Raw genomic sequence first — 237550 nt, forward strand, 5'->3', positions numbered from 1 at the left:
TTTTAGTGTTCTCTGAAAGTTTTATACAAGAAAAGGATAAAGTTTTATGCACACACAGAAAGGTTGTTATCCATTTAAGTGGTATATATTATATTGGGATTAGATAGTACCTAAATCATATGGTCATCTTTCAGTTGTCTATCATACTGGGAAGCCAGTGTGGTAGAAGTAATGAAAAATAATGATGGGAGGAGAGTTTAAAATAGGATTGCTAAAAGAAGATAGAAGAAAAGAGGGTCATTGAATCATTTTCTCTAAATTCACAAAAGAAAACAAGGATAGATTAGCAGATTGAAAAGTGATGCTGAATTTATTACATACTTAAAAGGAAACGCAAACTATGTACAAAACAATGTACAATATACATTCTGCTTTGTATATTGAAATGCTCGTTTTATTTGATATTATGGTCAAAAATAAAAAAAAAATGAAACAGCCAGCAAATTTTTATTTAGCTTGAGGGTAGGGTTTTTTTTTTTCCCTTTGCAGTATGCTCTTTCCCCTTCTTCATCTCCTATCATTCATGGGCTTCTGCCACAATCTCTTCCTTTCCCTCACATGATGACTTGACTCTTTCCCAAGACTAACCTTATTTCTGCACAAACAATCCCATTCCATCCTGTCTCCTCTAACAAAGTCACATGTGAATATTTTCACCATTGAATATTTTAATACCTTCTTCAAGGATGCTCTTAAGTGATGTATAGATAATATTTATAAAAATTTTAGGTATATGGGAGAATAAACATAAAGGGTAATGGTTGATATTTTCTAAGTCACCTTTTCTTTTTTTGGGGGGGGATCAATAAAGCCTGAGATTTTTTCCTACACTTCTGGCATCTTTTACTCATAAATTGATTCCTCTCTTCCTTCATGGTTATATGGACTAACTGTAGCATGAATCTGCTCTACAATAACATTTATATAATGCTTATTGATTTCACAGTTCTGGGAGCTAGTTATCCTCATTTTACATATAAGGACACCAAAGCAAACAGGTTAAATGACAACCCAGGGTCACTAGTAAGCATCAATGACTGGATTTGTATTCAAGTCTTCCTGACTCCAGCCATCTAACTGCACCCATAATTACTTCATCTGAACTGTCTGCTTTTCCCATGTTTATATACCTTAGAATCTTTCTCTGTATATGTACACCTCAGGATCTGTGATGTTAGGGTCTGAGTGTTGTGGCTTCACTCTCCTTGATGGACAAAACAATTTATTATAATCCATTTTTGTTCTGTTTGTAGTTGTCTTTCTATTTTAATCCCTAAATGGCCTTAGTGGAATGTCTCCGTTTAGATGCATCCCTTGCCAAACTTTTATTAAACTAGTTTTAGCCTCCCACTTTTCTTTATGAGTTAGTACTGCTCATAATCGTCTATCATTCTTTATAGGATTATATGAAGAACTCATTTTAATGAAGTGAGTTTATATTCTAACCCAGTGTTGCCTTTGGCAGATGTCTCTATCTGTTTGGCAAATAAATCAAAAGTTTGCTGACTAAGGTGTTTTCTGCACGATTTGGTATCTATAACAATTTACGTTGGTTTCACTTCAAAGTCTCATCATATCAAAACTCACTATAATGAAAATATTTCCAAAGGCCAGCAGATGGCCTATTACAGCAATATTTAAAAGACCTCAAAATGAACTGGACATCTTGAAATAAATTCACTACATGATTTAACTTGAAATTTACTTACATTGAATTTCTGCCAACTAGCTTTGAGGGTTCGTACTGAAGTTAGAGAAATGTAAAGGTTTTGGACTTGTTTATGCAGGCTTTATTTTAATCATATTAAGTAGAGTAGTGTTTTGATCTCAGTTACTAATGACAATAGGGTGAAATTTTGAATAGTAATAAATAAATGCTGGTTTAAATGTAGACAAACCAGCCATGTCTTTAGCACCATCTTTTCTCAGAATTCAATACTGCATTTTCTGACAGCATCTGCTCAATAACAATCAAAATTACATCTGAGTTCAAGACTCAGGAAATCTGATCTTGATGGTGCATCCCATTTTCCAAACCTTGGCCACCACAAAAAAGCTGCTGTAAATATTTTTTGTACAAATAGATTTTTTGCTTTTTTTTTTAATCTTTGGGATATAGATCTATAAGTAATATAGCTGGGTCAAATGGTATGTAGTTTTATTGCTCTTTGAGCTTAGTTCCAAATTATTCTCCAGAATGGTTGGGCCAATTCACAACTCTACTTAGTGTCCCACTAGTGTCCCAATTTTTCCACAATTCCTCTAGCATGTCATTTTCCTTTTCTGTAATGTTAGCCAGTTTGATAGGTGTGAGGGAGCTTTTAAAGTTCTCTAATAAGTAGTAATTTCAAGCAGTTTTTCATGATTTCTTCTGCATATATATATATATATATATATATATATATATATATATATTAGCTTTTGCAAGGCAAATGGGGTTAAGTGGCTTGCCCAAGTCCACACAGCTAGGTAATTATTGTCTGAGGCTGGATTTGAACTCAGGTACTCCTGACTCCAGGGCCTGTGTTCTATCCACTGTGCCACCTAGCCACCCCTGAACCTCTATTTTTTTTTGAAAACTCTGACCATTTATCCAGGAATATCAAAGAGACATGTAAATAACTAGATATGCACATACACATGTATGTATGTGGGTATATTTACATAGAGATACATGTATTTATACTGTTTACATAGATGATGATGATGGTGGAAGGTAATCTGAAAGGTGAAAACAAAACAAGGAAGGTAGCTCAGGAAAATTATTACAGAAGGTGGACTTAAGCTAAGTTTTCAAGGAAACAAGGAAAACTAAGAAGTAAAGTGAGAGGTCAGAGCATTTAATTAAGGTTTACTATCTCCAAAGCACGTGCTAAATTTTGGGAATACAAATAGAAAAGTAATAAGATAGTCCTTGCTCTCAAGGAGCTCTTATTCTTGTGGGGATAGCACTCTGAGTAGTTTCCAAAAGCAGATAATAATAATAGCTAATGTTTCTGCACTGCCTATGATGTTGCAGACATTGTGCTAAGCACTTTACAAATATTACTTTATGTGATCCTCACAACAACCCTTAGAAGTAAGCACTAGTATTCTTATTTTATAGATGAGGAAACTGAGCAGATAGAGGTTAAGTAAGTATCAGAGACCAGATCTGAAGACCTACTGTCTCCGGGCCCTTCATTTTATCTAGAGCACTACCTAAGCTACCTCTTAATGGATAACATTATCATCCCTCTTTAATAAAGCACTAATAAAATCCTTTCAGTTTCTGATGTAGAATTTGATAGTGTCCAGGACTTTGGTAACAACCACATTCTTTGCTAGGACCACAATAGCTGTGGATGTGGCTCATGTGGGAGCCACACTGCATCTCCACAGGGTGGATCTTCTCAAGATGATGGTTGCAGATACTGGGGTGAAAGTGATGCTATTTCTTTTGTTTTTGCAAAGCAATGGGTTAAGTGACTTGCCAAGGGTCACACAGATAGTTAATTATTAAATGTCAGGCTGGATTTGAACCCTAGAGCCTTTGAAATAACATCATTTGGGGGCACCCACCTAGCCTCCCCCAAGACAAAACCTTGGGGTATAGCCGTGATTAGAGGGCATGGCATAGATGAGAGACCAGTAAAGGAGCAGTTAGACAGGATGGAAGAGAACCAAGAGAGTAGTGTCATGAAAACCTAGAGAGAAGCAAAAGGTAATTGTGTCATGCTACAGAGGTCAAAGAAGATCATGATTTAGAAAAGACCATTAGATTTGGCATAATGAACTGAGGTTCATTATGATCTTTAGAAAGAGAAGTTTCATTTGTATGATGGGATCAGAAATCAAATTGAAGGTTTAGAAGCAAGTGGTAGAAGGGAAAAGAAATGGAGGCACCAATAGTAGTAGATGGCTTTCTCAATGAGTTTATGAAATGATGAGAGATAGGATGATAGCTAATGGATTGAATGGTTGGACATTGAGGGTTTTTAAGGATGGAATATACATGGACATGTTTGTAGGCAGGAAAGAAGAAGCCAGCAGACTAGGAAAGATTAATTACAGGAGAGAAAACAGGAATGATAATGAAAATATGCTGAAGATGGGAAGGGATGGGCTCAAGAAGGATGGATACCTCTTGCAGAGGAAGCACACAGCAGAGATTTGCCTTGGCAAGGAGAATTACCTCTTCATTTGGGCATGGGGTGAAATAAAAGAAACTGAGAGAAGCCCAACTGAATGTGACCTAGTTAAGGATGGAGAAGAAAAGAGGGAGCTCTCAATGAGTGGCCCCAAATTTTTTCAGTGAATTAAGAGACTAACCCTAACCCCACTTTACCCATCCTTGACTTGAGTCTTTCTCAGTTCCATTCATCTTTATCCTACCCTACCCCCCCCCCAGGGGTTGCTCTAGATTTTCCCATCCCTTATGGAAGGGACCCTCTGGATTAACTGCTCTCTGGAATACCTGTTCCATGATTTTTTAATTTTCCGTGCAGCTTAAATCTTTCTCAATCCTTCCATCTTCTAGGCTACACTGAGGGGCCATGGCTCCCTCCTAATATCACTTTTCATTCCCATTTTTGTACTGGTTCATTGGACATGGTGGGGAAATTGAAGTACTCCTTGATTGCCATTGCCATTTCTAGACCCTTCCTTAACAACTTTTCTAAGCAACTTCTCCTTTGAGGTTCCTGCTAACCAACTTTATGACTGAAACCAAAACCCAGTGGTTTTATTTCTAGATCCTCCAGACAGTCTATGTCCTTCCTCAGTAAGTTCAATGCCTAACCCATAATCTTTCTCTCTTCCTCATAATAGGAGCTTCAGTGTAAAAATAGATCCTTAAATACTCCTATTGATCTATTCAATTTCCATGACCTGCTCTACTCCACCTCAGCTACATATAGGTTATGACCAACCTTGACTTTCCCTCACCCATGTGTTCTACCTTCTATGTTCAAGAATTCTGAAATTCCTTTATCCATCTTCTATCATTCCATCTTTCTTCTGAATTATATATCCCCCAACCCAGTTCATCATCTTCATCAATTCCATTCTCCATTTCTTGGTTCTTTCCTAGGCCATCATCCCTTCAATGACTTTCTCCTCCTCCTCCTCCTCTCCCAACATCATCCCCTTGATGAATGGAGATTACACCACCATGCTCATTGGGTCTACTACAAATTTATGTCATCTAAGCTCAATTGAACAAACATTCTATTCTTACTCATTGGTTTTCTCTATCTCACTCAGCACAGCAATTCCCTCCGATATTTCCTCAAGCCTATCACTGCACTCCTTTCACCTTTGCTGCTGGAAGTATATTTTTCCTAAACAAACAGATTAATTTTCAATAATGGCTGCTAAAAAAGTACTTCCCAAAGCAGGATCCACAAGACCCTAAGGTTCAAGATAAAGTGAATATGAGTTCCATGAGAAAATGTTAATGCTAGGATATCTTTCCTCTAAAATATAAATATGAAATGATACATAGAATGCCTTTTAACATGTGGTCAACTTTCAGTGTAAAAATAGATTTAATTTCTTGCCTTATTTTGCTTTGAGTAATCTCAGAGTTACTCCAAGTATTTACTACCTTCCATTTCTGCAACCAGTATTTCTTCTTTTTACCAATTATCCATTCCATTTGTCAAATCCTGAGATGAATTAATGCTTCATATTCAAAGATATTTTGGAGTGGGCTCCCAAGATGAATGGATTTTCATTAACTCTGGAGAATTCAGTACAATCAAAAGATTGTACAAAAGTAGATTATTTTATTAATGGTGAAGAGAGAAACAACAGTGGAAATACGGGCACATTTTACATATATACATTTATTTTTATTACCAATCCATAAATGTGATTGTATATATTGCTGTGGCTCCATAAAATTGCAAAGGGCTATTTATATATCAAAAAAAAAAGACCTAAACTGCATTTTAAGTATCCTGCTGCTAGGAGGCAATGGGGTATCTTGGTCAGTTTTACCTTGATGTAAATTATAAATTGTCTGTGCTGACTCCTATTCAGGTGATAGCTTGCTTGTGCATATACCATTGGATTTTTAATTATATATTTTGTGCTTTCTTTTCAAGAATATAAAGCTTATTCATTGACCAACTATTTATTATAAAGATTACATTTTGGAACAACCTTAAAAATTAAGTGCCTAAGGTATAACTGGTTGCCTTTTTTCTTCCTCCGATGTTTAATTTTTTCCCTTTATCAACTCACTTAGAATTCTGGCTTGAAATCAGACAAACACCCTGGTAGCCTCAACCTTTGGGTTGGCATGACATCAGAGTATTCAAGGCTATTTTTACTTAGTGGCAGATTATTTTCTCTCTCTTCAGCCACAGGTGAATATATTGGTTTAAAATATTTGAATAGAATTACAAGCTACTCTAGGAAGTTGACCCCTTTAGCAATGCCTTTGACGTGATTTGAGAGATAGCATTATTTCAAACCAAGAACACTTTATCCTTTCCTTACATAGAATAAATCTTTCTAGTGATAAAATTTTGAAATAAGGTATTTGAACCTTAAAGATCTTGTTTCATGACAGTGATTTGACATGAAGCATAAATGTATTGGGTGGCATGGTGGGTAGAGTACTAGCCCTCAAGTCAGGAGGACCTGAGTTCAAATCTAGCCTCAGAACCCTGATTGACTTACATTGAGGGCCATCTCCAGCCATCCTGATTCATAACTGGCCTCTGGATCCAGATGACTCTGGAGAAGAAAGTGAGGCATCCCCTCACTCAAATTCAATTCCTATGCTTGTCTTGGCATCACCTTCTTAATAAGATTGTCTTCAAGAAGTAGGGACAAAATTATCAAATGTATGTCAACAGTCTAAGCTGGCCATGTTGCCTCTAAAAGTTAAGCTTAAAAATAGAATTCTGATCTATTTTTTAACTATTCTGAACTATTTCTTTTTTAAAAGATATCTAATGAACTGCAAAACTATTCTAAAAACAATTTAGATAAAATCATATTTATAGACTTGTTCTGTTAAATCACTCTCAAATAATTATAAATTTGTTACAGCATCCTTTAAAGAGTTTCATAACAGTATACTTTATGCCAATTTTGAGTTGTTTTCAGCCATCAATAAACCAATCAAATGGAAACTTAAAAAAAGGTAGCTAATGATAAGTATTATTATGAGACAAATAGGTGGTCCAGGGACCCCCAGGAGAGGATGGGTCTGAAGACAAGACCACCCAAGTTCAAATTTAGCCTTAGATACTTACAAGCTGTGTGACTCTGGGAAGTCACTTAACCTCTGCGCAAGTCACTTAACCTCTGCCTTGTTTTCTTTACCTGTAAAATGGGAATAATAATAGAAGCTACCTCCCAGGATTAAATGAGGATGTGAGGATCAAATGATTTCATATTTATAAAGTACTTTGAAACTTTAAAAATACTACATAAATATAGCTGTTATTATTTTAGGATAAAATTCTGAACATTATGCCCATTTTTACATTCCTGGGAACCAGTGTTAGACACCTTGCTAATACTTAAGTTTTCAGTATAGTAAGAAGCAAAATTGATCATTTCAACTCTTATTCAGATATCTGTATAGCACTGTTTTCCCCTTTAAAGAGCTAAATTTCAGAGTAGAAAACATAAATCTTCAAGCAATTGTTGTCATATCACTGAATGTTTTGTGATTCCTAAATGTCAGAGTGTTAAAGCTTTTACAGTTTTTTACATTTGTGAAAAGTGATGATAGATAAAAACTGAGATATGGTGGGGTAGATCCTGCTGCAGATTTTTGCTGCATGGCTTTGATAACATTTTGAATCTATATTGACAAAATAAATATACATTTTAGAACACTATTGTTATAGTTAAATGGTTGAGAGCCCATGTACATATCAATGCAGGACTCAAAAGACAGCAGAACCTTACTCAGGGTTTGTTGTTCAGTCTTCGAAGTCCCAAGAACTAGATTTTATCAGTTGAGTCTAGGGAATAAGAAAAATGACCCAAGGGACAATTTCAGCCCAATGTCTGTTTTGTATGGCCTACATGTTAGGAATAGTTTTATACATTTTTAAATAGAGTAAAATATGAAAAAGTGCAGGCTATACAAAAACAAGTTTAGAATGATTTACTGTTAACCAAAGTCAAAAGAAAAACAGGTCAACTTTTAAATTTGTAATAGAGGCTTTCTCCCACTAACATTCTATTCTGAAGCTTGTTTGGTCCATCGTTCTTGAAGGGAACCAATGATATCATGAGAGTGTTTCATCTTAGTATGGAGGTGGTCCTCAAAGGCTATGTCAGGGACATGCAAGGTTAGTTTAAAGTCAGTATAAAATGACTTTGAATATACTCCTGGCTCTCACACACAACCTAGCCTAAGGGAGAATGATCATTTTTTTTTTCACCAAAGAAATTCCTAAAGTCTACTAAGGAAAACATAAAGCTGAAAAGTTATAGGGTCTATCAATGGAATCATTAAAGAGATGTAGGTGAAAACTTTAAGGTTAAGCAGACCCTTCCTTCAGGGGTCAGGAGGGAAAGTCATGAAGATAGAAAGGAAACAGTGAAGAGAAGAGTAGATTGAGAAATTTGAGAAGGCAAGGGAAGAGTCAGTGTCGAGTAATTCTTTTTGAACAATTGAATTTAGCAAAAAAACTTAATAGGAAGAAATCTGTTTACCTGGGAAAGTCAATAAACAATAGCTACACACTTTAATTTCAGCACTGTGGTTGAATGCTGGGGGTGGGGGGACAATTTGAAAACCATTTCTCTGCCATCAGTTTACAATCCAATGTGGAGTTGGTAAGGTACATAAACAGGGAGGAATGAGACATTTATAAAGGGCTCAATAATGATCTGTTTTGCTCTTCAAAATAATCCTCGGGGTAGATATCCCATTTTACAGTAAACACAACTGTGGCTCAGTGATTACATGACTTGGTTGGGTCACTTAACATAGCTATCAGATTGTACAGAATTTGAATTCAGGTCTTCCTGACTTCAAGTCTAGTATTTTATTCATTGCACTATATGATGATGCCTATCCTTCATTCTTGAAGAAGACCATATCCGGGAGGTGATGTCATGACAAGCACATGAATTTGATCTGAGTTAGGGGGTTGTGAGCTAAGTCATCAGCTTCACTTTCACCTCCAGAATCATCTGGGTCCAGTGGCCATATATGGAGCAGGACAAATGAAGATGTTCTGTATGTGAGGCAATCAGAGTTACATAACTTGCCTGAGGTCAGACAACTACTGTCAGAGGCTGGATTCAAACTCTCATCTTCCTGATTCCAAGGCAAGTACTCTATCCACTGCACCACATAGCTGATAAATGCTTTGAAATGATTAAAGTATTAGGATGTAGAGAATTTTTAATATTTTGTCTTGTTTTTGTATATATTTTAAGTGTCCCTTTTATAATTTGTGATTCAGTAAAATATAAGCCTGGACTAAAGGGGTTAATCATATCTAATATTACTGATTTTGAAGGATAGCCTCATTCAGTCAATAAATAATTAAGCTTCTACTGTGTGCCAGTACCTTTCACAGTTACCCTATAAGACAAGTAGGGCAATGTTCCTACTTTAATGTTTTTTAGAGGTTTAATGAATTCTTTGTTCTGTAATGATTAAAAACACTGTGTTGTTCAAAATGCACAAGCTACTGATCCTATGTATCACAAAAATCCCACAACAACCCTGGGAGGCAAATGCTATTTATTATCACCTTCTTACAGCTGAGGAAACTGAGGCAGAGGCTAAGGGACTTGCCAGAGTTCATGAATGAGGTCAGACTTGAACCGAGGTCATTCTGCCTTCAGGCCCAGCTCTCTGTATCTGCTGTACCACACTTCCTTCAATCTGAGTCAGCAAGAGCTTTTACTTGCTGATTCATTACTCCAAAGACTTAGCACTAGGTCATACAAGTGCTTCAGCAGATTGAGTTCACATATACCTAACCTACCCTGATGAAGTCACAGATCCTTTACAAACAGAAGTTAATTTAAAACTTTCAAAGTTTTATGTAATAAGTTTTTTTCATAATTTTTTAGGTTTTTTTTTTCAAGGCAATGGGGTTAAGTGGCTTGCCCAAGGCCACATAGCTAGGTAATAAGTGTCTGAGGCTGGATTTGAACTCAAGTACTACTGACTCCAGGGTCAGTGCTCTGTCCACTGCACCACCTAGCCGCCCCTATAATTAAAGTTTTAAAAAGCATCATGTCCTCCAAAAAGCATTTTAATTTAAAATCTATTTAAGCATTGTACATTATCAGATGATCAGATAATACCTATTTGTTATTAGAATTTTACAGTCAATTTTCAATTATCTGTGCCAACAGAAGGGAATGGCATAGGTAACAAAAATATAATGGAAAGACCAAAATTTCTTTTATTTAGCTGTTGTGGAATGGTTTGATTTCCCCCAACCCCCATCCCCCAGCATTCTGGCATTCCAATCTTATTTTATTGAGATGAATGGTGTTGAGCACACATTGAAAAAGTGACTAAGAAACGTATTAGGTTCCATAAGGAAGTCACTTTGGGATTACAAATTTGCCAGAGATTTCCATGGGTGGATGACTGCCTGAGAGAGAAAATTAATTCTGGTGGTTTTCACATCTCTAATATTCTAATATGACCTAGAAGTAATAAACTTTGTATAAATTAATAATGGCAGTCATGCCAATATTTTTTAAATTTTGGCTTATTATTACAATAATTTTGTTAAAATAATAAACATAAACCCCCATCCCTCACAAGATGAGAAACTTCAAGAATAGTGAGAAAAAAAATGTACTTCAGTCTGTGTTCAGATTCCAATTGCTGTCTCTGAGATGTTACCTTCTTTATCATAAGTCCACCAGAGAAGTTGCTTCAATATTTTTCCTACAGTTGCTATTACTAGCTGTATTTCCCTCCACTCTATTCCTCCCCACTCATTCTATTCTTTTCATCCTAGCCCTAAGTGTGTTGTATCTGAGTAACCTCTCCCACAATCTTCCCTCTCTTCTATCACCTATTCCCCCCTTCCTCCCTGCATTCCCCCCATCCCATCCCTTTCTTCTCATTTTTCTCTAAGATAGATTTCTATACCCTATTGTGTGTGTTATTTCTTCTCTGAGCCATTTCTGATGAAAATGAAGGCTCACTCATCCCCCCTTGCCTTCCTCCTTTCCACTCCATTGAAAAAGCTTTTTCTTGACTCTTATGTGAAATTCCTTAGCTCCTTTTTCCTCTTCTTTCCCTTCCTTCCAGTACTTTCCTTTACTACCCATTGACTCCATTTTTTTACTATACCATTACATTCCACTCCTGTGTCCTGTCTATATATGCTCCTTCTAACAACTCTTATGAGAAAGTTCATATGAGTTATCAATACCTTCTTCCCATGCTGGAATACAAACAGTTCAATATCAAGTTCCTCAGTTAGTCCTTTTTTTTTTTGCAAGGCAAATGGGGTTAAGTGGCTTGCCCAAGGCCACACAACTAGGTAATTATTAAGTGTCTGAGATCAGATTTGAACCCAGATACTCCTGACTCCAAGGCCAGTGCTGTATCCACTGTGCCACCTAGCCGCCCCACAGTTAGTCCTTCTTGTCCACCCCCTCTATGGTTCACCAGAGTCCTGTACTTAGAGATCAAACTTTCTGTTCAGCTCTGGTTTTTCAATAGGAAAGTTTGAAAGTCTCATTTCATTGAAAGTTCATCTTTTCCCCTGAAAGAGGATGTTCAGTTTTGCTGGGTAGTTGATTTGTCGGCTGTAGACCGAGATCTTTTGCCTTCTGGAATATCATTTTCCAATTCCCTACGAACCCTTAATGTAGATGCTGCCAGATCCCATGTAATCCTGACTATGGGGCCTCAGTAGTTGAATTGTTTGTTTCTGGCAGCTTTTAGAATTTTCTCTTTGACTTAGGAGTTTTGGAATTTGGCTATAATACTCCTAGTTTTTCTTTCGGGATTTTTCAAGAGGGGATTGGTGAATTGCCTTAATTTCTATTTTACCCTCTGCTTCTAGGATCTCAGGGCAATTTTGCTGTATTATTTCTTGGAAAAATGAAGTCTAGGCTCTTTTCCTGGTCATGACTTTCAGGTAGCCCAATAATTTTTAAATTATTTCTTCTGGATCTGTTTTTGAGGTCAGTTGTTTTTCCAATGAGATAGTTCACATTTTCTTCTAATTTTTGACTTTTGTTTTTTGAAGTTTTATTTCTTCCTGATTTCTTACAAAGTCATCACCTTCCTTTAGTTCCATTCTGCATTTGAAGGAGTTATTTTCTTCAGAGAGCTTTTTGATCTTTTTTTCCAGCTGGTCATTTCTGCTTTTTAAGGCATTCTTTTTCCTCATTTGCCTTCTGGGTTGCTTTTTCTAATTGGCCTAAACTGGTTTTTAACATATTTTCTTCAGTATTTTTTTTTCCTTTCTTTCACCAAGCTGCTGACTTGGTTTTCATGATTTCTACATTGCTCTCATTTCTCCTCCCAATTTTTCCTCCATCTCCCTTGATTGCTTTTCAAAGTCTTTTCTGAGCTCATCCATAGTCTGAACCCATTTTCTATTTCTTTTGGAGGTTTTGGATATGGAAGCTTCGATTTTGTCATCATCTGAGTATGTGTTTTGATCTTCCATGGGAAAAAGTAATTTTCTATGGTCAGATTCTTCTTTTTCCTGTTGTTTATTCATTTCCTCAGCCCAAGACTAATTTACAACACTTCCAAGGCTTTAGGGGTTTGTTTTTTTGCGGGGGGACACCCCACTGGGACCTTTAGTCCCTCAAGGTCTTATGCTCTCTTGCCTGTGCTTTGATATGTAGCTGCCCTGGAGCTGTGAGGAAGAGCCCTGCTATCTTAGTATGGAAGATCAAACTGCAACCTGGATCTGAGTGTGTGTAAACAGCAGAGTCCTGCCCCAGGGAGAGCAGAGAGATTTTCTGCAATCTCCCCTGACCTCCTTATTATCTGTGAGCTGTGCTCTGGAGGTGCAGGCTGGTTTCTCCCAATTCTTGCTGCAGGTTCTATGACTGGTGCTCCTCACTACACACTCATTCTGGTGCAGCCCCTTCAAGCTTTTCCCTGTGATCCCTGGGCTGGACTGGGCTGCACTGAGGTGGGGGCTTTTTTCCAACTCCTGGTCCTGGTGAAACATACCTTTCCTGTGGAGATTCTGGGAAAATGTATCATTCAGTCTTTTTGTGGGTTCTGCCCCTCTAAATTTTGGCTAGTCATAATTTGATGGCTTTTGGAGTTTTTTGGGGAAGGGGTTCCCAGGAAAAGCTGCCTTCAATGCTGCCATCTTGGCTCCACCTAATCTGTTCCACAATTTTTTCTTTTAAAAAGCTATCTAAAGAATTCTTTGGACTACATACAGCTCACCCATAGCATTAAAGGATTTATGGTTTGCATTTTGTTAAATCATTGTTATTTATGATTTTTTTAACAAAGGAAATGAGTTTCATTCAAATTACAATTACTGCTCAATGCTTATAGAAACTTTAAGAACATTGTTTATACACACACACACACACACACACACACACACACAAATACAAATTTCCTGTAGGAATTGAGGATTTTATAATATACCACATGAAAAAAAATTCAGTCTTTATAACCTCTAAACTGAGAATTGTCTAGTTGCTCCATATATACAACCTTTGCAACTTACTAACATTTAATATAACTAGATTTCTTTTATTATTCCTACCAGTCAAGTGTTTCTACAGAATATTAACCCCTACTTAATGAGGGAAAAGGTTTTGGAGAAAGTTGAACATTTGCTACTTTGCCCAGAAAGGTAAACAGGGATACTTGAAAACCCTTGAAAGTGCCATTTTTCTGGTGATTACACCAAAGGATTTCATCAAATTAAAAAAAAACACACTGAAGAAATAGTTTATGGCTAGATTAAAGCAAGAGAAAGAAGGGGGGGGGTTAAGACCCCAAATATTTGGGCTGTTTCTGCTCTAAGTATTTGAAAAATGAAAATGACAAATACTCTTTAAAAAAATATGAATGTCAATCTACTCTCATATTATAGTACAATAAAAATCTCACCAAGATGAAAAAATGTCCAAGACCCAGTAGATGGTGCAGTTTAGCAATATTCAAAATGATCTGGGTACCTCCTTGAAATCTTCTCCATGATTTGACTTATGGAGAACTGGTTACACTGAATTTCCACCAGTTAACCAGCTTTGAGGGATAGATAGCAAAGCATTTTGACTTCCTGATATAGGTTTCATTTTTTAATCACATTAGGTAGAGTAATGCTGAATCTCAGTTACTAAGGACATGATAGGGTAAGATTTTGAATGGTAAACAGTTCATACAAACAAGTCCATCATTTCCACCATATAGTCTTTTTACAAAGTTCATTACTGCATTTTCTGATAGCATCTGCTCTATCAATATTCAAGCTCAATATGTAGGAAATCTGATCCTGATGATATATTTCACCCCACCAAAAAGTATCAAAAATAAAATTCATATAGACATTTTACAGTGGAGTTATCCTAAGTTCCTGGGTGTATACTCTCAAATTATTTTTAGCATTGTTCAAAGGGAATTTTAATTAAAATGAATGAAAGAAGATTGATATTTGCTCATATACAAAATAAACTCCCTGAGCCTATTTCTTTTTGTCTGTCCTATGTAGAAACAACTGCAATCCAAATTCAAGATCATTAGTTTTTTAAATTTTTCTTATTTTAACTTTGGCTCATTTATTATGGATAATAGTTAAAGTACTACAATTGGATCCTGATTAGTCTGAATAATGAATCCCCTAACATGGTCACATGTATTTGAATTCATACTCTTCAAAGTTAGAATTCTAAAAAATATGGTCATCAGTTCTAGCCCAATGCAAAGAGAATTCAAAGAAACTGATGACTTCAGGAGTTTCATTATTCATACTTGTCAATGTAATAGTTGAATTGTTTAAAACTACTGTATAATCTAAATGGATAGTATGACAAAGGAATTAGTTACAAGTCATGCTTTTTTCTTTTTTTTGGAGGGTTCAGTTAGTTGTTAAGTGTATTCTACATGCATTATGGAAAGACAAAACTAGAGCATCAGATTATTAGCGATTTATAAGTCAGATCCTATACATTTAGTTCAGCTTAACTACATTTTAGATTCTTTCAGGATAGAATTCAGCAATCCTTTTTAACCCTGATTGCTCCAGTACAGTTAAACAATGCTCATGGTAAAGAGATAAAAGTGGGGAGGAGGTGGGCAACTGGGAAAAAAGAAAGAGGGAAAAGAGGAACCTGTGGTAGGGAGTGAGTCAGAATCACATTAAAACTGACTATAATGTCCCCTGTGCCACAGATTTCTTCTCTCTGTTCTGTCTAAGCTGTGTTTGAATAATAACTTTTGAAAATTCCCTTTTCAGTTTTTATATTATGAAAGGTAACTTGACAAAATAAGGAAAATGGACAACAGAAGAATTCTACATTGACAATGTTAAAAGGCCCCTACTACATAAATCATATTGTGATCATGTTCTTGTGGATCCAACTACCAGCTCCTTATATCTAATAAATCAATATCTCCATTGATCTTCAGTGTGTCGATTTTGCCAAGCTCCTTGAACCTATGTTTGTATTCCAAGACGTGGACTCCATTTATGGCAACTTTGTATTCATTAGAAGCACAGTAAATGATCATCTGAAACACATGTAAAACAAAAAGAGGAAATGTAAGTGTTTTTCTTTAAATAGAATAACAATAATTGTTTGAAGCAGAGTCAAGAACAGCAGCATTCTGATTCAATTGGATGGGTTCCTGCCAAGATTGTTGGTTTAACTCCAAGGCAATAGAATTAAGTGACTTGCCCAAGGTCACACAGCTGGGTAGTTAATTATTAAGTGTCTGAGCTCGAATTTGAAATCAGGTCCTCTTGTCTCCAGGGCTGGTGCTCTATCCACTGCATCACCTAGCTGCCCCCCAATTTATTTTTGATGGAGTGTAAGCATCTCTAGGGAAGGGGCTACTAATTAAAACTATGCAAATCATTTAGCATAATCTTATATGTTGGCTCATAACAACTTTTGTTATCTTTCTGTTTGTAAATTCACTATTATGGTAGCTTTTCTGATTCATGACATCACTTAGCATGACATCACTTAGGCATTTAAAATCACTATTTACTTGTAAAGTATTACCTAGGTAATTTGTGACAACTGCTTTCTTTTTTTAAAAAATCTTAATAGTACTTTTTCTCCCCAATTATATGTAGAGATAGTTTTCAACATTCATTTTTGTAGAAGTTTTTCTTTCCTTCTCTACCCTCCCCACTCTCTAAAATAGCAAGCAATCTGATATAGATTACAGATGACAACTACTTCCAAGGACATGAATTTTGATATACTTGAATGAATTCTAACAGTCAGCCAAATAGCTATCTTTGTATATTAAGGACACTGAAAGCAATCCCCCACCTTAGCCTATTTAACTGAACCCCCAAAGCATCAATTTAAATGAAAGTACCTTTATACCCCATTCCATTCACATGACTGTCTTACCTCAAAATACATCCCTGGGCTGAATGGAAAGTGTGCAATATTTCTTTCTTCTTCTCCCCAGCTCTCACAGAGAAAAGAATTTCTTACAAATGCTTTAGCATTAAGTCGGGGGTTCAAATGTAGTGCTATATCTTCTGTACTGGCTGCTATTAGGTCAATACTAAAGCTTCTAAAAGCACACAAAGAAAGCCCAAGTCAACAAATAGTAGAAGGTAGCAGTGTGTGTGTGTGTGTGTGTGTGTGTGTGTGTGTGTGTGTGTGTGTATGTATTTACAAAATTTTTTAAACATGTTTATTTTTAGTTCTCTCTCCCATCTCCTCCAATACACACTGAGAAGGTAAGAAGTACAGTGGCCCACTCAACATACGAAACACAGAAAACAGTTCTACATTATATGTCAGATGTTTTAACAAGGCAGGGCTAATGCAAGATGCTTTGGTATAGGAACTAGATGTTCTGAGAACATTGTGTCCTATAGAAGCTTCTAATTGAATTCTAAATCAAACTTCTTTCTAAAACCTCTTCTCTTCCTAACTGCTCAATTTCTGTCGATGACACTAGTATCCTCCCAGTTTCCTGGGCTCATGACTTAGAGTCATCTTCACTCTCCTGCATCTCTCTTATAACCCACTAGTTGCTAAATCCTATAGATTCTACTGTGGCAATTTCTCTTACATTCTCTTCATTCCCGCCTCTGTCTCTTTACAAACTACTATAATGACCTCCTACATTTTCTCTTTTTTTGGAGGCAATCTGGGTTATGTGATTTGCCAAGGGTCACACAATGGGGTTTAATGACTTGCCCTAGATCACACAGCTGGGCAATTATTAAGTGTCTGAGGCAGTATTTGAACTCAGGTCCTTCTGACTACAGGGCCAGTGCTCTATCCACTGTGCCATCTACCTGTTCCTTCCCCTACTTGTTCTTGAAAAGTGACTTTTCCAAAGTCACAAAGCCTAGTCAGTAGTTGAGTCAGATTAGAACCTAAATCTCCAATTCCTTGTCCAGTATTCATTTCATTATCCCTAGATTAGGATTCAAGTTCTTCCTTTGCCATTGATCAGCTGCATGATCTTAGGTAAATTAATTTCTTTGTGCTTCATTCTCTTCATGTAAAAATGAAAGATATCTACCCTTGCTAAGTACAGTCCCCCTGCTGTGGGTGTTTCAATAAATTCTGTCCTTGGTCCTCTTCCCTATATAATTTCCATTCACCCCTACATCTTCCATGAAGATGCTTCCCAAATCTCTTTCTCTAACCATGACATCTCTTCTGAGTTCTAGACCCAAATAAGATTTAATAAACATTAATAAACACAATATCGGGAAAATATGACCATACAGTATGAACTGGCACAGATGGGTAGTGATTGTTCCCCTCTCAAGGTTTGTTTGTTGGGAACATACATACTGATGAGATCACAAATCCAATGCACTACTACTGTGCTTTAAACTGATATCTGAGCTAAAAAAAAAAAAAAAAGGCAAAATATTCACATATTTTAAGAGTGACAGTTTAGTGTTACCCACCCTTTTGGATTTTTCTTTATTTCTCCTTTGATGACAATGGTTCGTCCAGGGCTGAGTACAGAGTTCAATCTTGCAACATAAGGAAGTGTCTAAAGCAAAAAAAAAAGAACCATCATCAGATTTGCATGGTCTAGGGAAGATGGATTACTTGGGCAAAAGGACACCGTGACATGAAGCTGACACAAATGGAACTGCTTATACTGGGTGTCTTCATTCAGTAATCTGATCCTAGACAAGCCACAGAACCCTAATTGTCTCAGTTACTCCTCTATAAAAAAATAAACCGGAAAAGGAAATGACAAACCTTTCCAGTAACTATGCTAAAATAATCCCAAACAAGGTCATGAACAGTCAGACATGACTGAAACAACTGAACAGTATCATTCTGTGTAACACTGCAGACTTCTCAATAGGGACATGGCACTAGGAACTGTACATGATTTCTTTCAGTGCTAATTACTCCTCTGTATATATTTTTAAAAGTTGATGTAATGATAGCATTGAAACTTATATGCTGCAGATGAATGGAAAATGGAAGCATTCAGCTTCTGCTATAGTAAAAAATTTGTATGATTTTATAAAGAATATAAAATTCTTTTGGCCTTTAATCCCACTGAATCAAGATTGGTAAACAGCATTTCAGTGGCAGGGACATAAACAAATATATGAAAGAAAAGCAAGTATTATAAATTGACATTCAACCTAGGAACATTTATAGTGAATATGGGCTCTTTGCGTGCTGTTATTATCCATTATCTCTTTAGACTTCATGGAGAAGGTTCTGGAGTAAAATAAGGTTAAATGAACTTGCTTATTATTGCATTACTGATTTCCAGTCAACTGTAAATGATTTTGGCTTTCATCTGTAAGTAAAAAATACTTACAAATTGTGACACCATAGATGTTTCCATCTGCTAGAAGAAAAAGAAATAATGTGAATTATAGTTCATAACTATAGTTCATAATCTGGGTAAAGTCTGAGTCTATAATTGTTTCTTCTAACATGTGATTGGAGAAGGCTGAGATCTTTGTAACATGTTTTGTGACATTATATATAATTTTAATATAAATTTAAGATTCATCCATAATATATAAGACTAGTCATTTAAAATGATAATTCAGTATGTCAAAGGATGCTTTTCTTGGTCTTTTATATGTCATCATAATATAATATTTTCTCAAAGAAATTATATTTGAACAAATACACATTTCTGTCCTTGGCACTTACTATTTTTTTGGTTCCTATTTCTACCTACTTAAAGAGTGCTGTGAATCAAACCTATATTCATGAGGTATAAATGTACTGAAGTCAGCAAGACCCTCATGTTACACATATAAACAACACCAAGATATTTGTACTCAAACTGTCTCCAGCTGTTTAGGTTTATTAAATCTCTTCTGGGATGTTACAAATTGTAAATAAGATAATATCTGTAGAAGTGCTAATCTTAATCCCACTTGAAAGAGCCAGATAAATGTCATCTATTATTATCACTATTATTATTGTTGTTGTTGTAGCTGTTAATCTAGTTAATCTAATTCATCTGGCCACTGTTCTTAATTTAAGTAGCTGATGTAATATGTTTCTTAACAGTTGTGAAAGAGTTGTTTTCATTATTAGTCTAAGCTTCTGCCTGAATTTGGAACTCTGGGACTACAAAGTGTTTCTCTTCATTTTCCTGTATTTGCCTCTAGTGGTCTGAGATACAATAACATCTGAGATACAATTATAAAAATAAATACCCTATGTTTTATTTATAAAGTGACCCAAAGAACCTTGACTATCATGGTGATTGTTTCCTACTTACATTTCCTGAATTCATCTTCAATGTTCCCAGAGAAGTTTCTTGAGTTCCTTGTAAAGACTGAAGAAGAGATTAAGAATTAAATTTTCTGACACTGTAAAACATTTTTAAATTGGTCTGTTTAAGGAATTACACTCTTCAAGTATAAATGGAGTTTATTAGTTGATGGAAAACAATGATTTTTTCCCTTCCAGAACAATAAAAAAGGACAAGAGATATAATAAATCATTTTAAAATATTTTATGTTCCTCCAACTATGAAACTAAAAGGGAAAAAAAGGACTTGAGTTTAGTCTTACTAATGACATTCTCTTTGGAATCCATTTCTCATCCTTGGAATAAAGTACTTTTTCCAAAAATGATTCATTTCTCTGACAATAAGTACCACAGTGATGAAGATAAAAACAGAAGATCAAATACATATGGCCTCAAGGTGATCAATTAAATTCAACATTTATTAACTCCTGTTGTATGCAAGATACTAAGGAAGGACAAATCATTTAGCTAGTGGGATCAGGGAATGGTTAAATATGAATTCCTGAGCACACCTCAAAACAAATATTAAGATCTGAGAGTACACTTTATAAAGGCCCAAATAAAACCAAGTTGATTAAATGGTACTCATCTAGTCAATGTTCTAAATTTAAGAAGCTGATGTAATATGTTTCTTAATTATATCTGAAATACAATTATAAAAATAAATACCCTACATCTTATTTACAAAGTGTCCCAAAGAACCTTGACTATCATGGTGATTGTTTCCTACTTACATTTCCTGAATTCATCTTCAGTGTTCCCAAAGAAGTTTCTTGGGTTCCTTGTAAAGACTGAAAAAGAGATTAAGAATTAAATCTTCTGACACTTTAAAACATTCTTTTTTAATTTGGACTGCTTAAGGAATTACATTCTTCTTATTAGCTAATGGCAAACTGATTTTTTCCCTCTCAGAACCATAAAGAGGACAAAAGATATACATTTATCTGTATTTTAATGTAATTTCAAGTAAATCATTTTAAAATATTTTATGCTGCCTCCAATATGAAACTGAAAGGGAGTACAAAAAAAGGACTTGAGTTTGGTCTTATTGAGGACATTCTCTTTGGAATCTATTTCTTACCCTTAGAATAAAGTACTTTTCCCAAAAATGATTCATTTCTTTGACAAGAAGACCAAATACATATGGCCCCAAGATGGTCAACTGAATTCGATATTTATTAACTGACTGCTGTAGGTGAGCCACTGAGGAAGGACATTTAGCTAGTGGGATCAGGGATGGCTAAGTATGAATTCCTGAGCTCACCTCAAAAATAAACAAAAAAATCCAAATCTGGACCCATTACAAGGGTCCAAATAAAACCAAGTTTATTAAATGGTCCTCTGGGAATCTGAAAGAGTTAATTTATTCCCCAGGTGGTGAGCAATATACTCAAGGAAATATTTCCTAATGGAAGGGTTCTTAACCTTTTTCTGTCATGAACTTTTTTGACAGTCTGGGAAAGACTATGTATGGACCCTTCTCAGAATAATCGTTTTAAATACATGAAATAAAATATAATTACCAAAGAAATTAATTATGTATACTTAAATGTAGTTATCTACCTACCTTTAACCCCCCCCCCCAAAAAAAAAACCTAGATTCATAGACTTTTGGTTAAGGACTCCTACTTTATAAGATTCTGGTTTCTAAAAGTGAACCATTAGAAGAGCAATTCTAAAAGAATATGAAGCTGCCAGGGGGTACTTACCAAGTTACTGCGAAACCCAAGGGACACAATCTGTACTTTGCCATAAATTCCTAGGGTGTCTATTTTCTCTGGCTCAATTCTATGTTTGTAGAGTAATAGATGCTTTCCATTTACAGCCACCTAGGAAGATAGCAGAAAGTGAGAAATATGGTACAATCTAAAGGCTTTAAAATTTAATTTAAAAGTTCTAGATAACAGTTTTCTAGTTTTAATCTCTCTAATCTTGGAATTAATTTCACTGTGACAATATATCCAGAGCTGGAAGGGAATTTTTTGGGTTATGTAGTTAAGTTTTTATGGGTCATGTAGTTCGATCCCATCATTTTACTGATGAGGCCCTGAGATGTTAGGTAACATGCCCAAGAATCAGGTGACACCAAGTTCCACTGCACCATATTGTCTCTCAGTTCTTTCTTCTTTGATCTCACAATATGCTAAACCATAGTATAGCTGAAATCCATAGTTCCTCTAAACTTTGCCTATACTATTGGTCAATTAGTTCATATTTAATAAGCTTTTATTATGTGGTGGGCACTATGACAGATATTCACTTTAATGCTGTACCATGTTAGGCAGATATTCTCTTACTGCATGAGACAAGTAATGTTATTACTATGTACAAATGGCAACTCATCCTGTGTAATTCGTATTTATGTCCTCCTGTAAGAGGTCTTACAGAGAAGGCCTATCCAATATGTGATTGGACTCCCTCTACTTCTCCTGAATTTAAATTAGAACCAATGCAGCACATAAGACTGGATATTCATTATTTCTCACCCTCACTTCATGATTAGCAAACTTCCTTTTTTAATTATATATATTTTTGATGATAGATTTTATGCTACTTTTTGTATACATCCTCCATTGGTAATGGAGTCTACTTGTATAATTCTCCATTTTCCGTTGGGTGGTCTGCCACTTCTATTTTTCAAAGTCTATGGTATCCTATGATTTGCAGCTATATATAGCTTCACTAGAATAATTTTGTGTTAAAAAGCTGCTTTTTGGTTTCAGAGAGAAATGATTTCCTATAATGTCCCATGATCTCACTCAATTTTGGGACCATTTAGCTCATTTATTTATCAATTATGCTGAAATATGTCTATGTGAAATGTATTCAAGTGCAAGTTGGAGGAATATATACATATACATACATATATATATAATATATATATATATATACATATATAATATATATATATATGAAATAAGCATTCATTCACTTAGTTTTTATCTCTTTGGATATTGATTCTGCATTCTTCTGAGTGATTATGAAGCTCATTTAGAATTGTTACTCGACATTTCAATCTTTTGAATTCAAAACAGTGTTATCTGAAAACAGAAACATCTGGAAAACTTTTCTACAGAGGAAATTCCTTTCTAACTTGACCTTTACTCTGAATCTCCTCCATAACAGTGATGAACATCTTTGGAGAGCATATTTCCTCCTGTTTTATGCCTTACTTGATGATAATAATCAGATCATTGAACAAAGTTATTTTCATTGTTGTGCTTTTCAAAGAATCCTGTATGATACTAACATAATGCTTTTAGGTGTCATTGTACTTTAACAAATTATTTTTTAAATGTCAACACACAATAAGAACATTTCTTTGAACTACATGATTAAAGATGTGATCTGGTAGAGAATACAATCTGCAAGTCTCCCTATTTTCTTTGTGAATTATTTTCACAGTTCCCATAAAATGCTATTTCTTGTTCCTTTGGAAAAATAGGAAAAACAATTCTCCTAATCCCTTCATTTGTCTCTAAGGAAACCTGTGGGCCCTTCTTCCATTTAGCTGTGTATCTTTTGTTTTTATTTATAATAAAAATATTAATATTGACATGGTCCAGCTCTTCACCCAGCACATCAACTTAACTATCATTAGGCATAGGTCTCATACTTAAGAGTGCTCCTAGTGTGGCTGGATGGATTAAAAGCTTTGTGAATCTCAGATCCTCTATCCTCTTCCCACCCTTTTGTTGCCATCCCTTCCAGAAACAAAAAAAAAAAAGGCATAAAGAACTGAGGGCCATTTTGCATGTCCCTAGAGCCCTATTGGTATGAACAAACCTGTGTACCATATAAAGTACAGCTCAGGGTCATTTCCATGTCATGATAAGACATGAGGATAGGATTACAATCAAATGAGATAATATATGTACAGAACTTCACAAACCTTCTTATACTATTTAAATTCTCCTTTTTCACATCTAAAAAGTATTAGTATGATTTTGAGCTATTAAAACTTAGAACTATACTATGATTTTGGGGACATATTGTATTATACATGTGATCATTTTGTTATCTCAATAACTCAATAGTTATTGTACTTCCCCTTGCACAGAATCAGAGAAATATAAAATAAATGAAGTTGTAATAGAATGCTACAGCAGATTCTTTCAAAGTGTGTCCAGTGTAATAATATTCTTTATAAGACATAAGGATACATCTTATAAAGGATAAGGATAAATTTAGTTGCTGACAACAGAATACCATTTGGAAGAGTTAAGTGCAATCAATGACTCTTCAAATATTTTGCCCTTCATGTACAAAGGATAATGGATCTCAGGTTTATTGTGAGTCCACAGTGAAATATGCAAGTTAAAGAAAAAAAAAACTAATGCAGAGACATAATGTCTTTCTTAGACCACAAATTGTATATTCAGCCTTAGGCATCACATTTGAGTAGAACATTGATAAACTGTAATGGTCCAAAGGAAGGAGACCAAAATAGTGAGGGAACTTTACTCATATGGGTCACTTGAAGTAGAAATGTTTTAGCTTGGAGGACTAAACAGAAGAGATGGCAGCTATATCTTCAAAGGGGATCGTTCTACTTGAAGGGCATTTGTGTAAAGCCAAGATCCAATTGATCTGTTTGGCCCTAGGGGGCAGAGCTAGAAGTAAAGGGTAGAACTTGAAAAGAAAGATTCAGATTCAATGAAAGGAAAAATTGAACCTAAAACTAGTAATGGAATGTTACATAGTAGCTCTCTAGATTAATAAAAATATAGTTAATCTCTGACTGACTAGGATTAAGATTTCCAACTCTGGCTGAGTAATAGGAAGTTAAATTCACATTTGTGGGGATGATGTCTATCAACCTTACTAACACAATATTCTCTGACATAAAGCTAAACTGTTGGTTATATCTGCACGGCCTATTGCAGCCAAACCTTAGCAGTAGAAAGATTAGGTTCACTTTGGGTAACATACACCAAAGCCAGCTTAGAGCAGCAAATTCATTTAAAGATTGAACCTCCTGAAAAATCTTCCCTATGAATTCAGATACAAAAGTACTAGACTGGGTGTTAAAAAATAACATTACCGGTACCATTGGGGCAAGTCAGTGTACCTCTAATGGTCTCCTTTTCCTTTTCTGGAGAATGAGGACATTGGACTAGATCACCTCTCTAAGGCTACTTCCAATTCTAAATTCAAGATGCCAAGAAGATCTTCTTATGAAGGAGTAAGTAAATAATTTCTCCCCCCCCCAAACTGACCTGGAACTTGTCCTTCAGTACCATAATTATGATCTCAAAAGGTTTTCCTTTTTCAAAAGGCATCTCATAAGTGATCTCTTCCCATCCCCATTTCTCCTTTGTCAGTGTGTTGCAAACGATGTGACCTGATCTTTTGAACCTTGGGTTAAAGTGGAAGGCCACATCAGCTCGGGGCTTTGTGCTGCTGCCACATTGGAAATCCACCTGGAACCTATTTGGAGAAGAGCATGTGAGACAAGCCTTTGGGAAGAAAGGAAGATAATTCCAAACCTAGTACTTTGTTTCCTTAAGCCTTTCACTCCCCATTTCCTCTCCAAACCAAAAAGCCAGTGCTGCCCTAGAAACTCGTCTGCAGACTAAACTCATGCCCTAGTTCTCTTACAGTAAGATGCACTAAGATGCTCATAAATAGTATAAATTCCCAGCACAAATCTGTGAGTCTTCCCTGGCTGCCCCCCATGTCTGAAATACTTTGCCTTCTTGTCTCAGCCTCTTGGCTTCATTCAGCTTTCTGTTAACATTCAATCTTCTGTAAGAAGTCTTTCCAGATGCTCTTTAGGCTAGCACTTTCCTTCTGAGATTACCTCTGGTTGATCCTGTTTAAATTTTATTTCCACATAGTTTTTAGTAGGTTTTCTCCTCCATTAGACTGTGAGCTCCTTGAGGGCAGGACTGTTGCTGTTTTCTTTTGTATCTCAAGCAGTTAACAGAGGATCTTATAAATTATTATTGAGCCAACTTGACACTTATAATCTCTTTATTATTTGCTGCAATATTTAATATATCTTCAAGTGACATTCCATGTGAGAGATCAAGAGAATTATTTGGACCCCAATCTGAATTGCCTTAAATTATTCTGTATTTCTAATCATATATCACTTGGAATATTCCAGCAGAGTGGAGCCAAGATGGTACAGACAAGTTAGGAAGTTCCCTAGGCTTTTCCTAGTTTTCCTAATGAAGTCTCTAAATCAGGGGTGGGAAACAAACCTTTTTTCTGCTAAGGACCATTCAGATATTTATTTTATTTTATTTTTAGGTTTTTGCAAGGCAATAGGGTGAAGTGGCTTGCCCAAGACCACACAGCTAGGTAATTATTAAGTGTCCGGATTTGAACTCGGATACTCCTGACTCCAGGGCCGGTGCTCTATCCACTGCACCACCTAGTCACCCCCACCATTTAAATATTTATAGCATCATCTGATGGCTATATTCGGTCAAACATTTAATTAATTCATCCCTAAAAAGCTGCTAGATTTATTGAATTTTGAGCCCCACCTGTAATTGCGTTGGCAACGCCACACCAACAGCCAGTGGAGCAGAGGCCCACCAACCCTGAAACAGCTGTTCAGCTCAAGTATCTAGGAGGGACTTCAGGAAAGGTCTGTCCCACTCTGGTAAAAAGGGAACATGGCTCAGCATAGATGGGAGAGGGGAAGCCGGCAGGAGGTGCAAAACCACAGTGCAGATCCCAGCTCAGAGAGCTGGTGGCACAGTAGGGCAGCAGTGGGGCCCAGCCCTACTACAGAAAGTATGCGGGGGCTGGGTTGGACTACCCTAAGTGCAGGGAGCAGGCCACTAGCACTGAAGACCCCTGTGAGGAAAGCCAGTGACCAGTCCCCTGTGGCCCAGGAGCAGAGCTCAACTTTTTTTTTTTAAGTTTTTTTCAAGGCAAATGGGGTTAAGTGGCTTGCCCAAGGCCACACAGCTAGGTAATTATTAAGTGTCTGAGGCCAGATTTGAACTCAGGTACTCGGATTTGAACTCAAGCACTCCTGACTCTAAGGCCAGTGTTCTATCCACTGTGCCACCTAGCTACCCCAGAGCTCAACTTTCAAAATAGGCAAAAAACCTGAAAGGAGCCCTATCCATAGAAAGTTACCATGGTGAAAGGGAAGATCAAAATACCATCTCAGAAGAGGAAAGCTGTGACAAAATGCCAATGTGAAAAACTTCAAAGGGGATTATGAATTGATCTCAAATTCAAAAAGTCCTCTTGGAAGAGCTCAAAAAGGATAAGAGGAGGAGGAAAATTGGGGAAAGAAATGAGGGTCACGCAGGAGAATTACAAAAAAATGAAAAAGGATAACAATATTTTAAAAATAGAATTGGCCAAATGTAAAAGGAGATAGAAAAAACTGAAGAAAATAAATCTTTAAAAATTAGAATTGGGCAAGTAGAAGGAAACTAATGACTCTATAATGCATTAAGAATCCATTAAAAAAAATCAAAAGACTGAAAAAATTTGAGGAAAATGTAAAGTACCTCATAGGAAAAATGATCAACCTAGGGGAGACAATTTAATACAGAAAGGGGAACTGTGAAGTTTAAATGCAGATCAAAACTTAGTATCTTCAGTTTGTAATAGTTAGGTTCAAAAGAGAGTAACATATTCCCAATTGGGTTTAGAAATTTAATCTTACACTATGGGTAAATAGGAGATGAAAGAGAAAAGAAAGGGGAAGGAGGGGCTGATAGAAGGGAGGACAGATTGAGGGAGGTAGTAGTCAAAAATCAAAATACAAGTGAGGAGGCATAGGGTGAAAGGAGATAAAAAAGCAAAAATGGAGAAAAATAGAATAGAGGGAAATAGAGAGTTATGTATTATGTCAATTCTTCTTTCACACCAAAATTAATATGAATCTTTATTTAGTACAATTATACATGTAGAGCCTATATTAGATTACTTTCTATCATGGGAAGGGAAAGGGAAAGGAAGGAGAGAGAAAAATGTAAAACTCAAAACCCTGCAAAAAAAATTGGTGAAAATTATTGATGCATGTTGTTGAAAAATAAATAATATTTTTTTAAAAAAAGAATAACTGGATTATCTGAAGGCCATGATCAAAAAAAGAGCCTGGACAATATCTTTCAGGAAATTATCAAGAAAAACTGTCCTAATATCCTAGAATAAAAGGATAAAATAGTCCTTGAAAGAATCTACCAATTACCTCCTGAAAGAGATCCCAAAATAAAAACTCAAAGGAATATTGTAGCCATGTTTCAGAATCATCAGCTAAAGGAGAAAATATAGCAAGGAGCCAAAAAGAAACAATTCAAATACCAAGGAGCCACTGCCAGGATTATGCAGGATTTAGCAGTTTCCACATTAAAAGATTGAAATGCCTGGAATATGATATTCCAGAGGGCAAAAAAAGCTTGGATTATAATCACGGGGAAAAGATGAACATTCAATGAAATAAGGGGATCAAACAGAAGACTGAAGAGATGCATAAGGAGATAAACAGAAAGAAAAAAATGTCAATAAGACTAAATTGTTTAATCCCTACATGAGAACATAATACTTGGACCTTTTAGAGAAGAGGGAAAGATGGGAAGGTGTAAGCATTGATTGAATCTTATTCTCAACAGATAGGGCTCAAAGACAGAATAACATAGACATCCAATTGAGTTTAGAAATTTAATCTTATCCTTCAGATAAATAGGAGAGGAAAGGGAAAAGAAAGGTGAAGGAGGGGCTGATAGAAGGGAGGACAGATTGAGGGAGTAGGTAGTCAAAATCAAAATACTAATGAGCAGCCATAGGGTGAAAGGGGAGGAAAAGTAAAAATGGAGGGAAATAGAATAGAGGGAGATAGAGCTAGTAATCATAACCATGAATGTGAATGGGATGAACTCTCTCATAAAATGGAAACAAATAGCAAAGTGGATTAAAAACCAGAATCATTCAATATGTTCTTTATAAGAAACACATTTGAAGCAGATATATGTATATATATATATATATATATATATATATATATATATATACACAGAGTAAAGAGCAGATTATATTTTGCTTCAGTTGAAATAAAAAAAGTAGGATCTCAAACAAAGCAAAAGCAAAATGAACCTAATTAAGAGATTAAGGAAGATATTTCAACAGAAAGCAATTGTGATAGAAATAGATTTATAATTTTGAATCTTCTTCTTTTTATCTTTCCCACTCTGGCTGAATTAGACTACCATCATAATTTCCCAAGCTAGTACTACCATCTTTTCCCTTCATGCATTTATATAGGCTTTTAGAGCTATTTATGAAAAATGTACAGAAGAACATGTTGAAACCAAGGAATATCTTAAGGAATTGAGAGGGGAGGGGAAGGTGTCTCTTTGGCCAGTCAATATAATCAAGAGTTGATATAGGATGGAATGCCTCAGACATTGAAACTCTTATTAGGCAAATACTAAATTTGCAATGGCCTGGAGCTTCCTGGTCTTTGGAAGACACATAATACTCAGATGACTGACACCAGGCACCATAGGAAAGGATCAGAAATGCTTCTTGTGTTGTGTCTAAGTAACTGAGACTTTCATCCCTGGAATTGATTTCTAGCTCATTTCCTCTGAGTGAAGACATTCAAGGTCCAGATCAGATGCTCCCTGTAATATATGTTAGTTTGACAGATGGACCCCTTCCATCATACCTTCCCTGATATCCCAGGGGAAGGTGATTCCTTCCTTCTGGAAATCTCTCTGTTCATTCTGTTTGACATTTTCTTTGTACCAATTATTGTTGCAGTTTATTGAGTTTTATCTGTGAATCTTAAGCATATATTAAGAAAAGAGGTAGGTTTTTTCCAATATGTAATTCCACTTTATCTATTGTCCTCTAACTGCAACTATTAATATTTGTTTTTCCTTTTAGAGGATATTCTGACTCTTGATGTTAAGACAAATCAAATCAAAGAAAGTTAACAAACATTTATTAAGTGTCTTCTGTATACTAGGCAAGAGTTTTGAATATAGATAAAACAGAAAAATAATCCAAAAAATATCATTTTAACTATTGCTTTCGACTTCCACAAATCTTTTGTTTGAGCTTCAAAAGTGAAAGTGAAATTGTGAGAAAGAGAAAAGGCAGAAAATCATCTGCAAAAACAGCATAATCATTCTAACAACAAAAATCAGTGAACAGAAAAATGAAAACATCTTAAATAAATGTCACATATTAAATATTCAATCTCCAAACTACTTAGAATAAAAAGCTTCAAAATATAGAAGGGCCTGGAAGAAGAGATCAAAGATACAAAGAACCAGATAAACTAGGCACATTATCATTTCTTCTGTCTTTCCTGCTACTTGACTCGTAAAAGAATTAGTATGTCAGTTCAACTTTAAAGTAACTCCAAAAAAAATACTTATTTTATACAACCATGCATTAAATCTGGGCAGGTAGGTGGTGTAATAAAGAGTGCTGAGCCTAGAATCAAGATGATGAATCTTACTGAGTTCAAATTTGGCCTGAGGCCAAATTTGGACAAGTCACTTCACCCTGTTTGCCTCAGTTTCCTCTTTTGAAAAATGAGCTGGAAAGGGAAATGGTAAACCATTTCAGTATCTTTGCCAAGAAAATTCCATTTAAGGTAAAGAATAAAATTGATAAACTGTCAAAGGATATGAATAAGCAGTTTTCAGATGAAGAAATTAAAGATATATATATATAATATCTGCATATTATATATATAGTTATATAAAAATGCTCCAAATCATTATTTCATTATTAATTAGAGAATGCAAATTTAAAGAACTATGAGGTACCACCTCACACCCATCAGAATGGATAAGATGACAAAAAAGGAAAAGGATCAATGTTGGGAAAACTGGGATATTAATGCACTGTTGGTGGAGTTGTGAATTGATCCAGATATTTTGCCCAAAGAGCAATAAAACTGATCATACCATTTGACCCAGCAATACCATAACTAGGTCTATAACCCAAAGAAATAATTAAAAACTGGGAAAAGTCTCACATGCTCAAAAATATTTACAGCAGTTTTTTTTATAGTGACAAAGATTTGGAAATTGGAAGGCAAGCCCATCAATTGGGAAATGGCTGAAAAAGTTATGGTAATATGAATGTTATGGAGTACAACTGTTCTATAAGCAACCATGAGTGGTCAGACCTTAAGAGAAGCTAGAAAGAATTTTGTGAATTGATGCTGAGCAAAGGCAGCAGAACTAAGAGAACACTATACACATAACAACATTATGAGATGATCAACTATGACAGATGCAGTTCCTTTCAGAAGTTCAAAGATCAAGGACAATCCTGAGAGACTTGTCATGGACAATGTCATCCACAGGGAAAAAACCCACCAAGTCTGAATGCATACTATCTTCACTTTTTAAAACTTTTTATGTTTTTCCTTCCTTTCTCATGATTTATTTTCTTCCCCTTTAGTTCTAAGTCCTCTTTTACAACATGACTAATAAGGAAATATGTTGAATAGTATTGTACATATATAACTTTTACCAGACTGCTCATCACCATTGGGGGGGGGGGGGAAGAAAGAGAAAGAGAGGGTGGTAGAAAAATGTGGAATACATAAATTTGCAAATGGATGAATGTTGAAAAACTACCAATGCATGTAATTGGAAAAGCAAAATAGATTTCAATTAAAAAAAAAGATAAAAGTTGAGATGATGATAATAGCCATAATAACGACATAAAATACTTATCATGATAGCTATTTTCAATAGCAAGTTGTTATTTTTTCATTAATTGACAAAAGAAAAATTCCCATACTACAAATAGAACTCAAAATCTCTTTGAAAGCAAATGCTTAATATCTACCTAGAATAATCATGGGAATATAACAGTGACCCATGAAATTTTCTGATAAACTGGCCAGCATTTAAGCAAATGTTGATTTGCAAGGTTTTTGGGAGAGTGTGAGGTATGGTATTTTTTTTTTTAATTATCTAAAAGAAATTGAATGAAAATTGCTCTGCTAACTCATAAGAACATGCTAAAATTGCATGCAAAAAATTGTTCCTGAAGATGTCTGTCTGCTCTTTAGTAATAATATTTACTTTCAAAATTCTTTTTTCTTAGATGAAGACCCAGATTCAAGTCCCAACTCCTTAGTCTGTTTGTGTAAACAACCTTGGAAAAGTTGATTTCTCTGAGCTTCAGTTTCCTTATCTATGAAATTGGGATAATGAATAATAATTGCATCAGTGACCTAAATGGGCTTGTGTGATGAACAAATGGAGTAATAAATTGCCATGAACTTAAAAGCTCAGCCAGCATCATAATACTTTTCTTCAACTCCAAAAAAACAACAAATTAATAATGTAAAACACTTGAGACACTCCTGAAAAAAATCCACACAAATTCAGTTCATAGTCCTTTTTATCTGACTCATAATTCTGTACATCTCAGTTTCTATTCTATCTAATAACAGAGAATGGGGGGGGGGAAATCCAATAATTTCTCTGCTACTTAGATCAGGCAAAGTTCTGCCTATCTTCCTATCTTTCCTCTCAAATTGTATCCCTATGCATATCATTTGATCCAGCAAAACCACTAAATCTTTAACCTAAAGAGATCACCAAAAAAGGGGAAAAGACATACATGCATAAGGATATTGATAATAGTTCTTTTTGTGGTGGCAAAAAATTGATAACTGAGGGAATGCTGATCAATTAGGGAATGGCTGAAAAAAACTGTGGTATATTAATTTAATGGAATATTATTGTTCTGTAAAAAAATGATGAACAGGCAGATTTCAGAAAATCTAGAAAGACTTTACAAAAACACTGAAGTGAGAACCAATATTGTACACTTCAGTAGTAACGTTGTACAATGATCAACTATGACAGACTTAGTTCTTCTAAGCAATACAAAGATCAAAGACTATTCTAAAAGACCTGCCATGGAAAATGCCATTCATATCCAGAGAAAGAACTATGGTCAAAGAACTAGGTCAAAGCATGCTATTTTCACTGTTTTAAATTTTTTTTTTGCTTTTTCCTCCTCATGGTTCCCCCCTTTTGTTCTGATTCTTCTTTCAGAGTGATTAATATAGAAATATTATAAGATAATTGTACAGGTATAAACTATATCAGATTCCTTGCTATCCTAAGGTGGGAGGGAGAAAACTTTTTTTTTGTTAGGTTTTTGCAAGGCAATGGGGTTAAGTGGCTTGCCCAAGGCCACACAGCTAGGTAATTATTAAGTGTCTGAGGCTGCATTTGAACTCAGGTACTCCTGACTCCAGGGCCAGTGCTCTATCCACTGCACCACCTAGCTGCCCAAAAACTTTCTTAAAATGAATGTTGGGGGCAGCAGTGGCTAGAACACCAGCCATAGTCAGGAAGACCTGAGTTCAAATTCAGATGCAGACAGTGAATACTAGCTGTATGACCTTGGGAAAGTCCCTTGACCCCATTGCCTCAACCCCCCAAAAAATATGAATGCTGAAAATTATCTTTACATATAATTGGAAAAATAAATTATTTTACTAATAAAGTTGTATCTCTGGTGATCTTATGTACTCCTACTATAAAAACATCCTAATGATCTATCTGTCTCTGGTCTCTCCTTTTTCAATCCACCTTTTTACCAAGTGTTTTTAAATATAAACTGTTATATAAATGTAAGTTGTAGATTAATTTCATGAAAAGGAGAAAAAGCAAGAAATATCAAAAAGGTTTTCCTATGTTTCTTTTCCTTTTGCTTCTAGCCACAAAAATTTAACATCTTCCTTATCTTTTCCCACCTAACATAATCAAGGCATGGGACCCTAATGAAATATACATCAGGAAAGGGGATTACCTGTCTGCATCATTTGGCACATGACCATGGATGACAATCAATTTTCCAGGCCCCAGCTCCTCAGGAAGAGTACCAACATAAGGAATCACCTAAGAAAGAAGGAAACGGTTTTCTCTCAATGCACTTATGATAATATAAAAAGAAAACATTTTATTAAACAGTGTCAACCAAAAATCTGTGTGCTAAGTAGGAAACAAAAGACTAAACTAAGATTATAGGTGGTATTTAAGGTCTATTTAAGTGCTAAAAACTATGCTTCTACTGGTAGTCAAATTTTTCTAAATTGCCTTGATCTCTGCAAGGATTATACTTAGCCAACTAGCTGCCTCCCCATCTTTATCTTTCAGAATCCTCTCTTCTTTCAAGACTGATTCGGGTGTGTAATCTGCCTCTGCCACACCCACAGAAACAGAGAAATTTGAAGGATGGGCTTGAACCAAGATTCTCTGCTGCCCAGAATCATGGCCAAAGACTGGTTATAGGGACCACTTCCTCCCCATAGACATTTCTGACTCTTCACCTAAAAGTGTTCTCCTATATCATTCCTTATTATTATATTTTTGTAATATATTTGTCTTGTGTGTATCTCCCACCTAAGTTAAGGATTCTTAAGGGGAATGCCATTTTTTTTTAATCTTTGTATTCTCAAAATCCTAGAAACTAGGAGTTTAATAAATGGCTTAAAAGAAATGCTCAGTGGCTGAAAGGAGATTTTTTTTTCTTAAGATAGAGGAGACCTGGACTTCCAGCCAAGATGGCAGAGAGAAGACAGGCACAGTTCTAAAGTTTCCTGATCTTTCCTCATCTATCATATGAAACAAACCTCTTAAAAGAAATACGACCCACAAAACCCAGAAAGAAAAGCCAGGAGAAAGAACATCTACCTCAGGATTTGTCTCACTCAGCAGCACTGGATGAGTCTGGGCCCAGAGGGCAGATCAGCACCAATCAGCCAGATTAGCAGCTGAATTGAAGCCCAGGACTCTAAGGGCTGGAGAGTCGGACCTGGTGGATCAGCAGTGGGGCTAGATGGTGGGGGCTTGAGTCAACTAGGGAGCAGGGGCGCGCTGACCCTCTGGAGCTTGCCAACAGGGCTCCTCTGGTCCAAGGAACTCTGAGTCTACCCTCCTCTTCCCAGAACAAACAAATGCAGACTACTTCTGCCTCAGGCACAGGTGTGTGAGCAGAACCAGCCCAGCTAACAACAGAGAGAGGGATGACCTCAGGCCAGGGCAAAGCCCACCACTGACTGAAGGCAAAAGAATTCATTAGCTCCAACTCCTCCCTTCAAGCTAAGGGAGAAGGCCTCAGTCAAAGTCACAGACACTCCAGAGAAAGCAACCAGCACCTCCTACTGGCCAGCCAGAGAAACTGCACTCAGTGAATAAAGCCTCTATTGATCCCAAGTCCCTGTGAACCAGCCCCCCCAACTCAAGGTCTTAGCAAAATGAGGGTCAGCGGAAAGGTGGCTCCATAGAAAAATTCTTGGAATGGAAAGACCCTAACTCATAGAGACCTAGAACCTCTGAGGAGAATACGACCCGGTCTTCAACATAGAAAGACTTCCTTGAAGAGATAAGGAAGGAGTTTAAAAATCAACCGGAAAATTTGGGAGAGACAATAACTTGCAACATGAAAACAAATTCTTAAAAAATACAATTGGACAAATATATTATATTTTTTTTTTAGGTTTTTGCAAGGCAAATGGGGTTAAGCGGCTTGCCCAAGACCACACAGCTAGGTAATTAAGTGTCTGAGACCGGATTTGAACCCAGGTACTCCTGACTCCAAGGCCAGTGCTTTATCCACTGCACCACCTAGCCGCCCCAAATTGGACAAATATAAAATGAGAATAATTCTCTCACATCCTCAATTGGGGAAATGCAAAAAGAAAATAATTCTCTCAAAACCTTAATTGGTCAAATGGAAAGCTCTTTCAAAAGTAGAATGGACCAAGTGGAAAAGGAGTTGCAAAAGGTTAATGAAGAAAACTCCTCTCTAAAAAAAATAATGGAGTCTTCAGAAACTAATGACTCCATGAGACAGCAAGAGCCAGTTAAACAAAACCAAAAAATAGAAAAAATAGAAAATGTAAAATACCTCAACAGCAAAACCACTGAGCTTGAAAATAGGCCGAGGAGGGTCAACCTGAAATTTATTGGACTTCCTGAAAACATTCAAGAGAAAAAAAAAGCCTGGACTTAATATTAGAGGACCTAGTGATGGAAAACTGCCCTGATATCATGGAACCAGAGGGCAAAGTAGTTACTGAAAGAATACATCAATCCCCTCCAGAAAAAGATCCTAAAATGAAAACACCAAGGAATGTTGTGGCCAAATTCCAGAACTATCAGATAAAAGAGAAAATCCTGCAAGCAGCCAGAAAGAAACAATTTAAATATCAAGGAGTTACAGTAAGGCTTATGCAGGATCTGGCTGAATCAACATTAAGGGATTGAAAGGCCTGGAAGGAGATATTTCAAAGAGCAAGGGAGCTTGGAATGCAGCCAAGAATCCACTATCCTGCAAAGCTGAGCCTTCTCTTCCAGGGAAAAAGATGGGCATTTAACGAAATGGAAGAATTCCAAAAATTCTGATGAAAAGACCAGAGCTAAATAGAAAATTTGGACATCAAACAGGAGGTTCAAGAGACACGTGAAAAGGTAAAAAAAAAGGGGGGGAAGGCGGTAAAAAAAAATTGCTATCCAGTAAGTTGAAACTGGCTATATTTCAGCATGGGGAAAAGATTCTCATAAATCTTGAGAATTGTAACTCTAACAGAGAGAATATACCTAGCCAGAAGTAATGGACATTCATGACCTATCCATGAGACTGCTATCCAAAGGGATGTAACTGGCTTTAACCCCACTTGGGAGAAAGACTCTAATAACTCTCAAGAATTATAACTCTATTAGATAGAATGTACTTAGCTAGAAGTGACAGATACTCAGAAATTTCTATGACTCAGAATGATCTAAAAAACACTACATCCTTAAAAAGGGGGTCAGGAAGGACATGGGAGGAGGGAGGGGATTGAATGGGGTAAATTTCATTACACTAAGAGGTACAAAAAACCTATGGTAATAGAGGGGAAGAAGGGAGGAGATGAGAAACATCTGAATCTTCTTCTCATCAGACTTGGCTTAAAGTCAATTTACACATCCTTAGTTAACTTAAAAAACATCTAACCAACCTTTCAAGGATTAAAAGGGGAAAAGGGGAGGGGGGGACGGAGAAAGGGAGGGGAGTGGGGGAAAAGGGGAACTAACAAAAGGAAGGGAAGGAAAAAGAGAAAGGGGAAAGAAAGGGGAGGGGTGATAGAGGAGGGCAAACACAATGGTGGTATTCAGAAACAAAATACTGGGGAATACTGATAAGGGGGGGAGGGAGAAAAATGCAAACAGAGGGAAGAAAGCATGGAAGGCAATAAAGAATTAGTAATCATAACTCTGAATGTGAATGGGATGAACTCTCCTTTAAAATGTAAGTGAATAGCAGAGTGGATTAAAAACCAGAATTTGACAATATGCTGCTTACAAGAAACTCATTTGAAGCAGAAAGATACATATAGAGTAAAGCTAAAAGGTTGGAGCAAAATATATTTTGCTTCAGCTGAAGTAAAAAAAGCAGGAGTAGAAATCCTTATCTCAGACAAAGCAGCAGCAAAAATAGATAGCATTAAAAGAGATAAGGAAGGAAACTTTATCCTCCTACAAGGTAGTATAGACAATAAAGCTATTTCAATACTGAATATATATGCACCCAGTGGGACAGCATCCAAATTCTTAGAGAAGCTGAAAGAACTACAGGAAGACAGAGACAGCAAAACTCTACTAGTGGGAGACCTCAACCTCCCAATCTCAGATCTAGATAAATGGAATCATAAAATAAACAAGAAAGAAATTAAGGAGGTAAATAAATTGTTAGAAAAACTAGATATGGTAGACTTATGGAGGAAACTGAATGGGGGATAGAAAGGAATATACCTTTTTCTCTGCAGTACATGGAACTTATACAAAAATTGACCATGTACTATGACATAAAAACCTAATGATCAACTGCAGAAAGGCAGAAATAGTGAATACATCTTTCTCAGATCACAATGCAATAAAAGTCATATGCAATATTGGGCCAGCCAAGGAGATAAAGACGTAGAACCAATTGGAAACCGAATAACCTCATTTTAAAGAATGAGTGGACCAAAAAACAAATTATAGAAAGAATTAACCATTTTATCCTAGATAATGATAATAATGAAACAACATACCAAAACCTATGGAATTCACTCAAAGCGGCTCTCAGGGGATATATTATAGCTTTAAATGCTCACATGAATAAATTGGAGAAAAAGGAAATCAATGAACTAAGCATGCAACTAAAAAAATTAGAAAGAACAAATTAAAAATCCCCAATACCAAATTATAAATTCTAAAAATTAAAGTAGAAATTAATAAAATCAAAAGCAAAAAAAAATATTAAATTAATAAATAAAACCAAAAGTTGGTATTATGAAAAAAAACCCCAATAAAATTGATAAACCTCTGGTCAATTTGATTAAAAAAAGAAGAAAATCAAATTGCTAGTATCATAAATGAAAAAGGTGAACTCACCACCAATGAGAAGGAAATTAAAGTAATAATTCAAAATTATTTTGCCCAACTCTATTCCAATAAATTTGATAATCTAAGTGAAATGGATAAATATTTACAAAAATATAAATTGCCCAGGTTAAATGAAGAGGAGATTAATTACCTAAACAACCCTATCTCAGAAAAAGAAATTCAACAAGCCATCATTGAACTTCCTAAGAAAAAAATCTCCAGGGCCTGATGGATTCATAAGTGAATTCTACCAAATATTTAAGGAACAACTGGTTCCAATTCTATATAAACTCTCTGGAAAAATAGGGAAAGATGGAACTCTGCCTAACTCTTTCTCTATGAAACCAATATGGTGCTGTTACCTAAACCAGGAAGAGTTAAAACAGAGAAAGAAAATTATAGACCTATCTCCCTGATGAATATAGATGCAAAAACCTTAAATAAAATCTTAGCAAAACAATTACAAGTTATCACTAGGATAATACATTATCCTCAAGTAGGTTTTATCCCAGGAGTGCAGGGTTGGTTCAATATTAGGAAAACTGTTAGTATACTCAATACCAACAACAAACCTATCAGAAATTATATGATCATATCAATAGATGCTGAAAAAGCTTTTCACAAAATACAGCATCCATTCCTACTAAAAACAGTAGAGAGTGTAGGAATAAATGGACTGTTCCTTAGAATAATTAGCAGTATCTATCTGAAACCATCAACAAGTATTATATTCAATGGGGAGAGGATAGAGGCATTCCCAGTAGGATCAGGGGTGAAACAAGGGTGCCCATTATCACCACTACTATTCAATATTGTATTAGAAATGTTAATTTCAGCAATTAGAGAAGAAAAAGAAATTGAAGGAATTAGAATTGGGAAGGAAGAGACAAAACTCTCTTTCTTTGCAGATGACATGATGGTCTACCTAGAGAATCCCAAGAAATCATCCAAAAAACTACTGGAAACAATTAGCAATTTTAGCAAAGTTGAAGGTTATAAAATAAACCCTCATAAATCCTCAACTTTTCTATATATGAGTAGCAAGATACAGCAGGAAGAGCTAGAAAGAGAAATCTCAAAGTAACCTCAGACAATATAAAATACCTGGGAATCTATTTGCCAAGACAGACTCAGAAACTTTTTGAAAACAATTATAAAACACTTCTCACACAAACTGAATCAGATTTAAATAACTGCGCAAATATCAACTGCTCATGGATAGGTAGAGCTAATATAATAAAAATGACAATTCTACCAAAACTAAACTACCTGTTTAGTGCCCTACCAATCAAAATTCCAAAAAAATTACTTTAATGAGTTAGAAAAAGTGGTAAGTAAATTCATATGGAGAAATAAAAAGTCAAGAATTTCCAGGAGCTTAATGAAAAAAAGTGCAAAAGAAGGGGGCTTAGCCCTACCTGATCTAAAATTATATTACAAAGCATCAGTCATCAAAACTGTTTGGTATTGGCTAAGAAATAGAGTGGTGGACCAGTGGAATAGACTAGGTACAATAGCAGGAAACGATTATAGTAATCTGCTGTTTGATAAACCCAAAGAGTCCAGCTTTTGGGATAAAAAACTCTCTCTTTGATAAAAACTGCTGCGAAAATTGGAAGTTAGTATGGAAGAAACTTAGATTAGACCAACACCTAACACCCTTTACCAAGATAAGATCCAAATGGTTACAGGATTTAGACATAAAAAACAATACTATAAGTAAATTAGAAGATCAAGGACTAGTTTACCTGTCAGATCTATGGAAAGGGGAGCAGTTTATGACTAAGGAAGAGATGGAGAACATCACCAAAAACCAACTAGATGATTTTGATTACATTAAATTAAAAAGCTTTTGCACAGATAAAACCACTGTAACAAAGATCAAAAGAAATGTTGTAAATTGGGAAACAATCTTTACAACTAATGATTCTGACAAAGGACTCATTTCTAAAATACACCAGAGAACTGAGTCATATTTTTAAAACAACAAGCCATTCCCCAATTGACAAATGGTCAAAGGATATGCAAAGGCAATTTACAGATGAGGAGATCAAAGCAATCCATAGCCATATGAAAAATTGCTCTAAATGATTAATTATTAGAGAAATGCAAATTAAAGCTTCTCTGAGGTACCACGTCATACCTCTCAGATTGGCCAATATGACCAGAAAGGATAATGATCATTGTTGGAAGGGTTGTGGGAAATTTGGGACACTATTACACTGTTGGTGGAGCTGTGAACTCATCCAACCTTTCTGGAGAGAAATTTGGAACTACACCCAAAGGGCAACAAAAATGAGCATACCCTTGGACCCAGCAATACCACTACTGGGTCTATACTCTGAAGAGATGATGAAAAAGGGTAAAAACATCACTTGTACAAAAATATTTATAGCAGCCCTGTTTGTGGCAGCAGAGAATTGGAAATCAAGTAAATGTCCTTCAATTGGGGAATGGCTTAGCAAACTGTGGTATGTGTATGTCATGGAACACTATTGTTCTATTAGAAACCAGGAGGGATGGGATTTCAGGGAAGCCTGGAGGGATTTGCATGAACTGATGCTGAGTGAGATGAGCAGAACCAGAAAACCACTGTACACCCTAACAGCAACATGGGGGTGATGTTCAACCTTGAAGGACTCGCTCATTCCATCAGTGCAACAATCGGGAACAATTTTGGGCTGTCTGCAAGGGAAGAGTGCCATCTGTATCCAGATAAAGAGCCAGGGAGTTTGAACACAGTTAAAGGACTATTCCCTTTAATTTAGGGGAAAAAAACCAGATATCTTATTGTCTAATCTTGTTACCTCTTAGACTTCTTGTCTCTTCCTTAAGGATATGATTTATCTCTCATCACACTCAATTTGGATCAATGTACAACATGGAAACAAAGTAAAGACTGACAGATTGCTTTCCGTGGGGGGGTGGGGTGGGGGGAGGGAAGTAAGATTGGGGGGAAAATTGTAAAACTCAAATAATATCTTTTTTTTTTTTAGGTTTTTTGTAAGGCAAATGGGGTTAAGTGGCTTGCCTAAGGCCACACAGCTAGGTAATTATTAAGTGTCTGAGACCAGATTTGAACCCAGGTACTCCTGACTCCAGGGCCAGTGCTTTATCCACTGCACCACCTAGCTGCCCCCTAAATAATATCTTTAATAAAAAAAATTTAAGAAAAAGAGGAGACCTGTGATTTTGAGGCAAAATTAAAACAGAATGAGAATCTTATTGTATATAGATAAGCCTGTAAACATAAATACCTCAGAAATAAAAATTCTTATTACAGCACAGATTGAGGAGTTAGCTTTAGAGAGTTCTTTGCTACTTTTCAGCATATGAACTCTCTGAAGTCAGTGATCATGTCACTTTCTCAAAGGCCCTATCCTTGTATAATATACATGGACATCTATAGCGATAAGGTATGTATGCTAAGACTGAGATATAAAGCAAAAAAATTTAGTGTTGCTTTCTCTACCTTTTTTCAATACATCTGAATGTAGAGGAAAAGGAGCTTAATTCATTCTTATCTTAGCTTTAAGAATTCCCTTAGGATGCTACCTTACAGGAAAAATGTATAATGAATAAGAGAGGGAGGGGAAACAATTTATCTTTTGTTTTCTAGGATTCTATGATGACTACAATTTTCCTTGTCTACAACAAAAAATACAAGAGTAAAACTTTGAAACTCAATATTAAAATGAAAAATGAAAAAATTATTTTATCAACTATAGCACCTAGCTAGGCACAGTATAAAATTCATTACTGTCTAATGAGAAAATAGTATGCATGTGAAACAATACATTTATGAGAACAGGAATCAAAACTTTTCCACATCTATATCATAAACACTAAAATGGATTATCTGACCTATTCATATGGCCCTGCTATGTTTTTTAGACTCTGGAAAGACAGTCAAGGGCAAACCAAAGTATTCAATCTTCTACAAATTTCATAATAAATCAGATTCAAGGAATTCATTTTAGCCACTCATCTCAAAATGCCCAGCTCTCTCATCATACTGTGCAACAGAGAAAGCTCTTAAAGATGAAAGAGTAAAGAAAGAAGCAAAAGTTCTGGGTAGAGTTTCCATTTAATCCATATACTGTCTAAAGAGACCCTGAAAAATAAAGTGTTAATTAAAAATTAGAGAGATTATCTTTGATGAAGAAAGGAGGTCTTTTTAACCTCTTTTCCCAATGACTTTTACACTAGGTTTTTCTTTCATTGCGCCAAGTTCTTATGTTACACAATGTAGGATACAACAGTCTTGAGCTAAGGTTACTGATTTATGCCACCTTTCTGAAAGCAGCTTAGCCTCTCCCATTACAAAAGTTTTATCTAATTTAATCCTCCTAGAGCTTTAAGGAATCTCTATGTAAGCAATCACAGTTTAGTGGCATTCTAGTGACTTATAGGGACCATTAATTTCTTCTTTAATGGGATCATTTTTTTTCTTTCTATATAAAGGAAATAAGACCACAGAATTTAAAGCTGAAAGAATGCAAGATATGGAGGCAAGGCAACATAATCTACAGGAAGCTTGAAGTCAAAAAGATCTAGGTCAGGTGTTCATAACTTGGGGTCCTTGCAGAAATTTCTTAATGTTAGAATCTATGAACTTGGATGGAGCAAAAATTATATATTCAATATAATTGGTTTCATTTATATTATTTTTATTCTTTTTGATTATTCTTTATATTATTGTTATAGTATACTATTCTTTATATAACTATGTTTTTATTTATATTCCTACGTATTTTATTTTATGCTTTTAAAATCATTATTCTCAGAAGGAAAAGGAGAGGAAAGAGAATAGGCATTTACATAGCCTGAGAACTGTGCTATGAGCTACACATATGATTTGATCCTTACAATAACCCTGGGAGGTAGGTGCTATAATTGCCTCAATTTTAAATTTGAGAAAACTGAGGCAATTAGGACTTTAAAACTTTGAGTCTATTTTCCTTGCTCTGCAAAGAGGAACTCAATCATTTAGGTCACAGGGCAGGAAGTAGGTAGGAAAAGTTGACTCTAAATCCTGACTCAGACACTTAATTAGCAATGTGAACTTGGGCAAGTCATTTAAGCCTCTAGCTGCCCTTAAGCAAGTCACTGAATTCTCTAAGGACATTCTCTACCACCTCACTGAAATCTCTCCAACCAAGAAAGTCTTGTCTGGATTTCTCATAGTAAAAGTACTTCTGACCCGGTGGCCTCTGATTAGCTGCTTCTTCTCAATCTCTATTTTTAAGGAGGATATCCAGGCCACTCATGTCTTTATTCCTCTCCAGACTGTACTCCTGGCTTCAGACTTTCTCTGTCATGCCCTTGTGTTAGACCTTCATCTACTCTTCCCACTTCCATCCCTTTTTAGCTTTCTTTTCTAGATCATCTTCACAATCTAGAGAACCGAGGCTGTCTTTCCACACGTTTATACTTCCTGCACTGACCATGGTGTCTGGCACATAGTGTTTGCTGACTTGCTGAATTAATTCTGCCTCAGTTTTCTCATCAGCAAAATGGGGATAAGAATAGTATCTATCTCCCAGAGTTGTTATAAGGATCAAATGACAATATCTGTAAAGTGCTTTGCAAGCCTTTAATGCTACTTATTATCATTATATGGTCCCTTTCTAGCTTTTTATGAATCACAAGATCTTTTGTGTAAGCATACATTCAAACTTTAGGACTAGTAATTCCAAAATGCATGAAATTCTTTCTGTTTTCTTGCTGATATTATAGTTATGAAGCTTCCCTCTTCTAATTTCCATGCTTATTATTAAAATTGAATTCCTTCTTATTTTACCTTCATTCAAAAATACAGATTACACTCTCATTTGTACAGCGCTTCTTCCCTGAGGAGAAAAACCTGGTACAAAAGCAGTACCTCTCATGCTCAACAACTAAAAAAGAAAAATCTAAGTTATGGCCTCATTTCTTTATGGCACAGACTTGTTTACAAATGAGGAAACTGAGGGGCACAATGACTTGGCCAAGGTCATACTTGAAGTAAAGGAGTAGAAATGGGACCTGAATTCATGCCCAGAGTTGACCCTCTTCCCCTTGGTCCAAGATTCCAGAGCAAAGACCCTGAGGAATATGACTCCTCTTAGGCCCACGAACACCTCTCAGTCTGAAAAACATGATGACCAGCTCATTTGTCAATGATCTCATCATTATATAAACTTAGAAACTTGGATATTTTATCTAACTATGCATATATGTATGTATGTATATATCTGTCTGTCTACCTACTCACTAATTACTTATCTAGCTACCTATATACTAAGATGCAGTCAATCCCCAATGATTTAGGGGATAATTAAACCTCCCCGGTTTGGAAATCTACTTGGCTTGACTTCTGTCCTCTCCTCCCAAAATCTTCCATTTCCTTGTGGTGCAATGATGAAAAGGTCCTGAATTCAAATTTTGACTCAGTCACTTAAATGTGAGACCTTGGGCAACTTAATTTCCAATGGACCTTAGTTCTCCCCTCTGTAAAATGAGATCAGACTAGATGATTTCTGATGCTCTAAAGCTATGATGCTATGATTCGATCCCTCCCAGCTAAGTGTATTATCCATATACTCTTCCACAAGTAGGCTAAAACAGTTGTTAATTTTGCTCTTTACTAAAGTCACATGAAAAACACGGGGCAAGAAGCTATATTTTTTGGATAAAGTGAGATTTGGGGCTTTAGATAATTTCTGATTTCGTTCACATACTCATAAATAAACTAAATATAGTCATATTAAGTAGAACTCTCTCCATAATAAAAAAGTAATTTCATGGAAGTTAGTTACCAGATTGTGGACAACATTTTGTAGATTATTTGAGAACATCGTGCTGTTTTTCCAACTGGTTGTTGATCTAGGTCTCTCTTCTTGTCACTGACCTACGGATTCAAATAAGTTTTATTTGAAACTACATCTGGTGAAAACTTGAGGAATCCCCCCCTTTATAAAATAAATATTTTAAAAACCCAAATGGAGAAGAAAACATTCAATCAAACAATCAATCAGCATTTATAAAGTGCTTCCTTATATGTCATATACTTATGTGCTAGGCACTGCAGATACAAACACAAAGAAAGAAAAAAATCCTTATTCTTATATTGCATAGATTCTAATGAATGTAATTCACCACTTTCCTCCACCTATAACTATTTTTTCATGCAAGATTTCTGCTATTAATCATTTAAAGGACAAAATGCACTAGGTTTCAAAACAATTAAAGATTATTTCAAACCCTTATCTGTTTTATTCACAATTGAAATTCCTCTAATTTAGGTGCTAGAAACCAGTACATCCATATACAACATGGGTTTAATCAACTTTTTTGTTTTTTTAGGTTTTTTGCAAGGCAAATGGGGTTAAGTGGCTTGCCCAAGGCCACACAGCTAGATAATTATTAAAGTGTCTGAGACCGGATTTGAACCCAGGAACTCCTGACTCTAGGCCCAGTGCTTTATCCACTGTGCCACCTAGCTGCCCAGTTTAATCAACTCTTGGGGGAAAAAAAAATGTAATATCAAACAGCACTTAAGCCACAGACCCTAATTACCTGGCCCAGAAGAAGTAATTGGAAAGGGGGGGGGAACCAATCAGGTGGGTTCTGGGTTGGTTTGCTTTTTCTAACTCTTTACCAATATAGACAGTTCTTTTGGCAAAAGAACTTCAAAGACCAGATAAGATGCATGAGACCCAGGCAGGGTTTAAAAAAAAAAACTTCCACTTGAACTGAATGCTGAAATCTTAATGACAGCCAGCAGAAGAGGAATTAAACTAAAGCTCCTTCCAGGCTGTTTTCAGAAATTCTTTTTTTCTGTATGTCTACACACACCAAGCAAAACTATTGTTTGGTCTCTCTCAGTTGAAAACTGTAAGTCTTCCTTTGCTCCACAGTTCAACTTGATGAGCAAAAAACAAAAATCCAAAACAATTTCTTCCTCCTTCCATCCCCCTTCCCCCCAGTTCTTTCAGGAAGAATGCTTTCTAAATCTTTCAGGAACAGAAAACACCTTATTCAGCAAAAGGTCAGTGAGCTGCAAGCTCACAATCATAATTAAAAGAAACAGTTAATGATGCAGGGCCCTACTTAAAGGCACATTCTATTTACTATTTCTTTTTTCCGGTGAAAAGCTTATTTTGCATTACTCCCACCACATTCTTTCAACAAAAAAGACAGCTATCACCAGAGTTTCCTCCAGAAAGGGAAGGCAAGAAAGGGAAACTCTGCTTCCCTGTGTATTGCTTTTCATCTTTTTTTTTTAAATTTTAACCACAAGCTGACTCATTCCTACAGAAGGGCGAATAGCAGGAGTGTGGGGAGCTGGAAAGGAAAGCAGCTAGAAGGAAGTCCTGTGGTCTCCCTGCGAAGGATGGAAGCAGTGGGGGGGCACTGGCACTACAGGTGGGCTGCTTCTGGGGGCATCTCTCGGGCAGGCCACTTCAGTTTCCGATCTGTGTAAAAGGGGGAGCCGGCCGACGTTGGGGGATCTGCGGGGACGTCTTCCCTCCTCATCTCACTTCGATGCAAACGGGGTTGGGGGCGGATCCTCGAAGGCCCCCCTCCGGCCCCAAGCTAGGGGCAGTTTTCCCGCCAAAGTTAAAGCAAAACAAACCCGCTTCCTCCACCTAGAGGGCGGCTGCGGAACTGCAGCTGCACCGCACTCTGCCGCCAGACCCGCCCAGGGGCAGACCAATCACGAGCGGCCGCGGCGACCCCCCCCCTTCCAGAGCCCGGGCCGGGTCAGAGGGCGCGACCTCCGGCAGGGTCACCGGGGCTGCACGAAGAGCGGCCTCTTTTCCCCCACTTACCTCGGGCACTCAGCCCTCCAGGAGGCCGCAGCCGAAGCCTGCGGGTCCGGCAAGCTCGTGGTCGTCCGTAGGCATAACTTAGCTGGGCAGAGCCGGCTTCCACTTCCTAGGTCACGCCCCCTCCGCAGTGACGTCACCATGCCGGAGCCGGAGCCGAGCCGAGCCGAGCCGAGCCGAGCCGAGCCGAGCCAAGCCGAGCCGAGCCGAGCCGAGCCGAGCCGAGCCGAGGCGGCGCGCGGGCCGGGTCCGCCGGCCAATGAGCGAGGAGAGTCGTCACCTAGCTATGTGTCCCGGAAGTCCGGCTGCTTGTAGCTCCAAGGGGAGCAAAGGCACCTCGAGGACGGGCGGAAACGGGGTACGAAAAAGATACACTTTATGTGCAAGGTCTGCCCGCCCCTCTCCCACCCCCAAGACTGTGTGACCCTGGCAGCACCAGCCGCCAGCCCCGATGGACTTCACTTCGCCTTGACCCTCACCCTGGTGGTGCCCTTGGTATGATGCCTTAGCAATGAACTATCAGCCTGTCTGTATTTATAGTTTGGTTTTGTTCACTTTTTATTGAAGTGACTCTTGTGATTTAGAGCAGAAGCAAGAAATCATCATTAAATATTTATTTTATTTAAATTGATTTTATTATTTTTTTTTACATGCAACGATAATATTCACCGATATTTTTTTTGCAAGGTTTTACACCCTTCCCTGGCCCCCTCCCCAACAGAAAGAAATCTAATATGGGCAGTTAATTAGTAAATTTTAAACTGAAATCCCCAGGTGATTTCTTATCATCAGGTGTAGAGGCTAATTATTTTGCTTATGGAGGATCTAGCCAGAGATAGTTGTTTACTAGAAAGACATGGGATTGGCCTTGCATTTCTCAATCCCTCATAATCTGGCTGCCCATCATTCTATAAATTTTTGAACTCAGGTCCTCCTGACTCCAGGGCTGGTGCTCTATCCACTACCTAGCTGCTCCACTATTTTTTTTTTTTTTGCAAGGCAATGGTGTCTAGGTAATTATTTAGTGTGTGAGGTTGCACTTGTGGTCCTCCTGCAATGAATTTTTTTTTTTAGGTTTTTGCAAGACAAACGGGGTTAAGTGGCTTGCCCAAGGCCCCATGGCTAGGTAATTATTAAGTGTCTGAGGTCGGATTTGAACCCAGGTACTCCTGACTCCAGGACCGGTGTTTTATCCACTACAACACCTAGCCACCCCTCTGCAGTGAACTTTTAATGGCTACATTTGAAAAAATGTCTTAATTGCTATAGGGTTGGTGTTTGTTTTGGGCCTTTCTTTGTATCCCCATTGCTGTGCACAGTGACTAACTCATAGTAGGAACTAAATAAATGTCGATGCTGCATCCAACAACAGTCACTGACTTCTGCTTATCTTCAACAACTCAGAACTGAATTGGAATCTTAACCTTCACTTCTGTTCTTTTTTGTTTTATTGTTTTTCACAAGGCAACTGTTAAATGACTTGCCCAAGATCACACAGCTAGGTAATTATTAAGCCTCTGAGGCTGAATTTGAACTCAGGTCCTACTGACTCCAGGGCTGGTGTTCCCTGAATTTGTTCTTTTGTCCTTCTTGAGAACAAGTACAACAAATCTCTCTCACTAGCTCATTTTCTTCCTCTTTTGCTTTACTCTCTCATTCCACCTCTCAAATTGCAGCTGTTTATTGATTACCTCATAAGTGATCAGTGCCCTGGGGCTCAAGAGACAGGAAAGGCCTAGGGGAACCTAGCCTTTAGATGGGGAAACAGGTCATCAACACATGACTAGTTAAAGAATGGTGAAAGATTTGAATGATTCAGATAAAAGAAATGTCACAAGGCTGTATGTGACTAATTGTCAAATTGAAATCAACTCAATCCAAAGGAAATAACATCTTGCAAGAACTGGGTAAATTCCCTGCCTTCAACTATGAGACAAGTCCCAATCAACAAAAACAATAAATCCCTGTTCCAGCCAGAAAGGATTAAGTCTTTGGCTACCCTCCCCCTCAATTTACCTCTCCCTAATTACTTCATCTCTATATAAAACATTATCTCTACATTTCCTTGATTGCCTTATCTCTACTCTTTAAAACCTCTCTCTCTCTCCTTAGTTGAGTTGCTATCTCCCCTTTGTGAGGCTAGCCAGCTCTTGGGGTTTATGATCCCCCAAATAAATCCCTTCACTGAACTTGAAGATAGTCTGAGTCTTTGAAGTTTTTCTGGATATCTTTTCAGGATACCAAACTGACATCACCACAGGCTAGAATAGCTTTGTTGCCTCTGTCGCTTCCCCCCCCCAATTCTCTTTCTCTTCCTCCTCCTCTCTGTCTCTTTTCCCCTTGTTCAAGTTTACTTGTTAACCACAACCCTTAACATTTCTTATCTCATTCCATTCCTGGGAATTTCATTGCTTTTACCTGCTTCTCTAGATTAATCCTCTCCAGTGTGGTCAGATTCAATCTTTTTCATTCCATCCACCTTTCCTAGGTCAGGTTCAATACACCCCATCTCCTCTGCAAGGAAGAATCCTCAAGAAGAGATCCTTCTCCAAACTTCTGTTGTTCTCACTCTGTCTCCCTTGAGCTTTAGAAAACACTACATATGTTCCCCTTGAGTACTATATAGTGGCATTCAAATCACTAGGTTCTAGAACCTTGGGCTGTATGTCATACAATCAGAGAATTTCAGAACTGGACAAGACCTCAGAGCTCCCTACATAAGATGTCAGAGAAAAAGGGATAATGTCCTGTTTGAGAGCATGATGCAATTAAAACCAAAATATTTGGTTTAGAGTTAGATTTTTGAATTTGGGCTGCTTCTGACCAGTTGTATATTCCTGGTAGTCACTGCATCTTTGTCTCAATTTCCATAGCTTTGAAATGGGAGAAATAATATTTCCCATCTCACTGGGTGAGAAAAACACTGTTTTGTTTATGTCAGAGTGTTAAATCATAGGAGCATATTATATAGATCTCAGAAGGACTTTCTAGATTGGCTTCAGGGTAAGTGTTATAAATGAATGAAAAGAAAAACCTGCTAGAGTGAGAGAAAACTGTATATTTTATTTACGAACCTTGCAAGATACATCTTACAAGATACCGGTACCTCACCTAGGGATGAAGCACGAATCATTCTTCAAAGTCAGGTAATTTATGGTCTTCAGAAACTCTTTCCCCTCCCTATTGGATGTTCATAGGCTCTCAATCTAAGAGGTCCACCCATTCCATGACAGGCCCCTAATTTGACCCCCCCCACATCATACTACACATGATATGCTAACGAATCCCCAACTGTCACGGGGGGGTGTAGGTTAATATTCAATTACTTAATTGTGCAAACTCAGTAGCATTAGGTCAAGATCTCTAGGTCACTCCTGACCAGTTGAGAACTGGTTTGGGGTTTGCTATCCCTGGAATGGGATTAGGAGAACTCTTCCAGCCTTGTGAGGGCTCCCCTCCACACCCTGTGAAGACCAACACTCTACATTCCTCACAACTCCCCCCCCTTTCTTTTTAATAACAACTTGGTCTTCACACTTAACCAGCAGTGTCTTCCTCAAATTAATTCACAACCCTCATCCTCAATAGGACTACTGACTTTCCTTATCAATATCTTTACCTCTTCCTTATCAGAGCCATACACAAGTCCTGATTTGCTGATAGAATCTTGTACTATTTGAGTCATTAACCAGATCATACATAGGATTCTCCCACTTAAGGCCAATAGTAAGATACCAAGTAACTGTTTCCACCATGAACCAATGAATGAAACCAATTGAATCAAATGAAACCAATTCATCAAGAGGTGCTAAATGGGCTTGTCCAGGTTTGGACTGGAACATGTGCCAACTTTCTAATGTCCCTGGTTATCTTCTTTATCACCTGCCCATTGGCATCTGTCTTTAGGCAGCAGCTTCACAAGTTCAGTTTACCATAGCCTTCTCCTTCCTCGGTCAACAGGTAGTCTAGTATCAATCTATGTTGAATGCTCACCTCTCTTGTTTGCATGGCTTGGGTAGCCAGCAAGTCTAAGACCCTAGCTGTTGGTAATTATTTCAACTATAGCTTGGAGTCTTATTAGCCTATTCAGGATATAAATTGGGGTTCCATAGCCCCAACTACCATCCTGTGCCCAGGTAGTAGGCCCTTAAGTCTAGATAACTCCCTGACCAACTCTTTAGACAACTGAGTCTAGGCAGTAATCCTACAAATTCAATAATGTCCCTCTAGTTGGTCTTACAGGAATAGTTTCCAATAAATGCATAATACTGTTCCTCTTTACTTCCAAGGGGCCCTCTTAAATAGGCCATATAATCATGATAATGGGTACATTTCCAAAGTTGCTGTACCTCCTCCCACTGCAAGTTTTTATACTAATGTCTTTAGAAAGGTCTTCCTGGCTCCAAAATCCAAACTAAATTCCTGATTTTGTGCCATTGGATATGCCTAGTGATGTTCCTTAAATTATCTTTCTTGCAAATGGCCATTTCAGCACTTTTCTTGCAAGTCCATACTAACTCATAATCAATTTCCCTTAACAAATGCCCCAGTTTGTGCATCTTTTACAAGGGATCCATCATTCATCTCACATGAGTCTAAGGCCACTTATCTCTTAAATTGTACAGTCCTGAATGTATGTACACAAGGGATCCAGGTACCATCATTCATCTCACATGAGTCTAAGGCCACTTATCTCTTAAATTGTACAGTCCTGAATGTATGTACACAAGGGATCCAGGTACCATCATTCATCTCACATGAGTCTAAGGCCACTTATCTCTTAAATTGTACAGTCCTGAATGTATGTATACTGCTTCTGGACATGTCCGGACATTTGCTACTCCCCAGGCAAATATCCTGGCCAGTCAGTTATAAACAAGAGTCACCCCAAAATGACTCAGTCACATGCTACTGGTGTCTCTCTCCTCTGGATCAGAATCCTGTGCCACAGTTCACCCCTGACCAAGGACTGAGAATCTAGGTCAGACCAAGGTGTACCCAAGGCCAATTCTCAAACTGCTGTGAACTATGGCAAGTCCAACAGCTGCACCAAAAGACTGGGCATTGACTTCTGCCAGCTAGACTCTCCTCCCACCTTTACTAACACCCTGTTGTCTAAACTCCCAGCCATCCCTCTTTCTCTATACAGACTCACATAGCTATAATAATGCCATCCAATAATCTCCCTCTTTCTCTCTCAATGGAGAACATTTTCATCCTGCCTCCCTTCCTCCTTTCCATAAGGAGGGCATAAGTAGGGGTGTCACACTTACAGAGTTAAGAGGAAGTTACAGATAAACAACATACACATAAGTGAGAAATGGTGGAGATAACTGGTCCAGTGTCTCGTCTCTCCTCTCTTCTCTTCTCCCTTGGAGGCATCCAATGTCCTTCAGCATCTTCTGAATCTGTTCCAAAAAATTCTTCTCCAGCTGTGGTGAATCCTTGAGATCTTGTCTTCTGGTAGAGAAACTGCTTAACATCTTATTCAGATCAAAACACATGCTTCCATCACTAAACAATGAGATTCTGGAGCTTATTACAATTTGCATTTTGCTTTATTGCCATATTGACACATATTTCACTTTTAATGCAAACTTCCATTAGTATTTTACTACATGAGCAAACTCACAAGCTTGAGTCAATGTGATCATTCTCTTTGGGAGTTTGCTGCATACACATACATTCAACAGTCATCTTTGTTCTAAAAGTACCCAGCATCTGACTTAGATAAAACAATTTTAACCTTTGCTCTCATTACAACAACTCAAACATCCTTAACCAAAATGAATATTTTTGTTTTCCAAATATTCCCATATTTTCCTTTTCCTGGTATACTTATCTAACTCACACTCCTTTCCTTAAAACTAGAACTTGAAACTGTAATTATCCTAAGAATTTCCCATTCTTCTTACCTAAATATCCCCTCTAATACAAAAACTAAGGAAACTTAATTCCTATCTTAGCATGTAGCTGATAGCAGGTGTCAGAGCCAAACACCTAACCCATCTCTGGCTATTAGATCTAATTTACCTAACACTTTACAGGACATTAAAGGAAATTTCCTTTATGAGTATTGAATGTCAGTGTCCAGGCAGGTCATGTGGGTAAGTCAAATGTCTTAGGCCAGATTTATTCTTCCAGGTGAGATATTATCCAAATGTCATTTTGGGGAAATCAAGTCAAAGGGGTCCAACCTCAGCCATACTGAGAAGTCGCTCTTTCGGCTGCCCATCCCTGTCACCTGACATCCTTGGCCCATTGGCTTCCTTGGCTCCAAGAACATGACATTTACCCAGTAGCATTTCCTTTTGTTGACCATCCTGGTATCTGACATAAGAGAAAATTAAAAGTCCTGTGATCCGAAATAGTAGTTTTACCTAATTAGAACTTCCAGGAGGAAGGAGGCAGCGGCGACGGTTGCTGCGGTGGAGCGGGGCCGGTAAGGATGTTGGTGTTAGTATTAGGAGATCTGCACATCCCCCACAGATGCAACAGTCTGCCAGCTAAATTCAAAAAACTGCTGGTGCCTGGAAAAATTCAGCACATTCTCTGCACTGGAAACCTTTGCACCAAAGAAAGTTATGACTATCTAAAGACTCTAGCTGGAGATGTTCACATTGTTAGAGGAGACTTTGATGAGAATCTGAATTATCCAGAACAAAAGGTGGTAACTGTTAGACAGTTTAAAATTGGTTTGATCCATGGGCATCAAGTAATTCCATGGGGCGATATGGCCAGTTTAGCATTACTTCAAAGGCAGTTTGATGTGGACATTCTTATTTCAGGACACACACATAAATTTGAGGCCTTTGGACATGAAAATAAATTCTACATTAATCCAGGATCTGCCACTGGAGCATATAATGCTCTGGAAACAAACATCATTCCTTCATTTGTATTGATGGATATCCAGGCTTCTACAGTTGTCACTTACGTATATCAGCTAATTGGAGATGATGTGAAAGTAGAATGAATTGAATACAAAAAATCCTAAAACAGGCCTCCTGGTGATCTTTTTTGTTCCATTCCCTTGTTTGAATCAAGTAATTAAGCATTCAGAAACCACAAAATTGTGACATTTTAAAAATATTATGCATTAAAAATTAACATCTTATTTGATGATACATAATTTGCTACAAGCTTATTGTAAACTATAAGAATGTATTTAGTTTCTAGGACATGATTTCTAAGGATAACTTGTACCACATGATAAATGGATGTATGTAAAAAAAAAGTTTACTTCTGTAAATATATTCAATGTTAACCTTCAAGCCTTTGTTCCCAACATTGTGCATGAATAGAAGAGTTCCAGATTGTCTCCTTGTATACACTGTTCTTCTCTTTATACTGTAATAAACACTTACCTTTCATTTAAAAAAAAAGAACTTCCAGTGAATGCAATTCACTAAATTCCAATTATAATCTTATAGAGTCCCAATTAATGAAACCCCTATGTAAAGCTTGACTTTCCTTCCTGGGTCTTTGCCTAAAACCTGGTATTCTAACTATGACTGGCCCTACAGGCCTGTCTCCTACCTCTTACTAGAGACATCCCTTTGTGTGAAGTTATATCTACTCCATCTCTATATAAGAATGACATATCAGATTCCCCTCCTTCTAGCCTGTTGTATCTTACAACAAGTCCAGGAGATTGCACAGAGAAATATCAAATTATCTTGTGTTTATCTTTCCTACAATTACATAGTGCTTTTACTTCAAAGCAAACAACCACTGCTTTGGAATATACATATATAAATCCAAAATATTCCTAATTCATATAAATAGCTAGAAACTTCTATACATAAACTTGTTTACCTACTAGCCATCCTCAACATACAAATGGTTATTTTTCCCAAGGTAATTGGGTTAAGTGACTTGTCCAAGGTCACATAGCTAAGCCTTCACTAAGTATCTGAGGCCTGACCTGAACCCAGGTCTCCTGACTCTGGGGCTGGTGCTCTCCCTAACATACAAATTACTTTTCAGAATTCTTTAAAACCATTAAAACATCTTAGGTAGCCTTAAATTTCCAACATGCGTTATTAATTTCATTATAACAGGACAGCAATAAGAGTAACAGAGTAACACACAAATTACTAGATTGTACAAAGCAATCCCTCCATTATTACATTATTCATGAACCCACAGATCTAGCCCAGAAAGGGTCATACTTTTTCATATTTACCTTATTGCCCTTCAAAGCAATCACACATTAATCCCAGGCTTTAACAATACAGTATTTAAATAACATATTCACAATAGATAACTAAATATTGCAAATATTATCTCTTTGCAATTACAAAAGAATATCACATAACTGATAAAAACATCTTATTCATCAATAAGTTACCTTACAATAGGGCCCACAATTGCAATTTGTTCAGAGCCCCCCATCAGCTGCCTGCAGTTACCAAGAGAGAAGTCCACATTCTTGACTTCTTTAAAATTAAACATGCATTGTTAAAATACATTAAACATTAAGATTCTTATTTAAACATCTCATTTCCCTTAGAACAAGAGCAAAATGAATATCCCATGATCTTAACACTTGTCTTTTTACCAAAATTCTCAGAATCCAATCCCATACATGTGACACATTTAAAACCTCAATATAATTACAACTCAACTAACTTCCCAACAGTTTAGTTTGATAAAAACTTTAGAGTACCTTATACAGAGAATCCAGCACTCACATTCCCAAAGCTCTATCCAAAATAAAAATACAATTGTTAGCATTAAACCCAACATTAAAAACAATTAAAAACAATTTTTCCCAAAAGACATCAGTAAACATCCCTGATAACCTAGGTATTTCTCTTCTTAGTAACACAATACCACTTTTCTTTAACCCAAAGGTGTTACAATAGTTTAAAATCCCAAACCACATAACTCCTTGCAAAGTTCAATAGCATTAAAATAGTTTAATCCCAAACAATCTAGGTTATTTAATTCCCCCCATTCTGTACAAAGTTTGTCAGAATGTTACAACACTAGCATCCCTCTTTTAAAACCCTCAGCACTTTCTAAAACTCTAAAAACTTTAAAAACAATGCAAGTCATCACAGTCATCACTTGGGCCACATGGCCAGCAGATATTCATTAACCATGATTTCCTTTCAGTAAAGGAGTCTTTTAACCCCTGGATTTTATACTTTTTTTTTCCAATCACATATCCTATCTGTGGAGGGTTTTCTTTCCCTTTAAGGCTTAAGCACTTGAGCTCTCATGTCTATCCCCCCCCCCTTGGGATAGGGGCTAGCACCAACTCCAAGCAGGTTCCTCTGCAAGACACATCAGACTCTTAGTAACTGCCTGATTCAACAAATATTTAAGTAACTATTAAGTACAAGACAGTGGATATAAAGAAAAATAAATAAACTTGTCTCTCAAAGAGCTTAAGTATTTGTCTTGGCAGAGAAATTTTGTCCTAAATAGGGAATAGAAGCTATAGTTGTGATTTCATGGAGAATTCCCTTTACCCATGCAAATAGATATCTTTTTTTTTTTACAGTAGTCTTAGAGCACTGTCTAAAGCACTTGGATATTAAAATGACTTCTTCTGTGTCACATAACTTTTATAGGGTTGGAACTGAACAATCTTTGTGGCTGCCTGGGCAGTCCTCTCTCCCCTGTTAAGGTCAATCAGCAAAGAAACAGATCATCTATGTATATATAAAATTAACATATTGTATTTTTGTTTATATATTGTCAAAGGTAAATGAGTTTTGAACTTGTAATTCTGTAACAAGTGACTGGAAATTCCCCATAAAGTCTCCTAATGATCAAATTAGGGAAACAGAGTAGTCAAGTTTTAGGATTTGAACTCAGGCCCTCCAGACTCCAGGGTCCATGGGCTATCCACAGCAGCACTTAGCTGGTCCCACTTCCTGCTTTAATACGAGAATTAAGATTAAAGGCAGCAATCTGAGAATTTGCAAAGTGTTCTCTACTGTTGTGAAAATCTGGAAACAATAGTTGAACCTATTGAATTAAAGTTGTTTTTTCCTTTCTCCAGAATTTTGAGTTAATACTCTCTTGTATCTATCTTCCTACTTGCCTGACTCCTCTTTTAAGCTGTTTCTTTATTATTTTTGTCCCTCCACTAACTGTGGATGTTCCATAGTGAAATGGTGGATAGCACAGTGAATAGAGGATGGGCCCTGGAGTCAGGAGGACCTGAGTTCAAATGCAGACTCAGTCACTTGATCCTGATTAGATGTGTGACCTTGGGCAAGTCACTTAATTTGCTACCTAACAAAAATTTAAAAATTAAGTCAGAAAGTAAGAGGGCAGGGAAGGGAAGATAGGAAAAAGGGATGATTCCATTGTCTTCTGTCACTGACTAGTTGTCAGCAAGTATCAGGCTAATCTATTAGCTATAACAACTACTTAAAATCATCTCAGGTTCATCCAATGTTAAATGTTAGTTTGTTGATCCAATGATATTAGTGACAACAAGGAAAAGAAGGGGTCTTTTCTTTGGAAAATTACATGTTTTGCTTTGGTTTTTATGCGCTTTGTAACTTCCTTTCTCCCTTCCTCCCTCCCTCCAGCTGTTTTACAGTGGATGTTAGTCAATACAGGGTATTCCCAAAGTCTTAGTGTAATTTTAAGACTAAATAGTTTAAAACTCTCCCTAGACTTATGGGACATCCATATAAATTTGTGCTAATAAAAGGAAACTTTTACAAGTTTTTATAAATGAGCTATGAATTGTGAACAGAAAAATAGTGTTGTCATATTATAAAAAAGTATTTTAAAAAAATCTCTTAATGAGCATAATGTTTGTAGCAATCCCTACAATTCCCAAATTCAATGTGGATATTTGGGGTAAACAGTCTAATGAAGATATGTCAAGCCCCCATATAATGCAAAGTTTCTCTCCCTTGCAATATCATAAGGCAATTATTTACATCCACTAGATAAAGGATGAGTCCAGAAATATATATTAAGCATTTTCTTGTTGTTGTTGAGTTATTTTTCAGTCCTGTTCAACTCTTTATGACCTCATTTGGGGTTTTTCTTGGCAAAGATAGGTGGTTTGCCATTTCCTTTTCCAACTCATTTTGCAGATGAGGAACTAAGACAAATAGGGTTTTATTAGGTCCTTAATTAAAACATAAAAAAAGGCAAGCAAGGAAGGGAATCATGCAATAAAAATTTTCTGCAATATCCTATGTGTCCAAGGGATTTTCAGTCTAATTTTTTAATTCCAGATTCCCTAGCATAAAGGGAGGACATCACTTCTTCATCATCATCACCATCATCATTATCATCATTATCACTAATATCTATGTGGCATTTTAAGGTTTACAAAGTACTTCATGTATATGATCTCATTTGATCTAACTTCAGTAGTAAATGTTATGAATACAATGTCTTCAGCCTGAGGCAGTGAAGTAAATAGGAGGGAAGGGTACCTGGAGTTAGGAAGACTTGAGTTCAAATCCAACCTCAGACAATTACTAATGGGGGGAAACTTAACCTGTTTGCCTCAGTTTCCTCAACTGTAAAATGGAGATTATAACAGCACCCACCTCCCAAGTTTGTTGTGAAGAGCAAATAAGATAAAAATTATAAATTGTTTAGCCCCATCCTCTCTTTTTTCAGCCATCTTTTGCAGCAGCCTCAGCTCAAGAACAAGTTTCCAGGGTCACAATGGTCATACTGCTTCACACAGTCTCTGCTGGCTTAGCTCTCCAGGTCTATTCTCTCCATTCCACAGACTCCTTTAAAACCTCTCATCTGGGAGCACATTTTCCCAGCTCTCTGCCTAGTGATGTCATCACACAGGTACACAAACAGCCTTCTGAACAATATGTTCCTGAGAAATCCAGCCAATAATTCATTAGCTGAAAGGATTGTGGGAAATGAAGTTTTATGGTGACATTCTGTTACATAGAACTATTTAACCCTATTGACTAGTGTCTCTGGGTTCCATTTAGTTTAATCTTTTTTTTATTCTAAGGTTTATTCATTGATTATGTCACATAAGGTGACAGGGATGATTGGCTTTTTCTAAACATTGGTAAGAAATAAAGAATGATGAATAACTTTCCACCCTTATTTGCAAAGGAAAATCTCTTGCTCTTTTTATGGAACAAATAGCTCTCCTGCCCATGCTCATAGGAATACCACTTCTAGCATTATTAGAAAAAGGTAGAAAAAGAATGCACTGGAGAAAAGGAGAGTGGAATGTAGAATAATCTCAGAACCGTAATCATTCACAAGTCTGGTCTGGTTTTACCCAGGTTTAGAGAGGTAGAGTTCTGGTTTATGACTACCCCAGCTGCCACTCCCACTGGCAGTCACTCAGAGATCTCGGGAAGAGGGGAACATCTGGCTGACTGGAGCAAAAGGTGTGAATAGCACCACTCTAGTGTTAAGTTCACAAGTTCAGTCTATTAGAGGATGTGGAGAAATATCTGAGTTTCTCTTTATAAAAAGGAGCATCAGAAGAGGTCGGGAATCAAGAAACCTAGGTTCTAAGTAAACTGTATCTTCTAGAGCCAAGAAATAATATACACATTGTATAGTGTTTATTGTTTACAACAATGTAAATGGAAAGAACAACAATATTTTAAAAAATCAAAAGTGAGTCTTGTGAGATTATCAAGAAACCTTGCTTTGTCTTAAAAGAAGGATATGAGAAGACATTCCTATCTTTTTAAGAACGTGTTATACATTGCATAGATTTTTCAAAATTTTTTTTTCAGTGCATTTATAAGTTATATTGATTTTTGTCCTTTCCCTTTTCTTTTTTCTGTCTTTAAAAATGACTAGGTGGCACAGTGTACAGAGCACTGGCCCTGGAGTCAGGAGTACCTGAGTTCAAATGCAGCCTCAGACACTTAATAATAATTACCTAGCTGTGCGGCCTTGGGCAAGCCACTTAACCCCATTGCCTTGAAAAAAAAAACTAACCCCCCCCCCTAAAAATATTATTTGTTCTATGGGAGAAAGAAGATATTGGGAGAAATTATGGTGATGTAAAAAAATCCTAAATATATCAATAAGAACTTTTTAAAAAAAAGATTCACATGCTAGTTTAATATGTAGACTTTAGGAGGTCTCATTTTTTCCATTATATAAAATTAATTGATTTGATTAGATGAGTTCTTAGATTCCATCCAGGCCTAAATCTCTGATCTGGAGATTTGATATAGAAAGAATAAAAATGTCACTGAATTATTTTTTTAAAAATAAGGCCTATCTGAAATAGTGAAATGATATAATGTTCTTAAAAGAAAGGTAGCCATTACTCTTCATTACATTTTTACTGATGAAATATAAAGAGACAGAGTTAAAAGAATTCAGATTTGTGTAATAGAGATTTGCAGAAATTCAGTTCAAATATCAGTTTTGCCCCTTACTATGTGACCTTCAGCAAATTACCTAACCTCTTTGGACCTCCAATTCTTCAGGAGTATAATGGGGGTGGGTTGGTTGGACTAGATGATCCAAAAGTATTTCTATGATTCTATTATTTATTAGCATAACACTAGCTTGGTCTTGCCCCCACCCCCAGTAATATTGATATGGAATTTTGAATTTGGATGGATTTCTTTTTTTAAAAAACATTTAAATTTAATATTTATTTGTTTGTTTATTTTACTGTTTTGGTTTCTTTCTTTTTTTTTTTTTTTTTTTAGATTTTCCAAGGCAATGGGGTTAAGTGGTTTGCCCAAGGCCACATGGCTAGGTAATTATTAAGTGTCTGAGGTCATATTTGAACCCAGGTACTCCTGACTCCAAGGCTGGTGCTCTATCTACTGCACCACCTAGCCACCCTTTTGATCGTTTATTTTAACATTCTTTTTAAGTTTTGAGTTCCAAATTCCCTCCTTCCTTCCCACCTCCTCCCTCAATTGCTGTCAGAACTGGTCTGGATGGCACTTTCTTCACTCACGAGCGCCTCCTTGTGCTTATATTGGTAAAAGTATCAATTTCAGGAAAACAGAATTTGTTTAAATGTAGAGAAAAGGAATTTTTTGAAAAAGTTAATTTTAACATTGTTTTATAAAATCTACAAGTTGGCTTTATTGGTTGTAATGTGGGTCATGATACTTTCCCTGGAGTTGAGAAAGGAAGGGGAATGAAATGATAGATGACATCAAGCAGAACTAAATTTGACTCTGCTATTTTTTATTGCTGTGATTCTGGACAAATCTCAACTGTTCAGAACTTCAACTTCTTCATCTGTAAAATGAGGATAATACTTTTACCTTTAGAATCTCCCTCAAGGCTGTTGGAGACTTAAAAAGCATAATGTATGCACAGTACTTCACACACTTTCAAGTGCCATATGAAATGTCAGCTGTTATACCATGCACCTTCAGATACTACAGCAAAGGCATAATTTCCTGGGGCAGAGCACATGGCAATGAATGGGACATAAGAAGAAATGGTGGAAAAATAACAGTACAACAACAACAACAACAACAGCAGCTTAGATACCCTCCTTCTCACTTCAGTTTATTTCCAGTGGAAAAGTTCTCAAAAGTTGAGGATGAGAACAGAAATAAAGGCTGTTTTAAGACAACTCATTCTCATGACCTCATCATCTCACTTGTGCTTGTGACTAAACTCAGACTCATCAATATTAAGGGTTAGGGTAAGTTTAAAGGGTTAATGACCAATTTTAACATAGTTTAGGAATGAAATTAACAATGGAGAGCTAATTATGAAACAGTTAATAATTCAGTTCTTTAGGTTAAAGATATATCCAAGATAGAATATCCACCCAGTAAAAGGCAACTGTAAAATTACAAATTTGTGCCTTAAAATGTTGATATCAGCATTTATATTGGTGAACAGATGTTACTTTCATGATAAGGAAAAAATCATATAAAGTACTCCAAGTTTCTCCTTGGGCTTGTCCTAGAGGCTTTCTTTGAACCTTCTGAGGTTGTAATGATAAATAAGTTTAATTGGATATTTTCTTTGGCTCAAGAGAGATGGTTCAATTGAGATTTACCAAAGATGAAACCTTGGCAGAGTTATAATAATCCTAATGCTCAGATCTCCTAGATTTATGATTTTAGCTGATGGATATTTAGAGAATATTATATTCAGAAAAGTCTTATATTACTCTTATCTACTTGAGGAGTTCAAATTAATTCAAATTATTGGATAGTGGATATATATACACAAGTTTGTAGTATATATATACATATATATATACATGAATGTACATATGTATGACTATAAAAATATATGTGTATGTTTGTATGTGTGCATATACATAATATGGGCAACTAGGCGATACAGTGGATAGAGTGCTGGGCCTGTAGTCAGGAAGATTCATCTTCTTGAGTTCATTTGGCCTCAGATATTTACTGACTATGTGATCCTGAGCAAGTCACTTGACCCTGTCTGCCTCATTTCCTCATCTGTGAAATGAGCTGGAGAAATAAATGACAAACTACTCCAGTATCTTTGCCAAGAAATCCCCAAATGGGTTCTCAAAGAGTTGGACGTGACTGAAAGATGACTGAACAACAGCATATATTTATACATATAAGTAAAATTTTAGAGAGCTAATAAAATATATGCATATGTAATATATATGCATAGGTCTATAAACACATGGATGTACTGAATACAAATATGAATATGCAAATACATAAAGCATATATGCATATACACAGACAAACACCCATAATTAGGTGGCTCAGTATTTAGATTGAATCAGGAAGACCTGAGTTCAACTCTAGCCACAGTTAATTACAGGACATAGCTTGTAGTATTAAGCAAATCATTTAATTCTTTAACAAATTTTCTTTGAAAAATGAGAATAGTAACACCTACCTAACAGGTGTGTTGTGTTAATCAGATGAGATAACACATAAAACACTTTGCAAACCTTAAATTGCTAGCATAAATACTATATTCATTTGCATAGAACTGAAATTTATGTGGTGCATTAAAGTTTGCAAAATGCTTGCCATACATTATCTCATTTGAACCTCCCAACTATCCCATTAGGTTGGTGCTAGAGGAGTTATGATCTCTATTTTATGGATTAGGAAGCAGGAGGAGAAAAATTAAATGATTTGCTCACAGTCTCATAGTTTGTTAGTATCTCCAGTCTTCCTGTCTCTAAGTTCAGCATTATCTGCCTGCCATCCTAAATGCATACACCCACACCCAGGTATGCATATTTATATATACAGATATATATATATATATATATATATATATATATATATATATATATATATATATATATATAATATCTAGGGGTAAGGCCTCTCAAATAGTTAACTCTGTTTGTCTGCATCCACCAAAAATTATAATTCACAAGCCCCAAATAATGTTTTTATTTAGTTTCTAGTTTTCCAGATCATAAAATTATTTCAAAACAGAGCCATTTAATGAAAGAGTGTAGTAAGAAAAATCCTAAAAGAACATTTCTCCTATAAACCTAGCATAAATACACATACCATCTGTGGGGAGAGTTGGTAGATCATGTTAAGGAGAATATACATAAGGAACAAGACATGTACATGGAGGAGCAGCTCTTGCTTCTGATGCTATAGGACCTCTGATGATAAAGAAGAGACCAGCAGCAGGATACTCTCCCTGGGCCTAACCCCAGGTTATTCCACTGGTCTCTGATGGGCTCATGGTAATTTCTAGGGATAGAGACTAAACTAAAAGATTTCTTCTAGTGGCTACTAAGTACAGTAGGCAACTCTGAGAATTGATCTACCAGTAGATCAATTTGGATGGGTGTTGCTCCCTGTTACAGCTTCTAGGCTTCTCTCTTTAGGACCACTAGCTGATCAATATAGTCAAAAACTTGCCAGCATTGCCGACACTCATAAGTACTGCCCAAACCATATTAAGATTAAATTGGAGAGGCATCTAGGTGACAGAGTGGATAGAGCACTGGCCCTGGAGTCAAGAGGACCAGAGTTCAAATATAGCCTCAGACACTTACTAATTATTCTAGTTGTGTGAACTTGGGCAAGTCACTTAATCCCATTGCCTTGCCAAAAAACAAAAACAAAAAGATATAACTGGAAAATGTTTTAAAAAATAAAGAAAAACATACTAGAACATAGATAATGTTAATATGTGGTTTTCTGAGTCTATATGCCACCATCAGGGATCTTTAGGTAATATTTGTTGATATTGTTTAATCATTTCCAGTTGTGTCTAACTCTTTGTGGACACAACCCCATTTGAGGTTTTCTTGATAAAGGTGCTGGAGTGGTTTGCCATTTCCTTCTTTAGCTCGTTTTATAGTTGAGGGAGCTGAGACAGAGTGAAGTGACTTACCTAGGGTCTTCCTGACTTTAAAGCTAACGCTTTATCCATTGCTCTACCTAGCTGTATCTTGAATACGATTTAATGACCCTTCTTTCTCTTTGAGTTTGAGACTATTGGGCTACAATATAGTGGCTAGAACCTCTTCTTGATGAGTGTAGGTTAATGGGTTGTTTTTGTCATGGTCAACATAGTTAACTGATGAAAGCTAGTCAGAGTAGTCACAAGCTAAGATGAAATCTTTTCTATCCCTGAGACTAGATGGAGAGAAAGTCTTTTGTTACAGATAATTCTCTAATTTAGGGTTATCTATTTCTGAAATTCTCTTTGGCTTATCATGGAAATGATTTTGATTTAGGACAAAAGGTAAACTAAGGAGGTAGGTCATACTCTTCTACTCTACAGGTTATATTCTTGACTTTATTATAAATCTTTTTCAATAGCAAAATCCTATTATAATGGAGCTAGATTTTGATGACTGAAAAAATCTTATTTCATACCAATATATACATACATGTAGATAGATATGTAAATTCGAATACATATGTGAGAAACTGATCTTGCCAAGGAAATAGGATCAGGATTAGGAAAAATATGTTCTTATACATACAAAGTAGCTTAGCGGATGACCTTTTGATATTAAGTAATAATAAATTCTTCTGTTTGCTTAAGCTTATAAAATATCTATATGATTTATATTATTTGATAGTAGACCCTTCTTGCTGTTTATGAAAGTTACTTTATTGGATGGCTAGATAAAAAGAGATGTTGAAAACTTATACATTGCTCTGTAGATTCCAATATTCCAACTGAACAGTGATTTGATCAATATAAGTAATGCAGATTAGCATTCCATTTGTAACTTCCTGATCTTGATGACTCTCATCTATGTCCTTCTATAGGTCTATCACAGGGGTTCCAAACAATATAGTCATGGGCCTTTCTAGCAATGGAGCATAAAAAGCTATCCATCAGTTATCCCTTACTATGGATAGAAAATGGTCAAGTCAGATAGGAAGATTAGAAGACCTGAATATTTTGTATTTGCTATTTGTATTTTGCTGAATTCTGGAAAGGAAATGTGATTGAGAACATTCTCATATTCAGAAAAAAATAGAGTTATCTAGGGTTTGAGATTAAGCATTCTACCTCCAATGGACCAGAGCCAAACAGGTGCTTGATAAATGTTTACTGTCTGACTACCTCATAAAATTGTTGTTCATAAAGTTTTAAGTACTCTATAAATGTGAATTATTATTTATTATTGACACTATGTTTGACCATATCTCACATTCACTCATTTCATCTATTAATTCAGTATTTACTTTACATCTCATATGAACTAAGATAAGCCATAGTGACCTAGTTCCTTTGGTTGGAATAGTTTATAGACTTTCTGAACTATTCTAATTGAGGAGCAAAGGATGGTTTAAGGGTTTAAATGGTTTAAAAGAGGCACAAATTGATTATGGTCTATTAGCTGATGAGAGCAATGATAGATGAGCAGTCATAGAAGAACAACCACTTAAGGAGTAGACCATTAACTGGAAAAAGTACAGGTGGATGCCATCATCTATCTTGGGCACTGAAAGGTGCAGGAATATTTCATTTATAAATGCCACTTATGACAAAGTGGCCTCCAGTCCCTTAAAATTGTAATTTTTTTCTCCTATGACTTATGGTATCTGTCATTGAACTATAAACAGAAAGCACCCAAGGAGACATATTCCCAAGCAGTCCATATCTGTCATTTCAGAAAAAGAGCTGGAGTTAAATGATCTATTTTTCTTGCTAGAAAGTCTGAATTTTTTCCCCAAGGGAGATTAACTCAGAGAAATAGAAAGTACTTGTCAGTTGTTCCTTGTAGTCACATGGAATCTTGCAAAGGAACCATGACCCTTGTAACTTCACAGTTCAAAGCTAGTACTTACTAAGGTCTAACGTCTCAGTTTTCCCTTGGGGCACAGAAAAGAAATATAACTATTTTCAAGTAAATGAGGAAAGAGAAGAGAAAGGGGAAAAATCTCCAACAACAAGGAATCAAAGCAATAATTCTCTCTGGACAATATTCCTAAGAGGCAAAAAGAAGATAATGGTGTGTCTTTGGTAAACATCTTAGTAGCTAATTACAGCTATTCTGAGCAGAGTTGTTAGGATGAAGGCATCTCATTTTCAATAGATTTCCTTATTTTTATTAGCCCATTTCAAAATGAACCATAGTTTTAGTAATAATATAAGAATAATATCATTACATTTTAATAGTTGATATAGTTGATACTTATGTAGTGTACTATATCTCATGAAGCTCTCTTACTTTATTACATCTGATTTCCACAATAAATATCAGGGAAAGAGGGTAGTTATTATTTCCCTTCTTTTATAGATGAGAAAACTGGGCTTAGGAGATGATGTAATTTGCCTCCAGGGAGTGAGTGATAGAGCAAACCTATGAGCTGAAGCCCTGAAAGAGCAGAATTGGAAAGTCATCTGCCAATCCTGGGTGAAGAGTCTCTGTTCTTTCTGAAAGAGCACAGAAGTATCCCAGAGAGAGTTGCAGCTGAACTTTGTCTCGTGGTAGGTAAGCCCAATAAGCCATCCATTCAACAGAGGCATCTGCCCTGTAAGGAGCTATATTATTGACCCATCTATCACAGATGTCAAGTTTGGACAATGAACACTAAGAAAACCACAGCTTCTCCTCCACAGCCAGCACTGCACCATCCATAATGTGGAACCACTGGTTACAGTAAATGGAGAAATTTTGGATACCGTGGATAAGTTCACTTACCTTGGCAGTGTACTTTCTAGGAATGTCTACATAGATGATGAGGTTAATACATGCATTACCAGAGCTAGCTCAGTGTTCCACAGCCTCTGAAGGAAAAAATGTATTAGAATGCCTACCAAAACAATGGTCTAAAGAACTATTGTGCTGATTTCATTGTATATCTGTGAAACCTGGACCATCTGCTACCCCATGCCAAGACACTGAATTGCTTCCATTTGAATTGTCTTAGGAAGACTCTGAAGACCATCTAATGAGATAAGGTATTGAGGTCCTTTCTCATCTTAAACTGCCCAGCACTCAAATTCTGCTGATGAGAACACAATTCTGATGGTCTGGTTGTGTTGTTCAAAAGCCAAATGCACGTTTGTCTAAAGGATTATCTTATGGAGAACTCACACAAGGCTAGTGTTCACACGGAGATCAGAAGTGATACAAGGACACTTTCAAGATTTCTCTGATGAACTTTTTTTATATTGATTATGAGACATGGAAGATGACAGCACAGTTCACCAAGCATGGCATGCCCACATCAAAGATAGCACTGTGCTCTATGAACAAAGTAGAATTATAATAGCTCAAAAGAAATGTGAGATGTACAAATTTAAAGGTATCACATCTCCATCCCAAATGTTCATATGGAATAATTGTGCCTGACCTGTGGTAGAGTCTTCTGAACCCAAATTAAAATGCTTAGCCAGACATACTATATACATTGATCCAGACATAGAGTCATTTTGGTCCTCTTCAAATATGAAGAACAACAACCACCAGCATCACTAACTACTGTAATACCTAGACAATGTGGCAAGCACAATTAAATTCTCAATATGTATATATAGTTACTGATTTATTTACTTAGTCTTACACTAGAGTGCTATGCAAATAAAAGTGAAACTGAAGGGAGGAACACAAATATTTCTCCATCCTGATGGGCCTATGCTCAATGTTTTGTGAGGAATGGATATGCCCTATAGCTTTATAGCTGAAAGAATCTTAGCAGTTACCTAGACCAAGTTAAAAGTAAGAAATTTTGGCAGGAAGAGATCATGTCCAAATATTTCAGATCTTTTGGTTCTTTAGTCCTTTATTTATTGGCATAGTTAACTGAGAATCTTGCCAAAGGTACATTGCAAACCCAGCAAAATGAATGGTTTCATTTCAGACATCAATAAAGATGTTTGGTTGGCATACCCCTCTATGTTTCCAAAGGAACCATATTTCCTTTCCTTTTTTCCAGCTCTTACTCCAGTGCCAATCATAAAATACTCTGGTTTCCCATCAAAAGAAAGTATATTACCTGCTGGGAGTACCTGAAGACTTTTAAATCTTATTTGTTGTCTGGATTTGGATCATGGACCCTCTTCCCCTTTGATTGGCATTATACCTTTGTTCTTCCTTGTCCCTTTCCTGGATTGTATTTATTTAACTGAGTTATTTGATAAAGTTTCATTGATATAGAGACTAGTATATTCTATTGCAATTGACCACATCATTGAATGCCCTGTTTATCATTTTGCCCATCTGAAATGAGCAGGCCTTCAGCAATTTCTCATTTTGGATTGTAGCTGGGACATTTCAAGAAATTAGTTTTGTATTCACACGGAAAATCCAGTGTCTGATGTAGGTAACCTGGTTTTATCAGATCACTGAGAGTTTTTATAAGATCACTGAGAGGTTTTTTTGATGGAGTTGGGAAATGGTTCACATCTTGGAAAACATTTTGGAATTATTTAGATAAAGTGACTAAAATGTCCCTAACTCTTGAACCAAAGACTTCATTAGTGGGCTTTTACCCAAGGAAACCATCAATAGGAAGCAAGTTCCCATAAACGACAAAATATTTATAGGAGTACTTTTTGTGATAGATAAAAATTGATAACAAAATAGATGTCTATTAATTGGGGAATAGTTAAACAAGTTGTGATACATGAGTGTAATGGAATATTATTATGCTGTAAGTATAAGTTGACTGCTGCTGAGGCAGAAAGTCAGAAGCACAATTGTAAATTCAGCTCCTTGAACCTCTTCACTCCTAATGGAACCTCCCCAAAGTCTTCTTTTGATAACTTATCATGGTGTAGAAATGGCTCTGAGTACTCAAGAACTATGCCAAGTAGCACAAACCTTGGCAGGTTCTACGATGTTGGAAAGACTTCAAATAGAGGCCTGCTTGTCAGCATCATGTCTGTCATTTGAGGACTGGTCTAAATTGAGATTTATTATCAAGTTGGCTGCAGGATAATGAATTTCTACATACCTCTATATAACGACTGTTCACTTAAATGTAGAGGAATTGCTGTCTGACCTCCTATGAAATCGCAGATCCTTGTCATATTGAAGTATTATAGTGGAAACAATCATTCCATCAATCAGTCAACAAGTATTTAATAAACATCTATTATTTGTCAGATACTGGGCCTGATTATAGAGATTTTAAAAACCCACCAAACTGAAGCAGTTCCTGTCCTCAATGGACTTATAGTCTGTCAGGGGGAGAGCGTATCCATGTATAGGTAAATAATAATGATAGCTAACATTTATATAAAATGCTTTAAGACTTAAAAAGCACTTATTGTATATTTGACCATATAAGATATTTTCTGTTTAGTAAATGTAGTGATTCTTAAATGTTGCTTCCCTCTGACTCTTGTCTGTCCACATATCTTTATAAAAATGTTTTTAAATGTTTCGTGAATGATGCAGGCTATAAAAGTTATCAAGAACTTCTTTTCACTGAGTTGTTATTCTTGAGTCATTTTAAGTTGTATCCAACTTTTGTCACCCCTTTGGGGGTTTTCTTGGCAAAGATACTGGAGTGGTTTGCCAGCTCTTTTTTTTTTGGATTTTTTTCAAGGCAATGGGGTCAAGTGGCTTGCCCAAGGCCACATGGCTAGGTAATTATTAAGTGTCTGAGGTCAGATTTGAACCCAGGTATTCCTGACTCCAAGGCCGGTGCTCTATTCACTGTGCCACTTAGCCATCCCTCATTGTGCCATCTAGCCTCCCCTTTCTTCAACTCTTTTGACAGATGAAGAAACTAAGGCAAACAGGGTAAGTCACTTGCTCAGGTCACAAAACTAATAAGTGTCTGAGGCCAAATTTGAACTTGAGAAGATGAGTCTTCCTGAATCAAGATACAGCATTCTATTCACTGTACCATCTAACCCTTTGTACTATGTTAAATTGGTTATAAGAGTCACTTTGTACATTAAAAAGAAAACAAACTATTGACATAGACCTCTACAACAGTTTTGGTGAGATTATTAGAAGTTTAACTTGTAACAAGGAGTGGAGGACATTGGAATTAGAAGAAGACCAGGTTTTGGGCTTGAATGATGCTAAAATAAATCATTTATCCTTTCTGAGCCTCAGTTTACTCTTTATACAAAATAAGGATGATGTTATTTTGTTATAAGTTAGGAGATCTGGACTCAAATCTTTATATTCTTACTAGTTATGTAACCATGGGAAAGCCATTTAATTTCTCAGAGACTCAGTTTCCTAATCTGTTAAAAGGGGATTAATAATGCTTGTACCACCCACTCCACAGGTCTATTATAAGGAAAGTACCCCATAAACCATAAAGCCATGGGTAGGAGAGGGGTGGGTTAGGAAGACAGGAATCAATTTATATCCCATTCACCCAGGCTAGCAGCAGCTTGTATAGCTTTCATAGAGGGAGTATGATGGTACTAGAAGACCAAACAAAGAGCTGCTGTGGATGATAAGTTGGCGGCTTATGATTGGGGGTAGCTGGTGAAAGAGAGGAATAAAGGAGTAGTTGGTAAGACTGATCTCCAAGCCCTTGGCAACTTCCCAGTGAAACCCAGTTTGGGGAAACAAATAGAAGTTCAAATGTTAGCTTAGAGTTAAACATAGCCCCTCTACTTGGTTACCAACTTGTCTAAAGCTTTCTTTATTTTTCCTGCCAACACCACTAAGCCACTGTCCATTATGTAGTTTTCTGTTGGATAGTGTGTAAAAGGATTTTTTGTTTCCATGAAAGGAAGTAAAAATAGATCCTTCAAAGATCTGAACAGATCCTTGCTTCTGGCCACAGGTGTTTTGTTTGACTTGGATGGAGTTTGGGAAATGCAGTTAGGTACCAGTGACAATTAAGGGCTACAATTTATGACTTGAATGAAAAAATGAAATGTGCTTCCAAGTCCCCCCCCCCAATTCTCCTTTAACTGGAGGTGTAAGTCTAAAATGGCAACCTATATTTAATCCAAGGAAGAAGTACCTTAAAACAGTAGCATCTATAATCATTACTGTTTTATATATACACATATGTATATATATAAAGATAAATTCTCTTTTTTATCATTTAAAACATACCCCTAAATTCTTTTTCCTCCTCTAAGAATCTTTCCCTGGGCATGGAGAGAAATAGCTATTATAGCTTGTATTAATAGAATGCTTAAAGTTTTGCTAAGGCTATCTTATTTGATCCTCACAACCCCAAATAAGGTTCCTTATGTTTTGAGAGGCAGTGTGGAATAATGGTTAGAGAATTGAACTTGAGTTTTTAGTCATCTATGTCATCTAAGGTGGGTCTTAACTGCTCTGAGTCTCAGTTTCTTATCTGTAAAATGGGGAAAGAAAGCATTGAGGATCAAGCATCTTGAAAACCTTAAAAAGATTCTTTAATAACTCTTTAGATGTGAACCTTTGTGGGGGGTGGCTAGGTGGCACAGTGAATACAGCACTGGCCTTGGAGTCAGGAGTACCTGGGTTCAAATCCGACTTCAGACACTTAATAATTACCTAGCCGTGTGGCCTTGGGCAAGCCACTTAACCCCATTGCCTTGTAAAAAAAAAATGTGAACCTTTGTTATTATTATCTAACAAACCAATCTACCATAAACATCATCACCCACCTACTTGTTAATGAGTCATACTGGTCAAGCACACGTGGAAAATATTTATAGGTGGCTTCCTTTTGCTACCTGTGATGGTACTGGATACTTTCTGCTTCCTCTCACTATCCAGATGGTGCAAACTCAAAAGATACAGGCCATTTCAATGTTAACCTCAGCCAGGCTTTTGTTGGAGCCAGTTTGTACCCACTGGAGAAAGTTGATTGTTAAATTCACATTTACATTACTTTACAGAGCATTTACACCTTGAAAATCTGCCAACTCTATAAGTCAAGGCTTGATTTATTACCTTGTTGATTGTTTAGATTTAATGAAAATGATGGAGATGATGTTAATGATGCAGATCAAACTTTATAAAGTGTCCTATATTATTTTCAGAAAGTCAGTTGTTAAAATTTTCTTAGCACATCTCTAGCCTCAGCACAATATAATTTGAGAACTAAATTTAAGCTTTATAGAGTTCCTCCAATGTATTCCTAAGCCAGTTCCTTTACATTTTGCACTAATGGACTTTCATTCATTTCGGGCATATCAGTTTTTTTCTCAGTATATTTTTTCATTAGTAAAATGAGATGATATCTGCTCTGCAAATCTCAGAGTTATTGTGCAGCTTAATGAGGTAATGCACATAAAACTATTTGCAAATGGCAAAGGGCCAGATGAATATGAGTTATTATTGTTATTTCCATCTCTTCTTGATCTTCTTGTTCTACTTATTTGGGAAAATTGGCTTTTATATCACATTACACTGTCAGTTTCCAATACTTTTTCTTTTTAAATTTCTTCCTCCTAAGGGGTATTATAGTCTGTCCAATTTCTTTTGGAGTCTTTATTAAAGACAATTTATCAGAAAAAAAGATGACATCATTGGAGAAGTACTCTCCAGTCTTATTATGTAATAATATTTTAAAAAATAGACAATATTATTTGTTTCTTTGGGCTAAGAGCATTTAAGAACAATGCAGTCTAGGTGAAGTGAATTACTTGATTATATCTTCTCCGATCTCAACTTTTTCCATGGAAAAACTCTTCATTTATTTGAACACAAGCTTATATTTTGCAATAATTTATAGTCTTTTCTTTTTTGGGGGAAGGGAGCATGGAATAAGATTTCCTAGGTCCTCCAGCATTTCCTGCAATTTACAATAGTCCACTTAGCACAACCAGTCTTCTTGTCTCTTTTCCCCTATCCCAATCCTAATTTCATTTCAGCTCCTTCTCCTTAGCTTCTATTCTTTTCCTTTCCTTTTCCTACAGGAAAGTGAATAGTTATGGACCCTGGGCAGACACAGAAGGCTAGAGTAGTCATTGCATGGAAATTATATACAAAAGATAGAAAATAGAACTGTTTAACTATGGAAAGTATTTTACCTGATGTCAATAGTGGTGAGGGAGAGTTGGGTCAAAGAAGGGTTCTATGATATTTAATATCTGAATTGCCCCTATAAAAATGAAAATGGAAATCAGACTGTATATTTGGGATAAGGTAGTGTCCAAATCTGTCCCAGGGAAACCCAATTCATTTCCTTTCTTTTCTGAAGGTGGACATCCTGTCCCAAGGTCTAATAGAGACCTTTGCACCTTCTACTGAATCTCTTGCTTTTTTGGTCTCTAATTTCTCTGGTTTTCTTTCCCAGGATAACTTTGAAGAAGTAAACAGTATTAGAAAAGGATGGATTTGGAATCTACTACTAACATAGTTCAGCCATGGTTCAACCCCTTATTCATTCTTATTAGAATTATTAAAATAGCTACCTGAAAGGAAGGGGTCCAAACCACATCACCTCCACTGTTGTCTTGTTATCTTAACTAGATAGGACAATTAGGTGGCATAGTGGATAGAACATGGATCCTGGAGTCAGGAGAATCTGAGTTCAAATTTGAACTTACTAGCTGTGTGAATTTGGGGAAGTCACTTAACCTTGATTGCCCCCATCCAGGAATATCTCTAGTAGCCCATACACATATCTGTCAGTAGACCCAAACAACTCTAATTCACTTGCTTGTTATGGCATTGCTTCTTAGATGTCATGATCTTCCTTGAGAATGAAGGACAAATATCAGTCTTAACAAGATAAGAACACATCTCAATCTAACATGCATGGGCTTTTAAGTGTTAAAAGACTGCACAAGAATCATGTTTGGATTGTTGTGGTGAGTCATTTTGCAGCCACATCTGACCCAATTGTGGTTTTCTTGATAAAGATACTAGGGTAGTTTTCCATTTCCTTTCTCCAGCTCATTTTATAGATGAGGAAAGTGGGGCAAATAGGGTTAAGTAGCTTGTCACTGGTCACACAGCTAGTATATAAGGTTAGATTTGAATTTACGAGAATAAGTCCTCCTGACTCCAGAAAAAATCCACTGTGCCATCTAGCTGCCCTAGTCTTTGGATAAGCTGAGGAAACTTGGTCATGCCCCAGATTATTTATAAATTATCAAACAAGTTGAGAAGTGATTAAATTCTAGAAAATAGAGTATACCTAGCATTCTTACTGAACCTCCTACCTACCTCCTGTCTGACTTAAGTTCCACTAAGGAACTTGGCTTCAATCTTGGCTAGATCTCCTTTTCTCTCTTTCCCTCTCCTTCCTCTCTGACCAGAGGAGATACTTGAAAACTCTTAGACTTTTCATCTTCCCATTGGTATCCTAGATGTTCCTGAATCAGCTGGTTGCTATATCAGGAGTTATTGACAAATTAGATACAGATTCACCCTGTTTAGGGGAAACTTCTTGAGTACCCCAGAAATGGGAGAAAAGAACCTCTAGCAAGTATGAAGGAGCTGTGAGTTTTCTCTATCATTTTTGTTTCCCATTGAGTTCTGTATATTTTTATGGGAGAATATTTCACATATTTTAGTGGAGATATTTTGTATCAACTATTTTTATTGTACCACCTTGGTAAATATATTTTTCTAAAAACTATTTTAAGATTGGCTAATGAAATGATCCTCAATTGACAATCTGGTGGGAGATCAAGATGATGGTATTAGAGAATCACCCTGACTTCTCAGGGGTACCCTCCAGTTAGTTGTGCTCTTGGATCTTGATGTCATTGGCAGCAGGAGTTGGAATAAGAGGTCTTAGAAGAGCTATACTTCTAATTGGTCTCCCAAAACCCACCTTTAACCTTCTATAGTTATCAAATTGACATACCTTAAGAGCAGGTTTGCCATGACATTCCTGTGCTCAGGAAGCTTCAGTTGTTTCCCATTGCCTTCAGCACAAAATACAAACTTCTCTATTTGGTGTTTATTGCCCTTCATAGAAGCCAGTCCATCTTTCCAGGCTGATTGCCCGCTGACTCCCTCCTTGTATAGACTCTACTTTCCAATAAATTTGGCCTAATTGTCCATGGAATTCCATTCCTTATCATTATGCTTTTAAATATTTAGGCTGACCCCAGTCTTTGAATACTTTTCCTCTTTGCCTCTGCCTCTTGAAACCCCTAACTCCTTGCAAGGTTCAGCTCATCTTTCACCTTCTTCAAGAGATCCCTGTTTGTCAGTCCTTCCCCCCCAATCAATTTGTATTTATTTTACAAATAAGACTATATTTTGCTCTGACTATGAAGTATACCCCCAGTAGAATGTAAGCTTGAGGGCAAGAACTCTCAGGTTTCATCCCCAGGACCTAGCACAATGGCTGACACAATATTAATTGATCGACTGATTCCTACCTGTGTGATTAATAAATATTAGTTAATTGCCTGCTACCTTTGTGACCTTGGGCTAGTCTCAATCCCCCTTTGCTTCAGCTTCTTTTTGTGTAAAATGAGGAGTGACTTGGATGATTCTCCAGATATAAATCCAACTTCTATAGAAGAAATACCTATTGGGTGGTGATGGTGGTTAACTTTTACTTAACCTATGAGAACATCTATCTCTATATAGACTGTTTTTTTTTTAAAAGTCTTTATTTGTAAGAAAAATACAAAATAACAAAGGAGATCCATGATGAAGCCTCACATATAATCAAAAAGTACAGTATCAAGACCCACAACAGGAGAATACCACAAAAAGTGTCCATGGCTTAGAAGTTGAAGTCTTCTTTATCCACTGGGGAAATATCCTCCATGGATTCTCAGAGGGTGCTTGTCAAGTTAAAAGGAATAAACTTTGGTTCATGGATTGTATTTTTTTCTTTTACAAGATAATAAAAGACAACCTGGCTTAGCTCAGGAATTTGTGAAACACAGTCCCCTTTCAAATCACTAAAATAGTTGATAAAAACTTTGGTCTTTGATTATAGGACATGCCTTTCCACAAAGATTCTGTTCTCTTGGATCCAACCATGGCCAATTGGGCAGAAATCATGAACAACAGTGAAAAGATCTATTAACTTCTGTCACATGCTCACAAGAAGGTAGAAAACAGGGACCTGGCCTGCTGGGGCTGATTTCATAACCAGAGCCATTCAGTTCCAGCCAGGAATACTCAAAGCAGCCTAAGGACATGTAACACAAAATCTGGTAACATTTCTCTAAACATAGAAATATGACAGGAATGATGAGATGCCACCAGTGGTATGTGGCTTAAAAGGCAGAATCACAGGCAGAATCTACCTTGAAGGGTGGTTTCTGGGATTTTGATGAGTGTGTGTGTGTGTGTGTGTGTGTGTGTGTGTGTGTGTGTGTAATGTTCTGATTACAAAAAGGGAAAAACAGTTGTGATGTTGTCAAGCCATATGTCCATTTATTAAAAATGACCCTTTGTTAAGTGAAAAGTAGTTCAACAAATCACATCTGCATTCATAAGCTGAGCAAACAGACAATAAAACATCACCAAGGAAGAAGACTGTGGTGCATATATAAAAAATATTGATGCTTGAAACCAGAGAAAATTTCAAGTACCAAGATCAGTAAGAAGAACTAAAGAATGGGAGAGTAGAGGAAGAAGAAGGTAATTAACAGAAGTGAAATATTCTTTTCAACAGAGGTGGTAGTTTTTAGTAAAAACAAGGAATGCCTTACTCATCTACAAAGAAAGGTGAGCAGAAGAATTGGCTAGGTGTAAGCTATTAATAGCATATATAAATGTTAAAAAAAAAATCACATTTCTATATTCCATCCTAAAGACAGGTCAGAGAGGTTAGTAGTATTCATCCATGCCTAGTACCTTTTGATATGAAAAGTTACTCTTGGTCTCTGCACCATTTAACTGTATGGATTGCATCAAAGTAAGTTTGATTTACCTGAAAGAAGAAATACTTCACAAGCCCAAGATCTACACTAGAGAAACTTAATGGAATAAGACCAGGATGAAGGTCCTATTATCAATGGCCATTGAGTGCTTTTGCTTCTAGTTAACTACTATAAGAGCAGATGAGCCACATGTTGATGCTAAGAAAAGTAGGGTGACTTAGTGTTAGCTACATACTACTCAGAGATTCTGGGGACCAAAAATTATCTGCTGACTCATTAAGAGATACTCAAAAATTTCCTTAGGCTCCCAGTTTCTCCATATGTAAAATGTGGACACTGGCCCTCTTTCTAATTTATTATAGAGGTATTTCAGGAGGTCATTGGGTGATTCTTGTAAGAATTATAGAAGGTGGTCAAGTACATAAATAAAAGATGATTGGTGGTGGTAGTCTCATGGGTAAATTATTGATCCTGTATGGGTAAAGTGACTTTTTCTGTTAAAAAAAGGGAATTGGGCCATGATCTCTAAGGCCCCTTCTGGCTCTAAATCAGCAGCATATCAGACGTAAAACTTCCAATTTCATAGCTTTTGAATTCCAGGAGAGGGCAGTATCACATCAAAATTCATTATTATCTTGCCATTTTTAAAACTCTTAATCATCAGCTGTAATTACTGCTACCCTTGACTCACCATTTCTATTCTCCAATGAGATATACCAGTTTGATGCCCTTTTGTAAAACAAGTGAGAGGGAGAATTTGTATAGCGTAAAATGTACTTTCTTAAAGTATACTTCACCATAATCTTCCTTAGTTTTAGGGAGAGAATGGGAACTGCAATCAGATATGTCTTCTCTTTTCTTTTTCTTAGGCATGGAATGAGTCTAAATGACAACTGACTTTTGAAATCCCTAAATTAACTAAGAAGCAATACATTCCAGTCAAACTGAAGGCATGCTGCTTACTTTTGTATTTACAAAATGTACCACATATTACTGACATCAGAATCTCATTATAGAAACCTGCAAATGAAAATTTGATATAAAGGCCTTATCCAAAGAGCTTAACTTATTAAAGAACCAATAAGACCTAATACTAGAATAATTTAACCTATAAAGTGGTTACCCTACATGGACCCTGAGGATAGTATTAGATTGAAGAATCTTTTGGGGCTTGTACTAGACTTTTAAAAAATGAGAAATAATTTGATTAATTTACTCTGTAGTTATTTCTTATCATCCCATCCTCTTCTTCACTGAACTTTCTCTTTGTCTGAGCTTCTCCTGGTCCATAGAACCCTCCCCAAACATATTTGTAATATTGTAGTGACTACCTGATATAAAGAATAATTATTAAGTAGTTTAGGATTAGCACACATATTTGATTTGCCTATATTTTCAGGCTCAAATTACTTTTTGAATTAATAGAGCTATGTATGCAAAACTCAACCTACATTTAATTGTCTTGTGGCAGTAAACTTTTGATAGGTTCATACATTTAATTTCTGTCTTTAGCTAATATAGTAAAACATTGCCTCAAAAGGATCAGAGTATACCAGATTTTAGAACAATTGGGCAGAGAAAAATTTATATAGTGGTAAAGAGATGTCAGCTTCTATGTTTGCTATGGGAAGGAAAAGAACAAGAACTTATACATTTCATTAAATTGCTAGTAAAATAAGCAAATGGAAGATGAATTAGAGGAAGTTGTTGGTAGCAAGAATCTACCTCCTTTGGAAAAAGTGGTGCAAATGAGTGGGTTGTGCATTGTGGTCCATATCTCATTTAGGTTTCTGTGGGATTCCCCCTAATTCCTAAATGAAAAGATAAGAATATGGGGTGGCTAGGTGGCGCAGTGGATAAAGCACCGGCCCTGGAGTCAGGAGTACCTGGGTTTAAATCCGGTCTCAGACACTTAATTACCTAGCTGTGTGGCCTTGGGCAAGCCACTTAACCCCATTTGCCTTGCAAAAACCTAAAAAAAAAAAGATAAGAACAACTTTTGGTTTGCAGCTTGTTTAACTCAATTAAGGTTTCTGGCCTAACTTTAGAAAGGAAAGATAATCTAGATAAATAAAAATTGGGTCATTTCATGTTAGGTCTGTAAAATGACTTAATACAGGCCTTATCCAACTCATAAAGAAGCTTTGTATGTTACAAAAGTTCATTAATAAGTGGATTGTTTGGGACAGGGAACACATTTTCCCAGGGAAATGATATCCCATATGATTAATTCCTTTGTTAGTTTACAATTACCTCTAATGTACCTAAAAATATTATACAAATAGTACTGTACTATCTGTGTCATAACTAACAATTTATTGGCAGTATTTCTATGGGAAAATATACCACAGAGACTCCCCTTATTCCCAGTTGAAGCCCTGACAAGACATAGCTGAGATTCAGCCTTTTGACACAACTGCTAGTATTAGAGCCTGGGGCTCCCACAGCTCCCAGTCTATGATGATGACTCCTTCAAATATGGGTTTGAGGATGTCAATGGCTGAGAACCCACAGTAGTGACCATGATGAGTATATTCATCTTTTGCAGATCTGGCCACTAGGCCAAAGTGAGAACCTGGGAATGGGATGGGCTAAATGGGGGTCTAATGGCAGTCTAAAGTAATGAGGAAACGGGAAGGAAATCTGGAATAGTGAAGAGGGAAGGAAAATGCAACAGGGATGGCCATGTTAAGCTAGGTGATACAGTGGATGGAGCATTAGTCATAGAGACAAAGGGGACAGAAGTATGTTGAAAACTCAATACCTTAAGAGGGCTAAAGGAATGTAAGAGGCAATAAGAATCTAGCTTATGAATATTGGTACCTTGATCTACAATACTCATTATGCACCACTACATAACCACTTCCTTTTTAGGTCTATAATGAATATCACTTACAATTACATTTTCCTGCAAAAAAAACATAGGTAGAAGTATGAGAAAGCCCTATTTGGGCTAAATAGGCAACCAGAAGGGGAATCTTCACTGACATGTTCAGTGGGTTGTATCTACTCCACTGTCAATATTCAATAAAAATTCAAGTTTGTCAGTTCTTTTTAACAACTTAGTAAGCATCAAGATTTTTAAAAATATATTCCATTGTAAATTGCTTCAATCACATCTTTTATATCTAACCAGGGAAGAAAGTGAGTTGGGAATAATTCAGAATGGATCAGAAATTTTAGTAAATATTTCTTGTCTTTTATTATAATTATTATAAGGCATTACTAAAAAGAGTGTTGGTGGTAAATAGCTTTATTCTGTCACCTCTAAACTTTACTGATTTTTTTTACAGTACTTTAGAAAAGGTACTGTACTTTAGAAAAAGAAAAGGAATAAGTGTCAGCCTCAAGGTTTTGGATCCCTAATTCTTACTCATGACATTTATTTTTTTACCTTTTATTAATTAGGGATTTAGACTTAAAACCAGATATCAGGTTGAACTGCCCTTCAAATGCATTAAACTAAGAATTAAATACAAATATTAGATTTTTTAAAAAATAAACTAATTCTTCTCCCCCCCCCAACACATTATTACTGCCTAATTAATTCTGATCAGAGGAGAATTTGATTTATTGAGAAAAACATTGGCCTGGGAATCAGAGTATTTGGGGGTCTAATTTCTGTTTCCAGCATTAATATATCAGTGATCCAGGACAAATGATCTAATCTTCTTGGGGCTCAGGTTCCTTTTTTGTAAAGTGAAGAGGCAGCATGGTACAATGGAAAGATCAAAGAAAATATGTTTGACTTCCTATTGGGCTTGTGTTCCCCAAGGGCAATATGGGCACTTCACCTGAAGTTCTTTGTCTAAAGGTTGGACTAGGCTACCTCTCAGGGTCTTCTAGCTCTAAGATTCCATGTCTAGGTGACATTCATTTCTTTCTTGTGCTAATGTTCAGTGATTTGGTGAGAGGTGATGTCATCTTTTCCCACTAAGGGATCAAGAATAGATGAAAGAGGGCAGCTAGGTGGCACAGTGGATAGAGTATCAGCCCTGGAGTCAGGAGGATCTGGGTTCAAATTCTGACTCAGACATTCAATAATTGCCTAGCTGTGTGACCTTGGGCACCCCATTGCCTTAAATAAATACAATTAAAAATTAAAAAAAGAATAGATGATAGTTTGGGTAACTGGGCAGTCTTAACATAGCATCCATATAGATCAAATGTAGCTTCTATTTTTTTTTCTAAACCATCAAGCCAGAACATTGAAAAAATCTCTAAACTAAGCTGATAATTCACTAGATTGAATTCTTGGGTTCTCATTCCCACTTGTGGAGGTTTTGTTTCTTAGCTAAGTGCTTTTGTAGTGTTGCTGGGGCTTGTCTTAGCTGTTTCAAATGATGCTATGTTTCCATGAGAGGTCAGTGGATTCATATTGAACTCTTAAAGGAACCTTAAAACCCTTCATGAGCAAAACTCTCAGTCTCAGTCTCATCTGGAAGATGCAAAACTGAGAGTCACATTAATTTAAAATCATTCATAGCTAATTGTTAAAGCATTTTGAAGGTTCTTTATGGAAAAATTCTACAACACAATTACCTAGAACTAGGTTCTTGCTCTAAGGTTTTTAACTCTAACCTTTTCAGTATTGTATTTTTAAAAAAATTTCTTTCTTTGAAAAGGTGAGCAAATAATATCTTTTGATTCCTGAAAGGACATAATGGTATTCAGTGGTTCCAGATGAGTATAGTAACTGAAGGCAACCTCAACATGATTGCAATATTCTAGTAACTGGGCCTTATAGTACCTTACAATGGAAAACAATAATGTATGATAAAACTGAACAATTGTTTAATGGTGTTTGGCCTCCAAGCAAATGGAAATCAAGGCTATTGATTAGACAGACATTATATATGATTCCTTTGGGGTCATAAACAGCTTTGGACCCTGGAAATTGTTCTTATAGTCTGTATCATTAAAGTCAATGGATAATCTGATTTTATGAAGGAACAAAAAGCATTCTGCTTATAGGGGTTGGCTACTAAATAAGTCTGCCTACAACTTTATTTTATCCTCCCAAAGTTCTGAATTCAAACATTAAATCAAACACACACATACACATTAATAACAACAAAAACCCAACAAAAAAACTTCTTGCAGAATCAAATGTCATCTTTTTTTTTTTGAGAGAGAGAGAAATCGATTCATGTCCTATTCTCTCCTCCATCCCAAGCTACAGTGGCTTTTAATGTCCAAAGAACCAATGGAATAAAGGAAGAAAACTTTTAAAAGTGACTGTGGTAGTCTCCATGGCCCCTCTTTGGCCATTCCTCTTCCACCCACCTCCGCAAGACTTTTTCCACATCAACTCTATGATAGAGCCTACAGAGCTCAATCAGCTGTTCCACAGTTTTGTGACTATTCCGGAGCAGGAATTCCAAGGTAGGACTCTGTTGTTTCTGTTCCAGAAAACACAATTCATCATAGTGCATTCCCCATTTGCTTGCAAAATTTCTCCAGTTTTTTACTGTTGGGTGACATGGATCCAGTTTTATTCTGATCACATCTAGCAAGTCCTCGTCATTGAGCATGTCACTGATGTTGGGGGCCTGGAGTGAGCATAAGGAACATGTGCAATTTTCTTGGCAAGAGTTGTTCTTTATTTCTGTAGGGGAGAAACATTATGTAACAGTAAGTCAACAAGAAAAACCACAAATAGGTCCCTTTTTTGAGACTGGTCTTCTCCATTTTGCTCAGGCTGGAATGGCAAAAAGGAGCTACTGATAGGCTGAGTCCATATGGTTCATCTAGAGAACTTTGATCTGCCCTATTTCTAACCTTATAATGGTTTATCCTTTATTAGACAGCCTGGTGTCCCCCTGCTCTCTGGAGCTCACCGCATTTGCGCTGGCCTCACCATATTTGCACTCTGCTCTCTACTCAACAAGAATCCCTAAGCTCAAGAGATTGATCAGCCTTAGTGTCTCTCTCTGTCTCTCTGTCTCTGTCTCTGTCTCTGTCTCTCTCTCTCTGATAGCAGGATTTAGGGGTTTGCCTCAACACACCTGTATGTCTCTTTTAGTTTTAATCCCATTATACTCTGAATTGTCAGCAGCTTTAGAATAAAAATGACATGGGATGGTCAAGGGAAGTGAATATTTCCAACTTTTTTTTAAACTAGATCAATGATTTCCTCAAAGTGAGGGAACTGCAGAGAGAAACTTCCTCTATCTAGAAGGGATTGTGTAGCTTCCTCATTTTATATAGAAGGAAATTGAGACCTGGAGAAATTAAAGGTCATACTGATAGCATGTATCAGAAGTGAAACTTGAACCCATTCCAAGACCAACTCTATTCATCATAGCATGCTGCCAGTAGAGAGCTATATATTATAGATAATGGATATTTAATAGAAATAGGTATATATACCACATTGGATATTATGACTACATATATATGCACATATATAATATGTATATGTATATGTGTCTCCTTTTACATAGGAATTTGCATTCCTCTACAATGAGGTTGCTAAATATACCCTCTGTTTTTGTACTGCTTGAGAGGTAAGAATGCTTTTTACTTTAAATATTATCATATTGAAAATTGGAAAATTATCATATCAAATTGAAAAAAGTATCATATTAAAAATATAAAAACTATTCTTAACTCTTAGGCAGTATAGAAAGGAGGCAAATGGCTCTAATCAGAGCTGACCCTTGTTCTACCTAAGGATCAATTGCTGTTCTAGTAATGAGAGTTTGCTAAAATAAACTAGCTACAATCCCCTTCCTTTTAAAGAACTTCAAAGAGCTTACTCCCTTCCTTGACAGAGAAGGCCAATCCTCTGTGACTCAAGAGATAGATACTCATTGGGAGTTGCTGTGACCAAACACCTTCTTCCCTTGGTGGCCACTCTGGCATTGAATTTCTTTGAACTTAGCTAGGCTGGTCCTCAGATGACAGAAGTATGATTGGTTTGCTGCTGAGTCTGTATGTAAAACCTTTTTAACTTGGTAGGACCTGCCTGTCAGATCTTGTACATTTACTGGCATAGCCTTCCAGGTTCAGTAGCAACTTCCATGGCACAATTAGGCATCAGAGGAGGACTCTGGCAGAAGAATCTCTTTCCTAGTCCTTTTATAACTTTTTCAGAATAACTAATAACATGCATTTGTGAGATAGTTGGATTGAGTTAGGAATTCCCAAAAGGGTTTTCTCTGAACAAAGATAAATTGCCCATCTGTGTATCAAAGTTACCCTCATTAGCACTATGCTCTACCCCATCTGAACTAACCAGCCCAGGCATGCACATAGCCCCACTCCTACCTACCCCATCCCCCTTCCAATTTTAAAGTCAAGCCTGACGGCTTTTAAATGCCAAACACAGTACTTTAGGGTGTAAATGATTGAAAAACCCTTAAACAGTTCTTTTAAAAACACACACACACATACAAACTTGAAAATCTACCCTGTACACATATTTGAAAATGAGTGATAATTGACAATGTCAGAATACTTATTTTTTTTTTAAATTATGGCCAACTTATCATGCTTCTGTGTTTTCTTCACCCATGGGGCTCTCTTTGAAGCTGAGCCAAAATCTTAGCTATGTACATGGGATGAGAATCAGGCTAAGAAAAAAAAAGAAGTCCAACAGCTGTAGATTCTTCTCCCAAGTTCTCATTAAATAAAAACAATTCTTCAGCTTGAGTTTTCTGAGCCAGTGTAGGATAGCATTCACATGTGAGAAGCTTTGTACATTTAAAGTGCATTTAAGTATCTTGCTGAGAGGAAAAAGGAAAATGAACTTGTTGGTAATAGTGGTTGGCTAACAACTAACTTTAGGTGTCTCCACATAACCATAGCAAAGAAGTTAATTCTGCCACAATGCTTCAAAATGTCTTCAAGACCCTACTTTGGTCAGGTTAGGATTGTGATCAACTCTAAAGGCATTAGCTTTGTCAATTTGAGTGGGGGCCACAAGGACCCTGGGTAGAATATCATATCTCATTCTGGCCTATCTAATTAAAAGAAATAGAAATTTCAAAGTGACATTATTTTATGATTCATCCCTGAAGCCTTGCTAGACCCCCTCTAAGACCCCTCCTTTCTATTCACAAAAGCATTTTGCCTTCTACTGCATTAGTGAACTTACATAGTGGCAAGAATGGGGCCTGGGCCTGTGATTCCATCAGAATAGGAAATTCCTGGAGTAGTTAGAACTGCTTCTAACAATGAAGGTCGGGCAGCTAAATGGTACAGTGGATAGAGCACCAGACCTGGAGTCAGGAGAACCCGAGTTCAAATATGAACTCAGACATTTAATAATGGTCTAGTTGTGTGATCTTGGGCAAGTCATTTAACCCTATTGCCTTAAATAAATAAAATTTAAAAAAAACAATGAAGGTCAGCACCCTCTTTGCTTGGTAGAAACTTAGAAGTTATGTGACTTGTCCAGATTCATAAACAGCATATGTTGATTTTCCTGGTTCTGAGGCCACTCTCCTTAACTCTATTCACGATGCCTCACCATCTCTCATATAATGTGTTACTTTACATTACTGTTATCTGATAATAAATACTATATATATAATATAAAATATTTCTCATGCCCTGATTAGACTGTAAATTCTCTGGGAATGGGAACCTGTTTAAAATTTGTACCTCTTGGGGCGGCTAGGTGATGCAGTGGATAGAGCACTAGCCCTGGAGCCAGGAGTACCTGAGTTCAAATGTGACCTCAGACACTTAATAATGACCTGTGTGGCCTTGGGCAAGCCACTTAACCCCACTGCCTTGCAAAAAAACCTAAGAAAAAATTTGTACCTCCTCCACTGCTTTGCAAGGATGGGTAACAGTCATAACAGTCATTTTCTGAGAAGGTTGGATATGTGTAAAAACACTTATTTGACTAGTTCTTGGATACCTAGGGAAGAGTTTGTTAAGAGAGAATTGGAAAATGGTGCTGTGGCACTTGATTCATATTAATTAGAATTGAAAAATAAAGATTGGAAAAAAAAGATGAGGAAAACCAATATCCAAAGATTAAGTAATTTAAGGAGAGAAGTCTTAGTAATGGTCTTCAAGGAAAATGGAATACATGGAAAATAACCTTTATCTTCCTGAAGGGCAGAGAGAGGAGACATATACTTCACCTATAATGTAAGAGACTAAAAATATGACAGAACTTACCAACAATGAGTTACTTAAGATCAAAATAAATTAGTAAGGGGCATTATCACATTTAATCTAGAATCCTTTAAAAGTAGCATTGATGTCCATCATTGCAAGATTATGTACAATGTTGTGTGAAAACTGGGGTAGGAGTTTTAAACAATCTCTCCTTGCTATATGCTTGTATGAGTCTATGCTACTTTGTTTTTATAGAAACAAAGAAAAGTCAAGGAAAAGAATAGTCATTTATTAAAGTGTCAGTAGAACTAATTTAAAACTTCAGTTTGTAAGATAATTTCATTTCTCTTAGTCACTGGTGAGAACATGCATTAATTTCAGTTTATAAGGGCCTGATGTGCCAAAAGTGATTGTGGGTTTTGTTTTGTTCTTTGTACTTCAATAACTAAATTGACAAACCAGTTAGTATATTGGAATTCACTTGAGTTGGCAACATTGGTGAATTTAAAACAGTTCGTGAGAGTCATAGACTATAATTAGCCCCTCTAAGGGGTGTGGGTGGTGGAACTTGTTTTATCTACCAAATACATTTTGTCCTGCCTTATTTTAAAAACCTATCATGTAAAGCTACACATGAAAGGATAGAAGGGGGAGGAGAGATCTGGAAATAAAATCCAAGTTAATCAACAGTTTTAATAAATGTTAATATTATTGGACAATTGTCTAAAGCCAGGTGAAATTTTATTAGCATGTTGAAAATGTACTTATTAATTATTTGTTGACTATGATTTCTACCTTTCTTAAGTGATAGGGTAGATTCATTATTATTGCTTAAAGAAATATTAGAACCTAAAGGAAAGATGATGATGAGAGTAAAGGTATTGAGCTTAATAATACATAATCAGAAATATTTTTGGAAAATAACAGAGAATTCTTTGAAGGGGTAAATTTAGATTGAAAGCTGTAGGTGCTCTTTGAATTTTTTTTAAGTTGGTGTTAAAGGAATGAGGCTACTAATGTTCAAAATGTCACCTGGATTCTATAATGACAACCATATAAATAGGGTGCCCTCCCTATTGTCTAGCTTTACTATTGCTTAGTGCTGCACTATTTTGAATTTTGAAGCTAAAAGCAAGAATGAGTCCTACCATTCATACATTTGGCAGGGAATTCATTAATTCAACCCTTATTAAGTACTTGAATTGAGGATCTTATTAAGTATTGAAGATAGGATAGACATTTCTCATAACAAATCAAAGCTCTGAGAAAATCCAGTATCTGTAAGTGACTCTAGTTTGAGGATATTTAGGAATATAAAGAACTATAAAGAGTAGAAAGAGAATATTGAGCATAGCATTGTAGGCAATCTGTGATACAGCAGCTAGATTGTACAGTGAATAAAGTTCTGAACCTGAAGCCTGGAAGATTCATCATCCTGAGTTCAAGTCTATTGTCAGATACTTACTAGCTGTGTGACCCAAGGCAAATCATAATTAACCTTGTTTGCTTCAGTTTCTACATCTATAAAATGAGCTGGAGAAGGAAATGGCACACCACTCCAGTATCTTTGCCAAGAAAACCCCAAATGGGCCACAAAGAGTTACAATAGTTACAACAAATCTATCATAAAAAGAGATTTTCAGAAAGTCTCTAAGCTAAGGTTGAATGGCTTGCTGAAGGACAGTTAAGTAGGTAAACCATGAAGGGCTATTATATGCCTGTTACTTAGTTGAGAGAAAGAAATGTCTTGAATTTTTTACATTTGGAAAGTCTGCCTGTGCCATCTGTCTATTTAAACCAAGTTCAAGAGGAGTCATTTGAATGTTGTAAGATTTTACATAAAGATCATATTGTCCCTTGAGGGGTATACACACCCAAGCATGGTAGAAATCTTCATAAAATTAAACACTGGAAACATCATGCATGTACCTTGAGGAGCAGGGTGGAGTAAGGTATTAAGTATTGGATTTGAGTTATTTGGATCTGATTTTGAATCCTGTCTTAGATATTTAACTAGCTTTATGGTCTTGGGAAAGTTATTTAACTTTTTTGGGTCTCATTTTCCTAATAGCTAAAATAAGGGGGGGTGGCTGGTCATGATAAACTCAAAGGACCCTGACAGCCAACTTTTGGTTTTTTTGGAAGCCAGATAAATTATAGGTTTTGACTAGTTAAGCTCACTTAAAATGGAACTGTGTTTTGTGACACTCTGTAGAAAGAGAAGACTGACAAATTTTAAATTTCATTGTAGTTGCCAGAGGAGGCAGACTTTGTTATAGCTTTCCTTCCCTCTCTATCCACTATACTGTAATCTGCTTTAGGTCAAGAAATATCTTGCTTGCTTTTATTTGCATCATTAATGCTTAGTACAGTGTCTGATACATAGTAAACACTTAAGAAGTTCTTTCATATCTCTCTCTCTCTCTCAACCTCTTCTTTTTTACTCTCATCCATTTTAGAAAATACCCAATGAGAATCAATTTTCATGGAGTTTTAAATGAAAGGAACAAGACCATATATAACATACACACACACACACACACACACACACACACACACACACACAAGGAGGGAACTCCCTTAAGAGAAAAATTTTCTCTATCAATGCAAATGGACCCCTTTGCTGCAGATGAAAGTCTTAATGAATGACCTCAAATATGGAGAGATTCAATAACTTGCCCAAGGTCACACAGCTCATATGTATTGGGGGGATCCTTTATACCAGACCATTCTGATGCTAAGGCCAGTTCTCTATGCCTGTGGTGTACCACACTTCCTGAATTGAAGCAACATAGAGTATACAGTTCATTTTTTTTTTTTTAAAGAGAGAGACAGGAGAAGGGAAAAAAAGGTGAAATAAGAAAGTTGCAGGTCTCTAGTCAATATCACAAAAAGTTCTCTCCAGCAAACTTTGATTAGAAACTCTTGAGCCTATTTACAGTGTTTCTGTCCTTGCTTAGTTCAATTGCTAATGAGAACTCTAAGGTAATAGTCATTTTCTTAGATAGCATGAGACTTGGAAGGCCTTCTAGAAAGCATGTATCTATCAAAATGGCATGGTTATTTGCTTTGAAAAGGATGTCATCTTTTATTATTTAGAATATTACTTTAAAATGGCATTTTGGAATTACAATGACTTGAGCTATCATACTTGTACTTTTCAAATAAAAAAAAATCTGAACAACTATATGAGCATGGAAGATATTTCCTAATGCTCACATAATTCAGAAAATTGCTGAATGTATTATTTTTTAGGTTCTGTTTTGGTGGAAATTTACAACGTTATGAGGGATTCAGGCTCCAAATATGCATGCAGTTAGAAGCAACTAGTAAGGTTTAAAACTAGGCTACATCTAGCTTTATTTTATTTTATTTTTTGGCTTGCAGACTCTAAAATACTGGTCAATTAACAGTTAATTGGGCATTTTAACAAGACTCAGAAATCACAAAGGTCATTATTAATTGTGTCTAGAAAATGGCTGCAATCAGGATGTTGGCAGTGGATCACAGATTAAGTTAATAGATCTACTTGCAGGTGAGATGCGCTTTTATCTTGCATGTCCTGGCTGCTAAAGAACTATTACCATGTGGGTGTTTCCCAGAATTTTATGGAGACATTGAAGCAAATTGTTAGATCTCAAATCACTACTAGTGATGTTCCCAGGTTAACTGAGGCTGGAGGTGAGATATCTGATAACTTTAAAAAAATGTAGTTAGCATTTAGTATTTTTATATTAAACAGTCAAAGTCTATGAGAAAAATGTTCCTTTAGCATATACTGAAAAAAAAAGATGTAGTTAGCATTTTTACATTGGGGACTTTGGAGACTGGTCAAAGCCTATGGATATGTATGACCTATATCGGATCGTTTGCTGTGTTGGAAAGGAAAGAAAGAAGGAAGGAGGGAGAAAAATTTGGAACTCAAAATCTTACAGAGGTGAATGTTGAAAGCTCTTTTTATATGTAATTAGAAAAAAAAAATACGATTATTTAAAAAATCAAAGCCTATGCATGAGAAAATATTTCTTTATCATATGTAAATGATTTTAAATTCTAAAGTATTTGTGAACTGTAATGTATCTGTGTGACAAAGCTGGGTTAACCATTTTTCCATTACGGATGTGCAAATGCACAGCTCTTTTCTGTGTGGTTTTTCAATGTGGTTGGTAGCAAAAGTATTTAAATACCACTTCAGGGTTTTGACAAATTAACTGTCCAGTCATGTGTGCACATACAACAGATATAATCACTACAGTGAGAGCTGGAAGGTGATAAAAAATTATTCTTACTTTAATCTCAAACTAGCAACAAGAGGCCAGTTTGGTATATTTATGAAAGGATATGGAGAAGAAAGACACAGAATGGGCTAGCATGGACAGACTACAGTCTGCATCATTGGAGAGAATACCCATATTGGTGAGATAAGAGAAGATTCATTTTTATCCAGAAGAAACTAGTTTAGAGTTTCTGGTAGGTTTTCTCCTTCCTGAAATATTCTTCCTAGATGACATCAATTTGGAGGCTGTGGTCCCTAATACTATAAACTACTGCTAATGAATTATCTCAGTTTTGATCAATTGAGTTGTTTTGTGTCTTGTTTTGCTTCTTGGTGAAGGGCTGTCTATTTTTATCCATCTCAGGAATGAGAAATGTTTGTAGAGAGATATGGAACAGTGTAATTCAAGTAGATTGTTCTCTACTGGAAGAAAGCTTAAATAAAAATATAAGGCATTATTAGCTTAATAATGTCCATGACTTCCATAATTGTGTTTAATAAATTTTTCTTGAATCGCATAATTTTTTTCTCACTATGGCAATATCTCACTTTTCTGTCAGGAAGGTTGTAAATATCACAATTAACTAAAATAACCAGATAATTGAATCTTATCCCTTTACATAAAAACATAAGAACAATTAATTATTTTCAATGGAAATGTTTTAAAGGTACATCATATCAATGATCAATCAGTGTTGGAAGGGATGTGGGAAATCTGAGTCACTAAAACACTGGGGTTTTTTTAAAGATTTTATTTACTTTGAGTTTTACAGTTTTCCTCCTAATCTTACTTCCCTCCTCTCACCACCCAAAGAAGGCAATTTGCCAGTCTTTACATTGTTTCCATAGTATACATTGATCCAAATTGAATGTGATTAGAGAGAAATCATATCCTTAAGGAAGAAACATAAAGTAAAAGAGACAGCAAGATCAGACAATAAGATATCATTTTTTTCTAAATTAAAGGTAATAGTCCTTGGTCTTTGTTCAAAGTCCACAATTCTTTTATTCTCCATCACAGATAGCCAAAAATTGTCCCTGGTTGTTACACTGGTGGAACAAACAAGTCCATCAAGGTTGATCATCTCCCCCATGTTACTGTTAGGATGTACAATGTTTTTCTGGTTCTGCTCATCTCGCTCAGCATCAGTTCATGCAAATCCTTCCAGGCTTCCCTGAATTCCCACCCTCCTGGTTTCTAATAGAATAATAGTGTTCCATGACATACATATACCACAGTTTGTTGAGTCATTTCCCAATTGAAGGACATTCCCTTAATTTCCAATTCTTTGCCATCACAAACAGGGCTGCTATGAATATTTTTGTGCAAGTGATGTTTTTACCCTTTTCCATAATCTTTTCAGGGTATAGGCCCAGTAGTGGTATTGCTGGATCAAAGGGTATACACATTTTTGTTGCCCTTTGGGCATAATTCCAAATTGCTCTCCAGAAAGGCTGGATGAGTTCACAGCTCCACCAACAATGTATTAGCAAAATGTGTTATATGTATGTCATGGAACACTATTATTCTATTAGAAACCAGGAGGGTGGGAATTCAGGGAAGCCTGGAAGGATTTGCATGAACTGATGCTGAGCGAGATGAGCAGAACCAGAAAAACATTGTACACCCTAACAGCAACATGGGGGTGATGATCAACCTTGATGGACTTGCTCATTCCACCAGTGCAACAACCAGGGAAAATTTTTGTCTATCTGCGATGGAGAATACCATCTGTATCCAGAGAAAGAACTGTGGACTTTTTCTTCCTTAAGGATATAATTTCTCTCTCATCACATTCAACTGAGATCAATGTATACCATGGAAACAATGTAAAGACTAACAGAATGCCTTCTGTGGGGGGTAGGGGGAGGGAAACAAGAATGGGGGGGGATTGTAAAACTCAAAATAAATAAAATCTTTCTAAAAAAGTGCATCATATGTTTTAATATCTTTTAAGACAGAATATACTATGTGTATGTAAGAACTTGGATCAATTATTTCTTTTACTAATCTCCAAAATGTTGGAGAGGGACTAGATGATTGCTAAGGTATAAAATCTAGGATGCTATGATAATTTGATCTCTTTTTTTAATATCTTAGAGTCAACAGTATGAATAACAGTTTTTGGTACTATCTGCCCTTACATCACCTAACCCCAAAAGTGACTGAATTTTCTAGCCATGTCAGTATTTTAATTTTCATCTTTCTCCCATTCATAGTCAATCATGTTTTCATTTCCAACTGTTATCATCACTATTGTCTGGAAATCTTTACCCTTCCCCACCTTTCAACTCCAATCTACCGCTTATAATTTGTTAAGGCTATGAAATATGACACAGTTCTGCTCATCAAAAAAAATACCACAAGGAAAATTCATAAGTTCTTTAAGTGGAAAGGACCTGAGGGACCACCCATTTTTGCAATTGAGGAAACTGAGGCTCAGAGAAGTTAAGTTTCTTACACTCTTTTCCTTCTCAAATTATCTTTTCTCATCTATGAAATGTACCACATGTCCCAAGAATATAAGATGCTTGAAGGCAGTGACCTGGAGTCAGAAAGATCTGAGTTTGAATCTTGCCTTAGATTCTTACTGTGAGACTCCAAGCAAGTTATTTAACATGTATTTGACTTAATTTCCTCATCTGTAAAAGAGGGATAATAAGAGTCCCTACTTCAGGGTTGTTTTAAAGAGGAAATGAAATAGCACAGGTAAAAGATTCATATTGTATGATTATTCCTAGCACTTTGAAGGTGCCTTGGTATTAAGTAGGTGCTTAATAAATGTTTGTTGAGTTAAACTGAATTACCCAAGTTCATACAGGGGTAGAGGTATAACCAGTATTTGAATACATATCTTCTGATTCCAAAATTTAATTCTCTTTCTACTACTATGAATATCACATTGCCTTTTAGAAATAAATTTAAGATTAAGATTGTCTCTTAAAATTTATATGATATATCCATTTCTTTTTTATTTTTTACTGTGATTTTTTTTTAGTAACTTTAAACTTAAAATAAAGTTTTAAAAAAAAGTTTGGACCTGTCTGTAAAAGAAAGAAAGAAAAAGAAGGAAGAAAAGAAGAAAGGAAGGAATAAAGAAGAAAAGAAGATAGAAAAAAGGAAGAAGAAACAAAAATGAAAAATAAAGAAGGAAGGAAAGGAAGGAAGGAAAGAAGAAAGGAAGGAAGGGAAAAAAAGCTTTGTGGATAAAGATTATGTATTTCTATATGTAGATAAATACCAACCAAGCTATTTCTGGGATTTAGTAGGTTACTCTTGTATTATAGAAAACCCAAAGGGAGTTAACTTAAATTAACACACACCTACACACAAGGAGTCAAACAGGGACTGCCAAATAATTTTAAGGTTGTTCAATTTAATAAGCTCCCAGTCTCCAAGGGTTTTCCTCTCTTAATGTAATTTAGCCACAGACACATGCTGCATCTCTAGGTGGTACAGTAGATATAGGGCTCAGTCTGGGGTCAGGAAGTATTATTTTCCTGCATTCAAATCTGTCCTCAGGCATTTACTAGGCTGAGTGACCCTGGGCAAGTCATGAAACCCTGTTTGCCTCAGTTTCCTCATCTGTAAAATGAGCTGAAGAAGGAAATGACAAATGACTGCAGTATCTTTGCCAAGGAGAGCCCAAAATGGGATCAAAAAAAGTTGGATATAATTAAAAAATGACCTAACAACCATCACAGGTGCTATATCTACACTCTGATCACAATAGCCAGGGGAGATAATTTTAATAATTTACCCAAAGTTCTTAATTTCATAAGCTTCTGAGCAAGAAGGGATTTCAGAGGTCATCTAGTCCAGTCCTTTAACTTTACCAAAGGAGAGGAGGTTAAATGACAAGTCACAAAAGATAGTAATGGCAGGGGTGGCTAGATGGCACAGTGGATAGAGCACCGGCCCTGGAGTCAGGAGTACCTGAGTTCAAATCCAGCCTCAGACACTTAATAATTACCTAGCTGTGTGGCCTTGGGCAAGTCACTTAACCCCATTGCCTTGCAAAAACTAAAAAAAAAAGATAGTAATGGCAGAGCTGGAAATTTAACTTATGTCCCTTTATCCCAGGTTGCCCTGTGGATAGAGCATTAAGTTTGGAAATAGGAAGATTCATTTTTATGAGTTCAAATCTAGCCTCAGACACTATCTTTGTGACCTTGGCAAGTCACTTAACCCTATTGCCTTAGTTTCCTTAGCTGTCATAAGACTAAAAGAAGGAAATGACAGATCATTCTAGTATCTTTGCCAGGATCACAAAGAGTCCAACGTGACTGAAATGACTGGACAATAACAGCCTCTGATCCTAGAACCAGAGCTCTTTTCTTACCCTGTGATGATACCTCCTTGAGGACAAGCCATTTGAAACTTCACAACAGTATAAACCAAAAATTAACAAATGGTAATTTGGCAATTTCTCAAAATATTTCTTTGTTTTACAGATATTTTCAGTTGGAAAATGTTATTTTATCAAATTCCCCCCCCCCCCCTTAAATCTGGAACTGGGCTGCCATTGTAGCTTAGACAGCATTTTAAGGCCATGAGGTTACCTGAAAGTGGATTCCCAGTGCTGTCTGGATAACCATTTTCTTCTTGCTACAAATAAAAAAGAGCAAAATTCATTAAACTTACATGTACTATTGAACAAAGCTAATGATAATTATCCAAGTTAATCAGCTAGAAGGCTATAAAAATGTAGAATTTTGTGATAGGTTAATATATGCCAAATAAGAGAGAAAATATAATTAATCTTCGGTGATGCAAAATATATTTTAAATTAAAGGATATATCTTTTTTGAAAATATTAAAGCCCAAGTGAATAGATATTTAATAACTGGCTCTCCAACAACAAAAAAAAAAACCCCAAGCCATTGGACACACTTTTTTTTAAAGATTTTTTTGCAAGGCTTGCCCAAGACCACATAGCTAATTATTAAGTGTCTGAGGCCGGACTACTCCGGTAGTCCTGACTCCTGGGCCAGTGTTCTATACACTACACCACCTAGCTGCCCCATGGACACACTTTTAAGTCCAATCTACTTTATTAATATTTTTCTTAAGTCTAGGTAATCATCCAAACAATCAATCATGCCCTAATTTGTAGAGTTTACTGATTTCCAAGGTGTAAATACACTGAAAATTTAACAATCAGCTAGCTAGTCATAGCTATCTCCAAAATAGATCACTCTGCTTAATTGATTAATGATATATGTTCTACCATTTTGCCTCTCTCCATAAAAACCAATACAAAGTTGATTTCTTTTTGTTCTGGGCTAGGATTTTATCAATCCTGAGAGAGAAAGTTCACTCTACCAATGTGGGTGGATAGCTCCTCTGCAATTTATAGATTTAGAGGATGGCCTAGAGGCGCTAAGATAATTTGTTCAGTTCATACAACTGGATGCAGGAATTGAATCTGTGATTTCTCAAATTACCACAATTTCAGTTTAATAAAATACTAGACAGAAAACAAATAAGTCATGAGAGTGATTGGCAAAGTCTTTGATTAGCGGTGATTAGTGGTGTTTTGATTAGTGGTGTTACTTCCACAAGAATGATGAAGAACCTAATAGTTGTTTGGAAAATGTGGTAGAGTAGAAAATGCACTGAAATTGGAGATAGAGAACCTAGCTTTGAATCCCTACCTGACTGACCTTGGGTAAATCACTTCAACTCCTTGAATCTTAGGTTCTCCATCTGTAAAATGGGGAGAGTAAATAATATTTGCACACCCACCACAAAGAGTTCAGCTAAAAATTTATGCAAAGTTTTCATATATATGTGCATATATAATAAATATATAAAACATAAAATATCGATGTATTAATATTTTAATATTATAAACATAACATATTTAAATCTATAAGATGTAAAAAATATTGTATATTAAATATATAATGCATTGTACCATATAATATATAATAAATATATTTAATATATTTAACTATATAAATACATAAATATATTAGAAATATATCTATGTATTATATATGCATGCATTTATGAGCTGTACATAACATTCATATATTTTTTACATATTTTTAGATTTAAATATATTTATATCATATGTATAAATGTATATTGTGCATGTATAGACATATTACATATCTGTAGATTTAAATATATTACATAGGTGTATATTATGTGTATGTATATGCATAACACATGTGTGCATATATGTGTGTATGTGTGTAAAATCTGGATCATATGGGTAATAATAATGTAGCTTATTTTTATTTTATACTATTAATTCTGGTTATTAATTAATGTTATTAATTCTGGTGTATCTCAGTCTCAGTTTTATTTAAAAACAACACATTTTTGTCAATTTGTTGCAGTACAATATGCCTCCATTTCTGTAGCACCTATTTTTTCCTTTCCTTGGGCTGAACATGAGGACCAAAATGAAAACAAAAGAAAAACAATCTAATTGTTAGACGTGAGAGAGTGCATTTGTCAAAGAATTTGGAGGAAGAGAATGGAACTAGTCTTGGAGACTGTCAGGGACAATAAAGATCATAGATTTAGATGGAGAATTGTTCTTTGAGGTGAAGTTCAATGTTTCCCCTTTGAAGAGGAAGAGAGTGAGGCCCAGGAAGGAGACAGTAACCTTAACCCAAGATCAGAAGGAAAAGGGACAGAACCAGACTGATGCCCAGCTCCTCTTCTGCTGCCAAATGACATCTTTCCATGACCTATTATGTGACAGTAGCTGTGCTTTACAATTATTATCTCATTTGATCCTTAAATTTGCAATTGCCTTTAAATTCATGTTTTAGTTACAGTATTAACATCAAGTGTCTAATTTTTATTACTTTCAATTAAAAGCATCATGGGAAAAACTGGGAAAGAGAGCTCAAGAAATTTTAAATCCAATGACTAGATTCTAGAAAAAGCTATATTGAAGACATTTCACAAAAGAGAGTTATTCAAGGAAAGAACCTTGCATTTGGCAGAAGAGAAGCTGGACTCCAAGTCTGATTCAGTCCCTTTTCCTTCTGATCTTGGGTAAAAGTCACTGTAATCTCCGTGGGCCTCATTTTCCTTTTTTTCTATAAAATGGAAAAGGTTGGATTTCACCTCTAAGATCCCTTCTAGCTCCAAATCTGTTTTTTTTCCTCCTTGACAGTCTTCAAAGAAGACTACTCCTCTTTTCTTCTTCTAAACTCTGATTTAATACATTCCTATACTCACAGTTGGAGAGGTATTGTGTGTGTGTGTGTGTGTGTGTGTGTGTGTGTGTGTGTGTGTGTGTGTGTTTTTAAATGACTCACTTGCTTCAACCAAATCTCCTCAGAATTGTCTTTATGGGACTAAAGAAAAACTATCCATTGTCATTCATACAATTGAAGATTGTAATTTCCTCTCAGCCCCTCCAACCTAGTAGTATTTTTTGTAATCAATACTGAGACAGCTGCTGAAGGAACAGAATAATACTTTTCCATCTGACCTTTTTTGCTCTACAAAGCTAAACACCGAAGTGCTAAAATTTTAAGAACTTCATTTGCCAGTTTTTGTAATCAATACTGAGACAGCTGCTGAAGGAACAGGATAATACTTTTCCATCTGACCTTTTTTGCTCTACAAAGCTAAACACCGAAGTGCTAAAATTTTAAGTTCATGCAGAGGCCTGTCTTTTCACATCATGCATAGATTCAGAAATAGAGATACATCGATTTTTTTTCCATTTTAGTTATAGTATCTGAAAGTGATTTTTTTTTAAGGTTTGCAAAGCCCTTTACAAATATTTTTTTTTTTAGGTTTTTGCAAGGCAAATGGGGTTAAGTGGCTTGCCCAAGGCCACACAGCTAGGTAATTATTAAGTATCTGAGACCGGATTTGAACCCAGGTACTCCTGACTCCAGGGCCAGTGCTTTATCCACTACGCCACCTAGCTGCCCCGCAAATATTTTTTTGATTCTCACAATAACCATAGCAGGTGAGTGCTATGATTACAATTTTTTTTAACAAATGAGGAAACTGAGGCAGATAGCAGTTAAGTAACTTACCCATGGTCATATTTTTGAATTCAGGCCTTCCTGATGCCACATTCAATGCTCTATCACCACTTAGCTACCTTCTGGTTAAGAAGTAGTTAAAAATATCACTTGAGTTACTAATAACTAATATCTTGGAACATTTAATTAGAGAATTGTAAAATGTTTTAGTAACTTCTACTGGAATTAAAACTGCTATACAATAAAAAACTCCTAACTTTGAAGGTTGTTTAATAACCATAGGAAGAGATACTGGTCTTTTGGATGGATAGTCCCTGGAGTAAACTTAGATTTGACCACCTCTATGGGAGGGTTAGAGAAGGATATAGACAAAAGAGGAACATGAGAAAGTGTATACGTGATTTGAGAGTTAAGCTGTCAGAGGGGATGCCCACTTTGATGAGCATTGATGAGATCACAATTCCACTGGATTATAACTAATCTAAAGTACTTTATTGAGCTGCATTTCTGGGTAATGTCACCCCCAATATACAGGTAGGGATTTTGACAAAAAGTATCATTAAGTAACAGGCTTAAAATTTCTAATTTTTTTTAACTGAATCTGAAATTTCATTAGTTTAGGGAACTCCCAGTGAGGTAACTCTTTTTCAATGAAGATCAGGAACTTCTCTAAAAATTATAGTTATTTAGAGAGTTGCCCAGAGAGAGATAGGGTTGTAAAACCAGTGTGTGTGTGTGTGTGTGTGTGTTTTGGAAGAGGCTCTTGAAGTCAGGGTTTTTTCCCTATGATACTGACTATTCACTACTACACATGACTTCTTGCTTAAGGTTGTTATGAAAGAATTTGTACTTGTACTCTCTGAACCCAGAAAAATTTGGATGGTTTTTTTATTTTATTTTTTTATTTAAAGCAGTTGGGTTAAATGACTTGCCTGAGGTCACACAACTAGGCCAAATTTAAACTCAGATCCTCCTGATTCCAGGGCCAGTGCTCTCTCCACTGAGCCACCTAGCTGCCCCTAATTTGGATGATTTTTTTTTTTATTTGCAAGGCAGTGGGGTTACGTGACTTGTCCAAAATCACACAGCTAGGTAATTATTAAGTGTTTGAGGCCAGATCTGAACTCAGGTCCTTCTGACTCCAGGGCTAGTATTCTATCCACTGCTCTACCTAACTGCCCCAATTTGGATAATTTTTTTAAAAAATGTTTCCTAAGAATATTACAATCGTGAAACTAGAATTCATTTTCTTTTTAAAAACCTCTCTAAGTTTTGTTTAAATGTCTTCTAAATGGTTTATTTTGCAAGATATCTTAGCTCTTAGATAATAGCTTTTGGTGTAAGCTTGGACCTCTCCCTAGAAAAGTAAAGAGTTGCTTTATTTTAAAAGTTCTCCTGAATTTAACAAATACTAAGATAACTCCACACACAAAATGGAACAAAGAAAGAGGATTATTGTGAGAGTGTGAATCTCTATTACAGATAGCTTGATTTAAAAAAAAAATCAGCTTTTCTTTCAAAGCCGTCCTTCTGAACTTTTCTTCTGTGTTTCCGTCTTAACTTCCTTTTGTTATCTTCTGTCCATTAAAAAAAATGACACATTTTTCTGGCAACACTATTGCTAGGTCTCCTTTTCCTCTACCAAAATCTTGTCCCTCTTCTCCCAAAAGAAACTTTAGAAAAATAGAGTCTTTTTTTTAAAATACAATCTTTATCAGCAAGTAGGCTGCTGTTATGAGAAAAAAACTGCTATTTGTTAAGAGAAAAAACAAATTAAATTTTCATTTATGGACAGGCAAATGAGAAGGGCGTGAGAGGGGGAATTTGAAGGAATTTCATAAAGCAGCTGAAGAGACTTTCTGTTTGCAAAAGAGGAATTAGAGGTATCTTTTTTCTCTCTGGCTTCTGCCCCATCAAGGTAGTAGGAGCCAAGAGATCATGTAATTGGTGATTGACAGGAACTCTTTCAGCAGATGGAACATAAGGAAAAGAAAACTAATGCTTTCCTATTATTAATTTACAAACTTGGAGTTGGAGCTTACTCATATTAGGGAAGTTAAGGCCATGGATCACAAAAAAAAAAAGAAATGGACCTTTGAACCTCGTGATTTGACACCTAATGAAGCTATTAGCTATGGACAGGCAGCCCAGCAAAAACTTTTGATGTTGAAATGAACATGTTGGGTGAGTTGAGGCTCAAGAGGTTTCAAGTATAAGCTGGTATAAAAATTTTTTTTAAATTATATGCTGAATTTATATTTCCTTAGAAAAATTTAAGGTTATTTTTCCTTCAGATAAATTGTGTTCAGAGAGAACCATGTTCATTTTATATATGTTTTTACCTTTCTCAAATTCATTTTCCATACCAGAACTTTACACATACATTCCAATTTAAGAAAGAGTATTTGGAAAAGTATGAGCTGAACATTAAATCCAACTTAAAAGTCAGATTCACATTCAGATAATCAGTTGGAATTCCTTTTAAAGTATATAAACCTTGTTAATTGTGACTCCACTAATTAGGAATCTGTGATCATTTAGACAGGACTGGGCTAAGCTGTTTGTTTAACAAACTTTTCATGGTGCAAATTACATGGATATAAGATTATAGGGGAATACTTAAAAAGCTAAGAGAACTGAATGTTTTCAAGAGTCCTTGAACATGCTGAAAGTTTTTCTATTTAAAAAAACTTAATAGTCACTTACACCCCCTTACACTATTAAATTCTTTATGTAAATGTTCCTCTTTAATAAGTCCCTACTATGTGCAAATCTAAGTGTAGGAGATACAGAGTTCAAATAAGACACAATCCCTTTCCTAATGAAACAGTTTAGTAGGGAGGACAATATATACATGCAGATAAATATAATATAAAATAGAAATTGAGAAAGGAGGTACTACCTAGATCAGATATATCTGAGTTCCCTTCAAGTCAGAAAGCATTCTGAGAGGCTGAGCTTCATGCTTGGGTGGATCCATTATGAACTTAACGATGTAGATGGTCCCTCCAATGACACAAATTGCAATACATCCATGCCTGTCCATCCTAGGTGACTTTAGACCATGGCCTTTTATAAATTTGCCACAGGGAGGCCAAGTAACATGATCCAGACAAATATTGAGAGAGAGAGAGAGAGAGAGAGTGTGTGTGTGTGTGTGTGTGTGTGTGTGTGTGTGTGTGTGTTGTGTACACACATAGAATAAGTGCTACAAATGTTTTGGGACTTGAATTTGGGAAATTGCACAATGACTGATACCAAATTACTTGTTGCCATGAAAATCTGTCTTTTTACCAGATGTAATCTCTCAGTGATACTACATGGCTATGGCTGTGAATCAGTGAATGCCATGATCTCAGGAGAGTCAAGGCAGCAGATAACTCAAAGGGCACTGGAAAGATCTAGCGAAGACAAAGGCATGCTGCAGCCTATTATCAGTGATGATCTGCATATAAAAGTTACCTTCAAAGACATGTATGACCAGAAATGAAAGAAAGGTCATGCAGTAAAAACAAGATTATAATGTACAGACAGCTCAAGTGCTATATTTATAACCGTACAATATTAAAGACTCAAGGAGAACTTCCAGCATATTGAGTAAATAACTCTATGCATAATTTATGTGAAGACAAAAAAAAATCACAAAGCCTTGAAAGGACAGTGGAGAGAATATCCACACCAAGATATATAGGGCATCAAAATAAATAATGGAGATATATATATATATATATATATATATATTCTATATACTATAGAATTTAATAAATTTTCTGGCATTATTTATTTGATAAATGTGGATATAGCTAGTCTAGGATCATAAAATCCTAGAACTGAAAGGGGTTTCAAATCATTTACTGTATTCCTCTATCAAGAGACAGCCCAAGAGGTCAATGATTTCCCCAAACAGATAGTAAGCGGTAGAGTCAACATCCAAACTCAAATAATCTAACTCCAGTGGTAGTGTTCAATCCACAGTCACTCAATCAGCAAGTATTTATGAATTGCCTACCATGTGCCAGACACTCTGCTTGGTACGAGGGTTACAAGTACAAAGGAGAAAATAATTCCTCCTTGCAAAGAGTTTACATTCTAATGAGGGAAATGTCTGTGTGTGTGTGTGTGTGTGTGTGTGTGTGTGTGTGTGTAGAGAGTGAATAAATACACATACAGAGTGTATAGAGGGCAGTTAGGGAAGACACTAGCAGTGGGTGAGGGTCAGGAAAGACTTCAGTAAAAGCAGGTATCTGAATTGCCCCTTAAAGGAAAAGGCAGGAGGGAGGGAACACATTCCAGGCCTGGGGAAGTGGAGAGCAAATACACAGAAGTAGGAAGAGTAATGCCAGTTAGTGACAAGGGAAATGCCAGTTTGACTGGATTGTTGAGTATGGGGAGGAGAAGAAGTGATATTCAGTAGAGGTCAGAAAAAATAGATTTGGGCCAGGTTGTAAAGGGCTCTAACAGTTAGACTGAGGAGCTTGTATTAATTTTTTCCCCTAGAGGCAGTAGGAAGCCACTAGACTTGGTCAAATAGGGGACCAATTTTGATATAGACCTGAAATAAATGGTTAGCTATATAAGTTGAGAGAAGGGGTCAGATGACAAAGATATTGTGAAGAGAGAATGGGCAATATTTGGTTACTGATTGAATAATGGAGGGTGAGGAAGAAAACTGAGTTGAGGATACGCTAAGATTACAAACCTCAAATATTAGAAAGATGGTGATGCCTTTAGCAGAAATAATGAAATTTAGGTGAAGAGAGGATTTAAGGTAGAAAGATAAGTTCAGTTTTATACATGTAGAATTTAAGATGACCCTGGATTACACAATTTGAGATGTCTAATAGGCAATTAGAGATAGAAGACTGAAGCTCAGGGGTAGACACGTACATCTGGGGGACACCTGTATAGAGAAATATTTAAGCTGATGTTACTGAGAATATAGAGGAAGCATAGAAGGGGCATAGAGGAAGAACAGGACATAACCTTGGGAAACACCCACAGTCGGGCCTATGATATAGATGATGAGAAATGAAAAGATCATGAGGAGTGATTAGACAGGCAGGAGGTGAACCAGGAGAAGTCATTCATGAAAACTCAGAAAGGAAGAGAGGTCAATGGTGTTAATGTAGGGAAAAAAACCCAGAGGTTTAGGAAAGATAAAAGACTATTAGATTTGTCAATTAAGAGATCCCTAATATCTTTGAAGGTTTATTCCAATTTCTCTTCTGTATAACTGAACATGAAGAAAATTTCCATAACCTGTCTTGAGAAGGTAGTTTGATTCTTCTTGTAGATAATGGGTGGGAAGCTGAGTTTAGATTTCTTTTTCCCAGAGTTCACAATGACAAATGACATTACCCAGAAAGAGGAGTCACAAGGATGAATTCACTATGTTCCACCCCCCCCCAAAATTAAGGAGTTTGGGAAAAATTGTCCTCTAAAATGATAAATGTGATAACTTTATCCTTAGGATCAGAACCTAGTAGAACCTATTCTATTAAGTAGATCTTGCTGAAGCTTGAAAAGATTTCAGTATATGAAAAAGAACAGGTCAGAACACGATATGTTGACTCACGTGAGGGGATCACCTGTAGCAAGTATCAGCTTTGTTGCATTCCCTGTTATTATAATTCTCTTTATTACTTCAGGTTTGTAGATAGTCTGGGCAAACCATTCTATTGCCAAGATCAAAACAATCAAGAGATTGTTTTGTGGGCAGTTTTCCTATTAAATCCTTCTATCATTTAAGAGATCATCTCTATTTATTGATGAACTCATGCCATACATAGTAGAACTCTGGGTTTGGAATCACAAACCTGGGTTAAGATCTTTCCTCAGATACTGTGTAAACTTGGGCAACCTCTTTGTGCCTCAGATCCTTCATCTGTAAAATGGTAATAGTAATAGAAGTAATAGTAACAATAACAACAACAATAGTAATAATTATGCTAATACCTATACTACCTCCCTTACAGGGTGGTTGTGAGGAAAGCACTTTGTAAACCTTCAAGTGAGGAGTTTGTATTCATTTTTTCCTCTAGAGGCAGTAGAAAACCACTAGACTTGGTTGAATAGAAAACCAATTTTGATGTAGGCCTGATCTAAGCTATATAAGCTGAGAGAAGAGGTTAGATGAAAAAGATATTGTGAAGATACAATGGGCAATATTTGATTACTGATTAGATAATGGAGGGTGAGGAAGAAAACTGTGTTGAGGATGATGTTGATTACATACCTTAAACATTAGAAAGATGTGATGTCTTTAGCTGAAATAATGAAATTTAGGTGAGGAGAGGATATAAAGTAGAAAGATAATAAGATGAGTTATTATCTATCACTACTGTTGTAATGTGTGTGTGTGTGTGTGTGTGTGTGTGTGTGTGTGTGTGTGTATTTTGAATGAGTAAATACCTGCCAGAACAAAGAAAAATCTATATTTGGAGAAAAATCTCATATATAAATTACCAGGTCTGGAAAGAAATTTCATCTAATCCAGAGATATCATACACTGCTCAAAGGCCAGCAGAACCAGACTATAATGTAACTGGGAAATGTAACGAGATAAATAAAAATACAATAGAATACAGATAATATTACATCATTAAGTCAGTATGTGACAAGTAAGGATTCCTAAGAATGCATTAATGCCCTGCCTCCTATCCTTTCTGTTTGAGTTTAACATCACTGATCTAGCCCAACCCATTCATTGTAAAGATGAGAAAACTGAGGGCCAAGGAAATGAAGTGAATCAAACTACCTTCTCAAGACAGATTATGGAAATTTTCTTCATGCTCAGTTATACAGAAGAGAAATTAGAGTAAACCTTCAAAGATATTAGGGATCTCTTAATTGGCAAATCTAGTAGGTAAGAGTCAGAACTTAGATTTTCTATCCTCATAGATGCTGTACCTCCCAAGAGCATTTTTCCTGAAGTAGAGATCTTTATTCTAACACCATTCCTACATCCAGCTAATTATTTGATTCAAGACAAATTGCTAGTTTCTCTGAAATCAACTTCTTTTATGAAGAATTTTGTAAGTTGGAAAGTGAATATGTATATGAATTACTATTTTCATTCCCTAATAATAAAGTTAATATTTGTACAGTATTTTTAGGTTTGCAAAGCACTTTACAAATAATAACTTACTTGTTCTTCACAACATCTCTAGGAGGAAGGTGTGGTTTAACATCCTCATTTTACAAAAGAAGAAACTGAGGCTGCAAACCGACAACTCAGTTAATGTCTGAGACTGGGTTTGAAAGTAGCTGACTTGGGGCGGCTAGGTGGAACAGTGGATAGAGCACTGGCCTTGGAGTCAGGAGTACCTGGGTTCAAATCCGGTCTCAGACACTTAATAATTACCTAGCTGTGTGGCCTTGGGCAAGCCACTTAACCCCATTGCCTTGCAAAATCTAAAAAAAAAAAATTACCTGACTCTAGGTAATATTTGCTTATCCAACTAGCTGCCTATGAGAACTACTAGATTAGTTAACTGGTTTCGGGCAAGTCACTTAACCTCCATTTCTTCATTTGCAAAGATGAAGAGTAAAGATGAGAATCAGATGAGATTATATTGTTTAAGTACTTTGCAAATTTTAAAGTGCTACAGAAATACTAATTATCATTATTATTAGTAGTAGTAGTAGCAGTGGTTGCTTCATAGTTGCCAAATACAGTGGCCTTCTTTAGTACTATTTTTCCTAGAGTTCTCTGTAGCACTGGATGTTCTTGACCATAAATGCTCTCCCCCTGGTATTTTTCCCTTCCTTTGATTTCTTTGGTTTTACTCTTAGCTTTTTATCTATTGAGTTTGAATGCATATTTTTTAAGGTCTAAATTGATCCTCTTCTCTTTTTTTTTCCTTCCCTTAGAAATTTCATTTACTTCAACTACTTGGATGTGTTTCCAAAGTTCCCAGATATAAGAACACAAGGTGGGTCTCAGGATATATCCCTTCTTGGCTCCTCATTGTGCTTTGTGATGGGGATATACCACCCCCCCACTTCCTCCATAAGGCTCCACTGGCAGGAGTCCCTAATACCTTAGGACCCTTATACTTGCCATGAGGAGGCCTCTAGAACTTATAACCTCTGGTTCTTGCCTGTTTGAAGGTAACTTCAGATGTAAGGACATCCTCCCTCCTTTCTGAATAGGCTCAGCCTGCCTGGTGCTCTCTGTTTGTCACTCCCCAGTTCCTGCCTTTATAATAGGGGACTTCAATATACATGTTGCTCTTCCCACAAATACCCCAATTTGGAAGTTTCTCAGTGTGCTGAACTCTCATGTCCTATTCTTCAATTTTATCACAGCTACATAAAGGATGATCTTATTTCTTTGAACCTCCTATCAACCACAACTACTCCATGTACAAGAACTACAGAATTCTTTTTCTGATCAACATCTTTTATTATTCCATCTTCCCTATGTCCCTGAAGGATTGGGGAATGGTTTTCTAATACTATATAGTTCATGTTGTGTTTTTCTGCTCTGATTATTAATGGAAAATCATTTAGTCAGTCAAATTAATGTGGTTTTTACTAAAGTGGCACAGTGAGAATAATTGGTATAAAAAACATTACCCTCTCCCCCAAAAGTCTGTACCATCCTTTCCCACGAGTATATACAGAATCCAGTGGAAAGTGGGCCCAAGCTTAGTGAGCACTTATGGCCAAGGGGTAAATCACTGGTTGCCTTTAAGTTTTGAGACAGCCAGGATTTCCTTTCTAGATTTTTCTGGGCTCTTTGTAAGACTTTGAATCTGAGTTCAATATGTACTTGATTCCTGATTCAGACATTGCTGTCATCCACCAATATCCCAAAGAATAAATGGGATACTGAATGGAAGATAAGGAGGTCAAGATACTCTAGACATTCAAGGCATAAAAGTCTTCTTGGGCCATAGGGATGGAGAAGAAATAAAGACTAAAATTAGTGTTCTCTCTTTCAAAGTTTCCCTTTCTCAGGGAATTTTCTCTTCCCTTCACTGGAATATTTTATTTTTATTTTTTATTTTATTTTTTGTTTTTGCAAGGCAGTGGGGTTAAGTGACTTGCCCAAGGCCACACAGCTAGGTAATTATTAAGTGTCTGAGGCTGGATTTGAACTCAGGTACTCCTGACTCCAGGGCCAGTGCTCTATCCACTGCGCCACCTAGCTGCCACCCTTCTGCAGGAGGCATTCTCAGTTTCTCTCCCCTTTTCCTACTCCTCCGCCCCCCCCATTCAGACCTCCTGTCAAATTTACCTTCTTTCTGTTCTCTATAGTATAGGTCTTAGATATTTACACCTTGCTTGTAAGGTGGACTTCTTCAACTACACCACATAGTTTCTGCAAGTACCCTAGGGCAGGAAGGAGGTGCAGAGGCAATTCTATCTACTTTCCTCTTTGACCCCCTCTCCTCAATTGTCTACATCATCAGGGTTACTGGTTCAGTAGGAAATAATGCATCAAATTGGATGCCAAGACAACAACAAACATTTATATAGTGCTCACTATGTATGAACTTCACTAAACACTTTACAAATATCTCATCTCATCTCATAAGTACCCTGGGATATAGGTGCTGTTATTATTTTCATTTTATAGATAAGGAAACTAAGGCAAAAAGAGGTTAAGTAATTTGCCCAGGATCACACAGTTTATGTCTGAATTCATATTTGAACTTAGGTCCATTACTTTGCCCATGTTTATTGGCTTCCAGGAAGCCATTTTCAATACAGAAGAAACCATCTATAAAATTCAAATAAGAAACCGAGCCTGGGCACTTAGCTGAATGACCCACTAACAGAGATGCCTCACCTAAAGGCAGGGGGGAGAAAGTACTTCTAGAACAGAAAGAGGTGTTGTAAGTTATCATTGCTACAGAAGCCCTTTATTAACACTGTTCTTTAAGTATGAGCTTACTTTCCCCAGGGATGTGAAAATGAAACCCAGATTTTTTGAGATAGGTTTTATTTCTGTTGCTCTTATTATATTATCTTAGTAAATGTCTTTGTTAAATTGTTTACAGGCATGGTTATTTATCGGAAGCACACCAATGGAAGCTTATGGGTTACAAGAGAAAGAACACTCACCTACAAAGTTACCTCAAGAACCCATGTTGCCCATAGGCATAACACATAAAATGCCCAACACATAAATGTAAATGTTGAATTGTAGTCTATTCCACAAAGCTTGTACCATGTTACATCCTCCCAGGAAAATGAAGCCCCTATGCTTAGTATTGCTTGGTATATACTTAATAAGTGCTTTGCTGATTGATTGATTGATTGATCTCATCCATATCATCCCAGATCAAAGACTATCTCTTCCTTGGAAAATTCCCAGCTCCCTCAGAAAGTGATTTCTCTCCCCTATGAGCTCCCATAATATTTTATTTCACTTTCCCTCTTAGATGCTTCATCATAATCAAGTATGTAATATATTTACTTATGTTCAGGTCTTCAAAGAAGCCTTATATTGTAGATTTAGAATTGAAAGAGGCTTTAGAGATCATTTAGTCCCACGCTCTTATTTTATTTTTTTACAAGGCAATAAGATTAAGTGATTGCCCAAGATCACATAGCTAGTAAGTAACAAGTATCTGAGGCCATATTTGAACCCAGGACCTCCTGACTCCAGGGCTGGTGGCTACCCCTCACACTGGAAGTCTAGAAAGATTAAGTTGTTTCCTTCTTTACATCATCTATTGATTGTTTCTCTTTTTCTACTCCCTTGAGACTGTCTCAAGTTCCCTCCCACTCCAATTCATTCTCCACATTGTGCCAAAATGATTTTTCTAAAGCACCAGGTGGGTTTTGCCCTCTGCTATGTTACTCTCTCCTATCTGCAAAGCATGTCCAAAATATTTGTACTTATGGATTCATTCCAAGCATTCCCCATCAAACTGCATTTCATAATCCTTTTTCATTTCTCCCAGTACAGATGAATAAGTCAATCTCTTTTGAATGACTAGATATTTCAGTGAAGAGGCCTTTTAGTGTTTCAGGGCTTGATATTGTCAGTACAATGTCATTCTCAAAGTGTAGTTCTTCAATTGTGTCCAAGTCTTAGAGATGCTGTGGGAGTTTGTTTTTGGCAAAGATACTGGAGTGTTTTGTCATTTCCTTCTCCAGCTCATTTTCAGATGAGGAAACTGAGACAAACAGGTTTAGTGACTTGTCCAGAGTCACACAGCTAGTAAATGTCCTTGGCTTGATTTGAACTCAGGAAGATATCTTTTTGAGTTCAGACCCAAAGCTCTATCCACACTGCACCACCCAGCAGCAGAAGTATGAAAAGAACCTTTCAATCAATATGTATTCCATCTTTATGTGAACTTTGGACTGATCATCTTCTATGAAACTGGCAAATATCTCTGAGTTTTCTGGTATATTCTTAACAAATGTTTTTGAATGAATAAGTAAATAAGTGCATGAATAAATGAATGAATGAGTGAAAACTCCTGGTCCTCCTTGCATACTAACATTCACTGCTCTATTTCTCAATTAGGCTACCGGGGAGAAAAATGTAGGCAGGGCATAATTCACAGCATGCATTCAAGATACAATCTTAAAGAGCATAACTTATAATAGACCTTTGTTCTTAAAATTTAAATTTGTTTGGTCATTGTTGACTGAAGATGGACAGATTATTGTGATAATAGTACAATGAAGCGAATACATTTCTGGAGTTTTTAGAAAGTAAAAATGTATTGATAAAATGTGAATTGATCTTTTTTTAATCACTGACATCTTTTATTAATTATTCACTAATGGACTTAATAAAATTGTAACTTACCTGAAAAAAATAGTGAATTGAGGGTCAACAATTATTCACAGCATAGGTCCAAGTTTAAAAGGAAAGTCTATCTCCCTGAAAACTCCTTAGTTTTTAAAGAACAGAACAAATTACAAAAGACTTAACAGAGCACATAGAATATGGGAGCAGATCAGATGGCTATTTTCTTTGCCAGGATCTGAGGGCTTTGAGACCCCTGTCCCCACCCTCATAGTGATCAGGATAAATAGAACCATCTTCTTGACAAGAGTGCTTTTTAGAGGCAGTTGGGTGGCACAGTGAATAGAGTGCAAGACCTGGAGTCAGGAAGAACCAAGTTTAAATCCAGTCTTAAATACTGTCTCACCCTGGGCAAATCACTTCACTTCTGTTTACCTCTGTTTCCTCAATATTAAAATGGGGATAAGAATAACATCTTATGTTGTTAGGATCAAATAAGATGATATTTGTCACAGTGACAAGCACTTGGTAAGCATTTATAAATGCTCCCCCCTTCCTTTCCTTCCTTCTTGATATATATATATATATATATATATATATATATATATATACATATATATATATATGTATATATATATATATATATATATAATTGCAAACTGTATAAACTTAGGGGAAAAAAACTTTTTTTACTACCATATAATTTCTCTACCTTTAAAATAAAGTGACAAACTTAATCGATTTCTAGGGTTCTTTCTAGCTCCAAAAGTCTATAGTGGAAAGTCTACAGTGGACTTGAAGTAATGAGGGCCTGAGTTCTTATTCCACTGCTGTCACTGATATGTAGTTAGAGAGTAAATTAGGTTTTGTTTTTTTGTTTTTTGGGGTTTTTTTTTTTGCAAGGCAATGGGGTTAAGTGGCTTGCCCAAAGCCACACAGGCCGGATTTGAACTCAGGTACTCCTGACTCTGGAACACTCCAGTGCTCTATCCACTGTGCCACCTAGCTGCCCCTATAGAGAGTAAATTAAATCATTTCTCTTGACCTCTGTTTTCTCATCTCTACAATGAGAACAAAAAAAGCTGTAAAAAGCCAGATGGAGGAAGAAAATAAGCATTTATATAGTATCAATTATGTGCCAGTGGCTTTACAAATATTATTTCATTTGATCCTCCTAACAATCCTAGAAGGTAACAGAAATTAAGTGAACTGCCCAGGGTCAATCTATCAACCAATAAACATTTACTACAAACTTACTATGGGCAGGTCATGTAAATTTGAACTAGGCTCTTACTGATTCAAAGTCCAGTTCTTCATCCACTGCACCACCTACCTGCTAGATGACCTCTAAAGTCCCTTTAAAATCTGTGATCCTAAGATATTCTTTGAATTGAATTATCCTAAAATACATGCACAGGATTGGTATAGAGAATGGAGAGCTATCCTTGGAGGCTGAAAAAGTCGGATTCAAATTCTGCCTCTGACACAGTAACCCTATGCAAAGCACTTATATTTCTGGTGTTTCAGGTCATTCTCTGAAATAACGTCAAAAGACTTAAAAATTCTTATCAGTTTAATGATCAACAATGATTCCAGAAGAATAGTGATAAAGTATAAGGGGGTGGCCTCAAGGAATGAGACATACATATTTTTGGAAATGGTGAATATGGGTATTTGTTTTGCTTTAAAAATATATGTTACAGGACTTTTCTTTTTTTTTACTGGGGGAGATATGGTGGGGAAAAATATTTTTTATTAACTGAAAAACCCTGTAAGTTATATATGAGTCACTGATCTTCATCAGTGGAAATTCCACCCAAGGTTTTATCACATATGTATGAAATCATAGGTCCAGACTGAAAAAACATCTTTAATACATAAGGAAAAAATATCTTAAGTACGTATCTAAGAATAATGTTGACCCAAAGTAATCAACAATAGCTCAAAATGAAAATCATATATTGTCATAAAAATCACAGAATCTTTAAACTGTCACACAGATGTCAACCTTAGTAACCCACCCCAACACTAATTTAGACATTGTATAAATTTTATATTTATTTATCAGACAATCAACAGGCATTTCTTAACTACCTACTGGATTTGAAGAACTGTGCTATATACTGGGTTTACAAAGACAAAAATGAAATACAGCTCCTGCCCTCAAGGAGTTCATATCCTTTGGAAAAAATTTTAGTACTATATTCTGTTTTATTAGTATTTAGGAAGTAGAGAAAAGGAAGAAGAACTCCAAGCATGGATTGACCAAGCCAATTAAAATGCCCAGAGTTAAGAAATGTTTAAGGAACAGCAAAGAACCAGGGTCCCTGGATCACAGGGTACATGGAAATGAGAATAAGTGTAAAAAGACTAGAAAGATGGAGGGATGGCAGAGAGCTACTGGAATTCAGTTAGGGCTGTGTGTGTGTGTGTGTCTGTGTGTCTGTGTATCTGTGTGTCTGTGTGTCTGTGTGTGACTTAGATCTGAGCTTTAGAAGATTACTCTGACAGCTAATGGAGAAGAAACTGGAGTAGGGAAAGACTGGAGAGACTGGAGGCAGAGATACCAACTAGCAGGCTACTGCAATAATCCAGGTGTAAGATAATAAGGTCCTGCACCAGAGTTGGTGCAGTTGGCAGTATTTGAGGAGAGAAGGTGTCATATGGGAGAGATATGAAGATAAAATCAACAGGGCTTGGAAATATGACTATAGGAGCTGAGAGATAGTGAGTTGAGTATGCCACTTATGTTGCAATTGTGGGTAACTGGGTGAATGCTGGATGCCCTCAACAGTAATAGGGAAGTTGGGAAGAGAGAAACATTTAGGGGGAAAGATAATAAGTTCAGTTTTGTAAATTTGTATATTGAATTTAGATGGCTAAAGGATGATCAGTGAGAGATGTAGTTGGAAAGGGAGGTCAGCAGAGAGGTTAGGGGTAGATAAGAAGATTAAAGAATCAATGATAATTGATCAATAATAGTAAGAGAGGATGATAATTGAGTCCATGGGAACTTATGAGATCATCAAGTAAAATATTATAAAGGGAGAAGACAAAAGAATCTGAGATAGATATGGCATGATGTAGATGAAGATCCAGCAAAGGAGACTGAGAAGGACTGTAGAACTATGAGGGGAAAGTTTCATTAAAATCTAGAGAAAAGAGAGTTATCAAGGAGAAGAGGATAATCAATGGTGTCACAGACTACAGAAATTTCAAGAAGATGGGGATAGACAAAAGACTATTAGATTAGGTAGTTAAGAGATTATTACTAATTTGGGGGGTGGAGGGCAGGTAGGTAGAAAGAGTACACTGCCTGGAGTCAGAAAGACTCATCTTCCTGAATTCAAATTCAACCTCAGGTACTAGCTATGTGACCCTGGGAAAATCACTTAGCTCCAATGTTTCTTGGTAAAATGGACTGGAGAAAGAAATGGCAAACCACCCCAATATCTTGGCCAAGAAAAGATCCCCCAAATGAAGTCATGAAAAGTCATAAAACTACTGAACAAGAAGTGTCACTTGGAGGAGCAAAGTTTTGGTTAAATGATGAGGTTTGAAGCTAGATTATAGAGTTAAGTAGACTGAAAAGAAATGAACTAAAAAAATTTATATACACATACATACATATAAACATATGTGTGTGTGCTTATTTTGAATATACTTTTGTAGAATATAAATTCTGTGAAGGCAAGAACTTTCTTTTTTAATTTTTGTATATCTAGCACATAGTACAATATCTAGTACAAAATAGGATGCTTAATAAGCTCTTGATTGATTTTTGTATGAAAGTGTTGAATTCTCATAATGAATAATTTTTGATGTAGGAGAAAAGCAATGAACTAAGTAAAAGAATTATTTTCTTTTGGTATCAATTTTTTTTGCCTATTCTAAATCACATTTACTAATTGTCTAGTCTATGCAGAATGGGATAAATTTAAGTACTGGAAATGGTATTTGAGTTGAATTTTTAAGGAAGAATGAGATTCTAGGAAGAAATTGAAAGTGCATTCTAAACAGATACAAAAAATGGACTGTCATGAAAGAAGATCAGTAAGAAGTCTAATTTGATTGGAACTTAAAGTTAAAAAAAAAGAAATTATGTATGAGACACCTGGCAAGATAGGAGACTCAAACCAAATTTTAAATGTCACACAAATGTCTCCTAAAGCAAAGGGAGCTACTGGAGATTTTTAAGAAGGGAGAGAAGGATGGAATTAACTATATGGGTATTCTTTTGACTAATTAAAATTGCAACCCATCTAAGATTTAGTAGTTGTTTTACAAAACTGTCTGTTGCTATTCATTTCCCATATTTACACAGTAAATGTCAGAGGAAGGATTTGTATCCAAGACTTCCTTACTGCAAAAAGTCAACATTATCTTCACCATTTCAAATTGCCTATATGGTATCAGTGGAAGAATGAGCAGTATGAGAACCTTTTGTAGAAATAAGAAACTTGAAAGTGTTACATAATTCTCCCAAAGCAATCTGGCTTGCAATCTGATTCAATTCTTAGTCTAGTCAGTGTCTGTGGTGTGTGTCCAACACACACACACACACACACACACCCTCTCAATGGACTGCTTGTCAAAATACATGGCTTAATCCTGGACAAAGAATTCATTACGTATGGCCAAAGTGGGGCTCAATTTCTTGTTCTTCTCTAGACTGGTCCTTTGATAGCTGGTTCCATCAATTGCTGAGATTCATGCTCAAAGTCTTTTCAGCCTAGAATAGTCTCCAAGAACCCAAAGGTTACCTCCAAATAATTATGAATCATTAGAAGAGGATTTTGTAAAGTCATCCTTCTCCCGTGTCATATTAAAAAAAAAACCCAGAAAACTAGAATCTTTTGATAAATCTGTGGACTCAGAAATAGAGAATTAATCTGTAAAAGGCTAATGTTATCTTGGATGGAAATAGTGTTGAGAATAAAGAAAGTGACAATTTTGAATTCTGACCTAATCAAAACATATCTATAAGGCATGAATGTGATAAGATTAAAAAAATCCAAAATTGGAGATTAGGATGGAGATAAAACATAAAATTTTGTCATATAAATATAGGTTAATGGAATTGGGGATATTTAGCCTTTAGAAGAGATACTTTCTTGGGGGTGGTTGGGGATATAATGACTAATTTCAAATAATTAAAGGCCTGTCATGTTAAAGATGGATTAAATTAATTTTTCTTGGTTCTGAGAGACAGAACTTTGAGAGACAGAGATATAGGAACTATGATTAAAGGGTCAAAGATATAGGTACACTGATTTTGTTTAAACCTAAGGAAAGATAGAACAATTCCTAACATAGAATATGTTGGGGTTTTTTTGGGGGGGATTTGGAGGAGGTGGACAGTATGTGATGAGTTCCTCCCTCATCATTGAATCTGTTCAAATGGACCCAATATGATCACTAGTCAATTACAGTGGGTCAAGACCACATTAGATGACCTCTGAGGTTCCTTCCAAATCTTGACATTCTATGTTAAGACCCTGGGGTTTTACCTTACATCCTGAAAATTGGTAAAGATGACAAATATGGGTGATAGTCAGTGTTGGAGGAGTTGTGAGATGACAGGCATATTAATAATTTGCTGATAGAAGTATGAAATGATACAGCCATTATGGAATGCAATTTGAAATTATTTTTAGTCTCTTTGAATCGGAAACTCCATTAATGGGCTGATATCCCCATGGATAAGAAATGTCTTCATATTTGTAAGATTAATAAAAATATTTATAATAGTTCTTTTGTGAGAGCAAAGGATAGGAAACAAAATAGGTACCTACTGATTGAGAAATTGCTATACAAATTGTAGTACATGAATATAATGGAAGAATATTGTATTGTATGAAATGATATTATATGACAAATACAAAAGATCCATATGAGTGAATGAAATAAAGTGGAGAAAAACAATAAAAATGACTACAATGTAAATAGAAGGAACACATTAAAAATATGAATGTAGCAAAATTACAAAGATCAAGCATAACCTTCCACTTTGTGACTGCAACCTCTGCTTGGTTTGAACTCCAAGGAATAAAATTTCCCACCCAGAATAAGTTGATCCCCTGAAATCTTATCATGTTTAAGTTAATCGTATCATATGTTTAAGTTAATGTTATTATGTAAAGTGTTATATTATGTTGATATGTAAATTAGTTTTATATACTTTAAACTTCTCTGAGTCCCCTTTGGGGGTGGGGGGAAGGATTCTAGGAGATTAGAAATCTTCTTCAAAATTTTCCTTTATTGAAGATTGAATCTGAATTCTCCAACTAACTCTTCTCTATTCACCTACAACTCTGCTTGATTTGAACTCTAAGGAATATGATGCTCCTCTGCGCCCCCCACCACCACAAGGTACTCCTTGGGATCTCCCCCTTAACCCATGCTTTACAGCTTCCTTTTTAGTATTATCTTTCACCTTTAGACTGTTAAAAACCTTGAGGGCAAGGACTATCTTTCTTTTTCTTAACTGTAACCAAGCAAAGTGCTGGGTACAGAGTAGTTGCTTAACTAATGAGTATTTAATTGAATTCTTAACCAAAATGAAGAGATTTGAGAGGGCAATCCCAGTCTTCTCTTTTAAAGTGATGATAGTTACACATTATACATATTTTTGGACTTTTTCAATGTATTAATTAGTTGTGTTGATTTTTTCCTTTTTCTTTGTCTTAAAAATACTATTAGTTATATGGGATAGCTCTCTGGGAGGGAGAGGAAAAGGAAGCTAAGGAAAACTATGATGATGTAAATAAAGGAAACCAACAATAAAACTTAATTCAAAATGAAAAATACTGTTAGATCTTTAGTACCACCTGACAATCCTTTTTAAAACTGATTCACAATCCCATTTCATATATGTATATATATACATATATACAGCAGCCATTCTTTTTAAAAAAATTTTGTTAACTTATTTTTGCAATTATATTTAAAGATGGTTTTCAACATTCATTTTTGAGGGGCAGCTGGGTGGTGCAATGGATAGAGCACCAGCCCTGGAATCAGGAGTAACTAAGTTCAAATCCGGCCTCAGATACTTAATAATTACTTAGCTGTGTGGGCAAGCCACTTAACCCCATTGCTTTGCAAAAACCTAAAAAAATCCAAAAAAAACCCATTCATTTTTATAAGTTTTCTCCATCCTACCATTCCCTTCTACCACCCCAGGATAGCAAGTAATTTGATATAGGTTATACATGTACAATCATGTTACACATATTTCCATATTAGTCATACTGTGAAAGGAGAATCAGAATAAAGAGGAAAAAATTTTAAGAAGGAAAAAGCAAAAAAAATTTCAAAAAGGTGAAAATAGTGTGCTATAGCACCCATTCTTAACTTTTATCACCCTAATTGCATTCTGAGCTCCATATATATGTATATATATGTGTGTATATATATATGTATATGTATGTATGTATGTGTATAGCTTCCTTTCTCATTCTCTTCTCTCATTTCCAGCTGAATTTCTATTTACTTAGGGCAAGAAGCTATTCTAATAAGTTTCTCTAACTTCTCTTTCTCCCTTAATTCATCTGATTTTTCACCCTAAAGTTTCTTTAAAAAAAAAAGAAAGGAATTTTATTTTCCTCCTCACCATCTTTGGTGAATGTATTATCTTTCAGGGCAGCCTTTTTCAATTTAATTCATTCAAAACTATGGAAAGCATGTGAGTAAAATGATGAATATTATGTAATCTAATCTTAAATTAATTACAGTGAGGTACAGGCCTAACCTTAAAGAGAGAAACATAATGTTGTGGGTGGTCCTATTTCTGACATACACTAGTGAAGCTCAGGAAGTCACTTAACCTCCCAGTGTCTCCAGGCAATTCTAATTGCTGGGAAGTGGGATTCTTTAGTTCCTCATCAGAAGCTGCCTACATCTATGAAATCATAGGTCCATTAAACACACACACACACACACCTTAAAGAACATTGGAAAATTGCTCAATCTAGGTAAACAAAAAATATAGCCCTTAATGTGGTTTGCTGCAGGAAATTAGAAGAATTTTTGTTAAAGAGACAAGTTATTTATATTCTAGGCTCAATATGCTATTTGAAACTCAGTCATATTAGTAGGTCAATCAGTAATATTATCATTAAGGGAATTAAAAAGTAGACATTGGGAGCTGTTATAAATGAAAGAAAGTAAAAGTTATATCTTCCTAGATTTTGCATGAGACTCTGTAACAGAATCTTTTTAAAAAGATGCTATTCTGGAAACATGTAGAACGAAACCTTTTGAATTGCCCATGGTAACAAATGTGAGGTGCAACAGTGTGTGTCTGAGTGTCTGTGTGTGTCTGTGTGTTTGTGTCTGTGCCTGTGTGTGTGTGTGTGTGTGTCTGTGTCTTTGTCTGTGACTGTGTGTCTGTTTTGGTGGGAGAGAAGTCTCTTAACCCAAGTACCAAGCCTGAGAAGAAAGGGTTTCCTGGGAATTGGAGGAGGAGGAGGTTATTCAGGGGATATTTTGGGAGATTGATGTTTGGGTCACCCTAAGGATAGGTAACATCTCTTTCAACAATGATTGCAGAACACTCTGTGATTTAGAGCAGTCTCACCAGGAATCTGACTCATGGACCATTTGGCAGCAGTTCTGGAAGTCTCCCCAGGATTTGGGTCCTTGTTGGGTGGAGTGTTTGGGGGTGAAGGGGCATTTCAAACTAAACTCCAAACCTCAAGCCTGTTGAACACACACAGTGTTCTGGAAGGGACACCAAATCATCCTTATTTTGTGGGACTATGATCACAAGTGTCTCAAAGCCATTCCCCATTTCTGTTCTCCAAATGTTTTGCCCTGGTCTCCAAATCCCCATCCCCAAAGATGGGTTATCCTCAGAGACAAGGTTGGGGGAGGCATTGATGAGGGAAACTGTATATCAGTCATTATGATGGTATGATGACTTTTCTTATTAGCAATAAATACTTTATGCCCTCCCCAAAGGGCTATTTCCCCTCCCCCTCCCAAATTGGTTTTTCCATATGATTTGACCCAGGCAAATGAAGTAGATAGGAACAGAAAGGACAGTTTGAAGGAATGGGATTTCCTTCATGTTCAAAATAATTCATTTCTATAAGTTAACTAAACCACTGTCAGAACATGACCATTTGCATCCATCAAACTTCTTCTCAACCCATCTCCTGTTTGATAAATCTCTATTCTTGCTATCCTACTCTTCTTGTCACATCTCATCCAAATCATAAATGACCAAAGATTCCCTCCATCTAACTCCTTTGCTAAAATAGGATCATAGATTTAGAGCAAAAAAAAAAAGGACCTTAGAGATTATTTTACAAAATCCTTATTTTACAAGTGATGATCATGAAGATCAGAGAAGCTTAATGAGTGGCCGAAGGTCACAAAGGTAATACATATATAGAGCCAAAACCTGAAACCAAGACTTAAGTCTACAATGTTTTCCATTATACCAGTGATTGAGGACACTATCCAAATGCCATTTGTCTGAGCGATCTGCAAAAACTGGAAGAAGACAGAAGAGTATCTGAGCAGGGAAGAATGAGAGGAGACCAGTTATCCCTATACTTGCTGGAGAAATGAGCCCAAAGAAGGGGATGTTAATAGAGAGCTGTGGTAATGACTTGTATTTTAGCATCTAATTACAACTACTGTATACACTAAAAATGGAGCTGCCATTTAGGAAGATTTTAGCTGTCTGAACAACTGAGATATTAAAAATCACTTCCTGGGGCAGCTAAGTGGTGTAGTCAATACAGCACTAGCCCTGGAGTCAGGAGGACCTGAGTTCAAATCCAGTCTCAGACACTTAATACATACTTAGCTGTGTGGTCTTGGGCAAGTCACTTAACCCCATTGCATTGCAAAAATCCAAAAAAAAAGTCACTTCACTATGGCATAACCCAATGAAATGTCTATCTTATAGTTGAATTAAAGATTCTGTATAATATTTAACATAATGACATTTGGTTTAAAGGGTTTAGGGCTAGAAGATACCTTTAGAGATCACTTTCCTTCATTTAACAGATGAAGAAACTGAGTCACCAAGAACGAAAGTCACATAGCCAATAAGTAGTAGTGAGGATTCAAATTCTGGTCTCCTGGTACCAATTGTAGTGCTTTTTCCATTGTAGTATCTGCTTCCAAGAAAGTTATCATTTATCTATCTATCTATCTATTTATTTATTTTAAAAATTAGATTCCAGAAAAGAGTAGTGGAGTAATTTGTAAATTAAGATATAAATGTGTATATCACAAAAGTCCTGCTTTGATGCCTCACTCTTATCTTCTTGAAAGGTAATATGGTGGAGTGAATAAAATGTTAAACTCAGAGTCAGGATGCTCCAGATTAAAATTCTGCCTCAGACATTGACACTTACTAGCTATCTGATAGAGTAGCAAGGTGATGCAGTCAAAAAACTGCTCAGCCTGGAGTCAGGAAGACTCATCTTCCTGAATCAAATCATTTCACTATGGCATAACACAATGAAATATCTATCTTATAGTTGAATCAGAGATTTTCTATAATATTCAACATAATGACATTTGGTTTATAGGATGCAGGGCTAGAAGGTACCTTAGAGATCAAATGACAAAATATGTAAAGCATTATATAATTTATCGTCATCATCATCATCATTGTCATTGAAAGCTATACCAGTGGAGTGCAAACTCATAAAGTCTATCAAGTAAAAAAAGCTTTCTATATGATCCTAGTGACAGGCTATCTACGATCCTAGGACCAGCCTGTAAAAAGGCAGAAAAGCTCATTACCAGTAGGCTAAATACTGAGATGTTAAATTATTTGGTTATGTCAATCCATGAAATAAAGGAAATCACAAAATATTCCTCAGTTCTGAGTGTTTCCCCTTCCATTTTCATCATCATAGTAACAGAGAAATGGGATAGAGAAAGCTAAACATTACAAAGTTTTAAGAACCTTTATAAATATTACTTAACTGTTAGTATTCTAAATGTGAAATATTTTTTCAAAGAACAATTGCAATAGGAAATGGATTATATAAATATTGAGATTTCTCACTGTAAATAAAACCAGAAATCATAAAAAGTAAGGGTATTCTATGATAAATTTGATAAGATAGTACTGCAGTAAGTAGAATGAACTATAAATTTGGAGTCAAGATCTGGGGTCCAATTCTACCTGTGCTAATTGCTAACTATTTGACTTTGAGTAGCCACCTAACTGTTCTCAAATTTGGAATTAATGGTTAGGTGACATGATCTTTAAGGGCCTTTGCTGCTTGAAATCCTATGAACCTAAGAATTCAAGCTAGGTTAATCTATACCTTGACACTAGAAAAGTTGAATATTGAAGAGGGCTTAATGAAGGAGAGGAAAAAAATGTTTAAAAACAGAGATCAGATTTGAGAAATTTAAGAGCTTGGGGAAAAAAAGACTCATTTACATATATTAATGCTTTTTTTTTCCCAAGAAAGTACTAAAAAAGGTTCTGGTCATAATAAACATGAATAGTATTTAAAGAAAGATATCTACTATATCTTAAAAAATAGGAAACTGGGGCAGAGCCAAAATGGGTGTGAAGGCATTTCCCAGGAACTCCGACCCCCAAACCCCCAAAAAACAAAGGATGGCTCTAGCCAAAATGTAGAGGAGCAGAATCCACAGAAAGACTGAGTGATGCATTTTCCCAGTCCAAGATAACTTAGAAGTTTGGCAGGAAAGGTGTGCTTCACCAGGATGGGGGTTGGGAAGGAAATGCAGCTCAGCCCAGCCCAGCCAACCCCAGCCCAGAGATCACCAGCAACAGCTTGAAGGGGCAGGGAAAGAACTCTGCTTCACCAGAATGAGTGTGGAGTGAGGGAGCACCAGCCACAGAATTTGCAGCAAGAATCTGGAAAAAGCAGCCTGTGCCCCCAGAGACAGTAAGGGAAGTCTGCAGAGATTTCTCTGCTCTCCCTGGGGTAGGACTCTGCTGTTTGTCTACACTCAAATATTGCAGTTTGGGCCTCCATACTAAATAACCAAGCTAGATCTCTCCTTATAGCCCCAGGGAAGAGGGGGTGCTGTGGTCATCTACATATCAAAGCACAGTCTAGAGAGCTTAAGATCTTGGAGGAATAAAGGTCCCAGTGGGGTGTCCCAAAAAAACACAACAACCCCAAAGCCTTGGAAGTGTTTAAATTAGTCTTGGGCTGAGAAAATGAATAAAACACAGAAAAATAAGAATCTGACCATAAAGAATTACTTTAGTCCCATGGAAGATCAAAACACATACTTAGATAATGACAAATTCGAAGCTTCTGCAACCAAAATCTCCAAGAGAAATAGAAAATGGGCTCAGACTATGGATGAGCTCAAAAAAGACTTCGAAAAGCAATTAAGGGAGGTGGAGGAAAAATTGGGAGGAGAAATGAGAGCGATGCAGAAAAATCATGAAAACCAAATAAAAAGCTTGGTGAAAGATATACAAAAAAATACTGAAGAAAATAATATGTTAAAAACCAGTTTAGATCTAATGGAAAAAGCAAAACAAAAGGCAAATGAGGAGAAGAATGCCTTAAAAAGTGGAATTGGCCAGCTGGAAAAAGGAGATAAAAAAGCTCCCTGAAGAAAATAACTCCTTCAAATGCAGAATGGAACTAAAAGAAGCTGATGACTTTGTGAGAAATCAGGAAGAAATAAAACTATGCCAACCCCCCCAAAAAAAAATTAGAAGAAGATGTGAAATGTCTTATTGGAAAAATAACTTGACCTTGAAAACAGATGCAGGAGAGATCATTTAAAATTATTGGGCTACCTAAAAGTCATGACCAGGAAAAGAGCCTAGACCTCATTTTTTCAAGAAATAATACAGCAAAATTTCCCTGAGATCCTAGAAGCAGAAGATAAAATAGAAATTGAGGGAATTCATCAATCACCTCCCGAAAGAGATCCCAAAAGAAAAACTTCCAGGAATATTACAGCCAAATTCCAAAACTCCCAAATCAAAGAGAAAATTCTAAAAGCTGCCAGAAACAAACAATTCAACTACTGAGACTTCATAGTCAGGATTACACAGGATCTGGCAGCATCTACGTAAAGGGCTCATAGGGATTGGAATATGATATTCCAGAAGGCAAAAGATCTTGGTTCACAACCAAGAATCAACTACCCAGCAAAACTGAACATCTTTCAGGGAAAAAGATGGACTTTCAATGAATGAGGGGACTTTCAAACTTTCCTATTGAGACAACCAGAGCTGAACAGAAAGTTTGATCTGCAAATATAGGACTCTGGTGAACCACTGAGGGAGTGGAAGAGAAGGACTAACTATGAGGAACTTGATGATGTTGAACTGTTTGTATTCCTGCATGGGAAGAAGATATTGATAACTCATATGAACTTTCTCATTTATAAGAGCTGTTAGATATATATAGACAAGACATAGGAAGGAGTGGAATATAATGGCATGATGTGGTAAAGGGATGGAGTCAATGGGTAATGGGGGAAAGTACTGGGAGGAAGGAAAAGGAGATGAAGAAGAAGATGGGGGGATTGTAGAATTCAGAGCCTTGCAAAAAAAATGATGGGTACATATTCCTATTGTATAGAATTGGAAAACAAATAAAATGTTAAAATGTTAAAAAAAAATAGTCATTAATGCTATGGAAGTAATTTTTGAATCAGAAATCTATGTAGTCATATTAATTTTTTTTAGGTTTTTATTTTGGAAGGCAAATGAAGTTAAATGGCTTGCCCAAGGCCACACAGCCAGGTAATTATTAAGCACCTGAGGCCAGATCTGAACCCAGGTACTCCTGACTCCAAGGCCAGTGCTCTATCCAGTGTACCACCTAAGCACCCCATCATATTAATTTCTTAAAAAAAATAAAAGGCAAAGATCAATCCTCAAGGTGCAGAAAGGGTAATATACTAGGTGAAGTTATAACAGTTTGAATATGACCGATTCAAACAAGCAATGACTCTGAAAAATGAGCAACATATAAAGATAAAGATATAGAACCTATCAAAATGTCATACAAAAGTTTTATCCACTGAAAACAAGTGCTGTGTCAGCATGCCAAAGGAACCCATAAACTTCCCTGGTCAGCAAATAGTCACTTTCTTTGACAGGTAGTAAGCAAACCATTTTAAAGTACAAACTTTTCTGCAAAACATTACCGGGGGGGTGGCTAGGTGCTGTAGTGGATAGAGCATCAGCCCTTGGAGTCAGGAGGACCTGAGTTCAATTCCAGTCTCAGACACTTAATAATCACCTAGCTGTGTGGCCTTGAGCAAGCCACTTAACCCCATTGCCTTGCAAAAACCTAAAACAAGAAATTATAGGAGAATATGCCTAAAGATTATTTATAAAATTATCTCAGAAAATAGCAAAAGCAGTGGACAGGAAAAAGGTATTTGCAGAAAGTTTAGAATGAGACTCAACTATCCAGATCACCTAAGACCATGGGAAGATGAAACTGAAAGAGCATAACAAACAGACAGATGGCAAATGGAACAGATTTGTCATCATGTTTCTGACAACTGATTTTCACCACTCATGACAATGTGTTATATGGGAAAGTGAATATGGCACCTTAACAAGGTGTAATTTATACCAGTGTCCCTAATAAAGATCTCATTTCCTTTTTTTTATTTGCAAAACATTGGGGTTAAGTGACTTATCCAGGGTTACACAGCTAGGTAATTATTAAGTGTCTGAGATCACATTTGAACTCAGGTCCTCCTGATTCCAAGGTCAGTGCTCTATCTACTGCACCACCTAGATGCCCCTAAAGACCTCATTTCTAAAATATATAGAGAACTGAGTCAAAATTATTAGAATATAAGTCATTCCCCAATTGAAAAATGGTCAAAGGGTATGAACAATTTTTTCCAATGAAAAAATTAAAACTATTTATAATCATATGAAATAATGCTCTAACTTACTATTGATTAGAGAAATGCAAATTAAAACAACTCTGTGGTATTACCTCACACCTATCAGATTGGACAACATGACAGAAAAGGGAAATGATAAAATGTTGGAGAAGATGTGGGAAAATTAAAATATTAATGTATTGTTGGTGAAGTTGTAATCTGATCCAACCATTCTGGAGAGCAATTTGTAATTATACTCAAAGAGTTATAAAACTGTGCATATCTTCTGATCCAGCAAAAACAATACTAAGTCTGTATCCAAAAGAGATCATAAAAAAGGGGGAAGGGATTCACATGTACAAAAATATTTATAATACCTCTTTTTGTTGGGGCAAAGAATTGGGAAATTGAGGGGTTGCACATCATTTAGGAAATGGCTGAACAAGTTGTGACATATGAATGTAAAGGAATACTACTGTGCTATAAGAAATGATGAGCAGATGAATTTCAGAGAAACCTGGATATATATATGAATTAATGCTGAGTAAAGTGAGTAGAACCAGGAGAACACTGTACACAGTAACAGAAACACTTAATAATAGCCTAAACCAGGAAGAGTTAAAACAGAGAAAGAAAATTATAAACCTATTTCCATGATGAGATGCAAAAATCTTAAATAAAATCTTAGCAAAATGATTACAAGTTATCAATAGGATAATACATTATCCTGAAGTAGGATTTATCCCAGGAATGCAGGGTTGGTTCAGTATTAGGAAAACAAAGTATACTCAATTATATCAACAACAAACCTATCAGAAATCATATGATCAGATCAATAGATGATGAAAAAGCTTTTGACAAAATACACCATCCATTCCTCTGAAAAACACCAGAGAGTGTAGGAATAAATGGATTGTTCCTTAAAATAATGAGCAATAATCTATCTTAAACCATCAATAAGCATTATATTCAAAGGGGAGAGGCTAGAGGCATTTGCAATAAGATCAGGAGTGAAACAAGGGTGCCCATTATCACTAATACTATTCACTATTGTATTAGAAAAGTTAGCATCAGCAATTAGAGAAGAAAAAGAAATTGAAGGAATTCGAATTGGGAAGGAAGAGACAAAACTCTCAATCTTTGCAGATGACATGATGGTCTACCTAGAGAATCCCAAGAAATCATCCAAAAAAATACTGGAAACAATTAGCAATTTTAGCAAAGTTGCAGGTTATAAAATAAACTCTCATAAATCCTCAACTTTTCTATATATATCTAGCAAGAAACATCAGGAAGAGCTAGAAAGAAAAATCCCATTCAAAGTAACCTCAGACAATATAAAATATTTGGGAGTCTATTTGCCAAGACAGATGCAGAATCTTTTTGTAAACAATTATAAAACACTTCTCACACAAATTAAATTAGATTTAAATAACTGGGCAAATATCAACTGCTCATGGATAGGTAGAACTAATATAATAAAAATGACAATTCTACCGAAACTGAACTATCTGTTTAGTGCCCTACCAATCAAAATTCAAAAAAATTACTTTAACGAGTTAGAAAAAATTGTAAGTAAATTCATATGGAGAAATAAAAAGTCAAGAATTGCCAGGAGTTTAATGAAAAAAAGTGCAAAAGAAGGTGGCTTAGCCCTACCCGATCTAAAATTATATTATAAAGCATCAGTCATCAAAACTGTTTGGTATTGGCTAAGAAATAGAGTGGTGGACCAGTGGAATAGACAAGGTGTAAAGGCAGGAGATGATTATAGTAATCTGCTGTTTGATAAACCCAAAGAGTCCGGCCATTGGGATAAAAACTCCCTCTTTGATAAAAATTTCTGGGATAATTGGAAGTTAGTATGGAAGAAACTTAGATTAGACCAACACCTCACACCCTTTACGAAGATAAGATCCAAATGGTTACAGGACATAGACATAAAAAACAATACTATAAGCAATTAGAAGATCAAGGACTAGTCTACCTGTCAGATCTATGGAAAGGGGAACAGTTTATGACTAAGGAAGAGTTGGAGAACATCACCAAAAACCAATTAGATGATTTTGATTACATTAAATTAAAAAGCTTTTGCACAGATAAAACCACTGTAACCAAGATCAAAAGAAATGTAATAAATTGGGAAACAATCTTTACAACTAATGATTCTGACAAAGGACTCATTTCTAAAATATGCAGAGAACTGAGTCATATTTTTAAAACAAAAAGTCATTCCCCAATTGACAAATGGTCAAAGGATATGCAAAGGCAATTTACAGATGAGATCAAAGTAATCCATAGCCATATGAAAAAATGCTCTAAATTATTAATTATTAGAGAAATGCAAATTAAAGCTTCTCTGAGGTACCACTTCACACCTCTCAGATTGGCCAGTATGACCAGGAAGGATAATGATCATTGTTGGAAGGGATGTGGGAAATCTGGGACACTATTACACTGTTGGTGGAGCTGTGAACTCACCCAACCCTTCTGGAGAGCTATTTGGAACTATGCCCAAAGGGCAACAAAAATGTGCATACCCTTTGACCCAGAAATACCACTACTGGGTCTGTACCCTGAAGAGATGAGGAAAAAGGGTAAAAACATTACTTGTACAAAAATATTTATAACAGTCCTGTTTGTAGTGACAAAGAATTGGAAATCCAGTTAATGTCCTTCAATTGGGGAATGGCTTAGCAAACTGTGGTATATGTATGTCTGATCTTGTTACCTCTTAGACTTCTTTTCTCTTTAAGGATATGATTTCTCTCTCATCACACCCAATTTGGATCAAGGTACAACATGGAAACAAAGTAAAGACTGACAGTGCTCTCTGTGGGGGCGGGGAAGCAAGATGGGGGAAAATTGTAAAACTCAAATAATATCTTTAATAAAAATAAATTTGGGACGGCTAGGTGGTGTAGTGGATAAAGCACCGGCCTTGGAGTCAGGAGTACCTGGGTCAAATCTGGTCTCAGACATTTAATAATTACCTAGCTGTGTGGCCTTGGGCAAGCCACTTAACCCCAATTTGCCTCACAAAAACCTAAAATAAATAAATAAATAAACAAACAAACAAACAAACAAATAAATAAATAAATAAGTGAATGAATGAATGAATAAATAAATGAATTTAAACTCAAAATAAATGTTGAAAACTATCTTTACATATAATTGGAAAAAATACTTAAGAGGGGGGAAAAGATGTAATTAAAAGGATAGATCAAACCAGAATAGATAGAAGAAATTCATTCTGGAAGCAAAACAATTTTAAGAGAAATGAGAAATCAGTTCTCAAGATCTCAAAAACAGAAAAGAACTTACATTATAAATGAATGGGGAAAAATCAGGAACAGTGTTATTTTTTAAAAATGTGACTAAGAGGACATCGACAACTAACAACCTCTATGTCCATTTTTTAAAACTTTACAATGCCTTTTAAATAAATGGGAAATTTGCATTTTAATGTCCATTGATTTTAGTACATTTCAAGGAAAAAGAAAACTGATAGTCATGAATATAAGGTTATAGATAGAGGATGTCTCAAAAGTCTGAGTGCAGTTTAATTAGATGTTAAAACTTTTAAACTTTAATAACTTAAAAATAGTCAGAGTTTTGGGATATCCTGCATTACACTTTGCCTTATTATATACATTTTGACTGATTATAAAAAGTACTTTGAAGATACATTGAATTCATCAAATAATTCACTATCACAGGAAAGAAGATATTTATTTAATTTTTTTAGTTCTCAAGTAAGTGTATTTGTTTAATTTTAAAATCTCAAACATTAAACCTTGATTGTTAAACTTCAAAAAGTTCAAAACTTAATTTAAAAACACTAAGTTAATTAAATAACTCTTGAAAAGTTTGAGCATAAATATAGAATATATAGAAATATAGAAAGTATTTCCCCTCTAAATTCAATCTTATATACATGGAAGAGAAGAGGGAAGAAGAAAGACAATTTTTTGAGCAATACATACCATTAAATTCATCTACTACTGTAAACTAGAAATGGCCATTAAAGACTCCATTAAAAAGAATCTGATGAATTTCAAAATAGTTATCCACACCATAAGAGATACAAATATTGAGTTACTATGAGTAAGATAGCTTTCATATACTTTAATTTTTTTCTTAACCCAAAACCCTAAGGATGTACCTCTTTTCAGTTTAAAAAATAAAAGCCTTTGTGACAACCTTCTTGTATGTCCCCTCAAAATCTTCGTCCTCAGTTGATTTCTCATTTCTTGAAACTCAAGGAAATAGTAATGAGAAACAAAGATTGATTAACTAAACCTCATGTTCTAATCAGACTTGTGTTGTTTAGTCATTGCAGTCATGTCTGACTCTTTGTGATCTCTTTTGAAGTTTGCCTTTGCAAAGATAATGGAGTGTTTGCCATTTCTTTTTAATTTCATTTTACAGATGAGGAACTAAGGCAAACAGGGTGACTTGTCCAGGGTCACACAGCTAGGAAAAAAGTCTCTGAGGTCAAATTTGAACTCAGGAAGATGAGTTTTCCACACTCTGGACCTGGCATTCTAGCCACTTCACCACCTAGCTGCCCATCTGTTATTAATATCTGTTCTTTAGAAACTTCAATTTTCCCTGGAATAAAATGATCCACATTAGACTGTACAAATGCATGAGATACTCCTTTCCTGAAATTATCATTATTAAGCTGTAACCAAATGTTATTGAACATTTCATTAAATTCTCTGAGTTGGGGCATAAATGATGAATTTTGTGGGCATGAGCAAAATCTGTCAATTTATCCTTCAGATCTTAACATCTTCCTTCTAGTGAGTTATGGCCGTAGGAGACACTTGACTTACCTTTTTTCTATATAAAATCCCAAGAATTTACATCTACCTTAAATGAATGTTAAAAGCATACTTTATAAACATATGAGAAATAAACAAGCAGGCTTAAGCAAATGATAGTGTGTAGCAGAACATATTTTCACAGTCACATACTGACTAAATAAGATAAAGGAATTTGATGAACCATATAGCATTTTTAATGATTTAAAGCTATTTTCTGAAAAAGATTCATCTCTTTAACACTAATATTTTCTTAGTAATGTTATATGCCTACAAATCATGGGACAACATAATCTCTAAAGAATGAAAATTGTGGGTGAGCCAAAGGACAGTGGAATGACAAATGGCAAGTAAGTAAGTTATATAGCACATTACCAATGATGACTTTGTATACAAGAAGTGATATATAAGATATATTCCAGGAAATGTATAATCAGAAAAAGAAGTAGACTTTGGCAGGACTCCGCAAACTAGAAGGAGCAATGAATGCTAAGTAAGGCTAAAAGAGTTGATAGGTATGAGAGATATATACATCAAAAGAAGTCAGAATGCTATTTAAGATGGATAGGACAAGGAGAAAAGTCAGTGGTGGGATTCAGCTGGTTCACACTAGTTCAGCACAACCAATACCTAATTTTATGTTGAGTGTGGTGAACCAGTTAAAATGGTTTCTCTCTAGGTGGGTACCTGGGCAGACACCCAATGGAGAAATAAAATGTTACATTCCTTACTCTTTTTTTTTAATGTTCAACTGTGCAACAATGTTTTCTAAGCACCTGTAGTAATGTTCATTCTGTCTATAGGTGAAAAAAAATTGATGAAACTATGCATGTAGTATTTATTCATTTTTTAAAAACTCAATATACCATTGATGAAATGCAACATTTTAATTCCCTCATTTTTGTTACAACAGTAAACAAACATATAAGGTAAAGAAAAAAAGTACCAAATACCAGTGGGTGACAAGTTGTCATTTGTTTCTGCTTTGTGTTACTCCCAAATTTCCCCCAAGTGAGTGCTCTGGTGTTCCCTGAATGGTGAAACTAATAGGAAACTGGGATACAATGAAGCAATAGAAAGGTGGATTTCAAGGATTATCATATCGCCCATTTTGGAAGTCATAGCAGTAGAAGAAAAAAAAGAGTGAGAATAGTAGAATGAATGACTTTTGTTTCTGCATATCTTTCAACATTGGCTGCTATGGTCATATGACTGATTTCGCTTTATAAGGATACATTTACTTATTGTGAGCAATATAATCTAGTTTTGTGTGGCTCTTTTATTGTTTTTTATTTGAATATTAAATGAATGAAATATTAAACTATCTTTTGGTAAATATTTTTATATACTTAAAATAGTCATTTGGGCAGAGAACTAGTTGTTAATTTGACTCCCACCATTCATTAAAATCAGAACAAATGATTTCCTGTTTACCTTGTTCTTTCTTTTAAATTAAAATAGCAATCTTCTGACTGAAAAGTTTAGAACATGAATACTTAATACTTAATAGTACTGAAACCTAAGATAAGTGAGGAGATTGTTATACAGCACCTAGTTACCATCAATGAGTTCAAGATATTAAGCCTGGATGAGTTACATCCAAAGACAATATGTGAACATTTTTTTTACAAATCTTAAAAAAAAATCATGTAAAATAACAGCTGACATTTACATAATGTTTTAAGGTTTGCAAAGTGTTTTACATATATTATTTCAATTGATTCTTCAAGGCATTGACAATTATTACCCCCATTTTATGGGGAAATTGAGCATCAGAGAGATGAATTCCTTTCTCAAGAAAGAAATTCAGTATCAATTTGATAGTTTATAAAAAAAAGAATGTTTAAAATTATCTTTACATGTAATTGGAAAAAATAAAATACTATTTAAAAGAAAAAAGTTCAATATCAGACTCAGAATCTTTCTGGCTATCCCAACTCCTCCTCTCATTTAAGGGAACTTGAGTAATTATGCCATTCTGCTTTAACCCTATCAAACCCTACCTGGGACCCTTAATCTTCACATACACCATTACCTACCCTAGCCTACCATCCCTTATCCAACTTTCTTTTCCTCCAATGTTAAAATTTTCCCTACAGTTCAACTGAGTCCTCTATTTTTGAATTCACTGTTACCCTCACCCCCCCAATCAATATTCAAACCTTGCCAAGCCCCAAACTGTGAACTATTACTGTTCTCCACCTCCTCCATTTCTGCTTACAAGCAGCTGAAAAAAGCTAGAGGAAATTATGAAGCCTTTGTATTAGATGACTCTCATGCCTCCTATGCCCTACCCCTTGACTACCACCTCCTCAGATCTCTTATTTTCATCAAACTGTACTCAAGAGATCATCTTAGATTAATAAATAGTTGTTTACTCAGTCAGGAAGATGGGTTAAAATCCCACTTCTGTCACATGTTTCTTATATGACCCAGACCTTTAACCTCTCAGTGCCTTAGGCAATTTTCTAAGGCCAGGTTATAGAACAGATGCAGATCTACAGAAATGAGAGAAACTGTCCCCTCACTCCCAAACTCCTCTGCTCAAGCACTACCTTCTTCATCTCCTATATTTCCTCTTCCTCCAAATTTGCCCTTAGTTTATTTTATATATACTTATTCATGTTCATGTTAGTTCCCCCACTTGGCGCAGCTAGATGGTATAATGGATAGAGAACCAACTCTGGACTTAGGAGGAGTTGAATTCAAATTTGGCCTCAGACATTTGCCTCTTGTTAGTTGTGTGACCCTGGACAAGTCACTTAACCTGGACTCCCTCACATCTGGGGTCATCTCTGGTAATCCTGATTGTATTTGGCCACCAGACCCAGACAGCTCCAGAGGATAAAGTGAGGCTAACTATTTAGCACAGCACTCCCTCATTAAAATCCAATTTACTTGCTTATTATGGCATCACTTCCCTAATTTCAAAATCATCTTCAAGAATGAAGGATAAGCATCATCAATATCATCATCATCATCATCATTTTCATAATCATCTTCTCCAGTGATTATAAGCTTCTTGAAAGTAGGACTGTTTCATTTTTGTCCTTGTATCCCTAGCACCTAGAACTTAGTAGACAATACAGGCTTGTTTATTGATTAGATGATTTGCCTAAAGTTACAAAGCAAATGACCCGTAACTTAACAGTATTAAAAGATTTACCTGGGAGAGTTAAGAAATAAGAGTCTTGACCATGGTCACACAGTTAATATAAATATATTTCTGAATAATACAGGTCTTTCTAATTTCAAGCATAGTCCAATATCCAAAAAGTCAAATAACCTCTGAATAATAATCATAGATGATACATTACTTCAATGGATCCCCATATCAAACTCTTGTGAGGTTGGTTATTCTAGTAAAGTTTTTCCCATTTTATAGATGAGGAAACTAAAACTCATACAGTTGGTCTGTCCATAGTCACATAGTTGGGAAGTAGTAGAGTTGGGAATGAACTCAATTTCCTTTAACTTGGAACAGAATTTCTCTTTGAAATTTCTCTTCAAAATAAATCTGAATAATTCTCATTAAGTAACAGCTTAATTCCATCACTGTTATGTAGCTAAATTCAAGCAAAACTTGATACCTAATTTTTTTTGGATGTTATCTAACATTTGGGAGGCAGTAAAGTTACCCAGTGTTTAGAGCGCTGATTCTAGAGTCAGAAAGACCTGAATTCAAATATGATGTCAGTCACTAGCTATAAGATCCTAGGCAAGTCACTTAGCCTCTGTTTGTCTTAATTGTTGTCCTTCGTAACAGAAAATGACCATGACATCATATGAATGATAGCATGACTTTCCATCAACATTATGTTGATTATAGAGAATAGAGTGTTGTGCAAAGACATCCTTCTCACTGCCTCTTCCAAAACCCCATGGTCTTTTTTTTTTTTTGCAAGGCAACGGAGTTAAGTGGCTTGCCCAAGGCCACATGGCTAGGTAATTATTAAGTGTCTGAGGCCAAATTTGAACTCAGGTATTCCTGACTCCAAGGCCGGTGCTTTATCCACTACGCCACCTAGCCACCCCTACCCCATGGCCTTCTAGTGAAGGTCTGGACACAGTGGGAGACCCTAGCTTTCTGGGGAGATCTTTTCCATGTTACTAAGACACCATGGTGTTACTTAATGCTGGGTAGAGCACTGGTGTAATAATTTTATAATGACAAACTTGGGACAAAATAGTAAAGTTAATCTGTCTCTTGATGGTCTAATTATCAGTATCTAATTATCAGGTGGTTTTTTTTTTTTTTGGTGTTAGTCTTTCAACTATCCTTAATACACTGGCGAAGGAAATGGCAAAACATTCCAGTTTCTTTGCCAAGAAAATCTCATGGACAGTGTGGTCTACAGTCACAAAGAGTCAGACATTACTGAACTCAACAACAAATCTAAAATTTAAAGTTTATCTATTGTCAAAACCACTCCTTGATTTCAGATCAAACTTCCTTAATAAGGTGAGCTTCTTTACTGGTCTACATTTTCAAAATAACATTAATTCACATTTTTATAGTGTGTTAAGGTTTACAAAACACTTTGCCAGTAGAATATTGACTTCTTAAGGACAGGAACAGCTTCATTTTTTTTTCTTTTGTTCCCAGAACCTATCACAATGCCTGGCATTGATTAAGAACTTGACTAAAATAAAAGGCAATAAATTTGAGACAAGGAATGGTTGAAGTTTTTAAAATGGTATTTATCATTTTAAATTGTTCTTTGTACACAGACAGAGAAAATTTAGAAAAAAGAGGAGAAAAGGCTACATAGATGGGGAGATGTGGTCTGAGAGAATCAACAGCATTAACTGCAGTAGAATACAATGGGATACAACATCCTATTCCACAACATTTTATTACCAAGGTGAATTTACCTGCCCAAGAATATTACAATTTAATAATAAAAGATTTATTGCAGGCTAATTTTTAAAAGCAAGACTAAACAAACATACAAATTTGTCTTGTTAAAAATTTACCTCATGTTTATGGAAGGTGCAGGACAGGACCAGCATACCTTGAGGCAAGACATGCTTCTAGAAATATTTAATACTCTAAATATAGTTTTAGCACATGCTAGTCATTGCACAATTTTGCTAATGAGTTCTAAGTTTCTGAAATGGACAACACTAAAAATGTGATGAGGTACTGAAAGACCAATGTTAACATCCCTAAACCAATTTCTTTCTCATAGATGAACCGTTTCTTTTCATAATCATCTCCTTCACCAAATTGAAATCCTAGAACTTTTTTAAGAACTGTTGAAAATAAAGTGTTTACTATACAATAGAGGGCAGTAAACCAGTAAAGAGGATAAAGTACTAGGCCTGAAGTCAGGAAGGCTCCTCTTGATTGACTTCAAATCTGACCTCAGATATTAGCTATGTGACCCTGGGCAAGTCCCTTAACCCTGTTGCCTCAATTTCCTCCTCTCTAAAATGAGCTAGAGAAGGAAATGGCAAACTACTCCAGTGAACTTTGCCAAGAAAACGCCAAACATGGTCATGAAGAACCAAATATGACTGAAAAATAGCTGAACAACAACAACAAAAAAGTATGACTTTTGGTCAAAAGTATCTAAGTTGAGTCATGTTAAATCAATGCAAAAAGAACCAAAACCAGAAACAAAAAACAAAACCTTACCCTGAGATTTTGCTTCCTTGTTTGCTAACAAATGCCATTTCTTTAAAAAGAAAACTATACTAAAAGACAAAATCTATACTTGAGATCTGATTCTGCATAGAATGATATAAAAATTGAAAAAAGAACTTTAAAATTTCACTTTCTGGTAAACAAACATCTGACTATCAGATTTTTTCCCCAAAATGTGCATTTTTTAAATGTCTACCCCAATGGTATTTTGATTTACAAAAGGAATGAATTTTTGCCATTAAATATATTTAACTTGAGTTTCCTTTAACTCTAAATGAATAACACATTTTTTTCTTCTCTGTATAGACCCAAGATTTCAACTGTTGTGACACCTGGTTAAGAATCTCTTCTACCATTCAGGCAGCATCAAGTTCTACATCTGGTCATCTCAGACAGATGATGGCAAACACAGAGAAATGAAATGACTTGTCCAGGGTCATGCAGTCAGTCTATGTCTGAGGTTAAAGTGGAACTCTAGTCTTCTTGATTCTGAGGCCAGCATTGCTATCTAGTATTCCAGGTAGCTTCACCAATTAAAAGAAAAACACCTTAAATTATTTTTAATTTTTTCTAATGCTGTCTTTGGCTTTTAATTCTTTGTGCAACATCTGGTTATTTTAATAATCATAGTGAAACTCTTGTTCTTAGAATACAGTACTGTAAACAAGCACAACAGTTTTTACTTCACCAAAAACAAAAACAAATACTATCACACTTTCCCTTTCATATCATACCAAGTGGAAAATGAATGAAAGCAACTATCATTTCTAATTTACAGAGATAAATCATTAACTTTCATCAGGAAGACAGAAATGCATTTCAAAGTCAGGATTATGAATTAAAAAAATACCACAATGATTATTTAAAATCTTACTCTTTAGTTAACAAATTTCTAAGTATCAGATTTTTTTCCCCAAAAAAACAATCATTTTGAAATTTGATATTTTTAAAAAGGCAAATTGTAGAGATGATTGGTTTTATTGGGATACAATACAATAATTCATTCCAAAATCACAATTCCAATAATTTTACATATTTGCACATATATAACATATATCAATTATTTGCTATTTTAGAGAGTAGGGAGAAAAGAAGAAATGAGAGGAGGGAGAAAATTTGGAACTCAGTTTTTTTAAAAAGAATGTTAAAAATTATCTTTACATGTAATTGGAAATTTTTTTAATTATTAAAATTATAATTCCACTGATTTTTATTTAAAAAATCTTTTAATAGCCTATTCATTGCTTCTGATGAAAATTATCATAAAATTATAGTAAGCTTAAATGTATCTTCTAACAAATTGAGTTTATTTTGCTGCAGGAATTTTTAACTCTATAATTTCTTTCTTGATTTTTCAAGAGTTCATTTCTATTTTCTCATATTTGAACTGATTTAGCATTTCTGTATTTAGCTCACAATTATTTTTTTCAGTTTTTTTTTTGCAAGGCAAATGGAGTTAAGTGGCTTGCCCAAGGCCACACAGCTAGGCAATTATTAAGTGTCTGAGACCGGATTTGAACTCAAGTACTCGTGACTCCAGGGCCAGTGCTCTATCCACTGTGCCACCTAGCTGCCCCAGCTCACAATTATTTTTAAAGAATGCCAAAGGGGAGGAAAAAAACTCAAAAGTCAAGATAAAAACTTGAAGCATCATAAGAGTAGACAAAGTTCCAAAAATTATAGTTTAAAGTATTTTCCTTACCTGATGTATTATGTCAGAACTTGGTGGAACTTTCAATGTAATTGAATTATATTCCCCAGCTAAGAAAGACAAGACACAAAACTTGATATAAAGGAATACCAACAAAATTGACATACATTCATCCCTCCTACAAAAAGGTACCTTAAGTGATCTTGGTCATTTGCTTGACAAGCATTCTGTTTGAAGAAGTGGTATTAGGTCATTACTTGGTATCCTACTATTCATGTTACACACTAGAAAGTATATTCAGACTTGGTTTCTTTAGAACTCAGTACTAAAGAATCAAAGCAATATAGTTTCTGTTTTCTTGTGGTTTCCTTCTGAACACTTAAAAGATAGAAAGGAATTGTGTGGGGGGGGCATGGGGGAGGGTCAATCTATAACACCTTCCAAAAATTGCTTCAAGTTGACATGTCTTCTGTCACTCATGGCTTCATGTCACAGTTTCCAACTGTGTTAAAAGTCCCACAGTGTATAAATTATACCATCAATTAAAAATGAGAATGAAGTTCAGCTAGATTTTTTAGCTTGAATCATATAACTTACAATCTTTTCCTTCTATATTATGCAATGGAGACTCAGGGTACATCTTCAAACTATTTTTACTTTTTAAAGAAGCTGGGAAATTCAAAGCAGATTTATACTAATTCTTTACATGTATGATTTTCTAAAAAAAATGAAGGCATTTTACAATTAGACCTTTCACATTTAAGGTTCGACCCTTATTAATTTAAAAAATTAGCTAGGGATAGGAATTGTAATTTTTGTAGTCTTTCCTCTATTCCTGTTGATATCAACCATGTCAATTGGATGGATACCTTCCTTCAAAAAGATCCTAGATATTGAGACTTAGGTCCTGATTCTCACAATAGTTGACATATAATTGCAAAACAAATTCATAGTATTTTCTGTTCATTTTCCTGAATTCCTAGGTCAATTTTTATAACTCAAGTTTGGCAGTTTTTATATAAATAAGGCATTTAAAGTACTTCACTGCTCTCTCTCTCTCTCTGCCTCCCTTCCCCTTCCACAAACCACTCCCCAAACTAAAAACAAACAGGGAGGTGTGGCTCAAAGGATATTCCTATGCAGTTGTTCTGCCTTTTGCTATTTTTTTCCTGATCAATCTGTCTTGACCTAAAATTGGCACTGTAGCTAAAGTGAGGAGGGTGTTTGGAAAAGAGTATGGGTTAGGGGTTCTCATTTTAAAATTGAATCAATAGTTATGAAGTTGGTTGGCAAATTTATCACACACAAATTTAAACTATAAAGCACATAATATTTGTAATGTAGACTTCATATGGGGCATCTAGGTGTGGGTAGCAGATAAAGAAATGTTTACTATGTTTTTAGAAACTAAGGAAAAATCAAAAGATGAATGTCTAAACAGATGTGATTTTTCTAATATATTTTTTAAAATACTATTACAAGCACAGTATTGTAGTTTATGGAGGAACCATGAAGTCATGAGTTCAAATTCTACCTTTAGACACCATCTAGATGTTCAATCTTAAGTAACTTAAATTTCCTCAATCTCAGTTTACACATCTGTGAAATGGGGATAATGGTGCCCATCTCCCAGGGTTATTGTGAGGTGATTTTAGATACATTCGAAGACCTGGAATCAAGACAAATTTTTAGAGAATGCTATAAAAATTTGTTAAGAGTACCTGTTAGGCAATTTTTTTTTAGAGAAAGTGAAGGTCATAAAATGTGATTGTGCCTAACTGAAGGGAACACTTATTTATGTACCTTCATAGTTCCTACTGTTGTGGGGCTCAGAAACGAGGTTTCTCTAACAAGATGGGGGCCATTGTTCAGAAAATGTTCCTATTTATTAAGCCAGTGCTTGCATTTATTAAGCCAGTGCTTTCCATCAGTTGCGAAGAAAACTGGAACCATGGAAATCAGTCATTCCCATGAGATGTATTCTACAAATTAATCCTCTGCCACTTTGCTCCAAATGTTAGTATGATGTTCATACTAAATTTACAGGTATATTATAGAAAAATTTAGCAGATCAGACAAGTCTTGAGTGCTACCATAGGAAAAATTTCAACATTTACTCAATGGCAGTGACATAATTGTAAAAAAAGGAATAACATTTTTATCTCATTAAAGATATTGATAACGAAAAATGTATTGCCTATTCTTGACATATATAGTAAAATTATATTAACTTGAACCCTCTAATTTGGTCTGAACTACAGACTACCTTTGTATTAACTATGGAAACAGAATTTGTTAGGTAAATTAGCCAAAATTACATAGGGTATGTTTAACCTACCTCTAACAGTAAACTTTTAAAGAAGTTTATTATTTTAACTATATAAAAATATCATACAGTTACAAATTACTCATCCATTAAATTAGACAGGCTCAAATAAATTTCTATTTTGTTAGAACTCAGTGTGTTAGGACTTGCCAGAGCTTGTGACCCACTGACACACTCTTTGAGAACACTGAGTCATCTCCATGCCTCAATGAGGCATGGAAACACGTGAGGATGAATTTAGTAAAGGTGAAAGTAATTTCACTTCATTTAAAAAAAGTTATATATTTTTTTCTTCTTACTAATTCAGTTAGGTCTTTCTACAATCCAACTGTTTTGAATTAGTAAGGCCTCATTTTAAATGTCAAATAAAAAGACTATTGTTGGTTTAATTTATATGATAAATACAAGGGACAATTTACAAGTTTTCACCAGATGCATGATTGAAGCAAGTTTTATCAACTTACAGAATTTGTCATTTTTGTAAAGTGATATTTTAAAGGATATAAATCATATAATTTCTTCAAGTAGGTAAGGATAAGCAAAAGCTCCATAATAAATTTTATTCATAGAAATGCATCATTTTGAATCATTTAAGATTTTACAAAATTCAAATTTTCATTTAACAATTGTATTTAAAAGCTAAACGCCAAGTGTTAACTTTAACAGGAAATCTATACATTTGATATAATATCTCTTGAAAAGTTAAACCATGGCTTTGCATGATAAGATCTATACTTAGAGCGTTGGCTTTTTTTTTTTTTGGTCAACTCTGTTTTCAACTTGTATCATTGATGCTTGACTTTTGCTGCATTACAATAAAATCTTTGATTATTCTCTATTTTCATGTACTACATTTTCATCTCTCCCTCATTTTTCCTTTTTACAGTACTTCTCATTTCCTTAAACCCATTAATCCTCTATGCTTGTGAGGCTATTGCTAATAAACTTTCAGTTGCTTTGCTGAAATAACTATTTGGCTGTCTATCCCATCAAGGTCAGGCTATTTTCTTGAAACTAGTTGAGAAATAGCTATAATGCTAGGATATGGTGTGGAGTATCAAGGGGTGAGGATGGGAGGGTAAAAGTTAGGAAGACAATAAATCAGACATGAAAAATGACTATTAGTAAAAAATTTTTAAATTTCTTTGAAATAAATGATATATGTAAATCCACATATGATCACATTCTTTCAATATATATTATATAAATTCTTTGAAAAGAATCACACACATTTATATATGAGAGGAAGAAATGTAATCATAGATATGACTCATTTCAAAGAAGTCTTAAAATTATATTATGTATATATATATATATATATATATATATATATATATATATGTATAGACAGAGACAGAGTCAGAGAAATAGAGAGAAAAAAAGAGAGAGAGAGAGGGGTGGGATTCAGGAGATTTAGTAGCTCCTAGGTAAATGGTTGTGTATTTGAGCAGGTGCTATTTTTATCATGGAAAACTAAAGCTGGAAGAAGGGACCTTAAAGATTATTTGATTAACATCCTTATTGTGAGGTTTTCTTATTTTTTGCGTAGTATTACAAAATGGAGTTATTCAAGAAAGTGAGGAGGAAATTTCCAAGTAGCTTAGAAAATTTGACTCTTCCTGAAAATTTTTTTTAAATATAGTGGGCAGGGCTTACCTTGGGCACTCCTAGATTTTCCTTCCTGCCATTCTTTGTTTTCTCCCTGGTGCCCCATCTTTTAATTTCCCTCTAATTCAGGTACCCATTGCTCAAATGTTCTCTGGCTCTCATTAATATAAAAAGCTGATTTATATTAGCTTAAGTAAATAATATCATCTGTTGCTTTTTTCCAGGATTGTTAGCAAGGTAGGGGGTGAGGAGGGCAGAGGAGGTAGAGAATAGGAATAAGAATGCATCTCTAATTATGATATCAGGGAGTAAAATGTACAGATATGGTGTGCTTAAATTGTGCTTAAACTTTGAGGGACATTCTGTATAAATTTTGTATTTTATTTTTATCAGATTGGAGGGGAAGTTTCTCAGAGCCATTTGCAATTAGTTTATGCAATTGATAACTATTTTTGCCTTACTTACTCAGAAAGGACCTCCCAGTCCTCCAGCTTTGAGATCATTTGCCTGAAGAAGACAACTGTTGGGGAAACCCAAGTTTGGTGGGAATTCCCACTGTTTCCATGGTAGTAAGAGAGCCTAAAATTACCCACTTGGGTAACACTGAGAGAGGAGAGAGAGGTTTTCTGTCTCTGTTATTTCTGCAAAAACTACAGGTATCTGCAGCTGTATCTTACTGCAGGGAGTTTACCTGTCCCTTCCTCTCTCCCTTTCCACCCCATTTTCCCCCCAAGGGAGACCTCAGATTGAAAGCAAATTTTTGGCTTGGCAATGGTATCAGGTTGAAATGTTTCATATACAGGTTCAGGCCTGTGATCTCACAATCACCTGGTTTGCTTCAATGACAAAATTTAACTTTGCAAGCTGCCCTTCAATGTAAGCAATAGAAGACAGGCCACGTGATTTCAGTGGTCTGTGCCATGTACTGGCACAGGAGATTGAAAGTACTCAGGTTCATTAGCTTTAAGTGAACAAATGGAACACTTTATAATGTGACACAAGCAGGCCATAGATAAAAGGAATCTAAGTTTTGATGAAAACAAAATGAAAAATATTTCACAGATTTTAACAAAAAAACCATTTTAGGAATATTTATATAATAAGTCATATGTCAAATAATATAGCAACATATGCATACATATACTTCTATATATGTGTATATATTGAATACACACACACATAATTCAATTTATTATAATAGGGAATTATGAATGAGGAAACTCTTTTACCAAAATAGATCAATATTTCTTCAAGATCTCTCTAAACCACTAGAAATAAACATGCCTAGAATCATACAGCCAGTTATGTATCAGAGGTAAGTTTAAAATCCAGCTCTTGGCTCTGAGGTCATCACTCTATCCACTACTTGATGCTGCTGCTTATCAAATGAGCACCAAAATTGTTTATAACATAGTATTAAATTCTGAAAAAAAGGATTTATTTTGGCTAACCTAGCTTTATCATTTAACCAAACAGTTAAATAAAAAGTTACAATAAAATTAAAATAACTATTATTGTACATACCTTTAGGAAGACCTGTATCTTGAACAGGATATTTTTCTGACTATACAAGAACAACAACAAAAAAAGAAGAAGAAAGTTGTATCAATATGAAGATATTTGATAATCATATAAGATTAAGGTAAAATGGAATGATCTACTAAGGAAAACAAATATTAAAATTATAATATTTCAAATAAGCATCAGCTTATTTATTACTATTAATCCCATTTTATAGATGATGAAATGTTTACATATGTATAATCTATATCAAAATGCTTACTGTCTCAGGAAAAGGGGAGGGGAAAGAAGGAGGAAATTCAAAACTAAAAAAAAAGTTAAAAATTGTTTTAACATATAATTGGGGAAAAAATAAAATCTTATTTTAAAAAAAAGAAGAAATTAAGGCTCAGATAAATCTATCTAATGTGACAAGGAGTCAATGTTGTGGAACAAATGCTCCTAAGTTCCTACCTTTGGCTCTGACCACTAAACCACACTTCCTCTCTTCTATACAGTTATTCTCCATATCTTACTTCCTGTATTTTTAAGAATCCACAGCTCACTTGATAGGTACTTATTTTCATATTAGATTGTAATTATTCATTTTCTTCATTATATAAATAGAAACTGTAGGCAATGTGTTGGTACAGTAGAAAGAGTGCACAAAGAATACAAAGTTGGAGGATCTGAATTAGAATTCTGCCTCTGATCCTTACTAGCTTTGTAACTTCAAATAAGTTACTTAAACTTCCCTAAACCTCAGATTCTTCATCTACAAAATAAGAGGATTAGACTAGATGGCTTCTAAAGTTCCTTTATTATTATGAATCTAGTTTGAAGTGGACTGAATTTAGAGTAAAAGGGTTCTAATCTTGCTAGTCAAATGCTCACTATTTGTGTAATCATGGACATACAAATGATTCTAGAGTAACAGGGGGATCACTGAAATTTTTTGAATTAGGGGGTTACTATAAGCAAGCTTTAGGAAAAATATTTTGGAAGTTCTGGGAAGCTTGGATTGGAAGTGGGAGAGAATTGAGGCAGGGAGACATAGTGGTAGCTATAGGCATTGAGAGGAAATGACTGTGGAGCTACATTTAACAAGATGTGGAAAATGAGTGGATATGTGCGTTAGTGAGAGTGAGAAGTCAAGGATGAAATGAAGGCTATAAAACTAGGTGATTGGAAGGATCATGGTACCTAAGATAGAAGGAAAATTTTGGAGGGGGGTATGTAGAAATGAGTTATACTTTGGACATGTTAAGTTTAAAAATGTTTATAGTACATCTGAAACAAAATGTTCATCAGGTGATGCAGGGCTGGGGCTCAAGAGAGATACTAGGACTGGATATAACCTAATTATCATCTGTATAAAGAGGATAATTAAATTGGTTGGAGTTGGTGACAATAGTAAGTGAGAGGGCCTTGGGGAACACCCATAGTCAGAAGGAATTGTATAGGTAATAAATCACAAAGGAGTATTCAGATAGGTAGGAAGAAAACCAAGAGAGAACACTGTCAAGAAAACTGAGAAAGGGGAGAGTACCTGAGAGAAATGGGTCATCAACAATGTCAAATGTTGAAGAGGGCTCAGGAAGAATGAAAAAAAAAAAGACCATTTCGCTTTGCAATTAAAAGATTTCTAGACTGCTTCAGTTGTGTGATGAAGTAAAAAACCAGATTGAAAAGGATTGAGGAGAGTAGGAGAGAGAGAAGACATTAAATAATTTAATCTCTTTGGGATGTATCTTTCTCATGAATAAAATGAAAGGTTGGACTGGATGGTCCCCAGCTATAAATCTATGATGCTATGACTTTTATCTCATGATTTCTACATGCAATTAATCACATATTGAACAATTATTTGAACAATTATTTGAGTGCCTACAATATTAACCACAGCTCAGGAACTTTGAAAGTCTTAACAGAAAAACAAGATGGGAATGAATAATAACTTGAGAATTCCATCTAAAAATGTTAGAATCTGAAGGACTCAGAGATTCAGTCCCAATTCCCTTATTTTTATAGCTAATTAAGTTCTCCCCTGCTCTCCTCCTCCCCAATCCTACCCCTACTCCTAGCACAACATCAGGGACTCAAAGAAGTTTCTATCTAATTAGATAAAAATTTATAATTAACTTCAAATTACCAATACTAGTGGAGGGGAGTTATAAAAATAATTATTAAAATAACTCACATTTCCATAACAAGTCATATTTTATAGTACTTTAATAGTTATGAAGTTATTTCCCCCACCACCACCTTGTAAGGTAGGTAGTGAGAATATAATCCTAATTGAGAAAACTGAGACTCATACTGTTTAGTTGACTTGTTCAAAGTCATACATTAAATAAATATAAGAGACAGAAGTTCAAACTCAAATGTTCTGAATCTAGGATCTTCTTTCTATAACCACTCATCTTTCCAAAGAGCAATAATTTAAAAATCACTTATATTTATCTCTAGAACAACTTTTTATATTTATATTTGGAATTTGCTTTTCTTTCATGTACTGGCTTATCATGGTCCAAAAGTTCATTTCTTGCTGGTTAACTTCCTGGTGATTTGTCTGACTTTGTTGTTTGCTAGGTCAGACACTATGATTTGAAACCTTCTAGCATGAGAGGGTCATCTTCACAACATCATCAGGCAACAGGCTTAACTAGAAGAAGGCATATTGGATGGCTCCTCTGTGTGGGTGTTATGAAAGAACATAGATAAAAACCACATATAAAAAGAAAACATGTCTAGATTATAAATCATACTAACAGATGAAATAACCATATTGATGAGATCACAATGAGATCACACACCCACTGAAGGATATTTGGAATATAAGCATGTCTAACATCCTGGGAATTCAAGACACTTGATAATAAATAATCGTGATTTTTCTGTTTGGCTTCCCTAACCCAGTGTCTCTTCTAGAAATCCTTACTACTGATTCAATTCCTTGTTCTTTCAATATATATTATATCATATAATTGGAAAAAAATTATATATATATATATATAAATTTTTTCCAATTATATGTAATGATTTTTTGTAAAATTTTGCTTTCCACGTTTTTCTGCCTCCTTCCCTTCTTTCCCCCCTCCCATGTACAATCATGTTTAACATTTCCACATTAGTCATGCTGTGAAAGCCAAATCAGAACAAAAGAAGGAAAAAACCATGAGAAAGAAAAATCTATAAAACCAATTTTAAAAGGTAAAAATAATATGCTTTGGTCTGCATTCAGACTCCATAGTTTCTTCTCTGAATATGGATAGCATTTTCTATCACAAGTCTTTAAAAATTGCCTTTGCTCTTTGAATTGCTGAGAAGAGCAAAGTCTATTAGTTGATCATCATTCAATGTTACTATTATTGTGTACAATGTTCTGGTTCTGTTCACTTCATTCTGTATTAGTTCATGTAAGCCTTTTCAGATTTTTCTGAAATTCACCTGCTCATGATTTCTTTTATTTTGGTTTTTGCAAGGCAATGGGGTTAAGTGATTTGCCCAAGGACACAGCTAGGTAGTTGTTAAGTATCTGAGACCGCATTTGAACCCAGGTCCTCCTGACTCTAGGGCTGGTGCTCTATCCACCTAGCTGCCCCCGCTCATGATTTCTCATGGAATAATAGTATTCTATTACATTTATATACCACATCAATTCCATTCTTTACTCCATGACTGGAATGGAAAGTGTTCTCCTTCAAACTATACTTCAGCCTAGGCAGTGCTGCCTTTCTTTCCCTGAGCTCACACACTGTCCCTTATTATTTGCTGAAACAAAAGCATTATAATAGATGTTTTTCTTTAAGAAGATCGTTACTCACAACTAAGCCTTGATAGGAGAAGGGAAGTAGTGACCTCACTTCCCATCCCCACTCCCATACACAATGCCTTCTCTTTTAATTCCAGTTGACTTGGAAAGTTACATGAATCAGTTGGTGAAAATGCTAGATTGAGGGGGGGAGGCAATAAGGGTTTTAAAAGCAAAAATGTGAAAAAAAAAATGTACCAGACTTTTGACTAAGATCAAGTATAATGTCTTCTTCTTCTTCTTCCTAACTTCCTTCTACAGAGGGTACCAGTTTTTACAGCCATTCTTGACTCTTCCTTCTCTTTCATTCCTTAGTCCAACCTCATGGAAAGTTTCATTGCTTCTACTTCTATGATAAAACTTGTTTCTCTCCTCTTCCCCCTCACATAGTCATCCTCTTAATTTAGGTTCTCAGCACCTCTCACATAGACAAATGCAATAGCCTCTTGGCCTCCACTCTCTCCCCATCTCCAATCCATCCTCCATAAAACTGCCAAATTGCTCTTCCAAAACCACAGTTCTCACCATGTCACTCCCTTGCTCAAGGAACTCCAGTGACTTCCTCTTGTTCTAGAATAAAATACAAATCCCTCTGTTGGGCTTATAAAACGTTTTCATAATCTGTAGTCCACCTGCCTTCCCAAATATTTCTTTCACAAATGATGTGTTCCCACCAAACTGGCTGCTTACTGTTTCAAGATAGGATCACGGATCCAGAGCTGTAAGGACTATCTAGTTCAGTCATTTCACAGGTCAAGGGACTGAGGCTCTGAGACAGACAGGGAAACTAGGTTCAGAAGGGTGGGGGAGAGGGAGTAGGGCCTGACACATCTCTGTGTTGTTATAAGTGACAGGCATGATTTGAACCTAGATCTTCTGACTCCAAGGCTAATGCTCTTTCCATTGTATTATGTTCCTCTCCAATACAACAGAACACTTTCTGCCTCTTTGCCTTTGCAGTCTGTGCTCATACCGCCATGTGACCCCTACTCACCTCAACCTCAAAGACTCTTATTTTCTTCAAAGCTCTTAATCCCATTTGCCTCAGTTTCCTCATCTGTAAAATGAGCTGGAGAAGGAGAAACACATCCTGTAGGGACTTCCCCTTAGAAATTACTTTTTATTCATTTTGTCTATTATTTTCTATGAATTCATTGCTCTCCTTACCCCCACCCCAATCCCTTCAGACTGTCCTTCAAGGACGAATATTTCATTTTTGTCTTCTTATTCCAAGTACCCAGCACTGTGATCTTAATATATACATGTTGTCACTTAATGTACTTAGCTTGTTGAATTGAACTTAATTTTCTGAATGTCTGTTTCCCTTTCTGTAATCTTTTTGTTGTAATAAGAATAGGGACCAGTCCTAGGATTTCACTGTTATATGGAACTCTGAATGAGTAACTCCTATTAATTTAGATTCAAATAACCCAGCTATAATAATTAGTACTATAGCTAGCATTTATATAGTGCATTAAGGCTTGCAAAGGCTTTTACATCTATTATAATCATTCTTACAATGCTGTGAGGAAGGGGCTATTTTTGTGGACATTTCATAGAGGAGGAAACTGAAAATGAGAGAGTGGTTAAGTGGCTTGCCCAGGATCACACAGTTAAGCAAGTATATAAGGTAAGATTTTAACTCATATATTCCTGATTCCAAATCCATGAGTGTATCCATTGTGACATCTTTTTTGTTGCTGTTCAATTGTGTCTGATCCTTCATGACCCCATTTGGGGTTTTCTTGGCAAAGATATTGGAATAGTTTCCCATTTCCTTTTACAGATTATTTTATAAATGAGAAAATATGGATTCATCAACAGTTATTTTCTTCTAAAATCCCTAGAAAAAAACACTTCAGTATTTAAAATGTATGAATTGACTGAATAAATACATCTAATCCATTCAATGTAGTTCCAGAGCATGTGCTATAGAAGTAACAAGCAAAATTTACTAAAAGCCATAATTAGGGCAGGGTGACTGGAAAATTTGACAAACACCACCTTGGGAGAGGTAGATTTCATCCTTGATTTGAAGTGAACCTCTACTGTTTCCTACCTCAGTATAGATTAGAGAGGAAAACAGGTTCCTGGAGGATTTGGGGGGAAGTACTTTTGGGTCAGTGAAGTTTGAGGGAAGAGGGAAATAAAAAGGTTGGCCCTACTAGACATATATATAGTTGAACTCTCTTCAAGCATTCTTTCCTTCCCCCTCCAAAACCCTGGAGAATGCAAGCCATATTCTCTAGAGTAGGAATTCTCAACCTAAGATTAATAAAGCTGTTTAAAATTTTTTAAAATAACTGTTTCAACATAATTGGTTTCCTTTATAATCCCATAGCTTTTTTTTAACCTTATGTATTTAAGAACATTGTACTAAGAAGAGGTCATAGGCTTTGTAGGACTTTTAAAGGAATCCATGTCACAAAAAAGGTTAAGAACCCCTAACTAGTATACACTAGTATCCTGCAAGTGGGCTCAGTTCTGTTTTAAGTCTTGGGGGACAAGGGAATGTCTATATATCACCAAATATATCCTATTTGATAAGATATTTATTTCAGGAAAACATTATTTTAAGATTCCTGATACATTTGGTAAGTATTGACTAATAATCCAGTCACAAATGACTTATTTCCATTTAAACAAAAATCACAACATACCATTTTAAAAGATAAAGTGCTAGGATCAGTATCTTCCACTGGTTCTCTTGTAGCATGATCTGTAAAAGTAAATAAGCATAATGAAATTTATTTTCAGATAATGGCTTTTTAGTAGATGTAGGATGTGAGTCACATGTTCTGAACCATTTTTTTTCCTTCTGAGAGACTGAATGGTATGGTATATAGATAAAATCAAGAAGACTTAAGATCACATCTTGCTTCTTACAAGAATAGACTCAGTGACCAGGAGAAATCATTCAACTTCTAAGAACTCTAGGCAACTTTCTAAAGCTATATAATTGAAGAGAAGGTGCTAACTTGAATTGGTAGAGGGAACTTCCTTACCCAATAATTTCCTATACTGATGTGTGGGAAATTTCCATCTCTTCTGAGGCCAGAAGAAGAAATGGGTTCACAATTAATTGAAAAACTATTTTTATGAGAATTTAAATTTTTCTTCTATTCAGTTTTATTTATTTATGTATTCCTCCTGAAAAAATTTGGCTAGCTGGAACCTGTTTCCTGTTAATATTAACCTCACCTGTGGCTAAAATCTGACTCATAAAATTATAGTATTAAATAAAACTTTATGCATTCCTGAAAAGAGGCCAAAAAAAGAGAAAGAAAAAATATAGCATCTACACAAATTTTAAGCCCTTCTAAGGGAATTGAGCTAATTTTATTTGTGAAAGAATTTCCCTTACATGGATCTTTTGCTTATCTTTGGGATATGTAAATCTCTTCCTCTAAATTAGTCAAATATGACTTTTTAAAAATGTAGCCTTAAATGATTTTTTAATTTTGCAAACTCACTGTTTAAATCTATAACTTAATCTATTTACTAATTTCTTTTAGTTTGTTAAAGCTAATTGAAAGAAACAAGATTATTTTTATACATATGTATATAATGTATATAATGTATATCAAAATTGTTATATGTTAAAAAATTATTTTTCTGTCTCTCTGACATAATTTTTTCTAAAGAGACTTCATCAGAAAGTGTAATCTTTCAGGGTTATTTTTCTGTCTCCTGAAACTGCTCTTTTTAAAAATTTTTCCATTTTTTTTATTTTTTGCAAGGCAATGGGATTAAATGACTTGCCCAAGATCACACAACTACATAATAATTAAGTGTCTGAGGCCAAATTTTAACTCAGGTCCTCCTGACTCCAGGTTTGGTACTCTATACACTGAGCCACCTAACTGCTCCTCCTGAACCTATTCTGTTCTTAATCTCTATAATTTCTGCATTATGATGGATTTATTTGACTGTAATAACTTATTATACAAACTCAAAGAGGAAAGAATTAAAATATATTGGGGGAAAAATTTAGGACAGGTTTCTTGGTAAACATAACCATACATTTTTTGGGATATATATATATATATACATACCTATTTGGGACACATATACCTCACACACACACACACAGACATATATATATATATGTATATATACATACATACATATATATTTCTGGAGAAAGAAATACATGTTGCTATTTGAAGATAGATTATATGCTGCATATTTATTTAAATGTAAATTGGTAGAGATGAAAAAATACTATAGTTTTTTTTTCCTTCAAGGAACTTACAGTCTAATGGAGATGGGGTAGGAAGGAGAAGACTTCAGGTACCTGTACAATAGAAGGCAGAATGCAATAAGGACAAAGGAAGGATCTAGAGAAAATTGTTGTAAAGCTAGAGGGGACCACTTTGGGAGGAGATATTAGGAAAGACTTTAAGGAAGTTGTAACAATTGAGATAAACCTTAGAGGAAGAAGGGAAGCACTTCAATAAGGGCAAAATGTGTAAGCAGAAAATTCTGAAGCAAGAAAGGATTAGATAACACTAAGGGACAGCTGATGGTAGTATTTGTTGGAATGTAAAGTGTGTGAGGGGCATAGACTAAAACAAGGATGCAAAGGTCTGCCTTAAGTGGAGTCAGGTTTGGAAAATCTTAAATTTCAGGCAAAGGAGCTTATAGTTTACTTTCCACAAAATGCTATCTCTACTTTCTCAATCCCTTGGCTTCTGAATTCACAACAGAAATTGCTTCTTTCAATGTTATTAATGATATCTAAACTGTTAAGTTTGTCAAGCTTTTCTCAGTTCTCATCCTCTTTAAACCTCACGACAACTTTTGATACAATTGACCACATCCTCCTAACATTTTCTTCTTCTGTTGGTCTCTCCTGGTTCTTCCCAAAACTTTTTGACACTTCCTCAATATTCTTAGATGAACTGTCATCCCTCACTTGTCTCTTTAGCATTAGTCTTCCTCAGAGATCTATCCTGAGCTCAATTTTCTTCTCTTGTTCTCTTATTCAAACCAAGAACATTCATCTGGAACTTTCAACCTTTATCAACTGATATTGATGTCACCATTCAGTTCTGGGAAATAAAGTACAAAGGACCAGCAAGACAAGAATATAGAGATTGTTGGAATGTTTTGTCATGTGGTCTGATACCACCGAAATACTGCAGGCATCTAGGAACTCAGCTATGTACAAGTTAAGATGGTTATGTGGGAAATAATTAGTTTTAGAGATTTAAACAAATCTCAAATATCATGTCTATATGGATGGATCACTTATACAAATATATATATATACATATATGTATATACATATACATATATGTATATACAAATATATACATATATATATATATGTATATCTCCAAGCCCTATTTTGACTTCTAGTTTTCGAATCACAAATTGAACCTCTGGTGGTTGAAGAGGCATCTTAATATGTCAAAAACAAAACTTTTTAAACTTTTCTAAAACCTACTGTTCCCTATTTCTGTTGAAGGAACAATCATCCAATGTGGTTCAGTGGAAAAAGTTCTAGCTTTGGGGTCAAAGGACCTTGCTTTAAATATTGGCTCTAACATTTACTATTAAATCCATTCTGCCTCTAGGAGCCTCAGTTTCTTCATCTATAGAATAAAACAGGTTTGAACCAGGCAGCATGGTACAGTAGAAAGAACACCAGCTAGGGAGTCAGAGCATTTAGGTTAAAATTCCTCTCATACTAACTACACACATGACCTTGGGCAAATCCTTGTACTGCTATAGGGTCTCAACTTCTTCTACAGAATGAAGGGTTAGGAATTGATGACCTCTAAGGCTTTTCCTAATCTAGAGCTATGATTCTTCTTGTCTTCCAGGATTATGAAGATGGAATCATCCTTCATTCCTCCCTCTCTTGTGCACTCTACTTCCAATTATTAGTTCTCTTTTGAATTTATCTTTATAATAATATCTCTTAAGTTTGTCCCTTTTCTCTACTCAATCACCACTTCACTTCTGACTCTCATTGCTTCTTCTTCTTGTTATAGTCTCTTGACTGCTCTACCTGCTTCTGTTCTTTCAGGCTCTCAGTTTATTAATAAATAATCATTTTTTAATTGCCTATGATGTGCTAAGTGCTAGGAATCTAAAAAGGAGCAAAAGATAGTCCTGGACCTCAAGGGGCTCACATTCTAATCATGGAGACAATAAGCAAAGATCTACAAAGATAAATAGGAAATATTTTTAAATGGGAAAATAAATAAAAGATAAATGGGAAGGCACTAGAATTAAGAAGGGTTGGGAGAGGTTTCCTATAAAATTATTGGGAATTTATTTGGGACTTCAAGAAAGTTAGCAAATGGAGTGAGAGAAGAGTGGAGGCCAGAGCATTCCAGTAAGGGGGGTGGGGGCATCTAGAGAAAATGTCCAGACTCAAAAGATACAATGCCTTGTTGGTAGAACAGCCAGGAGCAGTGTCACTGGATGGAAGAGTATGGCCAAGTGTAAAGTGAAAGAAAACTGGTCGAGGGCAGGGTAGATTAAGAAGGCTTTGAATACCAAACAGAGGATTTTGTATTTGCTCCTGGAGGTAATAGGGAGTCAATGGAGTTTATTGAATGAGGAGGGTGAGTGGAGGGGGGGGGGTAATGTGATTGGATCTGAGATTTGCGAAAATCACTTTAGTGAATGAAGGATGGATTAGAGAGGGGAGATTTCTTCCTTTCTGCCTCACCAACAAAACTCTCCATCTCTCAGCTTTGAACATATTCCCTGACTCTCCCCCATGCCTGGAATATTCTCCCTCCTCATCTCTGCCTACTGGCTTCCCTGACTTAGTTTAAGTTCCATTAAATAGCTCATCTTCCTTTCCAAACCCCACTTAATTCTAGTTCCTTCTCCCTCTCTTAATTATTTCCTATTTATTCTGTATATAGATTGTTCGTACTTATTTTTTTGTCTCTCCCTTTTAGCTTGTGAGCTCTTTGAGTTGGGGACTGCTTTTTGACTTTTTGTATTTTCAGAGTTTGTCTGGCAGTTAGCAAGCACTTAATAAATGCTTACTGATTGATTGATTGATTGTGACTGGGTTCCAAACTTCCCTGTTTTTTGACTCTTTTCAATGAAATCTTTTTTATAAAGAAGAGCCCTCCCTCCCTGAAATCAGTGAAAGAATGCTCTCATAATCAATTCCTTCTCACCCTTCTATAAAATTTAATGTTGGAGATTTCATTTGTTTACATTGAAACAGTATTTCAATATAATTTATTTCCTTTGTAATCCTATATATGTCATTTTATGCATTTAAAAACATTATTCTGAGAAGGGGATTCATAGTCTTTATCAGACTGTCAAAGGGGATCTTTGATACAAAAAAAAGTTTAAGAATTATGTTCTAAAATATAAATGGCTGGTGATACTACTATCTCTTTCAGAGTAATATTAATTTAATAGGAAATCAGTGACTAAAGTTAAAAAGTCTAGTTTTAAGAGTAGAAATTCAGGAATTTCTTAAATTTTAGGAGGAGTTTTGGGGATAGTGAGGGATGAGTGCTTTATCTATGCATGAAATTATATGGATCAGGGGGGCGGAGCCAAGATGGCAACAAGAAGGGATCCAGTCTTAGTAGCTCTCTGATAAAACTCGTAAGCTAAGGACTCTAACTAAACTTTCAAGAGACAGAACCCACAGAGGGACCCAGTGAGGCAGTTCTCCTACTCAAGGTAACCTGGAAAAGAGCAGAAAGGCTCTGCTCCCCAGGGTCGGAGGGGTGGCCCGCCGGAGGGGTGGCCCACCAGAGCCAAAGAACTTCAGCCTCCCTGAGGCAGCCCCAGGGAGCTGGGAGCCGTGGCTCCCAGCAGTGGGGGAGTCTCCTGAGCTGCACCCCTGGGAGCACCGAGCACAAAGTGGGGGAACAACAGGGTACCTCTGCCAGAGCAAGCACATGGAGCCCAGGCCTCAGGGCACACAGCAAGCAGCTCAGTCATTCTGCAGCCCAGACCCTGAAAGAGAAGCTGGCAGAGCTGGTAAGCAGTAGCCCCCAGGGCATGAGCCCATTGAGCTGAGGGAGGGGAGTGAAGAGAGACTGCTGAGCTCTGTCCTCTGACCCTGGAACAGGACTCTGGGGCTCTGACCACATTCAGATCCTGATCACAGTCTAGGGCCCCCCACAGAACAGCAGGGCCCCCCCACCTCGGTCGTGGCAGAGGGGGGCGCTTATGGTCATTCACAGACCAGGAGGGAGGACAGAACCTCACACACTGAGACCCTTGTGGGAGTGTCCCAAAAGCTCAGGAAGCACCCCAAAACCAGGCCCAGGCTGGGAAAATGAGCAAGCAAAGAAACGAGGAAGACCATTGAGAAATATTTTGCAAATGAGCACAAGAAGGATCAAAATACTCAGTCTGAAGATGAGGAAGCACAAGATCCTCCATCTAAAGACTCCAAGAAAAACAGAAATTGGGCTCAGGCTATGACAGAGCTCAAAAAAGACTTTGAAAATCAAATGAGGGAGTTGGAAGAAAAACTGGGAAAAGAAAGGAGATGCAGGAAAAACATGAAAATGAAGTCAGCAGCCTAGTCAAGGAAATCCAAAAAAATGCTGAAGAAAATAGCATGCTAAAAACCAGCTTAGGTCAAATGGATAAAACAGTTCAAAAAGTTATGGAGGAGAAGAATGCTTTAAAAAGCAAAATTGGCCAGATGGGAAAAGAGATAAGAAAACTCTCTGAGGAGAACAAATCCTTCAGACAAAGAATAGAATTCAGGGAGATTGATGAATCTACCAGAAATCAGGAATCAATACTTCAAAACCAAAAAAATGAAAAATTGGAAGAAAATGTGAAATATCTCATTGAAAGAAACAACTGATATGGAAAACAGATTTAGGAAAGATAATTTAAAAATTATTGGATAAGGGGCAGCTAGGTGGTGCAGTGGATAAAGAACCGGCCCTGGAGTCAGGTGTACCTGGGTTCAAATCCAGTCTTAGACACTTAATAATTACCTAGCTGTGTGGCCTTGGGCAAGCCACTTAACTCCATTTGCCTTGCAAAAAAAAAAAAGAAAAAGAAAAAAATTATTGGAATACCTGAAAGTCATGATCAAGAAAAGAGCCTTGACATCATTTTCAAAGAATTACTACAGGAAAATTTCCCTGATATTCTAAAAGCAGAGGGCAAAATAGAACTGGAGAGAATCCACCGATCCCCCGAGAAAGAGATCCCAAAAAAACCAACCCCTAGGAATATTATAGCCAAGTTCCAGAACTCCCAAGTCAAAGAGAAAATATTACAAGCAGCCAGAAGGACACAATTCAAATATCGTGGAGCTGCAGTCAGGATCACTCAGGACTTAGCAGCAACTACATTGGAAGCTTGTAGGGCTTGGAATATAATATACCAGAAGGCAAAAGAGCTTAGAATGCAGCCAAGAATGAACTACCCAGCAAGGCTGAATGTCCTCTTCCAGGGGAAAAGATGGACTTTCAATGAACCAGGGGAATTTCAAATGTTCCTTTTGGAATGGCCAGAGCTGAACAGAAGGTTTGATCTTCAGATACAGGACTCAGGTGAAGCATGGAGATTGGAGGAGAGGGGGGAAATATGAGGGACTTGATGATGATGAACTGCATGTATTCCTCAATAGAAAAATGACACTGATAATACTCATGTGAACCTTCTCAGTCAATAGAGCAGGTAGAGGGAGCTTTTATAGTTGAAGCACAGGAGAAAGCTGAATTCAAAGATAAAATATGGTGTAAAAATGGAGTCAATAGAAAAAAAGGGAAATGGAATGGGAGAAAGAAAAAGGAGAGGGGGAATAGTCCAAGATATTTCACATAATAAGATTTTTTTTTATTACAATGGGCTATTGCAATGATATGGAAGGGGGGAGGCAAGGGGGAATGAGGGAACCTTTGCTCTCATCAGAGATGGCTAGGAGAGGAAACAGCATATATACTCGATGGGGTATAGGCATCTGGAGTAAGAAGGAGGGGGGGGAGCAGGGGGAAGGGGTGGGGATGTGAATAAAGGAGGAGAGGATGGACCATGGGGGGACAGTGGTCAGATATAACACATTTTCTTTTTTACTTCTGGCAAGGGGCTGGGATTGGAAGGCCTGCCCAGGACCATAGGGCCAGGTGGATTCTGGGCCTAAGGGGTGGTATGGGGGCTCAGGGCTTCTTGGCCCCAGGACCAGGGATCTGTCTGCTGTGCCACTCATCGACCCTACAGCAGAGTCAGAATGAAAGGAGAGAGAAAATATAGTACATGGTAGTGGAGAAATATGAAAGGAGGGAGTTGTGATCAGCAATGGCAATGGTGGAAAAATATGGAAGTAACTTTTGCGATGGATTTACCAAAAAGAATGCGATCCACCCATGATAGAGTTGTTGGTGTTGGAACAAAGACTGAAGCACATTTTTTTTTATTATTTGGGGGAGGGTGCAGGGCAAATGGGGCTGGGTGGCCTGCCTGGGGCCACATGGCAAGGTGATCTTTGGGTGTCTGAGGCCGAATTTGGACCCGGGTGCTCCTGGCTCAAGGGCCAATGCTCTGTCTGCCATCCAGCCACCCCTACTATTATTACTATTTTATTTTATTTGGGGTCTTTTTTTTTCCTTCTTTTTGGTTTTTGCAGGGCAGTGGGGATCAGGTGGCTTGCATGTCACATGGCTGGGTGATTGTTGGGTTTACGAAGCTGGATATGGACTCGGGTGCTCGTGGCTCCAAGGCTGGTGCTTTGTCCATTGCGCCACCTGGCCATACCTACAATTATTACTATTTTTTTTATTTTAATTTTTTTCTCTCTCCTTTACTTTTTTCGCCCAAGCAAGTCTATCTATATTCATGGGGGGAGGAGGGGTATTTTGTTTACTTGTAAACAAGAATATTTTATTAATGTAAAAAAACATTTGTACAAAATGAGAATAAAAAATAAATTAAAAAAAAGAAATTATATGGATCAGGCAATTTTATCTTCTTCCTAAGCATGAAACCAATCCTATATTCTCGTATAAAATAAGTATTGGTTGTAGAAATGTGGAAATGTGAGAAGATATTACAAGACAAGAGCAGGAGAAAGAGAGGTAGACTGACAAATGCTGTCCAGATATGGGCAGATGGACAAATGCTGTACTGATTTTCAAAAAGGAAAGAGTTGAATTTGGCTAATGAATAATTAGGAAGGAAACCACTCATCACAAAGTCTTCTAAAATCAGAATATGACTCCATAAAATTAGCAAGTGATGACAGACTGCTTTAACTTCTTTTATGACACATTTGTTAAATAAAATAAGGGGAATGAAGTTCACATAAAGTACACCTGAATTTCTGCAAACTATCTGACAAAACTTTCTCTACTAGTCTGTGTACAACTGAAGACATGAGCAAATTAAAAGTCAACTTAGGGTAGATAGGCAAGATGGTAGAGAGGATGGAAACAATGCAGTTGAGCTCTTATCCACAACTGTTTTAGATAGATCTATAAAATCCACCAGCTCTGATAAAGAAATCCAGAAAAAAAATCACAGTGAATTATTTTTCTGGTTGAGGTCAGCATATGGGGATGGAGAGGTTTGCTGACCAGGAGACAAGATCCTGTGTCTAGAAAGAGGCCACACACTACTAGGGGACTCCCAGACCCCATACCAAGACACTTTGATGGGGATGAGGCAATTTACAGCTTTGTTGTCCACTACTATCCTGGGAGATCCAGGATGGAATGAAAAATGGATGTGTGAACAGCTTAGGGAGGGACTGTTCTGAGAAAGAAGGAAGTTCAGAAGCCAACAGCAGCAGCAGCAGTGGTGTGGCTCAGACCTCAGGAGCAAAGCAGAGTCTTACTTCCAGCATCTAGCTCAGTCTGCAGAGGAATAACCAAGATAGATAACATACCAAAAGACTACCTATAATTCTGCCACTTTGAACCAATAAAGTTGGTGGGGAGGGGTCCAGTGGTAGTCAATTCAAATTCAATTCAGGAACTTGAAGAGCTCAAATCTGGATCAGACCCTGCTGGGAACACTGAAAGCTTGAAAGTCCCCAGCCTGTCCTTGAGATCCTGGAATAACACAATTCTCATTAATCCAAGAAAGCATTAACAGAACCAGGCAATACTTTCCATTCAGAAGTGCTGCACAGCCCAACCCTAACAGCAGAACTGAAAAATGGACAGACAAAAAAAAGAAACAAAAAATTGTTATAGTGACAGATTGATTAAAGAAACAAACAAACACAGAAAAAGAATGATTCTAGAAAGAAAAAAAAATCACAGCTGAGGCATAAACTCAACTATATTTCCTGTAATAAATGAAATGAGAGTGCTTGAGGGAAAAAAATGAGAAAAGAAATGAGAACCATGGAAAAAAGATTTGTAAAGAGAATTAACACATTGGCACAAAAAAACAACAACAACAAAATCCAAAAACCTTTCTAGTTTCCCAAGCAATAAACTCCTTGTGAATGTGAATGAATTAGAAGCCAATGATTCCATGGGGCAACAAGAAATATTAAAGCAAAGTCAAAAACTTGAAAAAATTGGAAGAAAATATAAAGTAACTCCTAGCAAAAACAACTGACTTGTAAAAGATTAAGGAGAAAAGTCTAAGAATCACTGGATTATCTGAACAACATGGTCAAAATAAGAGTCTAGACATCCTATTTAAAGAAATCTTAAAAAGACAAGGGCCCAAATTCCTTAGAACCAGAGAACAAAGTGCAAATAGAAATAATCCATCAATTACCTCATGAAAAAAACCCACAAACATCATAACTAAAATCCATAACCTCTCCATCAAATGAAAAATAGTGTAAGCAAACCCAAAGAAAGAACTGAGAAAGTACTGAGGAACCAACCAACCAACCAATTCTCAATTTAACAATCATCACATAAAGCAGCAGAGAACTTAGAATATAATATTCCAGAAGGCAAAAGATATAGGTTTAAACCTAAGAATAACTTACCCAGGAAAAATAATTAAAATACCACAGAGGAAAAAAATTAACCTTTAATGAAATAGAGAACTTCCAAGTGTTCTAGATGAAAAAAACCAGAACTACAAAGAAACTTTGAAATTCAAACACAGGAATGAAAAGGTAAACATGAATGAACAAGAATAAAAGACTTAAGAAGGACAAACTGCTTCCATTCAACTATGGAGAGATGACATGTGTCCTTATCATCATTAAGATTCATAAAAAAATTTCAAATAGACAAGACTTGGAAATGGTTCTGTTATGTCTTGATGATCTTTATAAAAGAATAGAAAGAGAGAGAGAGTGGGGGGGTTGAAAATGATGAGGAATGAAAAGGAAGGTTAGGGAAAATTATCTCATATAATCAAGCTGCACAAGTAGATATTTATACAAACAAGGAGGACAAGAGCAGAGTAGAATAGCTGACATCTGAACCTTCCTCTCATTTGAAATGTTCAAAAGAAGGAAGAACACATAAACACACTCATGCATGTGGGTGCCCAAACACCACAGAGTTGGGTACAAAAAATCCATTTTACTTAGAAAAATGGGAGGGGAAGGGGAGAATTCAAGGAAGAAAAGATTTAGGGAGGGATTAGTCCTAAGCAAAACAATCTCAAAAGATAGACAAAAATATTTATAACTCTTTGAGATGGCAAAGAATGGGAATCTGAGGTAATACCCATAATTTGAAGAATGACTGAACAAGTTATAGTATATAAATGTGATGGAATACTATTGAGTTGACCTCATATCAGTTCCAGAAGGCTAATATTAAAATTTACTATTCACCTCCTAATAGAGAAGTTAAAGGACTGAATAAGACATAGTTTTTCTGGACATGACTAGTATGGAATTTTGTTTTGATTAATTATATATATTTTTAATGAGTTTGGTTTTTTTAATGCTCTCAGTGGGAAGTAGGGAGGTTTGAAGTGGGAGACTGAAAAAGCACCTTTTAATATTGACTGACTTAAACATAATATCTAAAAAAAAATAAAATTAGGAGGCAATATTAGACTAGATGAACACTAAGGTCCTTTAAAAAAAAAGGTTAATTTAGAATCTTACCTGTTTAAATGCCTATAATCCAAACAGTCATGAATGTGCTCATGTCAACTTGGAAGAAAATCTCTAATGGAGTGCCCTCAAGGCTCTAGCTTTGGCCCAGTGCTGTTTAACAAATGACTTGGATGAAAGTATGAAAAAGCATACTTAGTAATAAATGGCATTTTTATGGTGTTTTTAAAGTCTTCAAAGTACTACATACATTACTTGAGCTTTATAGCATACTGTGATTTAGGTTCTACAGGTATTGCTTATTTTACAGATGGAAAACTGAGGCTCAGAAAAATTAAATACTCCCATAGGGTCTTCAGCTGGTTAAATTCTTAAAAGATGATTTGTTCAAATTCAGGTCTTCTTGCCTGAATCCATCATTCTGTCTCTAAACTGTACTGTCTCCCTCTTCCTCTTCTCACATTTAGAGATGAGAGATAGTGTAGCAAAGGGAATAGAGAACTGGTTTCAAAGTCAGGAAGACCTGGATTTAAATCCCTTCTCTGCCATATATCACCTATGTGATACTTCACAAATTACTTCTTTTTGCTCTAGGCAACTTTTTGTTTGTTTGCTTGCTTGTTTTGTAAGCAATCAGGGTTAAGTGACTTGCCCCAAAGTTATACAGCTAGTAAGTGTCAGAGGCCTATTTTGGGCTCAGACTTTGCTGACTCCTAGGGCCTGTGCTCTATTCATTGTGACACCTAGTTATCCTTCTAGACAACTTATTTAAGACTAAAAATTGGCAGAAAAATTGTCAACCTGCTTTGATGAAGGTAGTTTCCACCCAGAAGTTCCCTATACTATACTGCAGTTGTAATAGACTATAAATTTAATACGTCAACAGTTTAACATGACAGCAAAAAAGCTAAAGTGATCTTAGACTTTGAAGTCCAAAGGTATAATGTCCACCATGAGGGATAGTACTATTATATTCTTTCCTGATCAAAATGAATCTAAAGTATTATGTTCAGTTCTGAGGCATATATTTCAAGTAGAATACTGACAAACTGGAGTGGTTCTAGACCACAATATGAGGGGAGAGAGACCATGCCATTCAACGACTTGTTAAAGGAAGTGAAGTTTCTCCTGATCAGAGAAGACTGATTTAGGAGAATCATGATAACATTTAAAGGGTATGTGGAAGGGAAATTAATCTTCAGTAGACAGTTAGGATGAATGGCAGAAGTTGCAGAGAAGCTTATTTAAGCTTGATATAAGGGGAAACTTACTAAGAAGTAGGTCCCAAAAGAAGAATGATTTGTGTCAAAAGTAGTCACTGGTGACCCTCAAGAGGATATTTACTTGTTGGATGATGTTATATAAGAGATTCTCAGTCAGATATAGTTTAGATTGCATGATTTCTGGAGTCCTACCAAACCTTGAAATTCTGAGGTCTGAATGGTGACCAATGAGAGAAATAGCAAAGTCAGAACCAGATTTAGGGAAAAGATAGTATATTTTGAATATGTTAGATTTCAGTTGGATATCTGGGTGGGTTTATCCTTTAGGTAGTTGTAGATACAAGCCTGGAGTTTGGGTTAAAAATTTGTAGTAATTTATAGAAGTGGTAATGGAAGATGTGGGAGTATATGCCAAAGAGAAAAATGCCAAAGGGGGTAAAAGAAATAGAGACAGAAAGGAAACCTAAGGACAGATTTGGGGGATTATACCAATTTGAGAGGGAAGTCAAAGGAAAGAAAGTTTCAAAGAAAAGAAAAAAGACATTATTGGATGACTTGGGTTAGAGTCCAAAAGATCACAACCAACTACATTCAAACCTAATAAGATGTAACTTAATGGGAATAAATGCAAAGGCCATTAGGTTATCCCTAAAACCAAGAGGAGAGAAAATATCCAGTGGAAAAAGGCACTCAGTTTTGTCAGATTTTACAGAGCGAAAGATTAAAGAGGATGAAAATGGGAAAAGATCATTGGATATGGTGATTTAGAAGTCAAGTAGGGGCATTTGAGAGAGCAGCTTTAGTAGAAGGGCAAAGGCAGAAGTCAGATTACAGGGAGCCAAGGAAAGTCAGTGATGGGGATATGGAAACAAAAGTGGTAATCCCATTTTTCAAGTTGAATCATTTGTAGATTGTGTCAAATATTCTGATGCCTTTCTCCACATGGGGACAGAAAAATCATCAGTGTATAAATATGTGCTTTTAAAAGCAAATGATAGACTACAAATTACTTAAAGTAGGTTCAAAGAATTGCTCTTAGCTCACTTCCTTCTGAACAAATTCAGCTAAGCAGAAGAACGTACCAGATGCTTTCAAGCTTCACTGTGTGCCATGAGCCAAAAGCATGGCTCTTTGTGCTTTCTAGTGAAGAATTAAAGGTGATTCTTTGAACATGTGACTGCAGAATTTATTTTCTGGGCACCATGGATTTTCTTTTGATCTACAGCTGTTTCCATTACTAGTTAAAAGGAACTCCTGAAGTCTTGAACTACATCACAAAAAGTCTCCAAAGCAAGGAGATATGGATATGTCGACCCACCTTTTGATTCATCCCCCTCTTAGTGTGTGCCGTAGTCACTTGAAACAGCTCTCTGCACCATGATTCTAAGAACTAGGTGAAGGGATGAAAGAAAGAGGTATTAAGATAAAGAAATAGGACTCTTAACTTTGATTTCTCTGGCACTTACCCAGCCAGTATTTCACAGATTTAAAAGTGTCAGTTAGTAGTATGCTACTCAAGAGGATCAAAATTGAAGGAGAGAAGAAGAAAGAGGGAGGAGTCACATAACAAAGAAACATGAAAGAAAGACTCAGACAGGAGGAACATATTCAGGTGAGGAAAAGAAAATATCAAAAGCAGAGGCAGAATAAGATGAAAAAAAGTGAAGTAAGCATTGTAAGAAAGCAAAACATTAACAGTTTTCTTTTTCCAGTTGGTCCAGAATAAGGGTCTGGTTGTCTAGGGAAGGTTGGGGGGGGGGGGCAGTCCGTGATTAGAGAGTAGAGACAGCTTTTGGTAGGACTAAACTTTTTCTGCTCTAATGGCTGATGAAAATGGTGAGTAGTGGGAGTTGGACTCAAGATGGTGGAGAGAAGTCAGGAAGTTGCCTGAGCTCTCTCAAGTTTCACTGAGAAACAATATTAAATCAAACCTTTATAAGAATTCTGGAGTGACAGAACACACAAAAAAGGCAGCATGAAACAACTTTCCAGTTTAAGATTGACTTAGTAAAACTTCAGGAAAGATCTGTCTCATTTGAGGAAAAGGAAACACAATACAGTCCAATGTAGACAGTATCCAGGTTCTTAATCACAGCACATATCAGCAACTGAGGCTCTGGGTCCTGGCTCAACTGACCAACTGTGGGGCATCCACCTCTAGCACAGAAGGCAAATTGACAGTGCCAGAATCCTGCAACAATAGACACAACTAGGCCAGGCTACCCCAGCACAGCAGATAAGCCTCCAGAACCTAGGGCCCCAGCTTGGAAAGCCAGTAACCATCATAGGTGACCCCTCTGCCCCAGGAGCAGGGTCCAACTTTAAAAAACAAACTAAAAAAGAGCCCTGACCATAGAAAGCTACTATGATGATAGGAAAGATCAAAAACACTAGAGGTAGACAATAATGTCAAAATGCCTATGTGGGAAGTCCCAAAGGGAAATATGAATTGACCTGAAGCCCAAAAAGTTCCCCGGGTAAAAAACTCAAAAAGAATTTTAAAAAATCAAGTGAGGAAGAAGAAAAATGGGGAAAATAAATGAGTTATATAGGAGAATTATGAAAAGTTTGAAAAAGCACAAAAATTGACTGAAGAAAAAACAATTCCTTAAAGTACAAAAGCTAAATGAAGAAAATAATTCCTTAAAAACAAGAATTAGTTAAGTGGAAGTTAATGATCTTAAGAAACATCAAGAATCAGCCAAACAAAAATCAAAAGAATGAAAAAAATAGAGGAAAATGTAAACTATTGCATTAGAAAAACAAGCAACCTGGAAAACAGATTCAGGAAAGATAATTTAAGAATTATGGACTTTCTGAAAGTCATGATAAAAAAAAAAAGAACCTAGGCAGCATGAAAATTGTCATTGTCACAGACCACCCTCTGAAAGACATCAAAAAAATGAAAACTCCAAGTAATATTGTAGCCAAATTCCAGAATTATCAAATCAAGGAGAAATATACTGCTAGCAGCCCAAAAGAAACAATTCAAATATCACAGAACCTCAGTTGGGTTTCCACAGGACTTAGTAGCTTCTATATTAAAGAATTAGAAGGCTTGGAGTATGATATTCCAGAAGGCAAAAGACCTTGGAATAAAAGCAAGAATCAACTACTCATCAAAACTGAACATTCAATGAAATTGGGGACTTTCAAACTTTCCTGAAGAAAAGACCAGAGCTGAACAGAAAATTCAGTCTTCAAATACCATAATGAAGAGAAGCATGAAAATGTAAAGAGGAAAGAAAAAAGTTATTCAATAACAATTTATATCCCTACATAGAAAGTTATACTTGTAACTCTTCAGAACTGTATCTCTATATTAGAAAGAATATACACAGAGAAAGGGTATGAGTATAAGCTGACTTTGATGTGATGATATAAAAAAATGAAGGGGTGGAAAAAAAAAGGATTGTACTGGCAGAAGAGGAAAGGGAAAGGCAGAATAGAGTAATTATATCAAATGAAGTAGAACAAAAGACCTGTTACAATAGAGGGAAAGAAGGATGGGTGATGAGCATTGTTTGAACCTTACTCTCATTGGATTTAGGTCTGAGGGAATAACATACATAGTCAGTTGGGTATAGAAACATATCTTACCCTATAGGGAAGCAGGAGGTGAAAGAAAACAGAAAAGGGGAGGCTGATAGAAGGGAGGACAGCCTGAGAGAGAGGCAGTGGTCAGAAGCAAAACACTGGTTAAAAAAAAAAACACTGGTGAGGAGGGAGAGGGTAAAAAGAGAGAGGGAAGTATAAATAGGAAAAAATAGGATGGAGAGAAATAGAGTTAGTATTCATAACTGTCAATGTGAAGGGGATGAACTCTCCCATAAAATGGAAGTGGAAGGCAGAGTGGATTAAAAACCATATGATATTTACAAGAAACATATCTGAAGCAGAGAGATACAGAGTAAAGGTAAAAGGCTTCGGCAAAATATATTAGGTTTCAGCTGAAGTTAAAAAAAAAAAGCAGGGATAGCAATCCTGGTCTCAAACAAGTGAAAGCAAAACCAGATCTAATTAAAGGAGATAAGGAAGGGAACTACATCTTGCTAAAAGAAATGTACCAAGTGGTATACATCCAAATTCTTAGAAGTTAAGTGAGTTACAGAAAGTAATAGACTGCAAAACAATACTAGTAGGGACCAGAACCTCCTCCTCTCAGAACTAGAAAACTCTTAAGAACAAAATAAACAAAAAAGAAGTTAAGGAGGTGATTAGAATTTTAGAAAAGTTAAATATACTAGATCTCTGAAGAAAATTTGAATGGGGAAAGAAAGGAATCTTTTCCTCAGCAGAATTTGTCATCTACACAAAAATTGACCATGTATTAGGACATAAGGATCTCACAATCAAATGGAGAAAGACAGGAATATTAAATGTATCCTTTCCAGATCATGATGCAATAAAATTATATGTAATAGAGAGAGAGACTATAAATTAACTGAAAACTGAAAAACCAAATCCTAAAGAATGAGTGGGTCCAACAACAAATCATAGAAACAATCAATACTTTTATCTAAGACAATGAAAATAATGAGAGACAACCATATCAAAACTTGTGGGATGAAGTCAAAGCAGTTCTTAGAGGAAATTTTATGTCTCTAAAAACTTAACATTAAAAAAAAGAAAGCAAATCAATTACTTGGACATGCAACAAAAAAAGCTAGAAAAAGAACAGATTAAAAATGCTCTTTTAAATACAAAATTAGAAATTCTGAAAATCAAAGGAGAGATTAATAAAATTGAAAAGAAAAAATTTGAACTAATAAATCTAAGAGCTGTTTTTATGGGAAATAAAACCCTATAAAATAGACGAATCTTTGGATAATTTGATTTTTAAAAAAAAGAAGAAAACCAAATTACAAGTCTCAAAAATTAAGAGAGTGAATCACTATCAAATGAAGAGGAAATTAAAGCAATACTTAGGAGTTATTTTGTCCAACTATGCCAATAAATCTGACAATCTAAGTCAAATGGATGAATATTTTAAAATTGCACAGATTTACAGAAGATGAAATGAAATATTTAAATAACCCTATTTTAGAAAAGGAAATTGAAGTAACCATTAATAAATTCCCTAAGAAAGGGATGTGGGAAATCTGGGACAATAATACATTGTTGGTGGAACTGTGAACTCATTCAACCTTTCTGGATAGAAATTTGGAATTATGCCCCAAGGGCAACAAAAATGTGCATATCCTTTGATCCAGCAATACCACTACTGGGTCTATACCCTGAAGAGATCATGAAAAAGGGTAAAAATATCACTCATACGAAAATATTCATAGCAGCCCTGTTTGTGGTGGCAAAGAATTGGAAATTAAGGGAATGTCCTTCAATTGGGGAATGGTTTAACAAATTGTGGTATATGTATGTCATGGAACACTATTGTCCTATTAGAAACCAGAAGGGATGGGAATTCAGGGAAGCCTAGAAGGATTTGCATGAACTGATGCTGAGTGAGATGAGCAGAACCAGAAGAACATTGTGTATCCTAACAGCAACATGGGGGTGATGATCAACCTTAATGGACTTGCTCATTCTATCTGTGTAACAATCAGGCACAATTTTAGGGTATCTGCAATGGAGAGTACCATCTGTATCCAGAGAAAGAATTGTGGAGTTTGAACAAAGATCAAAGACTATTACCTTAAATTAAAAAAAAAAACATTATCTTATGCAATTTTGCTATCTCTTATACTTTATGTTTCTTCCTTAAGGATGGGATTTCTCTCTCATCACATTGAACATAGATCAATGCATACCATGAAAACAATGTAAAGACTAAGAGACTGCCTTCTGTAGGGGTGGGGAGAGGGAAGCATGATTAGAGGAAAATTGTAAAATTCAAAATAAATAAAATCTTTCTTAAAATAAATAAATAAATAAATAAATGGGGGCGGCTAGGTGGTGTAGTGGATAAAGCACCGGCCTTAGAGTCAGGAGTACCTGGGTTCAAATCTGGTCTCAGACACTTAATAATTACCTAGCTGTGTGGCCGTGGGCAAGCCACGTAACCCCATTTGCCTTGCAAAAAACAAAAATAAATAAATAAATAAACAAATAAATAAATGAATGAATGAATGAACCAGATGGATTCACAAGTGAATTCTACCAAATGTTAAAAGAACAATTAATTCCAATACTATATAAACTATTTGGAAAAAAAAAGTTTAAAAGGGGTCCTATCAAATTCTTATTATGACAGCAATATGGTGCTGATATCTATACCAGGAAGACCTAAAAATAGAAAGAATATTAGGCTAATTATTCCAGAGAATATTGATGCAAAAAATTAAGATATTAGCAAAGAAATGATAGCAATTAATCATGAGGATAATACAGGTGGGATTTATTCCAGGAATACAGGACAATACAATATTAGGAATATCAGCATAATTGACCATAACTATAAGCCAGCTAACAGAAATCATATGAACACAATTATAAAATACTTTATACCAATGAAGTCAGATTTAAACAATTGGAAAAATATCAGTTGCTCACAGGAAGACTGAACTAATATAATAAAAATGACAATTCTACCTAAATTAACTTATTATTCAGTACCATGCCAAAAAAACTATCAAAAATTATTTTGTAGAGCTAGAAAAAAAATAACAAAATTCATCTGGAAGAACAAAATATCAACATTATCAAGGGAATTAATAAACAAATGTAAAGGAAGGTGGGTTCATTATTCTAGATCTAAACTATATTAAATATTACATGAACTGATATTGAGTGGCTATCCTCAAAACTGGCTAAAAAAGAGTGGTGGATCAGTAGAATTGATTACATAAAGAAAACCTAGTGGTAAATGACTGTATTAATCTACTGTTAGATTAATCCAGTCCCTGGGATAAGAACTCTTATTTGACAAAAACTTCTAGCATGGCAGAAACTAGGTATAGACCCACACTTCACACCCTATACTAAGATAAGGTTGAAATGGGTACATGATTTAGTCATAGAGGGTGATAGCATAAGCAAATCAGTAGAGCAAGGAATATTTTACCTGTTAGATCTATAGAAAGGGGAAGAATTTATGAATTAACAAGAGATAGAGAACATTATGAAATATAAAGTGCATAATTTTGATTATATTAAATAAAAATTTTTTGTACAAACAACCCCAATGCAACCAAGATTAGAAGGAAAGCAGAAAGCTAGGAAACAATATTTGCAACAAGTGTTTCTGATAAAGATATTATTTCTAAAATATTTAGAGAACTGAGATAAATTTATATGAATACAAATCATTCCCCAATTGTTAAGTGGTTAAAGGATAGGAACAGACTATTTTTCCATAAATAATTAAAACTATCTATTCATATGAAAAAATGCTCTAAATCACTATTAATTGGAAAAAATTAAAATTAAAACAACTCTAAGGTACCACCTCACACCCATCAGATTAGTTAATAGACAGAAAAGGAAAAAATGATAAATATTAGAGATGTGAGAAAGTTGGAACACTAATGTATTTTTTTTAAGGTTTTTGTAAGGCAAATGGGGTTAAGTGGCTTGCCCAAGGCCACACAGCTAGGTAATTATTAAGTGTCTGAGACCAGATTTGAACCCAGGTACTCCTGACTCCAAGGCCGGTGCTTTATCCACTGCACCACCTAGCCGCCCCCACTAATGTATTTTTTGTGGAGATGTGAACTGATCCTACCATTCTGGAGAACAATTTGAAGCTATATCCAAAGAACTATAAAACTGCATATCCTTTGATCCAGTAAAACCACTATAAGGTCTGTAACCCAAAGAGATCATTAAAAAAGAGGAAAAGATCCATATATACAAAAATATTTATAGTGGAGCAGCTAGGTGGTGCAGTGGATAGGGCACTGGCCCTGGAGTCAGGCCTGAGTTCAAATGTGACCTCAGACACTTAATAACTACCTAGCTGTCTGACCTAGAGCAAGTCACTTAACCCCATTGCCTTGCAAAAAGAAAAAAAAATATTTAGAGTAGCTCTTTTTGTGATGGTAAAGAATTAGAAGTTGAGAGGGATGCCCATCAATTGACAAATGGTTAAACACGCTGTGGTGTGTGAATATGATGGAACACAATTGTTCTATGGGAAATCATGAGCTGGTGAATTTCAGAGAAACCTGGAAAGACTTACAAGAACTGATGTTGAGTAAAGTGAGCAATGAGCAGTAGAACATTGTACACAACATTGTGTGAGGATCAACTATAGATAGATTTAGCTCTTCTCAACGATACAGAGATCAAAGACAATTATGAAAGACTTATTATGAAAGATGGAAAATGCCATCCACATCCAGAGAAAGAACTATGGAGTCTGAATGCAGATCAACTATTTTCACTTAAAAAAACTTTTTTTCTCATATTTTTACCCTTTTGTCCTCATTCTTCTTTCAGAACAAGACTTATATGGAAATATGTTTCACATGATTGTACATGTATATCCAACATCAGATTACTTGCTGCCTTGGGGGAAGAGGAGAAAAAATATGGAATTCAGAATTATTGATGATGTTTTTGTCAATTTAATGCATTTGAACACCAAATAGATTAAAATAAAATCTTAAAAGGAAGTTGAGGTGATACTCATCAATTGGGGAATGGCTGAACAAGTTATGGTACATGAATGTAATGGAATATTATTGTGCTATAAGAAATGAGGAGCAGGCAAATTTCAGAAAATTCTAGAAAGATTTACATGAACTGATGCTGAGTGAAGTGAGAAGAACTAGGAGAACCTTATACATAGTAACAAAAACATTATGAGATGATCAACTATGACAGACTTAGCTCTTCTTAGTGGGACAAAGATACAAGACAATTCCAAAAGACTCATGATAGAAAATGCTATCCATTTCAGAGAAAGAACTATGGAGTCTGAATGCAGTCTGAAGCACACAATTTTCACTTTTTGTTTTTTTGTTTTTTCTTTCTTGTGGTTTTCCCTTTTGTTTTGATTCTTCTTTCACAGCATGACTAATATGGAAATATGTTTAACATGATTGCACATGTATAACCTATATCAGATTGCTTGCTGTCTTGGGGATGGCGGAAGGAAGAAAGGGAAGGACAGAGGAAAAATTTGGAACTCAAAATCTTATAAAAATGAATGTTGGAAACTATCTTTACATGAAGTTGGAAAAAAATAAAATACCATTAAGTGCAAAAAAATGGTGAGCAGTGAATGCAGGAGATAAAGGCTGCTGGCCTTGCTCTTATGTAGATACACTCTGAGATGATAAACATAACTAATTGGATAGTGGATACAAAGGTTTTCCTCATGTTGAGGTCAGACTTAGAATGATAGATACAGGAGGTTCTGTCAATAATAAAAGTCTCAATTCTCTGGGAAAATATATATGAAAATGAAATTTTAGTCTTGGATTTTAACACCAAATGAAACAAAGAATATAATTTATCATAGGATCAAAAATTTATCAATGAATGTTATCACCATTATATCAGTCAAGGACCCTTTCTTCATCTTTAATTTTCAACAGCTAGATAAAATCAAAATTATATATTTCTCTGGGACAAAATTTCTGATTTGGTCAGGGTTTTGTTGCATATTATTAACAGAGTTAGTGAGATAGATGTAAAAACAAATTAGTTTTTCAATTGTCATATGTGTCCTGAAGTTTTTTACTTTGGAAAACCTAAAATTGTTTTGGATTTTCTTTATAAGAAAAAGTATTTTTTTAAAAAAATTCTACTATTCATGTATATGTGATATGTGTATATATGTCTGTATCTGTTACATAAAATACATAGACACATATATTTACTTTAAGGGGTAAATCCAGTTAAAATATTCCCTGTCGAAGAAAAAAAAGATCAAAACCACAGTGTGTTTCTTGTCAGCTTGGTGTTTAACTTTTCCATCTTTATTCTTTAGCTTCAAGTTGTACCACATTATCTGATAGGAAAATTTTAAACTAGAATAGTTTGCTGTGGTTTCATGGAAATGGGGATGTTGCTATCCTGAAAAACCATCACAGACGTCTTAATGAAATATCAGAAAAAGGCTTCATAAAATAAACACTTTTTAAAATAACTTGTCCAGGAATACAAAACTACTAAGTGTCTGAGGCTAAATTTGAACTCATATCCTCCTGATTTTAAGGCCTGTGCTTCATCCGCTGTACATCTAGCTGCCCCCATCATTAACATTTAATACTTTGGTGAGAGTAGATTTGGAATTCACTAGAGGCCAAAAGGATGGAGACTGGCCCCCAAGAACTGAGTGATTAAATTTCTCTGATGGTATGCCTAACAGCAAGAACAATAAGAGATAAAAAAGAAATGATGAGGGTGGAGGTAAGAAGGAAGAGTTCAGAATGCAAAGGGGAGCTTTCATGGGATCAGTATATGCAATAAATAATAGCCTAATAGCAGGTCAGGGAACAATTTGTCAGGCAAAAATCAGCTAGCAGGACATGATACTTGTGCCAGAGGAATACTCTATCTATATTTAGATATTCAAAAGATCAAGTCTACCCTTCCCATAAAATGCTTTAACTCCATTTTCTGCCTCTTTTCAAAGGAAAGGGGTGAATTGGAAGTGGGAATATTCTTCTTACAGAAATAAATATGCTAGTTTATCCATTTTCCTCCATTTATCATTTCCCAATTCTTTCTTTCTCCCCCCCCCCCACTTCTTATAAATCAAAGACATTTTTGACTTCCTGTCATAAAGAAGGTGCTGAATAAATCCTTGTTAACTTGTTTGCTACTCTAGGAAACTCCTGCATATTAACAAGTGCTCTGATTTAAACTTTTGGTCAGTTATTCATCTCCATTGCTTACTGCCTCCCCCCCACACACACTTTTTGTATACCTGGCGCTTAATATAGAACCAGCAAAATAGCAGGTACTTGATAAATGTTTATTGATTTATTGATTGCCTCAAGGTAACAATACCTACAATGTAAGATTTCTTTCCAGTCAAGGTTTAAGTAATTAAATAAGAAGCAAACTTCTTTCAAGTAATACTTTTGGCTCGCCCTAGAACGACCAACACAGAAACTTCCAGAAAGCCAGCATGGAGATAGTCTGGGGGAGATTCTAGGACAAGACCTAGAGGATCCCCCAGCTTTGAGTTTGGAGAGGTGCTGAGTTCACGGTGAGTTCACTGGAAGGTTTTCCTCTCGATTCCTGTGTCAGAAGCGGTTATCAATATAGTAGGAAACACTTCAGCTAAGCCCACCCTGGACGTGAAGTCACGGTTCACTGACCCTTGGTTCTGTGCCTTTCATTGTATGCCCAGGGCTTAGCCCGGTGACTGGCAGAGAGAAGCGTTTTAGAAATGATTGCTGACTGACGGGCTCCTGACTTGTAAAACTTTCTAGTAACTACAGTTTGGACTGACACAGCGCGTTATTTTTCTCCATCCCCCACCCCTACGGTGGATTAAGGTGAGAAGGAGATGGAGGGGTGGGGTGGGTGGACTAAGGTAAAGGAGATGGGGGGGCGGGGAATCCACACAGTATGGAAGTGGGGAAGGTGGAAATAAGAGACGGAATCAAACACTTAAACTGCCTTATGCCAAGGAGATTGGCTGGACGTGTTGCAGCCTGGCATCTCCCGGTCCAGAACAAAAGCGACTGGGGCCAAGAAGTGGAAAGAGGGCAAGTAGGAAGACTGGGATGGGAAAGGGAGACGAGAAGTGCGGAGGGGGGGGTAGCAACTGCCCCCTCTAGCCCTCATTTTCCCTTAAAACTAGGGTTTCCGAACGATGGCGGGGCCCCTTCTTACACAGCGAACCGTGCCCCAAACGCGGCCCTGGGAAGGGGCGCCCATCCGGCGCCTGCCCAGGTCCGGGTGCCGCTGAGCCCCAGGGCTCCTCTCCCAGAGCCCGCGGCCAGCCCCCGGGGCACCCGCTCCCGGCCCGCAGGTGAGGTGACCTGCCGCCCCGCCCCACGTCAGCTTACCTGAAAGCAGAGGGTCCTCGGCAGAAGCCATGGAGGCGGGGTGGGGGCGCACCAGTTCCAGCTCGGGGCTGGGGAGCCCTCTGCAAAGTGGGGAGGAAGGACGAGAGGAGCGTGGAAGGGAGCCCGGGGAGGGGAAGGATGCAAGCTCCGGCTTTCCCGGGTGGGTCTGATGAAAACACCTCCACTCCCGCTCCTCCTCCTCCTCCTCCTCCTCCTCCTGTCTTCGCCCGCTCTTCCTTGTACTCACTTCCTGCTCGGGCACGACGAGGAGCCCCTCCGGGCGCCTCCAGCTCCCTCCTCTCGGAAGGTTCGGAGCCGCTAGCCCGGGCTGACCCTCGGCTGCCCGCTCCAGGCTCTTCTGTGGCCCTGGCCGCTGCCCGGGGCCGAGGAGCCAGCCGATCCCGCAGCTGGCCGCCGCTCAGGTGTACCAGACGCGTAACCAGCCCACGGTAGCCGTAGTCGCACCACCTCCTGGCAGTGCGCTGGTGGGTGCTCTCCTAGTCAGGACCCCGGAGCTCCCCGTGTGCAGCAGGCGTGATTTGTGATATATACGGTAGTCGGATATTTAAGCAATTTCCTGATCTTTATGGAGACGGCGTTCTGATGCATGATAGTACATGCTAATAATTTCTATTTTGATTTTTTTTTCTTTTTTGCATTAGTCATTACCTGACCTCCCCCGGGGAAGTACGACAACAAAGAGAATGAAAAGATGATTCTCGTTGCAAAACTCATTAACAGCACCTAGGCCTTTTTTCTGAAATAGCTACTGGAATTATTGTAGCGATGTTTAATTTTTATAAGAAAGCTAAGAATTAATTTATAATGACAAACAAATCTAAAGTCGGAAGCCACCTCAGAGGTACGGAATTCAATACCTGCATTTTGCGATGAAGAAACTTGAGAATCAGTTAAGAGACTCACCCAAAGTCACACAGGTAGAAAGAATAACTAAGACTTTAAAGGGGTTTCTTTGTAGCCAGGAAAGCCCTTGATCCTCACCTCACCTCACCTCATGGAATGTTTAAGTTTCCCTCAAAGTTCAGCTGAAATGTCACCTTCTACATGAAGCTTATCTTAATCTCCTCAACACAGCATGGAAATTACCTTATATAGTTTGTATTTCATTTTCTACACATAAATTCAATAAAATGTAAGCTCTTAGAGGGCGTGACTCTTTAGTTATTAACTTTTTATCCCCAGTACCAAACACAAAGCTTTTGATAAATGTTTGCTGAATTGAAACAAATCAGTATATTTTGGACCTAATGTTTTTTTTTTTGGTATAAGGAATTCTTGATGTGACAGTTTCCATAACTTATATTTTCAGAGTAGTGTGAGGGAGTGAGAGGTTAAATAATTTATCCAGGGGTCACAAAGTTAGCACACATCAAAGTATGGAAAAGATAAGACTGGGACACAGGTCTTCCTCAATCCAACACTGGCTGTGTACCTGTTAAACCAGGCTGATGAAAGGCATGGGTAGATAATATAGAGATAAAGATAGATAAATAGAACCATACACATTTGTGTAAATGTACATATATGTGCATATGTATAATTATACATGTATGCATGTATTTTATATAGACTTAAATTAGTGAGCAGTTAGTTGACAAAGTAGATAAAGGACTAATCCTGGAGCCAGAAGGACTTGAGTTAAAATTCAGCCTCAGATACTTGGAAACTCATGGTGTAACCCTGGGCAACTCACTTAACTCTGCTTTGCATCCAGGGCCATCTCTAGTGGTCCTGATTCATATCTGGCCACTGGACCCAGATGTCTCTGGAGGAGAAAGTGAGGCTGGTGACTTAGCATGTACCCCCTCACTCAAATTCAATTCATGTGCTTGTCATGGTATCACCTCCTCTGATACATAGTCTTCTTCAAAAATGAAGGACAAATATTTCTTAAATTAATTATATTCTGAGTATTAATAAAACCCATGATTAATCACAAAGTTTCCACACATATATGGAACATTGATACTGAAGTAAATAGAAATTTGAAGGGATTGTAATATTCCCCAAATACCATTCATATTTAGGAAAAGAGGTATGGAACTGACTATGAGCAAATTAGTAGATTTCTTGGCCCTTACTACAAGAAACTGTTTCCCAACAATGAACACTGCCTAAAAAATGGGATCTGTACCATTTCTGTAGCAGTGTATGATATAGTTAATGTCACAAACTAGGTACATATATCATCACATACCTCAATCACTCAACAAGCACTATTTGCTAGGAATTGACCTAATAACCTGGTCTGATCTGCTCAAAAATAACCAAGTGATTAACATACCATTTTGGTGCCCAGGGGTTGCCTGTCTATCTATCCCAGGCTGCTTTGTAGTCCGGGGACCCATTGCAATCTTGATGATGTCTTCTTAAACCTCAGAAATGTGCCATGGATGAAATAATATATTAATTGAAGAGATAAGACTTTAAAAATGGAACAAATCTTCTGTGAAGGAAAATAAAACAGCCTAGATCATTTGTCTCCGGTGAAATTGTGGGTGGGAAGGCAAACTTCCTCTCCTGCTGTACAATGGAAAGGGAAATTTTTCAAAATGGGTATTTTCTATTGTTGACCAGTTGGAGAGTTTATATTGTGGTTCTGCTTTTCTCATAAAGTGACTAATTTCTGAGATCCATCAGCCAGAACTACTTCTAATCAACTCAGGATATCTTGCCATCATACAACCCCAGTGTGGATGCCCAGAGACTTTTTTTGGTTGCCTTGACTCACAACTATAAACCTCTAAAAAACAAAAATTTTGTAACAGGAACCCCAAACCTTGGACTAGAATTCATTTATTGATATAACTCCAATGCCTTATTCTGTCAAGTAGAAATTGGTAAGGGGAGGAAGTAATGACTTCTTTTTTTAATGAATACTGGATCAAGGACAAACCTTAACATTTCTACTTCCCTCTGATTCTTGTTAAATTCCTCAGGTACCACCATTTATAAAATTATAATAAATTTTAAAATTTACAGAAAAGAGGACGGTTCAGTGAGATAGTCAAACAGTATAATTATGAAATTGATGTGAAGAATTTATTATATATTTCACAAATAAAAAAATAAGAAACAGTATACTTAGGGTCCCTGGACTTTTTTTTGTTAAGAGGTTTCTTTCATGTTATTTTTGAGAGGATACCATGAGCACTTAACACAGTGTCTGTCTTCTCTCCGCTGTCTTGGCCGGAAGTCTCTGGATTTTTTTAAAAGATATTTTGAAAACTATTTCAATATAATTTATTTATTTTGTAATCCTTTATATTTGTTTTATATACTTAAAAACATTCTGAGAAGGGGTCCATAGGTTTTACTAGAACCTCAAAGAGGTCCATGATCACAAAAGGTTAAGGAGTCTTATAAAAATAAAAATTCATAGTTTCATAAACAATCTTCTTTGTGTATGGACAAATTCATATCTGTTTTATTTAGACTAAAAATTTTTTTAAAAAGAATAACTGAGAAATCATTGCAAAAATAAAAAACTGTAATTGTACAGTAATTAGCTTCACTTTCCCTTGAGAACACTAAAAATGGACAAAATAAATCAGTCAATGCAAAGAAATTTTACTGATCTTACCTCTGATCCACTAGGGTTTCCTAAAAAATAGTTATACAAACTTAATTTGATGACACTACATTAAGCATTTTATTTTCATTGAATCCTCAGGGAAGAGCCTATACCTAATTTCATTTGTGACTCCTTTCTGCTGAATGCCTGGCAAGAAGAGACAATTAAAAGATATTTGTTGAATCAATATTGACTTGTTGACTAAAGAACTTCATTGATAGGAGTCAAGCATTTTGATTCTTCTAAAAGTAACTTTTTAGGCAATGGAACTCCAGGGAATTCAGTCTATAAGCTAAGAGAACAGGGTTGTTCATCACTTCTTTGACATTACATTTACCTTTGCATCTGAGTAAAACCATAATACTAGCTATGTGACCGTGGGGACACTGTAATGCCTCCATTAGCCATGAATTGGATTTAAGTGAGGCAGAGTTGGTTGCACAGTATTGTTAACCTCACTCTCTTCCGAAGTCATAGAAGTTCAGTGGCAAGAAAAAAGTCAGGGCATCTCGTGATGGTTCTGGATGAGTGGATGACCTTGTCATCTTTGATGTCTGACCAAGCTCTAAGGGCTCCAGGACATCTGTTTTAGTTGCTTTTATTGCTGTTGGAACAAATTGTTTTCATCCATGCATTCCATCAGAGGAAATCTTCACATGCTTTGAGTAGACACCCCCCAATCCATGGAAGATTTATGGTCTCTCTTTACCCTCATCCTGGTTTAGCCCATCATTAGTGATGGACTTACTGTGGTGTGGTGAGGCTGGTGACTTAACACTCACCCCCTCACTCAAATCCAATTCATGTGCTTGTCACATGGTGTGGCTGCTGCTTAACTTATTGCTTCCTGGAGCCACGGGTAGGAGTTGAGTCCCTGGTTAATAACTGCTTGAGAAATGTTTATTGACTGACTGACAACTGAAGCAATAGTGTTAGTTTTGCTTTTTATCAGAATTGACCCAGTATTCATCACAAAACTTCCCCACTTAGAAGAAGGAGGGGTATAATTTAGCTGTATAGAATCACAAAGGAGGGAATAACAGAAACTTTTTAGGAGAAGACTAAAATATAATGGGAAATAGGAGGGAGAAAGATCTTATTTTAAAAAATTATTTATAGCTTTTGTTTTTATATCACTTTCACTTTCCAATATCTCTCTCCCTCCCCCCATTCTATTATATTCCTATAATAAAGAATAAATAGAAAAAGGGGGAGAGAAGCAGTTCAGCAAAATTCCCAACATATCAATCAAGTCCAACAGTCAAGTCCAAACACCTGGAATGCCACTCCATGTCTCTCCCTTCCTTTAACATGCAGCTCCCTTTTCTGCATGAAGTCCTCCCAATCCTCCCTACCCCCAGGTGCTTATACTGACTGTTTTCTTTCTTTCTTTCTTTCTTTCTTTCTTTCTTTCTTTCTTTCTTTCTTTCTTTCTTTCTTTCTTTCTTTCTTTCTTTCTTTCTTTCTTTCTTTTTTTCTCTCTTTCTTTTTCTTTCCTTCCTTCCTTCCTTCTTTCTTTTTCTTTCTCTCTCTTTCTTTTTCTTTCCTTCCTTCCTTCCTTCTTTCTTTTTCTTTCTCTCTCTTTTTCTTTCCTTCCTTCCCTCCTTCTTTCTTCTTCTTTTTTTCTTTCTTTCTTTCTTTCTTTCTTTCTTTCTTTCTTATTTATTCTATATTTAACTACTTTGTATATATTTGTATTTATTCACTTTATGTTATACAGAAAGATAGAGAAAATGCTTCTTGTTGCCTTTCCTATTACAATGTAAACTTGTTTCATTTTTTGTTCTTTTATTCCTTGTTGCTTACTAGCACAATGCTTGGCACATGGCAGGTTATTAATAAATATAATTAATGACTATTTGTTGATTAATTGATTGCTCTAAAAATATAGGCAATGTTCCAAACCCATAGTTTCTCACTTCTGGAAAGAAAGGCTTAGAGGTACATTCTTATCTCTCTTAGAAAAATTTTTTAAAAGATAAACTAAGGAAGTCTCAAATAAAAAGCTCTGTTGAGAATGCTGGAATTTAGGGTAACAGATGAAGTGGTGTTTTATGTGACACACAGAGATTAGGTAAATTTAGGTACTTGGAATTTCTAGTGGTAAGCCTAACTAATTTTATATCCCATTTAAGACTAGTACACAAAGCACTTTTGTGAAGTATGCATTTGATGAAGGAAGTGTAAAACTAGAATGTAATGCTAATTCAGTTGTAATTATTTCTTTGTTTATTTATTCAACCAAAAAAACCCCACCTTTTCCATCTGATATTTCTTTTTATACTAGTGGTAGAAGTAGTTATGAGGTGCTGGGGACTATGAAGTGAACCAAATCCCATTTCCACCCAGGATGGTTTCACACCTTGACACCATTTCAAAGGCCTTTATGAAATGGTATATAAAGAAATTGTTAGAAAGTAAAATTAAGACTTTTCTCATAAAATGTAATGCACCTGAGGGCAGAGTGCATTTTATTTTTGTCTTTGTAAGTTCAGTGCTTGGAGTAGATAGAGTACACTGAATAAATGCTTGTTGAACAAATTAATGTGTTTATAATTCATTCATTCAAACCTTTTAGGACTTATGCAAATAGATGCAAATACTGAAGGACACAGTCTCTGTGTTTTTCTTACTGTTACAAGAGAAAGTTTATTGGACAGGAATAAATGCCAAACACTATGCTAAGGGGTAGTCCCTATTCTCAAGGAACTTACATTCTAATGAGGGAAGACAATATACAAAGGTTAACTGAAAAGTGTATATTGGGTAGAAGGTCACCTAGATAAAGGCAAAGTGGCTGGCAAGAAGATGGAGAAGTCCAGAGAGTAAGCTGAACTGGGATGAAGGGACCATGATGGGGGATCTTCATGAAATAGTCCTGGCTATGCAGTCACCAATCAGCAACTGGACCAAAAAGCATTAACAGAATGTTAATTTTAAAAACATATAATCTGTTTCCTCCAGTGGCTTAGTTTCTGCTTCAGAAAGACAAGTCCTTTGTATATGAAACAGATAAGTAACAATTCAAAGCCGTATACACTTGAAGGCCCAAATGACTCCTATTGAAGCAAAACTAAAAATAGTAGTTTGGAGAAGGCAGGTACTACTTTTGGCTGGAACCAGACAGATCTTAAAGTTGAGATGGAACTTGGGCTAGTCCTTAAAGGATGAATAAGAATTAAATATTCAGAGTATTGTTCTATACAGCATTCCAATAACTAGATATGGGAATAACAGAAGAGAGTGGGAAAGGAGGGAAGGGGAAGGAGCATCAAAAACATAGGATTGGAGTTAGAAAGTAACATAATTGTGTTTGAGGCACAGTGAGAGAACTAGTTTAGCACCAGTACTGGACTGGTGTTAGGTAGTAGTGGGTACTGAGGCTGGATCATTATATAGATAACAGATTTAGAACTGGAGAGGATTGTATAGGTTCAAAATTTTCTTTTTTTTACAAATAAGGGAATGGAAGGAAACCAGAGGTTAAATAATTTGCCAATGTTCACAAAGGATAGGTAGATTAGGACTAGGTTATGGAAAGCCTTAAACTATCAGTCTGAGGAATTTAGATTTTATCCTATGAGATATTTGCAATTTTTGAGAAGGGAAATGACTTGTTGAAAACAAATTTTGAGGAAGATTAGTATGGCAGCAGGGCTTAGCAGTAAATAGTCATGATTATAGAACTTAACATGTTATTTGTTTTTGAGGTCTTAATATCATTAGTCTTTAAAATGTGGGATAATTCATATTCTTGAAAACTTCAAGTACACTTAATGGGACAGTTGTTTTTACTCTTAAAGCATTAACAAGCCAAGAGTTTTAAACACTTACTTGATTCTTCTTTGATAAGCTGCTTCCATAGCTACTAAAGGACTTAAAGAGCTCTCTACCTTTCTAAGTGTTAGTAGATTAAAATCTCCAATGCCTCCTCATAGCATTTTACATTGAATTACTCAGTTTAGGGGCACAGTCAAGTTGGAAACCACAGTGCTTGCTCTGCCTTTCCCACAGAGTGGGGAAGGTAATCTGTGGTTGATTCTCAGTACAGAAAACTATTGAAAACACTCAGACCCACAAGAATGCTCAGTAGGAAAAAAAAAGATCCTGAACATGGAGAGATTATAAATCAATGAACACTTATTAAGCTCTTAAATGTTTGCTGACTTGACTATAAAGTATTTCCAAAGAAATCTTTGAGATATCATTCTTCATATGCTCTTTTATTCAACATTCTTGTTGGTGGGTAACAGGGCTCAGTCTTTAAGCCCCAGAAGATATGTTTTATTCAATATCATCTTTACAAAAGATTTTCATTCCTATCCAGTTCAGCTTTACCCCTTTTCTAGTCCTTATTCTTTTTTGCTTTTATTTTCCATTATACTTTTTACATAATCCCCATCTGCATTGTTGTTAATGTATTGAGACTGTCCTGTATGTGTCATGGAGATGTTCTTGTGGCATGAAGGATTCTCTAGCCTGTTCTTTCCCAACCTTAATCAAGGGAGACTTTAATATTCCTTCCTGGAAGGGAAACAAGAGTTGAAACTAAATGCCTCACCACTTGGCTCTCCTCAGAGAGAGAGAGGGGGTATTAGGCTAAACTCTACTTATCTGCTCCCTTAAATATTTTTAGTCTAAGGGATGTAGTTTCCAAGTTCAAGCTAAACTTCTGATTGATGTTTCTTAATGAGGAAAGGAGGACCAAAGTTTTATATTCAAAACTGGACTCCTTTACCACCAAACATGTTTCACAGTGAACTCATACAATAGATAGAAAAGAAATCTCTTTATCTAAATTGATAGCATTATTGCCTGATCTTGTTATCTCTTAGACTTTTTGTCTCTTCCTTAAGGATATAGTTTCTCTCTCATCACACTCAATTTGGATCAATGTACAACATGGAAACAAAGTAAAGATGGACAGATTGCTTTCTGTGGGGGGGGGAGTAAGATGGGGGGGATTGTAAAACTCAAATGATATCTTTAATAAAAAAATAAAAAATAAATGATGATAAAATAAATAAATTGATAGCAAAATAATAGAATTCAGAGAAAGTATACATAAGAGAATATATATACCAGACAATATAGACTGAAAGAGCTTTTCCACTGGGATCAAGGTAACTCAGCTCAACCAAAAGAGAAAATCTTAGGTCTTACTCAAGGGGAAATTCCCTGAAGTCTCTACTGTAGCAAACTGGAGAAAGGGAAATGATGGAGATTACTAGTTCCTCTCATGTCAGCTTCCTTCCATAGTTTTATAGTTTTATTTTCCCTTCAACAACCAGAAATGGGGTTGACATCTTTTAGTTTTTCTCTTAATGTTGGAAGCCAGAAGTACTGCTAGCAACTCAAAACCTCATGAACTTGAAGATAGTCTTGAGATCCAAAGATCAGAAGGGAGAGAGCTCTCCTCTGGATTGTTCTCAACAACTCCACTCTGCCCTTTATGCAGCTGTGGGACACTGGTCTCCATGAGTAATGAAGAGAATCTTCAATCAATGAACTTTAGGACCCAGTTACATTAACGATCTCTCCTTCATTCTCATTTTTTTCTGACACTTCTTCACTTTCTGATTTTTACTGATAATCTTGCTTTCTCCTCTTCTCTTAACACCTGCTTCAGTGCTACTCTTTTTTTTTCAGGTTCCTCCCCCTCCACTCAGCAAAGAGGCAGAGTTGGCATATTCCTTTCTCTTTACTTTCATTTCCATACTCCTTTTCCATTATCACACTTCCTCTGAAATTTGCACTATTCATGTTGTGCTGTCCAGACTCTTAATACTATTATCTATAGACTTCCAATCATTCTCCCTTTTTCCTTGGTAATTCAGTACCTAACTCACAGTCTAAATTCTCCACCCCAACATCTATCTTGTTACTCACATTGACGATGCTACCCTCAGTTTATCATCTTCTCTATGCCACAATTTCCCTACCCTCACATAACTCCAATAATATCTTTGTAATTTTACCTCAGCTACCCACAGGATTTGACATACCCCACTATTACTCCAAATTGCTTGAACTCTTGAAATTTTCATTCCTGATTATAATGTAGTCTCTCTACTTCTCCCCTTCTTCAACTCTTTAAACCTGATATCTGATTCCTCAATCTTTCTCCTTTTCTCACCTATTCTGCCCTGTCCTTCATCTATAAGTCACTTAGACTTTATCTAACCCCTGTTTAGGATTTACTGATGCTCTATCCTAGCTCATTACCACCATTTTATTTCTTAGCTCCTACTTTGAAACATCTGTAAACAGAGTCACAGAAAGACTGGATCCACCAAAGATTCATCTTTTTACTTTTAAAGATTTTTAAATTTTATTTTGAGTTTAACAATTTTTCCCCTAATCTTGCTTCCCCCCCCACCCCCCAGAAAGAAATTTACCAGTCTTTACATTGTTTCCATGGTATACATTGATCCAAATTGAATGTGATAAGAGAGAAATCATCCCTCCGTACTATCTTCCCTCTAATTGTATTTCCCTCCCTTTTGACATTATCCATATTCCCTCATATTTTGTTTCTGAATGCTGCCACCTTCAGTGTGTTTGCCTTCCTACATCCACTCCCTCCCCTCTTTCCCCTTCCCCTTTTCCTTCCCTTCCTTCTGTTAGTTCCTTTTTTCTCCCCCCTCTCCATCCCCCCTCCCCTTTTTCCCTTTTAATACTTGAAAGGTAAAGTTACCTGAGTGTTTGTGTAAATTAACTTTAAGCCAAGTCTGATGAGAGGAAGACTGAGGTGTTTCTCATCTCCTCCCTTATTCCCCTCTATTACAACAGATCTTTTGTACTTCTTTATGTAATGAGATTTACCCCAATCCCCTCTGTCCTCCCGTCTCCTTCCTGTCCCCCTTTTTAAGGAGGTAGTGTTTTTAAATCATTCTATCTGAGTCACAGAAAATCATGAGTATCAGTCACTTCTAAGTATATTCTATCTGATAGAGTTACAACTCTTGAGAGTTATTAGAGTCTTTCTTCCTAGCAGGGATATAGCTAGTTTTATCCCATTGGGTAGCAGTCTCATGGGTAAGTCATGAGTATTCATCACTTCTGGCTAGGTATATTCTCTCTGATAGAGTTATAGTTCTCAAGAGTTATGAGAATCTTTTTCCCATGCCAGTTTATAGACAGTTTCATCTTATTGGATAAGGTTTTTTTTTTCTCTTTATCCTCTTTTTTTTTTTACCTTTTTATGTGTTTCTTGAACATCCTGTTTGATGTCCAAATTTTCTATTTAGCTTTGATCTTTTCATCAGGAATTGTTGGAAGTCTCCAATTTTGTTAAATGACCATCTTTTCCCCTGGAAGAGAAGGCTCAGTTTTGCTGGATAGTAGATTCTTGGCTGCATTCCAAGTTCCCTTGTTCTTTGGAATATCTCATTCCAGGTCCTTGGATCCCTTAAAGTTGATGCAGCCAGGTCCTGTGTAATCCTTACTGTGACTCTTTGGTATTTAAATTGATGTTAATTTTCTCCTCCAAATTTTCCAATTGAATTTTAAACTCCTTCCTTATTTCTTCAAGGAAGTCTTTCTGTGCTGGAGAGTAGGTCATATTCTCCTCAGAGGTTCTAGGTCTGAGTTAGTATCTTTTCCTTCCAAGAATTTTTCTACGGACCCTCCTTTCTTCATTATCCTAAGACCTTATGTTGGGGAGGGGCTGGTTCACAGGGGTTTGGCGTTGAGATCCCTAGAGGCTTTACTCACTGAATGTAATATCTCCAGCTGGCCAGTAGGTGGTGCTGTTAGAGCAGTTGCTCACTGAGTGTAATACCTCCAGCTGGCCAGTAGGGGTGATGGTTGCTTTCTCTGGAGTGTCTGTGACCTTGATTGAGGCTCCCTTGGCTTGGAGGGAGTGGTTGAAGTTGTTGAATACTTTTATCTTTGATCAAGGGTGTCCTCTACCCTGGGGTGAGGTGATCACTCTCCCTATTGTCAGCTGAGGTGGTTCTGCTGCTCCATAGTAGCCTGGGGCTAAGGTGGGCTGTAGTTGTGTTTGTTCTGGGAAGAGGCTTCTACTGAAATGGAGGTGTGGACTCTGAGTTCCTCCAAACCAGAGGAGCCCAGGGATGATGTCTCAGCTCTCCCCCATGGGAACCCTCCCTCTGGCCCTGCCTGCAAGCTCCAGTGCCACAACCAATGCCTCTGCTCCCTAGCTGGCCCTCGCCCCGTGGCAGACCAGGCTCTAGCCCCACCGCTGATCAAGCCAGTCCTGTTCTCAGGCCCACAGGCTCCCAGGCTCCTGCCCTGTGGCTAATCAGGCTAATCTGAGGCCCATCCAGTCTTCCAGGCTCTTCCAGGTTCGAGCTCCTGGAGGAGCCCACCCTCCTCACCCATGATCCCAGAAGACAGATCCTGAGATGGATATTCTCCTGGCTTTTCTTTCTGGGTGTTGTAGAATGGATTTCTCTTAAGTGGTTGGTTTCATATTCTACATGAGGAAAAATCAGGAGAGCTTTAACAGTGTGCTCATCTTCTCTCTGCCATCTTGGCCAGAAGATTCATCTTTATAAATTTAACTGGACCTGAATTACACATAAATCCTTTTATTCATTTCATTCAATCAATCAACAAGCTGATTTTACAGATTAATGAGATTATCCCCATCATGAATTTTTTTTTTGAGTTTTAATGGAGTAGTCAATCAGAGAAGTCCCAAAGTTGTGTAGCCAGATGACAAAAGAGAACTTGTCTGAGCTGAGTTTTCTCATTAAATGGAGATATATAATACTGGTTTGATAACGAGAGTATGAATATTTTTATATCTCTGAAATATTATTAATTCACTTTCTATACCTCCTAATTTTTCCTATCATACCTTTTACTCTTTGGATAATTTAGCCTATTGTTGTTCTGCTTGCCAATTTTTAGTCATTCAATGAATGTGAAAGAAAATCAAATAAACAGAAATACCCCCCCAAATACTTAATATATGTATTTTACCCAAGTGACACGATAAACATAGCATTTCTTAATCTTTCATTGTTATCTAAATGTTTATAATTTTTGCTATTTGGTTGGATAACTAGTTGAATACTCTGCTTATTTCTGGGATCTCACAAAAAAATCATACAAATTCTTCCCTTTTATTGGATGTTCAATTTATGTTTTTATGTTTAGACTCAGTTTTTTAGGATATATTATTTTTGAGTTCTAGACAGTGTTCTCTGCTCTTCAGAATATCATATCCCAATTTTCCTTTCATATCCTGTGTAAAATACTGTCTAATGAAGGTAATGTTTTTTCTTCATGGAACAGTTTTGTGTTGAAAGAAACAGGAAAATACGTCTGGGTAAAGAAGAAGATATTAACTGATAAAGGATGTCAGACATCGCCTTTGTAATAGATGAACATTTTGATGTCTGAAAATAATAGGCAAAGAAGTTTGGTTTAATAAAAATTGCATTATATGTAGAAGAAGAAACAGTTGTCATTTGGGATTTGAGCAGTTTTGGGGCAGGAGATGTAATGTGGTATGACACACATATGAATTTAAAGATTTAAACACCTTGTGAAAGATCTAGAGCTATTTCCTGTTTGTATGTGAATAGATTGATGGCTTGCAGGTAACAGAGAAAGAATTCTTTATTTATTAGAATCTTGGGGAAAAATGAATGTGAAGAAATAATTTCAAGGACTCAATGGGATACTGGCTTAGGCTTAGATCTTAGAGCTGCAGGGTAGTTTGATCTCTCTGCTCATTTGAATATAACTATTTTAAGATAAGAAAGTAAATTTTGAAAAGAAATGATAACATATAAATATATGGAGACCAAGGGCTAAATTTTAAAAGGTTTGTTTATTTCATAGGAGAAATTTGGCAACTTGTTATCTTTTAAATAAAAAGTGAAGTTATTGAGCTCCAGGAGGCAATATTTTAAGCCAGTGAAAGATATAGGATAAGAGGCTGAAATTAAGGCTGAGAAGAAGAGTAAAAACCATGGAAAGTAAAGAAAGGAGAAACAACAGGGAATAGGAAAGTAGTTAGAAGGAAGAGCAATCAGCTAATAGAAGGCTTTAATTGGATGTAAGCTACACTTCATTGGACAAGTTTCATTTCCACATACTGCTCTTCAGCATCCCCTAGAGTTTCAGATAGGTGAGGCTACTCAGAAGTGTCTAGAACCTCTCTGGTCTGAGAGGGAAAAGAGGAAAAGGGAATGAGGTATCTCAACTATTAGATAAGAAAGAAAAGCTGAGGGACATGTGACCTTGGGCAAGTCACTTGACCTCCTTGCCTTGCAAAAAAACAAAAAACAAAGAGAGAAGCTAAGATTTAATTGGATGAAACAGAATCCTAGTGAATAAAGAGCTGGTGAGGCTAGTTTGCCCTGCTCAGAACTAGCCTGAGAGGATCGCTATAAAATTGGTCCTGATTAGACAAACAACATTTTTGATTTGTTTTCTTAATATTGGCTTACCTTATTTATATACTTGACAGAGCATGGTGATTAAAAAGTTGACTAAATAGGCTGGTTTGCCTTGTTCAACTGTCAATCAGCTATTTTGCTGTGAACTCTGAGAGACTTTGATTGGACAACACAGAATCCTAGCTAATCTGTATTGACCAGTTGCTCAGTCAATGAGCTTTGTCATTTTCTGGTTTAAAATGAACTGCTATCCAAAATATGAGGTAACACTTTCCAAGTTCCTTTAAGGAAGGTTGTAAGATGAAAGCTTATAAATACTATAGTTTCGAAATAGAAGAGGATCTGCTCAGCTGGAGCACAATGAAGACCAGCATAGAAATTCTCCTGAACGAACCAATAAAATCAAAACCTGAAGTGCAGTGTTACTCTCAGAATGTGGATTTTCCATGCTCATGTACTTCCTCAGAGATAATAAAAACATGGGAGGGAAAGTGTGAATGGTTTATGAATGGAATATGATATGATATTTCTATTATTGCTGCATTCGTTTTAAATATGAGAGCCTGTGATATTACTTCTTTTACTTAATCGCTAAGTACTGTACAAGTTTATATTTAACATCTAAATATAATTATTGTGAAGGATTAGTTTGTATGAATGGAAATACAATGGTAGGAGCTTAAAAACTAGTATGTGTTGTATTCCGCTCACTACTAAGTTATCTCTAGGACACTGAGATAATCTGAGTGTAACTTCATGGTAATGGTCCTTTGGGAACATAATCTTATTAGTATAAAGGCAGGCTACTGTAGTAAGTGAGCCAGTCTGGAGAATAAGTGTGTGGCTATATACTTATTTGGGAGTTTAAGGGAGAGATAACCTCTGCATGGATTATATCCATGCAGATGTAATTATATCTATCTATTTATTTATATATATATATATATATATATATATATATATCAAGTAATTTCATGTTATTACATTTGATAGAATGTAAACTCTGTGAGAACAGAAACTTTTATTTTTTATTTTTGTATTCCCTAAAACCTAACACAATGTCTTATACATTGAGGAGCAGATACTTAATACTTGTTGATTGAGTAAGTTGTTCATTCTGACTTTTCACTGTGCATTTACAAGGTTTTTTTCCCCCCCTTGCTATATGCAGGATCTGTTTTTTGATTTTGAAATTTTAGGAAACTACAAATTAACCCTACAAAATGGAGAGACCATGCTCAGAAGGAAATAAATCACAATTCTGGATTTATATCTTGGGGAACATTTTCTATATACCTCTCGTTCTGAGATCTGTAATCAAATTAATACCATCATTACTTCTGGAATGGACATGATAATTTTCCTGTTGGTCCCACACACCATCCCTGTGATTTCACAGATAAAAACGCATTGACTAAAATCTGATTCTGTAATCTCTCTTCACATGTAATATTTCTTTTTTTCTGGTAATGAACCAACCCTTCTTCTCTACTCCTTGGGATCAATCCTTGAGGAATAGCTCTGTGACATGATGTGCATATATATGGAGGGAAACTCCTGATTGACTGAAAGACCTTTCAGCCAGAGGAAAAATTTGAGAAGAAGAAAGAAATGGAGTTTGTGAGAGATGATACAGAGGTAAAGTGTAAACTTTTGAATGGCTAACAGAAGTTCCTGAACTCCAGATATATAGGGAAGCTGATCCAACAACATGTCTCTTGATTCTTTTGTTTGTTTGTTTTTGCAAGGCCAATGGAGTTAAGTGACTTGCCCATGGTCACACAGGTGGATGTGGCTGAAGTTGGATTTGAACTCAGGTCCTCCTAACTCCAGGGCTGGTGCTCCATCCACTGCACCACCTAGTGGCCCCTTTTTCCTTGATTCTTGACATCCCTATACTCTGAGACAGATAAGAACAGATTTCCTCAATGAAATATTTGTTTTCTTTATATCACTGCTCAGCAAAAGAGTTCACTTTCTTATCTTATTCTCTCCCATGTAAACTAATTTAATTTTTCCAAGTAACTGTTACTTTCTATGTGTGATTGTCTTTTGTGTGTAACCAGTGCTGGGTAGAAAGGAGCTAAACTGACTTATAGTAAGAAAACTGTAAACCTTCCCTTTTATGACTTTTTTTTTGAATTCCTAAATAAGCATGATATCTTCTATACTTCAAATATCTAAGGTTTAGAAAATACATATAATTCTAGCACAATACAGTCAGTTCTGCTATAATGGGATATCTGTGTTTCTAAAAATCATCTTGCAAAAATCACAAAATAAAAAATGAAAGACTAATAGGAAAAATTGAGATCAGGAGCACAACTTTTTCAATGACACATTAGAAAATAGAGGAACCTAATAAGAAAGATAGTTTTATATATCTTAAATGGTTAAGAAATACATAAAATACCACACTAAATCATGATTCTGTCTGTGGCCTCTGGTAACTGCTCAGTCTGCCCCTACTTCTCACAGAGCCAGGGTGGGGTCTATAGATACAGCTACTATGGCAGAATTAAGGGGAGTTTGTAGTGGAGAATGATATTCATGATGTGGACTAGCCTTCCTCTGTCCATAACTCCTACTGTACCAGAAGATACACAATAAATATGATATTTTACTTGGAAAAAGATCTGAAATTTGCTTGTGAAAGTGGGAGTCAGAAGAGTTACAACTTGTAAAGTGGTTCAGTTATCTATGTTCTCATTTTCTCATGATATGCAAAAACAAGTTTTAAGCTATGCTCAAATTGTTCCCTGACTTAGTTGCACTGGAATAAATTTGCGTTTTCAAAACAAGTGTCATAGAAGCACTGACTACTCCTTCTTGGAAAATTTATATATATATATATATATATATATATATATATGAAGATTACTCAGCTATGTCTGTTGTAGACTGTCTATCCCTCCATTGATAGGATGCTGCTGATACAGCCATAGCACTACTGTTCTCCTTCAAGTTGAAAATCAGTTTTCTCAGTCACAAAGAGGATCAGATCCAAGAACATATGTATCTAAATAAATTCATGCCAGACATGGAATAGATATTCCATATTATTTGTATATCATTCTTTCAGATTCCTAGATAGACTGAAAATCTCTTCATTCCTCCTTCCATATCACTCCTCCTCTGATCCTTTAAGTTGAGAACATCACCTTAAATTTCATTAGAAAAAAATGGAGTCATTCTTCCAGAGTTCCCTCTTTACCCCTCTTCCTTACTTCTTATCATTCAAAAGTCTTCTTCCACTATCTCCTCCCTCATTCTTGTCTTATCTGAAGAGGTAGTCCTTTTACTTGCCCAAGCAAACCCCTCTTACTGTACCCTTGATTTCATTCCATCCCATCTTCTCCAGCAAATTGCTCCCTTTACTCTCCAAAGTTATCGATTATCTCTTAATTTTCTCAATCCTCATTCTCTTGTCTCTTTGCATCCCTTGACACTGTCAATTTCCTTCTTCTTTTGGATGTTCTCATCTCTAGGTTCTTGTAATATGTTTTCTCCTTAGTCATATCAGTCTCTTTTGATGGATCTTCCTCCAGCTATGCCCATAAACTTTGGATGTCCCTAAAGGTCTGTCCTTGACCTTCTCTTTTCCTTCTATGGTATTTCACTTTGTGATCTCATTAACTCACATGAGTTCAATTGTCATCCTTATGTAGATAATTCTCAAATCTGTTTATTCAGTTCTAACCTCCCTACTCCTCAAATCTATTTTTTCAGTATAACCTCTCTACCTCCAGTCTCAAATTACCAATTTTTCATTAGACATCTTGAGTTGCATGACCCACACATATCTTCACATTCAACATATCTTTGGGGTGGCTAGTTGGCATAGTGGATAAAGCACCGGCCTTGGAGTCAGGAGTACCTGGGTTCAAATCCAGTCTCAGACACTTAATAATTACCTAGCTGTGTGGCCCTGGGCAAGCGACTTAACCCCATTTGCCTTGCAAAAACCTAAAAAGAAAAAAAAATTCAACACATCTTTAAAAAATCTCCAGATTTTTTCCACTGTCTAACCTTGCCTTCTGTCCAAATTAGACTCTTTAATATTGTATTTTGAGAAATTGAATTTTTAAATCCAGAGGTAAAATGTTACATATGTCTTTTTTAATTTCATTTTATGAAATTCAACTCAATGCTACAGCCTGTCAAGATATTTTTAGATATTGTTATCCTGCATGTCAATGCCAGTTTTAGTCATCTGAGGTTTGATAATGGCGTGATATACGCCTAATGAAGTTAGGTGTACTCTTTGTAACGTCTTCCTTTTCATCTCCTTAATGATCTATTTTATAATTCTCCCAAGAATCAAAATTAGACGCTATCCTAGATAGTTCTCTTCCCTTTGTTGAAAATTGCGGGGCGGCTAAGTGGCATAATGGATAAAGCACCGGCCTTGGAGTCAGGAGTACCTGGGTTCAAATCTGGTCTCAGACACTAATTACCTAGCTGTGTGGCCTTGGGCAAGCCACTTAACCCCATTTGCCCTGCAAAAAAACCTAAAAAAAAATTGGTACAACATTTACCATTCTTTAGTCTTGTAGTCCTTACATTCTTCCCTAACTTTTAAATATTATCAATAGTGACTTAGCAATTTCATTTGCTAGGTCTTTCAGTACCAGAGGATGTAATTTATCTGGCCCAGGTGCCCTTGAATTCATCAAAGGCAACTAAATGCTCTTTTACTATTTTCTTACTTTTCTTGAGTTTCATCTTCCTGTTGGTTATTTTTGCTCTGTTGTGCCCTGTTCAAAACTTATTCTGCTTGGCAAAGAAAACAGAAGCAACATGGGAATTAAGTAGCACTGCCTTCTCTCTGTTTTCAGACTTTATTAAACCAAACAAAAAAGTAACACTTTTATCTGTTCTTTTTTGTTTTTTTCTCCTCCTTCATAATTAACTCCTCCCTTTTTGTTCTTAGTTTCCCTTGCTATATACTCCTAACTCTATACTTACAGGATCACATTGTTCTCTTTGCTTCATTCTCAACTTGACTTTGCTTGTACTATCTTCTGTGCATAATATTTAAAATCTAAATTGTTTGGCAAGTTTGCTGTTTTGGTAACTTCAACCAATTCTCATTTTTTTTTTATCATCATTGGAACTGATTCCCTTTATGTCCTCAGAAATTTATTCTTGAGAATTTCTCATCCTTTCTAGGCTGATTTTCCATGAGTCCTATCTATTTTCTATTCAATTCTATATAATTTAAAAATATAGCATGCATGTCCAGGGCAGCTAGGTGGTATAAGAAGATAGAAGTCAGGGAGACTCATCTTCATAAGTTCCAATTGGTCTTAGACACTTGCTAGTGTGTGACCCTGGGCAAATAACATAACCCTCTTACATAACTTAGTTCTTCATCTGTAAAATGAGTTGGAGAAGGAAATGGCAAACCTCTCCAATTTCTTTGCCAAGAAAACCCCAAATACTTTTTTTTGTTTTTTTTCTTTTGGTTTTTTTTGCAAGGCAAATAGGGTTAAGTGGCTTGCCCAAGGCCATACAGCTAGGTAATTATTAAGTGTCTGAGTCCGGATTTGAACCCAGGTACTCCTGACTCCAAGGCCGGTACTTTATCCACTACGCCACCTAGCTGCCCCCCAAACCCCAAATACTTTCACAAAGAGTCAGGCATGACTAAAATGCCTGATAAACAACAAGAAAATGATGCCCACTTTTCTTCTCTCTATAATACATTCTATGAGGGAGTGAGCACTTCCCTACAAGCTTTTCATCACTTACACACCAGCTACCAGTTCCTCCATATGAATAAGAATCAGATCCAGAATAGAAGAGTTTCATACATATATGTGGCTTTCATATATAATCTGGCTTCAGATACTTAATAATTACCTCATACACAAGGAGGTAATTATTAAGTATTTGAAGCCAGATTTGAACTCACGTACTCCTGACTACAGGGTCAGTGCTCTATCCATTGCACCACCTAGCCGCCCCTCTAGTATATTACAAGAATCATTTGTTTCTCCTTCAATTAATCTTTAATCAAGTGCTCTCCACCATATTTACTTCCTGAATTTCCATTCACAAATATATATTCTTAATATATGAAGCTATTGAATCTCACCACTTTTGTTTGCTATATTTCTTTTATTAATGTATTCCAATCCAGAGACATATTTCAGTCATGAATATCATTCCACCAAGTCTCAGTAATATTTATTAAGTCAAATTTGCCTCTTTGCATTTGAATCTCTGGTTCATTCTGCTTATTGCTTAAACTTTGAGCATTTGTTTATAGACATTTGAGGGAAATGTTTTATTAATGGCTCTTTTCTTAGATTTTGTGACTTGAATGTTTCTAGGTATCTTGACAATTATTCTCCTTCTTTCATCAGAGTTGTTCCCCATCATTTTTAGCCTGGTTGATATACACAGTTTTCTCTCTGGGCATAGGCGAGTTTAAATTTGGTATCTCCAACTTTCTTTTTCTAGACCCTTGCCTATTTTTCAGTATGTTCTCCCATCATACAACCTCCATCTTAGAATTTTAGCAGGGCCAGGACTTGGGTAGGGGGTGGGAGTGTGGGTGAGGTCTGAGGGTGGATGGGAAGGAAATGACACTTGACTTTCATCAGAAGACTGGAGTGAAGTGTCACATAGCAGAGGGAGAGAAGAGAAATAAAAGGACAACAGTAAAACTTGAATCTGAAAACAAACAAAAAATCAATACTCTTTTTTGGTGGGGGGGGATTGCAAGGTAATGGGGTTAAGTGACCAAGGTCACATAGCTATGTAATTATTAAGTGTCTGAGGTCACATTTGAACTCAACTCTTCCTGATTCCAGGCCTGGTGCTCTATCCACTGTGCCACCTAGCTGCCCCCCAAAATTTATACTCTTCAAAAAATGAAGGGAGCTATATGCTCTAAAGAGAAAAAAAAATTTTGTCTTGCAAGGAACTATGAATAGAACAAATATAGCCTACTAAAAGAGGTTTCATTCAGTAAGCAATAGTGGCAGTTAGTGTCTCTGTTTTTTTAGTCCTTTTGATTAGATTTGCAAGAATCTAAACAAATACAATCTTTATTATGTACATTCCATCCCTGACCAGGAACCTATCGTGTTTATATTTTAATCTAAGGCTCAAAAATCTAAATACCATTCTCAGACATCATCTTCTTTTCCAGGTATTCATTTTCAAAATCAAACTTTCTCTTTTGTATCCCCAATTTTCAATGAGCAACAGTCATGAAAACATCTGTGTCTTGATCATTTCTAGTTTCTTTACAATTGACAATACTTTCTATATTCCTTATGGCAATTACTTTATACCCACATAAAGACATGCCACTCTGGAAAATGTAGCACTCATCCAGTTTGATAAACCTAGAGAGGTTCTTGATCTGTCCCAGCTAGAGACGGAAAACAAAAGTCACCTATCTGACTTAATTAACAAATTAACAAATAGCCATTTTAGTAAGCTGTTGTCCTTCCCTTCTCAGTAACATCTACCCTTTAGGTATGGTCTTCTCCCATTAGAATGTAAGTTATTGAGAGTAAGGACTATCATGTTTACTCATATCTGTATCCCTAGCATCTAGCACAGTGCTCATCACATGGTACTTAAATTTCAATTCACTCACACTCTCTCTCTTTCCCTCTGACTCTCTCTCTTACTTTCTCTCTATCTTCCACTCTACTTCTCTCTCTACCTACCACCCCATCTATTTGCCTGTCCATCTATCTAAGCAGGGAGACATCAACTGCCACCTACAATTTACTGGATAATATCTCACTCTATTTGATCTATTTTATCATTCCTTGGAGGACAAAAATATTTTCCTATTTAGAGAATATAGTTCCTTTCATTTTCTGAAAAGTATCAATTTTTCATTCTATTTTCAGATTCAAGTATTTTTGTCCTCTTATTTCTCTTCTCTTCCTCTTTTGTGTGACACTTTTGCCCCTCCAACCTTCTGATGAAGGTCAAGTGTTACCTCCCCTCTCCTCCCTCCCCTGGTTAAATTCTGATTCTGAGATGGAGGCTGCATGATAGGCAAGAGCCTAGAAAAAGAAGTTGGGAATACCAATTTACCTATGCAATTTTGCCCAGAAATGATGCTGAATGGGAAAAATTCAAGTATTCTTGAATTCAATTCAATCCAATCCATCAAACATTTCTTAAGCATACATTCTAAGAAACTAGGTGGCACATAGATAGAGTTCTATTTTTGGAGTAAGGAATGCTGCTTTAGACACTAACTAGTATGACTCTAGGCAAAATCACTTAACCTATCTATCTCACTTTCTGAAATTGAAAGATATCCAATTCTCAATGTTCTTGTGAGCATCAAATGAGGTAACATAAATGCACAATACCTTGCAAGTTTGGAAACACTACATATATGTTATTTTGTTATTATTGAGAAACAATGTGATAGAGTGGGAAGAGTACTGAACTTGGAATCAGAAATTAGACCTTATGATCTGTGAGACCATGAGAAAGTCCTTTAATCTTCCTGAGCCTCAGTTTCTTCATTTGTAAAATGGATGTATGAATAATAAAACTTTGAGGCTTACAAAGTGCTACATATTATGCTATCTAAGTTGATCTTTTCAACATTCCTATGAAGTAGTTGTTATTATTATCTTCATTTACAAATGGAGAAACTAAGCCTAGAAGTCTATTGATTAGCCCAGAAAGTTATAAAGTGTTTGAGACAGGATTAGAACTCAGCCCTCCTAACAAGTTCAGCACACAATCCAAGATTATCACTTCACCCATTTGCTTTATAAAACTAATATTCATATATTTTTGCAGGAATAAGGAAAGAAGTTTATTAAAGAAAGTTTATTAAACAATGATTATGTGACAAGTATATTGCTAAACACTGTGGATAGATATATTTACATGGGAAAAGAAACATAGTTCCTGCTCACAAGGAATTTACATTGCACACTATGCAAAAGGGAGCTGAAAAGGTGGAGGATTAGGTGATGAAAATATCTAACACAGACCATAGTTTAAAAATCCAAGAAGTGAAGACCAATACTTGACAGTGGGAAGAAGGCATGTTGGACTAGGCATCCTCTACATAACAGAAGTTCCAGGACTCTTTTTGTTTTGTTTTGTTTTGTTTTGGTGGGGCAGTGAGGTTAAGAGACTTGCTCAAGGTCACACAGCTAGTATCAAGTGTCTGATGCTGGATTTGAACTCAGGACCTCCTGACTCCAAGACCTGTGCTCTATCTACTCTGACACCTAACTGCCCCCTCTCCAAATTCAGATTTCTTCTGTTAATCCTACAACTTCCCTCAATGACTGGGCTTCTTCTCCTGGAACAGTCCACTATCCCTTATCCCCTGTTCAACCTAGACTATCTCACCATAAAGCTTATTCTCTAATGTTGATGAATTTTTTGGAACTTTTTGCATGCGGATATTCACCATTTCCCTCACTGGGTTGTTGTAACACAAAAATTTGTATTTTCCTTCAATGTTGGTTCAAATGTAAGATTTGGGGAACTGGGAGCAGAGCCAAGATGGTGACAAGAAAGGATTGGGTCTTAGGTGCTCTCTGATAAAACTCATAAACTAAGGACTCTAACTAAATTTTCGAGAGACAGAACCCACAGAGGGACCCAGTGAGGCAGTTCTCCTACTCAAGGTGACCTGGAAAAGAGCAGAAAGGCTCTGCTTCCAGGGGTCAGAGAGGCGGCCTGCCAGAGGGGTGGCCCACCAGAGCAAAAGAACTTCAGCCTCCCTGAGGCAGTCCCAGGGCTCTGGGAGCTGCAGCTCACAGCAGCACGGGAGTTTTCTGACCTGTGCCCCGGGGAGCACTGGCACAAATTGGGGGAACAGCGGGGACCTCTGCCAGAGCGAGCACGTGAAGCCCAGCCCTCAGGGCATGCAGCAAGCAGTGTGGCCACGGCATTCCAGATCCAGGAAACAGAAGCAGGCAGAGCCCTTAAGCACGAGCCCCCAGGGCAAGAGCCCATTGAACCTAGGAAAGGGAGTGAAGAGAGAGAGAGAGACTGCCCAGCTCTGTCCTCTGCCCCTGGAACAGGACTCTGGGGCTCTGACCACATTCATATCCTGATCCCAGTCTAGGCCCCCCGATAGAACAACAGGGCCCCCCCACCTCAGCCCCGTGGCGGGGGGGGGGGGGGTGAGCTTGTGGTCATTTACAGACCAGGAGGGAGGACAGAGTCTCACACACTGAGACTCTTGTGGGGGTGTCCCAAAAGCTCAGGAAGCACCCCAAAACCAGGAACAGGCTAGAGAAATGAGTAAGCAGAGAAAAAAGAGAAACACCATTGAGAAATACTTTGCCTATCATCCCAAGAAGGATCAAAACACTCAATCAGAAGATGAGGAAACACAAGTTCCTGCATCTAAAGACTCCAAGAAAAACAGAAATTGGGCTCAGGCTATGACAGAGTTTAAAAAAGACTTTGAAAATCAAATGAGGGAGTTAGAAGAAAAACTGGGAAAAGAAAGGAGAGAGATGCAGGAAAAACATGAAAATGAAGTCAGCAGCTCAGACAAGGAAATCCAAAAAAATGCTGAAGAAAATAGCATGCAAAAACCAGCTTAGGTCAAATGGATAAAACAGTTCAAAAAATTATTGAGGAGAAGAATGCTTTAAAAAGCAAAATTGGCCAGATGGAAAAAGAGATAAGAAAACTCTCTGAGGATAACAAATCCTTCAGACAAAGAATAGAATTCAGGGAGACTGATGACTTTACCAGAAATCAGGGATCAATACTTCAAAACCAAAAAAAAGAAAAATTAGAAGAAAATGTGAAATATCTCATTGAAAAAACAACTGATGTGGAAAACAGACTTAGGAAAGATAATTTAAAAATTATTGGAATACCTGAAAGTCATGATCAGGAAAAGAGCCTTGACATCATTTTCTTTTTTTTAAATTTATTTTTTATTCTCATTTTGTACAAATGTTTTTCTTTACATTAATAAAATATACTTGTTTACAAGTAAACAAAATACCCCTCCTCCCCCCATGAATATAGATAGACTTGCTTGGGCAAAAAAGTAAAGGGGGGAGAAAAAAAATTAAAATTAAAAAAAATAATAGTAATAACTGTAGGTATGGCCAGGTGGTGCAATGGACAAAGCACCAGCCCAGGAGCCACGAGCCGCCGAGTCCACATCCAGCCTCATAAACCCAATAATCACCCAGCCATGTGACATGTAAGCCACCTGATCCCCACTGCCCTGCAAAAGCCAAAAAGAAGAAGAAAAAAAAAGACCCAAAATAAAATAAAATAGTAATAATAGTAGGGGTGGCTGGGTGGCAGACAGAGCATTGGCCCTTGAGCCAGGAGCACCTGGGTCCGAATCCGGCCCCAGACACCCAATGATCACCCTGCTATGTGGCCCCAGGCAGGCCACCCAGCCCCATTTGCCCTGCACCCTCCCCCAAATAATAATAACAAAAAATGTGTTTCAGTCTTTGTTCCAACACCATCAACTCTGTCATGAGTGGATCACATTCTTTATGATAAGTCCATCACAAAAGTTACTTCCATATTTTTCCAACATTGCCATTGCTGATCGCAACTCCCTCCTTTCTTATTTCTCCACTACCATGTACTATATTTTCTCTCTCCTTTCACTCTGACTCTGCTGTAGGGTCACTGAGTGGCACAGCAGACAGATCCCTGGTCCTGAGGCCAAGAAGCCCTGAGCCCCCATACCACCCCTTAGGCCCAGAATCCACCTGGCCCTATGGTGCTGGGCAGGCCATCCAATCCCAGCCCCTTGCAAGAAGTAAAAAAAGAAAATGTGTTATATCTGACCACTGTCCCCCCATGGTCCATCCTCTCCTCCTTTATTCACATCCCCACCCCTTCCCCCTGCTCCCCCCCTCCTTCTTACTCCAGTTGTCTATACCCCATTGAGTATATTTGCTGTTTCCTCTCCTAGCCATCTCTGATGAGAGCAAAGGTTCCCTCATTCCCCCTTGCCTCCCCCCTTCCATATCATTGCAATAGCTCATTGTAATAAAAAAAAAAATCTTATTATGTGAAATAGCTTGGACTATTCCCCCTCTCCTTTTTCTTTCTCAGATTCCATTTCCCTTTTTCTCCTTATTGACTCCATTTTTACTCCATATTTTATCTTTGAATTCAGCTTTCTCCTGTGCTTCAACTATAAAAGCTCCCTCTACCTGCTCTATTAACTGAGAAGGTTCATATGAATACTATCAGTATCATTTTTCTATACATGAAGTTCATCCTCATTAAGTCCCTCATATTTCCCCCCTCTCCTCCAATCTCCATGCTTCACCTGAGTCCTGTATCTGAAGATCAAACCTTCTGTTCAGCTCTGGCCATTCCAAAAGGAACATTTGAAATTCCCCTGGTTCATTGAAAGTCCATCTTTTTCCCTGGAAGAGGACATTCAGCCTTGCTGGGTAGTTCATTCTTGGCTGCATTCTAAGCTCTTTTGCCTTCCGGTATATTGTATTCCAAGCCCTACGAGCTTCCAATGTAGATGCTGCTAAGTCCTGAGTGATCCTGACTGCAGCTCCACGATATTTGAACTGTGTCCTTCTGGCTGCTTGTAATATTTTCTCTTTGACTTGGGAGTTCTGGAACTTGGCTATAATATTCCTAGGGGTTAGTTTTTTGGGATCTCTTTCTCGGGGGGATCGGTGGATTCTCTCCATTTCTATTTTGCCCTCTGTTTCTAGAATATCAGGGCAATTTTCCTGTAGTAATTCTTTGAAAATGATGTCAAGGCTCTTTTCCTGATGATGACTTTCATGTATTCCAATAATTTTCAAATTATCTTTCCTAAGTCTGTTTTCCATATCAGTTGTTTTTTCAACGAGATATTTCACATTTTCTTTTAATTTTTCAGTTTTTTGGTTTTGAAGTATTGATTCCTGATTTCTGGTAAATTCATCAATCTCCCTGAATTCTATTCTTTGTCTGAAGGATTTATTCTCCTCAGAGAGTTTTCTTATCTCTTTTTCCATCTGGCCAATTTTGCTTTTTAAAACATTCTTCTCCTCAATAACTTTTTAAACTGTTTTATCCATTTGACCTAAGCTGGTTTTTAGCATGCTATTTTCTTCAGCATTTTTTTGGATTTCCTTGACTAAGCTACTGACTTCATTTTCATGTGTTTCCTGCATCTCTCTCCTTTCTTTTCCCAGTTTTTCTTCTAACTCCCTCATTTGATTTTCAAAGTCTTTTCTTTTTTGAGCTCTATCATAGCCTGAGCCCAATTTCTGTTTTTCCTTGGAGTGTTTAGATGCAGGAGCTTGTGTTTCCTCATCTTCAGACTGAGTATTTTGATCCTTCTTGGGCTCATTTGCAAAATATTTCTCAATGGTCTTCCTCTTGTTTCTTTGTTTGCTCATTTTCCCAGCCTAAGCCTGTTTTGTGGGGGTGCTAACTGAGCTTTTGGGACACTCCCACAAGGGTCTCAGTGTGTGAGGTTCTGTCCTCCCTCCTGGTCTGTGAATGACCATAAGCACCCCCCTCTGCCACGGGGCTGAGGTGGGGGGGGGCCCTGCTGTTCTATGGGGGGCCTAGACTGCGATCAGGATCTGAATGTGGTCAGAGCCCCAGAGTCCTGTTCCAGGGTCAGAGGACAGAGCTCAGCAGTCTCTCTTCACTCCCCTCTCTCAGCTCAATGGGCTCATGCCCTGGGGGCTCCTGCTTACAGGCTCCACCTGCTTCAGGTTCAGGGTCTAGGCTGCAGAAAGACCTGGTTGCTGGCTGTGTGCCGTGAGCGCTGGGCTCCACCTGCTTGCTCTGGCAGAGGTCCCCCGCTGTTCCCCCACTTTGTGGTGGTGCTCCCTGGGGTGCAGCTCAGGAGACTCCCCCGCTGCTGTGAGCTGAGGCTCCCAGCGCCCTGGGGCTGCCTCTGGGAGGCTGAAGTTATTTGGCTCTGGAGGGCCACCCCTCCGGCAGGCCACCCCTCCGGCCCAGGGGAGCAGAGCCTTTCTGCTCTTTTCCAGGTTACCTTAAGTAGGAGAACTGCCTCACTGGGTTCCTTTGTGGGTTCTGTCTCTCGAAAGTTTAGTTAGAGTCCTTAGTTTATGAGTTTTTATCAGAGAGCTCCTAAGACTGGATCCCTTCATGTCGCCATCTTGGCTCCACCCCCCCTTGACATCATTTTCAAAGAATTACTACAGGAAAATTGCCCTGTTATTCTAGAAGCAGAGGGCAAAATAGAAATGGAGAGAATCCACCAATCCCCCCGAGAAAGAGATCCCAAAAACCAACCCCTAGGAATATTATAGCCAAGTTCCAGAGCTCCCAAGTCAAAGAGAAAATATTACAAGCAGCCAGAAGAATACAATTCAAATATCAGGGAGCTGCAGTCAGGATCACACAGGACTTAGCAGCAACTACATTGGAAGCTCGTAGGGCTTGGAATATAATATACTGGAAGGCAAAAGAGCTTAGAATGAAGCCAAGAATGAACTACCCAGCAAGGCTGAATGTCCTCTTCCAGGGAAAAAGATGGACTTTCAATGAACCAGGGGAATTTCAAATGTTCCTTTTGGAATGGCCAGAGCTGAACAGAAGGTCTGATCTTCAGATATAGGACTCAGGTGAAGCATGGAGATTGGAGGAGAGGGGGAAGCACAGGAGAAAGCTGAATTCAAAGATAAAATATGGAGTAAAAATGGAGTCAATAGACAAAAGGGGAATGTAATGGGAGAAAGAAAAAGTCAGATATAACACATTTTCTTTTTTACTTCTTGCAAGGGTCTGGGATTGGATGGCCTGTCCAGGACGATAGGGTCAGGTGGATGCTGGGCCTAAGAGGTGGTATGGGGGCTCAGGGCCTCTTGGCCCCAGGGTCAGGGATCTGTTTGCTGTGCCACTCAGCTATGCTACAGCAGAGTCAGAGTGAAAGGAGAGAGAAAAATATAGTACATGGTAGTGGAGAAATACAAAAGGAGAGAGTTGCAATTAGCAATAGCAACAATGGAAAAATATGGAAGTAACTTTTGCCATGGACTTATCATAAAGAATGTGACCCACTCATGACAGAGTTGTTGGTGTTGGAACAAAGACTCAAGCACATTTTTTATTATTATTACTTTTTGGGGGGTACAGGGCAAATGGGGCTGGGTGGCCCACCTGGGATGGCATAGCAAGGTGATCGTTGGGTGTCTGAAGCCGGATTTGGACTCAGGTGCTTCTGGCTCAAGGGCCAATGCTCTGTATACCACCTAGCTGCCCCTACTATTATTACTATTTTATTTTATTTTGGGGTTTTTTTTCATTTTTGGTTTTTGCAGGGCAGTGGGATTCGGGTGGCTTGCATGTCACACGGCTGGGTGATTGTTGGGTGTATGGGGCCGGATGTGGGCTTGGATGCTCATGACTCCAGGGCTGGTGCTCCATCCATTGTGCCACCTGGCCATACCTACAATTATTACTATTATTTTTTTTATTTTAATTTTTTTTCTCTCCCCTTTATCGCTCAAGTGAGTCTATATTTTTGGGGGGGAAGGGGTATTTTGTTTACTCTTAAACAAGAATATTTTAGTAATGTATAAAAAAATTTGTACAAAATGAGAATAAATAAATATTAAATATAAAAAAAAGATTTGGGGAACTTAGGAAAGCAGCTCTAGTTATAAAAATTTTACATACAGTCTCAATTTGAACCATTTTTAACTGTAACAAAACCACTTTGCAGGATGGATCTGATAAGCTTTTTTACTGGCACCTATTCAGGACTCAGGAAGCAAAGGGCAAAGATCATACATTGATTCTTTTTTTTTTAGTTTTTTTTTTTTTTGCAAGGCAGTGGGGTTAAGTAGCTTGCCCAAGGCCACATGGCTAGGTAATTATTAAGTGTCTGAGGCAGGATTTGAACTCAGGTACTCCTGACTCCAAGGCCAGTACTCTATCCACTGCGCCACCTAGCCGCCCCCACCATAAATTGATTCTAAAGGTAAAATGTTAGTAGGACTATGAAACATAAATACTCAAAATAATATCAAATGATTTTAATTTTTTTCCTTGTGGTTATTTTTAAAAATTGTAGAACCATTGTTTCAGCAAAAGTTGTTACAATAGTATAGTTACCTATCCCTCTGATCGAGAGAAAAAACTAGGTATGTATTCTTTCTTCAAATGATTTCCTTTGATATTCGTTTTTTCTAAGAGATTTTCTCCTATTCACCTAGCAAATTTGTCATGAACTATGAACTATGGAAAGATTATTTCTCACTACAACTTGCAGAAAGATAACAGGGAAGATAAATTGATTCTAATACTAACATATGCACCCAGTGCCATAACTTCCTAACCAAAAAAAAAAACAATTAAGTGAATTCCAAATTTTCTATCAAGTCGTAATATTAGAGGACCTCAAGTATCTCTTATAATCCTAAATAAATCTAGCTAAAAATAAATAAAATATTGTGACCAGAATAGAATTTTATAAATATCAGATGTGACTAAACAGAAATAAAAAGTATACAAAACCTTATCTATGTGGTATGTTAAATAAAGGATAAAATAGAGGATAAACCTCTGGTCAATTTGATTAAAAAAAAGAAAGAAGAAAACCAAATTGCTAGTATCATAAATGAAAAAGGTGAACTCACCACCAATGAGGAGGAAATTAAAGTAATAATTTAAAATTATTTTGCCCAACTCTTTGCCAACAAATTTGATAATCTAAGTGAAATGGATGAATATTTACAAAAATGTAAGTTGCCCAGGTAGAATGAAGAAGAGATTAAATACCTAAACAACCCTATCTTAGAAAAAGAAATTCAACAAGCCATTATTGAACTCCCTAAAAAAAAAAAAAAAAATCCAGGGCCTGATGGATTCACAAGTGAATTCTACCAAACATTTAAGGAACAATTGGTTCTAATCCTATATAAACTCTTTGGAAAAATAGGGAAAGATGGAACTCTGCCTAACTCTTTCTATGAAAACAATATGGTACTGTTACCTAAACCAGGAAGAGTTAAAACAGAGAAAAAAAATTATAGACCTATTTCCCTGATGAATATAGATGCAAAAATCTTAAATAAAATCTTAGCAAAACGATTACAACAAGTCATCACTAGGATAATACATTATGATCAAGTAGGATTTATTCCAGGAATGCAAGGTTGGTTCAATATTAGGAAAACTGTTAGTATACTCATTTATATTAACAACAAACCCATCAAAAATCATATGATCATATTAATAGATGCTGAAAAAGCTTTTTGACAAAATACAGCATCCATTCCTATTAAAAACACTAGAGAGTATAGGAATAAATGGACTGTTCCTTAAAATAATTAGCAGTATCTATCTGAAACCATCAACAAGCATTATATTCAATGGGGAGAAGCTACAGGCATTCCCAATAAGATCAGGGGTGAAACAAGGGTGCCCATTGTCACCACTACTATTCAATATTGTATTAGAAATGTTAGCATCAGCAATTAGAGAAGAAAAAGAAATTGAAGCAATTAGAATTGGGAAGGAAGAGACAAAACTCTCACTCTTTGCAGATGACATGATGGTCTACCTAGAGAATCCCAAGAAATCATCTAAAAAACTACTGGAAACAATTAGCAATTTTATCAAAGTTGCAGGTTATAAAATAAACCCTCATAAATCCTCAACTTTTCTATATATGTCTAGCAAGAAACAGCAGGAAGAGCTAGAAAGAGAAATCCCATTCAAAGTAACCTCAGACAATATAAAATATTTGGGAGTCTATTTGCCAAGACAGACTCAGAATCTTTTTGAAAACAATTATAAAACACTTCTCACACAAATTAAATTAGATTTAAATAACTGGGCAAATATCAACTGCTCATGAATAGGTAGAGCTAATATAATAAAAATGACAATTTTACCAAAACTGAACTATCTGTTTAGTGCCCTACCAATCAAAATTCCAAAAAATTACTATAACGAGTTAGAAAAAATTGTTAAGTAAATTCATAGGGAGAAATAAACAGTCAAGAATTGCCAGGAGCTTAATGAAAAAAAGTGCAAAATGAAGGTGGCTTAGCCATACCTGATCTAAAATTATATTATAAAGCATCAGTCATCAAAACTGTTTGGTATTGGCTAAGAAATAGAGTGGTGGACCAGTGGAATAGACTAGGTGTAAAAGCAGGAGATGATTATAGTAATCTGCTGTTTGATAAACCCAAAGAGTCCGGCCATTGGGATAAAAACTCCCTCTTTGATAAAAATTTCTGGGATAATTGGAAGTTAGTATGGAAGAAACTTAGATTAGACCAATACCTCACACCCTTTACCAAGATAAGATCCAAATGGTTACAGGACATAGACATAAAAAACAATACTATAAGCAAATTAGAAGATCAAGGACTAGTTTACCTGTCAGATCTATGGAAAGGCGAACAGTTTATGACTAAGGAAGAGTTGGAGAACATCACCAAAAACCAATTAGATGATTTCGATTACATTTAATTAAAAAGCTTTTGCACAAATAAAAACAATGTAACCAAGATCAAAAGAAATGTAGTAAATTGGGAAACAATCTTTATAACTAATGATTCTGACAAAGGACTCGTTTCTAAAATATACAGAGAACTGAGTTATATTTTTTATTTTATTTTATTTTTTGCAAGGCAAATGGGGTTAAGTGGCTTGCCTAAGGCCACACAGCTAGGTAATTATTAAGTGTCTGAGACCAGATTTGAACCCAGGTACTCCTGACTCCAAGGCTGGTGCTTTATCCACTACGCCACCTAGCCACCCCTGAGTCATATTTTTTAAAACAAAATGCCATTCCCCAATTGACAAATGGTTGAAGGATATGCAAAGGCAATTTACAGATGAGGAGATTAAAGCAATCCATAGTCATATGAAAAAATTTTCTAAATCATTAATCATTAGAGAAATGCAAATTAAAGTTTCTCTGAGGTACCACCTCACACCTCTCAGATTGGCCAGTACGACCAGGAAGGATAATGATCATTGTTGGAAGGGATGTGGGAAATCTGGGACACTATTACACTGTTGGTGGAGCTGTGAACTCATCCAACCCTTCTGGAGAGCTATTTGGAACTATGCCCAAAGGACAACAAAAATGTGCATACCCTTTGACCCAGCAATACCACTACTGGGTCTATACCCTGAAGAGATAAGGAAAAAGGGTAAAAACATTAGTCATGCAAAAATATTTATAGCAGCCCTGCTTGTGGTTGCAAAGAATTGGAAATCCAGTAAATGTCCTTCAATTGGGGAATGGCTTAGCAAACTGTGGTATATGTGTGTCATGGAACACTATTGTTCTATTAGAAACCAAGAGGGATGGGATTTTAGGGAAGCCTGGAGAGATTTGCATGAACTGATGCTGAGTGAGATGAGCAGAACCAGAAAAACACTGTACACCCTAACAGCAACATGGGAGTGATGATCAACCTTGAAGGACTTGCTCATTCCATCAGTGCAACAATTGGGAACAATTTTGGGCTGTCTGCAAAGGAGAGTGCCATCTGTATCCAGATAAGTAGCTGTGGAGTTTGAACAAAGTGCAAGGACTATTCCCTTTAATTTAGAAAAAAAAGCAGATATCTTATTATTTGAACTTGTTACCTCTTAGACTTCTCTTCTCTTTAAGTATATGATTTCTCTCTCATCACACCCAATTTGGATCAAGGTACAACATGGAAACAAAGTAAAGACTGACAGAGTGCTTTCTGGGGGGGGGAGGAAAGCAAGATTGGGGGAAAATTGTAAAACTCAAATAATATCTTTAATAAAAATAAATTTTAAAAAAAAGCAAAGAAAAAAAGTATCAGACCAAAACATCTTATTAACCACTTGCTATATATAGATATTATCAGGCTACATGGCTCTACCAAAAAGTCATTAAATTTCTCTATGTCAAGGAATCTTTCTCTAAATATATTAAAATATCATTTGACCTCAATAAGTATAAATATGTAATGCATGCCAAGACAAATAGAGACCCTTCAAACTTGAATTCAACCTTGAATTCAGGGGTCACAATGAAACCCACTGAATTCATAGAGGACAGCAACTTGTTTTCCTCCATGCAATTTACATTAAGCAGAAAGATATGAAGGAATACAATATAAAATATGCAAAACAAGAGTGGAAAGGAGAGAACTCAGAGGTCCAATGTCAAATAGTGTCATCTGCATTTTGGAATCCTTTGGAATTTCACCTCATCTCTGGAGTCATCTTGGCCCAGCCATGACCCCATTGCATGTGATCCTTTATATTCTTACCTCAGGTCTTTATTTTGTCTCTATTGTGTCCACCCATGCTTCTCCCATATCTTTACTCTTTCTCATTATCTTCGCTGTCACATAGGTCTGTTTTAAAATTTCTACCTCCTGGAATGTTCCCTACCCATCAGAGTCTTCATGTTAAAGACTTATTCTCAACTTGCTGGGAAAGTCTCATGGGATTTGCAATTCATTCTGATTCTGCAATCACAAATACAGAATTGACTACATCCAAAGAACCTCACTTAGCTATGAAATAAATCTTAGATTTTGATGTTTCAGAATGCTGATTAGACATGAAAAAGTTTCAAGTATCATATCCAAAATTTATTGCTTCATAGAGAAACAGCAATAATTCATCTTTGAAAGCTGCTGCAGAACTATTTCTTTCTGAGCTACTATCCAAACAGAGAAACATTATGATGCTTCTTTTTCACTTTGACTTTTTTTTTTAGGTTTTTGCAAGGCCAATGGGGTTAAGTGGCTTGCCCAAGGCCACACAGCTAGCTACACACAGCTAGCTGCCCCACACTTTGACTTTTACTGTTATATCATCTGAAAAAAGTTTTGAAAAAAAAAGGGGGTGGCTAAGTGGCGTAGTGGATAAAAGCACTGGCCCTGGAGTCCAGGAGTACCTGGGTTCAAATCCGGTCTCAGACACTTAATAATTACCTAGCTGTGTGTCCTTGGGCAAGCCACTTAACCCCATTCGCCTTGCAAAAACCTAAAAAAAAAGTTTTGGCAGTTGAAAACAATTTAAAATTAGTTAAGGTCCTCTATGTATAATTTATGCTGATAAATCTAATCATTTCTATTAATCTGATACTATAATATGCATTCATTTCAATGATAGAATTAATGACTTTGCAACCATTAAACAGGCAAATTTATACTTTAATAATTATAAAACTTATAATCGTATCTCACATAAATGGTCATGAATTTGTTCTACTAATGCTACATCTTTAAATAGAAATATTTAAATTATGTTATTATATTCATGTCATTTAAAAGAAGAGGAAGACAAGGTGACTTCTCTAAATCTTTCCTGGAATTTCTAATACCCTTTCTTAGCCCTCTGTGGTAAACTGTGGAAGAGATCCTGGACTGATAAGTTAATAAAAGCAAAATGTTCAGGAACTCATGGTTTTACTAATGATAGAAAAGGTCATAAAGAGACTCACTTAAGATTCAAAGTAAATGATGTAATTGTAGAACTGTATGTAACTAGGTGTTGGAATTGGAACTAAAGTTCCAAAATTTAAGGCAGAAAAAAAGGTAAAGATTTTAAAAGACTGTCTAATTTTCCATTTTGATAGCACTGTCACATTTTTATACCTTCATCAGTACAGGAACTATTTATTTATTTATTTATTTATTTATATTTTAGGTTTTTGCAAGGCGAATGGGGTTAAGTGGCTTGCTCAAGGCCACACAGCTAGGTAATTATTAAGTGTCTGAGGCTGGATTTGAACCCAGGCACTCCTGACTCCAGGGCCAGTGCTTTACCCACTGCGCCACCTAGCTGCCCCAGTATAGGAGTTATTTAGCAAGAATAATTAAACTAAGAAGCTACCAGGCACACACTTCTACTCCTCTTCAAATCTATATCTCTAGTGTGGCTGGAAGTTCCCCAAGTGAATGAATGTCTTCCTACCCGGTCTGGTTCTGCTCCTCCCAAGACTGACTGGGATCCCAGAATCAGTCCTAGTGTTGAAGAAGGGGGGCATCTATTCTAGGACAGTTGATTTGAGGACATCTGCTTGTTATGGTCTACAAAATTGTCCATTTATAGCTTTAGGTATTCATTCCCAACTGAAGTGAATAGAAGCCAGGTATAGATGCTAGTCATGAAGATCATTTGGAACGTAAGATAGATTCTATATTTGCTCAGTCAGTGAAGGTGAAGGATGGTGGGGAAAGAGTAGGAAGTTAAATTTGATGATGCTTAGACTACAGCAAAGAAGGAAATGCAGATACTGATAAGATTCTAAATCTAGAACTGGTATACTTATGAAGATAAGAGAATAGCAGGTCAGAGATGAATCTAGATTGATATGACATTAAACAAACCTCATAGCCTTGGCTTCTCTATTTGGTTTCTAATGGCTCCTTCCCATCTACTTAATTAACAGATTTAGAGAAGAGCAACAGCCTTCCCCTGCTGGTAGTTGGAAACTGAATGCTACTAAGGACTTTTATTGTCTTTTCAGTTACTTTAGAAAGGTAATTCAGAACTCAGTGAGTTGCAGGGATTGGTAGAACAGGATGGTTTCATGGTCAGGTTTTCTGGAGATTTCTCTAGGGATTCATTAGTGTCTGCATCCTAAGAGATGCCAACTTCAGTCAAAATGGTTCAGGAGCTGTTGTCCATATCTGTTCAAGCCTCAGAATATTTTCTGTTCTGTGACTATACTTGGTGCCACCCAATTGATTGGGTTCAGTCTTCCCTTGTGTCTGATGGCAGAGTCTAAAATGACAGACCCTTGTTGAGAGAACCAAGGATACCTTGAAAGAAGCTAGTTGCTAATGGTTCTGTTACATTAGTGAAGGTATTGTCACCTTTAGGCAGCTAGGTGGTATAGTAAATAGAGTGCCCACCCTAGAGGCAGGAAGACCTGAAGACCTGCTTTAGACACTTAGTAGTTGTGCATCTTTGGGCAAGTCACTTAACCTTTGCCTCAGTTTCTTCATCTATAAAATGAGTTGGAGAAGGAAATAGCCAAAAAAAAGTTCCCTAATAGGTTCTGGAGAATCAGACACAACTAAACAATAACAGAAACCACAAGTACAAATTACAACTAATAATCTATGTCTTTTTATTCTGTGAAATGCTTATCTTTGACTTTCCATAAATCCTCCACAGAGGATCAACTCAATGCACTTGAGTCCTTTGATTCTTTTAATAATTTCTTTTTTTTAGTTTTTTTTTCTTGCAAGGCTTACCCAAGGCCACATACATAGGTAATTATTAAGTGTCTGAGACCAGATTTGAACCCAGGTACTCCTGACTCCAGGGCCAGTGCTTTATCCACTGCGCCACCTAGCCTCCCTTTTAATAATTTCTTGATGATAGTTTATCCTTTGTTCTCACTCTATAAACAGCTAAATCTCCTTTTTTTGTCAATCATTTCTCTAATACCTTTTATGCTACTTTTTGCCACAAATGATATCTTTGATAACTGGAACTTGTTTATATTCACCATATTCCTCCCTATTGCCCTTTGGATTATTTAGAAATTTGGTTCTTCTAAGATTAAGGTCATTGATTCATAGTCATACAATATCACCAAAGGAATATAAATTTTAAAAAGATGGGTTTCTGCAGCAGTGAACTTGTGATCATTGAAAGTGTAGCATAGTTTCTTATAAATGATTTAGCCCAATTTCTTCTCCTATTCAACTCTGGGCCCAGCTCCTTGTCTGTCTGTCTATCTGTGCTACTTGTCCAAAATATGATGAACTGATGAGCTCAAATAACTCATGAACCTGTATATTATTATCTGAGCAAAATTTATCAGATGTTTCACAAGTTTTAGGGCAGTTTTAAGCTTTAAGAACTTAATGTACTTTTAAACACATTTTTCATCTATTTTAATTTTTTAATTGCATAAGGTTAATTTGACTTGTTTTAAGTGATTTAAAGATCACTAAGGAGGGTCTGAAATGTTTTGGGGCTCAAAAGCAATTAGCACAGCATTATCATGAATAGGCATATATAGACAGCTTTGCCATCAATTGATAATTCCTCTTTTATTTGAACTTGTCATTGTTAAAAGATGAAAGTGGGATGAGTGGCTATTGTCCTTTGTTCTTGAAAAGGATCAAAATGACATCAGATCAATATGAACTTGGAAGATTCAACCACAGGTTGGACATAAATAGTCCACATGAACATTTGGAGTGGGATGTCTTGAAATTTGCACATCTCACATTTCTTTTGAACTATTACAATTCTGCTTCACTCAAAGAGCACAGTCTTCTGTGATGCAGGCATGCCATGGGGTTCGATCCTTTGCCGATGTCTCTCTTGACACTTAATCTATTCCAGCGTACTTCAGAGCGACCTTGAGAGTGAATGTCCTTGTAAGTCTTCTTCTGATCTCCATGTGAGTGTTTGACTTGTGTTACTTCTCTATAAAATAGGCTTTTAGACAAATAAATGTTAGGCATTCAAACAGTGTGGACACCCCATAAGAATTATACCCTGGGTATTTGTGGGGGTGGAGCCAAGATGGTGACAAGAAGGGATCCAGTCTTAGGAGCTCTCTGATAAAACTTGAAACTAAGGACTCTAACTAAACTTTCAAGAGACAGAACCCATAAAGGGACCCAGTGAGGCAGTTCTCCTACTTAAGGTAACCTGGAAAAGAGCAGAAAGGCTCTGCTCCCCGGGGCCAGAGGGGCAGTCCGCCGGAGGGGTGGCCCGCTAAAGCCAAAGAACTTCAGCCTCCGGGAGGCAGCCCCAGGGCACTGGGAGCCACGGCTTACAGCAGCGGGGGAGTCTCCTGAGCTGCACCCCGGGGAGCACCAGGCACAAAGTGGGGGAACAGCGGGGGACCTCTGCCAGAGTGAGCACATGGAGCCCAGCCCTCAGGGCACACAGCAAGCAGCTTGGTCTTTCTGCAGCCCAGATCTGGAAACAGAAGCAGGCAGAGCCTGTAAGCAGGAGCCCCCAGGGCATGAGCCCATTGAGCTGAGGGAGGGGAGTGAAGAGAGAGAGATTGCAGAGCTCTGTCCTCTGTCCCTGGAACAGGACTCTGGGGCTCTGACCACATTCAACCCTGATCGCAGTCTAGGCCCCCCCCCATAGAACAGCAGGGCCCCCCCCACCTCGGCTCGTGGCAGAGGTGGGGCGCTTATGGTCATTCACAGACCAGGAGGGAGGACAGAGCCTCACACACTGAGACCCTTGTGGGAGTGCCCCAAAAGCTCAGGAAGCACCCCCAAAACAGGCCCAGGCTTGGAAAATGAGCAAGCAGAGAAACAAGAGGAAGACTATTGAGAAATATTTTGCATATGAGCCCAAGAAGGATCAAAATACTCAGTCTGAAGATGAGGAAGCACAAGCTCCTGCATCTAAAGACTCCAAGAAAAACAGAAATTGGGCTCAGGCTATGACAGAGCTCAAAAAAGACTTTGAAAATCAAATGAGGGAGTTGGAAGAAAAACTGGGAAAAGAAAGGAGAGAGAGATGCAGGAAACACATGAAAATGAAGTCAGCAGCTTAGTCAAGGAAATCCAAAAAAATGCTGAAGAAAATAGCATGCTAAAAACCAGCTTAGGTCAAATGGATGAAACAGTTCAAAAAGTTATGGAGGAGAAGAATGCTTTAAAAAGCAAAATTGGCGAGATGGAAAAAGAGATAAGAAAACTCTCCAAGGAAAACAAATCCTTCAGACAAAGAATAGAATTCAGGGAGACTGATGAATTTACCAGAAATCAGGAATCAATACTTCAAAACCAAAAAAAATGAAAAATTAGAAGAAAATGTGAAATATCTCATTGAAAAAAACAACTGATATGGAAAACAGACTTAGGAAAGATAATTTAAAAATTATTGGAATACCTGAAAGTCATGATCAGGAAAAGAGCCTTGACATCATTTTCAAAGAATTACTACAGGAAAATTGTCCTGATATTTTAGAAGCAAAGGACAAAATAGAAATGGAGAGAATTCACCGATCCCCCTGAGAAAGAGATCCCAAAAAGCCAACCCCTAGGAATATTATAGCCAAGTTCCAGAGCTCCCAAGTCAAAGAGAAAATATTACAAGCTGCCAGAAGGACACAGTTCAAATACCATGGAGCTGCAGTCAGGATCACACAGGACTTAGCAGCAACTACATTGGAAGCTCGTAGGGCTTGGAATATAATATACCGGAAGGCAAAAGAGCTTAGAATGTAGCCAAGGATGAACTACCCAGCAAGGCTGAATTTCCTCTTCCAGGGAAAAAGATGGATTTTCAATGAACCAGGGGAATTTCAAATGTTCCTGTTGGAATGGCCAGAGCTGAACAGAAGGTCTGATCTTCAGATACAGGACTCAGGTGAAGCATGGAGTTTGGAGGAGAGGGGGGAAATATGAGGGACTTAATGAGGATGAACTGCATGTATTCCTGCATAGAAAAATGACACTGATAATACTCATATGAACCCTCTCAGTTAATAGAGCAGGTAGAGGGAGGTTTTATAGTTGAAGCATAGGAGAAAGCTGAATTCGAAGATAAAATATGGTGTAAAAATGGAGTCAATGGCAAAAAGGGAAATGTAATGGGAGAAAGAAAAAGGAGAGGGGGAATAGCCCAAGATATTTCATATAATAAGATTTTTCTTTATTACAATGAGCTATTGCAATGATATGGAAGTGGGGAGGCAAGGCGGAAATGAGGGAAATTTTGCTCTCATTAGAGGTGGCTAGGAGAGGAAACAGCATATATACTCAATGGGGTATAGACATCTGGAGTAAGAAGGAGGCGGGGTGATGTGAGTGATGGAGGAGAGGATGGGCCATGGGGGGAGAGTGGTCAGATATAACACATTTTCTTTTTTTACTTCTTGCAAGGGGCAGGGATTGGAAGGCCTGTCCAGGACCATAGGGCCAGGTGGATTCTGGGCTTAAGGGGTGGTATGGGGTCTCAGGGTTTCTTGGCCCCAGGACCAGGGATCTGTCTGCTGCACCACTCAGCGACCCTACAGCAGAGTCAGAATGAAAGGAGAGAGAAAATATAGTACATGGTAGTGGAGAAATAAGAAAGGAGGGAGTTGTGATCAGCAATAGCAACAGTGGAAAAATATGGAAGTAACTTTTGTGATGGATTTACCAAAAAGAATGCGATCCACCCATGACAGAGTTGTTGGTGTTGGAACAAAGATTGAAGCACATTTTTTTATTATTATTATTATTATTTGGGGGAGGGTGCAGGGCAAATGGGGCTGGGTGGCCTGCCTGGGGTCACATAGCAGGGTGATCTTTGGGAGTCTGAGGCCGGATTTGGACCCGGGTGCTCCTGGCTCAAGGGCCAATGCTCTGTCTGCCACCCAGCCACCCCCACTATTATTACTATTTTATTTTATTTGGGGTCTTTTTTTTTCTTCTTTTTGGTTTTTGCAGGGCAGTGGGGATCGGGTGGCTTGCATGTCATACTGCTGGGTGATTGTTGGGTCTATGGGGCTGGATGTGGGCTTGGGCACTCATGGCTCCAGGGCTGGTGCTTTGTCCATTGCGCCACCTGGCCATACCTACAGTTATTACTATTATTTTTTTTATTTTAATTTTTTTTCTCTCCCCTTTACTTTGTCGTCCAAGCAAGTCTATATTCATGGGGGAGGGGAGGTATTTTGTTTACTCTTAAACAAGAATATTTTTATTAATGTAAAAAAATTGTACAAAATGAGAATTAAAATAAAATAAAATAAAAATTTAAAATAAATAAATATTATGTTTATATAGTAAAAAAAAAAAGAATTACACCCTCTGGAGTAGAGCTTGAATGCTTGGCAGCTCAGCTTGAGATGGACCTTAGTATCTGGTGCCCTATCTTACTAGGAAAAATGTAGTCTCTTGGCAAGGTGATGACTTACTATCTAGATTTCATAAGCACATAACAATGAGGTCAGCACAATGGTTCTGTAGAATTTCAATTGAGTAGGCAGTCTAATATCTCTTCTCTCCCACACTTTCCTTTGGAATGTCCCAAACACTGAGCTAGCTCTGGCAATGCATGAGTCAATCTTTGTTATCTGTTTGTACATCCCTGTAAAGTATACTGCCAAGATATGTGAACTTATCCACATAATCAAAATTTCTCCAAACAAAATTTGTTCAAACTTATGGTTCTACATATGGATGATATAGTGCTGGCTGGTTGAGAACCTATGTTTCCTTCAAGTTAATTATTTGTCCAAAATTAGCATAAACAGTAAAGAATTGATCCATATTCTATTATATCTTAACTGCAGAGGCTGCATTGAATATTCAATCATCTGCAAACAAAAAAATCATATACCAACTCCCCACACACACACTGTAGTCTTGTCTTGTAGCCTTTTCAAGTTAAATCATTTGCCATTAGTACAGTAGTTGACCTTGATGCTATTTTCATCTTTGTTGAAGACATACGGCAACATTAGGAAAAGTACTAAAAAGGTCAATGATTTGTTCAGCAATTCTATTTTTCTCTTATTCATTCCTGACTTAAACATTGATAACTATTCTAAATTTTTCATTTTCTCCTTTCCCTTTCAATAGCACACCCACTTCTAATATGAACAGTAGACATTAGACTTTTGAGAAAGTAAATTCTATGTAGTAGAGAGGACTAAAGTCAGACAATAAAGTCATGAGGAAAACCTAAGTAGTGAGAAAGTGAAAACATTATATATATGCAAGTTTTTCAAGTTTATTAATGAAGGGGAGGAAAAAGAAAGGACAGTTGCTGAATGGGGTAGAAACCTCAAAGGGAGGGACATGGACATGAGTCACACAGGATGAGTAGTTAGGTTATATTGTGATCTGTATCTCTGGAGGGAAAACCCACATTTCTGAAATCATAGATTCATTGGTAAACTGGAATACTAAGAAAATAAGAGAATGACAAAGATAATGAGAAAGTTAAGAAAGGAGAAGTGTTTCAATCAGTCCAAGTGTTTATGTCAATCCCTGTGTTATGCAACATTATAGATTCAATAGAAACATGTGATATAATTTTGTAGAACAAAAGGATTAACACACATGAAACAATAACAATAACACTATGCTCCCAATTCCTAGATGATGTAATAAATTTTAAGTAATAATTCCTAGACAAGAGAGTTTGCTGGAAGTAAGAATATACTTTATGGTAGGGATAGAACTTCTAGTTATGTTACTGATATCATGAAACATAAAATGAGATCTAAATAGTCTCTAAGGTCATTTCCTACCTTGAAATATTATGACTGTGATTTGAGCATGGCATTAAATGATTTGGATAGTTTGAGAGTGGTGCAGAAAACATTCAGAAATGGACAGAAGAATTAATAGGTTGTAGGGTACAGGATGGGGAAAAGACAGAGAAGTTAGCAAGATGAGAGTGGGGAACATGGGGTGGAAGCAATGAGAAAATGGCTAGACTGGAGTAGATTTCAGATTAAAAAAATAGTGATAAAATTGGATAGATGGGGGTGAGCCAAGATGGTGGTGTGAAGGCAGGAATTCCCAGCTCTCCCCCCCCAAAAAAACTCCAAAAGCCACAAAATTAAGAAGACTCCAACCAAGACCTAGAGGGGGCAGAACCTACAGAAAGACTAAGTTTAGATGGCTTGGTGGATCAGCAGGAAAAGTCTGTTTCACCTGGACCAGGGAGCCCCAGCATAGCCCAGGCTGAAGTTGCACTGCACTGGTGCAAACAAGCTCCAGCTTTCCAGGGACAGCTGGCAGTGTGCTGGCAGGGCTCCCTGGGGAGCCTGGGTATCTGGTAACAGAAGCAGTTTCCAGATGCCTTGACCTGGGGATCATCAGGAATGGTGTGGAGGATTGGCAGGAGAACTCTGCTGCACCAGAGTGAGCATGGAGCAAGGGCTGGAGCAAGGACCAGAGCTGGCCTTGGGGAAGCCATGCTGTGGGAACCTATGGAGTCATCCTGTAGCTTCTTCCAGAGTGCTCAGCCCACAGATGGTAAGGGAGTGGGGAAAAGACCACAGAGGTCTCTCTGCAATCCCTGGAGAAGATTCCGCTGCTTTGCCCATACTCAGTTTAAGGTCACAGTCTGAGTCCCCATATGATCAGAGAAGAGCAGGGACCTTCTTCATCACAGCTCCAGGGCAGAGAGGAGTGCTTGTGGTCATCCACAGACCAGAGTACAGGCCAGGAGAGCAGTCAGAGCCTCTCATAAGATCTTTTTTTTTAGGTTTTTGCAAGGCAAATGGGGTTAAGTGGCTTGCCCAAGGCCACACAACTAGGTAATTCTTAAGTGTCTGAGACCAGATTTGAACCCAGGTGCTCCTGACTCCAGGGCCGGTGCTTTATCCACTGTACCACCTAGCCGCCCCTCTCTCATAAGATCTTGAAGGAATTCAGGTGTGTGTGGGTGCCCCCAAACCCACCCCCCAAAAAGTTTTGGAAATACATTAAAATCAAGTCATATGCTGAGGAAATGAGCAAACAACAGAGAAAAAAGAATCTGACCATAGAAAGTTACTTTGGTCCCATAGAGGTTTAAAACATATATACTCATTAGATGACAAGGTCAAAGCTTTTGGATCCAAAGCCTCAAAGAAAAATTGGAAATGGTCTCAGGTTATAGATGACCTTAGAAAAGACTATGAAAAGCAGGGGAGTTAAGGAAAAATTGGGAAGAGAAATAAGAGCAATTCAGGAAAATCATGAAAAACCAAGCCAGCAACTCAGTAAAGGAGAAACAAAGAAATACTAAAGAAAATAACATGCCAAAAAACAATTTAGTTCAAATGGAAATCTCCTTGGAAATACAATAAAAAAAAACAGATCCAGAAGAGATAATTTAAAAATTATTGGGCTGAAAGTCATGACCAGGAAAAGAGCCTAGACTTCAGTTTTTAAGAAATAATCACCTGGAGGGATTTGCATGAACTGATGCTGAGTGAGATGAGCAGAACCAGAAAAACACTGTACACCCTAACAGCAACATGGGAGTGATGTTCAACCTTGAAGGACCCACTCATTCCATCAGCATAACAATTGGGAACAATTTTAGGCTGTCTGCAAAGGAGAGTACCATCTGTATCCAGATAAGGAGCTGTGGAGTTTGAACAAAGTACAAGGACTATTCCCTTTAATTCGGAAAAAAAAACAACAACAACAACCCAGATGTCTTATTGTTTGATCTGGTTACCTCTGAGAATTCTGTTCTCTTTAAGGATATGATTTCTCTCTCATCACACCCAATTTGGATCAAGGTACAACATGGAAACAAAGTAAAGAATGACAGAGTGCTATCTGTGGGGTGGGGGTGGGGGGAGGGAAGCAAGATTGGGGGAAAACTGTAAAACTCAAATAATATCTTTAATAAAAATTAAAAAAAAAAAAGAAATAATCCAGGTTATGTGGTGCAGTGGATAGAGCACTGGCCCTGGAGTCAGGAGTGCCTGAGTTCAAATCCAACTGCAGACACTTAATAATTACCTACCTGTGTGGCCTTGGGCAAGCCACTTAACCCCATTACCTTGCAAAAACCTTAAAAAAAGAAAGAAAAGAAAAGAAATAATCCAGCAAAATTGTCCTGAGATCCTAGAAGCAGAGGATAAAATAGAAACTGAGGGAAACCACCAATCACTTCCTGAAAGAGATGCCCCCTGAAAAAAAAACTCCAGGAATGTAATAGCCAAATTCTAAAACTCCCACATTAAAGAGAAAATACTACAAGAAGCTAGTAAAAACAATTCAATCACCATGGCACTACAGGATTACACAATATTTAGCAGTCTATATTAAGGGATCATAGGGCTTGGATTATGATATTCTGCAAGGCAGAAGAACTTGAATTATAATCTAGAATTAACTGAACATTTTCTTTCAGGGGAAAAGATGGACTTTCAATGAAACAGGAGACTTTTGAACTTTCCTGTTGAAATGACCAGAACTGAACAGAAAGTTTGATCTTCAAGTACAGGACTCAGGTAAAACATAGAGAGGGTAGATGGAAAGGTTAATTATGAGGGATTTAATGATTCTGAATTGCATGTATTCCTAAATGGGAAGAAGATATTGATAATTCATATGACTCTTCTCATTCTCAATTCTCATTCTCATTCTCAACAGTTAGAAGGAGCATATAGAGTCAAGGCATGGGATGGAGCTGAATATGAAAATGTAATATAAAGATGGAGTCAATGGGTGAAAAAGGAATGTACTGGGAGAAAGGGAGAGGAGTGGTAGAATGGGCTAAAATATTTCACATAAGAGTCAAGAAAAAGCTTTTGCAATGGAGTAGAAGTGGGGGGAAGGTGAAGGGGAATGAGTGAGCCTTCATTCTCATAAAAAATGGTTCAGAGAGGAAATAACATATACACTCAATAGGCTATAGAAATCTATCTTACCCTAGAGGATAAAGGAGAAGAAAGGGATGGGAGAAGGGGAACGGGGAAGGAGAGGAGGGGGTAGGTGATAGAGGAGAGGGAAGATCTTGGGAGAGAGAAGTCAGATACAACACACTTCTGAGGAGGGACAAGGTGAAAGGAGAGAGAGAGAGAGAGAGAGAGAGAGAGAGAGAGAGAGAGAGAGAGAGAGAGAGAGAGAGAGAGAGACTAAAATAAATGGGTGGGAATGGAGGGAAATAGTTAACAATAGCAACTTTGGGAAAAAAATGTTGAAGCAACTTCTCTGATGGACTTATAAAGAATGCAACCCATCCCAGAGACAGAGCCAAAGGTATTTGAATACAGACTGAAATACATTTTTTTTTCTCTCTCACATCATTTCTCTTGAGGTTTCTTTATCTTTGGGGGTGGGGGAAGGAGATTTATGTCTACTTTCACAACAAGATTATTGTAGAAATATTAAAATAAATAAATAAATCATTTAAATTGGATAGCTAAATCTGATCAAAATTATGGAGATTTAAAAAAATTTGAAGCAGTAAGAACAATCCCAAAGAACAAACATTTATTAAGTGACTACTATGTGTGGGGCACTGTTCTAGCTCTTTTTAAAAAGGCACAAAGCTTGGGACAACTAGGTGACAGAGTGGATAGAATACTAGTCAGGAGAACTTGAGTTCAAATCTGACCTCAGACACTTAAAAATCACCTAGCTGTGTGACCTTGGGCAAGTCCCTTAACCCCATTGCCTTGCCAAAAAAAAGGCACACAGCTTAGGTAAGTTACTGTCCAAGGAGATTAGTAGTGGGGAAAGACACTAATATAGCTAACTATGACATGCAATATATTTTGCTAGTTTTAGACCATAACTAATATTGTGGCAGAAGAAATGGAGAGAAATATTTTGAAGGAAGAATGAACAAGATTTGGTGACAACTTGCTTATGAAATATGAATCAATGAACAATCATTTATTAGGTATCTCCCATGTGCCAGACACTATCAAGCACTGGTGATACAAAGACAAAAAAAGAAAAAGTTCCTGTCTTCAATGAGTTTGTTATTATGGGAAATAAGATGGAATAAAGCAAAAAGGTGGATTTGAATTTTCTGGAGCCAAAGTTGACTGAATTTTCTAGTCTATAAGTCACTAGGACCATGGAAATATTATTGTAAGTGAGTTTAGACAAGAAGTAGGAATAGGACAGTGAGCTAAATTTTGATAATTTCATTATTTTGGGAGCAGCAGGATATACTTAGTAAGGTATGTCAGAATGCAGCATGTTCTCAGTGTGTAGCTTACCAATTCTGGGGCTTTCCATTATATTGAATTTCCGAAAGTACATCATCTGACAGATATATTAGGAATACCCACTAGTTTCCTTGTCAAAGTTGTGTCTCAAGTCTTATTTTAGAAACATAGACTATCTTTAAGAAAAGGTGGTTAAGTCAATCAGCAAGATGTCAGTCAGGTGGTGATTCAAACATGAATCAGTTGTTTTGCTCTGCCCTAATGGATTTCTAGAGAACCTCACCCCCCACACACACTTCCGTGTCTTAGTTTCATAATTAATACAAAGAGTCTTCAATTGAAGTTGACTTTTAGTGCTTAGAAATTTCAATAATTAAAAGCTCACAAAACTCAGGAGAGACTAAGCAGGTATTTATATAAATGGTGATAGCAAGCCAGAAGAAATAAACGGGTTCCCACAGCCTCAGACAAAGAGCAGCAAAGGGTTTTAGTTATTCAGATATTCAAGTTATTGTTCTTCTACCTTATAAATTTTAACATCAATTAGTCAAGGGAAAGTTGTTTTTTTTTTAGCTAAGGAACATATTTGGATAACCTCAAGTATGATAAAGGAAAGGGGGAAAAGAATAACAGGGAATAGGACGGGGAGAGAGGAATGAGAGAAGGGTCCTCATCTGTATTCCTCACAAACACCCCATTCTTCATTCCTCTGTTGTTATCTATGGTATTTTATGCTCATTTATGCTCATTAGCACTATACTGTGCTAAGGTTTCAGTTCCCTAAGAGATTGATCTTCTTTGACTTCAAAGGCATAACTAATTAATATGATCAACTGAAAGAAGGGCACCTTCCCTTTCCAGGTCATATATTTTCATTTTAACAAGGTCTTTCTGGAAGCAATATCTCTTGCCTTTGCTGCCTAACTCAGAATGACACTAATGGTGAGAATTTCAGGACAGATTTTGGATAAGCTGTGTTTTATAATACAGCTCCTGTAGGTCTAAGATTCTACTTATACTTAGGCCTAGGCCCAGTCATTTGTCTGCAATAATGTGCTGGCAATTGTTTTAACAATCAGTTCTCAAAAAAAATACATGATATGCTTTTAGTTTAATTTGCATTTTCTCTATAATTTACCTAAGACTAGACACTCAAAAACTCCCCCAAAACAAACAATAAATCAATCCCTGATTTGTATGGTGTTTGCTGATTTCTGAGGTGTAAATGCTTACGCTGAAAATTTAATAATTGGCTCCCAGAGTAACTAATGTTCCAGTACCCTCCTGAGTGTGGGCTTCATAAGCCAAGTAGGCAACTTGAGTAAGCCTACTCATTACATACCACCCATATACCATACATTTTACACCATCCATACACTGGTGCAGAGGAAATACTAGGCAGAAAGAAAATATTATGCTAGCAAATAGTTAAATCTGTGCTTTTCTATGCTGATCTTATGTTTCCTGTAAAATATTAGGTTATAGAAAAAACTGACTTGCACCATCCCTGGAAAAATTTGCCTCCCTACAAGACCTTGGGTTGATAAAAATTATCTTGGATTCCCTGTATCTTACCAGCTAGACAGACACTGGGCCCTATTATTGGGAGTATCCTATAGGGACAGGAAGGCATAGGTTAGAGACCAACAAAGAGAACCAAAATTATAGACTATTACTCAAAATGAATTAATTGTCCTTGAATATCCTGACATAATCCATTAAACTACACCTGCATTAACCCTCTTCTCTTCCTCTGACCTAGTGAGCTCTAAATTTTTAAAAAGTAAAATACTGCCCTTCTAAGCATTTTCCCTTGACTGATATTTTGCATGGTATTGTTGAAGTTTACCATGCATATCATGCCCTGTTTCCCCTATATATCAGCCACAGCATACCCTCTATTAGCTGCTATCCTCTGAGAATCTATCCTTAGAAAGCCCATATGCATGCAATAACCTTGCAACTGTATAATAAAACATATGTCCCTCATATTTCTGAATCTTGAGTCTCTCATTCACTGCTTGAACCCTAAACTTCAATAATACCACATGAACACAGAAGGAGAAACACAAAATATCAGTCAAGGGAAAATACCTAGATGGACAGTATTTTACATTTTAAAAAATTAAAGTTCACTAGATCAGAGGTATCAAATACTCTGCCACAACACTCTAGAGTACTATCTAAACCAGAGTGAAATATAATTGGGAAATATTTAACACAATAAATAAAAATATAATAATACATTGAAAGCATTATTTTTTTTTAGGCTTTTGCAAGGCAAATGGGGTTAAGTGGCTTGCCCAAGGCCAAGCATTATGTTTTTAAAATTGGGTTAATATGCTACTTGGAGGGAGTCTTATATATGGATTAGTGGCCCCAATTTCTATTCAAGTTTGATATCACTGCACTAGATCAAGAATTTTTTTCTACTTTATGGACAAATTTGATAGACTAATAAGCTCAGTGGAATACTTGCTCCAATTGATTCCTCTGTCAAGGAAGGGACCAGGATTTGTACCGAAAGATCAGAAATTTATAAAGCACTTTTCTTTCAACTACCCTAAGAGGTAAAGTGTCTAAGTATTATTATTTTTACTTTATAGAAAAGGAGGTTCAGCGATATTAAACAGTCTTCCCCACAGGCACACAGCTAGTAAGTATTGAATCTGGAATTTGAACCCATAATTTTTGACTTCAAGTCTGCTCCTTATTCTATTGGCTTATTTTGATATCTCTGTGATATTGAAGGGCTTTTCGATGTACTCTTTCTAATATCTCCTAATGCCACTCTTTCTCCTTCTGTTGCTAGTTCTCATCTAGCCCCTACTCTTTGGGTTCTTGATTCTGTCAGATCTTCTGGTCTTGATAGGAATAAAACCTTTTCTTACTGAACTGAAGCCTCCTTTCATTCCATCTCTCTCTCCAGTCTTCTCTCCTAAAACTATTCTTGCTCAGTAGTTTCCCAGGCTGTCATCCCCTACTCCAGCTTCACTTATCCTCTTCTCAATCTTGACACAATAATTATCAGGTTCAATGTTGTGTTGTCTGTAGTTGAATTCCTATCCCCCTTGTCCTAAAATCACTCATATATTGGCCACCTCTAACTCCAGATTGTTCCCACCATTTGCCTCAGCTCCACTTAGCTTTTGTTAAACAATATTGGAGGAAGTCACACAACTGTGCAAATTGGGTGCGTTATAAGTTGATGTTATCTCTTCTCACCTGCGCCAACATTTTAGCAAGGCAATCCTTTTATTCCTCCTTAACAGATGGCTCTCTGTGCTTCCCACAATAACTGTTAGGAAACTTCAATTCTCTTCTCAAGTCTCCCATACTACCTTTTCTACCCTCTTAGTAGAAAATTTAGTCTTGTACTATATGAAGAACAGATCACGTGAAGTGAGCTCTCTCTTTTCCCCTGTTCTGCATCACAAAATCTTTTGACATCATCCCCCATTCTCTCTTTAATCTAGTTTCTGATGAAGAGGAGACTTCTTTCCAAGCCAACTCTTCTTGATCTCATCTATACCATGCCCTCTGGTAATATTCCCTTCAATCACTCTTTTCTCTCCTTAAGCACTTTGCTCTTTCCCTGTTGCCTAATAGCATGTCCAGTTCCCTAAAAACAAAAATAACAATAAAAAAATCACCTCTTTTGACCTTGCTTAATATGTGAAGAAGTCTTTCTCCTATATCTCTCCTCCTTTCACATCAAGCTCCTAGAAAGTTAGCTATGCTCCTTGCTACCTTTTCCACACTTTCTCACTTCTCAGTCTCTTACTATTTGACTTATGCCCTCATCACTCAACTGAAACTGTGTTTTTCAAAGGTACCAGTTATCTCCATTCTGTTATTTTGGATGGTCATCTCTCACTCCTAATTTTTCTTGAGCTCTCTGCAACATCTCACACAACAACTACTACTACTACTACTACTACCACCACCTACTCTTTTCTTCTGGATAATATTACTAATAATAACAGCTAAAATTTATGGAATGCTTACTATGTGCCAGGACCTGTGCTGGGTACATTAGCATCATTATCTTATTTGATCCTCACAACCACCTGAGGGGTGATGGTAGTGATGTTATTATTCCCATTTTACATATGTGTAAACTAAAGCAAATAAGGTTGTGATTTTCCCAGGGTCACACAATTGGTGAATTGTGAGACTGGATTTGAACTCAGGTCTTTCTGACTCCAGGCCCAACATAACTATCCAGTGTACCATCTAGCATTTAGCCTTGCATGGCCTGTTCCCCATAGTTGGGTTATATCCCATCCTCATTTCTGCCTCCTGGAATCCCAAATTTCCCTCAAATTTCAACCAAGATACCATATTTTTCAAATAGCTTTCTGGATGCCTCTCCATCCTCCCAGATGCTACTTCTTCTCCCCGCCCCCAATTGCATTATATTTATTTATATATACTTATAAATGTTGTCTACCCCTATAGAATATAAGCCCATTAGGGAGCAGAGATTCTCATTTTTATATTTAGCACAGTGCTTGGTATACAGTAAGCATTTATGAAATGCTTTTGAATTGCTAATTTAATTTATTAATTCACCCAGGATGGAAGCCCTTACTCCTAATAAGGATTTTATTACTTATTAAGGAAGATGCACTATTGTGTAATGAAATAAACATTGGCCTTGAAGTTAGAAAATAAAAACTTAGATTTAGGTTTCAGTTTTGGCCCTGTCATTGGCTATATGACATTGGATAATTCTTTGAATAAATTCTTCCTAATTTGTAAAAATGGAAATAATATTCATACAACTTCCCTCAAAGGCTTATCATGAGGATTGAGATAATATGTAAAAAGTGGTATTAACTATAGTTGGTTGGTTGGTTCTTGTCCATTATCAAAAAAGACCAAGACGATATCACTATGTTTGAGACAAATTACAGTGTGACTGTTACTGATCAGACCAATAGGAGCTCAGAATGCTCTACCACAGGTCAGGCACATGATTTAACTATAAAATACCATACAAATAGTAATTGTTTTATTTGATTGTTTGCTTTATGAGAATTTTGACAAGAGGAGGATAATAATGTAAAATTAAATGATATCAAAGGTCGTCTATAGAGAAAGGAATTAGGCAACTTTTTATAGTTTTTTTGGCTTACCAAGCCAAAAAGTTTTATAGTTTTTTGGCTTACCATTCTTGGATTGTCAGGGTTGAAAGGGAACATCAAATTCATTTAGTCCAATTTTTAACTCCAAACAGGAAATTTTATCTAGAACATCCTTGTCAGACAGGCATCCAACAACTCTTGAACACTTGCAGTGATGAGAAGCTCACTAGATCACAAAACAAGCACATTCTATTGTTGAACAACTCTAATTGTTACAATTTCTTTCCATTTATATCTGACATACATAACTTTTTATGGCGTATAGAGAATGCATTCCATTTAATATTCCTTCAAATACTTGAAGACTGTTATCCTAAGTGTCTTCTTTTTAAGACAACCATCTGTTCTTTTGACAATTGCTTTAACATATTTTCCAGACTCTACATGGTTTGGGTTGTTTTCTTTTTTCTTTTTTAAATTTTATTTATTTAAGGCAATGGACTTGCCCAACGTCACACAGCTAGGTAATTATTGTGTCTGAGACTTAATTGAACTCAGGTCCTCTTGACTCCAGGGTTGGTGCTCTAATCTCTGTGCCACCTAGCTGCTCCCTTTGATTAATTTCATTTCTACATTTTCCAATACATTAATACCCTTCCTCATATATGGCATTCAGGAGCTCTTCACTCCATTGGCAATCCAGAATGAATACAATTTCTTCCTGTGGGCAACCTGTGACCAAGTTCAACTTGCTGTTTGATCAGCTTCTACTCCTGGATGCCACATACAATTCCTTCTTGCCTCTAAGCTTGTTCAATTCCATTATTAAAACTTCATCACAGGAAAATGGCTAGAATCATGTTGCAACAATGATCATCTTGTCTCCAAGTCCTTTCTCCTTGAAAAGTTCTGTGAAGTATCCCTATAATGATTTCCACCCCCACCCCTTCCAATCCCAACACAACTTGCTCTTTAACACTTTCCATCATTGCCTTGGCTCTGAAACTTTGGTGGGTGGAGCCACCAAGTTTATTAACCATAAGTTTAAAACACAGTCACACCTTTCTACTAAATTTTTATTAATGCCTAAAACTATTAATTTGTTGTTGTGCATGAAATTGCCATGCGCTCATTGAAAAAATAAGAGGTAAAAATCTTGTAGATTCTTCAAGTGTTGTAATTATACAAATATTTTTTAATAAAACATATATGCTTATATTAAAACTTCATAAAATTCCTCTATCAATGAAATCAGAGATAATTTAAACAATCCTTCAATTAGCAATATAAAAGGAAATATAAAAGAAACATTTGCCTGCCAAAAATGTTTGACACTGTCATAGAAGAGGATTAACCCTTTGTCTGAAATCAGTATTTGCTAATCCTGCTTTTTTTTACTTTAACTGAAGAATAGATTCTGTTCCAGCCCCTTAGCTTTGCTTTCTGCTTCAAATATGTTTCTTGAATATGTTGTAGGATTCTTGTTTTTAATCCAATCTGCTATCCACTTCTATTTTATGGGAGAGTTCATCCCATTCACATTAACAGTTATGATTACTAACTCTGCATTACACTCCATTCTATTTCCTCCCAACCCCCTATCTTGTTTTACCCTATCACTAGTTACCAGTATTTTACTTCTGACTACCACCTCCTTCAATATACCCTCCCTTCAAATAGCTCCCTCCTTTTCTTTCCCAATTCCCCTTAATTCTGCTCTTCCTTCTATCAGTCCTTCCTTCTCTCTTTTTTCTTTTCCCTTCTTAATTTCCTATAGGGTAAGATAAATTTCTAAACCCAACTGGAATATGTTATTTCCTCTGTGAATCAAATCCAATGAAAGTCATATTCATTCAATTTTTACCCCTTCCTTTCTTTCCCTCTACTGTTTTTTCTCCTTTCCCCTCCTAATTTCTTATAGGGTAAGATAAAATTTTTAAAGCCAACTGAGTGAACATATTATTTCCACTTTGAATCAAATGCAATGAGAATCATATTCATTAAATTTTTACCCCTTCCTTTCTTTCCCTCTACTGTAATAGGTACTTTGTGCTTTTCCAAGTGATATACTTTACCCTATTCTGCTCCTTCTTTTCCCAGTACGATCCTTTGTTCATACCTTAATTAATTTTTATATCATCATATCAAAATCAACTTATGCCCACACCTTCTATCTAAAAATATTCCTTCTAATAGAGATATAGTTCTCAAGAGTTACAATTCCTGTGGAGGAATGTAAACAATTTAATCTTATTAAATAATATTATTTCATTTTCTGTTTACCTTTTTATGCATCAATTGAGTCTTATATTTGAAGATCAAATTTTCTGTTCAGCTCTGGTCTTTTCATCAGGAAAGTTTGAAAGTTCCCTATTTCATTGAAAATTCTTCTTATTGGGGGGGGGGCAGCTAGGTGGCGGCTAGGTGGTGCAGTGGATAGAGAACCGGCCCTGAAGTCAGGAGTACCTCAGTTCAAATTTGACCTCAGACACTTAATACTTACCTAGCTGTGTGGCCTTGGGCAAGCCACTTAACCCCATTTGCCTTGCAAAAACCTAAAAAAAAAGAAAATTCATCTTTTTCTCCTAAAAGAATATTCAGGATAGTTGATCCTTTGTCCTTCAGAATATATTTTAGGTCCTATGATTCTTCTTACCAAGTCCTGTGTAATCCTGACTATGGTTCCTTGGAATTTGAATTATTCCTTTCTGGCTGCTTGCAGTATTTTCTCTTTGACCTGATATTTCCGGAATTTCACTACAATATTTCTTGACATCTTTATTTTGGGATCAGGAAGTAACCAGTGAATTCTTTCAATGACTATCTTGCCCTCTGGTTCTAGGATATCAGGGTAGTTTTCCTTGATGGTTTTTTGAAAGATGCTGTGCAGGCTCTTTTTTTTGATCATGGCTTTCAAGTAGTTCAATAATTCTCTAATTAGCTTTCCTGGATCTATTTTAAAAGTCAGTTGTTTTTTAGATAAGGTATTTTCTTTTATCTTTTTCATTTTTTTATTTGACTTGACTGATTTTTGATGTCTTATAAAGTCATTAGTTTCCAGTTTTAGTTGCCCAGTTCTAATTTTCAAGGAATTATTTTCTTCAGTTAGCTTTTATATCTCCTTTCCCATTTAATCACTCTCTGTTTTTAAAGGAATTGCTTTCCTCAGTCAAATTTTCTACTTTCTTTTCCAAACTAATGAATCTCTTTTGCATACCTCTCATTTTTCCCCCCAATTCTTCTCCTTGATCTTTAAAATCCTTTTTGATCTCATTCCAAGAGGACTTTTTGAAATGAAGACCAATTCACTATACCCCTCTGGGACTTTAATATAGTCCTTTTTCCAATCTTGTCTTCTGATATGGTGTTTTGATCATCCTTATCACTTTAATAGTTTTCTATAGCTAGGGCTTGTTTTTTACTCATGTTTAGCCTAGTTCATGGGTGAAGGCCTTCTGTGCTTTGGATCCTTCACTCTGGTGTTACCAGAACTATAGGGCATCCACTCCTGAATCAGTGGCTCCCACTGTGCTAATATTTCCTGGTTTAGTTGTGCCTGCTATGTTGGGGTTTTGGGGTCACAATGTCCTTTCTATGCTGGGCCATAGATGGACTGCTGTATCACTGGCCTGCTGGGCCATGTTCCCCCTGAACTCAAGTGGGACAGACTATTAGTGAAGTTCCTTTTTTTTTTTTTAAAGATTTTTGCAAGGCAAATGGGGTTAAGTGGCTTGCCCAAGGCCACACAGCTAGGTAATTATTAAGTGTCTGAGACTGGATTTGAACCCAGGTTTTCCTGACTCTAGGGCCGGTGCTCTATCCACTGTGCCACGTAGCTGCCCCAAGTGAAGCTCCTTTTAAGTTGGAAAATATTCCACTGTGTATTTTTTGTGGGTTCTGTCTCTCTAGAATTCATTTAGAGGCTTGACTAACACTGTTTCTGATGGAAGAAATCCAGGAAGTTCCTGGCTTCTCTCTGCCATCCTAGCTCTGCCCCCTCAGAAGGATTACCTTTAGATAGTAAGTCAATAGAACATTTATTAAGCACCTGTTATACATTCTAGTATCTTTGCCAAGAAAATTCTAAGGACAGTTGGTCCACAGGATCATGAAAGTCAAACATGACTGAATGAGCTCTCTACTCTGCCCTCCAATCAGAAGGTCCCAAGGACAGATGGCACTGGTAAGATATTAGTACCAGGGCTAAGTGAACTACAGGAATATAAGTTTTTTGAAGGTATGATGGAAGTCTAAAAGAGTACAGTCAAGTGGATAATGAAGAGATAATTGGCCTGCCTTCCTTCAATGGAGGGTTTGTGAGGAACTTTAGATAATGAAGTCCTTCAGATGTTTCTGTTTGTGTATTACATTGTACAAATGCCTTGAGACCAAAGCCAATTAACAGAAAACCTAGACCTCCTTGAAATCCCCCCCACCAAGGTTACTGGAGAGCCCTAGGGAGAGAGATTAAAAAGGTAACCCACCTAAGCCTCTGGGCAGTGGGGACTAAGATAGTCAGTGTTTTATACTAATGAAAAAATCCCATCATTTTAAGATTAATGTTCCAAGTATCTCCTATCAATGCTACCAAACCAATGCTAACCATTATTCCTTCCTTATTTGAACTCATAACTTCCACCATCCCTGGCTGCCTCCTTAATGGCTTTGATATTCATTAAAAAAAAATCATCTGCAAAGAGTCTTAGGGGCAACTACTATGTAATGTATACTCTTCCTGGGTGCATCAAGAGGGTAACCAGGTTAAAGAGGATTGATTGAAGCAATTTGGGTACGTTCATACCGGAGAAAAGAAAGCTTTAGTAGAGGGGAGGTGATATAATCTTGTACTGTCTGAAAGGCTGTTATGTGAGGAAAGAATTATACTTGTTTTTGCCAGGAACAAAGACCAGAATAAGTAAGTAATGTAGTTACGTTATAGGGAGTTGATTTGGGATTAATAATAAGAAAAGAAACTTTCTAACAATAAGAATTGTCCAAAAGTGCAGTGGGCTACCTTAAGAAAGAATGAATCCTTTATCCTGGAGATAGATATTCAAGTGGAGGTTGAATAATCCCTATGTGAGACTATTAGAGTAGGTGAGGGGGTATTGATCACTTTTGGGTTGAACTAGACAGCCTTTGAGATTACTTCAACTCAAAGATTCTGTGACAGATCTAAGCAACAAAATAACCACAAAATGCTAATTGTTTGATATTTATTTTCTTCCTTGAAATTTGGAGGAAATGTAATGGAATACTTTATAGAATTTAATTTGCAGAAAGAAGGAATGATGGTACCAGTTTTACCAGGTTTGATTTTTCCTGTATATATATTGTGCACTAACCTCTAAAGCAGCCATTTGTTGGTGGCATTTTTTATAAAAACACCCTTTTCCAAATTAACGTTATTTTGTAAACTCTTCTAGAGATGGAAATCTTTCTTTTTTCAAGTGTGTCTAATGCTGTTCAGCAGAGAAAACCGTTGAGATTTTCACAGCTGAGTAAATATGTGAGCAAAGAAATACAAAGCACACCTTTGAAAGAATTAACAACTAAGCCATAGGCCATGGAGGTTTTTCTTTTATAATAGTGTCTTTTTTTTCCTGCTGCCTGTCAAAAAAAAAAAGAGAAAGAACACCCCTTCCCCAATAAGAGTTAGAAATCCCATTACCAAGCAAAAACGACCTTTTATGCCCAAGTTCCCAGCACAAGTCCTTAGTAAATAAATCACCAGTCTGGTCATTGGCCTTCAGCACACAATGTAATAATATCTACAAACACAGTTGTTTAAATACAACTTGTTGCCAATACTTTAACAGGTTCATTAATCACAATTCAGCTTGCTATCATAGTTACACATCAATTGTGCTGCTCAATTTCTACCCAATCACCTCAACAGTATATAAAACTATCATTAAATCAACTGGTTCCTATTCCATTAAAAAGGGACAAGTTAATGAAACCACAAAATTGAGGTAAAAAGACAATACAGCTGATTGTATCATGGAAATGTAAACAAAAGGCAATTTGGGCCATTTACACACTTCCTTAGATATTCAAATTATCAAAGAATGGCAATTTACAAATTGTTTTCTCTTTTTTCAAAAGCATCATTAGTTACATACATTTTAAACAATGCTTATAAACAACCTCATCATATCCCAGTAATTGACTACATATATCTGACAAATCTTCAGTCTAACAATATTTTTGATGGCCTAACAATGTTTATAGAAAGTGTTATCATCCAGCTCATTAATGAAAGATGCCAGTTATCTCTTCTATTATATTTCTTTCTGCATGAATGTCCCTGCCCAACAAAACTATCCCTATTCCTTTAAGAAAAAGGTCCAATCCATCCATGAAAAAGAATAGTTCTATTAACAAGTGGTCAGTAAGCCTTTGCTTTGAAGATCTCCACTAACAGGACTACTTCCTCCTAAGGTAGTCCATTCCACTGTTAGGAAGTTATACTTTATAGGGAGCTGTTTGTGACATCAAAGTCAAAATTTATCTGTTTTCACCTTCTAGTCATTCTTACTAATTCAGCCTCTGGGGGCTGGAATCACAGAACTGAATCTTTGGATAGAATCTTAACCTCCTCCAAGCCATCTAAGAAAAAGAATTTCAATTACAACATACTTGACAAGTAACTGTCTAGGCTTTGTTGGAAGAGTTCTACTTAGAGGAAATCCACTCTTTATTGATACAACATTTTTATTGCTCTAATTTTTAAGCAGTTTTTCCTGATATCAAAACTAAATTTGCATCTTCTATGCAGTCCTCTTAGTTCTGCCCTCTGGGAACAAACAGAAGTCTAATCCCTCTTCCACCTGAAGATCTTTCAGAGTTAGAAAGCAACTCCACTTTTTTGTAGTTCTACCTGGTTTCAACTTCATAAAATGAGATGTGCCTCCCAGGATAAACTGATCACTTCAAATCTTATCACTTTGGCTTAACTCAAGCCTTGGATACCAGCTTCCTCAGCCTCTTCTCTCCTCTGAAGTCCAGTTCTCTTTTCAGCAAACAGCCCTTCAAATACTTGAAGACAGTCCTCATGTTTCTTCTAAATCTCTCCCTTTTCAAGATAAAAATCCCCATTTTCTTCAACTGATCTGAAATTTACTCAGCCCTATAGCCTCACTAAATTATTTGTTTTCCTCTGGATATTCTTCAGGTTATCGATGTATTTCCTGAAAAATGGATTGCAAACTGAATATAATGTTCTAGATGTGGTCTGGTCAAGATAGAGTACAGAGTACAGAGGCTTTTCAAGATATACCTGAGATTATGTGAACTTTCTTGGCAGACATTTCAGACTAACTCATATTGAATTTTCAGTCCCCTAAAATCACCAAATCTTCATTTATTTAAACAGTCAGATAAACTGTTGTCTAGGCATGCCACTCCAATTCAAATGCTACTGTAAACACTTGTTATGTTATCCTGGGCAAGTCCCTTAACCACTATGTGCTTGAAACAACTTCTGAGGAGTTGGGTCTACATTTGTGGAGGGAATTCCCATACCAGAATTAATCCACAAGGAATGACATCATTAGGCTAGATGAAATTTAATTGGGTGAGGTTTAAATAAATGTTTGCATATATTTTTAACATGTATATTTCTTGATAAAATTTTTGTTTCTGTATGAAGAAAGTATGGCTATAGTGTTGATGCCTATATTTTACAATGTAGTTTTCTGTTCTGTCTGTGACCCTCTTTATTTTATGCTCTTGGTGCTCTAATATTCTTTTAAGGCTTCAAGGTCTCTGTTATAAAATTATGTCCAAATCTTCATCTGTTACTCTAATGTCTTGCCCCTCTCCTAAGTCCAGACCAATGCATGTACCTGGAGAGCCCCACATTTCAAAATCAACATATCTGACATAAAGGTTTTTAATATTCTTTTTTACTTCACTAACCATTATTCATCTGGTTTTCCATATTCTTAAACTTTGGTATTATCTGCACTGGATAAAGTACATCTTTATAACTTTCAAAAAATAAGGAATATTTGTCTTTTAATTGTCCTCAGCATTTTCTTTGTGTTATTTTTTAATAATCAGATTTTATCATGGCCAATGACACCATTACTCAACAGCAGTCCTCCTCACCCCTCTATTTCTACCTTCCCATTGTCTGTTATTAAGGTTGAACAGGTGCCAATTACAAATTGCATGATTTTTTTTTGTATTTGCAAATAACTGAGTGCCTATAAATTAATGGCTCAAACAAATAATAGTTTATGAATGTGTAGAATATTACTGACTATAGGAAAAATGAATATGAAGAATTCAGAGAAACATGAGAAGTTTCATAAGAACAGATGCTAAGCAAAGAAAACAAAACCAGAACATATATAAGGAATATAACAATGTAAATAAAAACAACACTAAACTTAGATAATTTCTTTTTTTTTTCAAAGCAATGGGGTTAAGTGGCTTGCCCAAGGCCACACGGCTAGGTAATTATTAAGTGTCTGAGGTAGGATTTGAACCCAGGTACTCCTGACTCCAAGGCCGGTGCTCTATTCACTGCACTACCTAGCCACCCTGACTTAGATAATTTCAATGACCAATATTGATCCTGGAGTATAGATGGTGACACATTAATTCCTTTTTTCTTGAGAAACAAGTCCTTTTCTTCTCTCTTCTCTCCTCCCACACTACCTGCTTCCTTCCCACTCAGCAAGGGATCTTGCCTCATGCTTCACTGAGAAAATAGAACCCACTCACCAGAAACTTCCTCTTTTCTTCAGATTACATGTTGAAAAACATTTGGCATCTTTCCCCATGCCCTTCTCTTTTATTTTGGTCTTTGATGAAGAGGTGACCCTTTTCCTTAACAAGACCAATCCTCTTACTTGAAGGAAACACATTTCTTAGTCATTCTCAACTCCTCACAAATCTAGCTTCTGACCTCATCCATCAATTGAAATTGTTTTCTCTAAAGGTAACTGATCTCACAACTGTCAAATCTGATGGTCTTTTCTCAGTCCTCTTTCTTCTTATCCTCTGAAGCATAGTATTTCTCATGGCACAGACTAAGTCTTCTTGAGTCTATAAAGTTCACGTTTAGGAAAGAATTAGAAGCACAATGAATTGTGCGTAATCAAGGGCCATTATCACTATGGCATGCCAAACAGAAAGCCTTGAGGCAAGAGATGAAAGGTCAAGAGAGCAACAGTTGAGAAAGCAGCCAAAGAGAATTGGTTTAGGACCAAGCAGAAATGTTTGATAGAGGATGAGGAAGGTCTGAGACAACCAACTGAGACAATCTATCCCACGATGTTTTGCAAGCTTATTTGTGGTTTTTTTATGGTCTGGATATATGAGACCAACAATTATTAGAATTCCCTACAATGAGCTTGAGCTGGATTTCTTGATTCCACCATCTTGATACCTTTGGAAAACTAGTTATTTCTAAGGGGTATGCACATTAGTCTGTGTTTCTTTTAATTTTGTAAAGTTGATGTCCTTGAACAGTCATATTACATGAGCCATAAATAAGAAAACTGAACATACATAAAGTTTAGTGTTGTAAAAAAGGAGGTGGGGGAGGGGGGAGAACTGAAGCTGTAATTTCATTAGTATCAGGAACTCTCAGATGAGGCAATTTCCTCTGCATCTTATAGTCTTAAGAAAGCTCAATGCTCAGAGCATTAAGATTAAGTGACTTGTCCAGGATTCCACAATTTGTATGTGGCATAAATAAGACTTGAAGCCAGATCTTTCTGGCTCCAAGGTCAGTACCTTAAACTGTGATTTCATGTTACTTCTTATTGTTGTGAAAACACTTCTTAGTGTTGTGAAAAAGTAAAATTTAAAATTAATCTGAAATATTTAGTTACATGCTTGATTGCCACAGTAACATGATAATTAAACAAAATGGGTGGCAAGTCACACAGATAGTTTTTATATACTTTTATATTCAAAGTTTCTGTAATTTTTTTCTTTTCTTTGTTAGTTTCTTATTACTATAAACAATATTGGTCTTGAACTTTCTTTGATGCCACCATTAAGTTTCATCATCATCATAATCACACGTTTATACTTTCCTTTTTTTTTTATTTTTGCAGGGCAATGGGGTTAAGTGGATTGCCCAAGTCACACACAGTTAGGTAATTATTAAGTGTCTGAGGTTGCATTTGAACTCAGGTCTTCTTGACCTCAGGGCCAGTGTTCTATCCATTGTGCCTCCTAGCTGCCCCTCATGTTTATATTTATTAAACTACAACTATCCTCTATAAACTCTTTAAGAATCAGGGTTTTTAAAAATATATCCCAATACAGAGATTTCATGTACTATCCTATTTTCACCTTATTTCCATCTCCTAATTCAGTCCTCTCCCCTTGTCACACCTACAATTACATAAAGTGGGGAGGAGGGGCAAAAAATTGCAGTAGTAGAAGGGACTTTCAGGACCATTTTATTTAAGATTTGTTTGCATAAGAATGTCTTTTATATCTCTGATAGGCAGTCATCCAATATTTACTTATAAATCTCCAAAGAGGGAGAACCAACTACCTCATTAGGCAGCTCTTAGTAACTCACCTGTTTAGTTGCCTGCCTGTGCTTAGCATTATGGTAATTAACAATTATCTCAAATTCACATCTGCAAACCCATAGGTAACTAGATATATACTAATCAAGTTTGATATAGTGGGAATAATTATTTTTCAACCAGATCTTCAGGGGGTAGGTTAAGAGCTATCTGTGTCATTATAATTAACAGCTAGTACCAAGTTACCTTTAGCTATTTGAAATGTGGTGGGGCGGAGGGAGAGATATATATAATAATAATATACCATTCATCTCCTTAGTTCCAGCCAAAACAATATAGATTACTCTTGTAACTGACTAGTTCAAGGAGACAGCCGTCTCCTGTGAACAAGCACACTATTATTTTGATTTTAAAATTTTCATTTGGAAAATACATATAGCTTCACTGACCTTCAGATCTGCTGGTACTTGAAATGTATAAAGCATGATTGCCTCCAGCCCTCAAGAGAACAAGATTGAGCAGATTGAGCAGAAATTGGGATGGCAGCATATGATCTGACTGGAAGTAGTCAAAGCTTTGACACAGGCATAGACTTATGGGGGTAGTTAGGGGCTGCAGGAAAATACATTTTCAAGTTCAAATCTGACCTCAGACACTAGCAAGTCATTTAACCTTGTTTTCCTCAGTTCCTCATCTGTAAAATAAGGAAATGGCAAACTACTCTAGTATTTTTGCCAAGAAAATGTCAAATGGAGTCACAAAGAGTTGGACACGACAGAACAACAACAAACCCATGTAAGCCCTCGGCATCCTTATCCCTGCTACTCCTTTCACAGATGACACAGTTCCCAGAACTAGAAAGACTAGATAATCAACTCAGGTTTCTAAGGCTTTCTCTGA

At 36.5% G+C, this 237550-nt stretch overlaps 2 protein-coding genes and 1 pseudogene across 4 annotated transcripts; 1 reads left to right on the forward strand and 2 right to left on the reverse strand.

The window, feature by feature from the left end:
* Positions 1-15072: 15072 nt before the first annotated feature.
* Positions 15073-47270, reverse strand: LGALS8 (galectin 8). Of its 3 annotated transcripts, none has more exons than XM_074222953.1 (11): positions 47099-47269; positions 45083-45174; positions 33682-33770; positions 25119-25329; positions 21609-21728; positions 20634-20690; positions 19868-19924; positions 18944-18970; positions 18060-18148; positions 16528-16696; positions 15073-15670 (listed from the first exon to the last, which is right to left on the reverse strand). In XM_074222953.1, the coding sequence occupies exons 2-11, from the start codon at positions 45119-45121 to the stop codon at positions 15521-15523; spliced, it is 1008 nt and encodes a 335-aa protein (XP_074079054.1). In that variant the 5' UTR covers positions 45122-45174; positions 47099-47269; the 3' UTR covers positions 15073-15520. The 3 variants fall into 3 exon arrangements, with proteins under 3 accessions (XP_074079054.1, XP_074079053.1, XP_074079055.1); XM_074222952.1 differs by having other exon boundaries at positions 18944-18973; XM_074222954.1 differs by lacking the exon at positions 18944-18970 and having other exon boundaries at positions 47099-47270.
* A 6251-nt stretch (positions 47271-53521) lies between these two features.
* Positions 53522-54469, forward strand: LOC141511203 (vacuolar protein sorting-associated protein 29 pseudogene; annotated as a pseudogene).
* Positions 54470-75967: 21498 nt separating this feature from the next.
* EDARADD (EDAR associated via death domain) lies at positions 75968-217346 on the reverse strand. Its single transcript, XM_074220917.1, has 7 exons — positions 217082-217346; positions 173553-173969; positions 149106-149164; positions 142656-142695; positions 137249-137307; positions 95103-95148; positions 75968-82793 (listed from the first exon to the last, which is right to left on the reverse strand). The coding sequence occupies exons 1-7, from the start codon at positions 217344-217346 to the stop codon at positions 82414-82416; spliced, it is 1266 nt and encodes a 421-aa protein (XP_074077018.1). The 3' UTR covers positions 75968-82413.
* Between the last annotated feature and the right edge of the window lie 20204 nt (positions 217347-237550).

Source organism: Macrotis lagotis, chromosome 2 (genome assembly GCF_037893015.1).
Source record: "Macrotis lagotis isolate mMagLag1 chromosome 2, bilby.v1.9.chrom.fasta, whole genome shotgun sequence".
Classification (NCBI taxonomy): Eukaryota; Metazoa; Chordata; class Mammalia; order Peramelemorphia; family Peramelidae; genus Macrotis; species Macrotis lagotis.

Excerpts from the sequence above, each read along its gene's own strand:
- LGALS8 (XM_074222952.1), bottom strand. The coding sequence starts at position 45,121 with ATGTTCTCAAATAATCTACAAAATGTTGTCCACAATCTG. Across the intron at positions 20,691-21,608 it reads TTGGGTTTCGCAGTAACTTG|TCTTTACAAGGAACCCAAGA; the intron begins GTAAGTACCCCC and ends TCTCTTTTTCAG. Across the intron at positions 19,925-20,633 it reads TGAAGATGAATTCAGGAAAT|TCTTTACAAGGAACTCAAGA; the intron begins GTAAGTAGGAAA and ends TCTCTTCTTCAG.
- EDARADD (XM_074220917.1), bottom strand. The coding sequence starts at position 217,346 with ATGGCTTCCCCAAGGCCAGCTCTGGTCCTTGCTCCAGCCCTTGCTCCA. Across the intron at positions 173,970-217,081 it reads GCTGGGGCTCCCTGGTCCAG|CGGCGGCCAGCTGCGGGATC; the intron begins GTGAAACAGACT and ends GGTACACCTGAG. Across the intron at positions 82,794-95,102 it reads CACTGGGAATCCACTTTCAG|AAATAAAGAACAACTCTTGC; the intron begins GTAACCTCATGG and ends TCTCCCCTACAG.